Genomic DNA, 261,156 nt, shown 5'->3' with positions numbered 1-261,156 from the left:
CAATCATAAGAAACACTATTGTTGATTTAGGTTTGCCCTAGAACTGGAATGGGAGTATGACGGAGTCTTGGTAATGAATAGCCCAGCAGATCCCATCTATAGAGCTCTCATCCAAAGACTATTCGACGCCGGTGTCGCCTACAACTTGATATTCTAAGACTTTATAATTCTACGATAATTACCGAGCCTTGCATGACGAAGGCATCGCATCGTGAGCGCCACGTGGGCCCACGTGGTTTTATGTGTTGCTTCCTGTGCAGTATTCACGGCCGAAGGAAAGCGAGAAAGGAAATCACCAAGATATCGGATCTGTGGGAAACTGCTGGGTTTAGGATCGGAGGTTCGCCGGGCTGTGTTCCGCTCCGAGCTGTGTATGCCCCGGCTAATGGGCTCGGAACACCGAACTGCAACATGACTACCATTGCAACGTTTCTGTTTGGCGCCATACCACTATGCTTGCATCAATTAGAACGGGATGAGGCAATGGTCAGAGCGGAAGAGGTCCACGGCTACATCTTCAGGCGTCCTCGGTCGCCTTCCATCGGTCAAGGCCGGGCCATCTTGGGATGAGATCGCGTCATCATCAACGACCTCCTTGTTTGGAGACCCATGTATGTCTCAGTTGCCGACGCTTTCCTCGACATCGCTTACTTTGAGACAGGTCTGAAAATTCGCAGCCAGGGACCTAGACGCCGTGCAGGGACGGGCCTCACGAGAGACATTGTTGTCAGCACACCACGCAGATGGCGTATCCCTCGTCCTCGGTGTCGATATCGTCGGGCGGTCCACGAAGAGTAGGTCGGCTGGCCCGGTGCATTCCTTTAATCCTTGCTCGCGGAACATAAGTTCCAGGAAAGCAACCGTTCGCTGATGGCATCTTGCCCTTGATCGCTCATCATCTGTGGTGTTTGTGGGAATGAGTGTGGCATTGAGCCATCCTTCCTCAACCAACCATGCGATCCTCTGTATCGTATGCATGCGGATAACATTTACCTTGGAAATGCAGCACCAGGCTCGGTCACCTGGTAGGCAGGATAAGGAAAGTCGAGATCACCCCAATGAAAACCCAGGGGCGACAATTAGCCCAATAGACCAGAAGACCCGTCAGTTCCAGCACCACATGGCTAGAACTGCCCTTTACATCCACCTAAGAACCCTCTCAACTGCGGCGGAACCCAGCCACTTCTAGGTATTCTATTCCATATATAATAAAAAAATTATAATATATTTATATAGAAACTATTAAATAAGTTTATAGAAGTAGAAATATTTAACTTATTGAAAATAATATATAAATAATGATAATCGGGGGTTGCGTATTATCCCGCCACCAGAGAATGTCAAATGGCCGCTATGAAGCCTTGGAATATCGCCTGCCGCTCTCCGGAGAACATATCTCAAATCACTTTCTTTCTCCGCCCTGCACCAGTGTTATCTATTAATGAAGATACTGACATGTTCTCTTCTCGCAAACGCCCCCTTCCACGCTGGGCTGATGCAAAACGATTAAGAAACATGCGTCGCCGCACCATGGTAAGTTCCAAGTTGAAGTTCTACCTGGCATCGGGCTTGATTAGTGAAAGAGAGAGAGAAATGACTGCTACACCACGTGAGGTGCCCGCGCCGCAAAGGCGCCTCGCGGCTGTTTGAGGATAATAATAATAATCTAATTATCTGCGCGTTGCAATATAACGTTCACGAGATCATTCCATCATGGCCTGAAGCAAGGTTAAATAATCGAGGAGATGTTCTTATAGCATTAGTTCAGTTCTCAATCTAATTCCACTTCTCACGGTGAATCTCGATCTAGGAGCTGAAGAACCTTTTGTCTTCCAATGACGTCTGACGCTCGGGCAGCCCTTCTCTGTATCTCTGTCAACATGCTCGCCTTCTTCGTATTCTTATCCCTCGCTAGCTTGGGAGCTTGTCAGTCATGCTCGCAATGCCAGCCGCTCCAGCTCGAGCCAGATATGGAGCTCGAGAAGCAACCACGATTGCCTGACCCATTCTTACGATTCAACGGGGAGCGTATAGAAAAAAAATCCGACTGGGCCTGCCGGAGGAAAGAACTCTCCCAGTTGTTCCAGCAGTACGTGTATGGCATCATCCCAGGGAAGCCAGAAACGTTCAACACATTTATGAACGGTACTTCGATCGTCGTTGAGGCAGGTAACGGCAACAAGACCCTATCCTTCGCCGCAGAAATCGCTCTCCCATTAACGGGGGAAGTCCCATACCCAGCGGTCCTTGCCATTGAGGGAGTCAGCTTCCCGGTCCCTGATGGAGTTGCGGTAATAACCTACCGGAATGGCGAACTGGCAAGGCAATCTGGCGGAGCGAAGTTCTTCGATATATACGGACGTGATCTCCACACCGGCGACTATGCCGTTGCGTCCTGGGGGATCTCTCGTCTCATCGACGCCCTTGAGCTTCTCCCCGAAAGCAATATCGACACCTCGCGGCTAGCCGTAACAGGATGCTCACGCAACGGCCGAGCCGCTCTTGTCGCAGGGGCCATGGACGAACGCATCTCCATTACTCTGCCTCAGGAAGCCGGGCTGGGCGGCGACGCCTGCTGGCGAATCGTGGAAGAAGAACTAAGCAAAGGGCGAAGAATCTGCATCACTTCATGTCTCCAACCGGACCCCACGGGTCTCAGACCGGACTTCCCCGGCCGCGATTTCGTTGGGCTCCCCGTGGACCAACATGAACTGGCTGCCATGATCGCTCCTAGAGCCTTGCTAGTGTTGCTAAACGACATTGACTGGCTCCAGCCCCTGGCCGCTTACACGTGTATGAAGGCCGCACACAGGGTATGGGAGGCCCTGGGGGTGCCGGATCGGATGGGCGTCTCTTTTGTTGGAGGGCATAACCACTGCGCCTTCTCGGAGAGACAAAGTGATATCTTGAACGCTTACATACAGAAGTACCTGGTCGGGAGTGATGTCGATTTCGACACTGGCGGATTCGAGGTCAACATAACGGGTGTATTTAATGAGCTGGACTTTTCATGGTGGGTTCCTTGGGACCCTTTGGAATTAGAGTAAAGGCTAAAGTCTCGAATCAGCCTGCGCATGGCATACCAACTCGTTCTCGCTTGGGAATTTCTCCTGACATCTCCTACACACGTGTCTTTTCTCGTGAAAAGTAACTACATGTCTCCTGGAAATAAAAATATACACTGGGTAGTACACAATGTCGAGGTTTCAAACGTGTGTAACTTCGGCGTGCAATGCTTCTCGAGGCCGTATCTATGCCATTCGAGAGCATCCGCAGCTGCCCAGAGCGACCACGACAGGCGGTTGTGTTTAGAGCGGCAGGATCGACGAAGGATGGCTTTCAGAAGAGTGTCGGTATAAAATAACATCCCAATATCCACGGGAACCTCGAGTCCATTTATATCCGCGGCACTTTTGCAGGGGATCTTTTGCTTGGGTCACGTCCAGGCGCCAATCACGGCAGTCGAGGTGTTGGATGCGATGTATCGCCTTGCAGGGAGACGAGTAAATGTATTAATAGCGCTATTTTGTTGCATCCCGAGAATGCTCCGCCTGCATATTTGCGATCGGTTCGAGAGTGGCGGCCGGCGGGTGGTAGACTCCGGAGCCACCGTGAGAAACGAACGACACATTCGAACTTGTTCCTTTGGTTCTGGGCAGACAGACGACTCTGGTCGCAGCCTAGAGTAGGAGGGACCTTTTGTTGGTGGGTTGGAGTGGATTGAGATGGACCAAGCGAGAAAAAATGGACAGGTGTTGTCAGCTGAGAAATTAAAATTTAAGGAATGTGATTGGTCCTTAACGTTTGTACAGTGGCTGGCAGCAAAAGTTCCTCGGCGGCGAAGGGAACTTTTTTCGTTTGCCCAAAGTTCATCTTGTTTCCCCCCGGAGTCATTCAGGGAAATATAGTGGACATCAATAACGTGTCTGGTGAGGTATCCCCGAGAGGAGGGATTTGATATGCTGCGTCGTACATCGGCCACTTTGGATCGCGAACAGCGACTGAGGTCAACGGGTATTCAATTGTCTGCTGTCGCATTTTCAAGATGCCTTATCAAAAAGAGTCTCGTCCCGCCATCTCTGCTAAGATGTTGACAGTCGCATGTGCTTCTTGGCACCTGGGATAATGTACCCTCAGTACCTCCCACGCCTCTTGTCGCATGGTGGAAAACCACTTAAAATTTCCCCAAATTCCAGAATAGTGGAAAGGGGCGTTTAACTCTCTTGGTGTAAAAAGGCCCTGAACCTCCGGATTGAGAGACTTTTGAGGAATGGCTGCAAAGGGTGGGAGAGGTTTTGTTGGATGCAACATTGATATTGTACCTCTCAGGTATTCTAAGGAGGACTTGGGACTTCCCCAGGTCGCATGACATGTACCCTTGTCAGATATGATGAGACAGCCTTCTCCAACCTTCAATGTTCCTTGACGTCTTGAAGAAGAGTGCCTCCAGGTTTCTAGAAGGTTGCAAATTGTAAAGACATTATCAGTTTCATAAATTGAGACTTGCCCTTGGCTTCCGTTAATTTGAATGCCCTCCAAGCCCTCATCGCTCGAGGTTCAATGCAGGTGTCGATATCGACATCGGTCCTTTCTCAGTAGCAGTGAACCTCGACTCTTGCATCCCGCATGGGCCGCCAGGGTGAAGGATACACGCCCGGTACAAAGAGGAAAAGGAAGGTGACAACAATCCACTTCTCCAGCACCCCACCATCAGTCCAAGCCTCCACACAGCGCCCTGATTAGTTCCTGTGAGGCGAAAAGACCGCTTTAAGAACACCAAAGGGCGGAATGGTTTCCTCTGGAGGGGATCATTGCCCCATTGCTATGGATTGATTCTCCGAAGTAGGAGTGTAATCGCCCTCTCTGCATGTATTCATACCTTGTATTCGTACGAAGCTGTGTCGCGGTGGGAGATAACACCCTTCTGTGAGTACTTGCAAACACAGATGATTGTACTTGAGGTACAGCGACAGCTGGTGAGGAAGACAGGGTGAGCAGGGTGAATTTTAACAGCAGGAGAACCTGGACTGAAGAATCCATGAACTCGCAAAGGGAGAACGAAGTAAGCAGCAGAAGTACTTCGTACTGGTACTGTTCCTGTTTTTGGGAGATCAACTATCGTGCAATTTACCACCGAAAAGGGATTCGAGTCAAGCCTCGATTGAAGTTAAGGTACTTCGTACTCCGTTTTTATCTCTCCCTTCCCTACCCTTTTAAAGGGAGACCGCCCGCTTTTGACGGACCCGCGCCTTAGATGCCATTTTGGTCGGATTATTAGAATACCCCGTCCACTACTGGTAGCTGGTAGAGTGAGCATTGTACAATTGCACGAAGCCGGGAATAATACTGGATTAAGGCCCGCTCCCCATTCCCCATTCCCCATTTCTTGACCTCCCACCTCACTCCCAAGTTCCCGGTCACACTCCGTTACTTTTTCTCGGGTCCCCCCATCAATTCCAACAAGTGAATGTCTTATCTCCTCCCCCTCCTCTCCCGGTCTCACTTTGTACTTCGCCTTTCGCACCGCCTCACCATCGAATACCGCTAAATAACGACCGAAGCGCATTCAGAAACGACCGGGGATTCTCACTACAGATTGACAAGGGCCGGCCGGCCATTGTTCAGACCTTCGTCCGATTTATCGACAATGCCGTCCCTCTTTCGCCGGCGCCATGAGCCCGAGGACATCAAGCCTCTGCCCGCCCCCTCGGAGGGTGTCGAGGTGTCGGGGCTCGAACATATCAAGTCTCTCGAACAAATGGAAAAGAAAGCCTACAACCTCGATCCGAACATGCCCTTGGACGTATTAAACGAACTCGATGCTGCTATCGCGACCGGAAATGTCGAGAAGGGAGCTGAGATTGAGCAAGCGCTTATGGACGACAACAGCCCCTATCCCGAGGTGTGTCCTTTTTCTTTGGTCCATCCTATTGCCCTCTAGCTGGATCAACGAGCCTTATGATGGGAGGAAATGAGAGGATAATCCATATTTCCCCCGCCCCGGCATATAATATTGTCGCGACGGGTCTATTTGGAGTAGGCTGGGGAGGAAATCCGGAATTATCAGTGGTTACTGACGAAACGCGATCGACGAAACAAAATAGGTTCGAGCCGTCGTCCGAAACTTCGATGTCGATATGCCCGCGAACACGATCCGCGCCTGGGTAATCGGAATGTTCCTTTGCACTGTCGGATCTGCCGTGAATATGCTTTTCTCGCTTCGCAACCCCAGCGTTACCATAACAACCTACGTCGTTCAGTTGGTCGCCTACCCTCTCGGCCTCGGCTGGGATCTTATCATGCCCGATAGGGAATGGAATCTATGGGGATTGAAATTCAACTTGAAGCCCGGAAAGTTCAATTACAAGGAGCATGTCGTAATTGTCGTCATGTCGAATGTGAGTAAACACGAGTGATCGATGAATTACCTTCCATCCCATTCACTTCAAGATTCGACGATTGAGATGCCAGTGGGATGGAGAGAGGACGCGAAGGGACGATCTATACTAACAACTTTGCCTCGTATCAGGCTGCGTACGGCGGTGGAGTCTTGTACGCGACCGATGTCTTGCTGGCCCAACAGCTCTTTTACGGCCAGCACTTTGGCTGGGCCTTCCAGCTCTTGTTCGGCATTACGACCCTCTGCACCGGTTACGGCCTCGCTGGTCTCGCCCGTCGTTTCTTGGTTTGGCCTGCGTCCATGATCTGGCCTTCCGACCTCGTCAATTGCGCGCTCTTCTATACCCTTCACGATCACTCGCCTTCCGACCCTTCGAAGACGAATGGCTGGAAGATTGGCCGTTATCGATTGTTCTTGATCGCTGGCGCCGGCGCATTCGTCTGGTACTGGTTCCCCGGTTGGATCTTCCAAGGTCTCTCCTACTTTTTGTGGATCTGCTGGATCGCGCCGAACAGTGTCATCGTGAACAAGCTTTTCGGCGGCCTGTCCGGATACGGCCTCTTCCCATTGACTTTTGTATGCTTTTGATCTTTTACGTGTACTCTTTCTGTATGAATTTGCCAAATGCTAACCGGCGACCAGGATTGGACCGTTATTTCGGGCTTCCTCACCTCCCCGCTGATTCCGCCATTCTACGCCATCGCCAATGTCGTCGCCAGCGTTGTAATCTTCTTCGTCATCGTCTCGATGGGTATCCACTTCTCTGGCACCTGGTACGCCGACTACTTCCCCGTGCAGAGCTCTATCTCCTACGACAACACCGGCGCCGAGTACAACGTTAGCCGTATTCTCAACGACAAGTTTCAGTTCGACGAGGAGGCTTACAAGGCTTACTCCCCTCTATTTCTATCGACTCAATTCGCGCTCGCCTACGGTCTGTCGTTTGCTGCCGTCACCGCCGTAGTTGTCCATGTGGCGCTGTATCATGGCAAGGAGATGTGGAGGCAGTTCAAGCTTGCGCGCCATCAGGAAGATGATGTGCATATGAGGCTTATGAAGAAGTACCGTGATGCTGAGGACTGGTGGTATTTCGGTAAGTTTTCCCAATCCTACTACAAAATAGGGCCGCCATTTCCCCTCCCCTCTCTCTCTCTCCATCCCATCCCCAAGCGGTAGAAGTAAATTAATACTAACGCTCACGGTAAAAGCCCTCTTCGTCGTCATGGTCTCGATTTCCTTTGGCGTCGTCGCAGGTTGGCCAACGGGCTTCCCTGCCTGGGCCTTTGTCATCTGTATGCTTCTCCCTATCGTCTGGCTCCTTCCCATCGGCATTATCCAGGCCGTCACCAACATCCAGCTCGGCCTCAACGTCCTCACCGAGTTCATCATCGGCTACATGGTTCCCGGCCGCCCCATGGCCATGATGATGTTCAAGAATTATGGTTACCTCAGCATCGGGCAGGCCCTCTACTTCGCCCAGGACCTCAAGCTCGGCCACTACATGAAGGTGCCGCCGCGCGTCATGTTCTCCTCTCAGCTCATCGCATCGATCTGGTCCGCCATCGTCCAGATCATCGTCATGAACTGGGCCCTCGGCCACATCCCCAACGTCTGTGACCTCCAGCAGGAGAACCACTACACCTGCCCCGGCGGCCGCGTCTTCTTCACCGCCTCCATCATCTGGGGGGCCATCGGCCCCGCCCGCATCTTCAGCGGCAAAGCCATCTACCACAACCTCCAGTGGTTCTGGCTCGTCGGCGCCCTCGCCCCCGTCCTCACCTGGATCCTCGCCAGGCGCTGGCCCCGCTCCATCTGGCGCTACGTCAGCACTCCCCTCATCTTCGGCGGCGCCGGCCTGCTGCCCCCCGCCAGCGTCTACATCTACCTCTGCTGGGCCGTCGTCGGCACCATCTTCAACTACTTCATTAAGCGCCGCTACACGGGCTGGTGGCTCCAGTACAACTACATCCTCTCCGCCGCCCTCGACTGCGGCCTCATACTTTCCACCCTCGTCATCTTCTTCACGCTGTACCTTACCTCTGCACAGGCGCCGCAGTGGTGGGGGAATGACGTCGCCGTTAATTCGATGGATTATAAGGGCACGGCGCATAAGTCGCACGTGCCGCCCGGCACGAAGATTGGACCGACAGAGTGGCCTTGAACGGGCCTTTCTGCACGATTTAGCTTCCCCTTTCTGTTTATGGAGTTCATTGGCTTTTTTTTTCATCTTCTTTTGCTCTCTCCCGGTTGGGAAGAACACTTTTTCCCTTGTATAATGACGCGAAATAGCGAGGGTATATGATTTTATAAATGAACCGATATATGAACCAAGAATACGGGAAACCTTGGAAACGAGACTGGGGATGGGGTAGGGAAGGAGGTGGAGGTTGGAACTAATTCTCCTTTCCTGTACATGGAACGCGTTCCCGCGCCCTGGTTTTGGTATATCCTTGGATGTTTGGAATCGGGAGGGGTTTCCTTTTTTTTTTTTCTTGTTTAACGTTAAGGCGTTTGAATGGTAGGAAAGGGAGCTTGAGGGCTTTAGCATAGGATTGGCGTGAAATTTAACGAGACTAGCCTTTTTACTTGAAGATGTCGCGTGTAAAGTCGTCGGAGAGAGACGGAAGAGAAAAGCCCGTATGATACAGAGTACTACTTGGATAAATCTCGTGCCAACACAAAAAACGCCAACCACGACACTACACATCAACGCTCGATAAAATACATGACCTAAATACCACAAAATCCCCCGTCCCGTCCCGGCGCCCCTGTCCCTGACCTCTCAATTCCATCATGATACACTAAACTAAGAGGCAGGCTCAGGCGCATCTCCCTCCTCCTTCTTGGCCTCCTCGGACTTGGCCTCCTCAGCTGCTGATTTCTCATCACCTTCGGTCTTCGTCTCCTCGGTCTTCTCCTCGGCCTTGGGTGCATCTTCGGGCTTCGCCTCCTCCGAAGGAGCAGCGACCTCGGTCTTTGGCTCGTCCGCTTTGGTCTCCTCGGGTTTAAGCTCCTCGGGCTTTACTTCGACGGCGGGGGGTTCATTGGCCTTTGGCTCGTCCGCGGCGGTCTCCGGCGCAGGTTCTTGGGTAGGGGCGGCTGATTGAGTCTTAATCTCCTCGGCGCGCTTATCCAGATTCTCTACGAGGCTGTCGAGAAGACCGGGGCTTTCGGCGTCTTTGGCTGCAGACTCTGGTTCTCTTGGCTGCTCGGCTGCGGGTGCCTCCGCTGTCGGCTCATTCGAACTCGCGGGTTCAGCTTCCACAGGCGCAGGTTCAACGGGGGCTTCTGCCACGGCAGCGGCGGTGGGCGAAGCTGACTTTTCGGCCTTGACGGCTGGCGAGGCTTCCTTCGCTGGGCTCGCGGAAGGAGCGGAGGCCGGAGCGCTGGCTTCCACCGGAGCCTGAGCGACATCTGCCGTGTCACTCATGACTGTATCAGCACTCTCTATCGCCTCCTGGGGTTTGGTAGGCGATGCTTCGCGAGGGACGTTTGGTTCAGTCTCCGTGATCTCCTCTTCAGCCTCGCCCGATTGTGGGGGAACCTCGGGGGGCGCGGAAGCCAGTGGTGCCTCATCTGCCATAACAGTATCTATCTGCGCCGAAGCCCCTGTCTCGGGAGCCTTCGGCGGCGCAGCTTCTACAGGAGACCGGGATGAGGGCTCTGTAGGAGACATTATCATGACATTCTTCAGGGGGCTTCCCTCAATCCTCGGGGAACCCAATGGAGGGATGGGTAGAGGTGGAGGCACTAGATTCACCGGCCCTGGTGATGGCACCTCGCTCGGTTTCTCAGTCGTCTCAGAAGGTTTGGGTTCTTTAGCGATGGTCGGTGCGTCGGTCATCTCATGGTCCTGGGCCTGCTTTTCCGTAGACTCGACAACTCCCGAATCCCTGTCGTTCTCGTTCTCTTCTCCCTCCTCACCCTCGTCTCCTTCCTCACCTTCGTCACCCTCATCCTCATCATCTGAAGGCGCTGCAGAATTGGTCTTGTGGTCCCTAGCTGCAGCATCCTCTCCGTCACCCTCCTGCTTAACACTCTGTAAACTATAGTTAGTATGGCATACACCAAAGGGTACAATCGAGGAAAGGAAGAAAAAACTTACAGCCTCTCCCGTCCCAGCAACGCCGTTGGTAGAAGTTCCAACAGTCGCCGCCGTCGCTGCAGAAGTGGACCGTGTACTCGGAGGTAACGGTAACTTCCTCTTCCTTCCACGGCCGGGACCTTTGGGTTTCCTCTTCGGCGGCGGGGGCCGGCGCCGAGCAGGAGCAGGTGGCTGTGGCGCTTCCCCACCGCTAATCGTAACAGGGGCTGCGACGACGCTCGTGGCGATGATCTCTCCCTCGATCTTCTGGCCCTCGACAAGAGTAACTTCTTGCGTGTAAGGGTTCCCGGCCGCGTCGACCCTGCGAACAGTGGCTTTCGTAATAGTGTTTCCGGAGGCCGGGGCCACAACCGTCTTCGAGGCAATGGTGATGGTTCCCTTCCTTCTCTTAGCGAGGTGACTGATATCCGGGCCCTCCAAATTACGCGGTAACGGCTTCCATGACTTGACAGTAAATCCCGTCGTACTCGGATCGTCCTCTTCCTTCTTCTCTAGCTTCTCGGCCGGGATCCCATCGGCCTCGGGTTCTTCTTCCTCGGCGGGAAGCGGTCGCTTATAAAGACGTCCGGATCGCGCGGCACGTAGCAACTCTTGGCTATGCGGCGGTAGGAGGTGTGCGTCTTTGGGAAGACCGTGGGGGAGCTCGATGGCCCAGATGTCGTTTGCTTTCGTCGTCTCGGGAGGGGGTGGAGGCGCGATTCGGAGCCATTCTTCTCGCCATTGTCGCACGGGAAGACCTGTTGGATGAGAATAAGTATAAATTATCTGGGATATGTTCCAAATGAGAGGGAATGTGTCAACGCACCCTCAAAGTCGTCGTGTTCCGCATAACCGGCACGATTAGCTCGTCTAGTCTTCAGAGTCGAGCGTTGTTAGTCAGTCGACAATTAACAGAGGATGATGTGGTAGCATCAAAACTAACACCTGGGGCCATTCTTCGCAATGGCAGCCCGGAGCTGCGAACGCGATAAACCACAAAGTTTCTAAAACCGAATGATTTTCAGACCGGGGATACTGCAAAGGAAGGTTCGACGGTCGCGTGGCTGCGAATTGATCGGAGATTCCACGATGGCCTAAGCGCTGTCGAAGCGTAGCTAAGAGTCGGAAGTAAGGGTGGTGATTGCCTTTGCCGGAAATAACCGTCAATAAGTGTGGTCGTGATTGTTCTAATCCCTCTTGGAGTTATGTACAAACTTGAACCAATTCGGCGACTTCAAATCTCGAATCGCGGCGCACTTGCCGTGTCGCGACGCCAGCCTTGCCACTGGTAAGTGTCACGTGACACACACTAACGATTGGCGATCACTGAATCATGACTTGTACAGTACGCGTTTCTTCCCATACTATGTATGCAATGCAATTAGAATCTTCAGTTCCCGTATCCAGCATCTCCGGCTTCCGGCCATCAAAGTCGGGATTGATGAGTTCAGTAGTGAGGGAAAGCCAAACTAAGTCACCAAGTCTAAGAAGTACACTGCACTTTCTACACGTAGCCAGTCGCAGCGGAAGCTGATATTCCTGATTACCAGCTAAAAAGAGTAATAGAACGTTCACATCCAAGCTGCGGAAAAAAAAAAGTTGAGTAGTGAATACGCAAGTTATTCAGATGCCAGGCGCCTGCTCTCCGCCCCTCTCCATTCATCAAGATTGGGGTATCGTTCCCAGTATCTTTCCCTAATCATACAAGTATAATATAATTGAAGTGTCGTGTCTTATCTTCATCCCCAACTCCGGTCTATGCTTTCCTTCGCCATCCACAGTTCCCACCCCCCGCTGTCCTGCTAGGAACAATTTCAAGGCCCCTTCTGAGGCCATATGATCACCATAAAGCTTTCACTTTATTCCTTGTTAGGCTTCCGCCCTCTTAGCCACCTTCCCAGCAGAATTCTCCAAGACAAGCGGATCGAATTTGTAAAACTGGCTGATGACCGTCTGCCTCTTGACGACCTCGAGTTCTTGTCGTCCCTTGCTCAGAAGCTGGGTGATCTGCTCAGGGTCCTTCACCGTCATGTTCTCGCGGAAAGCGTCTCTCGTTCGGCGCTTCGCGTATTCTCGGAAGTTGTAGGCGGAGAATTGTTGGCCTTGCCGGAGGAGTTGGCGGTACTATTCGTCATTGATGGGCGTTAGCAAAAAAGAAGTGCGCATGTCGGAGTTTGCGAATACAATATTGGATAGTTCCGCGGAGGAGCGATGACTAGTAGGGACTTACAAGAGAACGGGCTTGCTGGGCGGTGTCGCCCTTTAACGCGGAGGCGACTGACATTATGACTGTAGAATGGCTTTCGGTTTGGGGCAGTAGGGAGGAGAGGGTGTGCGAAGCAAAGGTTGAGGGCGAAGATCGATGCTTGGGGATTGATTGATAAAATAAGCTTGTTTGGAGGTGGGAGATTTTGGCGATGGCGGAATTTGTAATATTCCGCCTTTTACCTCCGTCGCCCGTCCGCAAGGCCGAACGCGGTTGACGTAACCAGTTACAAAGTGGAAGCAAGGAGCAAGGACCACAAACCAGGGCGAGTTGACCGAGCACTCCGAACCTCCGCCAACTCATTGAAGTCACAATTGTGTCAAATTTGGTCTCTGACTTTAATATTCCGTTGTTTGATGTGGCTTTTGGCCCTGACGGGGCCGGTTTGTTAATACGCCTGGCTACGAGGTAATGCATCAACGACATCGGAGAGCTGTGACGTACAATCCAAAGGACCACCTCTTAGGGAAAACCAACAACAAAAAATCCCTTCAAATTATACAAGAGACGGCATTGCTCTGAACTTGAAAAGAGGGAAGAGGCGAACGCGATCGCTCCGTACGTCAATTGGAAAGAGGGCTTCGTCACTCAGCCACGCTACGGGCGGATCACCATGGGGTAGATGAGTTAGATATGTTTGACTGAGTCTACGACGAGAGAGCAAATATATCTCTTATGTGGACGCGTATATACTATCCAAAGAGGAAGAGGCAAAAAAATATGTACATCAAACTAAATCTGTGTACAAGAATAGAAGGAAGCGAATATGCCGAAGGAACAAATGCAACCAAAAAAACGCCCCCCAAAATATGCGCCTATATACAAAATATGTACTGTTCCTCCATATGAGCTTCAAGGAAGTCCCATCAAGAGTGATTCCAAGTCCCGATATCTCGGGGTTCTGTTTGAAAGGTTAGCCGGAAAATTGATCGGAAAGGCCAGTAATAACAGCCTGAGGTCAAAGGAGTTTGTCGAGAAGGACCTACCCAAGGCCTGTGACTGGATCCCAGCCCTCCCGAGCAGAGAATCCATCCGTGGAACATCCAGGGTTGCGGCCGAATCGGATGTCGTTGAAAACACCAGGGTTCGCGTATAGCACCGGATTGACGAAACCAACGGTGGATTTGCCGGCAGCCAAGCGCTTTTCGTTTATGAGGGTGAGCATCGCCGCGAAAACGGGAGCCGAGGCTAGTAACAAGCGGTCAGTTTTTCTACTATAAATGAGGAAGAGGTTCGCCCAAAGCAAAGACATACCTGACGTGCCATATGAAAGGGTAAAGTTCCCGTTAACACCCGTAACAAAGTTCGCTCCATTGGCACTAACATCCGGATATCCTCTCGTCGTCCTCGAATTATTATACCGATCCGATCCGTAAAGCGATCCAGCCTCCCGGTGATATTCCTCTACGGCTTTCCTCTGGTATTCCGGCATGGGAAAGACGTTAGAGAATCCCCCACCCGACCGAATCACCTTCTCACAAGCCACTTCTCCGCTCCGCACCGTCGATCCCTCCATAACCTCCGTAGCCCCCACCGAAGTCACCCACGGACACGTACTCGGGAAGGACGGATTAAAGATCCCGCCCAGGGACCCATGCTGATACGCCCCCGTGAGCGGGTCGAAGCACTGGTTCTTGTTTCCCGCGACGCCAAAATCTCCCGACGCGAACACCATGGAAACTCCTTGGAGGGCGAGCTTCATGTACTCCGCGCACTGTCGCTCCTCGTACCTCACGCTCAGGTCGCCCTCGTTGTAAGCGTAGCTCGTTGAGATGACGTTGACCAACGGCGCCGTGCCGCAGACTCGCTCCTGCGGATACTGTCCGTCGATGTTGGGGTCTTTTGACCCGCCGCCTTGGAAATTGCAGTAGCTGCCGTCGATGGCGTCCAGAAAGTTGTTAAAGCTGCCTCCTTGGACCGTGTCTCCGACCTGGTAGAGAGTCACACGCTGGGGATAGATTAAGGACATGGCAAACTCGAGATCTAACGAGGATTCCCCGTTGTAGAAGTAGGACTGCTTTTCGGTCTGCAGGACGGCGTCGGCGATGAGGTGCACGATCGGGGACTTGCCCACGAGTCTCGGTTCGTATTGCTCGAAGAAGAGGTTCAGGTCCTCCTGCAGGAACGACTGGGGCGTGTACTCTACAATTCCCAACCCGTTGGCCGGCCACTGTAAAGTTCCTGGGGGCATGCCGTAGAGTGCTCGAATGCATGCAGGCGTTATCATGGTATCGCAGTCCATTAAACTCGCGAGGACACTAGGGTGCTTAACAATCTTTCCCGGTTTGGGTAGACTGCCGCTTGCCGGATCACCCAGAATGGCCGTTATTCCAGGTCGAATCCCTTCCGCTGGATGAAGCAAATCAGTAGATATGGGTACCCTCTTCCTTAACCTCTCGAGTTTCTCTTCGGAGAGTGGGATCTTGACGCCGTCGTGTGAGTCCCCGAGCCGTTGGTCGAAGTGCACGGTGGGTGTGATGATGTCGATGTGTTGAGCGAGATGTTTGGGGACGGAGTACCCATCACATGCGACATGCGCATGACCGGACTCATGATGAGTGAAAATGTGGTATTCTGCCTCGAGTAAGGCCTCCACCTCATCTCGTGTCGCCGTGAAAGATATCCAGTTCCTAGCTCTCGAGACAGTGGTTCGATTCCGATCGATTCCTTCATCCTCTAGCCATGCAAGAACGGCGTCTATTGTAGTTTCCTCCGGGGCAAATGTGTCGATGATCTTCTCTCGGGACCAGTGCCGCCCATAGGAGGGCGACCTTGGATCCGCAATCTCACTGACGAACTCATTGGCCTTGTCAAGATTCCTCTGCGTCAACCCGATTCTCACAGGTAGGGAGTAAGATCTCGGTAGACGAATATATTTAGACCAATTTGACCTGGTTGACCTCTTCTCGTGTTGGACATGCTCGATTACCGAGCGAGGTGACACCGGACTGGCCATCACTGCCAGAGCGGAGGTGGTCATCGCGATCAAGAAACCAGGTCTCATTGTTCACTTGATGCCCCAACTCCCACGGAAAAACCCAGGGGAAGACCATCGCAGGATGAACCTTGGGGGGCACCTCTACCAGTTGTAGAAAGTGGCAAGTACATGGGCCAGATATGAGGAGCTGGACAGGTGCACGCGTACCCTCCATTGGGAATTTTCCAAGGTAAATTGATCCCCGGTTTCTACGAAGGATCCAGTATGCCGAGCCGCTCCTCGATACCAGTTTGGTGGACCATCTTAGCTTGGCCCATCCCAAAAGACATGCAGATAATATGCTGGGCAAAACTCCATGTGTGTCTTTTTTTTCGGTCCCACCGAGGTCAATAGCACGAACACTGCACGTCGCCCCAAATCGTGGGTGAGCACGGCGAGCCGAAGGAACAAGGCTTCGCTTCGGGAATTATTCGAAAATTAAGCGATCTCATAGGGCAATTTGTGTCCTCCTGATATCGGAAAGTGTGGTCGCGAAGAGGAGCATGGCTAAATGGGATCAACTAAGATTCCTTGCTCTGCCAAATACCAGATGAATTGCGGCGTTGTACACAGACAGCTTGCCCCAATTAGGACAGTTTAGGACGGTTCCGTCCAACGAAGGCAATCCCCTCCTTATTATCCATCCCGTGTGTTCAAGCAAGCATATGACGAATGGGGCCCACCTCATGCGTCTGGTAATTAAGGCACCACCTGGTCAGAGGAGTCTTGGGTAGTAGGGTTTATTTTTGGATTCTTGCTTTACCGACGATTACGGGGGTGATATAGTTGGGGAGGGTGTGATCTTGTGCGAGAGAACACTTTCAAGAGCTGACGTTTGGTGTAACCCGGGATGAGCAAATTTAGGACGGACGGAATGGATTCTCTCACCGCAGGAACACGGTCATATACTGATCACATGGGCATCGAATCGGGTCTTGGAGCGTGATTGGGTTTGTGCCCCTTGCAGGCATTGAAAGGGGGAGAGACACCGATGGGGCTTCTTCATTAATTTTTAAACTAATGTGGTGTCTTGGCCTCGACATATTTCTGGAAGGTGAGCTGTTGCAAGGCGCGTTGTTCATTTATAATCTGCCACAGCTCTTCGTTCGCTTCATCAGCCCCTTGGCCCGAGGAGGTGCCTGAATTAGACTGCTCCAAACCGAGTAGGGCGGCTTCTAGTACATCTGGAGGGAAGCCCTTGGAGTTCAGCACCCGGCTGAACTTGGTTTCGTCGGCGAGGCTCGTCTCTAATTGCGCCGTAAAGGTATACTGCCTCTCTGCGCGAGTGGGCTTGACAACGGTGTGGATCTTGATGGGCTTCTTCTCCGCCATCGGCTGCGAGAACACCAAGTTTGTGACAGGTGAATTTAAATCTGCAACCTTGGTCGGATGGCCATCGCTCGCCAAGGTCCATTGGAGCACCTTGCCCTTGGAGTGGCCAGTGAGCAAAGTAGTTCCGTCAAAACTGGACGCTATGCAGGAAGCCGGTCCGTCGTCGGCCTCAGCGACTCCGAGAGGAGTGGTGACTTGGACTGCAGTCGAGGAAAGGCCTTCACTGCGGGGACCAAGGAGAGCTTTGTCTCCGAACAGCTCCACCGCGAAGACGGAACCATCCTCTGAGGCTACAAAGATAGCTCGAGCGCAGGGATCTAGGCACACACAGAGCGGTATGGATGGAAACAGCAGAGTCCTCAATGCCTCGCCTGTCTGGTAATTCCAAATAATGCATGTCTTGTCCTTGCTGGCAGAGATGCACATGGAAGTCTCCGGATTAGTGCTTTTAAAGATGATCACAGACGTAACGGCAGCCCTGTGATTTGAAAAGGACCGGTCTGGTTCATAATCTGCCCGAACATCAAGGTCGAGGAGGTGAGGCAACGACCAAACGTGAACGTTCGAGTCATCAGATCCTGTGAGTACGTGATAGGATGTAGCTGCTAGGCAGGTTATGGCCTGAACGTGGCAAGCAGGGGTAGCGGCCTGGCGGCCTGTGCAAATCTGTAGATAAAGACATACACGGTGAGTAACTAGACACGGACGAAAATCGACGAGGGGTATCACGCCGAGAGATATAAATTGAACATGAGAAAAGCCTACCTCCCATAGTATCAGTCTGCCCTGAGCTGTGCCTAGGAGCAAGACATCTTGTATCAAAGCGATAGAAGTTATTTTCTCTTGGAAGGGAATCAAAGCTTCCTGGTTGCCTCGTATCCTCGAGTAGACATGGACGTGAGCCTTGTCCTTTTGCGCCGCAAAGATATGTGAATCACTGACGGCCAGGCAATTTGGAGATGTGGAACTCTTCTTGAAGGTGGATTTCGCGCTCAGTGTGGGATGTAACTGGTAAGAGTAGATCCCTACATCCCTTGCTATTTCCGTCCTAGAGGAGAGGGGAGGTCCGCCGGTGGAGGCGAAGAAAGACTCGGAAAGCATTTTCGCAACGAGTCCAGCCAAGATGACGAAATATGTGTAGGTGTGTACCACGTCGGCACCTTAGAGGTTCCGGATGCGAAAAACCTTTGCTCAGGTGTGAAGAATAATTAGTTTTGAGTGTAAGTCAAGGGCCCTCGTGATGTTGGAGAGCGCAACGATGAGCACCGTTTCACAACATGGGCGTGTCCACACGAAATTAAGGTACTTCGTATAGGTGATATCTAGACCTCGACTGGGTCTCACGAGTCCGGGTAAGGGAGATGCAAGAGAGGCTCAGTTCAAAGACACTAGGCTCGATATCCGTATGTCGTCAATGGGCTGGAGCCGCATATGAGCGTCGGAATGAGGCGATAACCCGACTTGGGCTCCGAACGATACTGGCCTTCAGTTATTCTGCGGGGTTTATGAATTGGGGGATGCTATCGAAGCAGATCTGCAAAACTCTTGTGGGAGAGCCTTGAGATGAGATTTTGATCTCCAGGCAAGGCCAATGGGTATCAACAATACAACAAAGGTCCCTCGTCAGGAGATGGAGGATAACGGCCGCTCCGTTTCCTTGTGAGCTCCGAAATGCTTTTTTCTAAAGAGGAGCGAGTGAGAAATGAGTATTGGCTTGGTGGATGGGTGTTGTGGGTTGAGATGATGCAAAGTTGTTCCGTCTCATGCGGTTCTGAGGTGGAAGATTTTTTTTTCCTTTTCGGAAGGTTCCAATATTCAGACATTGACCAGGCCTGGCACAGGCTGGTGTGGGGCGTCGACTGGTTTATGCCAACCCCCATCCTGAAGGCTCGAATTCTACCAACTCAGCCTGAGGGACAAAGAAAGAACAAAATATTACATCAATATCATTGATGAGTAGTAAGTAATCAGGACGAGTGGACAATGTCGCAATTGTAGTCGAAATATCTTGATTCGACCAAAATGCCAAAATGCCAAAATGCCAAAATGCCAAAATAAGTGTACGAAGATTGCTCAAAGTACCAAGGTACAGAATATTCGAAAGGAAGTTGCAGGGGAACAGAACTTGCCATCAATTATCAACCATTTCAACCTCATCAAATCGCGGACCATCTTCATCACGAATTTGGGTGACATTTGAGCGCGATCAAATCTGTCACAGAACACGGGGCCTACACGAATTGAGGGTGCGGGTGCAGGTGCAGGTGCAGGTGCGGTCATCGACATCACTGACCGTTTCTCCACCAGCTGTTCCCTGCAATGCCTAGATCATACAGAGTAGATGGACGAGTCGCTCAATATGGAGTACTCGATGCACTGCTCGCGAACAGGTCACCAACCGACCCAGTAATCATATCAACACCACCCCCTGCATCGGCACTGCGGAGCAAATGAACGCTGGCAACCCACCTTCAGCGCCGCCATGAAGCAGCCGCTGACTCGGTGCATTCGCCGACTCCCGCGTCCGCAGCATTCAATCTCCCACGCGTGCCGACTCGGATCATTGATCCATTCCGGCACCGACTCCGTCTCTCGGACGTCACAGAATGGATTGGGCAATGTCAACTGGTCTTGGTCCTGGCACTTCATCCACTATACTTGTTAATGACAAGGCCTATGTCCATTGTCCGCACGAAGCCACGACGCGGCATTCAGCAACCACCTGGTGCCTTTTCAGCCCATCTTGTGCGACTCTGAGTCGGACCTGCTCCGAATGCATGGCCTTGCCTGGCCTGGTCTGGCCCTGCAACACAAGTTAACCCCAGAGCCAATATTCGGCCAAGCCTCCATCTCCACCACGCCGCCTGTCATTACGCCAACGGCAACGAGTCAATCTCTTGCAGCTGCTGATGACTCCTCTCTGTCGCCTGCAGAGCGCATTTGATCCTTGTTAGCGTGTCCACTCAGAGGATGAATGCCCCAGTCAGTGTGTCTCTCCTTCCTTTCCCCTTTCTGGGGCGGCGCGTAATCCTCTATGTGCCGATTCTAGTGTAAATTTTTTTTCTCCCTTTTTTCTCGCACCGTCTTGCTGTTCTCTAGTCTAAACCACGGCTGTTCCTCTACCTCTGACATTATTCTATGAAACGGTTCGTCTCCCGGCCAAAACTCACATTTTATACCAATGTCTCGCTTCACTAGGGTAATGCTAGATCTTCGTCCTACCTTACACACCCCCGAAGCTTCCATCACATCTGGCCCCCCCTTGCATTTGAGTGCCGCAAGAACGTGGTCACCTTTGTCCTAGCCATGCCCTTCTCCTATATACACACTAATTTGAGACGAGAAGACTGCAGCCGCTGCATTGATCGGCATACGCTACTGCTGGCCATCGATGCCTCAACTCCATTCTGCACCACCATAATGCATGGAGCAGAACAGTTGAGTTTTGACCGAGCTGGCTGGCCAGAGCGTCCAGCGCTGGCTAGGGGGACTATGGATCCAACAGACGCCTCACTACACTAGGAAACGCCTCCACGACCTGCTCGTTCAAGCTCTGGCCATAGTGTATTCGTAGGCGCACGCCAATGGCAATAGGAACGACGAGGTCTAAACGTCTGGAGTTGGGGGCCTAACTCCCTCGGAGCGAGGGCGATATTGTTTCCCGGAGTTGGTGATGGAGGCTCGACGAAAATAGCCATGGCTCAATTCTCGTGTTCCTCGACCGCTACGCGTTATCCCGTCCCCGACACAGCTTCAAGCCTCTCGTCTCGATCCACTCAGAGCGCCGGTTCGTTCATACATCGAGGACCCCCTTCATGCCAACACCCGACGCGACTCGATGCTTTCCAATCTAACTGGGGCCTTAATGTCAGCCACGTGTAACCCCTTTCTGATGCGACCTCCTGCGTCCGAAAATAACAGGCACTGCGCAGAAGCAGTGGAGAAGCTCGGGGCATCTACCGAGCCAGTTCGTAGTAATGGCGACGATCAGACGACCAACCGAGCCTGCCGCCTTACAACCTTCTCTCCCTTTCGTGGTCTTTGACATTGATAGTGCATATAGAGATCCCCATGATCGGTCAAAATGGAGTTGGTATCGGCAATAATCGATGTCCAGCCTGCTTTCCAGCCGTGCAAGGACACTTTCATGAACTCCGTCTATCACCCACCCATGAGAGGGGTGAGAGGGGGTGAGCGGAGTTGAGGGCAGGCAAGTCCGGGAAGTCCACGGCATTTCAAGCCTTTCTGCTAGGAACAAGGAATATTATCCTCCTGAACCGAAGCATCGGTCTGCTAGAGCTGCTTCTTTTTTACTTTTTTTGTCTTCCCATTTGGTCTAGCTGCTGGCTGAACTGGATTCGCTATTCCAATTCTACTTGGAAAAAAAAAAAACAGTAAAAGAAGTTTCCTTGCTTTTCCATCTTGCGCACCAACATCTTCCTAGCCCTCTTCATGGCGCTCGACGCAATTGCTTTTCCTTGGCTCAGTCGTTGTCTTCGTCATTCACCCGATTGACCCCTCCCCTCGTACTACAGCATTCTCAGCCAAATGTTTCGTCTCAGCATCTCGTGCATCTATGAGTTGCCAAGGGGGCGCCTGACCTCGGAATTTTTTGTGCCGCGGGAGGGAGAAGATGTGATTACTTCTTCTTATATCAACACTCTCCAAGACAACCCCCATTTACACCTTTTCAGTCGCTGCTTGGTAGTGGGGGTGTGTCCAATCGCTTAAGCAAGCGTCCAGTCGCATTCAAAAGCAAAAGCCCCCGAGGACTCATATATTCGCACGCATTGTCTCACTACTCTGGGCCAGCTGGCATTGTCTCTCCTCTCCTGGTTTTTTTTTCAAAACTGAATTGAAGTTTATACCACACTCTATGTGAGTACAACATCTGCCGTTGCTGCTCTTGCCGGTGCTATTCTTTGCCTGCCATCCGTTTGACCCCTTTGAACCCTCCAAACCCCCTCCGCTCCTTAAATTTCCTCTGAGCAGTTGTGCAGAAACTCCTACTTTCCCCAACTAAGACTCCTTGACCTGTATCTTTGGTGCCTTTGCTCAGTTATATCTAGAGTTTCCACCCATTTGTGTGCCATCTGGTGATGGGCATGGAATCTCCATCCCTTCCACACCCAGCCCTCGAGCCTGACTATCTTTTATCAGATCCACTCTCAAGTTCAGCAATGGATGTGAAGTGCTCCTCTCCTTCTTCAATGCTCTCTCAAATTATAGAGCCTACATTATCAGGCCCTTCTGAAGCACAGGAGAATCCGGAAGGCTCAGAACCTAAGATGGGTTGCACCTTCCCCGAGTTTCTTGTGCACGACCTCGAGGTGTCGACTGCAGTCTTTGCATCGAAAAATATGACGGCAGGACCTCCCACCACCACCACCTTCTCAGCCGGGACCCAGCAGGCCATGCCTCAGAAAGTGTATGGCCCTATCTCTATTGTCGACCTAGGGCCTGGTTACCCTGATTCGGACTATCTCTCATCACCAAGTCCGGGAATTCGATACCAACCACTTCCTTTCCAGACTCGAACCCTCGACCCAATCGAAGAGCAGACGCGAGCGGTGGAATCAACAGAAAACATCGGTTTCGGGTCAAACGACGACGACTGTGATTGGGATTCGACCTCGAGTGATCATTCCTCAAGCTTCTTAGAGCCACCTTCTGTCAGGGGCCGCGAAGTTTCCGTCATCACAACTGCCACATCCCTCGCTTCCGGTAGACTATCAAGAGCCTCTTCCCATAAGCCCGCCAATGTGGAACAAAACGCCGAAATGAGCTGGATTGACGTGGATTCGGACTCGGACGACCCCGAACTGAGGGAAGACGAAAACCGGGCCAGTTCAATTTCGCCCTCGGCAAACCGACTGCCTGTCTGGCCAGAGGCTGATAACCTCATTAACCCATTTGCAACCCCGGTTCCAAGTACAGAGAAGGCTAATCTAGTCGAAACACGACAAGCACCTGCCCACTGTGTCCCCAATACAGAGGATCGTATGCCTCTCTACTCTAGCAGAGTCGCGAAACGCCTTGTGACGCGGCGGCGACGAGGCGTTAGGATGGTCTCGGATTCGCATCGCTTGGCTCGCTATTCTAGAAGCCTCTCCGTTGTGGACCAGGAATTTGTTCCAGGAGAAACTGAGATGCCTGCACTGGTGCCTTTCGATTCAGTTATAAATCTTCGAGCCACGAAGAGCTTTCGCACGAATTCCACCTCCTCATGTGAAGAAGTCCAGCAACACGGTGATTTTGATAGGCACCAGCCCCCCTTTTCGGATGGTAAGGACGGGGGTTATCAGACGGGCGCATACGTCTCCGAGGCTACAACTAATTCTGCTCCAAACCATCGCGCATCACCACAACCACCCGCAAAGGGCCCCCTGGTCATTAATGTGCAGACTTGGCTCGAATCATCGGTTGGCCTAATGGCAAGCAGCAAAGGAGATGACGAGTCGATGCCAGGGATCCCCCTACCTCCCGACGTTGTCGACAATATTCGCGTCTCCATAACCTGCTTCCCCGATACCATGCTTTTAACGTCGAGCTTGTCTATTGACACAATCCGGACGTATTCGCGAAAAGTCAGGACACCAATGCCCGACTTGGCGAAAGAGAGTTCCTCCACTAGTACCATCCAGTCTCCACGGCGGTGGGGATTTGGTCGCATTCGATCTTCCAAGCGTAACAATGGATCTACATCGGTCGCGGGTCAAGATCTCGCGAGTGACACCTTGTCTATCGATGACAAGGCCTCTATCAACAACTCGGAATCTAGCCTCAAGGCACCTTGGGCACCGTTCCGGGCCATCTTTGATTCCAGATCCGACTACCTCTGCGATGCTCTCTACGCTCACCTCGTCGTATACAACTACATTGTGAGCCTCTATCCGAAGCCGCCTGTACCTGCCGCTAGTCCCACACGACCGCCGTCTTTACGGAAGCCCAAAGACGACTGCTCCGACATCCCCCAGAAAGCCGCCGCCTTCCTCGGCATCACGACCACGGAGGAGAGCCGCCCTGATACGCCAACGCCTTCTCCGTCTCGCCCTGGAACCGCCTCGTCGTCATCCCGAAATAAGCTCAGGTCTAAGAAAGCAATCCTGCGAGTACCGTCTCTACTCTCCATCAAGCCGCCTCCTAGCGTGCGTACCGCCCGAATGGAAAAGGCCGAGAATGCCATGAGGGATCTTCTTACGGGCCTGGCGAGGTGTATCATCAGATTAGTATACACTCTTAGGGAAGGCAGGGATGAAGTTGTTGGGGAGGATGAGGATGGGGAAGTGCATGCGGATCTGTTTCTTGTGAGGGCGCTGTGTGAGATTGTTAGGGCGAGTGAGGAGGGTCAATGATTCATGATTTTGGAGGTGTAAGATTAGAGGGTAGAAAATGAAAAGCATGAATGACTGAATGCTCTACTGCCTGGGTGCCTTGCTATTCTGTAACACCTTCTTATGCTCCGTAATAGATCATTTGCTAGAATTTCATACCTCTCTTGTCCAGAGCTAGCTAATAAGTCTATTTGCTTCTCCAGCCAACTCACCACCTCTCCAAGAATCACGAAAAGAAAATTTAGAATACCCAGGGCGCAAAAACCAGTATCACGAATCTCTTCGGGATTGTGTCGTCCAACCAACGTCTGGCAGAGAGAATAATCCTGTCCTTGTCTTTGATGATGACGCTTAGCCTTAGCCTTGACGAACCGAGAATGTATGAAGAGAAAAACCAACTTACAATACCAGATCAATGGGCACATGCCGCGCAAGAACCCAATCCCAATCGGTATCACGGACGCGAGAGCAAACACCTGTCCAAGGCTCCAAGTGTTTTTATTGCCCGAGTTCGCATAGTCCAATAGCTGTCTCCGATAATGGTTGTAACGATAGAAGATGATCCAGGTCCAAACGCCGACAACGATGGCGTCGACCAGCCCCAAAACCAAAGCCCAGGTCTGGTATTTCGGATCTGCCCGTACCCTTTTGTCCAAGACCGAAAAGACCCTAGCGATAGTGGGCTGCGGCGCCTGCGCTACTGTCTGGCGTTGGCGGATCCGACGCTTGGTGAGCTCTGCGCCGATAGCTAAAATGAATTCCCTCAGGACACACCAAAGGATGAGGACGAACGCTACAACGGCAAGCCATATTTCGTCACTTTTGTAACTGAAGCCGCAGATGTCGTCCCAGAAATCCTCGAATCTAAACGGAACGAGAAAGTTGAATAAGGGGTAGGTCATATCTCCGACATACCGGAAAACAAGGGATATAACGACCAAGAAAAACAAGAAGAATAGTCCGGGGAAGGATGAAACAGCGAGGAGGAGTAATGTAAACTCCTTCTTGACCTTCTTATCCGTGGACAAGTCGGAACTTCCAACGAGCCTATACGTATCGACGCGGCGAAACAGCCTCCCGATTCTGTAAAGCCAGACTGCCAGACTCATGATGTAGGCCAGAACCCACCCCGCCACGCGAAAGTCTTTGTACTGCACGCCATCTTCTCGGGAAAAGAACTCGGCCAGGATGGAGAATGGCAATGCGAGGGTGAAGACCCCCACGGAGTCAGAGAATCCGTCAAAGGACTGCTTGACGGAGGCGTATAGGTGCTCTCGCAAGGATGGCTTCGAGAGTGTGGGCTGCGATTTGGGGATTCTCCCAGTATATACCTGGCCTGTCTCGAAGAGGGCAAAGAGTACGAACATGCTCGCAACAACCCCTTGGATTATATAGGCCGCGTATATCTATATCCCAATTTTAGCAAAATTCTCCTTATAAGCAAGAAGAAGAGGAGGAAGGGGAGGGGAGGGGTGAAACAGAAGCCGTTGAAACCCGAAACCAAATCGCGAACTTACACCAGGTCCATTTAAATCACTCAGCCGTTCCCATTCAAACCCGCCAGCCGAACAAACTTGTTCAGAGCAAAGCCGACCAGGGATATCAACCACGACGTTGAAATAAGTCACGTTCAGCCTGGCCTCGTGCCTTTTACTAAAGTCCTCTATGTCAAGCCATGCCTGGACCTCTTGAGAGTAGTTTAGTCGGAGTTGAAGTTCCCACTCTAAGATCTGGCCGTAGCTAGGCACGTTCTGCGTATTGGGAGGTAATGCAGCTCTGAAGTACTTTTCAACGATGTCCGCGCCGATGGTTCGAGGGATCCAGTGAGTGATGTTGACGTCTCCATGCGGCGGTTTTACTAGTGTCACGTCAGGCTCTGCAAGTGTCTCAAACCAGGTACTATAAAAGTCAGCGACGAGACTGCAGTCTGAAGCGAAATCGAGGGATTCGATCGACGGTGGTGTCCAGTCCATGGGAGCCTTGCTCGTGGGGCTGGCCAACGACATTTTCGCCGGTTAGGACGGTAATAATCTGGTGAAATGTGAATGAAGGTGCTACGAGATAAGGAGGAGAAGAAGAAGAAGAAGAAGAAGGAAAAGAATTTTCATCCAAAGTCTTGCCCGAACCTGGAAGTATCTGTCTTGAATTCAGCTCCCCAAAATGCGCAGCCTCGTCTGTTTCAGGGAAACTCCCGGCGCCTGCTCAGCCCTCTCAGCTCCAAAGTCCGTGATGCATTGGGCCAACCAGAATCTCGAGATTCAACGCCATGCAGATGTTGCCAAGGACACCGGCGGCAATTTCTCCCAAAAACGGGAGAACCCATTCTTCAAAATATCAGAGCTTCACAGGCTTTCCTAAATCCAAAGCAACCCGCCAGCCACGACGCCGAGGCCACTCGCCAAAGCAGAGTACTAGATCCTTCGCAGGCATCTCAGTCGGCCCAGAGCTTCTGTAGACTTGCGGAGCAAGGTTACCCGGGCGAGCAGTAGATTCTCTCTGGTTGGGAGTTGGATGCATTGGAAGCGAAACTCGTGTAGAACAAATCTAAATACGCAGAGCGTTTAACGCGAGCCAATCAAAGATTCCAATGCGGATGATGTCACACGACTTAGAGATGCAGATCCTCATCTTGATTCTTTTTATAAACCATTGCGCTCAGTAAAATCAGCCTTCCACAATTCACCTCCGCGACAAGTATCAAGAAGCACCATCATTTCTGACACCAACTTGGGCTGATCGTTTCTCCAGTCCATATCCGGACTTCGTCTCTTCCCATTACGCATCACCACACACATCGAGACAACAGACATCAATGCCTCTCTCCACCTCCTTCTCCCAAGCCTCACTGGCTGCAACGATCCTCGCATCCACCATCGGAACCTACATCGCCCTCTCCCCTCCCAACCCCAACCCAGACACCCACGCCTCCTCCACCCCCGACACCATCCACCGCCTCAACCTCGCCAGCCAACAAACCACCAATGTCGCCATCATTCCCCTAGCTCTCCTCTCTCTGCACAGCTCCAGCCTCGCCTACTTCCACCCCAGCATCCCTCCGTTCCTCCTCCACCACGGCACCAAAAACGCCCTCAACAGCGACCTCATCACATGGTCGGCCGCCACAGCCATCCCGCTCGCGCTCATCCTCACCGCCGGCATTCCCTTACGCCTAGTCTCGTACGCCTCGCTCGGGAAGAACTTCACTTTCGCGCTCGCCACGCCCGACCGCTTGAACACGACGGGCATCTACCGCTACGTACAGCATCCCAGCTATACGGGCATGGCCGTGCTCGTTCTTTCGAACACGGCGCTTCTGTGTCGCATTGACGGCGTGTTCAGTTGCTGGATTCCGCCCAAGTGGTATCCACTCGTCCGGCGGTTCTTCTGGTCGGCTCTTCCCGTCGCGGTGGGCATCTTCTTATTTGGCGTGTGGACTCGGGTGAGGCAGGAGGAGCGGATGTTAAGGGCTGAATTTGGGGTGGAGTGGGAGGAGTGGCATTCCAAGACCCCTCGGTTTGTACCGTGGAGGTTCTATTAAGACGAGTTATCTATACATCTTGGAATCTCAAAAAATTAACAAAAAAAAATTTTTTTTTTTTATCTATCTTGGCCCTCCCCCCTCCTACTCAGGGGTCGCGCCTCCCGCTTGGACCACTAGCCAGGCCAGATGGGGATCTCCATTGCGGCGGGATATTTCCTCCGAGAGTCTTCCTTTGCTCGATCCCTGGGTACCGGTTCGCAGTGGAAATTACTCGGGTAAGGTAGGATTCGAACCCAAGCCTCCCCGTCAAGGCGAGCTTGACGGGGAGCGCCACTGCCTTAACACCAACTCGGCTACTGCTTCGCTGGGTCGTCTGGTGAAAGTGCGGGGGATTATTGTTGCTTATATCACTATTCCGGGGGCTTTTTGGTGGCGGATGAGATGTGGAAGGTGCGAGGGGCTCGTTGTGCTTGGAAGGAACGAAAAGGAGGGTGTGTGGATGGAGGGCGTTGGCGTGGGTGAGGCATCGCGATCTTGAGTCGAATGGCTTTTTTTTTTTCCTGTTCTATCAAAAGTAGAGATTATGTTTCTCTTTCTCTATGCAGAGCGGACATGGATCTTCTAAACGAAAAAAGTACACCTTCAACTCCGTTCCCATCCCCATTCCTTAACCCGTACCAGAAAGGAGAGATGCACTCAAGAGCTCTAATCCAAGACATGCGAAAAGAAAACAAAAAAGCTAACCAAAGGGGAGAAATCAGGTTACAAAAAGAGGAGGAAGGGGGGATTTTGGTTGTAGAGGAGTTTTTAGACCTTGCATAGTCTTCCGTTGACTTCCTCCCAGCCCTCGCTGCCGACGCAAGGATGGCACACAAACACATTCTTTGGATCGACTCGACGCTTAATCTTGAGCAGACGCTCGTAGTTGTCGCCCCAGAACGTGTGTTGCCAATCCTCTTCAAAGATGGATGCCTACCCGAAAAAGAAACCTGTTAGTCCACAACCACTTATTCGTTTGGAGAGGGAGAGAACCTACCTCGTTCAAGTACGCGCCAGTATTAGGAGAAAGCGCCGCCAAGATCTTGCTACTCCTCTCAACAGCCTCTTTCGCCTCAATCCTCGCCGTCTCATTGTGCGACTCAAAGGTCTGACCCCTCACGAGGTGGACATACGACTTCCGCCACGCAGGATTAACAGAGGTGCCTCCGCCCCTCGGTTTAGCCTCCCTCACCCCCTTACCGGCAACAAGATGGGTTAGCACCATGCCAGAAGGCTGAAGGTACTCCTTCAAGGTGGCGGAGACCGAGTCCACATCCGAAAGAGTTTCATTATCGAAGAGACGAGAGGATAAATACGAGCTGTAACCCGCATCGCCGGAGTCAAAGTACTTCTCCCACCAGCCTTGGAACGAATCGAAAGTCTCTGGCTGCGCGACCACGGTGACGTTCGTGTTGGGAAAGCGAATCTTCGCTTCTTCGATGGCCGGGTAGAGGATGGCGTAGATCTCGGATGCGTTGACAGCGCCGGGGAGGAGGGCGAGGCCCATGAGGCCGCTGAGGAAGTCGGGGGGTCCGGGGAAATAGGTGTTGGGGATGTTGTTGGCGATGAAGATGTAGGCGCCTACGCCGGCTTCGGCCCAGGAAGGAAATTTGGAGAGGATGAAGGCTTGGTATTCGGCGAGCTGAGGGGTGTCGGGGAGGGCGAAGAGGGCAAGGGTGAGGTGGACTACTGGGGGACTGGGGATGGTTTCCAGCGTGACGGAGGTAACGACGCCAAAGGTTGAACCGCCGCCCTTTGGGAGAGAAAAAGGATGTTAGTTACTTGAATCACAGAGCTGCGTATTACTTTAGAAACTTACACCGCGGGCAGCCCAGAAGAGATCCTCATTCTGACACTCATTAGCAACAACAACCTCCCCATCTGGAGTGACAAGCTCCACTTCGAGCACATGGTCCACCGCAAGTCCGTGCTGGGGGCCGAGAATCGAGTGGCCTCCACCCGTCAGGTAGCCACCAACACCGACGCTCTTCGAGTTACCGCCCACGACGACCTGGTTCCTCGAAGAGAGGAAGGTCTGCACGTCGATCATCTGGGTGCCGGCGCGAGCTGTCACGGCATTGGACTTGATAGCCTCATCGCACCCCCGTGGCTGGAACGATCCATCGTGGTACTCCAGACCCTTCATGTTGTGGGTCCAGATAGAGAGAGAGTTAGGGGCGATGGACCGTCCCAGGAAGTCATGGCCCGTGGCTTTGACAATGAGGCGCACATTGTTTTTGCGGGCTGTGACTTGATGTTAGCCATGGAATTCAGCTTGCATTGACCAATTTCAAGCTTAATCTATTTTCTCTCTCCTCTTTTTTCTGCAACTCACCAAAATTGACGGCGGCCTGGACGTGCTTGGTCTCGGTGGCATTCACGACGAATGTAGGATATCCTGAAGCGTCGCACGGATAACTTGGGTCAGGAAGACAGGAGTCATTGCTGAACTGGTTCCATTGGGAGGAGGTGGGGTGCTCTGCGTGGAACTCGTAGCTTGACCATCCGTCGACGACGACTGGGCATTGGTCTGGGTCGTAGGTTCGCTGTCCCTGATGACAGACAGCTCCTGGTGGAGCTGGTTGAAGCAGTCCTCCTCCAAGCGATTCATTAAAGCGGGCCCAAGAGGCCTGCGATGGCCAGTTAGCATCTCCGGGGATGACTTTGCATGATTGCGGTGAACAGTTCTTCCGTCCATGGATGACGGTAGAGAAGGATAGTAATAACTGGGTGAATAGAAATGGAACGTGGGGCTTGAATGATGCGGAGACCATCTTGAATGAAAAGGGATGGAGGTCCCGGCGGCGCGGATCGGAGACACGGGCAGATGATATATACGGGATGGCGTCAAACACAACGGCTATACTAGTCCGTAACCAAGCCCCAGAAAGAGGGCAGTGAAAAAGAACTTTTGGGTCTGGGGTGCTGATTGGCTTGGCAGCAAAAAGAAGAACTGAAAACCCAAGATGACGAATATGACTTGTGCCTGCTTCAATGCAAAAATGTTTCTGTTTCTGGAGGTGGCGAGAATTCAAGCCGTTCAAGTTCCAATGTACTACACGAGAACTCGATAGACTCAAGGAATAATGTCAATTGATCCTCGGGGGGGCTATTGAGAAGGAAAGAAACGTCGGGAAAGAGGAATGGATCAATTCTGGGGATGGGTTCTTTTAATTATATTTGATCGATTCCCAAAAGGCAGGGAACAAGCTGAATGATGGGGATAGGATGGGTTTTAGGTTCAATTTGTTTGACGGGTGGTATTAAACGGGAAAAAGGGAGGCGAGATCAATTGAGAGAAATCAAATGGAGCCACTTACACGGAAGATCAATATGTCAAAAGCTTCGATTAGCGACCCTGGACCGGAGAAGCAATCGGCACTGACAGACGCAGGCCGAATGGTAGTACTGGGAATGATACCACACTTCTCCAGCGTACGCGTTGTCCTTGTCCGGCGGCGAAGGCAGTAGCGAAAGCTCATGCACCACACCCGGTTGACCCTATCCGGACCGCACTCGTCGACAGATTAGAAAATCGAACTGGTCCCGGTCCCGTTTAGGAAGAACGGGGTTAATTGGCTGGAATCGGATGAGTTGTACCGGAGCGACCAGTACGAAGATGGAGAGTGATTTGATTCGGCAGTCGTATTGTGCGTATTTCCTTTTTCCCTTTCAAAGCCCAATGGAGCGAGCTCGCGTGAGTCGTCGTATCCCTCGTACAAGCAGGTTGAAGAAAGGAAACCCCAGAAAATTAGGCCAAGATCAGTGAGATCGGGGAAGGAGGGTCGAACAGCAGAGAAGTCTGGTCGAAGTGAGAAGAGGAGAGAGTCGTGGGGGTGTAACTGTATAACTGAAGTATCGGCAGGCGAATGAGTCTACCGGAGAGTACTTCGTTTTCTGGACGAATGGGATTGCGCAGAATTCAGAATATGGCAAGCGAATATGACGATGGATAATAAGCACGGGAGAATAAGTTGCGACCGTTAGACTATTAAGTGTAAGTCTGGTGGCTAGTGCAAGCTATCGCAGACCTAAAGCCGAAGGGGTGAATAATGGGCTAGCTGTGGCTGGGAGTAGCAACGAGATATGAAGAGAAGAACTATTTATTCCGGATTGTCACAACAAGCGATCATGTGTGTGTGTGTCTAGGTATCGACTGTGAAATGTATGCAGTTGCAGCGAATGGGAGTGTTGAGGAGAGAGAACTGAGACTGGGTTGTGACCTGAGGCTTGAAAGGCTAGAATATCTGGAGCGAGACCACGCCTTTTCAATCAATCGGATAAGATGCAAACGTTTGCTATTTCGCGAGATGAAGCCAACACCAAACCAACACTGACACGAAACAGATCAATCTCTGAGATGATGCTGCCACTCGGTACGTATGCAAAACGAAAGGGGTCTACGCGTCCGGTACTCATGGCCGCGGGGAGACGAAAGCAGCATGGATTAAACAATCAAAGTGACCTGCCCATGACGTCCTCACTTGGGACGTGGAAGAGTCACGAAAACGGGAGATGGGTTGCGTTGGGCTGGGTTGAGTGGCTGGCCAGCCAGGTCCCGTGTTGGACCAGGAGGTACGCTAGGCTGAGCGCAATATCACCACCCGCCGAAACCTGGCGGCTTCACGGCAACGGATGAAGCGTTTGAACGCTAACCGAGGGAATGGTGGAAGATGGGACGGGAATAGAAGCAGCCGCAGCCTGGTTTCGACCAGTGGCATGCGGCGAAATGCAAGGAGTCGCAATGGTAGTCGTAGACTCGTAGGCATGGTCAGAGAGTGCAGACCGTAATGAGCAAAGGGGCCTGGGATACTGAGGTATTCGTCAGCGCAATAATTCGTCGACTGGCTCTAACGATGTGTGGCCTTGTTCCTGAGCATTAAGCATGGCTTGGCATCCACATCCACTTGGATGCAATGTGATGGGATTGATAATACCGTCAAGGCAGTAGGATGCAATACGTACGTACGTACATTTACTCGTGGACTTGGAGATGGGTGCAATTGGTGTGCCTTGGTGTGCCTTGCCTCGCCTCGCTCGTCTCGCCTTGCCGGGTTTAGTTGGAACCGGGATGGGGGCGAATGAGAATGGGCCGTAATGCGGCGAGGGGAGACGGAACACTAAACCCCACGCGCGAGGTTAATAGAAAGTGCGGAATATTCCTACGATGTTCGAAGTAATCCACGAAGTACGAAGTACTTCATGGTGGCACGAGGCGAGGCACGAGGTCAGGGCATTCGCAATCACCAGCCAAGCGGAAGGAACGTTGAAGTGTCACTCTCCAGTGTTCAATGGTGCGTTTAGTCAATTCCTTAGCACGCCATGACACTGTAACGGTTACTACGTAAGTACGAAGTACCGTACGAACAATTGTAGATACCCGATGCTCGTTGGATTGATCGATAACTGCCAACGGCCTGCGCCGGCTTATCTTACGAAATGTCGACATTGATGGACGGGCTCGCCGGAGGAATAGTATGGGCCAAAGTACAATGTAGGCCCTAAACAGCGAGCACTCGAGGCGTAAATCATAAACCGAGTCCGTCAATTGTCCTGAGCGATTCCGAATAATGGATTTACGATCAGCGTTTAATGATGAAGGGATGTTGGACGCGGCCTTGTGCTGGCCGCGTATTCTCACATCCTCCAATGTGTGTTTTCGGGCCTGCCAAGACTTTGAGGCTCCCACCATGTTCCAAATCGACGGTATGAGAGGCGTGATGACGACGTCAGCACCTTCTAAATTACTCACTCTTGCTGTCTCTGTCTCTTTGTTCTTTTCTTTTCTTTTTCTCCCTAAGCGAATAACCGTTGGGCATAGGTTCCCCCTTGTATTATTTCTACTTTCAAACTATTGATGCTTGATCAAAATGTGACTCGAGTCTAGGGGACAGGAACCGGCGCCTCCGTGAGGACGATGACGACGATGGTTGGGATCCTTGGGATCCTTGCATGGCTCAAGGCCCACCTTCCGCTTCCTGATCCCACTTCTCCGATTAAGGTTCCTCTTCGCACGTCAGCTTCCCGGAAACGAAGACGGGAGAAGTGAAGGGATCCATGCCCATGCCGCAAAGGAAGAAAATGCTTAAACGGCATCCCGGAACTTTCCTGGCGAACCCGAACCGAGCCTCCGCGATTGGGTCTGTCCACTCGGCTTCCATGGCGAACCGCTTCCACACCTCACGCAGTCCCATGCGTGCATGGGGTTCCCGTCTCCACTCGTCCCATAAGTCATAACCCAATAACCTTGGTGTTGTTTTCCCTCTGCTTCTTTTCGTACGAGATGCTCGGGGAATGGCCCCTACATCGGATCCTAAACAGTACCTGTGTAGTGTGGTGTAAACTGCATCCCTGCATCCCTGCATCCCACGAGAGCTTACGTCCACTCCTCCCCTCCGTCCCCAACCTCCCCCCAGTGTCGATAATCTATTTATAACAGCAAACCGAGCCGAGTCCGAGATGGGAAATTACATACGACGTATACAGCAAGGCATGCGGCGGCTTCCTTTCCAGAGCAGCTTCTCTCGTGCTGAGAGGCTTCACACCTTCCAACATGCCTTGCTTCGTAGTTTGATTAAATCGTCTAGCTCGTATTAGTAGTGGTTGGCTGCCCTGGTGCCTTTTTCCACTTGACAATAGTGATGGGAAGATGGTGGTGCTCGTCAGGTTGGCGTTGAAGCGATGTTACACCGGTACACGTCAGTTCTTGAGTGCACTTGAGCCATCGCTCTCATCATCGACACTACCGTTCGGAGAGGCCTGGCTCGATCTGATCCAATCCTATCTTCAAAGGACAATTCAAGTAATATTCCACTTCCAGATAGGCGGCCTGATTTGATGGATCAATAATTTTCTTGCAATATCCCCCCCCCCCCCCCCCCCCCCCCCTCGGCTCGCGACTCGCGATTCCCTTAACTCCTCCTGTCACACCGCAAAGAATTTTGCTGCCTGGAACGAACTAAGCCAAGGAGCCCCCAACGTCATCGTCTGATCAATCCAGACTTCCGACATCCATGGTTGCGACGGGGTGCGACCGCGAGCTTAAATTCTTAATCAGGCCAGGTCCAGTGCATCAATCTCCAGGCTGTGCCACAATTTACAGGGGCCAAGTTACCCCCACTGTCCTACTCCAGGCCGCTGATTTGCTCGCAACCCGTTCGGTCCAGCACCATTGCACACCCCACGTCCCCAAAACAGATCCGCGTATCCGCTAATAAACTACAAGTACGAAGTAACATTGAAGCACCAGAAATACTGGAGCCTAAAATTTCGGGAGCAATTTGAGCCGTTGATTTAGCAAACACACTCAGAGCTCGACTCCGAAAGCCTCGTCATCACGCATCAACCTAACCCCAGCAACAAGACACGAGACGGCGCATCCCACACAGACAAGGCCCCGGCAGAAACACTCGAGAGGGGAAAGGGGAAAAAAGCCATGGCAACTAAGCGAGCTCTCGATGACGAGGACGATGCCGAACACCAACCCCCTCCACCATTGATGAAACGCGCAAGGCGCGACCAACCCTCCTCCAAGCAGCGCCATCACCAGAATGCCCACATGGACCCCACATGGGGGCAAAAGTTCTTCTTCGCACATGATCTCTCCTCCAGCGTGCCGCAGGATGATGAGCTCGAGTTTGAGGACGACGCCGATGCTATGGCGTATTTGCGCTCCGTCAGGTAAGGCACCCCTACTCTTCCCATTCCTCATTCCCCCTGAAGCCATCGCGACCCCGGCCCAGTGCTGTCTCTCTCCCTGAGCTCTTTGTGCTGAACATTTGCTTCTCTATTTCCTTCAGTTTTAGTAAAAGGGAAGAAAAATTAGAGCAGGTTTACTGATATGGTGAGTATTTCTTCTGTAGGCAACAAGCAGGTAGTATCCCCCACCTCCTCGTCGCTCCCAAGATCGGCCCCCAGCTGCCCCCTTCTTATCAGCGCGCCTTGGCCCACGACGAGGACGGCAATGAAGAGGGAGAGATCGACGAATCCGCAGACCGCGCCGTCTATGGCAATGGCGTAGGCGACTTTCGCGGCTACTACCAAGACGGTGCATACACCGCCGCGCCCTCCGGGCCCGAGGAATACCTCTCTGAAGGTGAATACGCCTCGGATGAAGAAGGAAGAGAAGAACAAGACGCGTCCGCGGCCGCGGCAGAAGCCTACTTCTCCTCCATCCGCTCGCGATTCCTCTCCCTACGCTCCCACCTCCAAACCTCCCCACCAAAACACATCGTCGCCGCCTTACCAGAATCCCACTCCCCTTACGTCCCCCCATTCGGTCCCCGCAGCTCAACCTTCGCGCAATGGAACAAGCGTATCCGGAACACCGACCCCCTACCCGCCCAGGTCGCCTCCATGGACAAGGACGCCGTCATCCGCGTTCTCCGCGTCGTCATGGGCGGACGATTCCTCCGTGTGGGGAGGGAGGTATCGGAGCGTACGAGCAGGTGGTTGTGGGCTCTGTTGGCGAGGCTGCCGCATGTCGGCGAGTTGTCGCATACGGAGGTGGCGTGGGTGCGAGATCTGGGCCGGAGAGCCGTGCTCTTGGGGAGGAGCATCGCTGAGATGGCGGCGCTGAGGGAGGAGTTGGCGGGGGGAGGGGGGGATTTGGGGTTGAATGATGCCGTGGATGAGAGTGAGGAGGACGAAGATGTTGTGCAGGAGTTTGAGGGGGAGGATAATTACAGCGAAGACGAGAGTAAGACGGAAGGGACAGAGGCGCCTGTGAAGGAAACTCCGAGTGGGGCGGCGGCAGAACCAAGTGAGATGGCGTCTCCAGAAAGTGAGCCGAAACTGGCGACGGAGAAAGCAGGAGCAGAAGAGGAGAAAGAAGCAGAGAAAGAAGAGGGAGAGGCAGACGAGCAAGAGGAAGGCGAAGCATCAGAAGGCGATGATGACGACGCCCCCATGGACCTAGACGACTCTGGTGCCGAGGAAGACGACCTCGAAGCCGCCAAGAGTAGACTCCTCGCTCGGCTTGACCGCTCCGGTGGTGACTCGGAACCCGGCTCACCCAATACACCCGACGAGGAGGATGGTGAACATGTCCAAGAAGACAGCGACGAAGCCCTAAGGGCGAGGATGAACATGCGCGCTACCATCAACATGATCCTGACCGTCGCCGGTGAGTTCTACGGCCAGCGCGATCTCCTTGAGTTTAGGGATCCGTTTGCAGGCATGTAGGTAGTTATGATCTACCTAAGTCTGTGCACGAGTCGGTAGGTCTCTTGTCCAAGACAAACTTTGTTTCGCTTTGCGAGGCGTTTTATCGCCTACAGGTTTAAAATGAGAATTGTATGGAATATGTATGCGTTGCGGTCTAGATATGAGAACAGTATAATGGTAATACAAAAGCATCCTCCCAAGCAAAAAGGAAAAAAAAAAAAAAACCTGGATAGTTTCCTCGCATGCCGTGAAGCGATGGAGGATCTTTCCAACACTATGACGCTCCCTAACGCCGATCTGTTGAACACAAAGTAGCCGCCGCCCCTGTCCTCCACCTCAGGTGCCCCCTGCCCCCATTTCCGTCCTTCCTAATCCATCCTGCGCGCCCTTATCTAGTCCGTATCCAGTCTGTATCCAGTCCCGCTCCCGAGCCCGGCCGCCTTCTAATTGTCCTTTAATACGCAGTTGATACAAAATCGCTTCTACACCTCGCCCTCGTTCACCGGCCATACGTCCCTCTCAAATATCCATCTCTTCGCCAAAAACCGCCGCATCCAAAAAAGCTGCCTCCCCAAAATCATCATCGATAGCCATATTCTCCTGTCCGGGATCCTCTAGTCCCGACCCCGATCCACCCGCACTCTTCCTGCCCGTCTTCCTCCTAGGCACAGCCATAGCCCTCGCATTACCCAGCACCGTCCTCGGGCTAACATCCCCATCGACCCAATCCCTCGCGCCGTTCCAAATCTTCAAAGGAACTTCTTCGTCATCGTCATCAGCGTAACCTCGCTTCTTAACGTTGGCAACTTCCTCCTCAAGTATACTGCCCACACTCTCCTGCGACGACGTCAACCCCGCCGATGAACAATCCTCCTCTTCATCAAAGGCAGGCTGCGACGAGAGCCCACCAACGCTGTGAATGCCGCAAAACGGCATCAATTCCCTCTGCGCGACGGACCCCGTGGTGACCTTAGCCCTTGTCCGTGAAGAGGCGCTGTCCCCTTCTCGCTCGTCCCAGAGCTTGAAGCCGCTGTAGGCGGTCCCCGTCTTGTAGCCCTCGGGGACGGACTTGCGGATGCGCATGCCGACGTTGAGGAGGCTTGCTTGGACCGAGGCGGGGAGGGAGACGGGCGAGGAGGATGGCGGGAGACGAGGGGAGGATGTGGTTGGCGAGGAGGTGAAGTAGTTTGTGATTTGGCGCTGGGAAGGGTCGGCGGCCACGCCGGCGAATTGGCGCTTCGTGCGAGGGCCGGACATGATTTCCAAAGTGTGGTGTTTGTAGAATGGGTGAAGGTGAGAGGAACTGTGGCGAATATAAGCTTCGGCGTTTTTCTTTGGGTTTCTGTTCGCTCCGCTGGACAACGAGATTCGGATTTGCTGCTTTTCTGCTCCAGGAAAGCGGTAGATTCTGGAGAAATTCCGAGGAGGGGTGAGGTGCCTTTTCAATTGCGATACACCTGATTAATTGAAAGATTGGGAGAGCATGTGGTCGCTTGCGATGGATGCGCCGGTTGCGAATTAGTGTAGATCAATACAAAAGATCCACCTCGGCGGCTGGCTTAGTGGAATGTTAAAAAAAGTCAATGGATTTCAGACTACGAGGAGATAAAAAGAAAGGATTCTCGTAAAGAATGAGGAAACAAAGCTCTCTAAACACTGGGGAGGGGGGCAAATTGAAACCTATGGAGAGGTGAGGAATGGAGGGTGTTTGACCTGGTCGACTTCGATGGGGGGCGAATGCGACTGACCAGGATTAATTACGACTTGGCACTTGGGCGACTTCGCCATGCAAGTGACTTTCCCATGCATATGAGATGTGTGCACGGGGATGCGCATTCGGAGCTTTCTGATTGGTTAGTCATTCGTGGGGCGATTGAGTGGGGACCGCGTTAATTTTTGCCCTAAGCGCGTCGAGGCGAATTAAAATCGCGTCAATTTCGCGATTTGGGTCAAGATATCCGGATAATTGCGTAAAGAGAGAATTTCTGTTGCTATATCCGTTAAGACAAGTGGGTTGGCAGAGTGATCAGGATTGTCCCTTCCTCTCCGGCTTATCAGGATATCGTCAATACTAACAGATCACTTCGAAATTAAGCGAATTAATGATAAAAAGAGAGGGGAGAAGGGCGAGTAAGGTGCCAATCTGATTGCAATATGTCGGTTTGGTGACGTTTCCAGGGCAGGGAGGAAGGTGGAGGGATCTTGCCTCCATAACAGCGAAGCTAGTCAATACAATACGGAGTACGTCCATATATTCAGTGTAGTTCTTAAACTACTTCGTAGGTATTCTCTCATTGTCAAAATCATTGATGCAATAAATTCATTCCCTGCTCAGTGATGAATAAGAGCTTAAAGGAGCAACAATGGCGACAGGACGAGGCTAGCGACTCCGCTCGTGACGCACCATCGAGTTCTTTTCAGGAAACCTACCCCAAGGTTAGTTATAGGAGCGATAGCTCCCAAGATAAGCGCTGGTTTTACGGAAGTAATCGTCAAGAGCCTGACGCTCTGCAATAGAATCTTTAGATAAAAAAAGAATCCGAAGATGGTGACTCTTTACTTTCTGTTCGTTCCAACCGTGTTCACCCATGAGACGTCTATGGATGTATTCAGGCGATCGGGCGATTTCCCTAGATTCTGCTTTTTTGTGATAGGTATCAACGCTTTTTTAGGGTTTACTTGGGGGTGTAGTTATTAGTTCTGCCTCTCAGTAAAGTACTCAGGCTCATGACCCATCCTGCCAGAATATGCCGGCCCTGTCTTTCCACGGAGTTCCTGTAGATAGTATGTTGACAGATATACATGTCCTCGTTATACTTCGCCAGCATGAAGCTGCCTCGAAATGTTTTGAGCATAAAACTTTTCGAGCTCATAGAATCGATAAAAATACCTCTGATCCTCCTGACTAGGGAGTTGCTGAAAGATCTCCTTGACGAAATGCGCCCTCAGGATCGCATTTTGCGCATAAAGATTCTTAGACCAATGGACATCATGAATGAACATCGGTTACTTGTACAGGAAGTAAAATGGCCCGCTGTGAGCAAACTGGAAGTCTATGAGGCCAGAAATATTTGGACCCGAGCCGTCAGGAGGCTCTATAAAGAGGGTGTTTTGGTTGTCGAAGTCGGCGTGCATCAGGACGAAAGGTGGCAGGTCATAAGAAGCATCGCCGTGAAGTGCAAATTGCTCGGCTATCTCACTCCGGGTCTCCCTGTGCAAGTTCCGGCGAACTTACGGCATGGGTGTCCAGGAAAGAATGAAGGTCTCCTCCGTTGACCGCAAAGGCCCCCTCGGTTGCTCCCTGGCAGGGGCTGACAAGTGGACCGATGCGGTTCCTGATTCAAGAAACTGATACGGTCGAACTTTAGAGAGACTAACAAATTTTATAGAGATAACATCCCCGAAGCTTCTCGGAGAACGTGTACGGGGACCGACATCATTGTCCGGGTCCGGATCGTAGTAGAATATCTCTAGGACAGGAAGATCAGTGCGCTGTTGAAGGGATCAAATTGTGCCATCTAGCTCGAGTCCTTAGCCGAATCCCCTTAACACGAGCGAGGCGGGCAACGCAAGAAAACCCGCTCCAGACTTCGGACTAAGGTGCAGTCGAGTCCTTTGCGTCGAAGTAAAGCACGTAAACTTCGTGCCAAGGTCCCCTCGTCAGTCGCTTTACGCTTATGCACTTGGAACCGTATACTTCGGCCGCTCGTTCCTTGAGCTTATCGAAGTTGAGCTGCAGCACCAGTGGCTCATCAGAATCGTACTCCGCATCTGCACTGGAATAAGACCACATAGCCGATTCTGGACACACTGGGCAGCACCAGAACGCCAGGTGGAACAGAGAGGCGCCCCTTGTGTGAAGAAGTGCTCGTTGCTTGACTCTTCTGAGTCTCTGGAAGAGTTGAAACGGAGAACGTGGCGTTGTGAAGCTTAGTTCCTGCATTTTGATCGTGATTTGACATCAATATGGTGGATTCCTGTGTCCCGACTCTCTAAGGCCCTGGTAATCTGCTGTTATGCGATCACAAGGATGCCTTCATTTATATTCGCAGCTCCTGGGTTAAATCGCCAGTTTACGTTATCTACATGAGGTCGTTGATAGATACTTAGCTCGGTAAACAGCCTGGGGGCATGGTTTGTTGGATTTAGCCCCAACTACACCAAAAGAATGAGCAACATGCCACTCTGTAGTCGGCGTCCGTAATTGGAGCCAAATATGTTGTTTCTTTCTTCCAAGCATGGTCTCGCGTATCAAATGGCGACACCGACGAGATACCGCCCGGAGACTCAACGCTTGAAAATAGATTGCCCACGAAGAAGTGATACTGCAGGGTTGTCATTTTGTCTAGAGAATAGAGAGAGTTGTGATGTTCCAAGGTGGTCTTGTTCATTTCCTTCACGAAAGCCTGGATTTGGAGTCTTCAGCCTAGCTAATGGAAATATGTCTTGGATCAGAACAGAAGAGTCTTGCATCAATGAACAGATCTTGAGGACCTACATCCAGCACAATGTCACGACTCACCACCACACATAGCATTACACGTAACACTCCTCAAGGTAATCAATCACCTTGAGGTACAGCTCGCATCCAGGAACCCCCGTTCAATTGGCAATGCAGGTCCCCTAAACCATCTCCCCGCTTTTACTCACTACATGCAAGACATCAGCCATTTTCCAGGTCCTGAACTACGGGTGAAAAAGCCGCCATGTTATGCTCCTCCCCGATGTCCTCCTCGAACTAATTGAAGCATGCCGGCGTCAGGAATAGCGTTCGGGACCCTTTGTCGGTGGCGGCTCTGAATCCTTCGGGGATCTGCTCGGAGAACAAGACGTAGAGGAGACACCTAGCTTCAAAAGACAGGCATCCCGGGCAAAAAGATTAAGATCGATCGAGAATCTGACAGCGGAGCGGGGAAGTGCACGAGAGAGAGAGACACTTGCGAGAGGATGATTCCCAGTCATCAAAAAACCAATGCCGATAAAATTTTTTGCAACAACATAAAAAAAGACTAGAAAAAACAAGGATCCATGTCTTGTTCTTCGTTGATGATGCAAGATATCCGGAAAACCCCAACGCCCCTAACGAGGATTTTTGAGATGTTCCATCTTCTATCCGCAAATAACTGTCATTATGCTCAATCGGAGGGACTAGCTTTGTCTATACGCAGAGAGAGTGTTTGCGAACGCGAGGATGAACCACCGACCGATGAACCGTTTAAAAAACCATGGCAGAGAAACCGTTTTTTAGAACGTAACAAGCCACAAAACCGCAGGTATCCCCCCGTTTACTTCCTTCGGAAAGAGCAGCCCTCAGTGAGACGAGCCTTGCCTCCGGTCGGTTGGCAGAGAACTGTGGTGCAGCCTTGGCAGATGACGACGGTCTGGGCGTGGGAGAAGACGGTGGTGATGGTGAAGCAGCCGGGGCACTTGACGTCCATGAAGAAGGATCGGGGGCCGGGGACAAGGGTCTATTGAAATGTGTTCCCGTGGTTAGTGTCTTCTGGCCATCATTGCGGTATCAAGGTCCATCGAGAAATGAACGAGGGTCGGGGTGGGAAGTTCGATTGAACGCACCTTGAGCTTGTGCTTGCGAGCCTCGGAGGCAGGGCTGGGGTTGAGGAGATCAACGGCGAGAACCTAAAACAACAATTCTTCGTTAGCGTGATGGCTCCCTCCAGCAATGATGTGACGATCGTGGTTCGATGAGGGGAAAAGAGTATCTTCTTTCGGTTGTCCGTCATGTCAAATGCCTTCCAAATCCGCATTGTCTCCATCCAAGGTGTCCCGTGTCCATAAACCCTTGCCACTATTTTCGTCGTCCACCTAGTCTTGTTTTCCTCCTCCTCTCCCCCCCCAAAACAGGACATCCCCACGTGTTCCATCAAATTTCATCGAATCGGTGATATTCCTTACCATCTTGACTGATTTTCACAAAGAGACTATATCTCAAAATCGATGCGAGCTTTTTCTGTTCGGGAATAGGAGGAGGGCGGGCGTCGGCACAGATTTTGCTGGGGGGGAATGGCTCGATTGTGGTGGTTCTGCCAGAACAAAAAAAAAGTGTGAGAAAGGGTTGGGCGGGGGGCAGTAGGCAAAGAGGTATATTGGATCGGTGGGTAAGGGTATTCCGGAAAAACCTCTGCTTACTGGCTGCAGGCTTGCGAAACTTTTGGTTTTCTTGTGTTTTGACTTTTTTGCGCTGCCAATTTTCAGCCCCCCTTCTGCCTAGTTTGAGACACATTTGCAGTGATTGTAGGGTTATGTGACCCACCACGTGACTGGCGCTGGTCCTGACGTGTAAATGACTTCAACCTTGAAGGCCTGGACCACTCTACAGTCCAAACTATATTGGCCGCGCACTGTATTGTCATGGCACGCAGGCACAGGTGAAAGGTGAACGATGCATGGTGCGTGTAAGTCGATGGATGGATGCCATATTGTTTTGTCCTACTTCAATCCGAACTGTCGGAAAGCGCCCCAGAAGCAAATTATGGTCTTGCTCTTGGTTACGTCCCTGATCTCAAGGCCTAAAGTGAAGGTCTAGCTCAAATCTGCAAAGCTTTGCACGGATATAGACCTCACTCTGTGATCAGGATTCAGGTCTCCGCCTCCTGTTCCAGTCCGGATGAGTCCAACCCAACTTGGGTCGCCAAAAATGCATCAAATCGAGCTCCAGTAGCGAGCGATGCTGTAGACAAGCATCCTTTTCATCTTGGAAAAACCTCCACTCAAATGAACAAATGTCTAAGCTCACGGCAATCTCAGTCTAACCCTAGACAAGTGGTCCGAACGACCACCCATGTAAGCTAGCCAGAGAATAGGCGTGTATAGACACCATGAGTAGAGCGGAATCAAAAAAATCAAAACAAGTGAAACAGCCTTAACGCCTTTTCCGATACGGAAAACATAAGGGGGGCTGGACGCTCCCGTCATGTATCCTTGAGCCGCCTGTCTAATGCGATGCAAATACGCGATCCGGGGAAAGCCGAAAATGTAATAATGAAAAGCAGCGCCAAAAAACCGTCATCCTCCTCTTTGCCTATAGCATGCTTTTATGAGTGCTCGGGGCACCCAGAATCTCACGGGAGATCCTAATGTACGAACGGTGAGTGTGTGGTACAGGACATCGAGTATCCTGGTGAAGAGTAGAACTCAGATGCAGCGGGAGAAAAAAGAAGTATTTCAGCGGGGTGGATTATTCGCAAGCACAAATCAAGATGACCCGGCCAAAAGACCAGCTATCTTCGGTTGCGCTTGTTGATAAAGACATTGGGTCCCTTTTTGGGAGGACGAGGTGGCATGTTTTGGGGCTATTTCAGTGAAAACGGTTAGCTACATGTGAATACACTGCCTATCTCTGATGAGCCGATTGCTTACCCTTGAGGGCGGAGGACGGGGAAGCTCGCCACCATCAGGCCTTGCAAGAGGAGGGCCCTGGTGTTGCTGGTGTTGCTGGGGTCGGGGAGGTTGCTGAGATTGTTGGGGCGGCGGGGGACGTTGGGGAGGACGAAGTCCGAGAGCATCCATGGCAGCGGGGTCAATGGCCTTGGGAGGCATCCTTGGGGATTTCGCGGGCGGGGGCCGCATATGCGGAAGTTTACCCTGCAGGATCTTGGGGCCCGCTTTCCGAGATTGGGCTGAGTTATTGTTACCGGGATTCGGACCGGTCGCCTATAAAGTACTCAAGTTAGCAACGAGCGTTAAATAGCTCGGTTCAGTTCAGCATACCTTCTTGGTCGGGGGGCCGCTGGCGTCATCTTGGCCGTTATGGGGTCGCTTCTTTCCCTGGGCACTTTGGGGAGAGTAGATAGAAGAGTGAATAACAGGCCGGTCAACTATCGATGGTACCTCGGGAGTGGCCTGTCCCCGGCCATCGATACTATGGATACGCCGGTTCAAAACGTGTTTCGAAATCGGCTGATTCTCTAGTCCCGTCACGCGGTGAGGAGAGGTCGGCGACTGCGCCGCCGAAGAAGAGATGCCACTACGCGGCGCATCTGTCATGACAGCATCGGGAGTCTGGTGATTGACCGGCGGAGCGCGAGGTTGGGCTGGCGCGCTAGGTTGGATTGCCGGAAGAGCACGTTTCTCGGTAGGACGCTTGAACAAGCCCAGAACATCACCCTCGGTGTACAGCTGCCGGTTCTTGGCATCATCTATGAGCTTCGCCCAAAACTCACCCTGAACGAGAGCCCTCGAGTCGCCGAGGATCCAGAGCGACGACTTGGCACGGGTGAGACCGACGTTCATACGGCGGATATCAGTCATGAAACCGATACCTCCCGTGGGACTAGCACGGACGCAAGAGAAAATGATGATCTCACACTCACGGCCCTGGAAGGCGTCAGTGGTGTTGAATTCGATGGTCTCGGTGATATCATTGCCATAGCGGGCCGAGAATCGGTTCCGGAGCTCATAAAGCTGGGCTTTGTAGGGCGTGATGATGCCAATCTTGCGTTTAAAGTCGCACTCTCTGTAGTCGGTACGAAGGCGCTCGTAGAGTTGCATGGCCACGTTCAACTCCTGCACGTTGACTAGCGACTGGCCCTTGTAGCCCTTCTGCTGCACACCCTTGACATCGAAGAAGCGGTAGGGACTAAAGACCGTGCTAGCGTGCCAAGGCTGTTGACGCAACGCAGCCATATCGGCGCCGTCAATCAGACGGCCTTCGTAGAATTCCCGGCTAGGGAACTGGCTGATGAGAGGATGCATACGGTACTGCATGTCCAAGAGGTGCACGTTGGTCGGGTGGCATCGCTGCATACGAACGAACAGGGACTGGTCGTAGCCGTACCTAGCGGCGGATTGCGACAAGACGGTGGGCGGAAGCTGCTTGGGGTCACCGACGAGGATGCACTTCACGCAGCCGTACTTGAGGGGTATAAGGGCGCTCAGCTCCACACACTGAGCCGCCTCATCAATGATGACCGTCTCGAAATCCACATCCGTGAGACTCTTGAAAATTTCGTGGCCGCTGCCGCTCAGCGTCGCGCAAAGTACGTGAGCAGAGCCGAGGATCTCGCGCTGGAACTGCATGCGTTTGATGTCGATTTCTCGTGAAACGGTCCTACCCGAATTCTTCAACTCATCAATCTTTGCGCCGACCTGCGTCTGGCGGCGCCTCCAGGAATCAAGCTCTCGTTGATATTTGGCCGATTCATCACGATCGCCAGCATCCCGAGCCATAACAACTTTAATCCGGAGCTCATCAACATTCTTCTTGATCTCTGCGGCCTCGGTGTGGATCTTCTCGCGATCAGCCTTGATATTGTCCATAACATTCTCGGCTTCCAGACGGCGATTGACAAGTTCCTCGAGAGTTACGTCCTTCACCGCGGCATTGATTGCATCGCTACGGCCTAGACGGACAACATTGATCTGACGCTCGGATCCGCCCATGGTCTTGACACCGTTCTTCATTCGAAGGACCAATTCATCCACAGCGGCGTTACTGGGGGCGCAGACGAGAAGCTTCTTAATAGAGCCATTTGCCGGCTTAGATGCGACGGCCGCCGGCGTGTTAAGGGTACCAGTCAGGAGACAACCAACCATGGCGACGATGGTTTTGGTCTTTCCGGTTCCGGGAGGACTGCAGAGCGAAACATATCATTAGCAAACTAAAACATGCAGAAGAGGGATATATGTATGCGTTCTGGTCTTACCCTTGGATTAGTGTGAAGCCATCGTTGTCCTTGGCTCCGATAACCGCAGTGGCTTGGGCCGGATTGAGATTATAATTGTCAATGAACTTTTGGATGGCATCCTGGCTGTAACGCAGAATCGGCGAGGGTTTGGCTTCCAACACCTCTTCGAGGAGGTCGTAGTGCTGAAGACCTTGCAGAGTGGCGTATTCTCGCTCGATCGTGGTCATGTTAGTGATCTTCGCCACGTAGAGTACCTTGTTCGGCATCAGCTCCGGAAGGATCGCGCGACTGTTCGGGCTCACGCGGTACTCGATTTCCAGGCTTCCCTGTTTATACTGGATCTTGTGGACTCGAGAGAGGCAGTGAGGCGCCTCGCGATCCTGCAGAGGGTTTTCCGACTTGGAGATGACAACAAGGTCGCCCTCGCCTACTACACGCTCCCTCGTCTTTTCCGACAAGGGCATGCTCGATGTCACTTGAATGAAACCGTCAAAGTTCATCCGAGACGCAATCTTCATTCCGAAAGGCTTGGCCGTGCTTTCGGCCATCGCCGTCACGAAAGACCGCCAAGCTTCGTGGAGAAGTAGGGGGGAAAACGTATTCTTGTACGCAACTTCGTCCTTGTAGGTGTTAGACACCTGGCTTACGGGAAGGCCATCGGGAGGATCAACGCCTTGGTGGAAAATGTCCCATCGAAGGATGGCGTGGTGCAACGGACCCATGTTGGGGTCGATTCTTGCTCGGATGTCCTTCTCAGTGAGGTTCTGCTTGCGCTTCTTGACCGGCTGGCGGTGAGTTTGAAGAAGAGCCCGCGCTCTACGGCGTTCCGCATCGTTCTGCGCTTGTTGATCCGCTCGCTGCTTACTGATAAAGGCGTCCAAGTCTTCATCCCCGGACTCGTCTTCCTCCTCTTCTTCGGAAGAGTCCACCATGATTTCGCTGCGGATAGCCGGGGCGGCTTCTTCCCGCATGCGTTTCATCTTCTCGATGTACTCAAGATCGCGCTTCTTCTTGTCCTCTTTAGCTTTCTGGCGAGACTCCTTTAGAGCTTTGATCCTAGCCGCATCGCTCACGCTGGGCTGCGCCACGGGTTTCATCGGCTTCGTCACAGCAGTCTTAGGCTTGACTGCTTGGCGCTGGGCGATGAGATCGAGGGCCGAACGGTGCTTGTCAATCGTGCTACTCAGCGCAAGCACGTCGTCCCTGTTCGTGCGTTCTCCCGCACCAGCCTTGGTCCACAGATCAAGCTTGCTCTGCTTCTTGGCCTTTTGCGGCTCTGGTACCTTCCGCTCGGAGATAATCTCCACTTCGGCGTCATCACCATCCAGTGCCATAAGCAATTCCGCCTTTTGCTGTCGAGAAAGGTTGGTCCCAATCTCATATTTACCCTCGGAATTCACCTTACAGGCGCGATAGATGTATGAACGACTGTTGGCACCGATCTCAAGGTCGAACTCCTTGAGACGCTCGAGAAGCTTCCGTACGATCTTCGTTGTGATAGAGACCAGGTAAGTGTCCCGGAGACGAAGCATCTTCGTGAGGCCGTAAAGATACTTGGAACATGCGTTGAGGACCTTGCGCATCATAACCGCCTGCACCTTAGCCTCGTCTTGCGGAGTATTGCTATTACTCTTCAGGAAATCCTCCTTCAGAGCGGACGCGAGAAGTGCGTCTTCCGCAACAAGACTCTCTGCCAGCTCGATCATTTGGCGGCATAAATTGGTCATGACAGAAATCTCAATGTAATAGGACCACTTCTCAGTATACTTGAAAACGGTTTCAATCCAGTACCACTGGCTTGTCCACCAGCTGAAGACGGTATCAAGGTCCGGATGTGTCAATGAAGCCGTACGAAGAAGGCCAGTAGCGGGATCGCAAAGAGCAGAGAGAATATCTTGGGCAACGCTCAGAATGTGGGGAACGGGACCGTATGGCGGCATGGTTCCACCGCCCGCATCAACAACCTCCCGATCCTCGTCCAATGGTGGTGTGGCCGTTTTGTTGATTGCAAAATTAAAGATACGGATGCTCCCACCGGGCTGCTCGTGGACCAACCGGGCAATTGCGTCGGACCTAGATTGTTTCCCCGTCATCGTTTTAAGGAGCTCAATCGCCGATTCGCGGATAACATCTGCTCCGTGGAAACTGAACGCCAGAATGACCCTCATACCATCACGGGACAAGTCGTCGAGTTCGGTCTGATCGAACCCGCACAGTCGCTGAAGGACGGTGCCAACCACTGCTGAGAGCCTATCAAACGTTTGGTTGAACTGAAGCTTGGATTTATCCATGGGCTCGGTCGCTTTTCTCATGGGACGGAAGCTCTCAACGGGCAGGAGCGGAAACATGCCCTGAAGGACATGACGCGCTTGTTCCAGATTTCCTGGGTATAACAAGTCGAGGAAGCCGTCCCACAAAGAAGCCGATTGCCGCGTGACGACCGTTTGGTACGGTTTGCCGAGGTGGATGCTCTTGCATTCTTCAGCCGTGGCCCTAGAATCTAGCTCGAGGGCTGTCCTAATAACCTTCATAGCAGCTCTGTTTGCATCAAAAGGCTGGGAGCGTTTCTCTGCCCACTCGACGATGTGGCCCTTGAACTCGTGGGCCATGTTAATAGCGGCGTTCAAGTGGAGCAGATTGTTGGGAGACACGAAGGCTTTCAACAGGGTGTTCGGAAACTGGCCCCGTGCGTTGGCGACGGTTAAGAATGATTCTAGGACATCATTCAAGACATCGAACCCGGCGCGAGCGCAGGCAGCGTGTCCTTCAGGAGAGATTGAAAGATCCCTGATAAACCTATTAAACAGCATGTGTAGAAGTGACTGACATGCATCGCTCCTCTCATTCTTTTTGACCGACTTGATCCAAGAATACATCCATGAAACGGTGAACGGGGGCTTTTTGCCGTCTGCTTCCTCCATGCCGATTTCCATACTCTGAGAGAGCAGGGACCGGAAAACTGGTGAAGCGAAAATTTGTTCAGCAACGGCGAACGGCTTAGGGTCGCTAATGGCGTCCCAAAATGCGGATGGAGCTTTCTCAAGCAGTGCCGAGAACGACTTGATGATATTCACCAAGATTCCTTCAGAGTTGCAGATCATATGCTGGAAAAGAAGATCGTACGGAGTTGGCTTCACCTCCATGGCGCGAAGCTTGTGGGTAACGAGACCCTCGCTTAAGGTTGGTAGAATGAGAGAAAATCCTTCCCAAAACTGTTGAATCCGCGGATAGGAGTTTGGATCCAAGGCATCCAGACCCGAAACACGAACGATGGCATCGGCCAAAGGCTCGTTCACGGCCCAGTCGAACTGCTCTGGCGTCATAGATCCTGCATCCATTGACCGCCAAGATGTTTGGGCAAACTTAATCGCAAGGGGGTCTTCTCTAAAGAGAAACTCCGTCATGGTCGGAAGAACCGAACCTGCACCGAGTCGAAGGGGCTTCTTGCTATTAATCTTGTAGAAGACCCTCAAGAAACTACGGCGTTTGTCAGGAAGGGCAAGGTATGACAAGTCGCATAGAGCTTCATAGACGGTCAATAAGAAGGCCGGACCGTCGCGTCCAAGGCTGGATACACGAAATGACTGGTTCTCCCTCTCAACATGCTCGATAATCTCGGTAGCCCACTTCAAGCTCTTGTCAAGGCGGGAATAATCAAACATCCGGAACAAGCGCTCAGCTTCTTTGACGGCAGCTTCGTTATATTCCCTAGAATAACAATATAACGCGTCAGCGGCGGAAGGTATGGGAAGATATAACAGCACAAAGCAGCTGTTGCCGAGCGGGGAATACATACTCTGCGAATGAATTCAGCCAGGCCTTACGATACATGTGCCAGTTCATGACACACCTATCACAGGCTCTCAGGGACTCGGCAATACGATTGGAAACCTCCGTCACCAAATCTGGCTTATCTTTCATGGCGAATGCAAGGCTAGTCCAAAAGGCGATATTCACCCTTTCCTTGGCTTCTGAAATGCGCTTCTTTTTCTCTTCATCGCCGGTTTCGAGGACATGGGTGTAATCCTCAACATCGTCGTTGCTTTGCTTAGGACAGAGAAGGTGGACATTCTCCGGGATAGCACGGAATTTGGCGTGCCACTCGGCGACCACCTCCCCGATTGGTCCTGGCGCCATCTTGTCAAGAGACTGTCTTCAGCCTATAGACATTCCAGGCACAGTGAGGAGAGGAGGCGGTCAAAACGGTATATCTGGTTATAGGTTGATCGATCGAGACTGATCGAACGCAACGAAGGATCATAAGGATATCGGATCGATGCCCGGGACTCTGGGGTAATCGAGGACTCCCGACGAGCACGACGACGTCGAAGAACTCCAGAAATTAACTGACTGGGTATCTATTAGCCTTCGGTATCAACGCGCAGTGAAAAAGATCCCTCCCCCATGCGAGAGAGGGATAGACACTTGTATGAGTAGACTTGAGGCGAGTTTTCGATGGATCGAGATGGGGACAGTCGAGACGGGGAAGATGTTTGTGGGAAGAAGAAGAAATCAAAACAGGAGAAGAAAAACTCTGTAGGGAGAAGAACACAGTGATTCATTAGGGCAAGGGAGGGACATCTAGATCATACTTGGCGGGAGCTACACAGGAGCACGACTTACTCTTCTTCGCCCAAATACCTCCCATCCCTCTGCTTCAAAGCGCAGGAGCAACACAATTAGAAGCTACCAAGACTCCTGAATTTGCATTTGACAACTAAACTAGGCAAGGCAGACTGGCTAGAATCCCCTCTGGGGAAGGAGGAATGTATGTGTGCTGGGAAAAGGGAGAGAACTGTAAGGATCGTGAAGAGGTTTAAGAGGTTCTGGTTCAAAAAGGTGAAAGCGCACGCGTTTGATATCGCGGAACTGCTTGGATGAATTTAAAGTGGGTATTTAAGACCGTTGTGAAAGGGCAAAGTCACTTTAGACTCATTTTCTTAGAGAATGGTACAAATCAATACTAGGCTAGAATGGGTTTATTGAATATAGAGACAAAATAGTATAATAGCCCGGATAATAACCCCACCAAGCACATGATGTAGTCAAGTCCAAGGTCTCGAGTCAAAGTCCTTTAATATCTCGTATTCATTCGAAGTTCGATGTTCAAGTTCGTCGTGAATCGTTTGCTTGATTTTTGATGTCGGAAGCTAGAAAACGAAGATATGAAGGGAAAGAACAGCCATCTAATCCCTCGTTAGAGGGTAGGAAATGAAGAAGCATTGGGTCGATAGCAAGAGACAGACCCTTCAAGCTAGACTTTGAGACGAAGAAGTCTTCTCGTCTTCAGTCCCACCGGCGGTCTCCCGGTCTCCGAGTGGTCAGGCTGGTCCCTTTCTTGCCTTTCTTGGGCATGATCGATTTCTTTTTGAGCCGCCTTGACCTTCCGCTTCGGCTTGTTTCTCTCGAGGAGATGTTCGAGGACACAGGTGGTTGCATCCCAGGCATCGGTGCCTTCGGACGTGTTAGCGCGGCACCTATCGCAAGTTTGGCCATGCCGGATGAAAAGCTGATGCAAGCCGTATTTCAAGTGATCGGGAACCAAAAATTCACAATGCCAAAATGTCAGCTCGGGAGAAGCCGTGGGAGGCACCCATTTTAGCCACTTGCAGAATCGATGGACGTGTGTGTCCACAGCAAAGCACGGAACTCGAAGGCAGAATAGGATGACGCAGGCGGCCGTTTTCACACCGATCCGTGGGTAATTGACCAATTCTCTCATCGCCTCTGGAGCCGTCTTACCATGCAAATGGTCTAGCGATAGCTTCCCATGTTTCTCCCAGACCATGTCAAGGATTTTCTTCATGTCCGCCGCCTTAACGTTTGCAAGCCCACCTCGCTTAATAGTCAAGGCCAGCTCCTCCTCGGAAGAGAGCCTGACTTTATTCCAATCGACGCTACCCTCTCCAACCCCGGTCTTGAGGATGCCATATTTCTTGACCAAGGCGTCAAAAACTTCGTTTGCAGCTCTCATGGTCGTTGCGGCGCTCATAACTGTTCTCAAAAGAGCATCAAGGACGGACGGTACCTCTCCACAACCTGCGACTGTCGTCGATGGAAGAGGAATCGTCGGGGGCGCACTGACCTCTCCATGAACCTCTGTCAACAGTCTGTGGACTTCTTCGCATGTCTCTGGGCTCGGGCCTTGCCAGTTCGGAAAAGGGGTCCTTCCGAACATCAAGCCATGAGGGTTATCCTTGGTTTTCCTCCGGATGCGCTTGGGGGCCGGGGCCACTGGATCTCCTCCGTCTGGTAGTTCAGGAGGTGTTAGCAGGCCGGATATCTCGTCGACGTTTGCAAGCTGCGCTGGAAGAGTGGATTGTTGACAGGCGGCAGCCTTGGGTGTTTGGCCCGAAACTTTGGGCCGGTTCGCATCGTCGGGTGTAGAAGGCAGTGTAAGTGCGTCGATGACGGCGGTCTTCTGGGCCTTTTTCGTATTAGTCGTCCTGCCCATCCAGGAAGCTTTGTCCTCTTCTACGCTGTAGAACATACGCTTTCGTTTTCGACCAATCCCGTAGTATCCCCGCCCTCACTCACAGGCACATCTATTCTTCCCAAGTTGTGTGGCAGCACATCCCAACCTCCCTGAACTAGCTGAGATTGGTCCTTACGTCGAGCCCGCTTCCGCGGCCTGCTATCGACACCATTGACTGGTAGTGACTCCTCCTGTCCGCTCTCGTCGAACTTCTTCTTCCTCGAAGCAGACCTCGTGAGCATATCTTTCGACACACCGAGGAGGGCAACACAATAAAGGGCTCGTACGAGGGGTAAGGATTGCGGGATGAGCAACTGCTACTGAGCAGAGGCAAAATCGTAGGAGGATACACAACGCACAACCACACAACCACCATCCACGACTGATGCACCCATGCACATAAGAAGCAGGCAAGAACAGTAGATGAAGCAAGGTAAACCTTGTCACAGTAGAAAGCATTATCACCATCCTACTTTTCAAAATCAGATTAATGTTGATGGAAGTACCTCATGTAAACCTTCTCTACACCTTCCTTGAAAAATGATACATTCCCCTATAGAGAGGCTGCAACCTGAAAGTATCTATAGTGATTGACATGTGAAGGTCATGATGTACCTGCCTCCCTTTCATACATCAATAATCAATAAGCTTACAACGGTGGGATTATATCAGGAAGGGGATCTAGCATCACCATTCCAGGTTAGGAAGAAGGCAAGCTCAACACCGTTGCCTTCCGCCATCCCCCCATAGCCCTCCAGGGCCCATCGATTCATATGAATCAGGCCGAATAGAAAGGACAATCAGGGTCGAGCGCAATAGGAGGATATAGTATTTTGAATAGAGAGCTCATTCCTAGGCCTGGCTCTCCTCCTCCAGATTTGAGGTGGAAAGCTATCTAACTAAAGAGCAAAACGACAAACGCCGGCCTTATTACTTCCGTTTCCCGAACAAATGCAAAAACACAAAAACTAATGAAACCACCCTCGTTAATAAAGGTATAAGCATGTCGCCCTCCCTGCTGTGACTACCAGATACCCAGCTTAGAAAATGCTGTTGACAATATTGCTTCCTATCGTGGCACCAGCACCGAAGATAGCAGCATTACCGAGCCTAGAGATGTTCGTTAGCATGAAAAGCTCACCTCGGAGAACCCAAAAGGTGAAAACGCCATCACTTACTTCTTGCCAAACTTCTTGCCATGTTGCTCGAACTTGCTTCCACCCTCCTTTCCAGGCTCACCCTCATGACTTCCCTCGGCAACAGCCATAGGCGGCACCTGCGCATTATAAGGGTTCACAGGGGCCGCAGGCCCTGGGTATCCGGTCTTCTCAGGCTCCTCGATAAGGACGTAGTTCTTGGGGAAGATACCCTCTTGCCCCGTCCGCAAGTTTCGGCCCATCCACCAGTCGGCGTTCATGTACTCGTGAATCGCGATGCGGTCATCCTTTTCGAAGCTGACGTCCCGCGCATCTTGGCCGTTGTAGGAGTAGAGCGCACGGGCGTGGGCAAGTACGGGTTTGACCGGGGCAGGGGGCTGAGGAGGTTGGTTTCGGATGGGGAGGCTCGGGGGGCCGGTCTGGTGGTAGGCTGGCGGCGGGTTGACGTTTGCTTCGGGGTTCGGTGTGGGAGTCGACTTCTCGGAGGTTACGGGGGTCGCTGTGCGGTTCCGGGCGGCTGCCGCTCCGCCGCCGTGTAGAGGACTTTCGGCGGGGAGAAGGTTCATGATGGTTTCGTAGGCATCGTCCTCGATGAGGCCCTTCTCGACTAGGGTCTCAAGTTCCTACAGGTGATTTGTTAGTATGTTGTGTCTAGGAACGCCCCGCCCGCAAGGGGGGACTTCGTGACGGCTTCGGTGGGGAGATCTTAATAGGCAACCAGGAATCGTTTCCCCCCGAAATGGTTCCATGATCGACGTACATTCTTAATGTTCCGAATAGATCGGTTTGTTTCGATGATCGCCTGCCTGTCCATGCTGATGACCATGTTTGCAACGCTATGTAGCGAATAACGAGAGACGAATAACGAGAGACAATAGGCGGTGTGAAGTTGAGCGATGGTTCCTCGATATATGATTAAACGTGGCGATTAAGGACGTCGGATGTCGCCGCTGAGTAGAGATCGTAAAATGCAGAAGTTGGTGAGATTTGGTTTATGTGTTGGTTCGGGAACCGGCCGATTTGATGGAGCCGAAAAGTAGGCTGTGCCAGGTAATACTATACTTCCTAGTCACATAGTGTAAAGGTAGCGAAGGTAACGGGTAGCACGGGACGGCGGAGGAGGAATGCGTGGCCTTGTCCCACAATTACTCAAAATGTCCAGTTTGGCGGGGCTTGGCTTTCCAGGAACGGATTGATCAATGATGTTTTCCAGTGGGGGTCGAAACTTGGCGATCAAATGATTGAACTGTGAATACGAGAATTTTCATACGAGCACAGAAGATGTAAGGGTCCTTACCTTAAAACGCCTACGCGGTCAAGAAGTCCGGCGTGGATATTTAATCACAACTTCGCCCACCCCGACCTTGAGAATCCGTTCCTCAGCAAAGTTCGCCTGTATTAACAGCATTCGAATATATGTTTTCCACGGGCCTCGCCGTTCCAGAGGCCCTAACTATCCTCGATACAGGATGGGGGATTTCTGAGCTGGCATCGAACTTGTGCGTCCTATCAGCAGGCGACTTCTCGTTTTGAGATGGTGGGATGTTGTGCCCGGTGCCTTGCAGTGCTTGCGGAACCTATCAATGCACTGGGGACAGTGTCGAGCCTCTGCCGGAGCTCGTTGAAGCCTTTCCCGACGGGCTGGGTATCTTGAACTTGGCTATAGGTTTGGGGTGACACAAGGATGTTAGTGGGTAAATCATCCCGATACTGAGAGGGATGATTCGGAGTTACTTATCGATATCCCAAAAATCACACTCGTCAACGAACAAGATCTACCCCTGAACAACGGGCAATAGAAGGTGTTTCCCAATCCCGGTAACCCGAGCAAAGATCACCGCCGTTAACGTAGAGGAAGGACAGGGAGGTGCTAAGAACATGAGATGAAGGCTGGACCCACGGATGGCACTGGTAGAGCCTGACCCTTCAATGTTGTGATCGACAATCGAAGATATGGGTCACGGTGAAGCAACCATTAACACTTGCACGAGAGAAGACCACTAGTAGTATACATATCAAATACATATATTCCTTATAATCTTATCATCTATCTTTTTTCACCAACCACCGATTACCCCAAAACATTTAAAACTTCTTATCCTTAACAACATAGAGATCAACATACTCATCAACGCTCATAGCATCCAAAGTCTTTCCATCAACACCGAGGTCAACAAGCTGCTTCACCTTATCGGCAGAGTAGTGAGGAGCAAGGTGCCTCTTGTACTTGGCGAGAATCTCAGGCTTAGCCTCCTCCCTCCTGAGCCTATGGCCGAGAGGAGCCTCGACAACGACCTCATCAAGGATGGTGCCGTCGTTGAGCTCGACGGTGAGGGCGTTGGAGATGGTGCGGAGCTCGGGGTTGTGGTAGTCCTTGGTGAACTGGGGGTCCTCAACGCAGGTGATGCGCTTGCGGAGGGACTCGACGAGGGGCGAGGTGGCGGCCTCGGATCCGTCGACGTAGTCGGTGGCCTCGAGGCGGCCGAAGGTGAGCATGACGGAGCACATGTACTGGATGCAGTGGTCACGGTCGGCGAAGTTGTCCATGGGCTTGAACTGCTTGTCGATGATGCGGATGCAGGCCTCGTGGGTTCGGCAGGTGATGGCCTTGATGTCGGCGGCGCTCTTGCCCTGGGCCTTGAGGATGGCGTGGATCTTCTGCGAAGCCTCGACGGCGGTCTGGGAGTGGAACTCGGCGGGGTAGGAGACCTTGAAGAGGACGTTCTCCATGACGTAGCTGCCGTAGGGCCTCTGGAACTCGAACTTGTTGCCCTTGAAGAGGACATCGTAGAAGCCCCAGGTAGGAGCGGAGAGGACGGTGGGGATACCCTTCTCGCCCTTGAGGACCTTGAGGGCAAGGTTCACGGCACGTTGGCAAGCATCACCAGCAGCCCAGCTCTTTCGAGACATGGTGTTGGGGGAGTGCCTGTAGGTCCTGAGGGACTGGCCGTCAACCCACGCCTGGGTGATGGCGTCGGCGGTCTGGGACTCGGAGAGGCCGAGCATCTTGGAGACGACGGCAGTGGAGGCGACCTTGACGAGGACGACGTGGTCGAGACCAACGCGGTTGAACGAGTTGAGGAGGGCGAGGCAGCCCTGGATCTCGTGGGCCTTGATCATGCCCTCGAGGACGTCACGGACGGTGAAGGTCTTGCCGCCGGCAATGTTGCCACCGGCCTTGTTGGTGCGGGTGACCCAGTCGGCAACGGCGAGGATGGCACCGAGGTTGTCAGAGGGATGGCCCCACTCAGCGGCGAGCCAGCAGTCGTTGTAGTCGAGCCATCGGATCATGGCACCGATGTTGAAGGCACCATTGACGGGGTCCAACTCGAAGGGAGTTCCAGGAACGCGGGAGCCGCTGGGGACAACGGTTCCGGGAACGGTGGGACCGAGAAGCTTGGTGCACTCGGGGAAGTTAAGGGCCTCAAGACCGCAGCCGAGGGTGTCGATGAACACCCATCTCGCAGTGTCGAACTATGGACGGAAGAAAAAAAAAAGCGTTAGATTCTTCAATTGAAAAGCCAATTGGCCACTGTAGGGAGTATAGGGGAGAGAACGGAGAGTATATGGTAAAGAGGCTAACGTGTCGAGGGAGTGTTGGGCGTGAAAGGGATACTCACAGCGAGCTCGGAGTCAATCTTGTAGTTGTGGACATAACCAGCAATGTCGGTGATCTCGGGATCATAGTCGTTCTTCTCAGACGCCATGGTGGAAGTAAAGGCAAACTGCCTCCTAGCACTGGTGGAAAAGCTAGCGGCTCCGACCCTGGGCGCAGCGGTGATGCAGCGCCTGTAACCAACAGCAGTAGCACAAGTCAACGACGAGGTGCTCCGTCTGGGGACCGAGATCTTGCGGGAAACTGCTCGGAGGCTTCGATTGACGGCAGACATGATGTCCTTCTTTTGTTTCTCAACTTTTCCGTGGTCCCGTTCAAAAGTCCAGGAACCCCTTCAAGCTGGTCGATTTGGAGGATGGATTATCTTGTTTATGCCTGATCAATTGTTGAGGACAACTTCCGCGAACTTTCGGGGAGCTTTCACCTTGGGGGAGGGAGCATGTGGGTGGGGTGGGTTTTATACCAACAATGTTGCAGCTTTGAGCCGTGCAATTCCCCTTGTGTGGGTTGTGTGGGGGGAGAATTTAGCGTTTTTTTCCCTGCCTTCTCCAATGTCCTTTCTCCATCCACCACCTTGGGAATCCACTGAGCCGAGCGCCTGCAGGCGGATTCCCGAAGGAGGCCGAGAAACTGCACTGTTTAGGCCTCGGTTGTACGCGGACTGCCGCCGCCATAAACTCGGGGAAAGCTCCAATTGTCGCTCCTTGCCAAGATTGATTGATTAAGTACTGGATTTGGGGTAATGCCGAGCCCGGAGGAATCCCCTCACGAACGATGGAGATTTCTACAATTTTTTTTGTTGAGCCAAGATTATATCTTCAGGTATTTACGAAGTCTTGCTATCTGGGCAGGGACTTGCATTCCACATAAAGCCGCACGAAGTCGGCAATAGGACCATGTGCACCTCCAGCGCCGCGCCATGCAGTATTTAGTCTCACTGAAGCATCAATTGTACATGTAGTGTATGATCTGATGTGGTGCTGCCCTGTGCCAGCAAGGTCGCAGTATCATTTGATCTAGTATCATGATGTTTCAACGCGATTGACCAAAAAAAAAAAAAAATTAAACCCATAAAATAAATCTAAAAAATAAAAATAGAATTTTAAAGAAAGTCAATTTCATAACAAGCTTAGAACTACTCTAGATGGTATCTCAACTATCAAACGCTCTTAGTAAGAAGAAAGACAGAAAGAAAAAAAAAAATATTGAACAAAAGAAAAATTCGTCTGAACGCATGCATCTCAGTCCACGTTCGCAACTCATGAATTCCCCGTAGACCATCGTCTCGTATCGATGGGTAAGGGGTATCTGGTATCGGTAGTATCATTCCATCCAACCGATCTGATGTGGCTTGGCTGTGAGGGCCATTGCCGCACAGCTCGCCTGTACTGTCTGTCGTGAGAATAAATCCGTCTTAACCCCGATCCTCCATGACGGAGCACTCAGGAGGCCAGCGCGGGATCGGAATGGAGGCGAATTTCACCTTTCGCTCCTGTTCTAGCTTGCGACGGAGAATCTCCACCTGGAGGAGCCATCGCCATTGAAGCTTCGTCTGCCGCTGGCAAAATTCCCGCGCGAGCATATCTTCTTCGAGAGCAAATTCTGCCGCTAGATTCTCGATTTCCTCGGCTCGTTTGCTCAAGAGCTTCTGCCACTCTTCCTTTTGTCGCTCAACTAGCTCTTCCATGGCTTTAAGCTGGCGGTCTCGCATGACGTTGATTTTTGCTTTGTGAAGACGCTCTATGTTGTTGCGTAGATTATACTGCTGGCCGAGCTCCCGCAGATCCCGCTCCGTCACGACCCGTGGCGGCAGGTCGGCGTCGGGGCTTCGGCCGAGCCCTTCGCAGTAAGCTTCCATATATTTTAGGCGAATACGGATACTGCGCTCGCTTTGCTCGAGGGTTTCTTCGAGCTCCATCTCGGCGGCGAGTTGGCGGTCTTCTAGGTGTGTCACCGTCTTGGCGTGCCTATCCTTCATCTTCTCCATCTGGTCCGAGTATTTATCAGACAAGGCTAGCTTCTTCTGCAATTGCCTTGCCCACATCAAGTCCCGCTTCTTCTTGATGAAAGCTTGAAATCTGTCGAATTCAGCGGACTGCTCATCGGCCAGATTCGAAAATTCTAAGCTGTTCGCGGTACGCTCCCTCGCATCTCGTTGCTCGATCGCTTCCGCAGCCGCCGCTGCCTCCCGCGCCGCCTTCTCGGCCTCCCTCTCGGCTAATCTGGCGGCCTCTTCGGCTTGCCGTCTCTCCAACTCTTCCTCTCCGTTGCAAAAGTTGGGGCATCCTACCGTCGGATCCCAAACGGCGCCGCATATATAACAAAATTGTGCCTTACACCGACAAGTCATATGGGTGCACCCCTGTGTAAGTTCGACGAGGGTCCGACATCTGTAGCACCTCCTCCAGCCCGACTTCTCGCCAATCTTCAGCACAGCATCTAATTCCCCGTCATCGGGGCAATCTTGGCCCCGCTGATGGGCTTCGTGCTTACACATCGAACAGGCTTTGGTAGAGCACTTCCTGCATATAACGACGAAGGGGTGTTTCGGGTCGATTTTGTTTCGCGGTGGGATGAACTCTCCACAATTGGCATTCGGGCAAAAGACTCGCGAGTCCCATGGCGTGCTGAATTGCACAACCGCCTTCAGGAAACGGATTTGCGCTTCCACGTCGAGAAGTTCGGTTAGTAAGGAGCTCGGGATCGGTAGGGTGCAGCATCTTGGGGGCATCTTGGATTCGTCTCTCGTTGCTTGTTTTATCATGATTTTCAAGCATTCGCTGCAATATGTGTGACCGCAAGGCAGGTCTTTCGGGGGGGTCGACGGATCGAAGTCTTCTCGGCAACAGACACAAGACCTAGTAAACAGTCTTCATGGTAAGTACGAGTTCAAACAGCCCAACGAAATCTAACAGCTACTCGACTACTCACGTCGTAGCCCTCGAGGTGGTATTCGATTGTCTCCTCTTCCAAGGCATTCGCGGCTTCATGAAGCCAATCCCAAAGGTCGATGTTTTCTTCTTGTTCAAGGCATGCAAGCGCCTCTGGCGGGCCGCATCTGTACTCTCGGAGACTTCTGTTCTGGTATATTTCGGTTGAGTAATATTCGGACCCAGCTGAGAGAGATATTTATCGTAGAGTTCGAAGCTGAGGCTTTCCGACCAGCGACGGGGATTCAATGGTATCGGTATCTCGGTCATTGAGGGGGCATTGGGCGTGGAGGGGCATCGGGATGTTGTAGTGCTACGTGAGACCGAGCGGGCCTGTGCGTCGGAGAAGGAGTTGATGAGGGAGTCGAGACTCGACGAAATCCTCTTGTCGGCACCAATTGCAGGTTGCGACGCATCGATCCCCAAATCTAAAGCCTCTCTTATAAGCGCGTTGTCCAACTCTGTCTCAGTCGTGACATTTCGGGCGCAGAGTACGTCGACGAGATAATCGAGGTTGTCGTCGTTGGGGTTGAGGAGAGTGGGGCTGGGGCTGTCCATCGATGTCGTGATCAGTGGTTGGGCCTGATAAGCCAAAGTTGAGCCTATCGATGCCATTTCCTGCACCCAGGAAAGCTATATACAGCGAGAGGGAAAGGAAAGAAATAAAATCTATAGAAGAATGAACACGGCGGTAGTGGGGAAAGGAGGTATCATAAATTATTCATAAGGAAGCCGCGCATCATCGTGGTCGACCAGGAAGGCCGGTGCAAAGAGGTCAATTGAGATCGATTCAGAGACTCCCAATACTCGGTCAAGGTGGGCATAGGCCACGTCTCAAAACAAGTCGGGTGCGAAACGAGAGAGCGAGGCGTCCAAAGGCGTCGCCAGTCGCTAATAGTGGGGGACGATCAAATGCCCTGATCAGAGCGATCCTGCCGGCGTGGATAAAATGGGCTTGGAAGGGGGAGAAAGCCGAAGGAACTTTGCTAGTAAACGCTCAGGTCCCTGAAAGAGGGTTCACGTGGATTCAATGTGAAAGTTGAATTGTCGGTGTACAAAGTGAAAAGAGTGGAGGAGGTGGAGGAAGAAGCAAGAGAAGGGTATTAGATGATAGACCAATGTCAGTGCAGCCAATGTGAGACCCCAGGGTCTAGAGGGATGTGATTGGGATGGGGATGGGGTTATCGCGGCGAGGGTATTTATTAAGTTCGTCGTACGAACCGTACCATAATCTTTTTGATCGACCTGAGCTAGACTTGCATCCGGTGGACACAATTTGTCTGTTTTGTAGTGCAGTGTATTTACAAGGGCCCAGAAAACCGGGTGAGACGATGCGGGACGAAACGGGGCGGGAAGACGTCGAAGAAGCGGGCAATTAATATTGCTCGGAAGACAAACCCAGAAAGGCTCAGAAGTCATTGAAATTCCGTTTGCTCGTGAGTCGTGGGGCCGTGCCAGCGGATAACCAACCACCCAGCCTTACTTAGTAGTTTGCAAGTAGTCCAGTGACCCAGGACGTTCTCAGGATACTCGGCAGAGCTGAAAATGTGATTCGTTCAAATTTCAAGGGACTTTGGAGTCTGGAGGCATTTCTCCCAAACCAGATTCTTCAAATCGTCCGTCACCCTGCCGCTAGGCTCTGTTCGCCAACCGATGCGCTGCTTTTAGCCAGTTAGCTGTGATCCGAGAGCCATGTACCGATGTTGGGTTCCCCGTCCCAGACAACAGAATACGGAGTACGTAATTCACGGGTGGGATATCCACACAACTATGAAGTATCGATCCAGATGCAGCTCAGGTAGTGTCTGTGATGAATGCCACGACCAGAGACGGGTGATGCTCAGGCCGGGGTACCTTAGTAAACTAGATTATGCGTACTTGGGACAGACACCAAGTGGCATGCCGGACCAGGGTCAGCCTGGAATACAACATAGCCCATCCCGCACCCAGCCTGGCTGGATCGGGATGGGCAAGCCAAAAGCAGAAACAACTTTGAATCAAGCTTATCAAATCCCGATCAAAGATTAATACCGCAGTTCCGCAGGTACTATCTCGGTATTTGGCTGTTCCAAGTGCGACGACATCCTGAAATCTCATTAAAATGCCCTGCCAAGATGGCACAAAACCGGGATGATCCGGTACTCCTACTCGCTGGAAAATCCTTCGCTGCAAACAACATTTGAGGAGTGGAAACATCTCGTCTTATGTTATAAAACTAGAGGTACTTCGTCGCAAAGGGAGTGGGTGCCGAGGGAGCATGTACTCCCTTCTCAAAGTACACTACTCACGTACCCGAACATGTACACTACTTCGTAACTTCTTCTTACACAATAGCACGATCGTAGCCAAATTGATGAGACCATCAAAACCACATGATCACCTGCGATTTGATCCGAGCAAACGGGCTCGAGCCTCCCCTTCCCCTTCCAAGCCTGGCCAAGCGCTAGGCCCGCCCGCACCCCACCAACCGGCGCCACCAACAAAGCTCAGGAGATCGATCAAATCAGTGGAGGCAGGAGCTTGCCGATGTCTGACAGAGTTGATAGTTGTGACAGTAGCGACCTGCTGCAACCGGAAACTGTATTGGTGACGCTTCCTTCTTTTTCGTTCCTGCTTCCTCCTTCCTTCTCGGGAGCGGGGTCGGAAGAGGCATGCAGGAGTCGAACTGATAATTTCAACAATTTGATGTTCAATATTCAAGTACGAATCACGAAGTAGCTCGAATCTTCTTACCCTCTGAAGTGTTCTCCCACCAGCCAGACAAGCCACTCACAGCTCATCCCTCCCTCGATTCCGCCGGGCTGCAAAAAGCACATCATCGATCCCTACCCTTTTAAAGACATGGCGTTCCCTCTTTGGCAAGATGTTCAGCTTGAGAGCGGACGCGATAACCTAGAGCACGAAATACATGCTCAAAAAAGAAAGAAAGCAAAAAGTACGAAGTACTGAATACAAGTAAGAAGAGAAAAAAAAAAAAAAAAAAAAAAAAAAAAAAAAGGACACCACGTCGATCCCTCGAGTGTAATATCAAGCGGGCAAGTGGATAAGGCTCAATCTTTTCTGGACTCTAGTTTAAACCGAAAGAGTGCAAGGCAAACCATCAAAACTGGATCCATCCTTATGGAGTACAGCCGCCGTTACGATTTCAGGTATGCAACGGAGTGCATGCAGCCCTGGTAATGTTGTGCATGCAACTTTACTGATCGACAAACCAGCGCCTACATCTTAGATCAACCTTCAGCTCTCCACTACTCTCAACGTCGTGCAAATTTCTCCACCGGCAACGAGCTAAGTAATACAAGTAGAGTTCGCGGTTGTGGTAGGAAACACATCTAGAGGGACGATGAGATACGCGAGACATTGGAATTTCAGATACTCAGCTCAGCAAGGCCCAAACAACTCGTGGTCTAAAATCAAGAGCAAGGAGCCGTGGTTCCTCGGCATGCAACAGCAAACTCAATCGGACACCCTTGCGAACTGCACGTGGGAAGCTAACTTCCAGCACTCAACGTCAAACCCCGGCTCAAGACATACGAAGTACGACGCGGACATGTGGCCCTTTTGCCAAGTGCGAATAATGCAATCAAGATCAAATTGGCTTTATCAGTCAATTACAACCACCTCAAAGATGTAATCCAACGGCTCCGGGCGGCCGAGTGTTACATCAGAATCATATCCCTCGTCCTCCGTGAGCTCAACCGCCTCCCTCTCAACTCCCTCTAGTGCATTAGCAAACGCCGCAGCGGCAAAGAGATCATCTCCGGGGAGATCCCCTGTGAGACTGCCTGCATCGGAGCCGTCATCCGAACTGTCATTCACAACCACTGCCGGTTCCATCACGACGTCGATCTCGTCTTCCACTAAAATCGCGTCGTTGTTTTGCCTCGGGACTTCTGTTTGTTGGTCTCGAGGCAGTATCCCGTCGTCCTGTAGCAAACATTTCTCAATATGACGGTACAAGTGTTCCGCCACGACGGGAGGAAACGCATTGCCAATTTGCTTCTTGATATATGGTGCACTGAAAACATGGTATACAGGGAACCCCTGAAGCGTGGCGTACTCTCTCAGTGTCAAGTCTCGTTTACCACTGAAATGGTAGTTTTGGCCACCCGATGTTGTGATACACCGGGGAAGGATTCGGTCTGCATCCCAAGGCCTAAAGTTGACACGGCGCATGTCTCGCGGCTTGTGGAGGGGATCCACGCCTCGTCTGGCTCTGATTCGATGCAAAGCCTGGCGAGCCGTCACATATGGCTTGACACCATTCCCTTCAGCTGAATGAGAGGGTTCTGGGAAAGGGGGAAGTTGCTCGCCGGGGCCAGCACCGATCATGATCAAACGCTTTCTCAGCGCCGGCAACCCCTAGTTTGCCAGCGCAATCACCTTCCACCGCACCGAATAGCCGTACATGGTGAAAGTATTGATCAAGTGGTTAAAGTACGGTGCGAATCGGACCATCATCAACCCGAACGTCTGCTCTAGCGTAAAGACTCTCGGCTTCACCTTTTTCAAAACAATCTCGCAGCCAAAGAGGGCCGCGAGATTTGCGATATCCTTGGCTTCATTGGGGATAGTATGAGCCGGTGAAAAGACTTGACATGGTGGTGAAAAGTGACACATGTCCGTTATCATCGCCCTATGTGCAGTCGCCTCGATGAACTCGGCGACACTTTGCTCGAAAACCTCAGTTAGAGGAAAGTTCCGTCGGTAAGAGTTGCACGCGGCATCCCAGTGGTCCACGGCGTATCTGGGGAATAGGCCGGCTTTGACTGCCCCCCGCGATGCTCCACCTGCTCCTGAGAAGGTGTCAAAGAAGGTATATTTTTGGCCCTGAAGACGCCTCTTAGGACGAGCTTCAACCCCTCCAGGGTGGTTGCCGTTGGGTGGCGGCAACGATCTATCAACCGCAATGGGTGTTGTAACGTGGCCCCCTTCTCGGGGCATATAATCCCCGCCTGGTATCGATTCTCCTCTCCAACCCTTCCGCAAATTACCCCGACCAACCCGATACGGCTCATCTGCCTCGTGTGGGAGGACGTTTATCATTGCCGCTTCGTAGTCGAGATGCATGCTTTTCCGCGCAGCCTCTCGGAACTTTCCGGTCGGCCACCATCTGTAGTATTTCCACCTGCAAACGAGAATCCCACTCTCGTTATGCTCCGGATACGGAGCGTTCGTTGTGATGAGCGTCCTGGTTGCGGTCACTTCTGACACGGGAACCTCCACCAAGGCCTGGATTTCTGCATCCCTGGGGTCGTCGCGGTCCACATCGTACACTGCAGCGACTTCCCGACGGCGCCACTTAAGAAGGCCGCCCATATGTCGGCTCTTGATGTACGGGATGCCTCTGATGATGGTTTGTCCCGGTTGCGAGTCTTTCGTCTGGTATATCGCTTTGATTTTGAGGTATCGGAATCGGAGTGGATGATTTGGTTGCATGTTGATCTGCACGACGACATTGTCCCGGAGGCTCATGCCGTTCCAAGTGATATGGCTGAGGCGGAGGCCAATCCCACCGATGTCTTGGTTTCGCCGGACCCCGGGGCTGGTTTCCCTAACCTCGTCATCCTGGGTAAGATCGAAAATCTCGTTCTCAACCAAGCTTTCGAGCTCCACAATCTCATCTTCGTCGTCAACCTCGATAACGGTGGGCCGTGGTAGGTTTCGGCCCCCAGAATTGCGCAGTTCCCAGAGCCGTCGGGAGATCTCGAAGACTTCAGCGTCCTGGGCGGAAAGTTCCTGGTCATCTTCGTCGTCATCGATTATCCAGCTGTTGTCTGGGCTCGATCCTGGAAATAGATCCATCGTCACCTTTTCAGGCAGTTAGTTCGCAGCTCGTCTACTTCCTTGGGGGCCCTACCTAGAGCGTTTCTCTAATACTTAGAGGAGTATCGTATATCCTCGAAAGTCCGCACGAGCAGGATAATCTCCTCTCCTTCAGGTAAAGGTACCCTCTTTAGTTGCACGGTAGGCGAGGTCAGACTAATTATGAAGGCCCACCTCTCTTCTAGGATACGATGGGTTTTTGCCAGTTGAGTTGAGCACTCTTGATGAGAGGTTGAAAACCTCTTAGCTTGAGTTGCTGGGGAGAGCGCATATGCCCTTCTGATGCGCCCAGCTTGGCGGGGCAGTTCAGTGGACTGCTAAAACGAGCGACTTTTCCGATAAAGGACTGAGTAGGACCATCAAGACACAATAGCCGGATGGGGTACTCCTGAAGCCAAGGACGGTGGTGCTGATTTGGGGAGGTTAGGGGAGTGTGAGAGAAAGGGTTGAGTCAAAATCTCCAGGGTGGAGGGGTAACACTCCTTGGCCAAGGGCAAGAACACTGGTGAAGTCTTCCTACAAGATTTTAAAGGAATGGAGGAAGTCACGATGGTTACTGAAGGCTTATTTATTATAAGATATAAGTCTAGTTATAGTTCCTCCCGAATAGAAGGAGCATCTTTGAGCTTGGTCTAGCTTGAGAATTTGAATTTGAGTATCTATTGAGGATATTATGAGATGTATTCTTAGGTAGGTGATGGGCTTTGTTTTCTCCGTTCTGGTAAAGAGGCTTTTATGCCCTTTAACCACCATCTAATACTATGGTATAGAATGGGTCAAGATGATAATGAACGAATAGACCGGCTCTGGTGGGTTTTGGAGACTCGAACTCGAGATCTCAAGGGCAGATCTAGGCACCAAGATTAAAATAGCGGGATCTCTAAGGCGAGACACACACACACATGCAAAGTCGTTCCGGCACTGGGCGACCAATCTCGAGCGATGACTACCATTCCACATTCCATCCCGATCCACGTTTTCCGCTACGGGGAGGCTTATGGTGTGATGATGATCTGGATCAATGGGGGATGGTTCTGCGGGAGGAGGGAACTTTATGGTGTGGAGGACTGTGTGGGAGGTCGACGTCATCAATCTGCTGAGCGTCGAGAGGTTAAATCCTGAAGCCTATAAGGACGCATGTTCCCTCAAATAGTTTATCCCGAGCCAGGAAATCCTCAAAGCCGGTGACTTTGCTTTTACAATAGCAAATTGAAATTCTCAGCTTTTAAAGAAGAAAAAAATGCCCAAGTCAAAGCCTCACCACGAAACGGCTCCGGTAAGTGGAGGCTCTCTGAAGACTCCATCCTCTTCTATGCATTGCCACAGGGAACTAACACGGCGATCATCCAGAACGAGAACCCGTACGACGTCCTGGGCGCGGGGAACGAAAAGGAAGAAGAAGTACACACCTCCCATCAACGTGATAAGAATCTATCATGGAAGAACTAACACCAGTAACCACTTTGCAGGGCCAGAAGAGTCAGCATCATCCGTCCCGAAAAGGCGAGATGCGGCAGGACGTCAGCTCGGATTTCTCAGTATACCACGCTACCCCTGGACCGGCGATTCCCAAGGACTTTGACGTCAAGCAGGAGGGCACCAAGGAGGAGAGACGGGCCAAGGCGGCGGAATGGAACAAATGAAGTGGTGATGTGGGGAACAACCCTTGTCTGATGGGGGAAATATAGGTGCCTGAAGGGAGGACCCTGGGAGTTGGGCACTTTTTAGTCGAATGTTCGAGTCTTCTAATCTACTCCAAGCAGCCAAGGGTAGTCTTTCAAAGGATGTTATAAACGATTTGTCTCAATTCAGGGTCCAAGGGCCCTTAAGTGCCTCGGTAGCTGTGGTGAATGTCTATACAGGACGGCTTCTTCGTGTTCCGTGTTGGAGTCGAAACGATGACGCAACTTGCTGGCAGCGAAAAACGAGGGATCAATCTATCGTTAATATAGTGTAGCGTACTGATAAGCAGTGGACGCAAAGTGTAAATACTCGAGCCCGCTTGTGGCTAAACCTGGGACGGTCAACTGAGCAATTGGACTACACGATGAAGTCAAAGATCACACACATTGAGCACTTCGTGATCAACTCTGCGAGGGTAGTATTGATCAAATTGATGATGTCTGGTTGTAGTTTACGAGGATCTGGGGAGGCCGCCATCGCTTTGCCACAAAATAGGTACTCCGTAATGTCATACTTGTACCTCATACTGTGAACAAGGTTCCACGGTGCAAGCTTCAAGTACGGACATGATGGTGGCTGCGATTTCCCCAATTGTTCTTCACACACCCAGTATACTACTGACACTTCCGGTGTGTGTATTCGTGCTTGATTGTGCCTTTCCAATGGTGCAATGAATGGTGACATCGGATTACGACAATTGTACCTGTGTAGATGTTATTGTGGATTAAACAAGGAAACGATGCTTTGCCAAAGGCCGCCGTTTCTGCTCTAAACAAGTACATTCATTCACTTGCTTGCCTGCATTCGATTTAGCCCAGGCCGGTCATGATCTGAGATACCATTATTATTGCCGCCTTCCCTTTTCGGAATAAGATAATAGAAAACGGTTATTGTCACCATCGAGCGAGGATTGTTCCGCACTGGGATTCGAACGACGATAAGCAGAACATTCAAGGGTTCTTCGCCATTCCAGGTTACACTACTTCGTACTTCGTGCTTCGTAGTAGGTTTTGGGTTTTTCTAGGTCCGTTCTGCGTTCATCAAATGGCCCAGCCCCCGCCCACCACCCACCCGCCCGTGTCTGCTAGCCCCAATCTCCCTGGCCTGGGAAATCGGGGTGCCTAGCCAAGGCTGTAATCTACGCTACTTCCGTGCTGTGTCCATGGTTCTAGGCCCCTGACCAACGTCGCCCACTACACTGAGGCCGACAGTTCCGAGTATTACGAAGTACACGCCTCAACTACCACCTTCTCTACCCATCCTCACCAGTTACAAGTTACCGTCCCCTTTTCGTCCTGTTCTTTCCCCAAACCCCAAACCACTGGACGTCCCTGAGCGAAAGGGGGAATGACGACACGAGCACCCATCACCACCCGCAGCTCGACCAACGACAACCGCCGAGGGAAATAAGCGCCGCCACCGTCGTCGGCCAGAAACCTCGGACACACTTCTTCTTGTGCGGCTGCGAGCCTGCGAACCTGCGACACCAGCCCAAGACAAAGAAAGCCCACGCTCTCAGGTTGTCTTTCTTCTATGACTTAGCTCGAATTATTAGCCACCCGATCTCTTCATTCTCTTCCCCCCCGAACGACTAGTTTTATCCTTAGCACCCATCTCTCTTTCCTCGCCTCCGCTCCTTGGGCAGGATTCGCATCGTTAATACCGACATTCTTCGTTTCCTCCCATCACCGAGACGCCGTCAATCAACCCTTGCCCCGCTCACGAATTGCCCACCGAGCTGTGACGACACCCCGAGCTCGTCTCGCCCCATTGAACCGCCGACATGGTGTCGATTCTTAACGAAGACGACAAGGGGACGGTGAAAAGAGTGGTGCCCAAGCAGAGCAACAAAATCCAGGCCGTAGGCGTCGCCAGGCTCTACGTTGCATATCCTAAGCGTTCGAAATGGACATATACAGGGTTACAAGGGGCCATCGTGCTTGCCAATGATCTTGTCGGCAACACCTACTGGCTCAAGATGGTCGACATTTCGGTACGTTCGTGTCCAGCTTCACGCACACGCATTCTCCTCCTCGGCTTTAAATGTCATCGATCCCCTTAGACTTCTATACACCGACTGACCTGACTTTATCTGTTTAACAGCCTGCGAACCGCGGAGTTATCTGGGACCAGGAGATCTTCGACACCTGGACCTACAACCAGGACCGAACCTTCTTCCACACCTTCGAGCTCGAGGATTGCCTCGCCGGCCTTTCTTTCGTCGACGAGAAGGAGGCGGCCCTCTTCCTAAAGAAAATGAATAACCGAGAGAAGCACGCGAGCCGAGCGACCAAGGCTACTCCGTTTGGTGGCAATGGTCAACCCACACACAAGCATGGCTTCCTAGGCCTTGGCGGTATCTTTGGTGGCCACCGCCATTCGTCGGCGCCTACGCCGCCCGACTCACCTGGCGGAAACCTGTCGGCATCGCACAGCCACCGATCACGACTGTCGTCTGGTAGCACCACTGACGTGTCCAAGGTTAGCGAGTTTGCTTTACTTGATGCTTTTGACCCGAGGTGGAGGGAGAATTTCGGTCACGACCTGAGGTCGAAGGGCCTGACGGATGATTTTATCAAGGACAACCAAGAATTTATTGTCGACTTCCTGCGAGAAGAACAGCAGAAGCAGCGTCAAAAACGAAACACACCACCTGCGGCACCTAACGGCCATGGGAGGGCACCCCCGCCGCCTCCACCACCAGCTGCCCCCGAGAGCCCTGCCTCCCGAGCTGAGCTACCAGCCTCTACTCCTCGCCGTGGATTACCTCCCGCGCCGCCACCGTCGAGACGTCCCGGCGGCCGCTCTGAATCCGCCGCAAGACCTCCTTCTCCGCCTAGCGAACCACCAGCTCCCCCGCGACCCAAGTATAACGCGCCGCCTCCTCTTCCTGATGCGGGCAAGTTCGCGCACTCCGAATACCACAGACCAGTACCAGCCGCTCCAGGACCCGCTCCACCTCCCCCTCCGCGACCACCCAAGACTGCTCTTAACGCACCTAGCTCAGCGCCCCCACTACCAGGTAACAGGCCTGCACCTCCTACGCCGAGCCGCGGACCCGTCCCACCGCCACCGCCGTCTCGAGAGCCCGTGCACCACGTCCCGCCCCCGATATCATCAGCGCCGCCGCCGCTACCGCCAAAGGTTCCCGCTACATCGGGCGCTGCCGTTCACGCGCCACCCCCGCCGAGCCCACGACCCGTTCCCATGCCTCCTACAGCACCCCCATTACCATCAGCGAGCGCTCCCCCCGCTCCCCCACTACCTCCCCCACTTCCCTCGTCCAGTGCGCCGCCGCCACCTCCACCAGCTCCGCCTCTACCTCCACCATCAAATATTCCCGTCCCTCCTCCGCTCCCCTCGTCCAGCGCACCGCCCGCGCCGCCCCTTCCTCCGCCATCCGGTATCCCGGCGCCTCCTCCCCCTCCACCGCTCCCTGCCACCAGCGGCCCTCCTGCCCCTCCACCCCCGCCGATGCCCAACCGCGATTCGGGCTACTCATCGGGCGTCCCGAGCATGGCTCCAGACGCATCCCGTGCGGGTCTTCTCGACAGTATCCAGAAGGCGGGAGGTATCCATTCCCTCAAAAAGGTCGACAGAAGCCAGATCCGCGACAGGAGCGCAGCCACTGTTGGTGGTGGTGGCGGCGGCGATACGGGCCCTCATGGTAGCGGGCTGCCGCCTGCTGGAGTGGGTCATGCCGGCGCGAACACTAGTATGGCGGATGCGTTGGCCGCTGCGTTGCAGAAGAGGAAGGAGAAAGTCAGTAAGAGTGGTAAGTGTTAGACCTGGCTTCACCCTCTCTCTTCTCTCTGTATATATATACTAACAAGCTGTCTTGTAGACGACGAGGATGACGACGACGACTGGTGATATACTCGGTCTATGCATGAAGGAAAGGGTTCACAGCATTTGTGGAAGGTCGTGGGTGCATTTTCCGCCCCCCTCTCCATCTCATGGGGGCATGTGGGAACCGTCTCGAGTTTGATGATACAGCGGTGGGACTACAGCGGAGGTCTCAGGATGGACAGGACTGGAACGGAGAAATGATGGCCACTATAACGATAGGTGCGAGATGGCCAGTAGAATCTTCTAGTTCTGCCTTATTACGAGCGGGCTGTTTCTCGGTCTCCGGTGGGATTATCCACCCAAGAAGGAGCGGAACAGGAGTGTACCTCCTGACGCATGACACTTGGAGACAGGTTTAGGTTGACAGAAGGGTGCGTATAGCTTTCGTTTATATGTAAAGTATCAAAAAGGAAGAAAAAAATTGCAAGTATTCTTAACACATTAGAGTGCGCATAGAAAGAAGAGGAGCAGACGGTGATTAAGAACGTTGAAAAGATGCCAATAGTCCCCACCACTAGGGAAAAATCGGCGAGTCTGATATGGCAACACTCAAATAAAACAAACCTTAAGAAATTGGACAAAATCATGGGTGTCACAGGAATGCGATTCTAGAAATGAGGCATTTGGAAAAAAATATTTGTTTGCTATGGAGACTATCGACGTGAAACAATTCGTAAAGAGGAAAAAAAAGGAATCCCGTGACGTCTCTCCCACCACGGGATTAGTGAAAGAAAGGAGGGGGTTAAAAACCCGAACCACAAAAAGAAACTGTCGGGGAAATCGAGCGCACATTAAATATAGTTTGCCGGATTTTGAGAGAGAAGACAGTCGTTCACCGGTGGGAGTAGTTCGAGTTGTCGAGAATGGTGGATGAGGATGGTCGGAGTGGCCTGAGGGAGTGAGGGGCGGAGGGGTAAAAATTCTATCGGTGCGCTTCCAGCTGGTCTTTAATCCTCCCGCTTTGAAAAGTAATGAATATTTCAAGCGCTTTTCTTTGCTAGGGAGAAAGATGGAGGTGATAGTGCACCGTAGAAAACGTCGGTGAGATTGACCCGCTGTGTGGCGAAAAAAAGTAAAAGGGAGAGTTTGACCTAGTCGGTGTCCAGGCTTTCTCCCCTCTTCGCCCCCAGAGAAACCACATCGACGATGCGCACCATGCCGCCATTCGATGGACGTTTAGATATCGTCGATGGCGATATCCTTAGCAGCAACGTTATCATCCGACTCGGTTTCAGAGTCGCGGTCCTCGTCGAACTCGAAGTTGCAGTCGCCCTCGCCCTCGCCACCGTAGGTATCGGTCTCGTTGATCTTCGCGTTCTCGGGAAGTTCTCCGTAGGCCTTGAGCGAGCGGGCCTCATCGGCGGTGTACTTGAGAATGACGTCGCCCTTGTTGTCTTGGTAGTCTCGGAGGGAGAGGAGGATGATGTCGCCTTGGTTGATCCAGACCTTCTTTCGGAGCTCTGTTAAAAATACAGTTAGCACCTCGCATTCAGAGAGAGTTAACGGTGGGGGAAATGGTTGTATAACTTACTTCCACGAATGTTTCCTAGCCTTCGCACGCCGTCCATGCACTGGGCTTCTAGACGACCGTTGCCCAACATCTTGACAACCTGAGCGTATTCCTGGCCATCTTCCTTGAAGACGAGCTCACGCTTCTCGTTATCGGCTTCGTTCTTTCCCCTACGCCTGTTCTTGCCACCCTGTTTTGCGATCGCGTTAGTATTATGTTACTCTTTTCATCTCTTGAGAAGTATATTGCTGCGTTGCCTGGGATGTTGGAATGCGGGGGAGGGGTAATGAGGCGATGGGGGGCAGATGGGAATCCAGGGCAACAGGGGGTGATGGAGAATGTGTCTTGCAACTTACCTTTCCCTTATTCTTCGGCATATTGGTTTGTGTTTGAAGGACTTTGGTTTGTGATTCGAATAGATGCTCAGTCGAACGAAATTTGTTCTGTCCGCTAGAGAGTTGAGGAGTTGGTTCGTAGTGGTGTTGGTGTGATGGGCGAGTTTAAATGTGAGCGCGGGGCGCGGGGTTTTATTACGTTTTTGTGCACGTCTTTATATAAAATATAGTGCAGGCAAAGAAGAGCGCGCTTGCTTACCTTTGTATAAATAGTGACAATGAACGTGGGGCTGTGCGCTTTAACCAAATCCGGCGTGTCAACAGCTACGGTGATGACTCAGTGGGGCGACTTTTTAGACCTGCCTGGTTGAGCTGGAGCAGCCCGGCGAGGGGCAAATCCAGCTTCTGGGCTAGTCGATTTGTGGAGGGTGGACGGGGGCGAATAGGACCAAACTTGGTCAAGATTTTGGTTCGAGACTGATTGATAGAACATCTAGTCAACCTCATTTGAAACCTAAGATCGTACATTGATGTTGGTAGCTGACGTTTTGAACTGTATTATCCAAATAACCACGTGCAAGCCTCTTCTTCTTCTTGCCCTCTGGCCCTGATGAATGTCTTAGTGGCATCTCGATAACAACAATAAACTTTCTGCACTTGGCGCCTTCCTGCGCTCCCCTCTCGGTCGGGCCGTAAAGCTTTAGAATTTTCTTTGTCTGGGGTGGCGGGCGTTCCTGCCTGATCGAAAGTGAACATGGTGAGAGTCAAACAAGGTACCTCAGCAACCCCCGCGCTACATTCCAGTCCAGCCAAGTCTCGGCCTTGACATTGTATCTAAACTAATTGATGTCGGGTGCCTTCACATGCTTTAGCGGATGTATTGATCCATCTGCTCCTTCCTGTGGAACGACGGACGCAGCCCAAACCGGTGAGTAGTTGTACTCTGTAGGGCAGGAATAACGCGCATGGCCTCCGGTTCAGCCCTCAAGGTGGTCTAGATCCATGGCGCTGCCCCTGTCATCATCACTGTGCCTTCCTTTGTGAAACGCTGCTGTTTGGTGTGTGATACATGATACTTCAATGTTCATTGCTTGTGGCCGTCCGATATTCATGCTGTGCGCTACCAATAATCATATTACACATCAGGTCGTCCTATATTATACATGCAAGATGGCAATGCCCATCTCAGTTTCCATCAAATGCCAAGAAGAACCGGAATATCCACGCCTAAACCAACGATACTCCAAATGCTAAAAGAAAAAAGAAAAGGAGATGAAGGAGAAAAACAAAAAGAGGCTAGATCCAGACTTGAACTTGCTCATCCATCTTCTGCTCCTTGTGCATCCCCACATAGTTATCATGCTCAATGGTCAACTGCTTCGTATCCATCACACAGAGCATCTTCTCCTCCGTAAACAGCGCATCTTCCGCCCTAAACTTCTCCCTTGAACCCTCCGGTAGCGGAGCTCTTCCATTCGACGGCGCCATCACAACGATCGGGTTCTTCCCCTTGATATCAGACAGCTCGACGTCCGGTTCAGGTTCCGGCAACGGAGAGTCCGGCCATATGATTCTTCGCGCTTCCTCTTCGGTGAGGATGTCCTCGAGCGGCAACGACGGCCCGAGTGTGACGTTCCTATTATCCGCCTTCTTGTTCTCCACCTTTTTGTTGTCTAGCTGGTTAAGAAGGATCGATTCGTGCTTCTTATACGTCGCGTAAAAGGTCTTGTTCGCCATGGCGAGGGCGCTGATATCTCTCACGACGCTCAAATGGCGTAGAATCCCCAACACCACTCTCTCCGGGACGTTCCGCGATTCTGATCCTGCTCTAGAAGGCTGCGGCGCCTCAGCCACAGAGACGGGCAAATAACCCTTCTGCGGTTCCGTGGCGTATTCCCGAGACAAAACGTAGCCATGCTTTCCCGTAACATCAAACAGCGTCAAGCCCGAAAGACTATTGTAGATATCGATAACGGCGGCCCGGAAAGCCGGTATGGGGTCGCACACGCCCTTGTGAACCGGGTTGGGCGGGCTCGGTATGTTCTGCATGACCCGAACTAGCTCAGCCAAGCTCCTGCGCGGGAGCATTGGTCCCTGTTTTGATCTAGGGTCGGACATGTGTGCTAGCGCAGTCGGGTTCATGATTAGAGGAAGGAGTTGGAGCTCCGACATGACAATCATTAAATAGCCGAGATTGGCTCCATCGCACTCGTGGCTACCCTTGGGACAACGGGGCGAGCTCGATAGAAACGGTCGAAACGGCCGGAACTGGGGAACACCCGGTCCACCTTGGGATGACGAGGACCCCCAGGATCCCGGAGATGAAGTTGTGGTAGATGACACCGGAACATCAAAGATGGATGCGCGACGAGAAGGGTCGTTTGACGGTGTTTCGCTGATCATAGGCTGCGTAGGAGGCCGCAGATATTCCTGAACAGTGGAGACGCAGCACGCGTAAACCTGCTCCATCTTAGCATTCCGCACCGCCCAAATCTTTTCCTTCAGCTCCTTCGGCCAGTGTTTCCCCTCCAACTCCTCCTCATTAACAATATTCAGGATCGCCGACTTGGTCATCCGGGTAAACAGTCCACGGCTACCAAAAACATAGCTTATCAGCAAGAGACCGTCTGGCATCGCCTCGCCCCCCATGTGCACCCAGTCCGGCAGCCACCGCATCTCGACGACCACCTCCAGCGGCGACGTGCATTGGAGCCTGAAGCACAAATCCGCGATGGTGACGAATCGCTGGAAATCGATCGTGCGGGGGACCTGATCGTTGTGCATATGCGCCGCGTGCATGAGGATTTCGAGTGGCCTGACCTCCACCGCGTTGATGGGCGGCATCCGGTAGACACTGATCTGCTGGCCGTCCTTATTGACGTGGCCCTTGACTCGCGGGTAGGGGCCCTGGAAATCTTCGTCTCGTTTTCGGCCGCCTAGGGGTACTTTTCCGAAGAGTTGTGCGAATACTGGTGACACCTCCGAGAGGATGTGGGATGATACCCTGAAACTGGCCTTGCGGCGGTGGGTGTTGGAGGAGCTGGTCGGGTTCGAGGCGTCGTCTGGCGCTATGGGGAATTCGAGAATGGTATCTCCTCGGGTGGATATGTCGTACCTTTGGGTGACGGGCTTCTCTGATTTGACGGTGGCCTGGCTGGCTGGTCGTTCAACACTCCTCAGCACGATAACTCTATCCGGCGCCGCACCAGGGAGGCCCGCCAAAGGTTTACTTGACGCCTCCTCGCTGTTCTCATCCGATCGCTTCCCGGTCGACTGGGCTGACAGTCCCTGAGGGGTTACGCCGTTGGGAGACTCTTCGTCGCGAAACGTGAGCAGTTTGTGAATGTAAGACCATGCTTCCTGGATGGCGCGGTATTCTGTTTTAAGGCACTCCTGGGGCGATGGCTGATGGCCGTTAGCTATACTTATCTGAGTTGTCCACAACGTCAAACATCACCACGTTAATACTCACATTGGGCGGCACCGAATTACTCGATGCGAAACTCGCCTCCGACTCCAAATCAGAAACATCAACCTCCGGCACCTCCTCATCAAGAGCCTCCCGATACCTCGCTATCAACCGCCCCAACGTATCCCTCCAATCCCTCACCTCCATCAACCCCGGCGATCGTTCCAACACCTTTGCCACCCAATCGCTAAACTGCACCTCGCGACCCCCCTCCATCGCCACCACAGCGGCCCCGCTCGCACTCCTACTCCCGCCTCTCTTCTTGACCTCAAAGTCCACGACCGCCTCGCAGAGCACGCGGCAATCGACCACTACTCCTTCGAAGGCGTTGAAGGCCTCCGCTAGCGTCTCGCTCTCCTTCGTGGCCCATTTCACGCGCGACATGAGCGCGCGGAGACGCCGTCTGTTTTCGTCGGGCGTGGAGCTCACTATTATGCTTCCGCCTTGTAGCTTCCATACTGTTTTCTGTTGCTCCGTTCCTGCGCCGTTTGTGTCTTGTGAGGGGAGGACTCGTCCCGGGGGTGGCTCGCTCGTTCGTCTCTGTGTGAGGGTGGTCGTCGCCAGGGACATCTTGTCGTTACGGCCGGGATGTGCGAGACAAATGAAGTTGTGGGAATTAGGTATGGGGGTATCCTCCGTAGTTCTTCGAATTCCAATATTCGCTTTCACGGTCCCGGGCATAATCTCCGATTTTTCGTCTTCGAAGTCAGGTCGCGTCCTATTCCAGCTCCGCTCTTCCTCGCGTCAACCGCCCCAAGGCGGGTTAGTTACTCGGCGGTTACTCGCAGTTTGACTCGTTTCGGCGCGTAGGAGACAACAGCTCAAGAAAAAAAAAACATAAAGCTCAAATGAACGCAAGACAATAGATATATATTTTGTATAAAGCAATCATTAATCGGAGTGCAAAACCCTCTCCAGGGAGACAAGGAGGGGAGGTGGAGATGGAAACCCAGAACCTCTCGTCCATGCACTGCCAACAACACGGCTGATATGCGGGCTGACATTGATGGAGAGGCGGGGAGGCCAGGGTCCGACAGGGGTCTTGGTGGTCTCCTGGCACTCGGACTTTATGTCTCCTCAGCCTTCTGTTTTTAAATACGATGTGGCTTCCGCCCTATAAGGAGGATCGACTCCCCCGCTCTCCCATCGATACGAGAGAGCCAGCATGAGGTCTAGGCAACAGGCAAACCAAAAAAAAAGCCGGGCCGCTGACTCGATACGCGATTCTTCGTTGGAGCCATCAACGCACTGACGACTTTGTCGTGAAAGACGGGGAAAAAATAAAGAAAAAGAAAAAGGAGAGAGAAAAAGGGTTGTCTTTACGAGAATAACCATATCAAGACTGAGCTCCTCCGCCATTGATAGGTCTTCACTTCGGAATTCTGCGTAAAACACCGATAACGCTTACCCTCTATTTATTGTGCTATGTTCCTAGTAACAAACCCACGCCATACCCTGCTCTCTTGTTTTTTTTCCATGCATTTGATGATACAGTAAAACAAGTCGGAAGAAGGGGCAAAAGAAGAAGAAGAGGCCAAGCTAGGTTGGTCGAGTCGAGAGGATTGCAGACTCCCCTCTTCTTTTCTTCCTGGTTCCTTCACATCACCACGCCCCCGACAAGGTCTCCCGCAATATAGACAGTCGACCCATAGCTAACTCTCGCATCCTCTGCCTGCTGCCTGCTGGTATATATCCATTGATGTCCTCTCCCATCCCGTCGACCCTTCCCACAATGTAAAGCCGCTGATGCCGATGCATAGACTGGCCAACCCCACGGATGAATACAACAAGTGGTTGTCATGTATGTAAAACAAGAAGAAACAAGAGTCCTTCCAACTGCCAGCCGTGATATCCTCCTTCCAAGCCTCCCCAAGCCGTAGAAAAATAGGAACAAGGCTGATTCGATGAAAATGGAGCAAACGCCAAACCAAGCCGCACGCGAGACAGACACACAAGAAAGAACACACGCCAAACCAGAACGCTTCCCGATGGGGATGCAAAGCTCGCAAAAATGAAATAAAGCAAAAAAAAAAAAAGACAAGGGTTTGTCGAGGCTGTGAGAAACAACATGTATAAGAACCACTCTGTAATTTTCCGTTTTCTGTCCGTCATTTCCTATGTCCATAACCTCTACACAAGCCTGTATGTCCAATTCCGATAAGTCTTCACATGCCTATACCGCTCTAAGTCTTTGTTTGCCCTCCTCATGAACCAAACGTGAGAAACCACACACCACCCCTGTCCGCATTTCGTGTGTTGAGTTGAGAACAGGATATTCTCGTCTTCTCAATCCACGCTTGTAAAAGCCGCTTCACTGTCGGAAGCGCTATTTTCCCTACCCACGAACACAATGAAAAAAAAGGATAGTCGATAAGCCTTCTTCAACGCCAAAGTCTCCACAAAGATAATTGTGACTCTCTATCCGCTTGTTGAAGTTGACCACGACTTAGTTACTGCCTCGGCTGGGTCGCTGTGCAGTGCCTGGTTGGCTAATGTCCTGGAGATGATTCCGATCCCCGCCTGTAGCTCGCCGCCTAGGTGCATCGAATGCCTTAAATGGGAGAGTCGCTATGTGATGTGTTCTGGTGTGCGAAGTGTGGAGTACATCTACACCACATCCAGGTACCGTATCCAAGAATACACTTCGCTGCTCAAAACTAAGAGGTCGAGTCGGGCACGTAAGGCAGGGAGGAGAGAGAGAGGACACATATACCAAACTAGAGAAGACACGGCTGGAATAGACAATGGGTAGACCTCGCCAAGGCTCGCCCATCCAGTCCCCACGCCCATTTCTTCTCGTTGGCCAACACTAGTCTCGAGAACGCAACGGGAAGTCTCTCAACCGCCCTTTCGCTCAGAGCTGTGCTTAGGTGGCGCCTCGCTTTGGGTCATTCCACTGCCCTGGTTCTTGTGATCACCTCCCTTCTTACGGTATTTGCCAGCCCTCTGCCATCCGCCATCGCCATTTACGACGTCGTTTCGGTGAGTGCGGCCCTCCGATTCCCTTGGTCCCCCAGCTTCTTGGCCCTCACCCGGAAATCGGTTTGCCGTTTGAGACTTGCTCGACTGGTGGCCCGGTTGCGACGCCCGATTTGACTTGTATTGGGATTGGCGGCCAACTCCGGCAGACTGCTGTTTCGAGTCGTGCAATGCGGCGGTGTCACCAGCATCACTGGGTTTACTTAGTCCCGCCCTACCTGCACCTTCTGGTCCTTGACCCCTCGACCCCGCCGCGTGCCCTTGACGGTCGCCCTTTGTCGAATGGTCGGGCCTCCGGGTTGGAGCCGCTGGAGGAGTTCGGTTCTCGTAAACCGGGGATAGGTGCTGGAAATCTAGCTGTCCTGAGGAACCGCCAACCTTATAGTCAATGGCAAGATCGAGCGGCGCAATTATTCCGCTCTGCTGTTGTCTAGGCAAAACCCGCTGCCGAGTTGATGAAGTATATCTCTGGTTCATTGACAGCTCAGGCTGATAAAAGTAAGAAGGCACACCGTACGCAGGAACAGGGCCAGGATTCATCATGGCTAGTCGCTCTTTGAACGAAGGCTCGTCCATCATGTGCAATTGACCCATCGATGGCATGGAAGGCGACGCCGTCGCGGGAGCAGTACCAGTAACTGGAGTCGCTCCCGTGTTGGTTCCATTAACGACCACAGGAGGCTGTTCAGGAAGAGACAGAGACGACTGCTCGGTTGTCGCGCTGCTAAGCACTGGAGTCAGTTCAGACTCAGTGCCTGATTCATAGGTCGTGCTCGGGCGAGTCGACACAGAATCGCCCGACGAATACGTCTCGCTTGGGCTTGGCGCAGCCGTTTGACGATGCGAGTTAATCGCAGTGGGATTTAGCAAAGAGCCATTCACGACCAAAGGGCGGGGGGTGCTCTTATTTCCCAACGACGATGGTGAGGACGTGCCAACAGATAGTGCCCTGGCGTGACCGGCGGCCGGAGAAGGCGATCGCGATACCCTTCTCATTCTTCGGTCGAGAACGGATTGGGGAAGCTCGGTAGACATGTGTCGGCGGCTTGTAGCAGTAGTAGTAGTAGCAGGCTGGTGCAAATCCCCAAATGCAATACCGTTCGGCGCATTCGTCACTCGTCTGCTGGGGCTCGAGGTCTCGGAAAGGAACGGCCCCATATGCCCACCCTCCTCGGAAGGAGGCGAATCACCTGCGGCGTTGGTTGAGGGCGAGGGCCCTTCGTCGAACTCGGCCTCGTCAGATATGAAGCTTGGGATGGGTATGCCATTAGCATTATTCCGTGGAGGGAAGATGGATAGCCCGTTAGGCGGCGTCGGTCCTGTGCTAGAAAAGCTGCTACTACCGGGTTGGGCGACTGGTACAGATCTCGAGGCAGGCTGCGACTGCGACCTAAGCGAACTGCCAGCCCCTGACGTACCTGCCTCCGCGGCAGCACTCGACCGATGTAGACTCCTCCTAAACTCCGTTGGCGCCCCCGTCGTGGCCGCAGGGGTGGATGGATATGTACCATATACTTGAGGCACATGACTCGGGGCATAAAACGGCTGACCCGGTTGGAAAGACACTCCATACAGGCCAAAAAGTTCCGGGCGGAGAGGCGCGGTGAGCGGTGGGTTGTCAAACGAGTTTGTCCTCGAGCGGTCGGTTTGCCCAGACGATCCCGGTACACGCTGCTGCTGACCCTGCGATGACTGTTGCTGCTGGGAGGTCTGCTGTTGGGATTGCTGATAGGCATGGACCTGCCATTGGTACAATAGGCCATGCAAATCCGGCCGTTGTTGAAGCTGCATAGCGAGGGCGGCCTGCAAGGGGTCTTGAGGCACATAGGCCCCTCCACCATACCACGACAAATCCTGGCCGTTCATATGCGGAGAGTATATCGGGGCATTACCGTCATACGTGACGCTAGAAGATGCCCTCCTGTTTGCATTGTTTCCGCGGTAATGGTTGTTCTGATGCCTCCCTCCTCGTCCAAAACCACGGCCTCCGCGACCCGAATGGGTCTGGCTTGAACTTCGCATGAGGATCGGCTGAGGTTTCCGAGTTTGCGTGAACACGCGCTCCTCCTCCTTAGGAAACACGTACTGATCGCAGCACTCAGTCAGCTTCGCCTGAGAAATCAACTCGAAGGCTCGTCGGAGCTCGAGATGCAAGCCCTTGAACGAGTACTCATCCGCGGTATTCCCTAGATTCCTTGTAGTATTGAACGGCTCCTCAATGCAGAGTCTATTGTTGAGCGCGTGGTGCCAGTTCTTTTCCTTCTTGGTCAAAAGATGCCCTAACCGCACCGATAGTGAATGCCTATCATAGTCGAACTCGTGGGCGTAGAACCTAAAAAATTCGAATAGCAGGTCTCCAAGGCTGGACTTATTCTTCTTCCCAAATCCGCGAAGTTGATCCAAGTCGTCGGCGAAAACACTCTCAACGCCGTCCTTATTCCGTAATCGCTGGTGGGGGCGCTGATGGAGTGCAGGGAGCACTGGCGGATCTCGAAGCTGGAGGAACGCGATAACTAAACAAATCCACGTATATGAACTTAATGTACCGCCGAAAGCTGGTGAATCGGAAGGGGGAAATAAGTTAGCAAGATGAATTCGCGCGTTTGGAGAAGAGAGTATGAGGAATAAATACCGGCATCATTAACCACCCTCCGTCTTGTCCAGTACTTCACGATCATAGCAAGAGGCCGAACCCGCTCATCAATCTCGACATATGTCCGCACCATTCGCGTATTTTCCAGGGCGAGTGTGTTATTGACGTTCATGTCACAAGCCAGGCCGAGTTCAGGGTCCCACATCTTCACAATGGGGACCTTGGCCGGTGCTATACAAACAACCTTTTCCATACCGCCTGACGATTATTGTTAGTGTTGAGCTGTTCGAGGCCATAGCCGCTCTCACAACTTCACCTAGAAGGGTGAGGGGGCTATAATTGGAAGACACGTACGTCTAGCGAGAAGTTCCGCTATCATGCAGACTCCCTCGAGCTCTTTCCACTCCGTAGTGATGCAAATGTCGACTGAGTAATATGTTAGCCAACAAAGCAAGACAGCGAGAAAACGAAGGGGGAAAAGGGGGGGGAAGCGAGTCATCAACCATACCATCGGAATCGTCGGAGCACAAGAGGTTTCCAGAAGAGCCGAAAAGATTTACTCGAATATCGTGGCCCGGCCACTCATCATTGAATATCTTTTCGAGTTTCGTAACCAATTTCCTCCTCTTCTTCTCGACTGCATCAGTGGGCAGTAACCGGTCGTAAAGCTCTCGCATGTCGGTCGTCAGTTTTCGCTCTTCGTCCTCTGTCAGGCGACTCTTTACGGTAGACAGGGAAATCCGATCCAGCCTCTCGTTACCGATGCTGTAAGGGATCCTCCTTCTCGTATTCATCTGCGCGGTTTCATACTGGCAGCCTCCTAACCTAGGAGGGAGCTGCTTGAGCGGGGGAACCTGAGCGGTCGTCTCCGAATATGCCGAACGGGGTGAGTGGCTATTCGCGGCATTGGGGGATGGCTCCCGGGATTCGAACGAGAAATTACGAGCGTGTTGGAGCGGCGTGGAGGGGACAGAGCTCGAATGGTTCTGGTTATGGCCGGCCGCGACTGCTGGTCTCGCGGGGAGAGGGTGGGACAGGTCCGGATTTTTTGGCGGCATTTTCGGCGGGGCGTCTTTGTTAGCTATAACCGCTCTGTGACCCTTGTCGGTATTCTGTGCTGCTCTATTCCCATGGCCTCCCTGATTGCCTTTACTCGTAGGGTGATCTTTGTTCGACACTTTGGACGCCGACCTCGACCTAGGCTTGGGAGCGGTCTGGATATGGGGTGGCGAGGAAGCGGCCTGGGCAGGGAGCTGGGGATGTCCACCGCCCCTGCCAGGGGAAACGAGCTTGTTGTACTGAAGAAGTTGCTGGTGATGGAAGAAGGTGGCTTGTTGGGGGAGGAAGAGCGGCAAGTATTCGATGCCGGCGGACAACGGTCCAGCCGAGATCTCTGGCTGAGCACAGGAACCAACGGTGCTCGCGGTCGTCGTGCCTACAGGAGGAGTGTGCGGCCAGTGGGCAGGAGAATAGCTATGTTTCGATTCTGCCGCGGTCGACCGACTGTCCATGAAGGGAGACCGGGCTCGTCTGCCTGTCGAATTGGGCAGTGGGGCAAGAGTATAAGAGCGTCCAAGCGAGTAGGAGAATTGATCAATGGGACGAATTCAGGACTATCGACAAAGAAACCCCGACAAGGCGTGGGAAAATGGAATATACAACAAAAAAAGAAGGGAAGAAAAGAAGAAAGAAAAAAGTTCTCCGAAGGCAGGAAGAGCAACGACACTAAGGGTCCGAGAAGTCCGTCAAGTAGGAGGAAAAGATCGGGGGTATCACAAGAAGATACAAGAGGAGAGAAAACGACAAGGTCGAAAGTAGGAAAAAACGGCGAAGTAGAAGAGGCGGTGGCTGTCGTGATATATCAACACATGGGCATCGACTCGCGCGTCGGGAAAAGGGGTTGGCGGAAATCGCTGAAGAAGGGAATCGAGGCCTAAATCACAGCGAAGAAGGATTAGGAACTTCTGTCGAAGGTAACCCGTTCCGAATGCTGTTGGGTCCAATCCGAGTCCAAGCGACGGTTGGCGGGCGGAAGGCCGGCAGATTCTGAGGTTCAAGGGAGAAGGAGGAGAGAAGTGGAAGAGGACGGAGAGAGAATCGAGGGTCGGGTGCTGAGAGGGATCGGAATATGGACAGCCGGCATTGGCAAGACGAGGGGTCTAGAGGCCACTGTCGACACGAGACTGTGAAAGGATGCTTATGTCGAGGGTGGAAAGACTGGTAGAGGCGGAGGAGGAAATCAATCGACGCGCTGGGGAGGACGGCGATTTTCTGGATGTGGATTCAAGAGATGGTCGATTGAGGTCAGGGAGGTGCTGTGCTGTGGGAGGGTGGGGGGGGTAATGGATGTATTTGGTACAATAGGAGAGCGAATTGGTGGTCGCTTCGAACGAAGTACAGCCACGGATATGTCGCTCTGCCCTTTTTCGGAGCGTGTTCTAGACTAGTGACTAGGAGACTAGCACAGCAGACCCTGCCATCAATGGACGTGGACGTGGACGTGCCAACTAGGGTCGGTGGAACTGGGGGAAAATTGGAGGAGAAAGGGAGCGGGTTTGTCCTGAGCTGAGAGGGAAGGTCGAGTCCTGTCTGGGAAAAAAAAGGGTGTCGCTCTAGTGGCAACACCCTGTGCCGTCCCTTTTCTTTTTCCCTTAAACCCCTCGAAGAGAAAGGGCGGCGGCGAATGAACACCAACTTGCAGGTACTTCGTACTTGCACACTTTGCCATCTTTGAAGTCTCCTTCGTGCGAAGTACGGCGAGCCGAAGTCGCGTCCGCATCTCACACTGTGTCAATGCTTAATTTAACACTTTAATAGGTCCCATGTACCCCGTATGAAATGTAACCATATCACTGTGCACATTTATGGTATGGATCATTGATGCATTTCCTCACTTTTCCATTCATGTGTGCGTGTGATTCCACAATTGGCAAGCCTTCGTGTAATAATAATACTCGTACTTTGCCAATAAACTAGGAAGGACGACCGACAGAGTTGACAAGAACTGTCAAAGTACGGTGTCCCAGTCATAGAATGTGCCAAAACCGCAACTAAGTACATCAAATCCTTCATCCACATACAATTGCAGTACATGCACTATAAGCCCTGCAAGTAAAGCCCACCCCATTACGTTGGATTATCGATGCTATATTGATGTGAAGCCCACAACAGAGTGGAATCCAAGCATGAACCTGGCACCGAACTTCGTTCCCTCGTGCTCTGTGTGTTGTGTTGGTCTTCAACTTCTCGTCGCTGCTCAACCAACCAACGTTTTGAACCCCTGGCATGGCCGCTGGCTGGCCATCTTGGGGAATTGAAGAAAGTGCCCCCAATCCTACTTGTACAATATGGAATATGCCACCTTCCACGCGACTGATGGGCCTCGGCCAGACTCGAATCCATCGGCAAGTAATATGCGATCCTGTGGAGACCGGAGACTTCCATAATTTGAACACTTGGAAGCCAAGTGACAGTGGAGGGTTCAACGTTACCTTCTTTGGTGCGCCCCAAGCACAGGGCTTTGGGTTGGCACTGGTCTCAGCCCCGAGCATTGGTTGCGAAGGAGCGATTCCCTCGCTTTCTTGAACAAAGCCTTCCACCACTGATGCATACATGATGAAGTAATAGGACTTGGAGAGAAGTGCGCAGACCAAATCGTTTGTCAAATATTATGAATTACTGATAGATCTGAGGGTATCATTACTTTGTACGAAGTTAGTTCCCACCCAACAAGATGGCTCGCACGGACATCCATGGGCGACACGACACGACACGACACTCGGCAAGCAAAGGAAACCACAGACCAGACATGAGATCTCAAAATAGCTCTAATGTAGAGATTCCCGACCCGTTCAGTTCTGATGACTAGGCAAGTGGGCAGAGAGGCTTGAAAATGGGAGGTTAGAATATCAATCAATCCGTTTCGGCGTACGTTCGATCGATCTTTCAAGAAACGAAACGCGTCGCCGTTCTAATCCCCACCACTGTTATATTATAATAATGCATGCTATACTCGCGTCGAGTTTCATCAAGCAACGCTCTGGGGAGGGGAGACCTGGTATGAAAGGCCCATGTACGGAGAGCACAGTGAACATCGGGGGACAAAAGGATAAAATAGCCCCCTTTTTGAGAGATGGAGAGCACGAGAGTCGCATTCTGCCAATTCGAACACTAGAAGAAACAGTGGATAATAACGTCTGTCATCTTCATAGGTGGCAATGCCCTTTTCATTGATATTGACCAAATGTACTTCGGACTCCGGACATGATATGAATTGCTAGCCAGGCCCTGTGCTGCTGCAAGTCTGGGAGTCTGTGCTTTGTGCCTGCTGAGATGGTTTGGTTTCGGGAAGCGACCCTTGATACCGGGAACATCGGGGTGGGCGCAACCGTCAATCGAGCAGCAAGCTCTTACGGAGGAAGGATCATCGAGGCCGACTAACCATGAATAATTCTAATTAGGAGATGATATCGTTGTGTATCGGGGCGGTCCATTTTTTTGGGATCCATTTCGAGGATCCAACCTTCCCGGAAGAGAGAGTGTATCTCGGTACCTCCGTCTTACTCTTTCTCCTTCCGATGTTCGCATATAGCTCGATGTATCCAATACACATGTAAGGTTCTCCAACATATCAATCTGGACTGCATCATCCTCAACCCTCAAGGCACCCTTTCGGCCCCATACCTTGGGGATAGGCGACCGAAAATGCCTTCCGAACTGGCCTCTCTCCTGTCGTCTTTTTCGACTTTTGTGTCCGCTGCTATCGAACCATGGAAAAAGACGCCAACATGAATGATCCGATAGTGTCTTTACAGCCACTGTTCGACGGAGTTGGTGGGTCGACGACGACACCAGACAAACCGAGAAAGGGCTTCGAGCATCTCCATCGATGGATCCCGTGCGGACTTCGTGCATACAAAGGAGTCAAATTCTTACTAATGAGGAAATATGCTGAGCATGACACCTGAACGGAGTCTTGGGGGGAGGTCTCTGACCCTAGACGACGTGACTATTTCATCGGTTCCCCATAGACTTCCACTAATAGCTTCAAATTGATCGATGCCGGAGCTTGCCAAGTATTACTGTAGGTGAGTAAGCATCAAAGTATGCTGGGGTCTCAACCAAGACAGAGTTTTAGCCCATTCGGCCACCAAGATCAGACGAAGACGACAAACAGCATCAACTAAATGTGCCGACCCAGATCAAATGATCCAACATTAATTCTCGGGCTTACACTTGCAGTAATTGACCTTGCACGGTGCCGACACACTTACGCCTGCCCCTTATTCAGCACAAGCCATCATACTACTCTGGAGTGTAGTGCTCGTCCCTTTTCACAGTAGACGGTCTTCGCTTTAGACATGCAGCCCTTGAAGGCAGTGCTAATACTTTAACACCATGTCAACCGGCTCTGCGTCAGACGGAGTAGAGTTATAGCCAGCATGAGGGCATGAGGTCCGCTTAAAAGCAGGGCCGTGACATGCGCCCCGCCAACAAACATTACACAGTTTTCGGTCATTCCGAGTCATTGACAGTCATCCATCGCCCGGATTCTGCTAGCACCATATGTGCAGAGAAAGCCGGTCAAGACTCGGACACGCCAGTCCGTTGGACCAAAGTGCGGTTGTCTCTTGTGGCCCCAGAGAATCCCACGGATGGCTCGCACATACTGGCCCGTAAGCCATCATCATGGATGATCACGAATATGACTCCTACGCCGCAGGGCTGATGCGGAATGTCCTGTTGTGTTACCAATTGATGATGCCTTTCCCGAGAAAGCTAGCAGAAAGCCCTCAATTTGTCCAGCCAGGCTTCACGTTCTTGTGTTACCTGTGTCTCCGAAGCTAAGCCTCGACTAAGACAAGCAGCAAGAATGGCATCAACCGCCGCGTCCCCTTTCGACAAGTCGACATCATGGGCAGCTACCTCCCCGAATGAGCTGCAGTCAATATCTAAACTACTCCTGCTAACAAAGTCATGGGACATCTCGCCCAACAAGCCATTGAGGCTTTCACTATTATCCTCGCCTTCTCTCCACTTCCATTTTTAGATGTCCCGCTCAGGTGAACGGCGCCATGCGTAGCAGAGAGAAACCGGAAAAAGCAAAGATACTGCGGTTGACCTGTGGGAACCGGACCGAAGATGGCACACACTCCAGAAGGGCCATCGGGGGCGGCAGGTTAGTGGCTTCTAAACTACTAGTACAGATCGTGCCAATGTGCAGCCAGCGCCTCGTGCGCTCAACCTCTCTTTGGAAATGTCATGCAGGTGCTACCCGCACGACACGAGATCACTTCGGAAAGGCAGAGGAGCCAAAGAAGGGGAAATCTTGGCTTCTCCAGGGTTGCCGGTTTGTACCAAACTCCTCTGGAAAAGGGTTTCGAAGGGTCATTCTGTCCCGCGGAGGGCAGCGTAGCGTTCCGCCTACCAATATAAAGCCAATCTGGCGGATGGTACGAACCCGGTGCCGGTAATTACGCGTGGTGGAGGAATGCAACGAGCCACCGAGTCGTGGATTATTGTCCCGCATCATGTTCCGCCTCACCTACTTTGCAAAAAGGGAGAAACGGAACCAAGAAATGCCCTCGCCTGGTAGGGAATGGCATGTTTACGAAGTGGTCGGGGAATGTCTTCACTCCCGTGACCTTCACTTCTCCCAAGCCCGCCTCGAAGATGGTGAAATAGAATATTCCGTCAGGTCTTGGCGTTCGCCTCTGGCCTCTCTACCCCGTTACAAGGCAAAAAGAGCATCACGCCCCAACACCCCGCCCCAACTCCAGGGCCTATTCTGCTGTTTATTAAACGAACTGGTGATCTTCACATTACCGCCTCGTACCTAAGCCGAGCCTTCACACGGAAAGTGTACATCTGGATCGGCAAGGCGACGGCGCGTGGGTTTCTTTTGTTCCCCAGATCATTGCTGCCGCCGGACACGCGTCCCGCACCTCCGCTTTCTTCGAGAAACCAATCAAATATCAAGACGCCGTGATGAAGAAATAGAGTGTTCGCACCCTTGTGGTAAATGGGCTTCTGTTTCATAACAGAGGCGACTGCCCGACTGTTATTTTCCCACTCCTCGCCGTCCACCCTCTCTTGTCATTTTAATAGATCTTTCAGCCGGGTCATCGCGCTCGAGCACGTGCTGTCTCTCTCTCTCTCAAGACCCGTCCTTCAGATTAACGGGATTGTACTTGCACTCAGCGCTATTTACGGCAATTAGCAGAGGTCATCCGCCAGTGCCAGGGCAATTACGAAGTAAAAGTGGAATAAAAGAATGAAGAAGAAAAATACGAAGTAAAATGATAAGAATGGGGAAAATGTCAAAAAGATAATGCTGGCCCAAATTCATTCCCCCAGGATCAGGGCATACTTGCAAGCACCATGTTTCCCGCCGTTTGACCTGCGCTTTGCTTGTCCTGGTCATAGGGCGAGTGTGCCTGAACCACCCCGTGCCCTTGCCTTGCATTTCCATAAGCGGACCGCTGTCTTGCCCCCCATCCTTGGCAGGCAGGAAGCGGAACATGGTTTTGTTTGCGGATTTTGAATTTCAGGTGTGCCAAGGGATTTGGATACTCTGGTCGGCGAGTTGAAACGTAATGTAGATTGGAGGATAGTCTTCCAAGTGTGTAATACCTCTTAACAGCAGCAATCATCAAGCCAGCACGTACCACCATCCGCTGAGGCCCATTGGTAGACTACAAAGTCTCCGTATCAGCTCGATCTACGCTCCGCCAAGTCGTGGATCACAAACTATAACGGCGCTTAATAAGGCCAATACGCCTCATGCCACCTAGACATCGAATCCGCAGTCCCCAAAGTCTCCTCTGGGGGGCGGAAGGATGCTTAGCCGAGGGCCATGGTCAGCATGCTGGACGAACACGAATGAGGGATAAAAGAGTAAAAAGGGAATCCTTCGCCCTTGGCGTCTATCCTGTCCACTTCGGTGGAGAACGACTCGAATCAGGCGTTAACAATGTTGGTGATGAAAGATCAAGACGCCCCACCAACGGAGATCTTAAGAGAGGGAAATCAGCCTCGCCAGGACCAACAGGCCAGGAGGACGCCGTGGGCGACTGACGCGCTTATTTGACTCCGCCTGGCCCCCAAAGCCATCATCATCGTCATCATCATCAGCATCATCAGCATCATCATATCATCATCGCGGCCCCCAATTTGACCACGGGTCTTCAAGTCGGACCTCTTTGCAGAATCAGTTGGCCGCCGATCAAGGCCTACTAGATCCCGCTCGACAAGTGGAAAAAGAGCAATCATCTTCATGGTACAGCCCGGCCGAGGTGGCCGCATCAGAGGCGACCGCAGACCAACAGTCCCCAAGGTGAACAGCCTGGCCCTCTCTATCTTCAGAACTCGGCCCGTCCCATCTCCATCCCCATGTACTTGCACCCAGCTTGCAGAAATCCTGGGCCTAGTGGCGCTTACGGGGGAAAGGGCCGTCCCAATTAGGACGCACCTAACATCATGTGTTTTCCATCTCGAATAGTCCCCTCGCCAGTCTGGCCAAAGCGGTACACCCGAGACGAGAATAGATAGATCAGTGGACCCCTCCAAGCAACACGATGTCGTTTCGCTGATCCTACCCACCCCAGACTACTTCGTACGGATAGTGTAGTAGTTGTAAGTTTAGACCATTGTTGCGTTGGAGACATAATGGAAATAGTAATGCGTCGTAAGATTTGATGAGACCGCGAAGTGGCAAGTACGAAGTGGCTTCTTCCTCGTAAGACGCGAGAAAGTGGATCAAAGAGATTAAACGCCCAACACCCAACACTATAAATATTCAATGGATAGCATCGGTCAAAAGAAAAGACTTAGCCTCCGGTGGGTGTAATTGGTTCCATGACTGGAGATGAGAAAAGTTAAAGTCAGTTCGGGAGAGGCTTTTGAGGGAAGAAAGTAAGCCTAAGCTTGGCGCTTGCCATCTCGGTCAAGGTTTCTATGAAAAGAAAAAAATAAGGGATAGTTCAAGCTCGTAATTCATTCTCTCTCCTCGTCCGATACAACCTGCCTCATCTATTAATATACTAATCCATCGATCTAGATCAAATAACTGCGGTCAAGGGGAAGAGTGTAGTAGTACGAAGAGAGTGATTTTAGTTTAAACCCAAACCGCAGACCCTGGTCTCCGGTCTCCGGGATGGCGGCAAGAGGGTTTCTCCTCCCTCCGCTAGCGATTTAATGAAGAAGCGGAAGACACTTCGGACTGACTCTTTCGTAGACTCACGCAACGCCGGACAAAGAACCTAGGCATTACTGGCCCCGAAGCTGAAAGGGGGGTTCATGCTCCGTGTTCCTGGGCCTGGGCCTGGTCTGCATGCGCTGCATCATGCTCATACATTGATGGAATTTTTGAGGAATGCAGTGCAATACGTCTGCAATGCTTGACCAGCAGCATACATCATACAGCACCTAGCCTGGCATCGAGCATACACATGCAGTAACACGACCCAAATGGTCAATGGCTGCCAGAACTCTAGCGAATTGAGATTATTTGTTTCCAGACTGGCTCTGCAATGCGTCGGAATAAATCCAGCCAGTGCGGTGCCTGAAGTTTTCCTCATGTCTTTGGGCTTCAAGAGTCTGCCTGGATTGCCAGATGGTGAGCCTTTCGATCTGATACGGAACTTTATATTCAGCTGAGCAACCACTACCAGGTCAGACTCAGATTTAGCGGAACATATTCCAAGCTTAGGATTGACCAGTGCAAGCTCGAAAAGATGACAGCAGGTCGGAAAAGACCCGATAGGAACAACCTTGTTCTCCATCCACATCCCCTCCTACGGGGGCTTTGCTTAGTCGAGCCCGTTCAACGTGTAGCCACATCCGGGAAACCATTTCCTAGCCCGGCAAAGCTGTTAGGGCTGAGCGTAAGCTGGGACCCATTGATATTGATTGATACGACAGCGGCTGGAAGAAACCCGGACGTGGCGCTTCTCAGCTAGAAGCCACCGACTTGACCAACGATGCGATGCCAAAAAATGAGGAGAGCTGAAACTGCGCCTATCCGCGACTCACTTGGTCAGAAAATTGCGGAGATATAGACAAAAACGCGGCCGGGAATATCATCAGACCCAGGTGTGAGAGTGGTCAGGGAAAAGAAAGAGAAGAATGGAAAAGAAAAAGACTGCAAGATACGATACGGATAGTCGCATCAAGGCTTCGTAAAATCGCCGGTCGCCGCTTCTCCACGAATCATCCTCGGCCACCGCTGCTACGTTACTATTCCCCGCGGCTTCGGACAAAAAAACAAGCTTGGAAGAGGCGCGGATGGTCAGAAAAGGGAATTTCAAGCAAATGGCCGATGACGTGTGATTCGACGGGCAGGCGGGCGGAAACCAGAGCCCGCCGTATCCTATTTCCCCGTTGTGGGCATACCGGGTCTAAGTGTGCCTGCCAGGTGATTTGTCCGGCTGAGCTGAGAGGATATGATGCTATTGCCGGTTTCATCTGATGTCTCTCGCCGAGCACGAGGATGATGGATGCCGGATTTCGGGATGCCGGAGAATTTATCAGGAAGATCGTTGAGAAGAGCCGCTCGATACCACGCGAGAGCAGGGGAAGATCTTCGAAGGTCTCGCCATCTTGAAAATAAGCTTGTCGAGTTCTCCATTTAAGAATGTCGGCTTGCGAGTATGATCAAGATGTCGACGAAGTCGGGAAATCCCCGAGCACGGCTAACCCTCGAGACTCCCTTTCCCGAAGCACGGATACCACCATCAGATCAACCTGGTCCGCTCATCTGAGTATTCGGCCATAGCCATTTAACGCGATAATTACCCTGTTCCAAGTTCATATGGTCCGTTCCTGAACGGTTAATTAGCCACAGATATTGATTTCAGCCTCTTTCGTGGTCCGGTTGTTGAGGCTGCTGCACACGCACACACTTTTGACGACCAAGTCGGTCGCTAACCGAAGCTGTCGCTCGAGGGCCCGAGCTCCTCGCCGCGAAGATGCGACGGTTCCTGTATCAAACCCATCAAAAGTTTCACGACAACAACCCCCTCCTTTTACCTGTATTGCTTTCCCCAATACACGAATGGAGAAAAACGGCAGGGGAGTAGGAGGAGATCGTGATGTACCCCTCGTAATGGATGTTTGTATTCTGTTTCAATCAAGCTCCCTCTTTTGCTGTCCGCGTGCCTCCCTTCTCCGCGGTGAATCTGTGCTTTCTTGTCCCTGCGGCGGTATAAGTTGCGAATAAACCCTTTGCTCGCCTTGAGGAATTACGTAGATATCTAACCCCCCCTGTCTCCCAGGAAACGAAGAACTAGACCCTGTTTCCCCCTTTTACTGAACTCTCTCCTTCACTTCCCAATTGTGTGACCCTTCACTGGCTAGCCCTTGCCATTGATCTCTCTTTGCCGCACCCTCTTCTCCCCAGGCACCGTCAACGAAGTAGCAGAAGACACCAGCTCATCCACAATGTTCTCCAGCCTCGCCACGAAACTCGCCCTCAAGAAAGTAGGCCTCTCCCCCGACACCTTCAACTTCTCCTCCCCAGCAAACGACCCCCCACCAAAAGACCGCAAGAACAAAGACCCGAACAGCCCAGTCGACGACGATGACGAAAACGCCTCCGCCTGGCCCGCGTGGATGACCGTCAAGAACCTACCCCTCACCGTCCAGCCGTGGCTCTCCCCCCCGCCACCACCGATCCCGCTCGCGGAACTGCCCAAGATCGGCGAACAGGCCCCGATGGATAGGGATCGGAAGGTCGCCATTGGGGGAGGGAGGTGCGTCCTCATTGTCTTCCTCCGATGTGTGGGCTGCGCCTGTAAGTTTGTCTTTTCTTCTTTTCTCCTCGGATTAAACCTCACGACCGCGCGTACACTAACACGATCTCGTCTATACAGTCGCCCAAAAGACTTTCCTCGCCCTCCGCACCCTAGCAAACCGCTACCCCAACGACCTAACCTGCATAGCAATCTCCCACTCCTCCGCCCCCGCCACCCAAAAATGGATGGACCTCATGGGCGGTGCCTGGAACGTTCAAGTCGTAATCGACGAAGACCGTTCCGTCTACGCCGCCTGGGGTCTCGGCCTCGGCTCCGTCTGGTCCGTCCTCAACCCCAACACCCAGATCCAGGCCTGGAAGGAAAAAGGTTGGCTCGGAAACCAGGTCGCCGTCGCCATCCAGCGTAAGGGTACCGCGGGCCGCGGACTCGCCAGTTACCAGACGGGAGGCACAGGCGTCATCGATGCCGAGGGCCCCGTTACCGTCATGGGGAATAAGTGGCAAAACTCGGGCGCGTGGGCTGTTAATGGGAGTGGAGTGATTGTGTGGGGGAGGAAGGCGGCGACGGCGGATGATTTGATTGATTTGGATGAGGGGTGTAAGGCCCTTGGGCTGTGAGAGTGGCAAGTGTTTGTGGGCATGCGCGTGATGTGATTATGAGGGGGGAGGGAGAAGTTGGTAGCTGTACGATTCGCTGTTGTGTGTTCGGTGCTTTTTTCTTTCTGGGGTTGATCTTGCGACTGGCGTTTTCCCGTTGAGAGATAGTTTGTACTTCCTGGCCTCGGCGTTGGAGTCTTGGAGCTTGTCTCGGTTTGACATCAAGACCCGAGTTCTGACTTTGGATACGTCTGAGATACTGTCTTGTTGAGCTTAGTTCGCGCGAACGTGTGAAACCAAAACGATCCCCTAATTGATCATGTGTACGTCAATTAACACACCGCGCATGCGCTTGTAACCTGTCTTGAAACGAAACGAAACTATCACAGCACGGCGTCACCCCAAGAAAGGATCAACGGATAAGAGGGGAGGGAAATAAAATTTTCTGAAAGCAACTCCATCTATGTAACCCACCCGTGTCCATTCGATCTCACACTTTGCACCTCGCAGAAAGAACCAAAACCCCGACAAACCAAGGTGGAAAAAGGCAAAAAAAGAAATCGGAATTCCCAAATCCTCTCTGTTGCTCCGGATATCTGCTTCCACGATCTCAGCCTTGCCCGGACACCCGCCACTGAAACCCTGCCATTATTGCCAGATGCCTGAAAACAAAATCGCGATAAGTGTTGAAACAAAACTCCGAGCGGTGACCCCAAATACCTAAACAAGTGCAATATTAAAGGGGGAGGTGTAAGAAACGCAAGGGGCAGGGAAGGGGGAGAGAGATGACGAAGGGATAGTAAGGGGGGTGGGAAGTCCGATAGTTGAACTGTATAGTAAAATGAGAAAGAAGAAAATAGGCACAAAAGAGAAGCAGTAACGAAACTCCGCTAGATGAACGACTCCCATCCCACCTGGTTTTATCCTTCCCCCTTCAGAATGACAGGCAAGTTCGCTCGACTCGATGGGAGAGCAGTCGTTTTTTTTTCCTTCCAAATTCAAACACCGAGCTGATGCACCGAGTTCGTCTTTCTGGAAAGCCCCAGGGTAGTCGGTATAAAAAAATCCCCCCCCCAGGTGTCAACCTGCCCAAAGCCCCCGAAAGACATCGCCCAACTCCAGCACTTTGATGATCCTGAAGCTATACATTTCATTCACTCGCTTCCAGTAGGGGTATAAGAAAGGCGAGCCGTCAGACGAGAATCGAATGCACCGGGGCCAGTCCCTTTCGCTCCAATCCATGCAACCAACCAACAAGGACAAGTCGCCAGAAGCCCATGGCGATGTCCGTGATCCCCTCCCGATGAGTGACAAATACTGCCCCCAAATCTCAAAACTCCTGCGCAAATGCCTCTTTTGTCTGTTTCGTCGGTTTTTCTTTGCCAAGTTTTGTTGTCCCGTGTTCGATCCGTGAAATGTCACTTCATCCCAAATATACCCCTGAGATCGCCGGCCAGACCAGACCCGAGGTATACATCAAACTGAACCCATGTTTTTTCTTCGCCGAATGCCGAACAATGAACCGGATGAAAATGAATTCCAACACCAGATATACCAGTCAGCCGAAAAATGAAACAAAAAAAAGCACCAATCCATCACCAAATAGCAAACCTTCGCCGCATTTCCCTCCTTGATACCAATGATTTTTCAAATATTTTTTCCTTGCGCCATCCAAGTTTATGCATATTAACCCCATCTTCATGGCTTGCTAGTTTGCTGATTTTGATTAACGAGATCGAGGCACAAGTACCTCGGTGACTCGAGTTGACGTGAGAGAGATGTCAACTTAGGCCCAGACACTTGCCTGTCCGCCAAGTCCGGAAGCCTGCGGCCAGCCACCCCGACCCCAGCCTCCAGGAGAAGCAAGGGGTGTGGTCGATCGTTTCGAGGACGCAGTAGTAGCCGGGGTGCCAGAGGGTCGGGTGCCGATAGGAGCAACAGTCACTCCGGTTTGGTTGTGTTTGGAACCCGAACCGTCTTGCCGAGGAGGCGAACCACCAGGAGAAGACGAGGTGGTCCTGTTGGTGGGCTGGCCGATGGTGCTGTCAAACCCAGGTTTGGATCCAGGGGCGGCCGACTGAGGGCTAGCCGTGCTATTGGGTCGCGAGCCAATCTCCTGGCCGACCTGGGTGGTGTCGACGCCAGAGGGAGGACCCTCAGGGGCGGGAACGTTGCGGCCCAGGTCGTAAGTCAAAGGCGACGCACCTCGAAGACTAGCCGGCCCGCTGTGAGTAGGGAGTCCGGATCGTACGACACCATTTTCGTCAACGTAGCCGCCCTTCTCGGCGAATGGGCCCTCCTTGTAAAGAGCGCTCCGCTGGCGAGCAATCAAGTCCCTGGTCTCTTCCTCCGACATGCTCTTGGGTCCATAGGAAACATCGGTGAGAACGGCTACACAGAGAGATCGCAAGTTAGCCTTGGTTCTCAAACAAGACAACATCTACATGATGAGAGAGGGATATTGGACAGCGTATTGGGGTGACAACATGTTAAGGAGGGGCGCATTGTTGAAAGGGGTTGGTGACTAGGTCCAATGCAGGCGACTGTGAGACCCAGACCCGAATTCTTTATTGTCTTTTTTTCTTTCTTTTTTTTTGGTTTCATGGGGTATCTCTCGAGAAGAGGTGTTCTTTGTGCTATACAGATGAGGGTGGCCTACTTCGCTGGTATTGCTGCTCCGTGTGAAGATTTCGAAGCTCTCGTTCCCGCTGTGCTGCCATCCGCCTTTTCGCCTGCATCATCTGCTCTGCCTCGCTGGAGCCACGGGAGGGTTGATGGCGTTGAGTGGCATAGAAGCCTTGGAGGTTCGAGGGAGGATGGCCCCGGGGATTTTCGCCGAAATCACCCACTCCGTGGGAACGGGGGCCGCCCATACCAACGGCTCCACGAGGATCTAATGCGGGAAAACCTGATGTCAGCTTGTTATGACACCAAAACCAAGGGACAGTGTTTCTAGGATCATCGCGCCTATGAAACAGAACCGGTGTATCGCCTCGCCCTAGACAAGCATGTTTACTCACGTCGAGAAGCCGCGCCATATGTCTTTCCGCTCTTCGCGAGGTTTTCGTAGGCTCGGTCCACCTCTATTGACACAGCAGATTAGCAAGAAGTCCACGCTGAGGGATGTGGTAATAGCAGAAAGGCTGGTGGGGCATCATCCGTCTTCGGGGTGGTCTCCCTTCCTGCGCAAGGCCAAGGGAGGCGGTAAAGTGATAAAACGTACCATCGAATTGATAGAAGAAGGCAAACTCGTCCTGGGGAGTAGGACCGCTAGCGCCTTTGAACGCATACCCATCAGAACTAGGTTCAGATTGTCGAGAGGGCGAGCGACCAGACATACCAGTGCGCAGGGCAGGTACTTGATGGTCCCAGTTGTTCTGGCCGGAGGACCACTGACCGTTCGAATCGTAATATGACATGTCGGATCGTCGATTTAGAGACATACAGGGGAGAATAGGTGGACGTCGGAAGGTTTAGGCAAATCTGATGTTATTTTCTGTTACGGAAAATGTATAGTTAGTTTATCAGAAGAGGACTGAAGTCAGGGCTTTGAAGGCGTGTCCGCAAGTGGAGGTTCCGGGGATGCATGTCGAAAAAAGGTCGACAAAGGTGACGCGCGAAATATCACACGATGAGGCAACGAAGAGCCTAGCTTGATTGGGAACAAAACCAGCCGACGGCAAATAGTCGCAACGACGACATGGAGCGGTAAGAGGAATAATAACGAATGCATGAAAGGGAAGAAACGCACAATGAGTATACAGTCAAGCACGAACACCGTCCGACGAGGATGGGGGGTGAGCTCGCGATGGGTGTTGGAAGAGGAGAATCGGCAGAGCGCAGAACGCGATTTCTCAACGGCGATTTGCGCAAAAGAACGATGGATTACCCGTCTAGGGAGTACGAGGTCGACGCGCGAATAGAAAGAATGATACAAACAAGAAACTAGACGGAGATAAGGTGAGAAACCCGTGGGATCCGTAGGTGGGATGGAGACGGGAGGTGAGGAAACAGAGAGAGATGAGGTCGGCAAGTAAGGTGAGCCTTGGGCTGTGGAGAGAGGTTGCCTGGATTCGGGTTTGACGATATAGGGGAAAGGAAGGGAAGGAGAAGAAAAAAAAATTATTAATGAGGTGCGGAAGAGAAGGGACGACCGACGGGGTTAATACAGTGAGACAACGTTCAAGGTACTTCGTACAATTGGACTTGCTGGCGAGCCAAGACCACAGACCCGACAAGCAAGGCAAGAAGGACTGGGACGGTGGAGAGTGGTGCCAGGTGCGAAAAGAGAGACATGGGAGTAGCTCAAAGTACTTCGACAGGGAGGGAGTGCCAAGAAATCAATCTTTTGCACACTGAATTGCTTCAACTCGAGTGTACCTTGCCCGCTAATTCCGGACGAGATACCTGCCGTAACAGAGCAACTGACCCTTCAAGACCGATCAACTGTGGACTGCCTCAACTGGCTCCTTGTAACTGTTTCTTGCGAGAGACTTTTGCCCGTTACAGTTTCCATCAGGGGACTCACCCCACTGATTCCTTCCCCCCCAGTGCCGGCTGTCACCCAACAAGAGTCAGTTGATGTCATCAATACTTCGTGCTTCAGGGAAAATTGTAAAATTGTTGGAAGGCGGTGGTGAGAGAGAGCAGCGAGAGGCGAAACCTGCAGCACTTTCTCCACTTGTCCTCTTCTCCGAGAATACACTGCGGCAGAGCATACCGTCTAGGACAGTGTCCAGGGTTCAGGTCTTCTGGAAGGCAACACTTGATACTTGTACATTCGAAGGTACTAAGATCAACTCATTTACCCACGTCGCGGTTCGCAGACAAGATTTCACTCGATCAACTCAGCAGTAAAAACGTACAGTGCTCGTTCCGCAGAAATTCAGAGCATTGTGACTTCATCAATTGATCGAGGCTGACTTGGTCGCAGTGGCGCGCCGTTGCCCATCAATTGCCTTGGCCACTAGAGGTACTTGGCAAGTTGCAAAGTAATAGCGTTGAGGGTGTCAATGTCTAGGAACGGAACGGAGCACGAGACATCTGCCCAAGGAAGCTGGCAGCTTGAAAGGGAAAGTATACCAAAGGCGAACGTGGAGCTACCACGAGACAGGACGGGATGGTAAACTGGCAACAATCAATCACTCGCTTTTAGTCAGTTCTGATCCTCGGGTCATTCAAAAGCGCGCCACCAACGTCTCCAGATGCGGTGGACTCTTCCATCACCTCTAGCCCCAGCCGTCGATGAAGAAGCATGCTGCAATAGTGAATTTATCATTCGTACTCCGTAGAGTATGGAGTAGTGCGACTGCGGCTTTGCGAAGTAGACATACGAAGTACATTGCACCGGCGAAGCCCACACGACAGAGCACACCGAGCTGGTGCCAAAGAGCTTAGCTACCCGAGGCCAACTTCGTACTTCGGAGCAAAAGGGGGGCCATGTTAATATTACAAGTGCGGTGCGATTTGCACTATTTGATCTCCACTTTATCGCATTTCTACCCCTGGGCCCGGGAGCTGGAGAAATTGGGGTCGCTCTCGATCAAATTTGGAAGCTCGTCTTCAACAGTTCAGCCAGGGGGGTTGCGGTTTCTCCCTCGCATACGACGCCGTCGTGATGATTTCGCCAAGACCTCGCTCCTTCATGCCTGCGTTCTTGGAGCTCAGCAGAGAATGCTCATCCTCAGTACCGCCGACGTTGAGGAGATGTCCCCAAAAGATGGAACACGTATTACCAATAAAGCCCCCCCTTTTTTTCTATTATTTTGGCTAAGAGCGGCACCAGCCGTCCATCGAGGTGGGATCAAATCTAGATCGAATTTTTTTTCAAGCACTTCGTTAATGAACCGACCAATACCACTGATCTTGCCAAAGCTCGAGGATCATTATCAATTCTGAGAGCAGTGGGGGTCTAATATCATCGGTTTCCGTAATAAGCCGGGTGAGCTGAGGGAATTTATGTCTCGACCTTCACTCACCCCGGTTTTGGCCAATGGAGGAGGAGAACCAAAACGTTAAGACGGTGCCAGTTACTTGGACTTGTTAGGACCCAAGAGCGTAAATGTATTGCTTCGAAGCTCCGTAACATGGTGTCTGGCCCAAGAGCTCTGCTTAACCCGACTCCTCAAGCGCGAACAAAGATCACAGTAATATTGATGCATTCACTTTCGGGGCAGAGAAAGCTAGCTTTCACTACTTCGTACTTTATAACCTATGCCCTTGGCAAGCCAATAATCAATCACGGGCGTGTCCCGCCCTTCCAGACACCGTCTGCTCATCATTCACTCTTACCCGCCAGCCCAGTACCATAATACCTGCTTGTAAACGCATACCATAGTCACCCATCATTATTATCGTCGACACACTCTTAGGCGACCACTCTCCTCCGGAGCTGTCCCCTTCATCCATAACAGATGCCACGGACCTCGCAAAGGATCAACCTAGGGATTGATCTCGTCAACGGCTCACTCGCCATATCGACCGATGCAAACGGGGTCGATCTTACGCAGTGGCCTTGAATGCCGGATGAGCTCTGCGTTGCCGGCATCGAGAGATGGCACGGTCGATCCTCGTCACACGGTTTTGAAACTTCGTTGCAACAACGGCTCGCTGGTCCGTTTGGCTACTCTGGGGCCTGGCGCCTGTGGGGGAAGGAGCTCAAGCTGTCTTGTCACTGCTAGTTCTTCCGAGGTTCGAGTAGCTAATGAAATGGGATTACGGGTCTCGGTTCCGGTTTAGCGGTTGAGCAGGACAGCTTCCCTCGAATTGGCAACTCCGAACGATCTTGTCGACTCTCGTTAAGTCAGGGCCCTTTGCAGTTTGTCTGAGGTTTGAATCGAGGAATTATGAAGATCGGGATTACTCTTCTAGCAGAAAAGCCGCGCTCCAAGATCCATATTAGCCTCTGTCTCATACTCTAACCAGAGGTGCAAAAAAAAAGGGAGAAAAAAAAGGAAGGAAGAAAGAGAACCCCTGCCAGCCAGCATTCTAGACAACTTCCTCCTAATCTAGTAAGGCGCGGATTTGTATGGCTTCTGAGGCTTCCTCCACGGCTTCTCCCAAATTTACCCCTTCAAATACAAACCGTACCCTCGCATACCGCGAAATGGTCCGTGATACGATACCAGATTTAGTCTTCGGTCTGGAATTTCGTGAAGATATCAAACCAGCAGGCCTGCTGAATGGCTTATTCGCCCTGCGCCCGAGATAAAGCAAGGGCATCTTCTAGGCTGTAGATACCTTCATCAAATATGCAGCTGCTCGCGCATCTGGGAACACAGGGTGCAACGTCGGATACAGAGGATTCCTTCACTTGATATTTTACACGCACGACAACTTGCAGCTCGAGATTTAGGCGGCAGAAACTACTGGCACTCATGGCGCGTGTGTACTTTCTCTTTCTTACGAGGCGAAAAACAATTGGGAGATTATGACAAGCAGATGGCTAAGAACGGGCCCGAAGACTTGGAATGTAATGCGGACGGACCATCGTCGCCTGGAGAGATCAGGACGAATCAACCCGCAGGCATCGATTTCCTTTATTCCTTCCATCGACATTAAGTCTCGTATCCGAAAGACAGCCAACAGTCTCCATCGCCCTCTGGCCCGGACAGCCTCGTAGATTCGCGATACGATGCTATCTGTTGGCACCTCTAGCGTTTGATACATCCGTTTCTATCTTGCTCCGTTCTGCCGTGGTTTCGAAGCCAAGAAAGAGCCCCTTTTTTGACCAAATTAGTTTTGTAGCAATATCCACGACGCGTTCTTAGCAGCATCCACTCGCGCAAACAGCGACGTGTCGGCAGTGTTTGAAGGTGATCCACAAGGAACTAGTTCGCTTGTACAAGTCATGTCGTAGTGCAGAGAGAAGAACAGCACGGTCACGAAACGAGATAGTGGTGAGGTCATATTCACCACCAAAGAGAAACAATTTCCGGCTTTTTCCTTTTTCCACCAAACCTTTGCCCTTCGGTGTCGCTTCTCTGACCTGGCCTGCACTACTCCTTCGCACTTCCCAGGCCGACCCCTGTCAATCCAATCCCTTGGACCGCCTCCAGTATCGTTGATCTGCCCTTCTGGGCCGATGCACCGTGCGGACTCGGGCGAGTGAAGGATCAAACGCCGACTTTAGAAACACTTCCCGAGAGCTTCCTGATTCAGCTCCAAACATGTCAAGTTATTACTACCAATATAAAGTATTGATACTTCTCCAGGATCTAGCACGGGATGTCCGCCCTCGGTTCTGAGTTCTAACCTTCAATCCCTCGTGAGGGCATAGATAACCCGCCCGACTTGGCGAGTTTGAAAGGGTCCTGAAGTCCAGTGTATTTCTTTCGGGCATGTTCATCAATGGAAGAAGTACGATGGTCCTGGAGTATGCGTACGACATCGCGGAGTCCCCAAACGGTTAGAACTCGGAGCAATGGGCTTTGAGGTTTGAAGCTCGGGAACCCATCCGCCGTAGCCTTCTGGACAGCAAGAATAAGAATTTTTGTGTTGATGAAGCAGCTTGGTCTTGTCAGCATGAGCCAAGTCCTCTCCTCTTCAGCATTCAGCAGGTGAAATCACAAATCTATTAATACACTCCATCTCAACACCGATTAATGTATTACGTTTCCATCTCACTGGATTTTCCCTTTCCCACCCAAGATACCCCGCGTCCCAATCTCGCTCGGCCCAGCCAGACCAAAGAGGTTCCCACCCAACCGGAACTTCTTCGCGCATCATTACGAAGTAGCCGCAGACACAGACGCAGAACCATAGGAAATGTGTGTGATAGCTGCAGCTCTCTGCAACGATGACGAGTCCGCGTTTTCCTTTCTCGAACCTTTATTTCTTGCCAACCCCACTCGTCACGTCCAGATGCGGAAGACCCCGCTTGCCGACTCTCGAGATGGAGGGTGAAGAACGCACGATTTTTTTTCTTCCTTCTCCTCTCGTTCTCTACCCCTCAGTTCTTGCTCCCTTCTTCTCTAACACGCTACGGTTCCTTTTCTCCGCCGGGATGAGGTCGCGGGACGGGCACCACTGTAGTTCGTAGTTCGGTGTTTCCGGTCCCGCAAGGTCCTTGGAGCTATGGAAGAAGTAAAACTAGGTCGCAATCCGATCCCAAGAAGTTCCCTTGCCTAAGCTGACCTATACATGTACCCTCCGCCGTAGGATTCAGTGCTCTTGCAGGCCGCCCAGAATTGTAAACTGCAGAAAGGAATCTCCGCGCGAAGTCCAATGCAGTGGAGAGCTTGTCTTTACGTCATTGCCGCCGCCCGTTATAGACGTGGCTGCCTTCGAGTGGCACAACAGCTGCTGCGGCTGGATCGAGTGTTCCTGCCTACTCGGCGGACGTTTCGCGACCAAGTCTCCAAGGCAGGTGCTCAATACAATAATCGAATACCTAAGGAGGGGGTAGGTGGAAAGGAAAGAAGGGAATGGAAGAGGCTAGATACATCAACCACTTCCTCGAAAAGCGCTCTTCTTCCAAAGCCCAGTGTCCTAAAACTAGCAAGACTGGCGAGCCGCTCATGCAAGTCCTGTGGATTCTGGCCACTCAAACTAACCCCACATATGTCAACTCCAAGTCGGCACATATGTGAAATTCCTGTAGTACGTACGTAGATCGGCCACTGTCAGTCACGGCTCTGGATCTTCAAAGCCTTAGTTGGCATGTGTTACGTGGGGTGTGTCACAGCGAAGGACCTGAACCGGACGCACCACCGACTACTTGTCATATAACTGGGACAGTCCCTATTCTCAAGGCCCTAGACAGTGTTCCTTAAGTCGGTTATCCAAGCCTACAGTTTTCCTCAATGGGCTTACAATCGGAGCCTTATGACGGAATCCTCCTTTCTCGAAGGGGGATATGTCCAAAAAATCTTGCAAGTGCTAGAGACTACCTGTGTTTCTTGAGCTCAAGAGATTCAACGCATCTTTCAGGATCACCCTTTTCTAGCCACTTTTTGAATTCCGAGGACCTTATGCCGCCGGTATACGAAGTAGCAATACCAGGGTGCCTTTCCTCGGATGGCTTTATGAGGGATGGAAGGGAGGTCTCTCGTTCTTAGGGGCTCGGTGACTCCTTGCAAGGATGGATGTCATTTACCTGTTTGTACAGCGTTCGACTATGAAACCTATATATATATATATTGCAGGAGTGGGGTGGTGACAGAAGAGAGGCCGCACAACATAGACATACTCGATAGCATTCTAGTAGTCGGGGAGGTGAAGAAAATGCATCGCCGGGAGGACGGGAAAACCCAACCTCCATTTCAAGCACATACTGTAAAAAAGAAGAAAGAATCCGCGCCAACAGCAAAACAGTCCTCGACAAACTCGATTAAGGAAGTAAGTCTCTTAGTACTGCTGCTTAACACAGTCGTCCGCTAGAGGCACTAACTCGTGTGCTTTGCTTGCCAGGATGTGCGGTGGTCGTTCGTGTGGTCCTCGGGAAGTATTGTGGGGAAGGAACATTGACGACTAGGATTACGGCTCGGCCCCGTCAAGCGCCGGGGGGAAGTCGGCACGGCGGCCGATTTCGAGTGGGATCTGCGTAATTTGATCCCGGCTTGGCCATGGCGGCCCCGTTGATTGGCCTTCGTAATGCATCGTAGATCCGTCTTGCATATTGTTTCCTTCTCCAGTTCCTCGCAAAACCCTGCTAGAGATGGCGTTATTTTACTGTTGATACTTAGAAGCCAGTCGCTTACTTGGGCTACAAGAGGAGATTGTGATAAAGCGGTTTTACTCGGCCGGCTGCCGAGAAGACGGAGCCTAGGATGGTCATGCCATCTTCATCTTCGTGACAGTCAAAGACAAGCAACGGACGTGTAGAGAGAAAGGGGTAGAGAAATGGTAATTGCATTTCCCAAAAATGTATTTCTGAAAAGGGGTATTAAAATAGCTAAAGATTGACGATAGACTATTATCCACCCATTCGAAAGTAAACTCTGCGGTACTGTTAGTCTCCAGATCAGCGTCACTACAAATGCGGGACAAAAATTCAAACTCACCTACGATCTCCTAAAAGAACACGCTTCTCTCTTTCTTTCCCAACTCAGTGTTCCCTTTAGAAACCTCCCCTCACCCCTCCCCCTCTCTCTCTTTCCCCAGTCTATACCTCCACAGTGGTTTCGGCCTCTACCTGAGCCTTCTTTGCGGCGTTCAAAGCCTTCAACTTCGCCGTCCCAATACCCGCGACACCCCCCTCTTGGTTCTCGCCAAGCCACGGCTTCTTAGAGTCACCAAGCATGCTCCCGGCAAGGAAATACGTCGTGAGACCAAGGATGATGAGAACGAAGGCGATGGGGTACATGAAGTGGATGACATAACCGAAGACGCGAATGCCGATGATGACACCCCAAAAGTTAGCAGTCAGGAGCGAAATGTCGAAAAACGCCGCCGAGGCCATGCGCAGGATGATGGGGGCAAGGGTGTAGAAGATGGTAAGTGCGAGAGTGAACCCGACGAGGTAACCGATGACGGGGCCCGTCCATACAACGCCCTCGATGGTGTGGCGGTCGAAGATGGCGGCCTGGACACCGATGATGCAGAGGCCGCAGATTCCAAGGAACGAGAGGACCTCGTACATAGGGCGCTTGCTGACGAGGAACTCCTCTGTAACGTTGCTGACGCCGTAAAGAGTGGCGCCAAGGAGGCCGAAGAGGTCGCCCTTGAGCATGTTCTCGCCCCTTCCGCCGTTGGTGCCTTGGATGTGATCGGAGGCCAGGAGGATGCCCATGCCGCCGCAGCAGACGAGGATTCCGATGATCTGGAAGAGCTTGTACCGGACGCGTAGAAGGAAGAAGGAGATGAGCACCACGCATACAATGGACCAGAAATTAAGCAGCTGCGCCGACAGAATATTGGTGTACCTGTAGGCCAAGACGGTGAAGTAGTTCCCCTCGACGTCGAGGAATGCGAAGATGAGGTACTTCCAGCCGTGGCGGAGGGCGACGCGCCCCCACTTGCGCGGACCGTAGTGGTAGAGGCAGATGGGGAGGTAGATGATGATGATGAGCACGTAGGTGAACATGACCTGGAAGGCGGGGATGCTCGTGTCGTTCTCGGCCAGGAAGGACGAGAAGGTGTTGGTGGCCGTGATGCAGAGGGCGAGGACCTGGCCCACGAGGAGGACTAGCCAGAAGTCGATGGTCGTGAGGTACGAGTACCAGTACACGCGCTGGGCTTGGATCTTTTCTAGGCCTTGACGAACGAGCTCGTCTTCGGGGGTGGACGAGGCGTCATTGGAGCCGACCGTGTTTTCTTGGACAACGACGGGGTTGATGGTGCCGAAGCCCTTGATGGGAACGGGGATGGTTGGCATTTTTTTTTTCCTGTTTGCCGCAACGCCCTTGTTTCTTTTTGCTACGTTCCTTTCGAGAGCAAGAAGGCAGTAGTGCTCCTGTTTCGCTGTCTGCAGACGTCTTCTGTATCCAAAGCTGTGGATGAGTCCAAGACGTGAGATAGCAACACCTGAATCGCTCGTTAGACATGCGCCTGCCACGTTTTTTTTTCTTTGCCATTTTTATCTCAACATACCAAGCAGCGCTAAGTTGGGAAAAATATAAATGAAATAAAAACTCGAACAAATCAGTCTCTTGGTCCTAACCGATCATCAAGAGATGTCTCCTCTTCGAGTAATAAAAAAGTTGTCTATCGCTGGGACTGATATGTTCAACCCTCGATTCCAACTGGAAAGAAAGGAAGGAATATAATTCTAGAAAGATCCTCTTTTCTTAATTCTCTTGTCTGTTTTACTGTTCTCCAGTAAGTCTTTCTTCGTCCCCTTTCAGCAAGCGCAAAGACTTCAAAGTCGCCTGCTGGTAATTCTAGTGCCTGACTCGGCACATACAGCGATGTGCCGTCGAGTTGATGGTGTTGAGGGGAGCGACGAGAGGGAAGGGCGTCATAGACGACGGAAGAGGGAAATATTAAAGAGAAAAAAAATAGAGTTTGAAGCCGGTCTCGAGCAAACTTGGAAACTGAGTTTGCAAAGGCAGCGTCAATTGAGTTTCTTAAGTTGGGAGGAAATGTGAGAGATTGATTAAGAAAAAAAAACTTCATGAGATGGCGATAAAAGAAAGAAAAAAAAATATGCCCCCGCTTCTGGCCGAACCTGGTCGCCGCAAGGTCGCTAGGCTCAAGAACCGTTGCAGAGGCCCCTGTTGCACACCATCAATCCCACGGCCTGGTTATGGCTAGCTTGGATGGCTGGTTAAGAAGCAGAATAGTATCAAATAGTATCAAATTGATCCCATTACTTCGTACCTATTACACACAATAACCTGGTCCATCACGCCAGTCCGGGGAGTCTTAGAAACCCCCATTCCCCCAAAAACGACCATGTGAACAGCGCCTCCCGACTCTAGCGCGGGATGTCTGCATCGTTTTTTCCCAGAATCGCTGATGCTTCCTTGGAAAACGAACAACGCGAAACCCCACGGGCGCCAAGGACGAAGGGATAGTGCAGAATATTGATTACAATTTGAAGAGTGGGAGCAAGTGTGGCTTGCTCTAGCACCACCGTTTAAAGTCCTTCGTAATGCCTTTGTACGGAGTAGATGCCCGACCATTGGAATGAACTATTTTTTATTCTTTATTTTCCCCTGGTTTATGGGTGACCACCCAGGTGATAGGTGATTGGACTCGGGCGGAGGGGCGGACGCAGGGAGGAGTATTCTTACTTTTCTTCAAGAAACTCCGGACGTCGCCCGCCGTCTTCTCGGAGCCGGATCTCCATCACGAGCCGGAGGTCCCGAAGAATTACTTTCGGCCGATAAACAAATCTCGTGAATTCGTTTTCCGTGTGTAACGGATAGACAGAATTACACACTCCAGGACGTAGAACCCGGTCTAGTTCGAGCCGCATCAATTCTTCTGTTGTTCAACTCCGCTGCTCTACACAGGTATGAATCCCCCATGGCTGAAACGAAAGCACGCGCTCAGCATCGAACAAGTCATCGAAATGCACATCGTATATTTTCAAACCCGCCATCTATAGATATATATATGCCCATCACTCCGAATGTCAATTTTCAATCCGCATCCGATCCATGGATATCTTAGAACCCACCAGGTATTTGCCAAAAGAACAAAAGACATTACGATTAAGATCAGATAATCCCAAACAAAACAACAAGAACTAGTGCGAGCCAAACCACCGCGCTATTCATATAAATGCCGTGCCAAACCTATCCGGGATCCCCGTTTGTCTCACCAAACTCTGCGTTCCGAGAAACTGCTCTCTCGGATTCTTCGGCGGCGCCTTGCCCACCGCGGGCTGCTGGGGCTTCCTTCCCATTGGCGATGGGGATGCCGTGCGCATGGGATTCTTCGGCGGAGGTTCGAGAGGTGGCAGGTCGCTGGGCTGTTGCCGGTTGGTAGCTACTCGTAGAGATGGAGGGGGGTGCGGCGAGGACTCGCTGTCGGACATGGGAGGCTTGTGGGTAGGTGTCAGCGGGAGAGGCGTTGTTGGCGCCGAGAAGCTAGGGAGAGAGATTGATGGCGATGGCATCGGCACGGATAGGGGCCAGTTGGTGTCGCTTAGTGGCGATACGGGTAGATGGCCGCCAGACGACGGCGCCGCCATTGGCGAGCGTTGTGGAGCCTCTCGGGGAGCGGAAAAGTCAGAGCTGCGAACCTCGGGCTCGAAGTTCTTGGGGCTAGGGAAGGTAAAAGATAAGTCGAGCTCAACATCCTGGAACCTCGCGAGTTCGGCTGGTCGTGGCCGCTCCACGGGTTCTTGAACGGCTCGTATGGTAGGTCGGCCCTGGCCTTGTCGGGGCGGGTGCGGGTGATCATTGGGAGGGCCACGGGGGTCCATAGCCCTGTTGGGTGGTGGACCTCGAGGTCCTGGGGACCCATTATACGGCCGCATACCTGGAGGTGGTGGCGACCTCATAGGACCGCCTCGTCCCATGGGGCCCATGGGACCACGGGGTGGATGCGGCGCCATGCCGTTAGGCCGTGGCCCGGGGCCGGGACCTGGTCCGGGTCTAGGGCGGGGCCCCATTCCTTCGGTGGGGGATCTTCTGGGTCCGGGGTTTCCATTGTTTGGATGATTCGGGTGAGGACCCCTACCTCTGGGTGGGGAAGGTCCGCGGCCCGGCGGGGGACCGTGTCGCATGTCCTGCGGGGATGGGCCCCTCGCCGGTCCGGGAGGTGGCCTCATTGCAGGTCCAGGTCTGAGCACATCGGGGTGCATTTGCCGGCCGCGGATCTCTGCGTGCACTGGGCTCCGGGGTGGAGTGGAACCCATGATGAGGGCAGGAGCCTCAAATTGGTGGGGCGTCTGCGCTCCTTGCTCATTATTACGATCGGGGGTAAGGACGGAGTCGTTTGCAAGCGGCCAGCTTGGAGATGCGATGCCCAGCCCGGCTGAGGTAGGAGCCGCGACGACGTTGGGCTTCGGTGGGGAGGTGTTCAGTTGCAGAGGCGCTGGCCGGTTAGCACGGAACATCTCCCTCGGAGATGTAGGGGAGGGGAGCACATGTGGCCGTGTGGTAGGTGGAGGCGAAGTCTTCTTCTCGTCCTCATCGCTATCATCAGTGAACTTAAAGTCGGCAAAGGGTGATTTACCCAGGTCCTCGATATTCATCATGATACTAGGCTGCCGGGGCATTTCGACCTTCAGCGTATCCCGGCGTGATTGGACAGTTTGAATTACAGGTATGCCCCATCGTGGGGCTTCTGACTCGTCGCTTTCGCGTTTCGTAGCGTCAGATGGTGCTGGAGAAGGTAGAGGAGCGGGACGTTGAGATCCACTTGCTGAAAGAGACGTCGAAGGTGTGGGTGAAGTCGTGCCGGAGGAAAGGCGGTGGCGGCCAGCGTCCTCGTCTCCGGCGTTGCTTACATGCCTGAGAGAGCTGGCACTGCGCTTCGTATCTGGTGCGCTCAGTTCGATGGCGCTCGGCTTGTCCGTATCGAGGATGGAGTGGGGAGGAGACGGGATCCCCCTCCGAGCGTCGCGTTCAGACTCGTCCGAGGGTTCATGTACGAAAACGGGAGGACCGTTAAGTCTCGGAGGGCTGTCCGGTTCGTGTCTCGAAGCGGCAAAATCCTCCGCAGTTGCCGAAGAGCCCAGTGGCGAACGTCCACGAGAACGGGGTGCTGCCAAGTCCTTGCCAAAAGGCAACTCCAAGGTCGGTCTTTCCATACCGGAAGATGTGCCGGGACGAGAGTCTATACTGCTGATGGATCCCGTGTGTCCGAAGTGATGGCGCAAATCTACCGAGGAGTTCATGCGGAAGTTCGAGATCGATGGGGGATTCGAAGGAGGCGCCGTAAGGTCAATCATGCTTGATGCCCCACCGTTCGCATAGAGACCGCTGGCAAAGGGTGGCCGCACCATACCGACAGCGGACCGCATCGACATGGCTGTCCCAGGCCTCGACATTCGGTCTATGACAGAGTTCGGCCTGGATTCCGGCCGCTCGCCGCCACGAAATATCCTGGGGTGATTTAACGAAGGGGCGAACAGCTCGGGGTTTTCGATCTTTTCCTCTTGCCTCCATGGCGACTTTAGGAGAGGAGGTCTCTCCGGCGGTGGTTTCCTATTAAGACGGGAAGACAGACAGTTAGAACCAAGATCGCCGACCCATCAATACTGAGGCATGCTTGGAGGGCTCGTAGATCCAAGCCGGCGGCTATTTTAGACGCATATAAGAGAGGACTTACTTCTTCTTCTTCTCCCCTTTGAATTTTATGCCAAAGAATGACACCATTGTGAATCGAAAAGTTGGATTATTAGTCGAGATATCTCCTCGATTACAGACTCCAGAAAATTAGAGTCGGCGAAGATATCATGGCTGGGTTTTAAGCGAGAGAGGGAAGGCCCAAGAGCCGTTTGACTAGGGGACAGGGGTCGTTATCGTCGGCCTCTAATGCGAGTTGCATGAAAAGGCGTGGTTGCCTTCTCGTATTTCCCCTTCTTTTCTTCAGCTCGTCCGACACTCGCTGCGGGCCTTAATATAGGTGATACACACGGCACTGGGGAATCGAAAAATGGACCGAGCAAGGAAAAGGTAAAAGAACGATCAGGAATGTCCTCTAAGGAAATCTTAAGAAAGAAGCGAATGCTATAAAGAGAAGAAGAATTCTAAAGTTGGCAAGAGCCCAAAACCCGACTTTCGTAAGGGCGTCAAGACATGCAGCCACTTTTTTGGTTCTGGAGCCTCCAGGCCAGTGGTTTTTCTGGTTGTGAAGGATGGAGGCTGAGCGACAAACCAGACGCGAGCGAGATCAGACAAAGTTCAGCTGGAGTCTGGAGACACCACGAACCCGCTGTCGGCTGCAAGACAGTCTCGTCGACCTGATTCAGAAACAAAGGATCAGATGATGGAGTAGCATGGAAAGTGGGAAAGAAAAGACTAAATAAATGCGCGAAGTAACGGGAACGAGAGAGTGGGATAATCCCGAGTTTCCTTCTCGAACGGGAGAAATTCTTCGCCCTGGTCTTCTCCATAATAGTGCAGTTCAGTCCCCTTTCCTGCGGTAAGGCAAGCTCTGCTCTCCTGATGCTAGTCCGAAGCAGTGTAGTGTAGACTCTACCTCAGTGCACTCTCCACTTGACGGTGACGGAGGCGGAAGAAGATACTTCGTACTAGGAACCGGGATGCCAAGAACAAGGCTCAGGGGTCCATTTGATGATAGGTGGAGAAGGTCGAAGACGGTTTGGGTTTGGTCGGATGCCCACTGGGCAGCGACGGACCAGGAATAGCAACTGGACGGGGCGAGACCTTAGCCCCTGGCGAGGAGGCACAAAGCGAGCCATCACGTCACTGGTCCCATCTTTTCTGGTGGGCACGGACGGCGCGTTTCTGAATTTGGTGAGTGAAAAGACTCTCCGCAGTGCTCCATTGCCATTGATTTTTCGAGGAGCGGGTTCGGGTTTGGGTCGGACCCCACGAGAAAGTTGGAAAAATCCCAAGGCAGGCGCCATGAGGAGAAGGAAAAAAAGGAATGTCGAGTCGTATTTTCGTACCTGCATTCGGGGTGCGGGTAAGTTCCTTGGTACTGCGATGTTCTTTGTACTTTGTACTTTACACCTCACACATTGCCCCTGTCACACAGCCCTGTACAAAGCACCTCGGAGGAAAACAATTCATTGTTCGACAGGGCCAATGAGCTCAGACCTCATTCTCAACTCGGGGTGTCAGCATAACGCAACATCAGACTGGTCTTATTCCTATATTGAAGTATCTCCCTAAATTGAAATAGTACCTTATCCGAATTTTAACCAACTATAAGCTTTATTCAAAGAATCGGAGAGCTCAGACAAGACCGAAGCCACCACCAGTCTCTGCAGCCAGTATTCTGGCCTGGCCTGGCCTACCCGTGTACTCGCCACAGCATAAACAAAAGCCAAGCAACAAGCAATTCAATCTTGGGGTAGCTCTCAAAAGACAAACCAACTAGTCATCCTTGAGCGAAACGCCCTTCAGGTGAAGCTCCTCGTTGGCATCGAATTCAACCTCTCCCAGAACCCAGGATTCGTCCGAGCGAGTGCTCTTGAGCCATATGTGCTTAGCGAACACAACAGTGGCGGAATACGGGCCAACAGTGAACTCTACCTCTCTCGTATGCACCTCATACTCAGTGTAGGAGCTGTTCTGTTGGTAGCTGAACTGGTAGTTCAAGCTGACGTCGAAGCTGGCTCCTAAGACGCCGAAGGAGGATGAGACACTAACACCGGCGCTATGGGAGAAGCTCTCTGACTTCTCCGTTGAAAGCCCAGTCGTTACCGAATCCGTACGTCTAATCGACCCACTACTATCGTTATTGTAGACTTCCGACACCGTCCAGGCGATGGACCTGCTCGAAATGCAGAAAGGGTTTGCAACGTTGTCTACGCACTGCTGGTCTTCGGCATCGAAGTAGGCGATAAATGGCAGCACAACGCGGCACTGCTCCAGCTTGCCGAATGTGTCGCCTCTGCTCGGCAGCTTATGCGGGTCCAGGTCCGGCAGCGGAGTATTGAACTGCGTGAAGTCCTTCTTCATCTCCAGAAGCGGGACGCGGGCGATTGACGTATCGGGCATTGAGTAGGCGTTGTTGGCCCGGAAGCAGTCGGCAGTGAGGGGGATTTTATCGGTGCCGTAGGTGCCGATGGAGATTGGGTGAATATCCCATATGGAGCAGTCGGCTTTGGCGCCCGAGCCCTTGTCGTTCCACACGAGCGTATCTCTATATCGGCCCTCCGAAACGAGGTCGGCTCTCACACACCAGATGTCGCTGGTGCTCGGCTTGCTCCAGCTCCCCATGACGACATCTCCGACGGCCACATAGCCGGACGGGGCCACAGGACGCCAGAAGGACCCGTCATATTTTCCGCCGCTCTTCGCGTCGGTCCAGATCAAGGTATAATCCGTCGGTGCGGCAACCGCTGGCTTACTGCTGCCAGACTTGGGCCCAACCAAGAGCGTTGCTCGCTTCCGAACGGGGCTATTATAGCTCGAAAATCCGATGGAGCCAAGGGGTTTGAGGTTTCCCTGTGCTTTGGCATGCCAAAAGCCACCATCTCTATCGGCACCGCTACCTCGGTCATCCCATCGCCATGTGTAGTCAGATGTCATGGTGACGATGAGATCGCCATATTCACGGGTCTGATTGGTCTGGATGTCTGCCATGTTGCTGGGCTCAATGTATGACTGATTAAGGTAGAACAAGTTTTGGGGACTGAAGATGTTTTGATGAGAAAGTTTAGCGATAAGGAGCTGTGTGTTATTGAAGAAGGGATTTAGATGCGGACACCAAACGCTATATATATGCACATGTGTGAGTGCGTGGAGAGGATGTATCGTCCTCTCACATCTATCTCTATTTCCACAAGTGCCACTCTCGCCCACTGCCTGGACTGGTTGGTTTTTGGGGCAGTCTTCGATATCCTCCCCCCCCCTTTTACACCGACTTGCCAGGCGGTGAATCAGGCGTGTTGATGCGCGTCTCACTATTTGTCCGTTCATGTGATGAATGGCGAAGCATTAACAGAAGTCCGACTGCAAACGGGACCAGTAAGGTAAAGCGGATAACATTCTCGGGGACCGGCCTCTTGCCGATCGGCTGGTGGCTGGCTGGCTGGGCGCAAACTCCGGACGCCTCCGAAGTCTAGAATTCCCGGGCCGGCGAGTGAGCGGATTGAAATACCTCACATGTGCACCACAAGGAGAGGAGAGGGCGGGCTGAAACTCCCGCCGAGGGGATGATCCTCACCAACCCCGCAATTATACTGCAGTCATTCTGTGTTAGTTGTATCTAGGGCTGAGAAAGAGGATGGCATCAATGTGCTTTTATTGTACACATCATCAGCTGTAGATCAATACTTCGGCTCTCTCAGCGCCTGCTCTCTAGATCTTCAATCATACTGCATTGGGCAAGGAGGGGCGGGCGGGGAGGATGATTGCTTTTCTGCGTTTCTTCCAATTAACGACTGCTGAGAGAGGTTAACCTTCTCTCCCGCTGACGCCGTCCGCATTAATCTGCCCAACGATGTTCCGAGGCTCATGACGCGCGCCCAACCAGCCAGCGTATTTCGGCGGCTCCAGTCGCATCACCGATCGGCACTCTTGCATTTGCAGGACGCCCCCAACACGGGACGGCCCGTCTTTGAAGTGCATTCGGGAGGTAGCGCGAAGGAGTTCAAGTCGGCGATTGAAACGATCGGACTGCCCTCGGCTAACCTTCCCACTGTGCATCCGATGAGTGGCGAAGCTCTTTGGCTGTCTGTAGGAGGACGCCCGAACTACACGCAGAGAGTGACGACAACACTTTCTTACGGACCTGATTTCAAGACACTGACGTCAACGTTGATTTTCAAACAGCGGTGGATCTAGCTTACTTATTCACCGGGGCTGTCCACATCTCCCTCAGCCAGCCACGGGCAGAAATGTGATGGCAAGAGAATGTGTGGTGAGGTAGAGCAGTTGCAGCAGTTGCCCACCTTAGCTTCTTGAGTCTAATAAGATGATGGCAAGGTGCCTCAGAAACAATATTAACTGTACTGGTCTAGGCTTCCCTGCTGGCGCCGAAATCAAGGAATATACATGTCTGAGTATCGTTCCCCTCGGCCCTCTATCACATTCATCTCGACCTACACCGGTTAATCGTCTAATGTGTGGACGGTATCAAGTACCAGGAAGACTAGAACGTGAACTAGGTCGATATGAACGGCGAGGTCTCTCGTATCTCCGAGCCAGACGACATTCATCCAAGGTCCGATCCTCATCCTGTCCTTGCCACAAATAATATCAGAAAACTTCTCGTGCAAGATGTAGTTTACTATACACCAGGCCGGGTGGAAGAATGGCCAAACACGCCGTGTGCATACAGCAGCGATGACCTCCTTTACGGGCTACTCGGCGCATAAAGGCTGTGGTCACTGCCATTGGAACGACTGTGGCTGTCGTACCTCAGTATATTACTAGATTTTAAAACTCACGTTACCTTTGCTTGTCTTTTCGATATATCTCCTATTCAACGACGACAAAGTTAAATGCAGTTCTTGAAATCTCTTAAAATAATTGGAATATGCGATATTAGAATATTATGCAATTATTGATCTCCTTGTGCTCTGGAGCAGGCGGGACGGATCCGGGACCCGGCAAACGGCATGCTTGGCAACCGTCAACAGCAAGGAAGAAGCAAACATTGCTATTCACCAAAGCGAAAATGACCCTTGAACGTGCTCTTCGTGAGACACTGTTGACGACGCAAATCCAACCTCGAGACAAAGGACACTTTCAGACTAGGACCCTCTCGCGTTCGAAGATCGAAGAGTGAGGAGGTGAGAAGGCAATCTGGTGATCAAGTTGTCCACAAACGGTGTCTCGGGCTCCATGCCCACTTCGTCATTGTTTGTCGACGAGAAGCTAGGCTCTGGAAGTGCGCTAGGGTATTAATGCGTGGATTAAGTGTGCCTTGGTCACGGATGGAATACGACGCTGGGACAGAAACTGGGCGGAATCACCAAGGCCAGGAAATATTTGACTAATGCAGACGGTATTACTTGCCTCAGTGATTGATCAATTGGATTGATAGTATTTCATCCACAGACTTCAGCTGGACCAGCATCAAAGCCCTCATTGCTCCATCATGTTGAGCCCATATCCAGTCGCGATGGAGCCCGAGCGCCACACTATTTTTACTCGTGCCTGTGCCGTTCAGGGGTAATCTCAGCCTCCCCCAGCACGGGCGGTTCCATATTTCCGTTTTGCTGACATTGTGACCATGCCGAGTGGTAGAGAGTTGCCTGCTCCGCGACGTCTTCGTTCTGCGGCTGCTTTGGGGCGGCCTAGCTGCATGGAGAATTTTAGTGATACTTTGCGCTGCATATGTACCTCACTCCAGCCCTGATGGGTATGGCGGATGTAACTGATACTTCTGGCTACCATGTCTCGAAACCTTGACAGGCACGGCGATGTTTGCTTCGAGGGCTTCAGCGTTCCCTCTTGATCGCCGATTGCTTCGCGAGGCAACAACATTGATGTTTTCTTCCATCAACTATCTAACGTCATAGCGGCCATAACGGTCATGTCTCTCGAAAGAGCACCTTCCTTCGTCCCGAGATTTGGGAGAGTCCTGGTTTCTGGGGGCGCTTGGCCAGACTCGGAAGAATCGTGCAGGCCAGCCTGCTCTAACGAGCTGTTCCAGCAATGAGCTCAGCGTGGGCACATGCTGGCTTGACAGGTTGATGAGAGACATCGATCCGTTCAAAAGAGAATCAAAACGCGCCATGAACCCTAGACATTGGCAACATTACTGTCCCTTTCGAGATCTTGCGCTTCCGAGTTCCCCAGGACCGGTGAATACTTCGTCCTTGATAACAGACATTCGCCCGATGCCAATATTTGGCTCGGGCTATGATCTCAGCCTGTCCGTAGTGCGGTGGCTTCCCGCCATACGAGAAACTAAAAAGCATCCGAGCACTTTCGAAGGGCTAGCTGCCTCTTAGGGCCTTACTAGATCGCGGCTCTTCCGAGACGACCCTCCTGCCTAGCCGCAGATCATTTTATTCACCAGAGAGAGAGAGAGAGAGAGAGAGAGAGAGTGGAAAGGCAGAAATGCAGTTGATGAGAACAATATTTCCACTTAATTGCGAATACGAAGTAATCTCCCTCCTCCCAGCTACGTCTCACCTCGCCGGCCAAGAATCTAGCAGTTCGTTCTCGCCCTCAATGGTAAACTCCCACACATCTTGATCATCAATGTCAAGCACGATGCTATACTTTCCAGGGAATAGCACGAGGTCTCCCTTCTCGTCGCCACGGGCAATCGTGCCGACGTTGATGTCCAGAGAAGCTGTAGCCGTCCCACCCGGCGCCACGTCGTGGAAGCGCGTGAAAGCCACGAGTCTCTTCTTCGGGTACGGTTCTGGACCGTACTCACCCTTGAGGAACGCCAAAACAACAAAGTCTGAAGCTACTTCACCGTCATTGGTTACCTTGACGGGGATCGACGTGAACGGGTAAAGGTCCCTGTAGAGTTCCTCAGATTCCTGTGACACGAGTTCGGCCGTGTTAAAGGTCGCCGGAAGGTCGCCGATGTGATCTGGATCGAAGGTAAGGCTGAAGTTGGTGTAGTGGAGGCCATGGCCAAATTCGAAAACGGGTGTTCCTGTGTACCATTTGTAGGTTCGCCTGTTTGTGGATTGTCAGTAGTATTCCACACTTCTTCGGATTATCATGGAGCTTACCCCGGATTGCCCTGGCCCGGTCGAAGGTTCATGTCCGTCATCTTCACATCGCGAGTATAGCTGCCAGGATACTGAGTTACAGGCAACCTTCCAGCTGGTGCGCTGACTCCAGAAACGATGTTCGCAATCGCAGTTCCACCATCCTGCCCCGGATACCCTCCCCAAATTAGCGCATCGACGTTATCATCCTGGACAATTGCCGTCGAGTCAAGCATGGTACCCAGATGCACGACGATAAAAGGTTTATCTGTCGCGGCCGCCCCGAGCTGCTTAATGAGAGCTAACTGCTGGCCGGGCCATGTGATGTCATTCCGGTCCTTGTCCTCAGCCTCGACCGAAACGTCGATACCGCCGACGTAGATCACCGCATCGGCCTGGCGAGCTGCGTTTAGGGCCTCGTTGAACTGTCCCGTGCCACTGCAACCGACATCACAGCCGCGGCCGGTGCTAACTGTGTAGCCGGCGGCCTTGAAACCGTCTTGTGGCGAGACAATCTTTTGCGGGATACCAAAGTAGTTGCCCTGCATTTGCGTGGTAGCTGCTGCGAGAGGCCCGACAACAGCAACGGCCTTAATGGCGCCGCCGGGTTTCTCGAGAGGGAGCGCCCCATTGTTCTTTAGGAGTACCAAACCCTCAGTCGCGGCGCGGAGAGCTAAGGCTCGCGCCTCGGGTGTAGCAACGGACGACCATCCGATTTGCCTGTACGGCACATCTGCCTTGGGATCAAAGTAACCCAGCCTCACCATGGCAGCGAACCTCCTCGCGATCGAATCATCAAGAGTCTTAATGTCGAACAGCCCCTGGTTATACGCCTGCCCGAGATTCCGCGGCCAGAAATCCCCGCAATCGAGGTCACATCCCGCCTTGAGCGTCTCGGCAGCCACCTGCGCGGCGTTCATGCCCTTGTACCTGTGGTCCTGGAAGACATTGTTGAGCGAATCGCAATCGCTCGTGACGTACTGCTGCTCCTCGGTCCAGTTCCAGTGCGTGCGCAGGAGCTTATTCATGAGCCAGTCGTCGGCGCAGGTGGGCACGCCGTTGACGGCGTTGTATGCGCACATGATGGACTGGGCGTTTACGTCGCGAGCGCATGTTTGGAATGGAAGGAGGTGATAGTCGCGGAGGTCTTGCTGGGTGATTTTCGCGTCGAAGCCGTAGCGCTTGTTGCCTTGCCAGTCTAAGTTTTCCCAATGCGGTGTAAGTCAAGTGAACGGCAAGGGAGAGGCATTTCTTCGCTGGGGTGGTATGTGCATCTTACTCTCAATGTCGTAGCCCGCGTAATGCTTGCAGGTTGCGACGAGCTTAAAGTATGGATCTGCATGCTGGCCGCCTTGCATGGTGGGGATGAGATGCTTCACATAAGTGCTCATGAAGAAGGCGTCTTCTGAAGGCACCTCCATGCCACGGCCCCACCTCGGGTCCCGGTAAGGGTTGATGTTGGGCGTCCAGTATGTGAGACCAGCCTGGCCAGCGTTGTTGAATGCTCTCGCCTCGGTTGATGTGACATCTATGTCAATCTGTTAGAACTCATCCGGGAACACCCCTCCTTCAGCAACCTTTGGATTAACTCACTAGCAAACCCCTCAACCAGATCCATATCAAAAGCGGCGCCCATGGTAATAGGCTGTGGGAAAGACGTCGCGTAGCTAAATTCGCCGTTCTGCTTAAAGCTAACACCTCTCGAGCGCGCGACTCCATGTAGAGCTTCGTTCCACCAGGTGTACTTGGGGAGCCCCAGGCGCTGGATCCCCGGCGACTCGGCTTCGGAGTTAGCGATTTTCTCCTGGAGGGTCATGGCCTCCACAAGCTTCATCACAAACTTGTCAGCGCAGTACGTCACCTTGTTTCTCATCAAAACTTACCGCCATAGCGCGGGTCCATGGATCTAGACTAGTGTCGCAGACCTTGTTGGAAGCGAGCTTTTTTATGGATAGTTAGTGATCTTGGGGCACTGCTGCGCCAATTCTAGGAAGGTGGGAAATGGTGGACTTTCATACCGGCCCAGATGCGCAGTCAGGGAATTGGCCATTCTGCGCAAGAATCGGCATCGCGAAGGCGGCGAGTACCGCCAATGTCGATCTGAAAGTCATGATGGCGGTCGGATCGATCGTGACACTCCTCGGTCTTGAGTGGCACTGGCGTCTCCCGCTCACACAGCTAGAACGCGAATGAGATACAGACTCTTCTAACAGGACCCCCATTGCGCATCCTGTATATATTTATACGCATGTAGATTTGAGGTTAAGGAGATTACTATTGCCCTTCCCCTCTCTCTCAGTCAATATAAAGAAGGGCAACCGCAGCGGGTAAACAGCCGTAGAGTCTCCATCCACGAAATGTGACTGTGCCCAGCCATCCCCCTCACAGCAAAAAAAATTACTATTTTCAGGTTGGATAAAGTGCAGCGAGGGCTTTGCGTGCATCTATATCACCTAACCCCCTGATGAGTTCATCTATACCTCTCACCAACAGCCGTGCATGCTTTGAGGATCGGAGAAATATAAAAAGGAGGGGAGACATATAAGCCTGCGTCCTCGGGGATCGGAGCAGCGGAGGCTAAGAGAATGGGAGACGGTACGGGTTCTATCCAATTTATGAAATTGTGGAGAAGGGTTGACTTGGCTTTCTTTCGGCATTTGGGGCTTTGGGGAAGTGGTGAGGTGGTCTGGGGAAGTTGAATTCAGCCGCGAAGGGGGGTTATAGTGCTCATGCCTGCCGCCTGGGATTATCGTCTGGAGTTGGCAGTACCGAATTTTCCTCTCCTCGATGGGGACGATGGGATTGGGTAGCCGATAAGAGCGTTTGGGGTACTCGAATTGATCAAGTAGCATGTAGCTTGATTTAGCAAATGCACGATAACCCAACGAGGCGTTGAGGCTAATCAGGATTCAGGTTCGAGGGCGAGGCGACGTCGATGCTTGATGAAAGAACAATCATGAGAAAATTCAATTCTTTACCAGATAAACCCTTGCCCGTCCTGACCGAGATGATATACATGAAATGCTATGACCTTCCCAAAGAAACAAGGAGAAAAGAAATATGTAAATAATCCGCTAGATAACATTAAGAGAACCGTGAATCTCGATGGAGATGCCGCCGAGGAAGGCTAGGTAAGTAAGGCCCTGTTGGACCGCGGACAAAAGTGCCCTACCGTTATAATTGCTCGAGAAGCTTTCGTCTCCGCCGATCGATCAGCTCCTCTTGCACCTCTTCCAACGTCGGCAGCTGCCACTCCTTCCCATCCCCAGAATCACCGGGCAACGGCTCCCACCCAGGCGGCGGCTCCGGGTTCCCAGTATCCGCCATATTCTCAAAAGCCTCCTTCTCCCTCGCAGCCTCATACGCCAGCAACTCATCGTCCTCCTCATCAGGACTCCACCCATAATACGCCGCATCCACCTGCCTCCTAATATCCGCCCTCGCCTCCAACGGTTTCTCCTCCGCCTTCTTCGCCCTCGCCGCCTCAAACAGCTCCTTCACACCCGGTAAATCCCTCGCCCTTCCAAAATACTTGTACCCTTTCCCCCTGCCGGGTATCTCCCTCCCCTGGTCGTCGTACACTTTTGCCGCGGCGCGCATGTAATTCGGCCCACCCAGGTTCCGTATCTGTATCTCCCACATGTGCTTCTCGCGCATGAGCTTGTTGATCTCGTCGTTGAGGTCGCGGATCTGATAGTCACTGAGCGCCGGGTCCTGGATCTTGGTCACCTTGCGCGAGATCTCCTTGAGAACTTGGCCGCGCCACTTTTCGCAGGCCGGGATCGAGTCGACTTCGGTGATTAGTTTGGGGCGTCGTGTGCGCGCTGCGTCGAAGAGGCCTAGGTCGGCGGCTTGCGCTTCGCGGAAGCGGAAGAGCATGGACTGGGCTTTTTCCGAGTTTCGCGCCTGAAGGAAGTTAGTGGTATTCTTCGTTCATGTCGACCTGGGGAGAAAATTGGTCATACCATTTTGACGGTGGTGCGGCGACGGGTTGGAAGATGGGAGACGAGGGAATTCTGGCGTCGCGATCCCGGAGCTGTGCAGCTAGCTGGCTTGTCTCGTTACGATACGAAAACAGGGGTGAGAGAGGTTGGAAAAGGGCACGGTTGAGATTTCCGTACCGCTTCGTTTTTGCGAGCAGCCTTGTCGGGGGGTGAAGTTCTGAGGCTGGGTTTCGTTGTTCCCCAAAGCTGGAGGTGGTCCATTTGCTTAGTCATCATTCATTCAGTGTGGTAAGCTATGTCGGACCCACCAAAGACCTCCCTCAAAAGGTCGCGCCAGGCGCGTAGAGAGCTCAGCCCACCTCACCTTCTCCTCCTCCTCATCCTCCCATGTGCCGATGCCATCACGACCCTCCGTACATCCCACCTCTCCTCCAGCCACGCCTCGTCCGTAACTAAGCCGGTCCCGTTCTGTGCCTACTTTTCCTCCGCCCAGTACTTCGATCGTATTTCGCCTCCGTTTCGATGTTCCTCGAGTTTCAGTGCTAAGCGTCCCGCTCTCGTCTTGCTGAATTCGCCCTCGTACCTCGTACTTGTTCGCCTGCCCAGCATTCTCTGAGTCGTACCTCGCCTAGATTCCATTTCCGATCCTCTCCCGTATCCTCTTTCCATCGAACCGTGCACTGGTAGAAATGTTCCTGCAAGCCTTGCTGCCCAACATCTCACAGTGATTCTCCCACATGGTCGTCCAGCATTCGATTTCCCATCCTCGGTGCAACATCCCATCGTCCCTCGTGTGTGGCTATCGGCACAACCATTTCCCTACCCCTTTTCTTCCTAAACATCTATCTGCGATGACGAGAAGACTCATAGAGAGCTATGATCCCCGGCTAGGCACTGGTTTCTTCGGAAACCGTGCTTCTGGGTAGATGATCAAAACTCCGAAGTTTTAAGAACAGAAATCTGAGCAGATGTTGTTTTTCACTACAAAACAATTTACACAACCTACCGTATGGCTGGCTTGTTTGGCACAGGAAAGCGAGCTGCAATCCTAGGTGGATATTGTGCCGCTATGACGACAACCGCACACTTCGCAAGAGGCTACATACATAACTGTATCCGTTTGTCCGCATTTTTTGCTAGCTGACCCTACATCGCACAGGCATGGTGGCAAGGCCAGCAAAAGTAATCGGCAACGGGCGCCGATGACGGCAATTTAGAAAGTTTTCAATCGGAGCTGGCTGGTGAGTTTTGCATTCCCTTCTTTCAGTGGTCTTTATACGGTTTGGCTTACCTGTGCTCTTCATTAGATCCACCTACGGTGCAGCACTTTTCCTGGCCAAGTGGTCGCCCACTTCTACCCCTGTGTAGCAGGTCGCAGGGCTTTGAAATATATTCCCATCGAACGCTACGGGGGATTTTTTTCCCCCATGATACTCTATCTACAAGCCCGGTGATGACTTAGAGAAGGTCCAAAAAGCCAAATTTGCAGGCAGATGGGCGCGCGTTTCACTCTGGATGACCCAGGGAGCCTAACAGCGTCTCTGTCGGTGAGAACCTAAGAGAGCTAATCTGAGGGTACCCCGAGATTTCCTGTACCCCCGTTCATCTTTTCTTCTTCCAGCTTGCTTGTAGTCACTGTTTCCTTGTTTCTTATGTTTATTCACTGCTACCGTTGCCAACTTTAGTTTCAGGGATTCCAGGTGGAGGTTTTCAGAATCATCGCATTGCATTCCTGGGATTTACCTCCCGACTCTAAAAAAAAAAAAAAAAGGTCGCTTTATAACTTTCCTTGATGTACACGTTACCACGCCATCCCTATTTTCCATTTTGCGAACTTCTAAGAATATCATTCCGACTGAATCTCCTTTATCCCCCTTTTGTCTTTCAAAACGGCGAAGAAAAACAAAATCGAATGAAGAAAAACTACTGCTTCTTCTTGGTCTCCCCTTTAAGATCCGTAGGCTTGCTGTAAAGGAAGAGAGCGGAAAACGCGACAAAGCCGACAACAGTGGCGCCGATGCCGCCGATCCAGGGCCACGCGGCCGGGATATCAAAGGGCCGAACCCACTCGTTGTGGGCCATATGCCTCACGGGGACGGTATTCTTCTCCTCGATGTTCGTGAGGAAAGGTCGCTTGTAATTGACCATGAAGTTGAAGATACCATGCTGGTCCGGGAGCTTGAAGGCGACAGAGTAGGTGCAGGCCTGGCCGGTGATCTTGGCGCGGCTGAGGTTGAGGCGGTGGAAGGGCGAGAGCATGGTGAATTCCAGCTGGAGCTCGTCGCCGTCGGGCACGAGGTAGGGAGTCCACTTGTTCCACGAGTACTCGGATAGAGATATTGTGTAGGTCTGTCGCAAGCATAGCAATGTTAGCATGGGTATTCTAGAAACCGGAGCCGGAAGCTGAGGTAAATACGCACCACATCGTTCTTGATCCTGTAGCCCTTGGGGTTGGTTTCGGTGGCGCCGGCCTCGTTGAGACGATGCTCGATCGAATTGACACGGAGGACACCAATCTCCTGGAACGTCCAGCCAGAGACGCGCTTAGCGAACTCCCTGTTCCAGGTGGCAACCTCCTTGTCGCCGATCTTCTTCACCTTGGCGTCGAACCACTTGTCCGTGAGCATCTCAGCAGATCCGACAATGGCGAACCTCGCCGAGTTGCGGCTCTGCATGGTGGAGACAAGGCCAAGCTGCGCGCCAACAGCAAAGAGGTCCTGGGGATCAACACCATCGGCCTGCTCCTTCGGATCGTAGCTGTAGGCGGTGCTGGGTGCCCTCAGGACGGGGTTGAGAAGAGGGCCCTGGCCCAGCGTGTGGCCGACACCGCGGGGGAAGGCGATGAGCTCGGAGATGGTCTCCGCGGGCGTGAAGTAGGTCTGAACTCCGGGTCGTAGGGGAGCGGGAGGGGCGAGGAGAAGGACATCGTGCTTCTCCGAGGCGGAAGCAGCATCGTAGTTGAAGTGATCGACGACGAGGCCGGTGCGCTCGGCGGGGACGGCGATGTCAAGCTCGGCGAGAAGGGCAGTGATGGAGGAGGAGATGGTGGTTTCGGAGGAGAGCGCGACGAGGATGTTGCCATGGGCGTTCATGAAATCGACGAGGATGTTGGGTGTGAGATTAGGTCCGAGGGCTGTTTTGAGCAAAGTTTAGCTCCTTGATCAGACTTCGCCGCGCAGACACAAAAGCTGCCATCATCGGATTAATCGAGTTATTCAAGACGTACCCTTGACCTTGGTTGGGAGCACGAGGACATGGTCGTAAGTCCTCTCGCCGAGATGGATCAGGGAGAGAGATTCGCTCTTGGGCGTCTCGTAGGTGATCTCGAATCCTCGTTCTGCAAGTTATCTCGGTCAGTCGCCTGTCTGCGTAAGCTCCGTGTGAAGCTATTCCCCAGAAGATGATCGAATCGCAATTGGAAGGCTAAAACGTACTCGTCAAATCGCCAAAGAACTTCGAGTAGTCATTTTTCTCGTCGACATCGTTTAGAATCACGAGGAGCCTGCTACCCGTGGAGCTGACAGCCTGCACGACAGCCACGAGCAGCAGCACGAGGAAGGTAAAGACGGACTTCATGCTTTGGAACCAAACCGCCTTAGCTTATCAATTGAAGGAGTGAGATTCAATAGTTGACAAGGCAAGTTGTGCATCAGCGCCCTAGTTGCTGTGCATGAGGGGGTTTGGGGGATGAAGAAGTGATTGTGAGCTTGGGGAAGGTTTGGAGTCGAGGTTCAGCCTTCCTGCTGCTTGCGCGGTCTGGTCGCTGGTGCAATGAATCTGGACAGCTTTGGGGATACGTAGCCTTCAATCAATGCTGCCAAGCAATGCGTGTCAGACCCACATCGACTTGGCTGGGTACAATTGACTTGTACCTGAGGTAAGTCGATTATTTTGCCGTGATTTATCCGAACCATCAAATCGACTGTCGTGAAATCGTCAGCCAACACTTCCAATGCCGAGCTAAACAGGGACGCAATTCCTGCCAGTGCCTTTTCGACTAGCCAAACGAGATCAATTGGGTATGTACTGCTGCGAAACGGAAGAATATTTTGTGACGATAGACAGAGAAGGCTAACCCGACGATATTTGGCTCCCCGGCAGCAGCCCTCCACCTCACGAAACGATGTCGAGCCCTCGATTCTGGGCCACGCCCCTCAAGTACCTCCGCTGGGCCTCTCGAGAGCGCCCTGCGTACTTCTGGTCCCTTGTTATCGGTGCCGTCGGTCCTATCTCGATTCCCATTACGCTCAAGATTCGAGAACTCGTCGGAGATGAAAATGCGCCTAGGATTCCCGTCACATATCCAGGTAGGTCCAGGTCACCTTCGAATCGAAGCTTGGCTCGTCGTGGGCGAGGCTGCGGCTCTTTGTTTTTTTTTTCCCCGAACTGTTAGGCTGATCTAGGAAACCTTTCACTTTTCTGCAGTACCTACTGGCCCTAGGAAGCAATTAACGGGGTACGATGACGAGTAAACTGGGGAGGGTGTGGGCGTGGCGGAGGATGCGTTGTTCGTGGTCATGAGCGAGTTTCCCCGATAAGATGGCGAACGAACTCGAATACACCCGGCAACCTTGTTTCAATATGGGACTCTAGAGAAGGGGGATGTATATCATTTCTGAATATACTTGACTTGAAGCACCTGCTGTGTTTTTGGGCCCGACAGTATTGCCTGGTGAGAGTGTGGTTGCCAACTTGAGCCTCGACAACTGAAACAAATTTAGAATTACACCTTATCAACACGCCAAGCCCGTTGGATTCTCCTTTTCAACCATCTCCGCCTTTTCCGGAACAGTACATGGTTCTTTGGCGTTATTCTGGCTATTCCCGCATTGAGGATAAGCGGAGCTGTCTAGGATGAGGATCAGATACCCCATGGAGTAGGGGCTGCAAGGGAAAGGAGAAAGCCAAGATAAATGAGAGCAAGTTAAGCCCCCAACAATGTTCTAAGGGTCAATGTCGCTCAGCTATGCCCATGCTTCTTCTTCCAAACCGACCACAAGGGGGGTGCTTAGGTGTCTTGTCCCTTGACGGGATTGACTGCGAGATTATGTGATCCGTCTCCAGGTCTGGGCTATAGTGAAGCCGCTACTCACCGTTACATCTTGTTGAGAACAGGAGTAGAACAGGGAGCAAGGAACCAGCTTAACGGGTACATTTTTACCTCATTATACACCCTACAAACCAGCCCTCGCGTCATCGATCTGGGCCATCTGATATCAATTTATAAACTACTGCAGCCACGTAGAGTCTATTAGGTATCGTACATTCTCTTCGAAGGGGCTAACTGTCCAACACACACAATGCATTCTAGGGCATCAGTCTCCAAAAGTCCCTCTCCCCTCATGCCCCCACGTCCCTCTTACCACAACGTCTATTCACCTCTGGACAGGCCTCAGGTTAACACGAAGAGGCTGCCGTATCCAAAGAATATAAGTCTTTTGCTGGGAGAGCCAGTCCCCAGCATCTGCCAATTCCATATCAAAATTCCAAATTATTCGGGCGAGAATCACTCGCATCTCGACATACGCAAGACTAGTTGTGTTTCATTGTGTATTAGCAAGAGTTTTCTCCCTTTTTGTCGTTCAAAGGAAGAAGAAATGAGAATAAAATACAAAAGAGGCTTACTTCTTCCCTATACAGTCCCGAGGACCAATGGAAAATGGACGCATACACGCCGGATTGTCAGTCTGGAACCGTTCGTCGCCGAGAAAGCGCTCTGGGATGAATTCGCCGGGTGCATTCCAGTTGGAGGCAAGTCTGTTTATGGCCCACTGATACACGCTGACGATGGTCTATATAAGTGTTAAACACCATTGTTAACAACACCCCCGGGCCTGGGCGAGTTGGTCGAATAGGCATAAGCGAGGAAATGGGGAAAATAATGACATACCCCTTCCGGGACAAAGTTCCCGGCGATGGTAGCGCCTCCTTTGGGGGTGCTCCTGGGTAGCCCAACTGCCACGGGAGGGAACAGGCGAAGAGCCTCATTCAGACAGGCAAGCATATAACTCAAATTTTGGACCGAAGCGAAGTTAATCTCGTCCTCCGACTGAAATGCGGATCTCACTTCCGTCTTCAATCTCTCATAGGCGACGGGGTTATCGAGGAGCAGCCACGTCACACCAGTCAGAGTCGTCGCCGTCGTCTCGGACCCGGCGAGGAGAAGCGTCGACGCCATTCCAGTAAGCGTACCGAAAGTGAATTTCTCCTCGTCTTTCTTCGCCAGGAGCGGCTCGATCAAGTCAGGACGGGATTCGTAGCTCTCAATTCGCTTCTTCAGGGTCACGTTGGCGAAAGAGCGCAGAATCAGACCTTTGCGGAGGAAAGCGAACAGCAAGGCGGTGGCGAGCGACTGAAGGCCAAGGAACCTTAGGAACATGAGCGACGCGGACTGCCTCATCGAGCCGAAGATGTACAAGATGAACGGATGGCTCTCAGCTTTTTCCAGACACCTGAACGAGTCGCCAAAGGCAAGGTCGCCGATGACGTCGAACGTCGTCCAATTGTACCAGTTGGTCATGTCCTGGGGCCCCTTGCTGCTATACTGGTGCAACCTCTTGATAAGCAGGTCGACATACTTCGAGATGAGCGGCTCCTGGGCGCGCATGCTCTTGTCGGAGAAGCCCGGCGCCAAGATCCTTCGGAACCTAGCGTGGCGGGCATGGTCGGCCGTGATGATGGTGTCGGGCAAGCCCTTGTAGGCCTTGTAGAACTTTTTCACCTTGGGCATTTCCTTGATCCCCGGGGCGAGGCCGGCTCTCTTGCCGAGGACCTTGTGGCCGTAGATGTCCTGCCATGCCTGGGCGTCTGCGAAGGCTAGCTCATTGGGGCGCATGCGCACTACGGGGCCGTATTTTTGGTGTAGTTCGAGGGCGTGCAATGGGAGATTGCCCCTGACGAGGTGGAATCCCCATGGGAAGAGGGTGGCGCGGTGAGAGAGGGGGCCAGGGAAGTGGCGAAGCGGGTGGAAGAAAATGTTGTAAATCACATTTAAGCCAAAGGCGAGGAAGCCCTATGTGAGTGGAAAGGGGAGGAAGAGGAGACAGATGTTAGCGGGTTGATTTGAAGCAACTGTTCCCGGAACCGACAGCTACTTACGACCGCGGCAGCTCCTAGAAGCCATTCCGGCCATGTTAGTGAAACAAGCCGCTCTAGGAGCTGACTTTGGATCGGAGACTCCATGACGGCGATAATGATAGAAGACTGAGGATAGAAGAGGGAGGAGAGAGGGGTGCAAGAACACTGGATAAAAGGGTCAGGCAACACTAAACCCAGTAACTGCGGACGTAGATGGCGAGCGGGGGTTTGCGAGATTTTATATTCGAAAGGCCTGTTTCAGAGTCGAGATCTCTCGGGATTCGAGGTACTGGTAGGTAGCACACCGAAGTATCAATCAACATGTTGGGGAGTAGCTAGAACTCGGACAGAAAGTTTGATAGTTCATCTATTCAATCTACGGGACACGGGAGGCAAAGTGACGTAGGATGGGAATCACAACTCTTCTAACAAAAGGTCCACGTCCCGATTCCATAACCATCACTAACAAACAGGGAAGCGCGAGGTTCGGGGCTCCATTACCGAGCCCACGAATTGGTCGAAACAAATGATGCATATACGTAACACTTTGCCTGGCCGCACCGCTTCATTTACTTTCCACACACACGCGCCCGGGCCGGAAACTTTGGAGACACTCCGGGAAAGAGTTGAAAAGGCAAATAGTAAAATAGCACGGGGAACGAACAGGTATTCGGGGTGTTGTAGGACCCCGATTGCCGTCTCGCTTCGCTTCTGCATGCTCTGAAATTGATGATTGAGTTTTTTTGTCCCGCGTTGCTGCCCTGATTCGAGAGCTCTTGGCTTTTCGTGTTGCAGTTCTGTCTCTTCCGAGTTTTGGGGGTAGTTCAATGTTGTATTGGATGCAACCGGCATTCAAAAGATCGACGGGGGAAGGCGGGAGGAAAAAAAAAAAGGAAAAAGAAACGAAGGGGATTGGACGCATCAACTGCAGGCAGGGGAGGACCAGGTTGAGGAAGAGGGGGGGGGAGTGGCTCGTTTTCATCACGGCGTACTGGGCTTCCGCCTATGAAACCCATCGTGTTGAAATGATTGGAAAGGTTCAGACAACCTCATGAAGATCTCTTGGAGATTCGGTGCAGTCGAGCGGCAGCATCCACCTCCACCTCCCTCGAACGCCATGCATCATCCATACGGTCCATCCCGCCACGCCACCGTAGTGCAAGGTGGGTAAAACGGAGCGAGCCATTGTCGAGAAACCTTCCTCGTGAAGGCGAAGGTGTCCGGTGACCATCGAAAATGCTTGTCCGGCATCAACCCTCGAGTGGACACCATCTCAAACTTGCATCCAATCCCCGGGCCCCCCACTAAACGCCAGGACTGATTCGATCGCGATCCATCAAACTCAAAAATCTCGGTTTGTCTTCGGTGTCCCGCGCCGTTTTGTTTCATTGGACAAGTTTAAGCTGTCAGTTTCATTGGCGTATAATGTGGAGCGGAGTTACGTTGAACGTGTAGCGAAGGTCTGTGGACATTTGATGATGCACGGTTTCAACGGACAAGGGGAAGGAAGCCCCCAACGCAGCGAAATCCTAGTAATTCCTGTCCTGTGCCGTCTCCGATACATCGTAGCCAACTATCAACGTGTAACCCGGTTTGTCTTCCCCTCCCTCATACCACTTTCTAATGAGATATTTCGCAAAATTTGCCTAGGCCATGTTAGGAGAGGCCACAAAGACGGACTCTACTGCTATTGACGTGTGTGTTAGCTTGACGGGAGCGTGAGACGTTGGTCTTATCCCCGAAGACATTTCGGTCTCACCCCCGAATAATAATAATCCTTGTCCAAAACCCCAGATGTCCGCCCAAAGCCATGCCCAAACCAGCAATGCTAAGCCATCTTACTCGTCCATTGACACCGTCCGGAGAATTCGGCCGGCTTGAAACCAACGGGAACGCTACATTAGTCCACAAGGTTTGAAGCTAGCCAAGCCCCGGTAATATACAAATATACAGCAGAATATGTGGACATAGATTAATCTCCATTGCCACCTGTGCGTCGTCACGTCATGTTGAGGCTCGCTTCCCTTAAAGTTGATCTTTGGTGGTCACGTAGCTTTGATCGGAGATGCAAGCTTCGGAGTACCACTCACCACCGGCTCCGATTCCATGCGGATTTCGGATTTCAACCGGCGTCAAGGAGGAACTAGGCCGAATTCCTACCGATTTCTTATGAACAAGGTTGGGGCAAGACGCAGGTCGGTCTCCTGCAGCGTTCATTATGCACGGCATCGCGCTTTTTTGCGAATCATGAGGAACTCTCCTTGCCAAGAGGGGAAACTGAGTGACGGATGGCTCCTCTTCCGGCCCTTCTCCTCGCTTCTCCTCTCTTATACTCTCATACGGAATTTGTCTTGGCCGCACATAGCAGAAAAAAAAAACACTCTGGATTAGAAGAAAAACAGAGATGCAAGTGATATTGATGCATGAAACGCTCAGCTGCTAAATCGAGGTGCTGTGCTCAAAGTACTCCCTCCTCCTTTTCCCCCCGGCTGTTTGTCGTAGATCTCCTTGACATAATTCCTACACCAAATCTTGCGAGCTACTCATATACTGCCCCTAACAGCCAGCACACCCGAGGCTCTGTATCTCTTAGTATCGGGTGATAAGGATCGATTTGGCGGAAGACAGGCTCTATCTGTCTCGGTGCTGTGTGGAATTCCACTCGTACTGCAACCCCCACAAATTTAGCCCTATGCTCACAAGCAACGAATCATATATCTGGGGAGGAGGAGGAGGAGAAGAAGAAGAAAACTTACCACTTTGCCATCTTCATCCCCCGTGTAAAGACAAGTCGGCATCGGCGCAATGCACGTAATCGCCGCGTCCTCCTTACCCTCAGGCGCCTTAACAAGCAGACCCCCATTACCCGCCGACCCGCCTGCAGCCATCGCCCCATCCCCATGCTCCAACCTCCTCATCAGCTCCAGCACCCACTTCCCGTTCTTATTCGTCTTCCTCCACACATTGACCCGTCCGCGCTTGTGCCCAGTAAACACGAGATAATCCTCGAGCCACTCGCTGCCGGCACCCTCGTAAAAGGCGCACGAGTGCACGTAGTCGTCGGGTTCCGTGCACACCTTCTGGTCTAGTATCAGCGACCCGTTGAGCGTGTACAACACGACGTTGGGACCCGAGCAGAGCATGACTTCGCCCGACACGTCGTTGATCTTGGCGCATTCGACGGCGCGGTAAAAGGATAGCTTTCGCATGAGTGTGAGACGGTTGAGGTCCCAGACGAAAGTCTGCCCTTCGGACACCGACACGAGCACGCTGAAGGACTTGGACGCCGCCAATGTCGTGATGGGCGTCTTGTGTCCGTGCAGTGGTGATCTTGCCACCAGTTCCACAGGCTTGCCAGGGGATGTCGTGACTGTGAAGACCGAGATCACGCAGTCTTCGCCTGCAAGAATTAGCGTCCTCGAATCGGCAAACATGGCGCAGGATATCTGCCCGTTGTGGATATTCTCAAAGAGGCCTGCCGGCTTGCGGTTCTCCGTAAAGAAGAACCTGACGCTGCCGTCTGCGTAACCCCACTCAAAGTACTTGTCGTGAGGCGCGAAATTGAGCCTGAAAGGCGCTGTGCATAAGAGGCGATCCAGCTTCGGGGCGTACAGGAGGGACGACACTCTTTCGTGGCACTCAAATAGGGGATAGGCCGATCTACTCAGCGCTGGCACGGAAACATCGAGCCTTCTACTGACACCCTTGGGAATATCTCGCGCCGGGTGCGGCTTTGTAAACACTTGATGCGGTGTCTGCCCGAAATTGTGGATCGTCTCAACCGCGATCGCCCTCTCTTGAGGATCCTCGATGGTATCGAGATCCTTGGTGCCACGGTAAGATAATGGGTGGAACACATTCATGTTGTCCACGGCCGCATCTCCTTGCTGCTTGTATCCGAAGATCAGATCGATCCAGTGATGCAAGTTCTGACTGACATATGGGCATTCTAGTGCCTCTCGGTTCTTTTGTATGAAGAGCCTGGGATCTCCCTTAGCCCAAGGTGGTAGAACGACATCGTCTACCCTCTCACCAGTGCTCTCTTTGACACCAAAGTTGTAGGTGTTGATGTTCTTCAGGAACTCTGGGAGGCAGAAAAACTCGGGGGTAAGTTCTCGAACGTCCGTCTTGTTGTTTGAAGAGGCAGACTTCCACGCTCCGGGAATAGAGTGGAAAAGTCGGTCCGCGTGGTCAAATGTGCCTCCCTGCAGGAGTATATACGACTGGACAAATGGTGGTAGCCGAATTAGATATGACGCGACAATCATGGCCGAGCTATAGTGGGTTCCGTAGTGGTAAGGTGTATCGCCCATCTCGAGCAGCGTCCTGTAGTTCTCGTGGAATCCTGGGATGCGGCTCCCGGTCTGGGCTCCCATAGGTCTAGAAAGATCTCTGAAAGTCAGAGGGTCCGTCAGGTCTATCTCATCACTGGTGTAATCCGCGAGCACCCAGGGGAAAACGGGGTACTGAGTCAGGTCGTTGAATGTTCGGCCTGCCATCGTATTGACCATCATAAGATAGTGGAAATTCGAGATTTCACCACGCTGCCACTTCTTCATCACGGGATTCAGAGGTGAACTATTGAAGAGATTTCCGAACTTGGATCCGAAACCCTGCGGCGACTCGTCGACGGCTTTGAGAGAGTCTAACCTCCAGGCATCTTCGGGGTTAGGAAGAATATTAGGCTTGCCCATGTGAGGTGCCTTGTTGAACAGCCTTGCAAAGAGGTCGTCTCGTGTGCTTGGATTGATTGTCGTCAGCAAATAACTCCGACCGTCAGTGAAGAACAACTCGATGGCGACATCTCGGAATAGAAACCGGCGCTTGGATACGCTGATGACATCTTGCCACCGCCAGCTGCGCGATTCCTGTTCCGCACGGAAATTAGCTGGCTTGGTATCCGAAGCCTTGTTGCCCATGATGATCTGCGAGAATGGGTCCCGTTCATCGGGTGGGGCTTGCCATGCGTTGACGATTTCGCCTGTGGTACATTGAAAGACGTTGTCCATGATATAGAGAGCGTCTTTGCCAAGAATCAGGATACCATCGCAGGCTTCAAGTCCAATAATCCGTGAAATATTGTAAACTGCTTGCACCTTGTCTCCTTGCTGTAGTCTCCGCATGACTTTGCGATTTCGGTCTTCAAACCCATCGTCGCCCTCAGGGTCATTGGGGTCCTCCACAAGCTCGAAGTCGTCTTCGGGGGCCACTCCTGTCTCAGATTCGTCGTTCATGGCATCGGCTCCTGTGGGTACCTGGTCTGTCCCAGGCTCGCCCTGCGCCATAGCAGTTACTAGGGACGGTACTGAAGGTGTCGGATGTTTCGTACTCTTAGCTCGGTGTGGCAAAGATTGTGAATTCGCGACAGAGTTGCGCCGTAATGCGGAGCTGGGCAGCTGATCAGTTGCCCTCCTCTTTGGTTGATATTCCTCACACTTCCCAGAAAAGTCTGGGAGCAATCTAAGCCGCATTCGATTTCGGCCTTCCGTAGGATCTAGCCTCCATTTAGAGTTTGCCGAAGTGCTCTCGCTAAAGACGCCGCCAGGTCTTGTCAGGTCCCGTTCCATCTTGGTATAGGCTGAGGCAGTGTATGCCATGTCATCCTGTTGGTCTTGCATGAGACGCTGATGCTTGATGTGCTCCGTATTGAAGATGCTCTTCATCCACGATCCGTTGCCCATTTCATGGCGGAGGATGGTGCTTTCGTTGCGCAGACCTTCATCGTGCCACGCCTTGAGCCTCTCCTTGCGTTTCGCTAGACGGGCCTTAACTGAGTCCGTGCTCTTTTGATTTTCGACGGAGACCCAGTCCTCCCAGCTCTTCGACATCCCTCCGAAGAAAAGAGAGTCAAGCGAAGGACGGTGCTGATCTACCCAGGCGACGAAGGCCTCGTTGTCCACCTCGGTCAGCTTTTCGAAGTCCTTAGTGAGGGATTGCTGCTCCGGAGTCATAAATTGCCCCAAAAGAGTTGACGCCTCATCTGGCTTTTGGACCATCATGATACGTAGAATGCTAGCTGCACTAAGGCGAATCGATTCTCTGTCATCAACCAACTTGGCGTAAAGCTGATACCATATGAGTCTCATTTGGTCGTCATCGCCGGTCAGACAGCCGAGGAGGGCGGGTTGCCAGATTAGAATTTTGTGCATGTGTTCGTCCGCCTCATCATCGGTCGTTTGAGGATCATCAATGGCGGATAGTTTAAGTAGAATCACTTTCAGGAAGCATCTTCGGATGATGGTCACTGCCTGGCTGCAGAGACGGACACTTTTTAGTCTGGTAATCTCGTCTCGTTGAAGATACTCCAACAGCATTCCCGCGATTTCCATCAGAGAATCTTCGCCGCCAAGGAACCAACCCTCGAATACAGCATCGGTAATATGCGAGGTAAACCGTGCCATGTTTGTTAGAATACGGGGCTCACACACCATCTTGAGCTGTAGCTGGAGCGTACTGGCGAGATGAGCGATAGTGTTGCGCAGTATATACGATTCAAAGTAAGCTTGATGCTCCTGGAAACCAGGGGGTATCCTCAAGTAAAGGCCGAACCCGGCAAAGTCTCTCCGCTGGAGAACCTGATCTAGGAGCACATTAATCACAAGCTCCAAGACACCCTCGAGAATCGCATTGTTGGTTTGGTGAGAGGAAGGGAACCTTCTCTTGCGAGGTGATAGCACAGGGGCGAGGAGAGTCGGGCTTGGGCCTTGCGCGGGGGGCGGCTGTGACTGCTGTTGCTGCTCTGTAGTCAACAAAACAAACGAGGATGCTTTCCTAAGGGGCGTTCCTCTCTTGGAGGTCGTGACTGTTGGCTGCACCCCGTGATCCCTCATCCCCGTTGTACGCACGATAGGAGCTGGTGCTGAACCTCCCGCAGGTCGTATGATCACATCTCCTCCTTCAAAATTCAAGACAGAGCCTTGGGAATTGAGCTCAGTCTCTGGGGTCACGGCATCGGTGCTAACGATTGCCGGGTACAGGCCCGACAGGAGGAGGCGCAGATAGTCGGATGATAGGGCGAAATCTCTGAAACTGGTGGAGGTCGAATGGAGATCGGTCAAAAACCGGATAACTGTCTGGAGAACGACTATCCGGGATGCGAGTCTCTCCGCGTCTGTTTGCGGGGTCGTCATAGCGTCCATTGCTTCTCGCAAGTCCATGGACCTCGCTCGGGCTCTTCTTTCTGGACCAGTGGGCTTCCTGGTAGGCTCTTTGGTGAGAGGAAGTGGTTGGACACCAACTTGTGGGGAATCAGGATGGGACTGTTGGCGCACCACGTCCTTGATGGCGCGTTGAACCATGCCGCCTATTACTGGCAAGACGTCTGGGTAGGCAATCTTTGATTTTCCAAAGATTTCTATGAGGTTGAAGAAATTGAAATTGCGATCGAAATTAATCTCAGCCACGTCGTAGCCGAAGAGAATGCTGAAGCAGATGGGCCAGAGCGTAGGGATATCCCACCACCGTTTGAGTCGATCTCCCATAATGACGAACCCTCCAGTCTTCGAGGCAAACTTTGAGGTGTATCCAGGCCCATGACTGACAAGTAGTCGAGCTAGAATTTTGCATCCGTGGACAACAATTTCAGCATCATCTTCAGACAAGAGGTATAGGAGCCACTACAAATATCTCAGTTAGAAATGTGTTGGATAACAGCTGAGAATGGATCCACGATTTACCTTGTTTGTGACTGTCCGGGCGAACCTCTTGATATTGACGGTGCTGCCCTTCTCACAGAGGAGATTGGAAAACATCCCCAGAATGTGTTTTCCAAGCTGCTTCTTTGTCAAGTACGATATCTGACCATTGGCATCTGCAGTGGCCACATCAGGAGTAGGCCTGCGGACTATTCCTAATCCTGGTGTGCTTGATCTACTTATGGCAGATAGTGGCTTTGGCGTCCGAGGTAGAGAGGCGGATGTTGAGTGGAATGAATATGTCAAGAAGAGTGCTAGAGCCCTATGAACCTCACTATTGAAGTTACATTTAATCAAATGTTCAAAGGCCTCCAAGAAAGATGGCAAGACATCTTCGGCAATGGCTTCTGCCTTCATTGCATCAAGCAGTCTCTTTATGATTCCTAATAATTCTGGATCAGTGTCTGCACTACTCAAAGACTCTCGGATCCCCTATTTCAAGAATAGGTACTTACTCATTCGCATCAGCCGACGGCTATTGAATTCGTGGTATTTACTCATGACAGCAAATGTCACAAATTGTTGGTAATAAAGCCGCTGGGTTAAGGGAGCCGACTTCCTCCACGTATCGAAGTCGATCAGAAGAATGCGATAGGCTAGGGGATTGATGATGAACGATTCAATAGGGTTCTCATGATTGTAGCCAACGAAGCCAAGTACAAGGCTCAAGAGCTGGAAAGTGAGCTTTTCCTTCTCCTCATTGCTCATCTGAAGGCGAGTCACGCTGCTGTCACTGCCGCTAAGGCTTCCGTAACCGAGTTTGACCCTGAGAAGCATGCCCATGACTGAATAGCCCCCATCTCGCTCCATAGCCTCACTATTCCGCCAGTTATTTTGGATACACTGGAGGATCACCTCAACGGAACGTAGAGTCTCGTCCGGGGTAGACGCGCGATGGAGTAGTTTCAGGGCTAGGGGTGTGAAGCCAGATAACTGCCACAGGTTGTCGTCGAAGTAGGAGGGCACTGCAACCACAGGCTGACCCGAGAGGATAGCTACGCCCTGGGGCCCTAATAGCGCATCTGTGAGAGACACGGCTGCAGCATTCACGACGATGGTTGCACCGTGCCGCCGCATTAGATGGACTAGGCTACTTGCAGCTGCGCGGGGAAGCGCGCGGAACATTTGAGATTCTCGCGAAAGACAGTCATCATAGATCGCGCCGGTTGGGAGGATACTAAGTAGTATTTTGGATTCGGGAAGAAGGGAAGAGGCCTTTTCTCGAATGGCCTTGATAATGTCGGATGTTTCATCTTTGCCGGGATGGAAGAGTTCATTGCGCAGACCGAGAGCGGCGGATGCCTCGTAGGTCTGGAATCCTCCAAGACTGTCTTGAAAGTTCCCCTGATATCTAGGGCCCAGTCGAAAATGGACGGCCAAGAAATCGTCACTCAGTATTTCCTCAAAGAGGTGGACGGATGCCAACGACCATTTCGAGAAGACGAGGCCAGGCCCTAACTGGGTTGAGAGATCACGCGGAGTACCAACAAAAGCTTGAACAGGGTTCAGTCTGATGTTTGTTGAAGCGAAAGAGGCAAAGCTCTCCGTGCTGCTGTTTGAGATTGGAGGGGGGTTCGGGTAACCGCATCTCAGTTGCTCGACGAACTCTCCGTCGACATAAAGGGAGGCCCTGCTTGCCGACATTGTCCTCGGTCGCCGGTGAACCAACGCAATGTGGTACCATCGCTTCTCTGCAAAAACTACAGATTTAAACCGTACGCTAGGTTTCTGTGAGGTTACGGACGTCTGTAAGATGAAGTTGTGGGTATCTCGTTCCAAATACATGAGTAAGAAACATGTCTGAGTCTTGTCAAAAACGCCGAATATGGTAGTATGAGCAGTAGGATCAAAACGATCTATGCGAATCCAGGCTGTAAAGGTGTAGCCCGGAGAAGACTGTGGAGGAAATGGTCTACCAAGGGTTGAAAGTTCAAGTGAAGAGTGCCCGTAGAGCGACAAGTCGAAGTGAAAGAATGGAGGCCCATGGTACTGAGATACCATCTCTCGGCAAAAGTCAGACGCCTCGGCAGACTGGGAACGAAGGAGGAACTGGGTGTCTTCAAGCTGGTTGACGCCAAGGTACATGAGCATTTTGCAGAGCTTCAAGAGAACCCGTTTTTCGGGCGCACTCAGGCCAGAATTCGAGGCAAACGCAGCTCGTAGCAGCTGAGAGAAGATCTTGGTTGAGTGTACCGCGGTTAGGTTGAATATCGAAGCTGAGATGCTTGCCGACAATGTCTCGAGGAAAATGATTGAGCAAGGATGCGGTGGTTGGCCCTCTGATCTCGGTATCGATAGCCAGAACCCAACCAGCGCACGAAGAATGCCTGGATTGTGAAGCATTGTAGTTGGCCCAATGATCTCTCGGACCTCGCCGGGGACTGAAGACAAATCCCGGTCGCAGCTTTTACAGGCTGCGCTGCCATCATTATTTGTTTCTGCATCCTCAATGCCAGCATCCTCCGCGCCAGGGGACGGGGATTTGGTCGTACGCTCGTAGCTTTGGCAGAGTTTATCAATGCGAGAATCCCCCAAGGAGAAAGCAAGCAGCTTCCCGAATAGGCGGCAGAGGGTCCAAAGACTTGCATCGCTTCCGCCGAGTCCGATGCTAGCGATCGCCTGCTCGAGAGCATCCCAGCCGCCCGCTTCGACTCTATATTTAAAGTATCGTCGGCTTCCTGGATGGTCTCGCAGGCTGAGGTCAAGGCAACGCAGTGTAATTTCCAGTAGCTCGAAAAGAGCTACCATATCTCCCTCGCTCCGTTTTATGGGATCGTAAAAGCCTGAAAAGGCCCTGAGAACGGCAATTAAAGCATTGAAGCCGTGGAGCTGTCTGAAATCATCTTGGACCGTACTCGGGGGCGCGACAGAAGAGACGTGTCGCGCAATTAGGCGGAGGCATTCGGTCAAGTCCTTCGCATCCGGGTATCCACCTGCAGAACGAATCTCCAGCTTTTGAAGGAGCTTATCGAGAAGGCCGTTGAGGACCTGCCGAGCCTTCGAGTTTATTGGCGGCGTGGACGTCGAGGTGGAGGATCGATGTCTAAAGGTAGAGGAGGACATCGTGACCGTCAAAAAAGATGCGCCGTGGTTACACCATGAACATGGCTATGCGGTTACAGCCCAATTTGGGCCTTAGCAGTTGCGGCCGGGTTCGTCATGGAACGGTGAGGCTGTCGTCGGTGATAAGGGTCTGTGATGTCTCGGATACGCGGGGTTGTTTGGAGGTCTTGGTAGGCTACTTTGGGACCGGAAAAGTCAAGCAGATTGGCGAGTCTGGCGCGAGGCCTAAAAATCTAGAAGTGCCCCGGACCGATGAACACAAAACATCCCAGTCTAGTACAAATAGAAAAACCCGCTGCTCCAGATAAAGAGAGGGATAACCGTCGACGAGTTTCGTCTCAGCCTCGTCAATGGATTCCTAGGACCTACTATTGGTCCACTAGAACTCCTGTGCCCAGACGGGCTTCGAGCGCGTGGGTTCAGTGGTGACCAGACCGTGTCGGTTGTCAGCCCCGGCCCCGCGTCGGGTTGCGCCTCTAGCATAGCCACACCCGCGCGACAGCAACTGAATCCCAGCCATCAATACATTGTACTTCGCATACTTCGTAAACTTCTTGCAAGCATGCTGCCACAAATGGACTTAGACCCACCATAGATTACTCACCAAGCCAGGCAGCAGTTTACTTCGTACGAATGGAATATCTCAACAGTTTAGCAGCAAAGAGTGTTTTGGCCTTATTCGTTTATGCAATTCTAGAATTACTAGGATCGGGTTGAGGAAAGCGAAGGCAAGCAAAGATAATTCCGGTACTCAGGTAAAGCTTGGATCAATCAATGAACATTACCATAAGACATGAGGGTATCAGACTTTACGCAGATGAGTTCCAGCTTCCGAAGTTGTTTTCATGGTCCCTGTCGTCAGGCACCAAAACAAATGGGTAAAAGGATCTGCGATCCCTGTTTCGGCTGGATCATACGCCGCATTCCCTCTACACCGGAAGCTAGCCTGGACTGTAACACCTGGATAGTTAGAGGCAATCTTCCTGACTCACAGAGAGAACTCCAACTGAACTGAATCGTGCTGGACAGAGGCCGACTTATCGGCGTTTCCACTCACACTTGAGCACATTAGCCCCACCCAACTTCCCACCATTGAAGTTTCCCCGCCCAAGCTTGCAACGCTGGTCGTGCAGTCGTGGGGAGAGCCTATCGACTTATACCCGCATCTCGATGGCGTTTGTCTATTCACGAATGACATTGATGATACCAGAATAATGCGAGTTCGGAGGCGAAGAATCCATCGCGACAAACCAGCGCGGGCTGGACCTGACAGCTCATGAATACGCATATTCGTCCCAACGAACAAGCTCCAGGAAGCAACAGCTATTACTGGCTCAACCCGGGTAGTCCAGGGTAGGAACCATTGGCTCGCACGTGCAGGTGGTCAGCAGGTACGGAATCTTTGCTTTGTATGCTTGGTTGGTTCGGGCAGGCGAAAACTAGACGCGGGGGAAGCTGCTACTGCAATGAGTTACAGTGCTTGCTGGCCGATCTAAGGCGTTATCTTTCCATGACGTCTTTACACTGTCTCTAGACCCCTACGATTACTGTATAATGCCCCGATAGTAAACTCACCGCCCCGCTGACAGCTCACGTGCGCCTCGCTTGAGAGAAGGTACCAGTGGTCCGAGCAGTTGGTCCCAACAAGATCAGCCACCTTGCGAAGTGGTAGATCTGGGCTGCTATTTAGTGCTAGATTAGAAACAGTGGCAAATATCCCCTCTTGGAAATGCCGGTATCTTGGGATTGATTTGAAGCGACTGTATTTATCAGAGAGATGCTTGTGAATGTCGATTGCGAAGGTCCGCATCCCAGCGCCTAATGTCTGATGGACTTGCTAGATATGCTCTCGAATGAAGCATACTCGTGTTATCGCATTGCCGAGGAAACCAGGGGACCGCTAGCTATTGGTTGAGAATGGGACGCTAGGTCATTTTTGGAGAGGTCAGTCCTCCTCTGCACGGGCTGCCTGGATTCGGAGAATGCGTCACCGTCTACAGTGATGAGGCAACATCGGAGGTATCAAGGTACTCCGTGCTTACACTGTAAACTCGCCGCCTCTTATCTACCCCAGCGCTCCCCCCAACTCCTCCTTCCGATTCCCATCATCATTCTCCATTCCTTCCATCCCATCCTCTCCTCCCATCACTCATCCACCCACTCTTGCCGCCTCGATCATCAAGTCTGGTTCCCTTTGATTTCTTCCTTTCTCTATTGTTTTGTTCGTCTTTTCCGCGTCCTAGTTGCCGCAAGTCGCAGGTAGACAGTCACCCAGGCCTTAACCTCCGATCAACCCCCGACCTGTTTCATCATGAAGGTCGCCGGCGTCTTCTTCCTTGCCTCTCTGGCCGTGGCTTCGCCATCCATCAGCATTGACACCGTTCATGATGGAGCTGCCCCCATCCTTTCCTCTACCAGCGCCGAGACCATTCCTGGCCACTACATCATCAAGTTCAAGAAGCACGTTTCCGCGGCGGATGTGTCAGAGCATCACACGTGGATTCAGCATCTTCACAATGAGGGAGAACAGCGGAGGTTGGAGCTCCGAAAGCGTGGCCTCGGCAACGCTGACATCTACAGCGGCATTAAGCATATCTACAAGATCTCTGACGATTTCTTGGGTTATGCCGGCCATTTCGATGAGGATGTGATCGAGCAGGTCCGACGACATCCCGATGTAAGCCGAGCCTTCGAGCCTTTTTTTTTGGAGTTTCCCTTGTCCTATAACCCTTCGGGCGATTACATACTGATCACAATTAATCTCTTCATTATAGATCGAATTCATCGAGAAGGACTCGATTGTCCACACTCTCGTTCCCATCCCTGGCAAGGAGGACGAATGCAAGAGCGAGGTCGAGAAGAACGCCCCCTGGGGTCTTGCTCGTATTTCGCACCGCGACACACTCTCTTTCGGCACTTTCAACAAATACCTCTACGCTGCCGAGGGTGGTGAGGGTGTCGATGCCTACGTTATCGACACCGGCACCAACATCGACCACGTCGACTTCGAGGGTCGCGCCAAGTGGGGCAAGACTATCCCCGCTGGCGACGATGACATTGATGGCAATGGCCACGGCACCCACTGCTCCGGCACTGTTGCTGGCAAGAAGTACGGTGTCGCCAAGAAGGCCAATGTCTACGCTGTCAAGGTTCTCAGGTCTAACGGATCTGGTACCATGTCCGACGTAGTGAAGGGCGTTGAGTACGCTGCCAACGCTCATCTTGAGCAGGTTGAGGCGGCCAAGAAGGGCAAGCGCAAGGGCTTCAAGGGCTCTGTGGCGAACATGTCTCTTGGCGGTGGCAAGACCGAGGCCCTCGACCGCGTAGTCAATGCTGCCGTTGACGCCGGTATCCACTTCGCCGTCGCTGCTGGTAACGACAACGCCGATGCCTGCAACTACTCTCCTGCTGCTGCTAGCAAGGCTGTCACTGTCGGTGCCTCGGCTCTTGACGACAGCCGTGCCTACTTCTCCAACTGGGGCAAGTGCACTGACATCTTCGCTCCCGGCCTCAGCATCCAGTCGACTTGGATTGGCTCCAAGTACGCCGTCAACACCATCTCCGGTACCTCCATGGCTTCGCCTCACATTGCCGGTCTTCTCGCCTACTACCTCTCTCTTCAGCCCGCTATCGATTCCGAGTTCTACACTCCCCTCACCCCCGCGAAGCTGAAGGCCAACCTCCTCAAGATCGCCACTGAGGGCACACTCACCGACCTCCCCAAGGATACCCCTAACTTGCTTGCCTGGAACGGCGGTGGCTGCAGCAACTATACCAACATCATCGAGCAGGGTGGTTATAAGGTCAAGACCGTCTCTAACCTCGCCGATGACTTCGAGGATCTTTCCCTCCACGTCGTCAAGGGTGCCAAGGACTTCGCCAAGATTGCTGACAAGCTCGGCGCGAAGGTCCACGATATGGTAGAGGAGGAGATTAACAAGCTTTTGGCCGACCTTGAGGCTTAGGCAGGAAGCTCAACCCTGATGCATTACTAGGCATTCATTGCAAACACTTTCCTTTTTTTGTCACATCTTTACCATCGGATTTTGATATTTTTTTTTTCCGTTCGGGTCTCCATATTGTCCCGTGTCTGATATACGCTGGTCTCATGGGTATTGTTTTCATGGTCGTTTAGGTGCATACTTGTGTTGTGGACAGGTTGCTCAGATAGCGCAATAACAACGCGGTGCATTTCTCATCTCGTATAACGGGGATATTACTGAACTTGGTGAGGCCTTGTGTGACGTCGGTGATGCAAGCTCTACCGACTATAAGCGAATCGACCCTTCCTCTCGAGTCTTCCGTCACTGCTGTCCAATGGCATTCGCTGTCACTTCTCTACCATTGGAAACTGCGTCCGAACGAATGGCATAACAATCAAGTTGTGGACCTGTAATAACTCCAGTACAGTCCGGGAAGAGCAAGAGGTACATTGATGTATCCCATCGCCTTTGCTGAATGATGCATGCATGGCCCGCATGCACCTACCACACATACCACCCTCGTACATCAACCCCTTCACCCCCAGCGGCTTCCTTGTTGTAAAGGGACCTCCCCATATCTCCCGCCTCGATTATTCGAAGGCAAGTATGACTGGCCCGAAATCTCTACGTCGGCGGGGCAGGGCCTGCCTGTCCTCAAGCATGAGTTCCCTGGACCAATTGACCATATGGCGTCAGCGATGCGATCCGATGAATGCATCCAAAGTGATTCCAAGATCTTCTTTCACTATCCGTCTAGCTCATATCCGGACTTGAATTCATCAGCATCAGCCATGCCTTTACCTTTCTAGAGTCGAGCCGATCCCCAAAAGCTTCCGTTCTATAAATCCAAATCGCGACAAGACCTGAACCCCACCCCACCTCGATCACATATGATAGTGTTATTCCCGACGCAAGGCTTAACCAGACTTCCTCATGCTTCGTCGAAATAGCTCTAGGTCCGGACCGGGTCTGTCCAGGAGCAAGTCAGCAGCATCGATACGGAGCGCGGTCACAGCCCTGGAGCACATCAGTCCCGCCGATGCTATTCGTGACGCCCACATAGCTGCCGCAGTTTCGTTTGCACGTGCAAAGGAGAGAGAGAGCACTGGATCTGCAGCTGACAAGACGGAAAATCACCTTTGGGAGGACAAAGTAGCCCCTAGCCATAACCTTCGGCACCGACAAAGTGTAAGATTTGTGAAGAATGAGCCAATTCGTCCTAAATCCGCGGCCTCCCAACCAGGAAGGACCCGACGTCAAACTGGCGGTTTACCATCGAACGCTAGCAATGCCTTAGGGAGCCGATCCCTGAGTGCAACCGGGTCATTGTGTGACAGGCTCGTGACGCATACACGGGAGTGTACATACACCCACTCCTCGGAGGCAGGACCTACTGGGCACTATGGCTACCTTCTTGAAGAGAACGTGGGCCCAGCATCCGTCCCTTTCCGAAAGCTTCGCAAATCCAAATCTATGGGGGCCTCGTCAACAACTTCTTTTTCACAGAACCATTTCCCCGAGAGCACGCGTCCTCTATATAAGGGTTTCAGCTCTTATACTTTGCGCAGGCAAGCATCTCTAGACAACGAGAATCACCATCCACTTAACTTTGCCCACAAACTACGCCCTCCAAAGTCTATGAGCTTCCTGAAATCGCGACACGGAGTGCAGATTCGCAAGTTTACTCAACAGCAGAACGACCTTGCCGTGGAAATGGCACAAGAGATGTTTCGAGAGACAGCTCAGCAGCAACAACTCAAGTCCTACGGCTCGCGGCTCTTCCGATCGAGAAACAAGCACAGCGATATGTCGTATGAATCGCGTGCGTCTCTTCGCACCAGCAGTTACAATAGTTCGACTCTTCCTCCGTCTTTCACAAGCACCAATCTATCGACATCCAGGGGTGCTTTCAAATCGAAAGCGAGAAATGTTTCGGCTAGCTGGAAGAATAAGCTGAAAAAGCTGTTCCACTTTCCGAAGAAAGACAGTGGGAGTCAAAAGTCGCTTTCTGACGGTGTCATAACAACTGAACTGCACCGAGATTCGGAGGATAGCACTGTCGCCTCTTTTTCTGAGCCGAATGCGCACCCGGTTTCGATTGTCTATCCGGTGGAAAGGGTGCCATGCCGAATACCTTCAGTGCATAGCATTCCTCCTCAAGCGCAACTCCTATCCCGCCAGTGTAGTGTGGAGAGTCTTCGAAGCAATCAACACCCTAGAGATGACCATCGGGCGACTAGCTGGTCTACTGCACCTGGACCCGACACTACGGAGGCAGTTGAGCCAGCGCAAGAATGGGAAAACGGTCACCGTCTTTCAGTTATCAAAGAGAACGGCGCATATGCGCGATCTCCCAATGCCCCAAAGCCCTTCAAGAATCCCGGCGAGAATTGGGGTCATAACGTCTCCAAAAATGTCAATGCTGTAGCTGACGGTCCAGGACGCATTGTAGATAGCGAAAGGGTATACTCCGCGCTGATGAAACGGGAGAGAGAAAAGCGTAAGACCAGATCATCCACGGAAGAGGCGTATCATATCCAAGGTCCTCAGCTTTCAGGAAGCACCACAACTGAAGACCTTCACGAGTCTCCCTCGACAATACGATGTGTGAATCCAGACGACGATGTTTTCGTCGATCACCACGAGGCAGAGGAGAATTCACAGAGCCAACAATCTACAATCAAAGGAAGTCAGGTTTCGTCGACTGGAAGCGTGGTGAGAAGATCGCAAGCTTCTCCACAACCGCTATCCGTTCGTCACTCGGCATTTTTCGGCAGCCCGGATAGCCATCTCTTCCGAACGGCTAGTCCCTATCGCCGAAGTCTACAAGAGGCTATGAATGCTGCGGAGACTTCGTGGGCGGCGGAGTTGAACTACATGCCGTCCATGTCCGACCTCAGCTTGCCAGTGAGGTGTCCCAGTCCACAGAACTCCGATTACGACGCTCACGACTATACATCGAGCGTTTATTCATCTAGATCGAGCCTTGCTGCGCGTCAAGAGTTGCCAAATATTGCGACGTCCCAAATTATTACCCCATCCCCGAGCCAGTCCTCCTCACCTTACGGGAACGCAACAATTTTCGTGAACCAGCGTACTCCTCAACCCAACCAGGGGCTTGACAGAGTGCTCTCTAACGCAAGTTCAGTCGAATGGAAGAGTTGGCTCTCATCTAAGATGGCTAGTCTTGAGGAGACGAAACAGTCCAGCTCAGACACCCTAGGTCCGAATACAGACAAAGTTGACGAGCTTGGGATGCCAAAGGGAGCCCACCACGTTCGAGAAGGAGCTGAGACTGACAGTCCTGATACGGACCTAGGTAGAGGAAGCCCGACCACGACACATAGACACTCATCTGGCGATCCGATGGGAGCAGAACCTCCAATTAAACCTGGAAATCTCGAATATATTTGTGCTGACCAAGATGGTTGGGATACCAATGTGGAATACAACGGGCAAAATGAGAATTTGCGGCCTGGCTCGAATTCAAGATTGGTATTAGGCGGCACCTCAGATGAGGCACCGCCAATTCCTCCGAAGAGCAGGCTTCGTCCAAGGCCATCACTTCCCAACTTACGGACCCCAGGTGACTCCAAGGCTGACAAACTCCCAATATCATCACCGCGGCTAAACTCGTCCAAGGGAGGCGAGAGCCCGTGTGCTGGCCTCTCACGGCGCCCCGGAATCAAGCTGACTCGGAGAGCCCGACTAGAGCCGAAATAGAATACAAGCTCGGGCGTTGGGAGAAAGCTCCTTACTCCAAATACAACTTTTCCGCCAGTCCTGGAGGATACACCAAACACGTCAAAGCCGAGTTCTGGTAGCCTCCGGCCTATTCCCAAGGACGACGAGCCGGGATTGATGACTCCAGTGATGGGGAGTAAGGAGATGGTGGACATATTCTTAAGCAGTCGGCGACGGAGAATAGCAGGGAGCGATGAAACAGGAGCATTTATTTAAGCTCGTCTGGTCCTTTTTTTTTTTAATGATATTATACAGGAGGAAACTTGGGGCTCCGGAGCCCACTTACGGCTCTGTGAATGAGTCTTACACGCTCACGCATAGGTATATGATTGTGTTCCGGACACCTGTCGTGGTGGGTTTGCATTTGTGTAGAGGGGAGATGGTAAAGGGACAGGTAGTAAACCCTTGCATTAACAACAGTCTATCAGGCTCAATATAATACATAAAAATCACATAATTAACTCAGTTACTCTTTTTATCACCCGCCAAGTGCCATTCGAACAAGCGCGTGAACCTTTCCTTGCCATCGCCCACCATCGTCTCTCCATGACAAGGAATGACGGTATCAAAGTCCCAGGACGCGATGCGCCGGATACTCTTGTTAAAGCCCTCCCGGTCCCTCCTGGAGACCATGTACCACAAGAACCTCCTCGGCCACGTGAGGTCCCCGTCAGTAGTACCAATCGCCGTGAAGATCTTGTCAAAAACGTTGTTCCTCCTGTCCCTGGGGTCAACGCGCGAGTACTGCTCCGTCGCAGGCAAGTTGAACATGAGGTCCGCCTGGATGAGCACGCGCTCGGGCCTATAGTAGAAGACGATTTCGCGATTCAAGTGGGCGTCGACGTACTCGACGTCGAAGTCGCGATCGAAGGCCTCATCGACGCTTACTTTTGCGCCGTCGTTCTTCTGCTTGCGGGAAAAGACGACATCGAAGTTGGCGAATTCCGGGTCGGATTTGGTTCTCTTCTCGGGGAGACCCTCGGGCCCGATGAGTTTGGCGTTGGGATAGGCGCGTTTCCAGTCGGAGATGAAGATGTGGTGTTCTATATCCGGCGCAATGATATAATCCACCGAAGGGTTCTCGGTCTCTCCCCCCGCTAGGTCGACGATGGCGGCGCGGACCTCGGGGGTGAGGGCCACGGGGGAGAAGACGGCTATGGAGCCGGAGGAGAGGCGTACGAGGGTTGCGCGGCCGCCGAAGGAGATGAGACCGGCGCGGGTGAATGGGAGGGAGAGGGTTGTGATGTTTGGGGTTAGGCGGCGGATGACGAGGACGGAGGAGGGAGTTGCGGGGATGAGTTTTGAGGAGGATTTGGAGGTTGAGGAGGTCTTTTGGGTTGTCATTGTGACGGGCCTGGTAGGTGTGAATGTGAGGTAGAGGAGGGTTGATGTGGTGATGAGTGTTGGAAGTAAGAGCTTAGAGTGCTTGTATGGCTGTTTTTGTGGTGTCTTGAGAAACGAGTCATTTGATGATGAAGGGGAGGGAAAAGGCTCACTTTTTGTATGATGGCAATTGAGGCCCTTGTGCGAAGAATTCTGATAAACATTTCAAATTTGGCGCAGGGGAACGAGTCGTCCCAAGTATATTTCAAATTCCTAAGGTATTCCAAATTCGCAAATTCCGAGGTTCAGCATCGAGAAATTGAAATCAACCGATGACGCCAATGGCGATGACCTCATCCTGGGGGGGAGCGGGAAGGTGCGAGTGTGGAATGTTAAGTCAAATATTTCACGTGCAAGTCAAGCATAAATTTTGGCATTAAGCCAGCTGCAGAAAGTGCCCCGAAGACGCCGGATGTGCCGATTGGGCGGGCGGATTTCCAGGGTCGCATTACGGGGTGAAGGTGCTGAGAAGAAGCCCGAAGTAAAGAGGCTTAGACGCCGGACAGAGCTGGTTCGTTCAGAGTTTCCCCGGCGGCGTGTCTCATTGTCCGATTTGGATTTGGAATCATTCAGACAAAAGAAAAAAAGAAAAAGAAAAAAAATGCAGTCTTGTTCAATTATCAATTGATCTATCACGCAAACTCGCCGCTCTGGGACATCAAATTTGAAACCACCTTTCTCTCTTTCACTTTTATTTTATCTATATATATTTTTTTTTCTTCTAATCAATTACTTTCTAAATTTGTATCGTCTTTTTCTTTCCTTTCCCAAGTGGGCTCTTCTGTGCCGCATTATTATTCGGGGCGAGATTTTCCATCACACCAATTCGTACCTGTGTTCCCCAATATATCTCTATGGTGATACTTTTAACAGCGGGTCCTCGTCCGTTTATTCCCGGACTGTCGTGATCACGTCGTCGTCGTTGTCGTCGTCGTCATCCTCTTCTTCTTCTTCTTCATCCTCCTCCTCCTCATCATCTTCTTCATCACCTTCTTCATCATCCTCTTCATCATCCTCTTCACCATCCTCTTCATTGACGACGTTGAATTTCTGCCGACCTTCATGTTGGATGCCCTCTCTAAAGCACTCGGCAGCATACCGGTCGTGGTCGCGCCGGTTTATATATATCGCCCCCGGATTGCAGGAGCAGTACAGCTTAGTGCAGCGAAAGAGCCGCTCCGCCCAATACTCGTGGGCTTCCCGAGTGAAAAACCGCGCCGACTTCTGACAGCAGCACCCTTCCTCCCCACAGGTAAAATTGCCGCAGTCGTCCCTGTAATCCCGGTGTTCTCTATGACCCGGGTACAACTTTGAAACGAGACAGACGCAAAACTCCGCGTTGCAGTACGTGACCTGGCGGTCATTGGCGCGACGCCGACTTTTGAAGAACGGGTCTGTGGCCGTGTAATTGACGTGTCTAGCCTCCGTCGTGTCGAGAGCGAAACGGACCTTCTTCGGGGCCTTTTGTGGGGTGGTTGGGGACGATTGGTTGCCTTTCCTGCGTGCCGTTCTGTCGACGAGATCTAATGCATCGTGGAGCCTTTGGGAGCCATCAATGTCGTGTTTGATTCTTGCCAATCGCTCTTTCAGACAGTACTGTTCGTGGTGTCTGAACTCTTCGAAAGTGAAGCTGTAAGGGCCGTGAATGCCACCTGTGGAGGGCAGAGCTTATGTTAGGGAGCTTCCAAGAAGGAGAGGGAAAGTGAGGAGGACTTACAACCTAGTGGCGGGTGACACCTCGGGATGTCTTGATCCTCGTGTCCGTCTTCGTCCTCATATTCACCGTCACCTCGGCGGAACGGAGGCACAAAGCACAGAAACGGATCTGCGCCGAAGGGACCAAAGTCGCCCATCTCAGTATAGGAGGAAGATGTATATCAAATGCGTCGTCGCCGAATGACCCGCCGATCCGCAGTCGCTAATAGAAGCCGATTCCTATAGTGAAAGAACGTGGGACAGAGAATTGTCTTATGAAAAGAACCAAGAATTGTTCGGATGTCTCTGAAAATACACGAAAAGGGTTGCTTCTGAAGGTAGCGGAAAGGTTGTGAACGCAGCACGGCCCAGGATATAGGAGTGATTTCAGGAAGGATACAGATCGAACTTGTAGGAGCTGCTCGAAAAATGTCACAGGCTCGTGGAATGGAGAGGGACAACTTGGGCCGCTAACACCAATACCTACACTCGGCAAACCCCTAGGGTCGGAAGCAACTGTCAGGTCGGCCCCCATCACTTCATTGAGTAAGGGTATTAAGGTCGAATTACGGTCACTAAGCCCCTGGATTTATGGGCTGCTATCCTAGCGCGGAAACCGTTGATCCTTCAGCGAGAGCCTCGTCACTATCACTCTGCGCTAGATTGACCTTTATCGTACCTAGAGAAGAGCCTTGATGTAGGCTTCACAAGTCTCACATGCAAAATCGTGCATTTTCCACGTGGGGGAATGCTAATATAGATGGCGAGTTGACCGAGCCTTGCTCAATCATCAGCTATGATGGTCCCAAGGTGATTCCTGGGCCGCTCCTTTCTCAACAAGAAGTGAGAGGCATTTTCAATGCCTCCGAGGAGAAGTTTACTGAGTATTTTAGAGAATCTATTCGAAATCCATGGCTCCAGAGAAGTATCTAGCATTCAGCTTTGATGCTGCTGTCGATGAGAGGGCGAGAAAGCGGGTGGGGTAGTCTCCCGGGGGTGCTCGCAGGATAGCCACATGCCAGTTCATATAGTTCAGATGCATCGTGAGATGAAGCTCGATGCGGACTGGAGTTTATCCATCAAGGGGACCACCCTAACCGAACCCGGCGTTGAAGTGCCTTGGGACGAGGGGGTTGAGAGACCAAGTAGGATAAGGCTAGAAAATCGACCTAAACTATGACTGCTGAACTAGCGGGGTGTCCTTATCCAAGCTTCGTCCCATCCCTTCCTATAAGTCTAGGAGAAATCCGTAGCTATCTAGACTACTTCGTTAGACTGGTCCCTGCTACGAAGATCCCACGAAGAGTATCCGGTTAGCGAGTAATATACCTATTCTTTCCGTCTTTAGGTGTAGACGGGTACGGGCTGTGAGGCGTTAATCTAGGTGCAGTTTCAATGAGGCAAGGAAAAGCGATAGGTAATCATCCCTAGGCTTTGTGCGACAACTGCGGATCGGCGTTATTTCTCACGGGTGGGCATAGAGGTTCAAGATGGAGGCCTAGAAAGATGGCGAGATATGGCGAAAGCAGAAACTTCAGGAAACATATTCACGTGGAATACTCCCGTGCTACAGATCCAACGTTCTCTTGGTCTTGTGATTAAGCCCAAATGCAGAATTGATGGTGTGCATACACGTCGGAGCAGGGCCATCTCTATGCGTTTCCCTTGTTTCGTCCTCTTACATCAAAGTGTTGGCGCCTCAGTAAGCATGCCAAACAATAGTTTCGTAGGGACACCAGATGCTTGGAGAAAATAGGGGAAGAGACATTCCAGATGAAAGAAAATGGAAGGGACCCCACGATGAAGGTGAAGTCCGCTATTCTGCCGCCTAACGCTCACCGCTTTTGTCTCTCTGACGCACCAAAAGTACTTGCGTACCTTCGTACTTTGTACATGGACCCTGGTCCCCTCAAGCTAAAGATCGCCCCAAGAGCCGCCGTACGCGCACAGGAAGCAGCCAGGCGACACGGTACCATGGTACAACTCGATCGGTACCTGCCTGCACGCAATTCCGACGTATAATCTGCAAGCTCCCCCAATTTTGAAAGCCGAGTGCAGTTTCTCGATTATCCTCACTCCGCCCAGATTAACCTTATTTTCCCTTTTCTCTCCCCACCCCCCAACACTGACGCATTTGCACCACCGGCGTAGGTCCATCCTCGGATCTCTCGCGTTCTGCCACTGTGAACTGCCTCTTGTCTCAGTCAACGCCCGGGCCTTCCTCCTAACCCATCGCGAAACCCTGCAACCCTGCCCTCACAATCTGTAAACAATCCGCCTCATTTTTTTATCGTCAGGAGAATGGCCACTCCCGCTCAAGATCGGCCGCCTTCCCCGACTCCTTCACAACTCCCGCCAGTACCCGGATCGCCCACCTATTCCCTCGCGTCGACAACAAACCCGCTCTCCCAATACAACCTCCCCCTTCCTCCACCGCCTCGACCCCCACACGCGGTCCTCACGAAAGCCGATCTCGAACAGTCCCAACAAGCATACTCCGATCTCATCGCGACGGCCAAATCGTACCGAATTGCCCTAGCGACCCTCTCCTCCGCCTCATCCGCATTCGGAGCCGCTCTCGAATCGTGCGCCCGGTTAAAAGAGGCTCGCGCTGATGCTATCGGCCCGGCGGCCGCGGCTTCGCTGAGCACTAGCTTTACGACGAAAGGCTCGTGCACGGCGGATTTGCTCTTGGGCGCGTCGGGTGTACATCACCTGATTGCGAATCACCACCAGATCCTAAGCGAGACGGTATACCGTAATTTTGAGGTCCCCTTGCTCCACGAGCTCGATAAGTGGCAGAACGACGTCGATGATGAAGCGGAAAGCTACGAGAGGGCGGTCAAGACGCAGAGCAAGGAGATAAGGAAGCTGGAAAAGGAGGGTCTGAAGCTCCATAAGCAGAGGCGCCGCGATGTGGCCAAGTTCAGAGCACACCTCGTCCAGCTCACCACCAAGCTCGATGGCCTAACGACCCTGCATGCCGACCACTCTCGGACTTTGCTGCGCGATAGCCAAGAGACTAGCAATAAGATCCTGGACGCATCCTGCAGCCTTGTCCGTGCAGAGGTGGACATTTTCGAGTCTCTCGCACGCAAAGGCTGGAGTGGAGGCGGCCTTGATGACCTCCTCGAGAAGGGTACCGATCTTTTCGCCCCCGACGAGCTCCCGTCTCAAGGTCCTTCCGCTGGAGACGGCTCGAAGCTTTTCAGTATCCTACCGCCTAAGAGCATCCTCGCCGACTCCGCGTCGGACTCGGGGCGCGCTAACAGCAACCGTTCCGATGTTCTCCTTGCCGATGGGGAGCGGTACCAGAGCCTGGCTGGCGTTGCTAACTCTGAAGGTGGACCCGCGCGGCCGGCGGATTCTGATAGCTTATTTTCGGAGTTTAACCGATCTCGAGGCGTGAGACCTTTCTCTCCGCAGCCTATCCGAAGAAGTCCAACAGACGTCACTTTTGACAGCCTAGGTGCTGGAGAGCCTTCAAGCACGAAGATAGAAGAGCAAGATGTTGAACACGAAGAACAACACGAGGAGGAAATGCAGCGGTCCGAGCTCAGGATACCCACAATCGAGACGGGCTTGCCGAACGTTGACGAGAGCGAAGAACATCCGTGGAGGGATGAGCCGGGAGCTTCCCCGCGCGAAGAAAGCCAGAGTGACCAGAGCTCACCCGGAGAGGAGGAAGACCGGGGACGGAGTTGGACAGATGTGAGAGACGAGACGAAGTAAATGGCTAGTAGAGATGATAGTTCGGTATTTTTGAGAGAGATGTTGTAATTTGTCTAACATGGACGCGGCGATCGGTAATTTCCCGCGGTCTTGGTAATTATCACAGGTGGCGTTCCGGCTGGGAGGCTAGGTACATTGATGTTTTATTTTCTTGTATACCACGAGGTGGTCTCTCTTTTGCATTGTACCGTGGAGTAAACACGTAAATTTTCACAACATACTCGAGGGCAATGTACCTCATGCATACAAGTACAAAATGCTCAGATCATTACATTATCTGTCAGAAAACGGACCTCCGAAACCCGTCACCTTCCCTTGTGCGCAAACCTAGCGCCAAAAACCATGGTATGAAGAAAAGCAAAGAGAGGAAAAAGAGAATGACTCTGCCACTTGGCAAGCGTATCTATGTAATCTCTATTGGGTCGAAACAGTGACCATGAATATACATTCTGTGGGCGGAGACCCTGGCCTTGCATAAATTTTTTTCTAATCCTCCTTGTCAGCGGTCAAGATTTCTCCGCCAAACAAGTTAAACGTCGCATCCAGCCACCATATAAACTTCCAATATAAACTCGCTCGGTTCCAATCAAAGTCGCCTAGCTCGGTGCGCGGGACTTCGTTTCCTATCATGGACCCGCTGAACCACTTCAGGAACGGGATGGCGTTGATGATGCGCTGCGTGAATGATTGTTGAGGAAGTAGAGCCTGTTCGGCGGGGAGCAGCGTGGCCCGACGAGCAGTGGGGATCTTTCTACAAAACACGCTATCCGCGGGGCCCTCTTGCGTCGCTGTAGTGTGGCCGCGATGGGAGAGGTGGGCATCGGTGACGGTGGCAGAGGAGAGAGTGTTGGAATCAAGGGTGTGCGAGGATATCCGGGAGTCGGGGGATGAGGTACCGTTGGTGGGGATGGCGAAGGGGTCGAAGTGATCGGTGGCGAAGACTGAGGCTGCCCTCTTGTCGTGGCGTCCACGACCGGAGTCCTGCCTAGCTAAGTTAGGAACGGACCTGGATCTCGGATGGTCGTTGAGGCTCTCGATATCGGGGATGGCCTCGTCCCTATTGGGAGGATGGCCATGGTAAGGCTCAACGTGAACGATATGACCGAGGATGCTCTGAGGTGATGCGTAAATAGCAGTCTCAGCCGCATCAGCCGACTCGAAAGTAACCTTTACCCAGTGCTCTCCGCCATCAGCCTTGTTGACCTTTGCCCTTTCCTCGGGTGTCAATGGCTTTTGCCTAATGAACGCGGGATCCCTCAACTCGGACTTGTATCTCGTATGGTCCAGGGGTGGCTGCCTAGGATAATCCTCGCAGATCCTCCCGGCGAGTTGCTCGTAGTGATTTATCGCAGCGTACTGCTGATCCGAGTTTTTGTATCCCCGAAGGATCACCTCCGTCGGCTCCTTCTTGACGAGGCGATGTTGGGCCGAAGGAGCCTCTTCGTTCATCATCGACGATGCTTTGCGGCTCGCCGCCGTCGCGCTCGCATTTGCCGGCGGCGCCGCTTGCGTAGATATCCACTCGCTGAAAACTTTGTCGGCCGCCGTCAGAGTAGGGTTGTCCCTCTTAGCTGGCGTCCCCGTCCTTGATCTCGCGCGTCGAGTCGACTTGCCGAAGGATCCCGTCTCGGCTACGGCGCGTCGTGATCGCGTGCTGCCTGCGTGGCCCTCCTGCCTAGAATGTATGTCAGTATCCTGGGACTGCGCGATGGAACATGAATGTTGATGGCGGGTGCCGACATACTGTGGGAAGACCATCGCATATGGTCGTTGGATGCCATCATCGCCGATGTATAGCTCCTCGTCGGGAACGTTATGTAGGATTAATGGCGCCATCGATGCTATATTCTGTGGAGAGGGGGAAAAAAAAAGGACGCGTCTCGAGTGAAACCGATTGCTGGATTAAGCTCTTCGAATCTTCGACAAAGAGGCACTCGTAACTCGTGGGGGATGGTTTCGGATGATATCAGTCACAAAAACGATTATCCAGGGATGAATGTGGACACCAGGTTTGGCTTCTGAAATAATTTTGTTCCAGCTCCCACAGCAACGAGAAAGGGAAAAGCTCGGACCTACAAGGCAAGAAGGCCAAGTCCAAGTCCAGAACAGGGGACCCACCCGAACTCGGCTCACCCCACATCCTGTCATTATGCAATTTTGAGCCGCAAATGCTTATGTAATCAATTCCACCAAGTAGGCTCCATCAACTGACGACATCCGACTCAAGACTGGAATTCGAAGTTGAACCTTCCATCATTTACTCGCTTTCCATCTCCGATCGACGACTGAAATAAGTCGGATATAGCAGTGGTATTCTGTAAACTACGAGATTATGCCAGAGCCGCTTTACAGAGTCTTCGTCCGGGTTCCCATTCCTCGTGGGGACTTTGTGGATCCTCCTCCAGTAAGTCGGCTTCCGGAGCCCCACCATCCCCGATGCCGACCGACTCTTGCCTCGAAAGCTCACAGGAATAGGTGAACTGGGATTCTAGTAAAGATGAAGCGCTCTGGAGAATTCTCTCGAAAGTAGCCAAAACTCAGATAAACTGTAAGGGACCACCACATCTTGTTTGTATCCGTTTGCTAGCTGCTGATGCCTAGACAGGGACCGAACTGTACGTTCAAACCATGAGAGATGGAATTAGCAGCCCCCCTGTCATCTACTAACATACACACGCAGAGCTGCACGGTTCGAAGTCACAGTAGACTTTCTCATCAGACAGGTTGCATACCTCACGGAACAACATGCTTCCCAAGTAAGAGATGAACTGCGCAAAGCAGCCGCCGCGGCGAAGAGTTCCGCCGCGCCGTCCCCCGTCCCCGGGTCTGAGCCTTTTATGGGCCACCAGAGAACCATTTCAGCTTTGTCCTTGAGACGAGACTCCCCATTCCCGAGAAACGAAACAAGTGGCGCTCCAGGCACTCCAGTCGACACATCGTACCGGCCAAATATATCGAGAAATCCGTCGGGTAACTCGCCCTTTCAACATAATCTCGGCGGCGGATCTACACCTCGGCCGGGCAAAGATTCCACAAGAGGAGAAGGCTTAGTACCAAGGCGGAGAATTTCGTCTTTGCCTATGGCGAATGCGAACCCTCCTTCTCCCGGTCCAGCCGACACGAGTTCGGACGACTCGGATGACTCCAGCCCCGCACAGTCACGAATCATTCGGCGACCGCCCCGATTTCAATCACAAGATGATCAGACATCGTTTGGCGATGACGAAGATGATGCCGAGCCGGCGTTCCAGGCGTTCAACCAGGACGCGTCGGATCTAGCCTCGACCCTCAGAGGGGATCAGAAGCGACCCTTCGAGAAAGACAGGCTTCACCGGTCGCAGACTTCGGATTCATCGACAGGGTCTGCGGCCATTGTTCCACGGATGGTAAAGGCTGGGAATCGTGCGTCGTCAGGCCCTCTCTCGCCCCGCGCCGCCCAGCTCTCAGGTCGCAGTGGCTCGGGTGCCGGTAAGACGGCCTCGAGGGAGGGGAGCGAAGGCACACCCAGTATGGGAAGCAGCTTTAGTGACCTTGACGGTAAGCGTTGCATCGAGGGCTCCTTGGCGAATTGGATACTGACAAGCGCGATCTGACAGACTCATCTGTTACGCAATCTGCAATGGCAGAGGCGTTGGCGGCCGGATTACAGGACGGAGCCATTGGCAGCCGGTTGAGCATTGCTCAATCTATTAGTAGGAGGTTCGTTCCTAGAAAGGGAAATTGAAACTCTGTTCTCACAACCACGACACGAACATACGAAACAGTCATTTCAGGAATCTTGAGGTCTGGTGTTTAATATACAAGGATGCAATTATACAAACAACTATCACCGAATATCAAATAACCTAAAGATCAATAAGATAAATGAAAAAGAAAACAAAATCCTAAAAAAATAATTAATAAAAAAGAATCACCTCAGGGCCCTACCTCCTCCTACCTAGAGGGTTGCGCCTCCCAGGACCACTGCTGGCCAGCCAGATGGGGGTCTCCATTCCTCGGGACATTTCTTTAGTCGACCCCTGGAACCGAGCACACGTTGTCGTGAAAACTTGAGCGCGGTAGGACTCGAACCCAAGCCCTCCCGAGGGAGGCAACGGAATGCTATGGCTCGCCAACTACGTCAGCTTGCTTCGGTGACACACCGGTGTCATATTCTTTATTATATAACTATTGCAGGGAAACTTTTTGGGAATTTCGGTCAGGAAGGAGTGAGTCGCTTGCTTGGTGAGGAGGGAAGTTGAGGAAGGGGCGAGGGGAGGCGTTGTTTTGATATTGACTGTTTGGCGTTCTGGGACATGTAAGTACCCGCCTTCACATACCACTCAGGTCGCACGAGCTCATACCAAGCCATAAATTTATGCTACTCTCTGGAATAATATTTCAGGTTCCCTTGAATGTCTCCCGTTTGAAGATCCAAACACTGATCGGCCGGAAAGTCCTTACGTGGCCTTGAATATCGACTTGGTCCTGAATATCATGGCCATTGGTTCTCTTTGGCGATTTACGGCAAAGGACATCAACTAAGAGGAAGGTACGGGTTTGCCATCAGCACATACCAGCAAACAGAATTTATCTTAAATACGGGGAAAGTGCTTGCAACGCGCGTTTCTGTTCCTCACAACTTCAACATCTACACCTCGAACCCAACCCTCGGCACTTACCTCTGCCATCAAGTGAGCATGTCCCTAAAAGGCCTCCTCTTGCCTCAAGCATCACAACACTAAGAGACGCCATCGCGAAGCGTTGACACAGTCATCATGTTCTACCGACCGTGGGCCGCTCTTCCCAAAGACGCAGAGTTTCCCTGCGATCTCAAGGCCCTAGGGTAGGTGCACCTGAATGGCTTTTGTCTAGTGTCCTGCTAACGCTCTGGTTGCAAAGCTACTTCGTCAATAACGAGGACGAAATCCGGAGCATTGAGAGCCCGGATACTTATTTCAAGTACCACGTTGACCTGCTCGAGCGCGTCAACGACCGCCAGCGCTTTGCCTTCAATAGTGAGCCCCTTACAATCCAAAAAAAAAACGCCGCACGCCTACAGGGCGTACTAATGTGTTGAATCTCAGCGGCGGTGGAGAGTGTCATCCATGGGCGTCTAGAAAAGGAAGGCCTTGAGAAAATTCGCCTCCCTTGGGATACCCCTGAGGATGAACCCCATGTCCCTATCTTCGTGAGTTCCGACATCAAGTCCAAGAAACGCGTCATCATCATCTTCGGCGAGACGTCTCAGATGCTGGGAGCTCTTGCAATGCGCATCGTCAACGGCCGTGGCGGCGTCGACAAAGGTTCTCTCGTCTCTATTGTCCGCGAGATCAAGAAGCAGCACTGCTCGCCCGACGACGACGATTCCCCTGGCATTATCTTGGCCAACATGGGCGAGACCTTCTGGTGGCCCGAGGGGAAGAGGGCCCTAGAACTGCCACGATGGAATGCCACGCCGGCTCCCAGCATGGTTCAAGTGAGCCGAGCCTTTCGGCCTAATTATCACTGCATCAAAGGCCATGATAACCATCATAGCCATGTCGAGTACATTTTCGACGAAGTTCTCAATGTTCTCGTCCGACCCGATGCAAAGATTGACATCATCGCAGTCGGAGACGGTGGCGAGGCCGTGGAGAAGTTCTTCAATCATAAATTCACTTGGGCTATTTTCGGACCTCGTGTTAATTCCATGGTGCTTTTGGGGGACGGGGTGCACTCCGATCTGATCAGTTGTCCCGGGTTCAAGAACTTCCTCAAGAAGGTATGCCTTTTCTACGGTCCCCTCACAATAGACAATCACCACCTTTCCATGACTGTACTTGATGATGTTCCGCTAACACGGGGGCGTAGCGCACTCGGGCCTACGTCGTTGAGCCTTCCCTCAAGGAGCAGGTGCCTCTGGCGACTTCTCATGAGGGCCACAACGGTCATGCCATCCATGGATACTTCGGATGCCCCGTCTATAGCAGCGGTGAATACAACTACATCGAATGCATCCTCCCGCGTGCGAAGGAACACATCTTGAAGTGGATCCAGCAGGTCGCCGACGATGAGAACTACGAAAACGACCCCAACATTGCCACTGTTAACCCCTACAAGGAGGAGCTCGGCTCTCCCGAGGCACCTGAAGGGGATCCTTGGGATGACATCCCCGAGGAAGAGAGGCCGACCATCTCTTTCGCGGACCGGGAGATGATGGAGACTGAGGTGCGCCTTACTCGCATGTGGGACAACTACAAGAAGACTGGACGATTCGAGTCGGTTTGAGTTTCTTAGTCTCTAGGATTTGGCCTTGATGAATGTCATTTACCTACGTAGTAGGGGTTTACAATAGGGATGAGCTAGCCTAGGAAGCCAAAAATATCATCTGCGCCGTGTTCTCCCCTCGACTCTCTTGATTGTGACAGGTCGTATCGGAACGAACCAGACACCGCTGGTTCCCCATCGCTGGTCCTGCTGTGCGCACACACACCGCTTTTCCCATGCATACTTCTGCACTTCGCACTTGCAGAGGACCAATGAAAAAGGAATTCGTCGAAGATCTCTGTGAGATGGAATGGATGCAGGGTCTTTCCTTTTCGTGCTTCTGTGCTTCTTTTCTCCAAAATCCCCCCTGGCGTAATGCAGACCAGACCCACAGATGGACTGATGCGAGATGCAAATCACTTGGTAATTGTCTACACAGGAGTGCATCGTTTGTTGCACTTTGCAGATGACGAGGCAAAAGCTGGGATGGGAGGCCTCGCTCTCATCATTACGTGTCAGGGCATTTTCGGTGAAAAAGAGAAGACAAATTTCCCGTAATTTTGATATCGAAAAATAGATCGCCGTTGTCAAGCCAAACTCGGGTTTACTTCTTCGATCCGTCAGCCAACGGAATTATTGTTTGTAAGTGTACGCCTCGGCCACGAGGCGTCCTTCTTGTTTTGTTGAGGCATCTGGAATTTTGGATGGACCAGGGGGCGGTGTCGGTTCGGTCACGAGCATCGTCACGAGTCATGAAGCTTGTTGAAAGACGAGATCAATGGAAGCCCAAGGCGTAATCTAGTTTATTAAGCTGATGTGGACCGGGGTATGGCCAGGCCCAACAGGGCGACATCACCGAATTCGGCGGGACCGACAGTTTGGAGACGGTTTTTGGATCCCAACCAACCGTATCGAGGGGTCATTTGATATGAGGAAAATTACAGGAGTCACTAACGAGCACTTTGATATCAACTACACTTAGTTGGGCTATACTAGGAAAATATTAAGCTCGCGAAAAAGGCAAGAGTACGCGGGGGCGAGCGTCAAATCAACCCGGAAGAGTCTTTTCCAAATGCATCAAATCCGGGGTCCATGATTGACTTAATTCAATTGTTATTACTTCGTAATCTACGGAGTATTCCTACTTGCCGCTGTACTTCGAAGCGTCTGGTCAATACTTGTAAAAAAACGGTCAGCCAACCTGTATTACCTACTAATCCACTTTTGTCTTTTTCCCGATATCCTTGTTCCTTCCCGTTTCCTGATGCGGACAAGACCTGGATTATTCTCACGCCGCACTGCCGGGGACACAGAGGCGAGAACCCAAAATCCCGAGGCGGCATCATTGTTAGCACCTGATGCCTCAAAATCACACTTGGTAGCATCACTTACAAAGCCCAGCTGCGCCCCCTCAGATAACAAGAGCCATGGCCTTCTTCAAGTGAGCCTTACCGAAGGAATTTTAACGCCTCATGAGAGGTGGCAACTCGCTTCAATCAATGGTGTTACAGGTGGTGAGGGAATGACTCAATGCGGCGAAGGAGGATGTGTACAAATCCCAGGGAGAAGGGGGAAAAATAATAAAAGACGAAGCGAAGTGAGGGCGGTGGAGAAGCTCAGGCGAACCAGGCGGACCTAATCCTTCAAGGCCCGGAAGCTAGCGACCCCTCCGCGAGCCCCGACATAGGTTCGTCTACGCGGATGCGGTGTGCCTCGAGGTTTCTCGCGCAGGAGCACAATCATGTGTTCAACCAAGCGAGCAATCATCATCGAACATCGGGGTAAGCAGGGAAATTGGCAGTGTGTGGTCTTCGAATCGCGAAATGGACAGAGGGCCGCGCTCGGACATTGTGGAGACTTTCGTTTCTTGCTGGCTGTTCGCGGAACGTTTTCCAGAACATCAATCGAAGAAACCGTCATATACCTTGGTAAAAAATGGTACACTAAGACTCGGACTCGAATCGGCTGGCAGCTCCCGCCGCTCCGCTGTCGAAATACCGTCGATCAACACCCTCCCTTGCTCAGTACTTGTACATTAGTGTACTTTGTCTCACGGGCAGCTCGGGGGTGACCCTACATTAATACGGCAATGACTTCAATGCTGGGAGTAGTAAAAGTTTACTACTAAACCAAGTACCTTGTACCCACTAAGCCGGGAAGAGAAAGAGCAAGTACGACATATTTTTGGATGCTGATCTCCCCCAGACAAATCAAGGATCAATTGACTACCTGCCTAATCGAGTAAGGGGCGAGACCCAGTGAGCCCTTTGACATCGGCAATGAACCGATGCCGACTGGTATCGTTATCACACGAACTTGCCTCGTCGATATGATCTCTCCTGCATTAATGTGCGGCAATAGCTCGATTATATGAAGTCTAATTATATTATCTCACCTGAGACGTCTGAGACGTAGGACGAACTACTACGCACTCCTTTGCTCCTGTCATTTCTTCTGCTCCAATAACCCGCCATGTTTCTCCTTCGAATCCGGCAGCCGTGCCCAAACTTCACCTCGGGAGCTGGAATCCTTTGCCGAATACGAGAAACCAGCTTCAGAGAAGTGCCATCTTATCGTTTCTCGAGAAATCCGAGGCCGGCACTGGAAATGAAGGAGCTCGGGAACAGGGGTCGACTCCGGTGGTGACCGCCTCGAACGGATATCCATTGGACCTCCGCAGCTGATGGTCGGGAATTTGCCGTGGTATGTGCTCACAGTTTTTGGTTGCACAGTTTCTATGAGCTAGATATCTCCAAGATGGGTGAATCGATACAATTCATCAAGAGAATTTGCCACGGCCAGCCGTCTCAGGAACATTAAATATACCGTACCCTGGTACATTGGTGTACATTAGTGTACATGACTCCTAATCTTGCTTCCTTTCCCCGCCTCGATCTAGTGGAAGCTGGTGGGTTGCCCCATAGGGCGCTACCCTGTCATTGATTTTTGTTGTGGTAAACTTGATGTCCACAGCCCCCACCTTCGCAGTAACATTGCCTACTTCCTACGAAGGAGTATGATATGATACTCGTAGTGCCCCCCAAAACTGAGGTCCACTACGCTTGGCAAGACAAATGGTGAGACGACTGCCGCCACCCCCCCCCGGGTCCCATTCTCCACTAACAAGCACCGACAGCACGAAGCAGCGCAGCGCTAAGGAAATACAACATGCATTGGAGTAGTAGGTATCCCGGAAAATAACTGGCAGCCCTGGCTGGCAACAAGCAAAATAACGACCAAGCAAACGATGAACTAGCTAGTTCGGGGAAACATTGAAATAATACACACTCGGCAAGATTTGGCCACGCCAAGCCAGATGATAAAACTAGTAGCCACTCTCGGCACACGGGGGATGTCCTCGAGTCTGGACTTCCAGCGGTGAGCCTACCGACTGTGTTGTGTACGGCCAGGTCCTACCAGGCACAGGGTAGGAGTATTCGTAAGACCGCATGCTACCTTACTAGAGTGGCTGCACTCCGGAAATTCGAAGATCGGATTATAAGCAACTGGCAGTTGCTTTGTCGCTGCGCCAACACATGTTCCGAGTGTATCACTTTCCATCCTCCCCTCGACAATCATTCCCCTTTCGGCAGAACGCATCTCATGATCATGATGGATAGGAAATGGGACAAAAATTATTGTTAAATTGCACCTTCCTTTCCGGAGTTTGCGGGGCGGATTCGGCTTGGAGGTCCGGTGCACACTTGGGCCCGGCCTCACCATCTAGGAACGGATATGGCCACTGCCTTGCTTTTTACCACACCACCACAAATGGCCAGCCACCTCCTTCGACTCTCCAAACTTCCATCTGCAAGGGCCCTGTCGCGTAAATACATCCGGTAGCCTTTTCATCAAGCCACCTAAGCTCCCCGAGCCGGTGGTGTTGCGCGGAGGGGCCGTGTTTAAGATGATTGGGTGTCGATGAATCCCCCCTGAGAAGATTATGCACGATGTAGGCGTGCTTCCCAATGGGTTGGTCACGCGGAGAGCGGACGACGCCTGAGGGCGCAGGCATCCAGATATTTTGCTTAGAGTCGAGGCCATCCACCCCCCCACCCCCCTCAAGCTCAAGGTGGGTGATGAGAGGCTGGCCTTGAAGGGAAAATGCATCCCTCTTCCGATTTCATATAGAAGAGAAGCTAATAGAAAGAAGGTTGGAGGCTCGGAGATGCCGCAGGAGAACCGGGTCTCATCCGACCTGTAGGGTTAATATAATGACGAAAGCTATTCACTAGAGTGGCCTATTATGATGGGATGTGCTTCATCCATGTACATCACTTCGGGTGTGAGGAATGCATGCGGAAGGATGTGCGTAAACAATGGGACATGCGGTGAGGTTTCCTCGTGTCTGACGATAATGATGGTCCACTGTGGGTAAGTAGAGATCCGAGGTAGCGCAGAAAAGGAAAATGCAGCATTTTTTGTCTTCCCCCCAGGTCCGATGATGTAATGTATAAGCTCATCAGAGACCACCCTCCTTGGTTGATTGTTGATGTGAGTCGTTGGAGGTCTGGACTCACCACACTGTCGAAGTAACCCCTCAATAGAACAGGCGATACCACTTTAAGTTACTTCCAACGGGTGGTTTGGAATTAACGGCACCTGAAACAACTTCTCGCAAGTCTCCGGTTGTTAGGCGTGGGATTGTAGAAGAGCCCACAATTGGATTTCAGGTGGAATACGGAATCATTGGCTCAAGCATAATGAGCCTTACAATTAGTATCGCCGAAAGCTTCATGACCCGGCTGCGCATTGGGCGGGTGGAGCTTCGAGCAATGGGTTGTGTCTCGCAGTCGGCCGGCTCGTGGATTGATGATTACGTGTGGTTCGAAGTACATCAGGATCACAGCTCTCTGATTTGCTCTGGAATCGCCAGCGGAACTCCTGATCAATATCTTGCTCTCATTTTAATGTCGTGGCCCTAATTTCACATGTCTGATACCTTCCCAGCCGTCTCATACAAGTACAGCATAGATGGGAGGATCTATTGAAAAGGAGAGGCAAACAGCGTGGAGAGATAAGACACCCCCCAGCTCAAAGTCTGCCTCGAGTTTGTTTTGATTGAGGCGAAGAGAGGGACCGAGTTTTTCGTTTTCCTAGCCACAATACACACTTCGTCTGCGTCCCCGAATCGCTTTGCACTTCCGTACGATACGCCCCCCGATGCATTTGTACAAGAGATCTCAACGATCGCCGGATTGGGGGGGTTGGTCCGTTGATGTTGAAGCTCGGTCCACACGACAGCGCATACCAGGCGCCCTGGCCGGGCGGATGACAAGGGTCACCCAGAAGTCAACCAGGATTAGGATTGGAACCACGTCGGGTATGAGGAAATGAGTTCTCTTCTTCTAGAAACACTCGTCGAAGCATTCCCGACACACTGCTACCCCCCGGATGTAGCATATGCACTGAAACATACTTTGTCGGACGAAGAAGTACTTCTGTGTACCTGTCTACAAGTACTGAGGTACTGCGAATCTGATGTTATCTACAAATTTATTGGTCGAGCAATTATTTACATTTACTGTTTTAGGACACATCACATCCGCATACGTACCCTGTTGCCCTCAAGCTCCTCCACCAAGAGATTGCCGTCAACACCAGCTTAGCGCCGGGCAGTTAGATCGAAGGGGCGGACGGGTAGGGCGATGAGGAGTTGTAGTGTAGTTTACTTCGAAGTCTGGAGAAAGCGACGCTCATCGCTGTTGACAGCGCAAACGATAGCTTAGAAAGTACAAGTTCCGTCTCTTCTCGACCAGCAGTCGCATTTCTATCCATCACAATCATCAGTTATTCCTAATCTAAGATTCATGGCAACAACCGCCCATCCCATCAGGGACTTGGAAGTCCGTAAACGTGTGGCCCCACTTTCGCTGCTTGATAGATTGAGGGTCTGTTGCTCAATCGAAGGGCAGTACTTCGTATTACGGTGGAAGTACAGGAGTCCACTTGTACGACATTGACCTTCCTCGTATTCAACTTTCCATTTGCAATGCAGATCTTGCGAAGTAGGTAGGAGATTGTATTAAGAAGCTGAAAATCATTGGGTTCATACTATGGACAGGGATCCCCGGCGGTGAAAGACGATAATAGGTACACAGCAACTTGCGGGAACCTCATGTAACGGTCGTATCCTGGAGAGTCGCACTCGCCAGCCGAGCTCTCAGGGTTCTTGAGACCCCAAAGAAAAATTTTTTTTTTCTCTCAATCACGCTGGGGTAATTCTGGAGGAGCGGGAGGATCTCAAAGTGTCCAGTGCTGTGGGTGTCATCTGAAAGTTACAAAGTACAAGTTGAAAAACTGGGGTCCCCAAAACCCTGGCTGGCTCTTCTTCCACCCGGAAATTAGGAATGGGCTTTACACTAGTGTAAAAAGCGTCCCCGCCCTGGGAGCTTTGCTGGCAGTCTGCGACTTTCCAGGGTATGCCTGGTACCTCCACCGATCTAGGCCGGGCTAACCAAATTGGATCAAGAACAGCCTGGGTTTCAGGGTTCCATGATGGTGACTGTCTCTGATCGAAGCTGATGTGGGTTGCGTCGGACGCCTGGGGTGTATATACCTCGAAGATACTATCATCGTGGTTTCGGGGTCTGGCAGAAGTTTAATACAGAATATGTCAGGGGGGCCGACTAGTGAAGAGGGTGACAGGGCAGTGTTGTCCTAGTACCATCGGTAGATCTGGCGTATGGCGCCACTTCATGACAAAGAAGCGCCAACCGAGGAGGACCGCTTCTTTCATTTTCCCTTTTTGCTTTCCTTTTTCCCTATTTTCTTTTTTTCTATCTTTTTTCTTTTTTTCTTCCTTTTTTTTTTCTTTTTTTTTTTTTTTTCCTGGCAGAAACATGAGGCGTGCAGTATTCATTGGATCAGTGGAGCCAGCATGGAGGTTGACGAAATGCGCGTGCCGGTCTCCCGGCGATCACGAGGAACACAAAAAAGAAAGCGGTCAAGATTTAGCACTCCCTTCCTTGAGGAAGCAATTGAGGTAGATAAGCCGAATGACGATGATTCGGATATGTGCCTGCCATGTGATGTGATAAGACATCGCAGCCCGACCTTAATTCGGTGAAGAAAATAAAAATAAGAACGTACATGTCCTCCTTCCCCGACCAATCGCGGTTGTCGGATGTAAGGCTCAAATTTCCTCCCCCCGCAGAAAAAGAATTGGGGTCTCGATCGCGTGGTGATGCTCTATGATGCAATTCAGAGATTTAGCAGGCACCGGAAATGCCGCCGGAACGCAGCCGTCTGCTCGGGAATGCACAATGCCTCTCCGCGTCGCCTGCGACTGCTCAATTCGATTTTTCAGTGTCGAGCTAGCCGCAGTTTTGGGAAAGCGGAAAGATCGGGGTTTTCGAAACTCTGCATGTTTGCCCATGTTTTCCCAAAGGAATCGTCGGTTGCGACCAATGGCACCGGCTGCCGCAAAAAATGGATCAATGATAGCACGGTGTTCCTCTTCGGGATCTGCGCGTCTGAGGCCGAGTCCTCTGTGGCGCAGAGACATCCCGAATTAGGTTTTATGAGACCCTCGGTTCTCCCTGTCATCAGAGAATGGTTGCTCTACTTCGTACTTCGTAAATCCGATGAAGCAGAGGCCCGAGACTCTGGAGACGAGATCCTGCTGGCAGCCCTGTACAACCACAACCTGCAAGACGCTGCTGCGGGTAAGCGAGCACAATGCCACGTTGACGAAACCACCGGATGTTCATCCGCCCGCATATGTGCTACGAAAAATGACGCAGTCGAGCATACAACCTCGCACCTCTGCATGAGCCGGATGATCTTGCGATTTGGATTGTGGTGTCGGGGAAGACATTCCGTAAACCGGTGGAACGTAGGCGGTGACCAGTAAGTATCTTTAACTCGGCGACAACTTCGCTCACGACATTGAAGTCACCTTAAGCGGGGTGGACCGTCTGACCAGCAACTTTGTGCTCGAGGCATCTGGCACTGCTATGCTTAATTCTCATGTTTGGGTTGCATGCTGATGCGAGGCCCGCGTGGCACGTCCCTCTGACGTAGGTGCCACATCCGCGATTGGCGATATCAAGCCATGCCTGTCCATCTCCGGAGCAAAGGGAGCTCTGTCTGTCCGCAGATGCACCTCGGAAGCGACAGCTCCTTCCCCGCCCGGTCGGTGTTCGGATGGGGATTCAAATGAGTCCAAGTGGGAAAAGGAAAATTGCGAGTGTGTAACTCGGTTTTTTTTTTTTTTTTCTACGTGTGGCTCAAGAAGTGACAACAATGAGCGAAATTGCGGATATGGGTTAGCAAAGAGGGGGGCGTGGATGATCGAGATACGGTCGCCTCCTCACGAGGGCGCGAACGAGGCCGTCACAGCAACTGCATTTTTCCTTCGGACTGTTGGAATGAAATCTCCAAATGCCCTTCGGTATCTTTGTACACGCTCACGACAACTTCGTCAAGCTGCCGAGCACCCGAAGCGCCCCACACCGAACGCCTAGTTAAAATAACAGCACAGTTGAAGTCGAGACTAGGAGGCGAGGCATACATTTACAGAGCCGGTGATCAACTTCGTGTACCTTTGTATTATCGCCCACGTCACCCTTAGGCCTATTAGCCACGACATAGCATCAACTAGTTTAGAAAGCCAAAGTAGAAAAATGTGCTGGTGTTTGCTGCGGTTTCAAGGTTAGATCAGATGTCGTCTTCAAATGTGAAGCAGAGGCGGTGCGTTTTAGATCGACTCCAAGGTTCAATGTTGGTGCCTAAGGGACGGGGTCTTACTTCGTACGAAAGTTGTGGTCATTATCTCTCGATGGACTGGGTTCTGGGCTGTGCCCTGGCCTGAGCACTTGTGACTCGACTTGTCCCATTTTCTGTGCCCAAGGCGATTAGGCGCTAAGTACCATTCAAACGAAACCTGAGTGGCTCGAGAGGTCGAGAATACATCGATTTCTTTGCCACTAGATTACCGAGATTAATCAATATGCCTTGGCTTAGACTTGTGCACAATGATGACGACAAGGGTCAAAAAAATGTGAAAAGATGGGAGGAAAAAGAAAGCCACTGCAAGGGCGACTTTGGATCATTGATGCCTGGATTGGATATCGAGGAACATTTCATGTGAGTGCTGGAAGCGCTCTGTACATTTGGTACTGTATCTCGTCTGGCTGGCCAATTAATACCGATCAATCTAATCTGGGCAAACGACCTAGCACCCACCATCAAGCAGAAGCGCAGGAACTTGAAGGGCACGCATCAAATTGATTGAAAAGCTTAAAACTTCCGAAATAAGGGGTGACACATCCTGGCGTACTGGGGGTTGGCGCTGTACAGGTCAAATACACTAGTAGCTCCACAATATCTGTAACGATTGGTCCCTCAAGCTGAGTTTATATTTTATACATACGGAGCGCGTACTTTGTACAACACCCCCCCAGATGAGGCACAGCTTCAATGTTTTTTATCTTGAGGCTCCTAAACGAGGGCGGACTCCCAAGAAATTGTTTTTTCGCCAAAAGATACTCTTCCTCACGCCTCCTCGAGGATATACAAGCAGGGCCAACATGAAAACGGCACTGACATCGGAGGGGCCCTCAGACAATGCTAATTTGTACAGCCTCCTCACCCCCTCCCAGAGCCAGTTATTTTGAGGAAGTCCTCAAACTGGTTTTAGCCTGGTTGTGGAGCACTGGAGTCCGAGCGGGCCCTGGTCAATTCTGGACCCTGCTTGTGAACATTAGACGATGTTGGGTGTAATGACATGGAGGGACCCCCGTCATCAAATGTACCTGCAAATGACCAGACGATAAAAACGAGAAAAAAGGAAAAAAGAAAGGCAGAAAAGGAAGAGAAGAGATAGAACAAAATGCCAAATGCCTCGAATGGGCCAAAATACACTAATGGCAATCTTCTGCGCTTCGCCCCCCCCCAGGAAAACCTCAATGTTTCGGTGATTTTATTGATCCCTCCCTCAATACTCCTTAACACCGAGTCCATCCACGACCCAGGACGTTGACGCCCCGCGAACGATTTTCGGTCTTGTTTTTGCAAAGTGTTTTCCTTCTTCCGTATTAAGCCCATACAGTTGTGCATCGCCCCCTTTGCCCAGCACTTCGCTGTTCGCCCGGCTGTGCGAAGATGAGATGGAGAAGTTGGGCTTCTCGACTTCGGGGCTGCACGCTGGCGAGAAGCCTCATAATTACAAAAAAAAATAGCTTGCTCTCTACATAGTCGTGAATGCTGAACAGAAATTATATATATCTCTAAGGGACTCGTCCTCATCGTCAAGGCACACAAGCAGCTTCTTCTATTAGTCGACAAGATCATCAGCTTCCATCCATATATACCAGTTCTCAATCTCCCACTCTCACTCTTCTTTTATCCAACCGTCACCTTCCAGTGTTCCACAGACTCTTTCCAGAAGATCCGTACAGAATACCGATCACCATGCAGCATATCGACGCCATTTTCTCGATCTCTGGCCCCTTCGGCGGCCAAAGGTATGTGCCACCAGATTTGTTCCTGCCCACTGCCGACGCCACCAACTAGCCCTGCACCCCCTGTCTTCTCACTGCAAAAAGAACAACGGCTGCCAAGCGTAATTGCTCGAGGGAGAGTCGCTAACACTTGCAGTAGGAATTCCGAGTCTTCGTTCATGTCCCTGGTCGACCAAAACAGCGGGTCGAACCAGTCCGCTGGTGACGGCAGCGACTCCGGCAACACCAAGCGCGGCAAATAATTCCTTCGCCCGCTCCTGCAAGTCCGAAATACCGGGCAGGTTTAAGGGATTAATTTGGGCTTAAAATCAAATTGATGTCAGTCGAGTTCCTGCATGTGTAGCTCGCGTCGCTCATTTACCTCCGCGGTCACTTACACCATCAACAGATCCTACACACAACAAACGGCGGTCAAAAAGGCACAATTTCATTGTCCTCGTTCCTCAATCTTATTCTCAGTCCCGCTTGCACTCTTTCTTTGTCTCTTTGTCTCTTTGTCTGGCACGGGCGCTGGCACTGGCTTCATCTTTTGTTTCTTTCCCCCACCTTTGTACCACTACCAGCTTTGCTACAATGTGATTTCGGGGGTGGAGAGCCACGTTCGGCTCGAGTCCTTCGGAGGTTTTCACTATTAGTGTTTCTCTCTCCTGTCACGGCCGAATGGCATTGATTGGGGGATGGCTTTTTTCTTTTTGTGTTCGACGGAAATTTAGACGGCAGTATAGACACACTTTCTTTGTTTCGAATTCAATTAGATGCCATCCTACAAGACAACGTTTCTCACGATTCTCCTGATCTTCCACGTTTTTTTTTTTCCCTTTGTCTCACCATTCACCAGATCTCTGGACACGTCAGGTTCTGCACATAGGCGGAAATTAGAGCCTCGCCGGCGGGTCGCGGCAGTCCAATCCCCACCCCTCCCACTCGGGAATGTTGAGATTGCCAGGGAGAGTGCGGGCGGGAGTCTCAAGTGTAGAGGGTGTGGCCTCGAACTAGGTAGCATGCCGGCAAAGGGTAGCATCTCATAGGGCGTGAAATAGCGGAGGATGTCTCTCTCCCGTGAGAAACGAAACACCACGACGCTGGCGAGAGGAACCGTGCACATTTCACCTCGCCCAGGCTAGAACCACCTCAGGACAAGCTACAGTCCAGTAGGACACAACGGAGTTTAGCGTTGCACGACAGCTGTCAGGTTCCTCCTCCTCTTGTTAATTTGCGAGATTAGACCAAATCTACGGTATCAATGAGATAAAGCAAGGAAAGTGAGGACGAAGAATATGCAAAAGACGTTGGTTCCCAAAAGGCGTCCTTAAAATGGTGGGTGTGTTGGCCGCAAAGACTGGCCAGCCTGCTGCTCTCGCTCAAGAGGGAAGACCGCTACTCGGCGAGCGCTACCGACGGATAAGGTACTCCGAAAGAGTAAAAAAGGGAAAGGGACGTAGGAGCTAAACTTGAATCATTGTTTTACAATTCTCCGTAAACAAAACTTCCCAGCTCCTTGTTCCCTCTCGTCTCATCCAGAATGAACTAGGTCCAGCACCAGACATCTAAGTGGAAAATGTATAATGGCAGCGCCCCCTGCGCCTTAAAAGGTACAACTTGTACCTCCAATCGATCTCCCGGCGGCTTTACCGCCTGCCTATCAATGGGAACCGACAAAATCGATTTGGCTTTCTGAGGCTCGAGGTGTCCGTGACGGGGGTCGCGTATTGTATCCCCCATCGCACCGTTAAGGCTCCCCAACTCTCCCAACGGCTACAACACACGCCCCCTCGCCTTTATTTTTTCTTTTTTCTCTTTTACAGGGGCACCGAACTTCTGAGATCAATAATGGTAGATGCTTCGCCTTGCCACTGTAACTTAGCCCGTCAATGGTGTCAGTGATGCGCTGTGGTGCAGTATATCGGACGAAACCGAAGAAAAACAACACCGTCTAAAGACCGAGAAAAAAAAAAAATAACATAAACGGCGACGTTCGAGTTATCCACAATGCACTTCTTCCCGTTAGGACTGTACAATTTGGCATACCACGTCTCTTTATCGTCGTTAGAGACCGAAAAAAAAAGGGAGGCAAAACAGCACCGCCCCCCGCCCCCAGTGCTGGTGAGGCGACTGGGCAGTCGTGTAATCCAGTCATCAACTTCGTCTGGCCTGAACTTGCAAAGCTTCGCACAATGTAATTTGTGCAGTGGAGTGTAAGTACTAGTCCCGGCGATTTTCCATACCCAGGCTCACTGCCATCTCTCTGCCTGCCGAGCAGACCTCTCTTGGGTATAAAGTCTAGACAAACTCTCTCTCTTTTACCTCTTCTATGAGAAGCCATCTTTACCATTCCGGCATAGAGTCTCCAACGTTTTTAATGCTCTCTCGACTTCCTTCTCTTGTTGATTTATCTCAAAACTTGCCATCGCCCGAGAAGACCTCCTCGACTATCGGTATCAAGCTTCTGCGTTCGATCAACGACCGACTACTCGTCCAGCAAGAGCCGGAATCTGCCTCTTACACGCATTCCACGCTACTATACAAGCATACGAGCTCGAAATGAACAATTTCTCATACTACCAGTGCCAAAACATGGAGACTCCTGACTGGAAAGGACCTACTTTTGAAAAGTATGCCTCTTATCACCCGGCTTTACATCTTAACTCTCCTCTTCGCTCCCGTTCACGGAAACGTCTTCCTTTTCGTCTTCAGGCTACGAGCAGCGAAGTGCCCCTTTCGTTTACTCTTATCCGCACTATTGCTAACTTCTAAAGCAGGGAAGTGGTCACTCCGCTTGAGCGCGATAGACATGGCAAAGGATACACCGACGAGACCGACCCGGACGAACCGAACGGAACCGTAGTCGAACCTAAGGAGGAGAAGCCAAAGAAGCAGAACTCGTCGTCCTCCAGGCGGTCCCCCAGGAGCAAGAAAAGCCACAAGACGTAGTAGACCGGTGTTCTACCACGGCCTCCCCGGCATGCCCCAAGAGAGAGAAGAAGGGGAGGAAGAGATTTCAAGATTTCTACTGCTTGTTTTATTATATCGGTATCTTGGATTGGACCTTTACTCTGGATCAACATGCCTGGCATGGGTGTTACCCTGCCGGTCTTGGGATCCATCGCAAGCTTGGGGATTTGACATGTTCCTTCTCTTTGGTATAGATGGATATGGTGTTGGCCATTGTTTTAGGGTTCCTGTATTTCCTAATTTTCGTTAAGGGTCTTCCGCTCTTACTTTTCTTGCAATGAACAAACCAAGGACGTATCCGCCATACTCTCCAGCGGCTCGGCTCTTCCCCAAGTCTCGTGGCTCTTCCTTCGGGGGACGGCAAGGCCAGCACAGGCCACCCACGCAAAAGCAAGTAAAAGCAATGTCTTGCCATTCAGAAGCGAGCAAGCAGTTGTACTGAGCAGGCGTGGTGATATCGCAGAGGTGTGCGACAGGGTGTGGCGAGGAGCGGACGTGATCTGTAGAGACGAACTTACACACTAAATTTTTCATTAATCACTTGGTGTCGCCCACGTTGCACAGCGTACCAAGACTGCACTGCGAAGTGGGGTGTGAAATGAACATCGACAATGCATTGATGGGATGAATTCATTATCTTTACCTTGGCCGGGCTTCCTCGTTCCCAACGGGTCGGCTGGTGAGCATTGGAAATCCCCACGTAGCGCTCGGCAGCTTACAAGGCCGAAAGCGGTGGCGGTGCACAGCTCGCCAGGATCGATGCGTCTGAGGGCTCACCTTCTTGAGGGACGATGTGGGGAGTTCAAATTTGGCTGTCGTGACCTCCCTGTCCATGCCCGAAGTAAATCATACTCCATACACGGACCAGGCCAGGGCAGGGCCGCTAAGCCAGGCTCGTCCTGGCCTGGTTCACCGCACGGGTTGCCGAGATCCACTACGAACCTTGGGGTCTTCGTCAATTTCCACCCACGCCTGGTCACTACCCTAGTTGCTGGCGGGCGGTTGGGCTTCTGGAATGAAATTGATCCCCCAAAACTTCTCCACCCTCGCTGACAGGACTTGGATGAAGGATGAGACACCAGACGCATCATAGTACTTCGTAAACAAGGAACCCAGTACGAGCTGGAGCTCTCAGACTCAAACTAATACACAAGATGTTGATATCACATTCGAGACCTGGCACTTTTGCGACGAGTACTAGCCAGATCCATCAATATGAATTGACCGGTGGACAAAACTGTAACCAAGCTGCCGTTTACTAAATTCCACTGTTTCGCAATTTGTATTTTTATTCTTATTTTGTATTTCTCCCCTAGTGAGGGAAACGGCATATCGGGCTGTCTCTGTTTCGGCTCTGGAAGTAGAAAACGGTCAATGTTGTCTCCAGTGTCATCGACAATCTACGCCCTATTGATGGAGAGAGCCCAAGCATGAGGGTCCATGGTAGCATCAATACATTTGATCTTCATACGTGGTAGTTCAAGATTGCCGTTAGCGTCGGCATGTGTTTCTTACCAGGTCGCTGTCCAGGCTTGGTCTGGGCTAGCCTATCCGCGATCTTAATTGCTTGTACTTCGTACTTCGTAGGGAGGATCGATGGAACGGAGATGTACGTATTGAAGTACAAAGGTGTAATAGATCATTGATGGCATGCTGTACTGCTGTGCCGCTGCGCTAAGTGTGCCAGGGTATTCGCAATCGAATTTACTTGTACGAGGATACGCTGGTGATCAATGATCCAGGCCCCGTCACCGTCATCTAATTACTCCGCGAAAGTTCGAAGCAAGCACTACGAAGCAAGCATACCCCGGGCTTCTACTCCGTGCTTCGTAAATGCACAAGCCGCTGTCATTCGAGAATTGAGACGAGACAGATTGAGGGATCGTCGGTTTTCGGTACCCTTGGAGTCGAGCTGCGTCCTGCGTAAACCCGCGCAGGGGTACAAAGAGGACGTCAATCAAGTATGTACACAGGTACCTGGGTACCCACGAGAGGTCTGCCCCACATGCAGCTCGACAACATGGGAAAGTCTCCCACCTTCGTAGTTCTCATTTTAATTTACACCCGCCTGCTTCTTGGGGGAGTGCGTGAAACTAAGGATGCTCAAACTTAATTACTGCCCGTTTCTCGACATGGGTCGTGTTAAGCGGGGTGGAGACAAAGAGTGATCAAGGACGAGGTTATTTATGGTGGTGGTGTGCATCAAAAAACGCTGTTTCCTGATCCACGCCCCGGAGGAAGCTTAAAGGAACCCGGAACGCTGAGGCCGGCAGCACCCGGATTTGATGAAGCATTGAGGACAAGTACTTACTTGTACAAGCACTGCGTAGTACTTCGCAACAGCTTTGAACGTCGCATTTTGAAAGGGACGGGAGAATGGGGAGAAGGGGGAGAAGGGTAGCATCGATGTCGGTCAATATATTTCAGCTGAAAGCTAAAAAGGTCCAGACATGCACACAAATAAATACCCACTTGATTGATCAATGCTGTCTGTACCTTAATTCCACCTTCGTACACTGGTATTAGTCCCCATCAATCAATAACGGCCGCCGCGCTGTTCCCCTCTGCCTTCGGTTGCGTGTCGACGCCATCTTGAAGCAGAGTTGGCACACCAATTCGTGCAGCCATTGAAGATCAACAGGCGAATCGCTCTCGTCAATCCTGAGCCAGCGTGCCGCCGCTGTTGATGTTCCGCCATATGTGCCCCTTGACCGAGGGCTGCGGTTAGATTCCATGTCGGTGGTTAGGATTGCCCTCCGTCCGGGGCTCGCAGCCTGTTCCCTAGAACAGATCAATTCAATGATCATCAATCCATCATGATCAATCTCTACCCACCTTGCTGGAGACACCCTCCCTCAGACCTCGAGTTCTGTCTCTCACTCCGCACGCCCGCCACCCAAAACACAAGCTCCACTCGCACTTGCTGAATCCAATCTCTTCAACAAGTACGCAGAAAGGGCTTGTTCAAATCCTGGTCGCCCGACCTTACAATACATTCTGCTTCAGGTATCTCTTGTCTTGTGCAGGGGATTGATGTAACCTTTCTGTTTTTTTCCCTCTTCTTGACCACCAAAATTGAGGCAGCATGAGGTTTCCCCCGCGCCGTGGCTTTGTTCCGTGCAAGATTCATCGCAATCTTTGACGCCCGCATACCAACAGCAGAATTAGTTAGCCGTGGCGCTGACGAGGGACGTTCCGAGGTAGCACGACCAGAAAAGAAGTAAACATAAACACAAAAAGAGCGAACACCCGACTTCCGGAGAGGATCCTCATAAACTAATGTTGCACCCGGTAGCTATACAGCCACAAAAGCGATGAAGCAAGGTCGTCAGCGGCCTGCCCAATTCTCTTCATGCTGGTTTCCTGCCCCCATGAGGATGTAAAACGGCTTTTTTCGTCGCTACATTAAGCTAGTCCGGGCCGGGATGTAGACGAGCAGTTTCACAGACCTGCCTCTGCACCAGGAAAGCAGCGACGTGTTGAAACGACAAGGAGGACAGCGTATTCGGAAACCGGATCAAAGGAATTGCCAGTTGTTCAGCTGGTTTCGCTAACCCGGCCGGCGCAACTGCTCGATTTGCCTCAAAGCGAATTTGGGGGATCCGGGTTGCTTGGACCCTTGTGCGACACCTCGAGTGCAGGACGTGATGGGTGAAGACAACCCCGCACAGCTCTGCCCTCTTCAACTAGTAAGAAGAAACCGGCGAACTTGTCCCGCATTGATCAATGTATCTCCAGTACACCTCAAGCTGTGCTACCTCACCCGCAGGACCCCTAGCCCCTTCTGAACCCCTATGAAGACAAAGTCCCCTTTGCATCCTAAAGGAGTTGGCGTGGCCCCTTTCCCGCTGCACTGCGTAGTGCTCAATCCTTTCCTTCTTCTCTAGCTCACGGAGGTCTCGGCTTGTAGCCATAAGTCGATGACCCCGTACGTGCTCTTTCAAAGGACCTCCACGTCACTGGTTCAACCCAACAAACCCACCAGTCTCCAAGCAGGCAGTCGTGCTGTGTTGTTTCGAAACTTTCCCACCCTGTGCAAGCTCTGCGCCTCCCGTCGCCCCCGCCCCTACCATCCATCCCCCTATCCCCGCCCCTACCTTCCATTTTGCTAGACTCCCGTTTCCATCCAACTCAGTCCGATCCGAATGGTTATTGAAACCTGACCCACTTTGTCGATTGCACGTCTTGGTTTTTCCCGAATATGGCGGTGAGGACAAGGACCTGTCATTAACGGTCCATCTCCATCTTTTCGCTCGATAGGATCGTTCTTAAAGGGCGGCAGGTCCCAGCCCCTCTGTCCTCCTCCCAACAAGAAACCCCCGACGAAGACGTTCTTCTTCATCTACCGACCTCTGAACATTTTTCTCTTGCTTCCTCCTTCGTTCCTCTTTCTTGCCCCATTCGTTTTATCACGTTTAACGAAACGTTGGTACCCTGCTCTCCCCTTCGAGGACGTAGGAAGTATTCAGGCTCCATCGAAGCTGGTCGAGTTGGGCAGCTATCAGCACGAGCATCCTCCCGCCAAGCACCCGATCATCTCCAAGGTCCAACTCTCTCCCTCTCTCCAACCAACGCCTACTCCTCAATTCTGCGAGACATCGTTTCGATCTACTCGTCGGGATGCGTGGTGACAACGAAGGTCTAGGTGGCGTCGGCGGCTCCATGGATGGCCACGCCGGTGACAATGTGGTCGAACAGTTTCTAATCCCACAAGCCGACAACACGAATCCACCCCTCCGTTCGGAACAAAAGCATGAGCACAGCGTTAGTGATGACAAGTCGGTACTACTCCCTTATTAAAACTAATGCTGAGTGATACCTAGGCTGGGCCCGCTGCTAGAGACGAAACCGGCGACGCATACCACGGAGGATACACAAATGGGACCGCCGCGATGCCGATCCTCGATAATGCCAACGGCGGTAATCAGAGCGCGGAGGGTCCCGCCGGACTTGATGGCTCGCTCAAATCGGCAGACCAAGACATCAGCCCTGCTTGGCCTTGCGACATGTCTGATAATAATACGGTGGTCCGACAGGACCCAGTGATTCGGGAGTAAGATTTGGCACCTCCTATCCGCATCCAGTTTGTTTGGACATCCTTTCGGGACGGCTGTGACTAACTCGAACCATCCTCTTCCAGCTCCTCGTCCGCTGAATCCCCAGCGTTCGCTGTTTGCCTTAACAGGGAGCCGGACAATGTAAGGGAGGAAGAATTTGAGGACATCGTCCAAAGAATAGGCCCGATACCTGGTAATAGGCAGGCAGATTCTGAGCCTCTTTTCTTCTATGGACGATCCTTATCGTTGTCAAGCGAAGAAGATTCCTCGGCGTCTCCACGGAGTGCCGATAACCATAATAGACCTAGGTCTAAATAGAACACATCGAGTCCGTCTTCCTACGTTGGCGACAAATCTGCATCGTATAATCGTGTTGAGATGGACGAACTGACAAGGCCGTAGGTAGGAAGAACAACCTTGTGGGACAAACAAGTGTGTCACTAGGTATGTCCGCGTCGAGAATACAGGTCCCTTAACATGTTCGCGATAGAGACTGACTGAGGTAGGGAAATCTGGCTAGGAAATATACCTACGGCTGGACCGGAACGGGTGTCCCTCTTGACTCTATATATATATATATATATATGGGCTGCATTGTTAGCCAGCACACTCCACCTGACGGGCTCTCATCCCCACACCCCCTTTATAAAACACTTCAATTGGCTATAAGTGACCCTTTGAGGTCGACGAGGAAGACCCAATGTACCCCATTCGGAACGGGTGTCCGCGTTTCTGGTTGGGAATACTGCTTTGGGTGCCCTTTTTTTTCTTGTTTTCTCTTCTTTCTTTCCCGTCAAGGTTATTAGCACCCCCCTTTTCTGTGTTAGGTGGTTGGTGGCGATATCCGGAGGATTCGAAGCCCAACGGATCGACTCGAGCAAATACCTGTGGCACTCGAACTATTTTCGTTTCGGGAAGTTGAGGCAATATGGTTGGATAGAACACGGAGCCATCGGAGACCATGGCGGTGTCGCTCTCGCCATCGACCACCTATTCGTCGCCTCGTATCAGCTCGTATAATTTTTTAGTTAGCTCGGCCTGAAAGTTTAGCCTGTGGAACATATCAGGATATCAAGAATGAGATTGATTATTCCTTCTTTTATTACATTGTCGTCTGAATAACCTCGTGGAGTCGGTGAGGAGGGGCCGGGATCTTAAAACACGGACCCTAGCACAAGCCCGCGGAGAATCCTTCCTGCCCCTGATACGCCTGGCTTTGCTGACAGCCCTCGTCAACCGGCACTAACAGAACTATCGTGACAAAGGCGGGGGCATCCTAGGCGAGGATTCAATATGATTATCCTCTCACTTGATTGGATCAAAGATTTTCATGCTGCATTGAAATGGAAGATTCCGCCTCGATCGGAGAGATGTATCCGGAGCCGAAGCGGCAGGAGCCGAGAAGCCACTCCAGTCAGGCAATTTTCCCCGTGATGTTATCCTAATCTAGATAATGGAAGGAGCACCTAACACACTCCAGTCCATCAACATTGTGGAAACTACTTCGTAGTAGTTTATCCTGGAATCCTTCATACAATACAACATTTTCCATCCATACCACAATGCCACCATATCAAAATGTAAGACACAAACTCACGGATTGATATTTTCCCCCTCCGCCCCTGGTGCCTAGAAGTTCTCGACGCTCAGCCCCAGCTCCTAAAACTTCGATGACTCCTTCGGCAAGGGGCAGACTCATCCAGACCACGCCAATATTCAGCCATCGCATCCAACAATTAATTTGACGAGACTCCTGACCATATATTAATCCACTACGCAGCGCCTTGAGACCAGCACACTCGTCAGCCAAACGATCAAAGCTGTACCTTAAGCCGCATTCGTCAGCACTTCTTCGTAAACCCACTTCATTACCCCGTTTCCTCCCCGTTCACCTTCTCCCCAGCTTGCGCTTTGCTTTTTTTATAGATGGCGCGTTCGAAAAAGACCCCTTTACTCCTTGACGGAAGGACCGGGGAAGGCGGCGGACAACTCGTCCGGATCGCCGTGGCTTTAGCCGCCGTGACGGGCCAGCCCATCCGGATCATAAATGTCCGGGGAAACCGGGGCACGACTCGTCGCGTCGGGAAGCATGGGAACGTGCAAGTAACTGGAGGTAAGGAAGAAATAATCCCTCAACGCAGAAGAAATCGCAATTCTACAATGTTGCCGTTTACTCAAACACTACCGAATAGGTGGTCTGAAAAATCAGCATGTGGCGGCAGTCAAACTCCTCGCCGAGATGACGGACAGTGAAGTTGAGGGCCTCGTGGTCGGGTCAAAGACGCTGACATTCATCCCCCGCCTTCCACCCACATCCTTATCTCAGCGCACCTTCAAGGTCGTGCCAGATTCGAGCGGGGCGAGCACGATGCTGGCTCTACAGGCTATTCTTCCGTTTCTCTTGTATGCGGGGGATGAGAGCGGGTCGCCTATCGAGCTGGAGATCCACGGAGGCACTAACACGACCATGTCGTTGAGTTACGAGTACATGGACCAGGTTCTGATGCCGACGCTGGAGGAGCGATTTGGCATCCGGACGGAGAGAGAGTTGAAGAGTAGGGGCTGGGTTTACGGCCCACCTAGTTGTGGTTGCGTCTCTCTGAGAATCTATCCCCTCAAAAGGGGTACAGCGTTAACCCCGATCGCGTGGGATAGGAGCTTAGCCGATTCCGGAGCCTACGAAGTCAAGTCGGTAGACGTCACCATGATTGTTCCCCTGCGCCTTCAGGAGCCCCTGCAGACGGCGTTATGCCAGAGCATAGGGGAGCTCTTCCCCGACGTGGAGATTAATTTCATCAAAACCGAAGACTCTGGACACGACGCGAGGAACTACGTCCTCCTTGTCGGCAAGTCCTCGGCCGGCCTGCGCTGGGGCCGGGATATTCTCTACAACCCTGGGAAGAAAAACAAGGAAAGCCCGACATCCCTGACCGCGAATATTTCGCGACTCGTTACGAAGGAGCTTTTCTCGGAAGTTCAGGCGCGGGGACAGGTTGACAAGTATCTGCAAGATCAGCTGGTGTGTTTCCAGGCGCTTGCAGCGGGACGGTCCAGTTTCCCGAGGCATGATCCAGGCCCTGCAGAGGCAGAGGCAGATGCGGAGAAACCTAATCTAGAATCCCTTGCGGGGAAGATGAAGCAGCTTGACGTTCATGACGACTCTGGTGACGGGGCGTCCGCGGGACCATTCGGTTATGGGACGCTTCACTCGAAGACTGCAAGGTGGATCACACGGCAACTGCTTCCCAATGTCCAATTCCACGACATGGGAGATGTGGTTGAGGGGGCAGGGATCAGCTTTGCATGAAGCCAAGATAAAAGTATCAATACAGAATCAAGCAGCTGCAGGTGCTTGAAATATTGAATTCAGGGTTCCCCAAAGCGGCGAGCTGCTGGTTTCCCGCAGATACATCGCATTTAGCATGTATTACCGCATCATGGTTATGCGTACGATGTCTATTGATAATGAATGACAAAGGTGTTCTCTTCGATCAATTTTCCCCTTCCCTTCAGAGTTCCAGAAATATCGTAACATCTACAATCTGAACCTCTCTGCTTTCCCAGCTTCGACCAGCCGCGCCGCCACACGCTCCAGCACCTCGCTATCATACAAATCTTCCAGCTTCGCACCACCCTTGAGCACCTTCTCGTAGTGTCGCGTAGCCTCTTCCTTCGTCATGCAAACAATGTTGCGTAGTCTGATGTTCGAGGTCTTTTGCTCGTCGGCCCCGCTTCCAATCTTGTTCATCACGGAACCTTCGGGACGGTGCCACCGGACGAGGACAAGTTTTGTCGGGACGCCCGAGACGACGCTCCTGCCGCGGTACGCCTCCTCGATTAGGTAGGCGGCGTCTCCCACGGAAATAGGGAGCTTGAATCCCACCGCTGCGTTGGGGTCGGAGACGCCCTCGGTCGCGCGGACAAGTTTCTCTTCTACACCCTGTAAATATGCAAGGGCTGCGTCGTAAAGCTTTTCTCGAGTCTTCACGGTAGGGTAGTTGATTGGGTAACCTGCAGTCTAGTTAGCCAACCCGGGTTTTACGACGAACGTTTTCTGTTCTTTTCATTAAAGTAGGCTCACCTGTAATGGACAATATGACGTGGTTCGCCACGGTGTACCCAAATATAGCGGGCATAGTACCGAGGACTGGTAATATCCGGACGCGGAAGTTGGGCAGCGCACCGAGATCACCCACAGAACCCTTCTCGAATTCCTCGTCGGCCAGGGGCATGAGGGAGGCCTTGCCCTCGCCGCTTTTTTCAACAGAGTACACCACGGGGACGCCCGAAGTGACACCCTGCAGCTTCAACCGGCGGCGCGTAGACCTCGACAGCGGATCATTCGTGGTACCCGAAATATCGCCCACCATCACCCTAGTGGGATCACTCTTGCAGCCCGATCCTGCCGCAGAAATCACAGGCAGCTCGTGATCATGGCAGAACTTCAGGAGGGCGACCTTGGTATCGATGTTATCAATCGCGTCAATAATAAAGTCAGGTTTCCTCCCATCCTCCTGCCACGGCGCAAGCAAATCCTCGGCAACGTCGGTATCGAATTTCTCCTGCCTCAGATCGAACTTGACCCACGGCGTGATGGCGATGAGCCTCCTGTGCATGCAGTGAACCTTTGGCATCCCCACGTCCGCCAACGTCGCCACGGCGTGCCTGTTCAGCGAGCTCAGAGTGACCTGGTCGAAGTCGACCAGGCGCAGACGCGAGACGCCGGAGCGCGCGAGGGCAGCGGTGCAGTGCGACCCGACGCCGCCGAGGCCGACGACGATGACGAAGGCGTCGCGGAGTTTTGCGAGGCCGTCATCGCCGAGGAAGACGCGGTTGCGGGCTAGCTGCTCGAGGATGAGCTCTTCGTCGAAGTCGCCTTGTTGGGCGCGTCTGGCGAGAGCTTCATTGCGGAGGTCTTCCTTGTCCACGAATTTATGGTTGGCAGTTCTGTTCTTTATCTGCTTCCATTGTCAGCCATCGGTTTGTTTATTTCTTCCTCCCTGAGAGGGATTCAGGGGGAGCTGGCTCACTATACGCCTAGCATCGTCAGTATCAGCCAGGTCGGGGATAGAGCTCTTGAGTTCGGATAATCTCTCTTCCTGCTCCAATGCCTGGTGCCCTAGAATAAGAGCAGCAACTGTAGCTCCCGATAAGACAGCCGTTGCCGCGAGCTGAAAACGGGGGCTGGAGGTTAAATCGGAGAGAAACTGGCTCATGGTTACTGAGCAAGGGGTGAGAGTGAGGTAAGTATGGAGAAGGGAACAAACAAATAGAGGATTGCTCAAACACTTTGAAAGGGGTAAATATCAAATGAGAAATCCATTCATTCTCTTATAATTAATATAAAACACCAAGGGAAATGGTATAGCTTGTAGATGCTTAATCACATCTAGTGTCCTGAGATGGTGAAATTCTGGAGAAGTTTTGGGAAAGTTTTAAAGCTTTTGGAGAAGCCGGTTCACTAGCATTGACTGTTTTTATGTACATGGCTGGCCACTTAATTTACAAGGGCATGAAAGTACCTCCTGTTAAGATTACCATAATACAAGGTCAAATCACATAGCCTTATTTTTCTTCAGACTTCGAAAAGAGAGGATCTATAAGTCTATGGGATTATTTTTCTATTTTAAATCAGCTTCAAGTGAAGCTCTCTCTGGCTTGTTTTCTAGCTCTGTTGCCGATGGCTCCTACTGTCAATGGCGCATCATCCAAGTCCGTCATTGAAGGATGGAGCTGAATAATCATCCGTGATGCCCACTTTCATTGGCCAAGTGAGAACAGCGACTTTTTCCTCCACACCACCTGCTCAAGCTCTCTCATGAGAAACACAGCGTCACCTTCGGGCAGCGGACGAGACGACGCGGGCTTCCCAAAACGACTTGGAATTGAGTTGTTTTCCTTCTCGATAAACGTAAACACACAACCGAGATTTCTCATGCGCACTTTTCGCGACCCATCCGCCATGCCCGTTTCTTCCTTGTAAAGTTGCCGACCCGACTCAGCATTCCTTCCCGGTCCTCAACATCTCGACCAAAGTTGCCAGCTCTCCGACAAAACACTGCGGAACAGTTCTAAATCTCGATTAGGAGGGACATACTAGGAGAAAAGCGGGACGCATACACGGCCCAGGACCGCAAGCCTCGACACGGTTAGAAGTGTACTGCTACCCATCTCGACCCGATTCCTCCCAGCAACAATGAGAGAACGAGCCATCCGCCGCCTCCTCACAAGGCAATTCTTGCGCTCCTACCGAGCGAATCGATCCTTTGCCCATGTACCCGACGCGAGGCCCCAGGTGCCGTTCCTCTCGATCCCATCCAAAAACTCGCACAGACGCCACCTCACTACGGAGAGAAGGCAATGGCTCAAGCACGAGGCCAAGCTTTTCGTCCGATATGCTGTTGGCATCTGGGGTAGTCTTGCCTGTTTGGCTGTGCTCTATCTAGTTATTAACGAGGAGTTCGTCGAGCGCAAATTCCCAACACCGCACGAGTGGTCGTGGCTTACGAGAATTCACCTGCGCGGAGCTCTGCAAACGCCCCACGAGCCGAATGTCGTGCGAGTAGACTGGGTGAAAGCCATGGAGTCGGTGCTCAAGGTGCTCAAGCGACTCGAGGATCCGAATATCGATGGCAAGGACGTCAAGGAGCTTCTTGATGGATCAGTTTACATCGAAGATGTGGGGAAGCTGGGACTTGATATTACGGACAAGAGCGAGAATTGGAGGAGAGGATATCACGACGCCTTGATGTTCGCGGCGCGAGCGGCAGAGCAGCTCGATGGCTGGGTTCTCGATAAGACCCGAAACATGACGTTCCCGCCCGAGTATGTGCTGGGGCCGTCTAACCCTAACCCGAAGCCGATCCCCGCTGGAGGTTCATCCGCACCCAAGGAAGAGGACTGCGTGCCAGCTTACGAGCCGGCGGAGAACTACTACCTCCGTGTCCTCACCACGAAAGGATTCACCTCGAAGCAAAAGATGGATGCTGCGCTCGCCTACGCTTCTTTCCTCGATTTCAAGAAGATCCCAAGCGCGGCAGAGAGTATGTACGAGTGGGCGCTTTCCCTCGCAGTAGAAGACCGACTTCCAGAACCGGCCCCTTACGACTCCAAGACCATGACTCTCAACGAAAAGGCCGGGCCGCCCTCGAATAACCTGCTCACGGCGCTGACGGCATATGCGACGCACAAAGCAAGCTTGGGCGAAATTTCAACGGCGCTACCCATATTCATCTCTGCGCTCAAGGCGCGACGCGGTCTCGCAAACAAGCCCCCACCGTCAAAAGATACTTACAAGCCTCAGCCATCGCTACTCGATTCCGTCGCGGGCTTTTTCCAGCCACCACCGTATCCCGATGCACCCGACGACGGCACATCGCCTCCCTGGCGCAGTCCGCAGGAGCTCTGCGAGGAAGCAGCTCTGAGCCTTTACATCGGAGAAATCCTCTTTGCGAATAAGGATAAGGAGGAGGGTATCGCATGGACGCGCGAGGCTGTCGACGCGGCGGAGGAGCAGCTCCGAGAAGTGACCGACAAGAAGGCGTCGGAAATAGACCAGACTGCGAGGAAGACGTGCCGAGAGTGTTTAAGCACGGGGCTGTACAACTGGAGCGCGATGGCGGCGACCCTTTCGCAGATCGAGGCCGAGCGGAAGAAGACGAAGGCAAAGGAGTCGTCGGGTTTCGCGTTCTGGTCGGCGTCGAAGCCGGAGCCGGTTCCGGACCGGTGGGCCGCGGAGGAGGAGGTGGCACGGGAGAGGATACGGCGGACGAAGAAGCTGCTAGAGGATCTGCCGCCGCCGCCGGCCAATCCGCTTATGGCAATTTTCAAGGTCTGATCAGATCGAGATATCATGTCATCACGGGCCATGTGTGACTTGGCATCGACCTACTCTCGTTTCATCCCGTGTAAAACTATTCTTAGTAGTACTCTCCATTTTCGGCACATCAGTGTATAATTTACTTGTATTATCTCGTGCCTGCAGAATACAAATTTTCTGATACCCATTTCATCGAATCAGATTCTAAATAATTCTCTTTCAACCGGTCATGACGTTTAGTCCTGAGGGTGTGCTGGACGCGACACGCACGTACTCCGTACGTCCTGTCGCCGGCCCCCCCAAAAATGATATAAGTCTCACATCATCCCCCAGAGCCTCAGACCACCAGACTCTTCCTCCGAAGGCGCACCGTTGCAGCTGGACCCCCCCACAGGAGAACCGAATGGTCTGAGCAAGCAGGCTGCCACCCTCCTCCCTTTACAGGTTTCACGGCGCGATTACCTCGGAAGAAGAAAAAAAGAAAAAAAAGTACTCATCACCCCATGGGCCGAAGGTATCTTTGCGAGATGAAAAGGCGAACCAGAAGCCCCTTAAAACGAGGGATTTATGCCTCGTAGGCTGGGGCTGCTGAATATGACGGCCAGTGGCCCTGACCACTTAGAGTGAAGGGGAAAGGAGATTTCTCGGGGCTGAAAGCGCCGGTCCCCTTTTTGGCTGATAGGCGGGCGGTTGCTGGGCAGTTGTGCACTGATATTTGCGCCTTAACTCCGGAGGTTTACGAGTACGAGAAGGCGAGGCCCGGGGCTGGAATGGTTGCGTTGATTTGGAATTACAAAATGCTTCTTAAAAATGGAGATTGTTGAGTTGTCCTTTGGAGCGGTAAGGGATATCAAGGCGGACCCAGAGATCCCAGTTTTCGGCGACCGAAGGAACTTCAAAATTGGCAGGAACGGGGGTGATTGGTGATTGTAAAGGACTCTTTGAAATTAAAACTAAACCAGTTTCTACTTGCGTAAGTTTCCGGGAGCGTTTTTGAAGGTGGGGCAGAACGCCGTTGGTTGGTTCGTAATACGCTGGGACTTGTTGTTCCGGACTGCCGGAGGCCAACTTTCCATTTTTGCGCCAGCCTGGTTCGCCTTTTCTTCGCCTCGGTCGCCTTCAGGCAGATCTCGTAAATTATAGGGCGAGAGTCGCGCTTCCCTGTTACAGAGTACTGGACCAAACGCCCCGTCCTGGACGCGAAACCCTGAAAACTCTCGTCCACAGCGCCAACTTTGGCCTCCCGCATTTAAACTAAACTTAGTAAGACTACTTGATGCCTGTTTACCCGACCACGAGGTACTTGGGTTCGCCTTGTTTTGCTAGGATTAGGTGCGACGCGCTACATGGTTGCAGCGTCCATCCTGTATGACGTACCAGAGAGAAATATCTCATGGGTGGGAGGCCGTGAAGGGGGGAAGGAATCGATGTTTCTATTCGGCGGGCCATTAGGCAGTGAAGTGGTTGGGATAGATAGACGGGATCAAATAAATAATGAGGAGGCGGGTCGAAAAGGCAACAAAGGAGTCGAGATCGACGTGAGGGAATCGCGGGGTGTTCGAGAAGTGAAGAGGGAGAGGGTTCCAGGTGCGGAATCTGCAGGCAGCACCTTCATGATGGGTCGCATTTTCTCGTCGGCGGCAACGTGGTGGTTTCTGTGTGATTCTAGATTGACCAAGATGCATCAATTTGATTGATTTGATCCAATAATAGGTTCCGGGGAGCTGTGCGATGTGTGTGCGGTGTCTGTGTGCCTCCGCCCGGTGTGCGACCAAGACTGACCGTCCGCCTCGCAGATTCAAGTCTAGTGACCAACGTCCCCCCTCCCCTTCTTTCCTTTTTTGTTTCAATTTTCTTTTTCTTTTTCTTTTTCTCAGATTTTTTTTTTTTTTCCTTTTTTTAGCCTTTTTTGTTTTATTTTTCTTCTTTTCTAATTTCTTTCTCATTTTCGTTGAATGTGCCGTTGGTTTTGACTCCGAGCCATGATGTGTTCTCCGGGGTTGCGGTCTGCATCAAGGGATAAAGCAGTGCTAAATACCTGTGTAATATTGCCAACGTTGTCCCCCCGCATCACTGCATGGACCTATGTAAAGTTGACGCAAGCGGTCCGCCTTAATTCGGGATCACACAACCTCTTCCCCGCTCCAATCGCAACAATAAAATAAAACAAAAAGTGCACAAAAAGGAAGGCGAACTCGTCCCAAGAAATGAGAGCCAAAACAGACTCCGAAACACCTTCGGATATGCCGTCGTGCACCGCCGTCGAGCCGTGCACCCACCCTGTGCTTTTTCAGGGCGAAGATGGCTTGGAGCGAGGAGGCCGGGAGTAGGACATGTGCTACTCCTACTCCCGGCCTCCTCGCTCCAAGCCATCTTCGCCCTGACGGCTCAAACGCCGTAGATCTAAATTCCGTCCATCCTCCTCCGCCTTGACTTCCACCACAGTATCAATCTCAACGTACGCTTGTGATTTAGTGTGAGTTTCCGGAGGTAATTGCAGCTGTCGGTTCTGTTGGGTCCGTAGGTGCTCCAGGAGCTGTTCCCGGCTTTCCATTTCCAGACCGACTTCACCGAGGTCCAAATCCTGTAGGCCCACAGTTGTGCGTTTATTGGTCGGAGTCTCGGCTTCGGCTTCAGTCTCGGCCTCGACCGCATCATCAATTTCAATATCCTCGTCTCCAGCCTCGCCGGGAGCATCGTCAAACTCGGGAGCAACCGCGAAAGTCTTCAGCTTCTTGTCGTAAGAGATCCACTTATTGTAGAGAACCGCAATGCGGCACCCCAACCACAGGATCCTCTCCTTTCTCTGTTCCGCCATACTGGCCACCTCGAAATACTTGTCCTCGTCATCCACCTGTGCCCTGCCGAACCACTCTTCAGTGTGATACTTGTCCGTCCAGAGTAGGCCACGCATGGCAAAGTCCTCTGGCAAGGGTCGCGGCGGCTCGGCGTCGTCGTGAAGGCCCGGGAACTTCTCATCCTCGTACCTGGTGGAATCAGTTTTCAACGTATTGAGGAGATCCACGAATGGCCTCCATGGGAAGTCACGCTCGATAAGCCTGATCCCGCTAGGGAAAAACGTGAGATGGTGGGTAAACACCATCGTGACGTGGACAAACGGCCATACGTTAGGGTCCCCTAGCCTTTGGAATATTGCCCGAGCCGTCTTGCAAAAGAGTTCACGCGCCTGTATGAATTCGGTGCTTAGTTCTTGTGTTGGTTGCTGCTGCTGCTGCTGCTGCTGCTGCTCCTCGACTCCCTTCATTGCGCTGTCTTGGTCCTCGCCCTTAACCTCCACAATCTCTTCCGGCTGGGCCTGCTGTTTCTCCGATGGGAGAGGGTTGATGATATTGTACAGCAGACCAGTCTTGCTTCCGTACTCAACGAGAGCGCATGAATTAGCAATTCCCATATAATAGGCAGGCTCCATATATAGCTTTGCAGTACGGGCAATATGATTATCAAGAAGCTCAAGGAATTTGTTCGTTGTAGTGCGCCATCGATCGGGGTGTTGGCCCAAAAACATGCAAGCGTGGGCCTGGACAAATGCATCATCGATGGGCTCCTGCAACTCGCGGAGTGGGCTTCCGGATTCGGAGAGAACAGGGTCAAAGAGCGTGAGGATCGATTCGCGTGTCGACAGGAAAGGCTTCGGCACACAGAGCGATTTCGCATAGTAGAAGAGCTGGCGAAGCCAGTTAGGTCTAGCCAAAATGGCCAGGTGGTGATACAGCCTGCCTGTAGTTGGTGACAGATCGGATGCCTTGCTATACCAATACCTCGACACTGCCGTCCAGGTTTCCCGGTCATGAACGCTTTCATCTTCGATAGCCATCCTGTATCGTCCGAGATCACCCAAGCATTCAATCCAGGTTTCCTTATACGCAGGGACCGTCTCATATAAGAGGCCCATCATGCTATAGGCAAGGTAGATATAGCTTAACATATGCTGAAGTGATCCGGGAAGGCGCTTACGGAGAAGCTCGAGGAACGAGTGGATGGCATGTCTCCACATGCGCGCAGGCATACTATATTTTAACGCGAGCCTCTTTAATGCATCGCTCGCCGATGGATGTTGACTCGCGAGGAAGAAGTCATGATGTTCGTGAAGTAGTGCCCTATGTAAAGCGATGAGGGCTTGATATTGTTCGTGACTTAGTTCCTTCGCGCTCTCGTCTGCCTGCGCTGTATCGACTTCAATACATTTCGACTCGACCATCACAAGCCCCGTGTAAATTCCCTTGACTTCGGCGACGAGCTGCTGCTGCGTGATGGGACGAGTATCTGGTTGGCGCTGCATTGTATCTGTCTTGTTGTCGGAATCTTCATGTTGCGGGCGAGCCGGGGGGTTCTGGTTTTTACCTGAAGGTCCTTGCGCTGGATTGTTCGCGGACCATAGAACCGGGTTTTGAGCTTTGGGACGAGAGAATTCGGGATCGGGCGTCGACGTGGTCGGTCGCGCACGAGACCGCCGGGTTTGGCTGTGTGACGAGGCCACGGGGCTTCCGCGATTTGGTTGGGCTGAGGCCTTCGAGAGGCTGGGTGTGGCGGGTGCGGCTGGCGTGTCCGTAGTGGTAGCGGCAGCCCTGGGAGTGGTGGACTTGGGTTCTCCGGCTGGCGAAGGTTGGTCAGAGCTGTCGTTGTTGGTGGCGTATTGCTTCTGCCTAGATATCGTGAAAGGCAGGCGTTAGAAAGCTAGTGGACGAGATGGAAGCACGAAGCAGGCAGCACGAAGCGCAACGTAGGTATGATACTATGATACTGGTAGGAGATGAGGATAGCGCTTGCCACCTGCCACCCGCCACCGCCCGCCACGCACTCGCCACTTTGCGAGGTGTACGAAGTAAAGGCAAGGGACAAAGGGTACGGAATGGAAGGAGAGAAGGGAGAAGCGGAAGCAAAGGCATTCCACGGAATTCCAAGGGAGTGGTCAGCAGCCTAAAGGGGGGTGGGGGACTGAAAACGGCCGGGTCTGGGAGTCATAGCAGCTGAGGGCGGTCGGGGTGAGCGAGGCGAGGCCAGGAGTGGAAGGCCTAGACTTACCGGGCTGGGGGATTCTGCGATCTCCTGTAGTATTTGCGCGCTATACTGGCACTGGTGTCACCGGGGTTCGCCGCCAACTCCCGCTCCAATACGTCGGCATGAACAGAGGTAAAGTGTTCGGTGTAGGATTCTAGGCCAAGGGTGATTGAGGCGCCGCACAGAATACAGGGAAGATGGTCTTGGTAGCGGACGTGTCTCGATTGCTGTAACAGTTGAATTTTCCGTTCAAGAGGAACGGCCTGCCCACCCGTCCCCATCGTAGAAAGAGGTTATTGCAGCCAAGTCGCGGGCAGAGGAAACAATCAAAATTCATTGGGGGAGAGCGGAGGAGAATCAGGCCAAGAGAAGCAACATTGAGGGGAAACCAGGGAAACAAACTACGTGTGGTAATGTTAGAAGTAGGGGAGAGGAGGCACCGAATGGGTTGGGCATCGAGCCTTTATTGATGAGTGTGAAGCCTAGTAAGGAAACCCCGCTTCAGTGAGTTCTAGCAGAGATGGTTCGCGAACCATGACTTCTCAGCCAGCATTTTATACCACCATCTTTGATGCCCCCCATGTGAATCAATGAATCAATCTTGCTTACGACTGATCTTCACCGCACAGGCGCCCAGGCTGTGAAATTCCACCTCCCACGGCGCTTGTACAAAGGTACTCTCCCAATTGATTTTGCGACGATGGCAAACAACATCGTTAATCATTTTTGTCAAGGCAACGGGGATGACAGCCCGCCTATTATGCAACCTCCCTTGGAGTCCGGCGCGCACTGGTGTGAGGGTGGATTCTAAGAGTCCATAAAAAGGTAGAGAGGTTGGGAAACGAAAAACAGAATAGGAAGAAATGGGGCGCTCGCCTGCTTAACCAGCAAACAGAGCTGGCCGACATGAACCTAGATCAGAGTGCTCAGGCTGCATGCAGGCCGGACCAGGCTGGAGGTATTGATCGATTTTTCGGTGACTGCCTTTGTGGGACCCCTGTACTTTTATGTGCGAAGTAATAGTTCTGATCACTTTAATTTCAAAACGTAACACAGACGCCTCGGAGTACCGGGTGGGAAATCTTGGCCGGGAGAAGCTCACTCCAACTTAAAAATTTTCTAGAAATCCAAGGCGAGGCGAGTTGTGCACATGCACATGCGCAAGGCAAGCAGGCGAAGACGCGAAGACGCGAAGGCGCGAAGAGGTGAGGCAAGCCCGTTCTAGTTTCTGGGTTAAACCAGAAACCCCTGCTCTTCATCGCTTTCTTGGAAGTGCAGTGAAGGGATAGATAGTGACAATTAATATGTCAATGAACACCGAACATTGTGTGTATTGCCCATTATAGGATAGAGGACGAGGAGCCGCCAAGGACTGGTAAAAGGCAATAGATAAGGCCAACCATCTCGTACGTCCTCTCCTTCTCACCGGCATCGCCCTTCGGGTTGGAAACTTACACAAAACCCGAATCAGAAATAGGGCAAGCAGAATCAAAGTCATGAAATTTCTAGTAGATTATCCTATTTCCTTCGTATAATAAGCAATACAGCAACCCCCAAGCATCCCCCTTTCCCCAGCCATTACTACACGGCTACGACGGCGCTTCCCACCTCTGGTTCGTCTGTTTCCTCCTCACCTATCGACCGCTGTTAGCGTTTCTGATTCACCGTTCCGTGAAATTGCTTTTTCTCTCTTTTCAAACTTACCATTGGCTTGAGGGCCATAACCGCGAGCGCAAGGGCACCCACAGTACCAAGAAGAGCCACCTTGTTAAACTCCTTGCCAAGCACGTCAAACTTAAGGCTGGGCGTCACCCTCGAAGCAAAGACGTCGATGCCATAAGCCAGAACCAGGCTGGTACTCTCGACGATGGTGGGCGAGGCCAGGATCTCCTTCACGCCGATTACATCACGGACATGACTAACGAGGAGCCTAGGATCCAGCTCAATCTGGGGTGCGTACCGCGCAAGACCCTCAGCTTCCAGCTCTTCCTTCGTAGGATCCCTACCAACTGGTCGTCTGGGGTCGAGCACCTCCCGAGGGATGCCAATGACCGAGTGAGCCTCAGGCATGTACGCCAATAGTTGGCGACGCGTAATACCCTGTCGCGTTTGTGTGACGGAAAGCCTCTCGATCGGTCCAGACACCACCCAGGACAAGGACTCAACTGAAGGCAGCACCGGGTCCGCAGGCACGCCTACAGGGTCCAGGGGCGAGTATTTCTCAGCATCGCCCAGTGGGCCCCGATCGTTGGAGACCTCCGATTCGTACAGGTCAGTCATCGAGATTTGGTATCCCTTGATAGATCGGTTGGATCCATCTCGGACCTTGTACTCTCCGAAGAAAGTGCAGGCGAACCAGTTTTCGGACATGACACAGTCGATTGGCTTGGACGTATCAACGCCCTCGTAAGACGCGGATGACAGGATCTGACCTGACACAGAATCCAGCAGATACGTCGTGAGGACATGCTCCTTCTTGTCCACCGCCGCTACAAGTAGGGTATTCGGGTTCAGATACTTGTATCGAACCTTACGGTCCGCGAGGACACGGCCGATGGACGCAACTGGGTCGTGCGATGGTCGGGCAGTAGCAGAAACGATATCTTGACCAAGAGGTGGCCTAAATACCCAAGATGTCGTGTGCTTGACGGCCGACCCGTCGTGGCTGAGTCTGACTCCCGTAATCTCACCATGGTCGCCACGTAGCACAATAGTCTGATTCGCCGCGCCTTCCGGCAATACACCCTCAAGGTTGCCACCCGACCCGATAGTTAGTACCCAAGGCCCAGCGGGACCATTGACAATCGCCGTCTTAGAAATAACTGCTTGAGCTTCAGGGGGTGTAAAGTCCACCACCTCGCCGGAGTCAGGCCGAACAACGGTGACGTCGCCGTGCGACCCCAAAATTCGGACTTGTCCCTTCGGTTCATCAACTAGAATACCGCTAACCTGCCATGTCTGGCCCTTAGGGAGATCGACGGCCTTCTTCGACCATAGAACCTTGCCATGGTTGCCCGTATCAAGTGCGTAAATTCGACCTCGTCGGGTAGCAAGAATGATGAGCTTCCTGAATCCGAAAGAGTCTCGGCTAAGCTCCGTCGGGTGCGAGTCAACCAAGCTACCCAGAATACTACCAAGAAGACGAGACGGCAAAGCAGCCAGGTAATCGGGCAAGTATTCGAGGTCATTGAGGTGGCGCTTAACGCGGCTCACGTATGCCGCAAGAGGGTTTGTATGGGCCTCTTCTTCCAAAGCCTTGGCGAGGTCTTCTCCTTCGGGAATCTCAGCGAAAGTAGCAGCAACAGCAGCACTCATGCCTTCTGGTCTTGCCCAGATTACTTCCCCATTCCTCACAAGAACCCACTCATCCGAGGCGGTCGTAACGGCGGAGCGAATAGCGTACTTGTCGTCGGCCTTTCTCAAAACTTCGGTCGTAGCATGAAGCGCAGGAACATCGCGACCAGGCGGGAATGCCCATCTGCCAAGAATGCCGTGAGAAGTCGAGTCCACAAGAATGATTTCTTCTTCCGTGATCCGGGTGAAGTACACATTAGCCCCGTCCGTGCTCGTCGACACCGCGCCCAGACCAGGAAGGTGTGGGAGGTCGTAAGCCTTTGATACGCCATTGTTCTTGAGGTTGACATGGTAAACTTCGGCACGATTGCCGGTCTTTGTCCTCGTATGCACCAAGAAGTGAGGTTTAGACTGTGTCAGGTGAGAAGCGTGAATGTCAACACTGACGGCATCCGGGCTCAGTGGGAATTCCTGCTTGTTTTTGGTACCGATGACATTGACACGGAGCTTCGATATGGACGGGTCGGCCCATGCAATGATTGGAGCCGCAGAGTTCGAGCCGACAAACATGACATCCTCAGGAGATTGCACTTCGCCGTTTGTTCCCAAAATGATTTCGTCGGTTCGCTTGCCCGTCTTGATATCCAGGACCGAGAACTTCAAGCTGTAAGGGCTGCCGTGCAAGCTGACGGCAAACACCGATTCAATATTCGTAGATACCTGGAGGGGGATGTCCTTTCCAGAATCCCTCGATTCCCACACAACATTACCATTATCTCCCCGAAGCCGCCGCACGATAGTTGCGCCAGCCTCATGCAGTAGGACCAAGACATCCTTTCGTCCCTCTTCCGTCACCTCCAGTATCTCCAAGTCTTTGATCTCGCCGGCGAAATCCATCCACCATGTATTCCGTCCCGTAAGAGCGTCCCATCCGTGGACAGAGTTACCATAGGCACTACAAAGCCAGGTTTGGCCATCGCCCGCTCGTAGGAAGCCGCCGCCAGTCGTGATATTTCCTGTGACATGCTGTCTCCAGACAACAGCACCGTTGCTCGGATTGACTGCGCCGAGAATACCGACATCGCTCAAGGTATAGAGTAGGCTCGCTTTTTCGGCCTTCCTAGGTCTATGGAAGAGGGTGGTGCTTGGCTGGGGAACGCCTAGGAGATCGTAATGGAAGTCGATTGTCCCAACTTCATCGGGAAAAACAGCTTGCACTAGAGAAGAAAGCCCGAGAATGATAAGGGCTTTCGCCGAAAGGAGCGGAAGCCTCATCTTTGGAAAATTGTTTGCGGGCTGTGGTGCGCAAATGTTGACAGTTCGTCATTTCGTCAGGAAATCCTGAAGCTCCCCCGAGTTACATTGCATTGGAGCACGGGAGCTCCCAATGCCCACTCCCAAACACGGCAACTTCCGTCCCTCAATCTGGTTGTGATTATGTAACGTACATATCTAGTACAGTTTGAAAAACGCATAATACTGTGTATCAACGACAATGGAACTCGACCTTTCCTAAAACGCGTCGACATCATGAGTGTGGGGACTCCTGCTCGCGTCACGCTTCACTCCGATCGTGGAGGTCGCCTCCAGGGATCAAGCAGTAAATGGACTGACAATAGTACCGTGCTATTTTCCTGTGCTGTCATGGGAATTTCTACCATTGTACTCTTACAATCTCCTCCGTTCGTCTCGGGTTTCGTGCTTTTTCTTTTCATCCATCTTTCTTTTTTCCCCCGTTCCACTTGGGAGAGCAGAGGCTAGCCGGCAACCATGGCGGAGGAACCAACTCTACCCCGGCTTCCTGCCGTGTCCTGGGACGGGCGCACCCAGAGCATTAGCACTCGCACGAGGAAACGCGCCCGGTTGGATAGATCCGAGGCACCGCCCGTAGTTTCCACCTCAAGTGACCCTGCCTTCTTTTCCAGTGACGATGATCCATCCGTTGAGAATTACACACGCGTTCGAAGAAAGAAGCGCCTGGTCGGGTCCTGGTATGAACAGCAACCCGCGCCTTCGTCCGACTCTTGTTTCGGAGAGGATGCAATTCCACCTCCAAGGCCAAATCGAAAGTTTGCGCGACACTTTGACAGCGGTGTATGGATGACAGAGGCCAGTGATGACGGCGCGTGTGACGATGACTTGCCGGGGTTGACGAGCTCGACATTTCCTCCCAAAACAAAACTTCCCCTGCCCATCCGTCCGGACGGGCCGAAGCTTTCGGGGGCTGAGACTGCTGCGAGGAAGACTATCCAGATGTGCATCGATGATGGCGTAGAGACCATTGATTTATCGTAGGTTTCCCCTCTGTCAATGTCTGTTTGCTTTACCTTTATCGTCCTAACTGAATTCCAGTGATCTTCATCTTCAATCTATATCCAATGACACAATTGTACCGATTTCCACCCTTGCGCCAATCCCCATCGTCACCCAAGACGTCCCCTTCGAGCCAAAGGACCCAAGCATTAAACTCTTCCTCGCAAACAACAGACTCAGCAAGGTACCAGGCGCCATCTTCGATTTGGAGAACCTCACCCTGCTAAGCTTGAGGGGGAACCGGATTGAAGAGCTACCCGATTCCATTGGCAACTTGACAAACTTGAGAGAGCTGAATATCTCTCAAAATCGACTCAAGTTTCTACCAAGCTCCCTTCTGAAGCTTCTAGGCCCGGGATCCAACCTGGTTTCCCTTAGTGTCCAGCTCAATCCGTTGTTACAGGTAGATCGGACCCTTGTCGCAAAGGCGCGCGAGATCGACGACGCAATTGACAGCAGCGAAATATCCGCCATTACTGCGTATTTTGTTGCTCGCTCAGCCGTCCGAGTCTCCGCCGGTATAGGAAAGCGAGCTCCGGAGGTGGACTTAACAGTGCCCTTCGATGAGGGGACCGCCGAATCCCAAAGCTCGGAAGTTTCGCTCTTGTCGAACCCATCTCGAGTGCCGAGTCTCCAGGAATTGACCTTGAGAAAATGCTATCAGAGCTCTCTGCTTCGAGAGTTTCCGGACTACCTTCCAGATGACTCCTTTGAACATTTACGGGAACTTCTTCGAAAGGCGTTGGCCCAACGAGAAAGCGGGGGCGTCCACTGTTCAATATGCGGGCACCATCTCATCACCCCTGTGACGCAGTGGGTTGAGTGGTGGGGCATAAAATACAACTCACCAACTCGTCCACAACTCCCTCGCCTACACGATCCGGACGTGGTGCCATTCTTCAACGTGGGATGCTCGCTGGCTTGCGTGCCCCGGAATATCTCGCGTGGAACGACTCTGGAGGAGCTTCGAGGTCGGGATGGGGAAAATGTATAACGATATATAAACGGTGCTGGAAATTCTGTTCTAATATTTGCATGGATGCGTGGTGCATGGGAGGCAATTTTTCTTTATTTTTTTTTTTTTTGTTCTTCTTCCGATTCGACTTTAGTCCCAATCATCATCGTCGTCGTCGTCAAGCGTTTTTGACGTTTTTATGCTCTTATTGCTCATCAATCGCTCATCTTCCGCCTCTTCAGCCGCTCTCCTCCTCTTAAGAACCCTCATATCGGACTCCGGAACCGCGCCCGTCTCCACAAGAAGGTTGTCAATGTTGAGCATGTTCATCCTCACACCACCGACCGTGACCAAAGTGACTATTTGCTTGATAATGTCGCCGTTCTTGTAGACAAGTATCGTGGGGCAATTCTTCTCGGGATAGTTCTCAATCGCCCTATCAGCCCGCATCTCGCAAAACTTCACCTCTCCATACTCCTTCGCCGCCTGGCGCCACAGCTCGGAAAGAACCCTAGACTCCACGTTTGTGTTCGTAGAGGATGTAAGATTGAGAAACACGGGTCCTTTGTTCGAAGCCTCCGTTATTTCTCGTCCGTATTCCGGCTTGGAGATCGGGTAAACGGTTCCGTGCACGGATTTCTTGCTCAACGCGCTCAGCTCCTGCATGCGCTTCTGTCGATACAATTCTAGGAACGCCTCGTCCTCCTCGTCCTCGAGTTCATCGAGCTCGTCAAGTTCCTTGCCTTCTAATCTGTTCTCGTGTGCAAGGCGCCGGGCTTCCTCGATGGCCTCCTCGATCATGGGCGTGGGACTCGGTGGTTTCTCTGGTATGATGCCGTGCTGTCTTAGGATATCGTTCCTGTGATGGGGTCAGCGATGCAGTCAACCAGACGAAGTCGTCGATCTCTGACTTACCATTCTGTATCGGCATTGGGATCATCTATGGGGACAGCTATCCTCTGATCTGAAGGGGCAGCCATTTTTGCGGTATTTTGAATTCGACGGAAATACAGCTTAAAGGTGCGGTTACCACACAAGAAATAGAGGTCCCGGAAGAGATTTATATCCTTCGAAAAGCGGTTGCCTAGTTTTGCGCCGTTGATCTGGTTCTTGTCCTGCGATCGTCGAGGAAGCAGTGCCACCCCACCATACCCCGCCATCGCTCCTTGTCCCTGTACAATATTATGTAAGCCGCCAGCGTTAGTGTATAGAGGGAAATAACAAGCTGCCTTTTCAACAACACCCAGTAGCTCAGGTGGTTCAGGGGTAGAATATTTGCCTTCCATGAGGGGTAGCAAATGATCCGAGTTCGAGTCTCGGCCTGAGCATTCTTTTTGAGTTTTTTTCCCTTCTTCCCCCGCCTCTTCAAAAGAGTTCACGTCGTCCATTGTTTTTTGATCTCTCCCATTGAAAATGTTTTGCAATCTCTGAGTCTTCGGCTGGCTTTAGAATTCCCCTTGAAAGAGCCTCAGCGCTTCTTCCCCACCTCCATCCCTTCTTGATCTTCATTTGCTATTTTAGACCACTGGTGCCCCGCCATCATATTGCTATCCCAGACAATCGCCATACGACACAGAGAAGATTAATGAGGCTCATGAAGGGGTAATGGCAGGAGCTGAGGGCCGTGCTCTAGCAATTTTAAGATCAGAACTATCATGGGAGAGAAATCGATTCGGAGAACGAGGCCGTCGTCACTTCTTTCTCATAGCTCGTTCCACTTGGCACCACCTTCTATTCACCGGCTCAAAGGCAAAGCACTGATGTCCTACTTCCCAGGTTAGCCGTTGGATCTATCACGGAAGTGCCAAGAGATGACGTTTTCCATATACTAGACCGTACTAGAGTTTGGCATTTATACAGCCTGCGAAATTGGCGCTGCTTTGAAGACCTGTCGGTGATACTGAATAGACCCTTGGACATCGTGCCAATGTTAGAAAGTGGATAGCCCTTCACCATGAAGCTCCCTCCAGTGCATAATGCCTCGATATCTTAGGTTCTGGGAAATTTCTCACAAATACAGGTACCTTGAGAGGCTACGCACATCAATACATGAAGAGTGTATCCTCACTTTTTCCCCTTTCCAATTTAACACTGCAGACAAAATTTTAGTCGCTATACCGACATTCTCTCCGCTCGTAGTTCACTTGACGACTTGAATCAATCGGCCTCGCTTGCCGGCACCGCGCACCCCGCATCATCAGAGCGAATGCACATTGGACCTTCGGGAGAGGCTTGTGTGCCTGTGCATGAATCCGAGCTCTGTTACCAGGGTTTTGTACAAAGGTAAGGTACAAGTACTTCCAAGTCGTCGGTACCCGGTTTCTTGGATTGATGAACTCGGCAAGCGCTTTCGGGAACTAAACCTTAATTCTTTTATGGGGCAGAACCAAGGACCAAAGCCCTTGCGAATGCGACCCTCGCTTGTTTCGTGCACGGCTCAACTCGTCGCTGGCTGTTGACCAAGACAATGCAGCAGGGGGGGTTGCGGATCAGCCATAGGTGAGAGGTGGGTTTCCACCTCTTCCTCAACACCGCCGCTCCTTTGTAGTGACGTTGCAGCCTTCAATTAGGACATTTACATCCACGGTCTTGACGAAAGCCATGCAGGCGAAACTATTCACGGACGCCTGCTGCGTCGACCACCGGTAAGAAACGAAATCGCATTGTTAAAAAACTCGACTGCCTGCCCTACACAAAGGCTTCTTGCATGCCTCAACCAAGCATCGTCCAGCACTCCTACCGAGAGGCGGCGTTCATTAAAATCGGGGATGGAAAACAGACAGAACTCCCTAACTCGCGACCGGAGAAGTGCGATACAACATCTCTAATTCTCGAAGGTGCTTCACACTTTGATGTAGTCAACAATACGACTTATCATTTGATGCTCCACGGCCGATGAAGATGAAAACCCAGGCACGGCTCTATCTCTTACTAGCTCGTGCTAATTTAACAGGTACTTGAGGAGCTCCGAATAGGATCTCCTAAGTCCATTGCGCCTGGAGCCTCAGCCCAAGTTCGCCAACTCTACAAGGGTACATACCACGCAATCACACATCGTTTAAGCCATTCAGCTATCTCAAGTTCCGTGTTATTCACCCCATCCCTTGTTCCAGTTCTTTGTCCCACTGGAAACACCCATTCAGGCCGTGCCTATCATGCCAACCGGGAAGAGTCGTAACAAACCAGCTTAAAAAGAAAAACTAACACAAAGGTTTAAGCATCGAGGGTCACCTACGATGACTGCGACGAATCACCCTTGCCATTTGGCTCGGATCCAGAGAATAGCCGCTCAGGGATCGTGCCAGATGGATCGCCAGAGCTCATGAGGTAAGTACCCGTCAGTATGTTCCGTCAGGTTCGCTCGGGGTTTGCAGGGCCTCCTCGGAATACTCCATGTGAGGCACAGGGCTGTAGAACAAAACCCAGGACAGTACTGTCGACCAACTTTGCCAAGTATCCGAGTCCAAGCCGATAACTTTGCCAGTGTCCATGTTAAGGCGGACGGAGATGTTGGTTTGCGGGCGCATGTGCGGCGTCTCCTTGCTGTCTCGCGAGGGATAGAAAGTGGTGGGTCGGCCTACATCGGCTTGGAGGACGCGGATTTTATCAAATGTAAAGGTTACGACAGTTACCTAGGCACGCGATGGGAAGCAGGTGAGCATGGGCGCTTCAAGTTGCCACAGTAAGAGGGGAGGAAGAAACAATACCATGATTGGCTTATCGTACAGGTCCGCATCGCCGCGTTCCACCCGAGATTCTAGCTTACGGCACACCAGCCCAGATACGGCAGCTACCTCAACGCGTAGAAGCTCTCCCGTCGCGGGCGCCAACGTCACAACAGGCAACAGGCAACCTACTGAGTCACCGCTTTCTGAAAACTTGGCTGTCCAGATGGTGTGCCAGCCCTCCATCTCACCTTGTTCGAGAGCCGACTAGAAGTAGCCGGTGTCTGCTCGTCGGCTCCTGGCGGCATTTGTTTCGATGAACTGAGGCGGGTTATGGCCCGAGTCTTTCTCTCGCGTCTGCATGACTTCGAGCTTCTTAGTGATTTGGTAGGCGCCGTCGTCGAAAAAGCTTGACCAGGAGGCGGATTTTCTGGCAGCAGATAGTCGGTAACAAGCGGAGGACGGAGATCGAATGGATCATCATAGGGATCGAGGATGCCAATGTTATGATTCTCCTCAGCTCCAGGTTTCTTTCGTGCAACACCAGGATTCTAGTTGTGGTAGGTTCGAATATGATCCATAAGACTATTAACATCCTGAGGCAAGGGAAGATCGCTGTGGAGTTGGATAAAGTCTGAGTCTGAAGAAATAGTCATGTTAAAATCCTCGAGGAGAACCTCGGCATCGTAGGCGTTCATCTCATCGAGCTGGTAGGAGAAGAGGAACACCGGGTAAAAGTGTGATAGATCGGGACGAATTTTGCGGCCCCCACCACAACATAGGTAATGTGAACGTCTATCCGTTGGAGAAAAGCTCATGGCTGCTGCTGCTACCACCAATGGCATAAAGTCAATTCTGATAGGAGGAGGTGGAGATGAATAGAAAGCAGCAGATTTGGGGTATCGGGAGAGGAGAAAACACACGAGGATAAGGGACCATTTTACGGGAGTATCTCCTCGTGCTGGCAGCACAACCTGGAGCACTGAGTACTGAATACTGAGCACGGGGCACTGGCGTAAGATTTGGGGTAAGAACTAAGACCGCAAATCCTCCTGTGGGATTGGACTTTCCGAGTTGGTTGACTTTCAATATCATTCACTCCCTTTTGCCTTGTCTAGTGCCATCGACCCACCTAATGATTCATATGAGAGAACCCATGTTAATGAAAGGCCAGTTGACGACAGCGGCTCTCTCCTAGATCAGAAAGATGTGCTAAGGGGGTCCTATACCGCGACGGCACGAGTCCCGTGTAGATAATGTTCCATAATCGACAATGGAGCTGCCGAATGTCAAAGAAGGCTCAAGGAGGCCATGTTCGGTTGGAACCGGCCCATGAATTCCATCGTGCGTCGCCGCTTATATCGGAAAATGGATACCACGAGTCTTACTGAAATTCAAGCCTTTCAAGTGGGTGCAGGACCGCGGATAACTGTTGAAATTCGACTTACACAACTTACCCCTGGCATACCACACGGTTCTCTTATAGCGGCACCATGGTCTAAGTTTACGTTTACAGCCTCACTAGAAAGAGGTTTATATGCTCTATTTCAGTTCGTTAACCCTGTTTCGGAGACTCCGTCTTTTGTGGTCGCTCCTGTTTCTGGGCACCCCGATCATTATGTTTAGTGCTCCACACAGGGACGACAAAGATCATGGCTTGAATCTAGCCTCTTTCTGCTCGTTTAGTGAGGTGATATCTCGTCTGGAAAGTTTGAATTACCCTGCTGTTCTGAAAATAGCGAAACTTCCTGAAGGAAACAATAAAGGACGACGATTAGAAACCCGCTCCCCTACTTGTAAGAAAAGTGGGAATAGCTTCACCTGTAGTCCGTTAATAGGTGGTCAAACGGGAGGCCTAACGGATGTCTAAACGGAAGATCAATACGTCATGGGTTCCTGACCGATTTGAGCCTTCGTGCAAGCATTAAGTTAACAGAGCAACAAAATGTGACAACCTTTTAAACGGAACTCAAAACAGAGCATCGTTTCTGAATTGGGAATGAACTTCGAGGCAGCTTTTAACCAACCTGTCAATAGACTCGCACTTTTAACAAATACCTACCTGCACCCGAAATCTCGCCTCACCCTTCTTTGGAGAAGCAACATTATTTGGCGCATCTGTCATCTACTTTCCTCTTCTAGCTCTATCCCATCGCGATTGACCGACGGACTCACTCGGCATAAATCACGTGACTTGACAACCCAATTCCCGATTTCCCGCCAAGGCAATATTTGGCCCATAAACTTCCTCTGGCCCTAATTCAAAGAGCTTACTCATCAGCACACACCCAGAAATCTGAAGTGCCAGGAAATTCCGGCTTTGTCGACCACATCCACCTCGATCATCGCCAGACGCAAATTTCAACAGGAGGTTCCCATTCCACAAACGACAAAATGAGGACCTACGACGACACGTTCTCCGGACAGAGGATCTACCCTGGCAAGGTACGGACGCACTCGCGAATTTATTTTTCCCCTGTTTTCGGCAAGAAGGGGAGGAGAATGGTGCTTGGGAAGGATCCTGGGTGGTTTCCGAGGGGCATTGCGATGGCATTGCCGTGCAGGCCACTTCCTCGAAAGCCAAAACCTATTTTCTTTCCTGGCACAGGAAAGGAGGGCGGAGTTGGAACACACGGGACGTCTAGGGATATAGCGATACTGACTTTTGATGTTCTTCGGTGGATAGGGTAAGCTCTACGTCCGTGGCGACAGCAAGATCTTCCGATTCCAGAACGGCAAATCCGAATCTCTCTTCCTCCAACGAAAGAACCCCCGCCGCATCGCCTGGACGACCCTCTACCGCCGACAGCACAGGAAGGGTATCTCTGAGGTACGGCTTTCTACCCACTCTCTTTTTGCGCCTAGCCTCCCGAGGCCAGCTCGCATCGTGAAACCTTTTTCTTTTCCTTTCCTTTGCCTAGATAGGGAAAAGGAGGAGGGGAAAAAAGCTTTCGCTGCCCGCTGTACTTGCCATGAAGGAGAAAACCCCAGGGATTTTTGTTTTTATTAACCCCCCGTACAGGAAGTTGCCAAGAAGCGAACCCGCCGCGCCGTCAAGTCCCAGCGTGCCATCGTCGGTGCCTCCCTCGATGTCATCAAGGAGCGCCGAACCATGAGGCCCGAGGCCCGCGCCGCCGCCCGCGCCGAGGCCATCGCCGAGTCCAAGGAGAAGAAGCAGGCCGCCGCGAGCGCGAAAAAGGCCGAGAAGGCCAAGCTCGCCGCCCAGGCCGGCAAGGGCCAGACCGGCCGGATCCAGAGCAAGCAGGGTGCCAAGGGTGCGCAGGCTAAGCCTGCGGCTGCCAAGCGCTTCTAAGAGATAAAAAAAGAAATGAATAAAAACGAATACCTTTTTTAGTGGGGGACCGCTTGTTGGTGGGTTAAAGGCTCGGGAGTATAGCAAGGGTATGGCACGTTTTACCGAGGAGTTACAGTTGTCTTCTCTCTTTTTATTAAGGCAGGGTCTCTCGAAAAAAACATACTATCTTCACGGTTGACACGGTACTGCATGGACGCCCGAGGGGCGGTTCGGAGTGCATTGATAGATGATCACAATGCTATTTCTTTGCCTTGACCCCACGGACGTACTCTCCCCCAATTTCTTTTTTCTTCGGCGCATCGGGAAAACCAAAAACCAAAAGTGTGATCTTAAGGAACGCTCAGTGACGGATAGGAATTTATTTCATCTATTAGTTTCATTTTTTAACTCTGAGTGTTGATCTATTGATCTATCTCTGGACTGCAAAGCCAGTAACGGCTGCCCTTCTTCCCCAATTCGTCACTTATTCGTCGTCCAATACGGACATCATGTCACAACGCCTGGTTGCGTTTTAATCCATTTTTTACCACTTAGAGCCTGGCGAGGACGGCCTCGGCACCAGTGAGGGCAATACCGGGATCAACCTCCTTAGCAGCATAAATAACCTTGCCATGGTCAACAACAATGGCATATCGGTTAGCCCTCTCAGGACCGGCCCAGCCAATCTGAGAGGAGAAGGCAACGTTGGGGTCGCTCATGAAGAGCTGATTCTCAGGTGATTAGTAAATTGTCCTTCTGCCGTGGCCTTATATAGCTCCGCTCACCGACATTTGGGAGCTTTCGGAGGCGGAGAGGTTGAGAGGATTACTTACGATGGAGTCATCCTTGACGCCGTTGACCTTGCCCCAGCCGGACATCACGAATGCGTCGTTGTGGGCAATGAAGATGACATGGTCAACACCCTTAGCCTTGAGCTTGTCGATGTTGGCAATGTAGGAGGGGAGATGGGCGCTGGAGCAAGTAGGGGTGAAGGCGCCGGGAATGGCGACGATGACGACCTTCTTGTCGGCAAGGTCTATGTGAGCACGGTGTTAGCTAATGCTGGTATTGGGGAGCATTTTCTGAGACGAAATATCTAGACGGCGTGGAACACCTACTCTTGGAGACATCATAGTTTTGGGGACGGCCGCAGACGGTCACATCGCTAATCTCGGGGGTGTAGGGGATATAGGAGAAGGTAACACCCTCGGGGAAAGCGTCTCCAGCCTTGAGTTCGGGCATGTTTGCGAAATGAATTGGATTGATGGAATTGGATTGGTATCAGTGTAGTACCTTAGAAAATGTGAGCGTTCTGGAGATCGGGGAGTTTTTTGTTGGAATTAGTTACGAAGTCCGGATATAAGGAGAGGAATGAAAGCGACAATGGAGACTGATCAATGATGTTATATTCTCCTTATCTATTTTTATAGCTCTAATCGCCTTACGAATCACGCGGCAGGAACCGGACGTGTCAAAGTTCCACGGACGACCTGAGGCGGAACAAGCTATCCCGGCAGGCGCGACGGAAGAAAAGGGAAGCTTCGATTGCTGAATCCCCGAAGGCCTTCAGGGTCCTGCTGCTTGGTGGGGGGTCGTTGATGTTGGGGGCCGATGCCGGACCTAGCTTGGCGGGCGGAGACGTCCGGGTCCAGGCTCGATCTTGATGCGAGTCTATCCATTCACAAAGGTACAGACCAACAGAGCCTGGACGCTTGAAAGCTTCTTAGGTATTCGGGTTTCTCGAGTGAACTTCTGTGCTATGTCATAGATGGAAGGAGCAATGGGAACAATTAGTAATGGAAAGCTTCGCCTGCAGCTCCCGATGTTCGGCGGGTCGTCATTGCATCCAAGGTCTGACGCCATGTGCAGTAGACGTGGGTCTAAGTGGCTACAAAGTCTACAGCTGGGCAATTGCTTTTTGAGAACTTGAATGAGGGGTGAAATCGTGATTAGTGTGGTTAGTTGCAGCAACAACTTCAATCTAGGGAAAGTGGTCTCATTGCAAGCGGGGACTTTCCGAGAAGCCGAGTCATCTAGACCTCGATCTCCGTTCTCCTCTGATCAAGTATTTGGAATATTGGCAACATTTGGAATTGGAATCGGTCCGCGGACCTAAAATTCTTGACTCATAAGAACTTGGAAGGCACTTCATTATGGAGAGCGCCCTACGTATGACATCGAGAAAAAGGATAAAAAAAGAGCAATTTTCAAAAAGTCACCCCACACACAACTGAGAACGTTTGTAAGCAATTTGCTCCCGGATTTTTTATCAACTTGAGTTTAGATTAAAGGCTACAGAGTGAGCATGTTTTATAAGAACTAGATCCGTGATATGGAGACCTGGGAAGCCCGGATGAAACCGAACTCCTTAAGCCACTCTTTCCCCAGAAACGAATCCAGCATTAGCGTTCACAAGAATAGTAAACTCTTGTACATCTCCACCGAATCCGGCCGATAATGTCTAACCAAGAACAGCCCCGGCCGCCCTTTCCTCCGTTCTCCGAGGAGTCGGCCGGGAAGAAGGTCAAGGCTGCCCAGGATGCCTGGAACACCAAGTATGGGTCCCACTTACACGAAGTATGACGTGGATGCGTGGATGTAAATTGATGCCTTAGACAGGAATCCGGAAGCAGTCAAGCTCGCCTACACGACGGACTCCATTTGGAGGAACCGCGACCAATTCATCAAGGGCCGTGATGAGATTGTAGCTTTCCTGAGTAAGAAGTGGGAAAAGGAGAACGGCTATCGACTTAGGAAGGAGCTCTTCGCATTCACTGACAATAAGGCAAGGCCTCCTTGACTCAGCCCCCAAGCTCACTACCATTCTCGCCACATCCTCCAACTGTCCGCACCTAAATCTTACGTATGTTCTGACATCAATTTTTTTTCTCCCGCTAGATTGCGGTTCAATTCTGGTACGAGTGGCATGACGAGTCCGGGCAGTGGTGGCGCACTTATGGCCTCGAGGACTGGACATTCGCAGATAACGGATTGATGAGGAAGAGGCAGATGAGCGGCAACGATGTCAAGATCTCAGACGAGGAGAGATGGTTCAAGGATGGTGTAGATGTCAACTCGGTCGACATCTCCGAGAAGCACTGGTAAGTGGGTCTTGTATCAGTCTTGATATCATCCACCACCTTCACTGGTGTCGGCCAGTATGTGTCCAGAAGGGATGAACAGTGGCTACCTTGGGGACGGGCTTCTATTCTCTCATATGTACTATAGGATCAAGAGGTACAAACGGGAGGTTGTATGGTTACGAAAAAAATCATATCCAATGCTACCTAAAAAACTCCCATCACGCCAGATATACAGTCAAGCTGGCCAATTGCAATGGCTTTTACATCCTGAAGACACCAAACTTGGTCGCACCGGCCTTGGCCTCGTTCTTGCCTCCAAGGGCAGCCTGGAGACCCAGTCCCAGATACTTCCGAGTGTGCTCGGGAGGGATGACACCATCGTCCCATAACCTCGCCGAAGAGTACACAGAGTCACTCTGCTTTTCTATCGTGTCCCTCAACTCGGGGTTCTTCTTTCCGACCGTCTCCATGACGCTGGACAGCTGCTCGCTTCCCATAACACCAATCTTGGCATTGGGCCACATCCAGAGGAACCTCGGGCTATACGCCCTTCCACACATACCGTAGTTTCCGGCGCCGTACGAGCCACCGACGACGACGGTGAATTTGGGTACGTCGGCGCACGCGACCGCCGTCACGAGCTTGGCGCCGTGCTTGGCGATACCCTCACGCTCGGCCTGCGCACCAACCATGAAGCCGGAGATGTTCTGGAGGAAGATGAGAGGGATGCCTCGCTGGGCGCAGAGCTCGATGAAGTGAGCACCCTTGACCGAAGACGACGCGAAGAGGATACCGTCGTTGGCGACGATACCGACCTTGTGGCCGTAAATGCTGGCGAAGCCCGTCACGAGAGTGGAACCGAAGTCACGCTTGAACTCAGAGAACTTGGAGCCGTCGACGATGCGAGCAATCACTTCGCGGATGGGCAAGGGCTTCCGGAGGTTCGTTGTCGCAATTCCGAGAAGCTCTTCAGCGGGGTACAGGGGCTCCTCGAAAGTTTGCGTTTGTGCCGACTCCTTCTTGGGCCAGTTCAAGTTGCTCACACAACGTCTAGCTAGGGTAATGGCATGGGCATCGTCAACGGCAAGGTAATCAGTGACACCGGAGACGGAGGAGTGCATTTCACCTCCTCCGAGCTCTTCGGGGCTGACAACCTCGCCGGTAGCAGCCTTGACGAGCGGGGGACCAGCGAGGAAAATGTGACCTTGGTTCTGGACAATGATGCTCTCGTCGCTCATGGCGGGCACGTAGGCGCCACCAGCCGTGCATGGACCCATGACGACGGAGATCTGAGGAATACCCTGCGAACTCATCCTCGCCTGGTTGTAGAATATCCGGCCGAAATGCTCTCGGTCAGGGAAGACCTCGGCCTGGTGGGGAAGGTTGGCACCGCCGCTGTCAACCATGTAGATGCATCTATGATACCAAACGTTAGCGATTGTGCGCGTCTCAGAAATCTTTACGGACCAAGACTCACGGAAGATTGTTCTCCTGCGCAATGGCCTGCGCCCTCAAATGCTTCTTCACAGTAATGGGATAATATGTTCCACCCTTCACCGTGCTGTCATTCGCAACAATCACGCAGTGAACGCCCTCCACGACACCAACACCAGTGACGATACCGCCGGCGGGCACCTCCGCCTCGGGATACAGCTCATGTCCGGCGAGCGGAGATAGCTCCAGGAACGTGGTACCGGGGTCGATCAGCGCGGCGACACGATCGCGGGGCAGCATCTTCTTCCGCGCAAGGTGCTTCTCCCTCGCCTTCGCCGACCCGCCGAGCTGGGCCTTCTTGGTGAGCTCGCGCATGCGGGTCACAACCTCGCTCATCTGCCTCTCATTTTCCTTGAATTCCTCCGAAGACGTGTCGATGCTGCTCTGTATTAACGATATGGCGCTCGCTTGGCCGGGCGGCGTGAAGGTGGCTATGCTTCGGGTTAGCCTTGCGGGGCGGCCGAGGTTAGTCAATTGTCGCCTAAGGAGCAGCAGCTCCTTTGGCGATCGAGACAAGGACATTTTCGGAAGAACTGGGAGGAGAGAGATGGCAGTTGGGAGGAGGATGGAGGAATGATCGAGAATTGCACGGCTTCAATTGGGAATCAATTGCGAAGGGGAAGGGGGACGAGACGAAGGAAATAAAATCGCGTCGTGGGGTCCCCAATTGGTGTGGGAAGCCGTGAGCCGTGATCGAGAGCCGGTGACGTCCTTGATCGCTTCGGCATTGGCTGAATAACCGCAGACAGCCGCATTAAGCCGACCTGATCCGTAAGTGGGCGAGCCACATCGCTTTGCCAGGGACAGCCTCGGCACCGTAGATCTTCACTTCCAGAATACCGACGGAAGCCCAGCGTTCAATTATTATTTTTCTGCGATTGAGTTTCCCATCCAGCAGCATCCTTCCCTTTCCTTCCATGATCCAAAATTCTGCAGTAATTGGAAATTCGAGAGAAAAGATCACATCCTACCCCATGGCTTCTTCAGTAACACTCCGGTCCCTCGCAAGGCGGCCTGCCTGCCTCCAATCGGTCGTCCGATCGTCCCTCCTCCCCACCTGCCAAACCCGCTTCCACTCCAACAAGCACCCCAAGAACTTCGAAGCGCCCTCGGCGGCCGATCTATCTGAGCTACGCGATCGTGTTCAAGACTTTACGCGCCGCGAGATCCCCGAGGAGGTCGCCGCCCGCACGGATAAGACCAATGCGTTCCCCCCGGAGATGTGGAAGAAGCTTGGAGATGCTGGTCTCCTCGGTATTACTGCAGATGAGGATGTTGGTGGTCTGGGATTGGGATATCAGGCGCACATTATCGTCATGGAGGAGCTCTCTCGTGCCTCCGGCTCCATTGCCCTCAGCTACGCCGCTCACTCTCAGCTCTGCGTGAACCAGCTGCAACTCAATGGCTCGCCCGAGCAAAAGGCGAAATACCTCCCCGACTTGATCGCGGGTACGAAGGTCGGTGCGCTTGCTATGTCCGAGTCGGGATCCGGCAGCGACGTCGTCAGCATGCGCACCTCCGGGAAGGAGGTTGACGGTGGCTACCTTATCAACGGCTCCAAGATGTGGATCACCAACGGACCCGATGCCGACATCATCGTCGTCTACGCCAAGACCGAGCCTGACAAGGGCTCCAAGGGCATCACGGCCTTTATTGTCGAGACCGACCAGAAGGGCTTCAGCTGCGCGCGGAAGCTCGACAAGATGGGCATGAGGGGCAGCAACACGGGAGAGCTCAACTTTGACGACGTCTTCGTGCCCAAGGAGAACGTGTTGGGCAAGGTGAACGGAGGAGTCCGCGTCCTCATGGAGGGACTCGATCTCGAGCGGCTGGTCCTCAGCGCTGGCCCCCTCGGTTTGATGCAGGCCAGCTTGGACGTGGCGCTGCCTTTCGCCCACACGCGAAAGCAGTTCGGCCAGCCCATCGCCCACAACCAGTTCCTGCAAGGAAAGCTGGCGGACATGTACACCAAGCTTCAGGCGTCCAGGGCGTACACGTACGCCACGGCGAAGGCCGTCGATGAGGAGGGTCTTATTAAGACCCAGGATTGTGCTGGTGCGATATTATACGCTGCCGAGAGGGCGACGGAGTGTGCTCTCGACTGCGTACAGGTGCTTGGTGGCATGGGTTACACCGAGGAGATGCCGGCCTCTAGGATTCTCAGGGAGTAAGTTCTTGCCCCCAACAAGCTCATCTTGTCAACGAGCTTCTTTTTTCTTTCTTTTTTTGTATCATGTACTAACCCACTTTTCCTCCCACCGCAGCGCGAAACTTTATGAGATTGGAGCTGGAACTTCCGAAATCAGGAGGATGGTTATCGGCAGGGCGTTTAACAAGGAGTACGCCCATTTTGCTCAATGAACATAAGTGTTGATCTGTCAAAACAAATCGCCTTCTAGGATGTAGTTAAATTATTGTATATGACTTCACTATCCTTGACGGGGTTAAATATGCGCGCGCGTAGGCTGTATGTGTAGACATGTGTACGAGAGCAGGTGTTTGCCCCTTCCTGTAGGTTTCGTACCGAATGCTTCTCGGCCCGGAGAACATTTGATCCAGTATTTCAGGGATTGTGTGGAAGTGAGGCACACCTACAAGGCACACCTACTTGTCCAAGGAACTCAGCAAATCCTGGACGACCCATTCGGGAACCAAGGACGAAACGACTCGACTTCTCATCCATCGCCTTCACATAAATCTTCCTTCTGCTTGACTTTAAGGCACTAAATATCTATATATATATATATACACGCTAGAAACCCCCAGATCCCCAGATCCGCTTCCAAGTTTCTTCTTCCCCACCCCCCTGCCAGAACCCGGAACCCCCGAAGACAAGAAATCCCTCGTCGAAGACCCAGCGATCAGATACCCAATGACGCCAGCCAAGCCCTTAGCCCGATGTGGAAGGCGGGAACTTGATCTGGATGATACCAGATTCGCGAATGGTATCTCGCTGAGCTGCTGGAAGGGGAAACCGAAAGGCAGACTGGAATGTCGAGTGCACTTTGTGCTGTCCAGATCCACCTTGCATAAAGGGGGGTGCTGGGAAACAGCGTGCTTCGTCTGGAAGGTCGTATTTTTCGCACACGCACATACTTGCGTATGATTCAGTTAGCTTCCTTCTCTTCGCCACAATCGTCCCAAAGTATCGATAGAATTTGGAATCCTTGATGTTCGTCGCTTGGAAAATGTGCCGGCAAGCTTAAGTCGCAGAGAGAGACTCGATAATAACCCACCGGGGATTCCTTGCCCGCTCTCCCGCCATAATTCACAGTCCACTAGGCTGATGATGGATGTTCCCCGGTCCAATCTGGGGACGCCCACTTTGGGAAACTGGTGGGATATCTTCAACCTTGGAGATCCGTATTATAGCGCGCAGCAGTCGGACGGCATTCCGAATACGGCATCCTCCCCAAGGGGGCCAATTCTGGTACAGGGAAGATCGTCTCTGCAAACGCTTCCCAACCCCGCCGAATAGAGTGATTCCCTCCGTGAACTTGAGATCCCTTCGCCGTGCTGTGCAGGTCACTGAATCGATATTCGACCCTCTTGAGTGTCTGGCAATGAAACCAGTGCTATTTGCTGTCGAAATCGATAACTAGCATGCTGCCGGAGGTTGTGAGGACGCGCATTGGCCTTCTCGATGTCGTCGGACATGATGCCAATATCCTCGACCTAAGGCAAACACCATTGCAACCAAACCAAACCTAAAGTGAAGAGTGAAAATCAAATGCGGCTGAGGCGAGTTTTATGGTAAGTGTGGCACACTCTCATCAGAGTGGACGAACAGTCCAACGGGACCGACCCCGCTCCCGACGTCGACATCCGAAAACAGTACGCCGTGTCGACAGGCAAATGGGTCTATTCTTCCAAAAAGAGTCGCGCCATTAACCCTCCCCCCGAACCATGTATATTCCCGATGGTATTCATCACTAATGTCGGAGGAAAGCGGTCGCGACCATCAGTCCACTTCACGCAATCCATGTCTCGCTATCACACTCGCTTGCCCAAAAACACACAATCCCGGGGTTCATTGAAACTATCGACCATTTGCTCAACAGCGCGTGGGGTTTGGGAGGGGGAATCTCAGCCCTCATGTCCCCGAACCCCCACGCACGTCAGAGCCTCCGCGTCGTCCGATGTAACGACCGGGGGCGGGGGGGAGGGGGGGCAGGAGTCAAGGTGCGACAAAAGCATCGAAGCGAAGAAACTGCTATGATCCGTATGAAGTACAAACAAGTATCGCATAACCGTCACTCTTTTCAGCCTCCAAAAGAACTTACAATTACCGCGAGGGGGGAACGGAACGGACGGAGGAGAACAGGAGTCAAAAACCACCAAGTTTCAGATTGCGCGTCTATGGACGAGCTACCATGTATTCTTTTTAATTTTAGTACGCCATAGAGACTACCCGTGACCGAACCCCGCTAGATATGCTTAGAGAAGATTTCTCAAAGTGTTGAACTAGAATGGTCAGATTGGCGAGGGATAGCAAAAAACACGCAAATTCTAATCACCTTTGAATCAAACAGAACCTGTAAACCCCTCGCTTGCCTTGCTAATAACTAATAACCCCCTGATAACACGCCATTCAGCTGAAAGAGAACAGAAAAGATGCAAAAAGAAGAGAAAGAAAAAGCATCAGAACTAAAACGTGTTATTCGGCCAATATAAGTGATATCTGAAAGACACAACAAGAAAATAAACGCCTTCCAACTCCTGTTCAACGATGCTAAATAGGTAGATGCGAAGCAGGGGCTATTCGTAGGCCATGGCTAGAGTCAAGAACGGAGATCCAGTCGGTTGTCCCCGAGATTAAATATTACACGACATTAATGCTTCGACCGGGGCTTGTCACCAAGCCTGCCCTTTTCTCTTTCGAGAAGAAGAGTGAGTTGACTCTTTGTCCGTGCTAGCGGAACTTCTGGCGTCGCGCTTGGTGGGGTAGGCATCAGTCGAGTTTCGAGCAGAGACGTCGCAGACGGTCCTCGGGGTAGGCGATAGCTGGGCGCCTCCGGGCTTTCCGCTGTCGATGCTCCAGGCCAAGGAATTTCGTTTCTGTTGATATCAATAATAGTTCCAAGTGCCGCAACCGTCGTTGTCGATGCTGTCGGTTCGGCGGCTAGGGCGCGCCGCAATGATTTACTCGAGCTCATGCTGGTGCCCTTCAGCTCAATATGAGACTGCGACCTGGGAAGAGTCGTCCGTCCTTGAGGTGTCCTCCTGAACTCCGTGCTCTGTGTCCGATCGAGCTTGACGGGACTGGCGTCATGGCTTAGGTTAGCCTTGCCTTTTTCGGGTACGATTTCCACCGGCTTCTTTTCCCGGGAGTTGTCGGGCGCGGGTGAGGTGGCTATAGGATCCGCCGCTCGATGATGCGTAGGTATCCTTTCCTGGGCAGGCTGCTTAGGCGCAGGGCGCTTTCCGGCTGCTTTGGCACTCAAACCTCGTCGTGGCGAGGTAGTAGACCCTGTGCTGCTAGGCGAGCTCTGATCACCAGACTGTTCGGCAATAGGGGCAACAGCGTGCTGAGCTCCCTGGTGCCTTGAGGTGGCGGGTACATCTTCCTTAGATGCACTATCCGAAGCTGTCGATGACTGGGAACTAATCCGTCGGGGCAAAGCCGGTCGTCGTTTTGTCCCGATCGATGCGTGGAACCGTTTAGTATGTGCTGAAGTCTTTCGCTTCTCGGATTTAGCTGGAGAAGATGATTTCCGTGTATCCGTTCCTGCAGTTGATGCGCTTCCTGAAGATGCGTCCCCGTCATCCTTGCTGTCGTCGACATCGGGGACTACAAAGCGTGCTGTCGGCCGTGGTCCTGATTTCGAGTCGCCTCGAGACTTCTTCAGAATTGGGTGAGGTGGTGGTGCTTGAGTGGGTTTGGAGGATGATGAGCCTGCCACTGGAGCTGAGGTCTCCTCAGCACTAGGCTTCGCCGGCTTCAATGGCGTCGTGTCCGCGCCTTGTTGAGGCTTTGGAGCATCTGCCGTCTTTGAGGCTTCCTCGGCACTCGCTTTCTCGGCTTGGCGTCTCAACTCCCAGGGCGGTGGCCGGTCGACAAACTTGAAAGAAAGGTTAGTAATACGGTTTCTCAGCCAAGGGGGATGAATGTTCGATGCAAAAGAGTGAGAATTACCACGGGGGGCTCCCATCTGTTCGGAGGTCCTGGTATAGGTGCAATGGTCGGGCCAGTCGAGATCTCTTCGAACAGCTTTGCGAGAACTGTTCCACTCAAGTATTTCCGATCACTTCCCCAGACATGCCACCAGAAATTCTCCAAACGATTCGCAGTAGGGTCGATTAGTCGACGAAACGTTGTAGTATACACTAAAGAGCAGAAGAGAGGGAAATCAGATACCCGCGAACTATTGAGACGCAAGCCGTGGACCTACAGGCCGGGCCATGATGATCATGGCCAAGCTGTGAAACAGAGGAGGAGCGAGGAGCCAGCAGACTTACCCTTCCAGTATTCCTTTATTTTCTCGGGAGGGACCGTAGGATAACTTGCAACTTCCTTGTAGATGTCCTGGGAGTTTACCACAAACCCCTTGGGCAGAATCATATGCGAGGGATCCATCCCTCCACGCGGACTGGCTCAACAACACCAGCGGAACAGCCTCGAAGCCGAGAAGGGGCGGTGAGCACAGGTTCGCCGGCGCCAGAAGATGGTCCTCGCTAGTCAAGGGTTATGTGATTGGTAGAGCTTCTGAAATGCCCTACATGTACCACTAGAGTGAAGGTTGGGCATTCATGATCGCTTGAAATGCTTAAAGAGACCTAGTCCGGATCTAGGGAGTGTTCCCAGCAGGAAAGACGCAGAGGGCCGTGCTGAAGAATAGGTGAAATAGTCACCCAGGTTTTAATTCCAAAGAAAAAATAATCGAGTTGGCCAGAAGGAAGGAAGATGGGAGAAAGGATGATGAGCGCAAACTGGATGATGTTATCGGGGGCGCACAGCAGAGTTCAGGAATAGAGCCAGGATCGTGCTCGCAGCCACAGTGGTTCACAAGATCCAAATGTGATGGATCGATTGGAGTGATAGAACTCGCCGTGTGAAGCGCTTGTGCTGGTTGGGCCGGTGAAGGAGCCACCGGCTGAGAAGGGTCAAATACGTCAAGCTCGGAAGATATAGATAGACCGATATAGTCGAATGCCGTAACGGAATGTCCAGGCACACAAGGAAGCCCACGCTATGCAGGAGGAATGGGTCAGAACATGGAGAGGGGGTGGGCGGCCTTCTCGAAGTTTGCGCGAAGAAGACGGGCGTTGGAGGCCGATACTATTTTGATACGAAGCCGAACAATAGAAGTGGGTCAAAAATGTGGGCAAGAATTGCGAATTACCAATGATTGGAAACTCGAACTCGCTACAGTGGCTCCAATCAATGGTATAGAGGGTCTATGTGGTGGTTCCTGAGAAGTCGGGAAGGGTGGATGGCGAGCGGTGTGGGTGTTAGATGCGGCAGCTCATCTCATTTTGAGGATGTGTGAAAGAAGGCCGCGACAAGAGGGTTAAGGTCGAGTCGGGCTGAGAGATAGGTTTTGTGCGAAATTAGGTGGAGGGGTAACAACGGTAAGACATAGTTGTACTACAATTGTAGTTAGATCGAAGTGCGAAGAAGAGAGCAGGCGGCGACAACGGAGGAGACTTGTCGGGGAAAGTATTGAGCTAAGGGTTGCCGGCGGTACGTCCGCTCTAAACCGCTAACCAAAGAGAGGAACTGAGGAGAATCAATGTCCGAAGTGAAGGAACGAAGTGCGAAGTGCGAAGTAGTGTACACTATGTAGTGTGTAGATGTAGTGTACTTGTAGGGCGTAGTAGTGTAGTAGTGTAGGCTGGGGCATGGGATTATTGGCGTCAAGTGGGACTCGTGGGTCGGATAAGGCATTGGGACGAGGGAACAGTTCCAGAGGAGGGAAGCAACAGACTCGTTGACACTTTGCAAGCCGGGGTCGGTTGGGGGTTTCCAAGACAAGTACGAAGTAAATTGATGGGAGTGGTCGAGCGGTCGGCATGGGCTCAGTCTAAGCTCGATTTGATTGTTACCTTAACGTGTACGAAGCAAAGTCCGAGCCTGGCTGAGCTTGGGCGTTTCCGTTGCATAATTTCAAAAGGCGGTCCCAGGGGCCTGGGCCAGCAGGGGAGTGTGGGGATGAGGAGTGCCTGGTCCAGACAACCTGGTAGGTCAGCGCTTGACACTATCAATGTGGGCTGACAACTGGACGGAGCAATTCCAACAGGTCGTCGACGTGAATCGGTCAAGTCAAGATCGCAGTGTCTCACTCAGTCAGCGACTCAGTGGTGGGCTACACCAGGCTGCCAGCGGTACGTACTTGTACTACGCAGTTGACTTCCAACGCTACACGAGGTGTTGCTGATTCGATTCATGAACCCAATGCAGCTTCCAACGTTCCTATCTCAGTCTCTGGAGTACGAAGCAAGAGCATGCGCTGCCAGTGTGGTACGCGGATACTTACTTATTCGTCATGTCCAAGTTGACAGAACAAATGGAGCTCGACTAACCCGCATTCGTATGGAGTTTATTGGGCTGTTGCTATTACCTCAGGCTCCAGCAAAGACCGCTCCCGGTCTAGCTTCTTTGATCGATTAATTAGCCGTCTGGCCAGAAGCAACATGAAGCTAGCATGTTCTTTCCCGATCCTCCGCCCACTGACAAAACATCAATCAGCTCGCGCATGTGAACGTCCCGCATGGGGGGGAAGAATCAAGTACTTCGTACATCGTAGTCCAGTTGACCACGACTTCCAACTCGTCGGGGAAGAGCGTGGCTACAACGAAGGCATGTGCTTTTGTTCTGCCTCAGAGATGGAAGCAAGGGCGAGTGTTTCCACATCGTCCTTTCTCAAGAGAATGTGAGATGGCGCCCGAGCACCTGTTGCAGCTTCAAGTTGCTATTAGTTACCTGGGTGTAGTGGAATCCACATTTCGGCTGGAGAGGTCAGTTGATCCCGGTCCCTGATGGCCTCGGACTTTACAAAAAAGGAACAAGGAAGCACGAAGTATAGGGCAGCCGTCTCTAACTTCCAGACCAGGTGAGACGCGACATTGATCAATGTACCACGCAGGTTGCAACTGAGATCAATCGAACCGTCAAAGTGCACTTCTCGTGTTGTTTGCGGAAGCTGCGTACGGATCATCGATGACTTCAATGGTTAACTGTAGGGCTAATAATTGTACTCTTGTACACAGCACAGGTACTTCCTACTTCGTACAGTGGTGTACATAAAATTGTAGTGGAAGCTGCCAAGCATTTCTATCAAGCAACAAGCTTCAACGCCATCTATTTTAGCGCTACATCCCCTGAATTCTTCCAGAACACCTCAACCTTTTCACTCGGCAACTTTATAACTCCGATGAAGACAGCGCAGAGTGCAATGTGCATACTAGACCCCAGGTGGACTTCTGCCATCTCTTGGGGTTCGCATTAATAGTAATAGATTGACGCCAACTCAGGCGGATGGCAGTCTCACTTCGCAATGAAATCGTGCTAGAACTGTCTACCACCATGCTAATCAATTTAATGTTTGCCAAGAGCTCCCCCCTACACAGGTACGAATATCAGGCTTATTGTTCATGATCGGAAACAGCAATGGTCCCGTCCCTGGACTGAAGTGAAATGCCGGGAGGGCCGAGTTACTTCGTGGCCACTTGATCAATGAGATCTCGTGGATTAACCCCTATCAATGGGGGAGATCAGCACAAGAGGGCTAATACCTCAGGCCTCCCAGGTCTTTCAAATGAGCCAGTGCTCCTCGTCACCGCTTATTCCTCTCTGCAACGGCCAAGCATTCGACTAACCTTCTGCATGCCCTACAGACGACTGTCCTCGGGGCTACGAAGTACGCCTTCGCTAGGCGATTCGGTTTACGCCCAGCGCGTGCAGCATACATACTTGAGGACACCAGGATCACAGAATCTGATGCCGTTGCTTCCGGACACCAGCCGAAATTTCTACCCGACAGCCAGATTTCTCCCCAACGTATTACGGGAAACATGACGCGTGGTGACCGACTAGGGCTCTCTTTCAAGACCCCAATCTCTTCGGATTCGGTGTTAGTTAACCGACCGAGGATCGACAACCTTGTTAGTTTCTAGGTACTTCGCAATGAACAAGCACAAAAGTGACCAGCTAGGGTCGCCCATTCTGTTTGTGGCCAGGTGACTTCATCGGTGCCAGAACTGACAGGATGCCTAGGGTTCTCCCCCTGTCACTAAGCCAAATGTGCTTCGATTTTTCAAATCACTTGTGATTTGCTTCTCCCGCCAAGGGACTTGAGGAAATAAGACTGGGGGATGATCGTCCACCGGATTTACGAAGGAAAGGGGCTCGCGAAGAGGCAAGGAGCTTCTCATGATTGCTTCGTACACTGGCACGGTGACACCGCGCACTCTCAGCAAGAAAACGCTTCCCCTGGACGAAGTAATAAAGGCCATACTGATGCAGCTCTGCAGGTCCCGTTGGCGGGAGTGGTGATCTGCCCTTAAGGACGACCAATTAAAATGCTCGAGACTGTTACCAAGATCCCATTGCCTCGAACATTCCCCAGCGAACCAATCCGACGTTGTCTCAGCAGATCAATTCCAGTCATTGAACATGTCTTCTTCTCTGCAGAACATTTGCGGCACATCCGGGTTATTTCGAAGGATGAGTACGAACCAGCCATCCTTCCAGCCCACAACCAGACACCAATCCGATTCCATCCAATTATTACAAGTTGACAAAGGTATTCTCACAATCATACACAATAAGCCGAGCTCCCAATGCCTCCTTCCAAGTCTGGAAGTCTAGCTCACACTTGTCAAGCTGGAAACGCCAAGCGCCGAGGCGAGGCAGGAATTGATCTGTTGCTTCGTAAATCGTTCCAAACATTGCCATCTTCGGGATTCCAGAGACCAGGGAATGACCCCAGATCGGGGACACATATTTGCCATGTGGCCAAGAGTCTAGGTGAGACAACAGACCAGGCAGATCGGGAGTCAATTACCTCATCCTAGTAGTACTCTTCCAAATGGCCAGGATTGGTATACGGATACTCCGTACGATTGACGAACATCTTAAGGTGGTACGGAGAGTTGCAAAGTAGGACATGTACCTCGTCTCACTAGCCAGTCCGCTCATGGCTTTCGGGTCTTCTGATCTTCTCTGCGGGCGGGGGTGTTGAGTCGTGTGACCATGACGGTGAGCTCTGGCACGGAAACCTGCTCCGTACGGACCGGAAGCTTGACGGGTATCTGTTCGTCGTACGGAGTACACGTCGGACAAATCGCAGGGCTGTGCTTCGCAGATTACATGATAGAAAGGTCAACCACCTATGAAACAGTGGTTTACGGTCGGCATTGATGTCAGATGTCACGAGGCGCTACAACAGAGAGGAGTACGAAGTACTTTGTAAACTTAGATTACGAACGAGTCCCTTTCAAATCCTCAAGGATCCGACGACTGATGATTGCGAGTTCCTATTCCCGGCATTAGGCGAAGCTCTCTCTGGCGGACTAATGGGCCGGAAGCATTCCCCGCAGCACCCCATGGTGGGCGTTCCAGAAGAATTCTCTTTTCAGTTAAGATCCATTCATTGCGAGCGCCTGTGGACGGGCTTGGCTAGGCCGTGCCTTTCCCATGGACAAGCCTCGGCCCTGACCTTGCCCTCCTCGCGCTATTTCATTATTACTCTTCTGCAAAAAGCGGTGTTGAGCTGGCATCTTGTCCCGCAGATGTTGCTGCACTCCTGAGCCCTTTAATTTTCCCCTGTCCTTTTTCTCTCACGAGAGGGGAATCTCACGGATCTGAGAGGTTTTGACTCCTCTTAGCCCCTCCTTCCTGTTCCGAACAGGAAGAGCTTGATTCAGCGAAACAGGGGTTGGCGAACCCACGAGGAAGATCCCTGTACTTGAGCTGTCTGTTTTTTCACACCGACCCCAGAGTCTCGGGTTCCAGAGAGGGTAGCTTCCCATGTCTAGCGTCAGTCACCTCACACGCACGACGTTGCTAGGGTCTGGGGTTTCGAAGACCTTCCCTCTTGAGTCTTTCTCACCGACTTTACCGCTGATGATCTCGGCTCTTAGAAATTGTGGCCAACCGAAACAAAACCGCGCAAAACCTCCTTTGCGTTTTTTATTGCCCTTCTTTTCTTTTTTTCCCTTTTTTTTTTTTTTTTTTTCCTTGGTATGTTTACGTGGCACAAGCTACATTTCCAGAAGCAAGCGGCAGGGCCCTACTACTTCGTACTTCTTCTCCTTTTCATGCGGGCCTCCACCCGGAGTGGCTCTTGGCTCCGGGCCTATCAGATTGGCTCGTGGAGGCGATTGCGGCTTCTTTTGGCCAGAACTGCCTTTTGGGGCAACTCATGTTGACTTTTCGTTCTGTACTTTTCCCGCCTATCTTTTCACCTCTTCTCTTCTTCGGAGTAATAGTGGTGCGCTCCCCAGAGCGGACGGGCTGAACCGGGTCGCGCATCGAAACTCATATTATTCCCGGCCGACTTTGAAACGACGCTCTAGTGTATTCTCGGGGGAATCCTCGAAAACCAACAGTCTAGAATCTTTCCATATTTCCGACGAATTTTCGAAGATTTTCAAAACGCACCCCCTCCCTCCCGTAATGGTGCCACCAGGTTTACAGGTATAATGGGAGATTTGGCAGTGTGTTCTGGCAAATCGTTTCGTCGTTGATCCGCTCGAATTCGCACCTGTGCGAAGGAATCCGAGATAGGAGTCGAGTTGCTACCAGATATGCCCGGCCCAGCCACTCGCTTGCCTTCGAGGATCATCACTTCCCGATTAGAAGCTTGAGAGAATATTCGACAGGGACAACGCAACAAACCCAACCGGGAGTTCGAACGAAAATGGTCACCAACCCCCTTGATCCGTCCTGGCTTGGGGAAACATAGCCCGCGACAAAATGTAACATCTCCCTAAACATGTGCGGGGGTGAAATCTCAGATTTTCGCAAGATCGTCCTCACCCGTTCCGTCTCTCTAGAGGATTAGAAGCCGGTGAACAGAGGTCGTATGATCGGAGATGGGACGGGTTTTTTGAGAACCTTTGCTTGCGGGCTCTTTTACTATTACTACATTAACCCGTACGAAAGTAATAAGTGATGGAATGCCGAAATCGAAATCCTAGTATTATGCTCGGACTCGATAACGTCAAGAAGGTACCGAAGTTGCGTTTGTTTTCCCCCCCCAATCCGCAGGGCTCCAACAAACCATCGCGTGTTGGTTTGCAGTTAACGTCCGTAAACCCCCTTGCCTTCCGCCCAGTAGCCCGCCCGTGGAAGCAGCCCGGTCTTCCACCACAAGGAACATAGGATTGGCTATGTTGGTTGGTTAGTTCCCCCCAGATCCCCCAGATCAGCCTGGCTGGTGATGTCAGGACCTTCCCATTCCCTACTAGAAGTTCGGTACTATATGCGGCGCAATTCTTAAAAGGCCGGACCTCTTTTTTTGTCCTACCTTTCAAGGAGGGAGGGATGGGGGAAGGGAGGGTGTTTACACGGGATGTGTGTATGTGTGTCTGTGTGAATTCCTTTCCGCCGACCCCCTGTTTTCCCCAACCATGTTTCTAGCCTACCTCGGAAGGTCCTAATACATGGAGGGAATGCAAGTTGGGGGAGTTGCCGCAAGCTTCCTCGGTGGACGCGTTAGCTCTTTTCTCGGCACCTCGGTGAAGGAAAAGGTGTCCATCGGGGTTGGTTGATTTGCGGCAGTCCAGAAGCCCAACAGGCATCAAATGAAGTCATCCCATCGGACTTCACGTCGTACTGCACTAGACCCCGTACATGTCTAGACCTTGCCCCCGAGTCGATCCCCACAATGCCGGTCTTAGGATGTTCCCCCACACCCTTTTTCTCCGGAGGCTCTGACGTTTTTTTTCTCCCTCTCTCTCTCTTTTATTTAGAGACTTTCCTGTGAAGAAAAGGGCGCGTGGGATGGAATGGGGTATGCAAGGGTACTCTTTTATATACACTGCGTATCAATCGAGGTTACAGGTCGACCTCCCACACCGATGACACTATCTATATCAATCGGCGCGGGAGCGTGGGGGCGATGGAATGGGTTGGACAGTCGGAGACGAAAGGGTGCGGCGTGGGTTTTGGTTTCTCTCCCCCCACCACTCTATACTCAGAAAGAGGACAAGGGAGCGAGAAGGAATGGAAGGGGAAGGGGTGGACGGTGGATACCAAAGGGTCGGTGGGAAAGGAGATTGACCGAGGTTTCGCGAAAGAACAAAAGAACACGATATCTCAGCTGGCACGACCGTTTGCTTCTGGAGGGCGGGAAAGGAGATCACGAGGGCGGGTGAGTATGCAACGCTGGAATTAACCCGATGCTTTATCGTCGCATTGCATATGAAGTATATCACTCACGATTCGGACCAACGCGAACGCAAGGATTTAGATTACTTGTTTCGTGAAGTATGATGGCCAAGGCTTTGACGGGACTGGAAAATGACGCTTCCAGGGTTGGGTTGAGCGTACAGAACGTGTCGATATACTTTCGTACACTTGCGGTGCTGTAAATGTAGCTAATATGAGCTTTCCCCAAATGAGGAACGGAAAAAAATTATTAAATAAATAAAATAAAAATGAAAAATCCATGCCGCTGTTTCTAAATTACGGTATAGCCGCCGTCCACCCTCAACTCGGCGCCAGTCACATACCTCGAGGCGTCCGAGAGCAGGAATGTGACGGGACCCATGAGGTCTTGCGGGTTCCCCATTCTGCCCATGGGGATGCCGCTTATCCACTTTTCTTTTAGGTCCGGGCGAGCGTCGAGGATCTTTTCGGTTCTGGGGTTTGGCGCATCGTTGGTGTAAGAGAAAAGCCGATTTCACACGGGCATTGGGGTCAAGTTGGGGGATTTGGGAATGGGGCTTTCCCCCTCTCTTTTTTTCTTTGGGAGAACTTACAGAGCTGTGAGCATGTAGCCCGGTGAAATGCAGTTTACGCGGATGCCGGAGGTGGCCCACTCGACAGCAAGAGAGGAGGCGAGGTGTCGGACGGCGGCCTTGGAGGCGTTATAGGGCCTTGGGTGGGAGAGATTAGACTTGTCATCTCTTGCGAAGTGTGCGGTAGGTCACACTTACGCTTGCGGCTGGGGAACGTTGACAATGGCACCCGACATGCTCCCAATAAAAACCATGCTACCCTCAGCCTTCCTCTCCATAAGGTGCTTCGCGACCTCGACGGCGAAGAGGTAGGTCCCGTCGACGTTGACGGACCAGAGGCGGCGCATGCGGTCCGGGGGGTACTCGGTGGCGGGCCAATTCTCGGTGAAGCCGGCGGAGGTGACGAGGGAGTCTATTTTTTTGTGCGTGGAGAGGATGCTGGCGATGCAGGAGGCGACGGAGGCGGGATCGGATACATCAGCGTGGTGGGCTGTGATACGAGGGGTGGTTCTGTTTTGGAGATGGGCTCATGGTTAGATGCGGTGTTAAGAGGCGGGGGGCTATGAGAGGAAGCGAAGGGAAGGAGGGTGGATGAGATGCTTGCCTCGTGGGATGCTGAGCTTTAAAGGCTTCAGCTAGATTGGCTGCTTGCGTATCGGCTTGGTCCTCTGTTGGTTTGTATGTCCTTGGTCAGAAGACGTTCACTCCTGCGAAAGACCATCAACCCCCGGCCCCTTCGTGTATCAATTGATCCCATTCACAGATCAAAAGTCCAAATCGGGCACAAATGAACACGAAGGCCACCTCAAGTCACACTCTCACTGAAAAAAAGAACCCCCAAAAATGAAGTTTCAAAAACTCAACTGTTTATATCTACAATGGCCAAATGAGCACCAGACTCAACGATGCCCTTGCCCATGACGAGGCCAAGACCGCTCGCTCCGCCGGTGACGACGACGATGCGGTCGTTGAGGGTGAAGACGGGGAGGGTCGGGGCAGCGCCGAGGCCGGAGCGGAGGTCGGCGGACGCTACGGGGGTGCCGTCGAGGGGCGGCGCTTCGGAGCTGGTGAGAGGGTTCATTGTGAGATGAAATGAGGGACCGGGAACCTGGAGGAAACGAGGGGAGGTTGGCAAGATGGTAGAGGATGAGATAGGATAAGATATATATTGAGAGGAAAAGGGTCGAGGAGAGGAGAGGAGCGTGTGGTAGTGTTGCGCCTTGATACCTATCTTTTTTTTTTCTCTTCGAGTTCAATGTTAGGTTCTCAGAGGGATTGAGGGGTAATGAGAATCCAGGAGTGTGGGTAGTGGGTGGTGGGGGGACTAATTACATGGCATTGAGAGATCAAAGTCGAATTCCATCACTGCAATTTGATTTGAGCGCTTCTGTCACGATAGCTTCAGCTACTACCGTGTTCATGAAGGCGCCCATTGACGAACGATCTGGATTGTGGAGATGTGGGACGGGAGTTAGTGTACTTCTTACAGTGGACAAATGTTGTCAAAGTACAATAGCGGATTGATCAATGTACACCGATCACCAATGTCCACTGTCGTGTATATAGTAGGGCTAAATAGACACTTATTGTTACTAGGATGGCGCTACTTTTCTTCGTCCATCACCGTGTCTTCGACTCCTCTCAGACTCTTAGTTCCTCCGCCGCCGTCTGTTGTGGCGTTAAAGTGACAGGCAACGGAAAAAAAAAAAAAAAAAAAAAGGAAAAACCGCCGAAGCTCCCCCTACTGGCAATGCCTCGGGAGGAAAGGGGTGAAGAACGAAGACTAGACCGATGACCGATGACCGATGGTCGGCCGAGTCGAGCTCCTCCGACGACCTTAATTCCAAGGATCCGGGAGCTTGTCAATTCCTGGAACTTATACCAATCCCGGTGGACCAGATATTGGACAATGGAGTGGGCTGTCTTCATTGCTGACCAGCTTGCAACTTTACAACTTTACGTGGTGACTGACATTGGAGCTGCTGAGCTCGATTACCGAGTTATTCTGAGCCCACACGGACGTCATTTGTCCAATTGCACAAGCTGCATCTGTATTTGTAACCTCAACCGTGTCGGATGATGATCATGATGATAGCTTTCATCTGATACAAATTGTACTGCCAACAAGGTGCTCTTCGAACAATATATAGACATCTCGATGGGCAACTCTCCAAACTCTTTCCGTCTACCCCTTCTTCCTCTCTCAAAACCCAGCTCCATCGCCCCTCCATGCCCCTTCGAATCCCAACAGCTCCAGCCAAACTGCGACTGCCCCGCGAGAGCTCTACCCCGCAACAGCTCCTCCAGATCCGACGACGCAATCCAATTCATCCAATTCCTCATCCGCATCCACTCCCGCAATCGCAATCGCAACTGCGACTGCCCCTCATTATTCGTAAACTACCCCGCACCTTCCCATCCCTATCGATAAAGAAGATTCCGACCTCTTCCATCACCACCACTCAAACCACTGCAACCACAACCACAGCTGCCGCTGCCGCTGCACCCGTACCGCGTCTTCGTTCTTCTTCTTGCTCCCTACAGCCAATACTTCCGCATCGAAACTTCAGCAACCGTCACTACGTAGCTCGAAGCTCCGAGAGACTATTCACATCCTCGTCCGCAGCCATGTCGTCCTTCCCGCCCGCCAGCCATCCCAGCGCTGCTTGCTGCAGCATCCCGCCCGTCGTGTCCACTGGATACCAGGAGAAGGGGAGCTATGAGGAAGTTGGCGGATTGAAGAGTTGTGCGTCTTTATCCCCCCCCCCCCCCCCCCCCCCCCCCCCCCCCCCCCCCGGATAGCGAATTGGCTCTTTTCCCCTCCTCCCAGAGCTTGGCCCGTCGTGGGAGCCACGAGTACTAAGGCCTTTTTTTTTCCCTTCCCACTCGTAGATGCCGTTGGCCCCCAGGACGCCGAAAAGGGCATTGTCGTCATCTACGACATCTTCGGCTACTTCCCCCAGACCATCCAAGGCGCCGACATCCTCGCCACCTCCGACGAGAAGCAGAAGTACAGGGTCTTCATCCCCGATTGGTTCAAGGGCTCGCCGGCCGATATCTCCTGGTCAGTCTTACAACCCTCCCCCCAAACGAATGAAACGAGGAAAACAGGCTCATCGCTGGGTCTTCACTCGCCAAGGAGCCGAGCTGGAACTAACATCTCGACAGGTACCCTCCCACCGACGACGACAAGAAGCATAAGCTCGGCACCTGGTTCAGCAAGAACGGCTTCAGCGAGACTGTCCCCAAGGTCCCCGGCTACCTCGACTCCCTCAAGGAGAAGTATCCCAACATCAAGAGCTGGGCCATCATCGGCGTAAGTCTCGCCTCCCTTCTCCTTTCCCAGCCTCAAGCTTTCTTTCCCGAACGCTAACAATTTGAATGTGTAGTACTGCTGGGGCGGCAAAGTCGTAACCCTCGTCACTTCCGACCCCAACACCCCCTTCAAGGCCGGCGTGGCCTGCCACCCCGCCTTCCTCGACCCCAAGGACGCCCCCAACGTCCGCGTTCCCATCGCCGTCCTCGCCTCCAAGGACGAGGACGCCGCCGACGTCAAGAAGTTCACCCACGACCTCAAGGTCGACCACCACGTCGAGACCTTCCACGATCAGATCCATGGATGGATGGCCGCTAGGGCCGATCTTGAGGATGCGAGGGTTGTTGAGGAGTATAAGAGGGGCTATGAGACTGTGCTCAAGTTCCTTGGGAAGCATCTGTGACTAGGTGGCCCGGGGAGGTCTAATCTGTGAGTCGAGTCGTGTTGAGAGGATGTGTATCGGTGGTGCTTTGTTTTGAGTCTACTACCAGATCAATCATGACGTTTCAAGTGTACGAAGTAATAAAAATGTGCGTTTATGGAGAGAAGAGGAAACAAGAGGAATAGTAAATCGAAATAAATAAATAAAAAGAAAAATTAACTCGTTTTCACCGTGGTTTGCCCTGTCTAAATATTCCATGCCAAACCAATCCCAAGAGGTATCAAAGAAATCCCAACAAATGTCGCTTTTATACGTCCGCCTGCCTCCCTTGCACTTGCCATCCTTCCCGTTGTTTCCACGTCCACACATATATACTCGACCGCTTTCCTCCCATAAATTAAATAACAACTTAAAAAAGGGGCAATAGGCGAAAGGGGGAGGAAGGGGGGAGGTCCATTCTCCCGTGTTGCTTACCGCAGCAATATATATCACATCCATAGTCCCCCCCCAAAAAGAGAGGCTAAAACAGAAGAAATAAGAGGAAAAACATAAAAAAAGAAATCCCGTGTTATTTGCGGTGTAGCCCTCAAGAGAATGTATAGCGACACTGTGTAGTGCGCTCCTGTGAGAGGCAAGATAAGAAGTATATGAGAAAACACACATTATAGTATAAAAAAGGTCGAGAGATTGGCGCAAAGTGAAGAACAAAAAAGAGGCGTGCAGAGTACTATGAGGATATACCCAGAAAAATCCGAGCTAATCATCAATACCAAACATCCGCCGAAGAGCCGCAAACTTCTTCTTCCTCGGCTCCAAAGGTGCGGCTTGGGCCTCAGTGGCCTTCCGCACCGGCGGCTTCTTGCGCAGGTAAGCTGGTGGCGCGGGAGCAACGACCTCCTCCTCTTCGCCGTCGACGGGCGTACTAGTAGAGACCTGGTCGCTGTCCTCGTTGACGTCGAATTGCGGCTGCTGAGTTGCAGTTGACGGCCGAGATTTCGATGACTGGCCGCCGCCGAGGGATCTCGTTCCCAGGGAGTTAGGGGAGTGATGATGATGGTGATGATGATGATGTCGGGAACTGGCGGTATGTGCGTGGATAGCCTCAAGCTCCGCCGCGCTACGCTCAAGCTTCGTGTCGCGCCTAGCTGCGCTATCCATGCGCTCCGGCCTCTTGATCCGTCCCGCCTGGTCCGTCTTCTTACGCCGGAGGACAGCCATGAGACTATGCCTCTTGTGTCGCTCAACCTTGCCTCCGTTCGCGGGCGCGCCGTTAGCGGATCCGGTTTGCAAAGGTGCGATGGATCCGCGGCCGGACCGAGAGCGTCGTAAAGATCCGGAAACGGATTCCTCGACACCCAAGTGATTTCCGTCGTCCACAGCCGGGCGAATATCAGCTGTAGCCACTTGTGCAGGCTGCTCCTGGATGCTGCCGGCTTCCTCATCATCGGAACTGTCGGAAAGTTCTTCCGATACTTCCTCCACCGGCTCCCTCAGCGTGCCTGTTGACAGTGGGCGGCCCTTGGCGGCAGCGGCAGCCGCAGAAGATGCGGCGAAGGGTTTACCGTTACCGGTCTTTTGCGAGGAGCTCGAGAATCGGCGAGCAACCCAGCTCTCGCTGCTAGTTCGCGGGGACTTGTTTCTTAGGGTAGGTAGCGCGACATGCTCATCCTCATCATCGCTCGAGTAGTCCAGCCTGCTGGAAGTCCTGCTTCCCCTATCGCCCTTCTTCTTGGACCTGCCAAAGAAGGGCAGTCGAAACCGTTGCGAGATTGAGTGTACGCTCCCGTCGCTGGAGTCGGCACGCATCGTCGTCCGTATCATCCTCGTTTCGGCGCTTATAGGTGGATGAGAAGGAGTAGTACCGTTGGGTGAGCTAGACCTAAATCTGAAGCTATTCCTTTTCTTGGATTCCGTGCCCTCGTTTGCGGAAGGTTCCTCGATGCCGCTTGTCCTCATAGACCTCCGGAATCCGAACACCTCTGACTGCCTAGGCCGAGTAGTGCGCTGGAAGCTACTCTCACTATCCATCGAACCACGGCGCTGTGCAAGAGTAAGTGGCCAATTGCCCGGGGAATCGGACGGGATGTTCTCTTGGAGGGAGAAAGTGCGTCTCTTGGCCTGCCCAGACCTGAGCTTATTAGGGACTCTGACACTGCTTCCATCGAGTTGAAGAGAAAGTGGCCGCTCGCCCTTGGCAGTACGGCTAGTAGTTGTCTCATGCTCCGCTATCTGTGAAAAGTTATCGGGCCGCATTGTCTTGCGGAAACCGGTTTTCAAAGCGCCGCCGGATGGTGTTTCGGCACGTAAGGCAGTGGGAGATTTGACGCCCCTAAGACTTTCTCGGCCGTGTGAATCTAGTTTTACCAGGGCAGTAGAATGGCTTGTCGAAGCACGAAGAGATCCTCGCATTGAGGATCGGAGAATGGGGGCTCGCGGCGGAGGAGCATCCGTGACTTTGGTCCCCGGAGGGATCTGGTAGACGCGCTCTTCAGACGAGGATTCCTTCGCCTGTGATCGCTGTTCCGATCCACCCTTCTTCTTCTTATGCTTCTTGGCGACAACGACCTTCTCATCCAAATCTCCGTCCTCACCGGCTTCTGATAATGCTTCCTGTTCGAGTTGTCGGCGCTTCTCGGCCGATAGACTCCTCCAGTATGCTTTGGCATGTTCCCAGTTCACATCCCCCTGGGGTAGTGAAACCGGCGCGGCTGTTGCCTGCGTTACCGTTGCCTGCGTTGAAGGAGGCTCGCTCACTGTAGGCTGACTCGAGTCCTTTGCCACTGCAGCGGCTGGTGATCCCGCAAGATCGACAACTTTGGGCGGGACGGGGCTGTCAACAACGGCATTCAGAGACAGGAAGCCGTCACCTTCAATATCTGATAGGTCCTCATAAGCGTCGCTGTAAATGCTGGTGCTTTCAGAGTCGTCCTCAACATTGTCTAGGGGCGGTTCTGCTGTGCTTGATACTGGGGGGATAGTGGCTGTTGCGGTTACGGTATCGGTGGCTGGTGGCAGCTGCGGGGTGGGGGTAGAGGAAGAGTCCTCACCACCGGGGAAACTTCCAGGGATGTCGACAGGCTCCGCTTGCTCAATGGATGGCGGAGCAGGAGAAGAAGGCACGGCAGGATCCTCCGTTATTTGTGGGCTCGGGAGAGAAATTGCAATCTTCGGGATAGCTTGTTGAGGTGCTTCTGGAGCGCTAGATGTCGCTGGGGTCGAACCAGCACCATGTCCTTTGGCAGTAGCTGAGCCGTTCTGGATGATGCTCGCCACAGTATCGCCGGAAGGCCTAACAGTCTCCGCCACCGCAGGGGAGGAGGTCTGTACATGCCCCTCAACGTAACTATCCTCGTCCTCATCCTCCGAGCCCTGTAAGCCGGTTGTACTACTTCCGTCGCTAAGGAAGCCGTCGCCCTCAACGGATGTGACCTCAGGAGGCAGGGGCTCTCGCAGACGAGAGATATTCGCTTCATTCTTTCGTTCGACTTCTCTAGTTAGAATCGACCCGATAGCGTGATCGTTTGAAAAGTCCGTGCTGTGCCTGAGATTCGAGACGCTCGGGATGGTCGGAAGAATAGTGGGAGAGCCCGAATGGGGGATATGCGAGACAGGAGGCGGCCGCACGAGAGGCCGTTCTTCAATTTCCCTGAGCTTCTTGTCCCGAATGCTGCCAAAGTGCGGAAGCGGAGGTCTTGGCTTCATGACCTCGCCATCGTCTACATCGTCCATAGTTGAACCTCCTTCCCTCCTTCGACCAAGATTGTACCAGTGTCTCCTGGTCGTAGACTGCGGAGAAGTGGCGGGAGATTCATCCTCCACCTGAGGAGCAGCTTCGCCTACAACAACGGTGCTCTTGTCGTCGAAGCTTACTCTAACAGACTTCTTGCGAGTCGGGGCTTGTTCAGGTTGCCCTCCTTGATCCAAGGAAACCTCTGATCCGTTGTCGGATACGGAGGAGGCACGGTTAGGGCTTGTAGACTGTTTAAGCGCCGGCTTTATCGGCGACACTGACCTGGGCGGTGGTGAATGGCGCACGGGCACTGCTAGTGTCTCGGTCGGATGAGATAGTGCTGTGCGTGGGCTTGTGGATGTTTCTCTAGGCTGATCCGAGGTTGTGGTCTTGGTTTGCCCTTGTGCGGCATGAGAGTCGGGATCGTGCTGTGGAACGGCCTTGGCTCTTCGATCACTAGTTGGAAGCTCAATAGGCACCTGAATTCGATAGTATGCTGTCATCCTGACCGGTACAGCATCAAGGATCTCAGAAGGTTTCCGCCGGTGGCCCAAACTTCCACCGATCTCATGGACGACGGGAACTTGGGCTTGGTGAGCTGGTGGCGCGATCTCCGTAGCCTGTTCGCGAAGGGGAAATAGAGTCGCACGCATAGCCCCATCGTCATCACCCACATGAGTGATATCCTCATCAACGTGTAGCCCGTGATCGATAAATTGCTGAGTGTGAGAAAGATGCTCCTGCGGCTCGAGGGTTATCTCGGCACCCATGTCTTCGTACATGTCCCCAGTAACTAGCTCAGGCGCATCGGATGCTCTTTTATGGTCGGTTAACTTGTCGCCTTCCGTCGCGAGATGTTGAGGCTCGACGACAGTCTTCGGCTCTGCGCTAGCCGCCGGAGCAGGTGCCGCTACCGGGTGCTTCTTCTTCTTCTTCTTAGAGGCCTTCCTGCTCGGCTCTTTAAAGCCGTGTTCCCAAGCGATCAGTTCAGATTTTGGCATCATCCGCCTCGTATTGGGATCGTAGACCATGATAGGATCGGATTCTGGCGGTGGATGTCGCCGGTGGTGCATCGAGCGCGAGGCTGCTTGAACAGCGGACGACGGTTCCGGGGCGGGTTCCGGGGCCGGGGCCGGGGACAAGACCCTAGGCGATCGCGGATATGAGAAGTTTATAGACGAACTTGAGCTGCCTGGTCGAGCCAGTCGGGTATTGATAACCGCATCGGACGTTCGCATCGTCGATGTGGGGTCACAGGTAGGTGGACCGAACCACGAGGCGTGTCCTTCTCTTACTATCTCGCTTCCGAGCTTCAGCGGCTGGGTCCGAAGACTAACAGTCCGCCGTCTAGTCGGGCTCTTCTGTTGGATATTGGACTTGGAGACATCCTCCGGGATCGATGGTACTGGAGGGGTTTCGTCGGGCGTGTTCGTAACGGCAGTTCGATGAGGGGACGGCGTTCGGAGGGTTCGCTCGGACATAGACCCCGTACTGGGAGATCTCTTCAATCTGACTCTGCTGTCGCGACTCGCCGAGGATGCAACCGATGCGCTGCGGCGCAACGACCGCTTCGTCTGTACGTCCGCGACATTGGTGGGCGTTGCAGGACGAGCTCGAAGGGCTGCTGCCGCTGCTGCAGCGGCGGACGATAAGCTATTTGCCGATGCCTGCCGGGTGAGGGCCAAGACAGCTGCAGAGGTCGCATCTGGGTTCGCGTGGGCGGCGGTCAAAGGCTAGATCATTCACCGAAGGGTTTTGCCATATTAGTCGGTCGGTTCCTCACAAAGCTCGAAAAGCAGATCATCCGCCAAGAGCCGGCAAGCGAGTATTCCCGAACACATGCAAGTCGCACCGGGAACACAAGCTCCCGAAGCTACACATGAAGCTTGTCGATAGCAAGAAACGACATACCTGATTCGAAGAGCGATATCTCCGAGAGCTAGTCATTATTTCGCTTTCACTCCTCGAGGGGCGCACGACCAGCCGGGCGGCGAATATTGGGCGATTTCATCAGGGCTGGAAGCTGTGGGACATGGGGTAAGAGCGATAGCAAGGGTGATCAGTGGATTAAATAGCGGTCAAACGTCGAGATGGGTCGAGAAAAAGGAAAGGCGAACGACGACGAGATGCGACATGGACTGGGACTGGATTGGACTGGAGAGGGCATGACGATGACCCAATGGGCGATTGACGATCATCGAGGTGCTGCCGAGCATTCGACTTTTACCTTTGTTAGTCAGAAAACTGGTTGGCGATGCCTGATCACCACAGACGATTGTTGCCAAGTACCCGGTACATCTGCAGTGGCATGCAGGGCCAGCTCTCCAAAGTATTCCGGGGCGCGAATAGCTCTGCGAACCGCTGTCTACGAGAGCAATTTGCAGTGCAAGAGGAGCCAATTGTTCCCTGAAATTATACAGTTTTCATCTCGTTGCGGGAACCACTCAACACGAAACACTTCAACGACAGACATAAATGGTAGGGGACTGGGGATATGAAACCTCACCTCAGCTCCTTTTCAAACATGATCCAAGTCACCTTTTGATACGCAAAGTATCTTGTACCGGGTACTTTTGAGCCCCATGCCTGACTACACCCTCCAGTGCCTCCATGCTTGCGCTGTCTCTCGCTCTCGTCATCTCCGAGCGTGTCGTCGCAAGCTTAACGTACCCATGTACTCTCTTAGCTCTTGATTTAAACTCAAGGCTATCTCCCATCTGGCTACTTCAGCGACCACGTAGCTGGAGAACAAGACCACGCGCGGCAAGAAAACTCCGGTTTGGGAAGTTATTGGGCATCTAGAGTTTGTTCTCCTTGGCGAATCTCACCACCGCTGCAAAACCGGGGATTAATGTGGGATCTGTCTTGTCAAGCACGGAAAGGGTTTTGTATGAAGCATGTGGAGATCGATCCCCTGTATCGAACGGATGGAGCTCAAAATCGCCCGTCGGTGCAAACGAACACAGGTCTTTTTTGCATCGTTGCACTCGCCCTGGTTTTAGTCTGGTTGCTCGCCTTGGAAACTGTCTTCTGGGGTTTCTTGTTGTTTCCATCGATTAATCAAACATCATCTACACATTGCCGCGTCGAGGATCTAGGATAACACGTCTACAGTCGTACCTCCGCAGCCGAGACTATTGTATTGTACAATTATACCATTACGTCACCTACTATGTCCTTTCAACTTCACTAGAACAATCGTAGCGCCATCTCCAGGGTTAATGAAGTGGATTGTGGATTGTCGGAACTAGGCTAGGTTGGCCATCATATGAGAGGCAGTCGGGTACGTGCTAAGGAAAAACCGTAGAATAGAAACTGACCGTCACACGGCACAGATCTAAAAAAAGGAAAATACCAATGCCAATCTCAACACGCCGTCAAGCATCCCCCGCCCTAACTAACGAACACGCTGATGGGCCTTCTAGTGAAAGAGTGCCGGCAGAATATCGAGCCCGAGGCAAGTCCGACTCGTCGCCACGCACGCTAGTTCAGAACTCCCCAACTTCGATTCTAATCATTCACGTGTATGATGCGCCACCAGTATGCCCGGGAATTCCAGGCGGATGCCCATAGCGCGATAAATGAGAAACCGAAACCGCTCGAGTGCGACTGCGCCAAGAGAACATACCCAGGTGTCGTGGATATCCAAGGAACAGTCGCGGGTTTGCATTTCGCTTGGACGGGCTTGCCTTGTGAAGTGCGATTCGAGGCGCAGGTAGCTCAATGCTATTTGACAAGCCCATGAGCTTCAGGCCTGCCTCTCGACAGACTGCTAGCATCGCCGTCTCCTCCACCACCATTGCTTCTATGGTAATTATGACTGATATGGCCCGTATTGCTCACATCGCCTTCGACAGAAGCCAGATCACCTTCGTCCACATCATCGATATGATTGAAGGACTCATCTGCGTACTCCTCGGAAGTTCCGTCATCCTCGTCGGAACCTAGGTCCCCATGAACGCCGCCGGGGGCATCGTGCTCGGGGATGTCGTGATGGGACTTCGTCGCATTACCAGCCTTGCCGCCAGTACTCTTCGGTTGCTTCTTGCTCTTGCGACTGCGCGCTTTCACCTGTTCCAAGCGGCGTTTCTTGTTCATCTCTGCAATGCGTTCTCGTCGCTCTCGTTCTTCGTATGCTCGGACCAAACCAGATGGCTTCCCCCAGATCCTCTCGTAGATACAAAAGTCGCACACCCATTCCTCTTCGGGGGGAACGGGGTTTCTTCGCCGATTTTCTTGTGCCTTGGCCCTGCGCTGTCTAGCCTGTTCCTCGAGTTCTCGGTCGATACTCTTTCGGTTCTTCTTTTGTCGTACGCCCGAAGACTGGCCCGGTCCTTTGAGCCCGTCATGGTGGCCCGGCGGCGGTTCATTCAATGAGCCCATGGCATGTGCCATACTGGATTGTTTGGAACTGGACATATATCCGGGCGGTGGAAGCCCGGATCCGACAAGGTCCCCTCTATAAGTGCCAGGGACTTGGGATTCGCATGTGAATGTAAACTGGGTGGATGCGGGGGTGGAGCGCACCACCGAGGGGTTCTGAAGCAGGCTAATGTTTTCTTGTCCCTGGTCAGTAGGTGTCTTACTTGCCTTTGCTATGGCAGATGAGATGATGCCTCGCTCTGGGGCGTCAGCTGGTAATGTGGGAGAAAATTAGCATTACCCAAAGAACATCAAGGTCTAGCAAAGACGGTCTAGGGTGCCGTGGAGGCAAATGCTACCTGAAATGTTGAGGGTACGGACATTATTGATGACGGCCACTTGGCGTGGGGGAGTAATGGGAAGTGGGATATGTGGATTAGGCTCTGATGGAGAATATGAAAACGAGGATGTTTCATAGCTTCATCATCAGGATCAAGTATCGAAAAGGGGAGGGAAGGGTGACGCCAACCGGGCTTCTCTTCCACGTGGGTTAATAGCTCAGCTGGAGCTTTAGGAAATCGGAGACAAAGGATGTTGGTCGGACTTGCCGTCAAGGCAAGCTTGGCTCAGAACAAAGAATTCGAGAAGACAAGAAGAATTAAAGAAGGAAACGCAAGCACTTACCACAGGGAGAAGCCCATTGCCCAGCAGGACGGGGTTTGGCGTTTCGATCAGTCCAGTTGCTGGCGTTGGAGAGAGTCCTGAGAGGACTCCTTCCGTTCCTCACTCGACCAAACATACCCCGCCCTGCCCCAGAGATGCCTTTGTTGTTCACAGACGAGCCATGCAAGGCTCCATATTGCGAATTCCCGAGAGTATCATTTTGCATATGTACAGCAGCAAGCCCGGCCGATATGGGGACCGCGCTGCCATCGGATGTTGAGTGGGAACTGCCGAGCGATGAATCGCCCGCCGTCGGTATTTTCCGTTTCTTCTTGTTGTTTGTGTTCTCATACGACTCATATCCGTCCGTCGAAACATCCGTCGATGGAAGCATAGAGTTCGGATGACGAGTTTGGTCTATCTGCGGTGTCTGCCGCGCGCCAGACCGGTTGGACAAGATCTCTGGCGGTGATCTGGGGACCATCGCACTCCTTGGGCCTTGACGATCGCCAGGTTCGACGTCGACCCCATTCCGAGATGCATCGCCACCTGCTCCAACGAATTGACGGACCTCATCGTTTGGTGTATTACCATCGGCTGTGTCGCGCGAGTGTGGCACTTCTTCTCTATGATATCCATCCTCTGCGATGTCGGTTGGGTATGCTGGATAGAAAATCGAGGGAATCCGCGTCGAAGGAGGATATTTAATCGACTCCGCCACTTCGGGTGACAGACGTTCCCTTAGTCGACGCTTTGGCAGCGGACGTATCGGTCGATTAGGATAGAGGTTGGAGAACGAAAGAGCTTCCGTTGACGCTGCCATGTCTGGATCATACGCTGGGTAGGCGAAAAAAGGAATAGAATATTAGCATCAGTCTTCCTATAGCATGACGGTGAAGGTAAAACAAGGCCCTCATGGGAAGTTTGCCCCTTAGGGTCTATGACAGCTTCTGTGAAGGAAGAGATGCGGCCTAAGGGAGAGAGGTGGACTGAGCCAGACATACCCATCGTCATGCATGTCGCCAGAGCCAGGTATCGATCACAGATTCAGGCAGGCGTGGGATCTGCCAGGGAGCGTCGTCGCGATGGTTTACAGGCGTTCCGTAGCTTCAACCAAGCACTCGGCTCCAGGAACATGTGGTCGTGGGCCTCTCGTTTGGGGTTCTACGGCCAGGTATCAGAAAGCGGAAAGGAACAAAGAGTCATCCGAGTTGGATGAATAATGCTCATCAAGCAACACAATGCAGCTTGGACGAGGGGGCCCCTATTAGGGAATCGTAAATCGTGGGGAAATGCTACAAGTCAGGAACTAACCGTGGCCTTCCTCTGGGCAAAACGCCCCCGTTGTGCAGACTTGGACGCTGATAACGTTGCGAAGGGTTCAACGGTTGGAATGATGGTCTTGGTTTGGTGACAGGTTGGGAAATTGGGTAATGGCCTTCGGCACTTTCCACTCTGGAGTAAGGAGAGGCACCACACCAGGGTTTGGGGTTACAGGACCGGCGTCGGATAGGGAAATCGCGGGCTCGAGCAGATGCTTCGTATCGACAAACGCCTGGATATCGCCTTCCGCAAAAATTCGAAAATTGTAGGATGGTTGAAACGGTTTTGATAGAGCGTCGTTAGGAGGCAGTGAGTGGAAAGTTTATTAGGAGTCGTAATAGTGGTGGTGTGTGCTCATGACCAGAGACCAAGACCCTCTCCCTGGACTGTTGTCGCCAACAGAATCCGAGTGTTCAAATTGTTGCAATTATGCACCTGAAGGTACATGGATACATGGATACAAGGATCAATAGATGCCAGGTTCCCACGAATAACGAACTGTTACATAATCCGTAGTTCATTGAAAATCAATTTCCTCTGTGTGGACTGGATCTACGAAGTACATACATGTAGGTACCCTTGGTCTCTACAGTGTTAACTGAAAATATGAGTAAAGCCGATTTTTCTCCGGCTCGCTCAATCGGCCAATAAGAGGCCAGGACACTCTCCTTCAGGAGAAGCGACAGTGGTCCCGTAGGAATCTTTCAGTAGAGATGGAGTGCTATCAGCACTGTACATCTTATAGCTTCCCAGCTCGCGGTTGACTGGCTCTTAATCACAGGAAGGCGCTCCAGTTCTCAAGTATATTAGAGAATTTCGCAGAACACGGATCTATGTACCCTTGTACCGTCTCTGGCGTGCCAAGCCAGGCTAGCTCTCCAGTTTCCCCCAGTGAGAAGGTGCCCAGCAGTGGACTGTGGACGAGGGCAGGCGCTTTTTTTTGGTCCCCAAGAAGTAACGGGTCCCGTCCCATCTTTGGAGACGAGCAACAGCACCACACACTCCCGCCGCCGCCCTCCGCCTCTCCACCACTTTTTCCCACTTCACCCACCTTGAATCCATTCCCGCGGACCATTTTTGTTTTTCGTATCTGTGGCATGTGCATTCCCAGTCCTAGCACCGGTCATGATAAGCTGTTTCTCATCGCCCATACTTCATAGAAGCGCTCCATTCCACCTGTCGCAAAAACTGCCCACCTCGACGAGAGAGCAAGACGTGACCCGAGTCCCCGTTTCCCTTCCACCATCCCACCAACATCCTCCACCCAAAATACACCCATCGCCATACTCAATTCTGCCCTTCTGGCCTTGATATCGCGTCTGTCGAGTGGAACCATCAATTATCACCGAGCATTTCGGAGGGCCTGGCACGTTCGCGTCCGTCCTCTTCCCTGTTCTCTCTTGCTTTTCCCCTCCCCACTCCACGTCAATGGCACCACCATCCCCCAGACGATCCTCCAGAGCCCGCACAAGCAATTCACAGTCACAGCAATCCTCCTCGGCATCATCTACGACCTCCGGCCGTATCGAACGCAATACGAGATCCGGAAACAAACCCTCCTCAGGCAAATCGACCCCGAGCGCATCCCTGTCGTCAGAGCCGCCCGAAGACCTTGACGACACCCACCTGCTTCGCCGCCGACGACGCGGCTACGACGAAGATCGAGATAAACTATCGAGACAAGACTCTGTAGAAATGGCCAACGGAAGCGATGATATTCAAGAGGATGACGAGGCCGTCCGCTGCATTTGCGGGTTCGACGACTACCCTGGCCCTCCACCCCTTGACCCCGAAACCAAACAAGCGAGAGACGCCCCAGACTCCATAATATTGACTGCTCTCGATGTCACAGACGACATATCTGGCTTCTATGTGCAATGCGATATCTGCAAGGTATGGCAGCACGGAGCCTGTGTCGGAATCATGACAGAGGAGAGCTCCCCCGACGAATACTTTTGCGAAAAGTGTCGGAAAGACCTGCACAAAATTCACAAGGCTAGCAATGGGTAAGCATGAGTTTAATCCGTATCTGATTGTTTTTTTCTTACTCCGGGTCGTCGCGCCGAGGTCGCCGCGGCGGTGATCTCTAGGAGCTGAGAAACAATGAGCCCTGCCTGACTTCGCCGACACCCCCGAGCTTGCCACAATTCGATTCTCTGCGTATTCTTGCTACAAGGGTTGCTAACGTGCTTGTTCAATTGAAACAGCCAGCGATATTCGACCTACCTACCTCTCCACCGAGCAACGCGAGCCTCCCGATCTGCCTCAATCGCCAAAGAGGGTGCCCGCTCGCCGAAAACTGGGACTGGCAAAGCGGAGCGGACATCCTCAGCCTCACAGACCTCGAAGCGACGCTCGACAATGAACAGCCGCGAGGCCGCATATGATGAAGAAGACCAATTGCGCCGTGCTATCGAGGCGAGCAAAGAGTTAGTAGTTGTACAGGACGAGATCTCCACAAGACGCAACAAGCGCGGCCGGAGCGATAGCGAAGAGTACGTAAACCTAGCTCCAAAACTACATGACGGCACGGGAAGAGATATGGCAGATATAACTAACAGTGCATCTCCCTTTCCAGGAACTCCACGAGCGTCAAAAGGCAGCGAACGAGCTCGCGGTCGCCATCGCCCCCTTCCGATCCTCCGAAGAGCGATATTCAGGATGATTCGGATGATGGTGCAGTCACAAGGAACGGCTCCTCCAAAAAGTCCCGCAGCTCCCGCTCACAAAAAGAAAAATCCGAGCGGGAAGAGCGAGAGCGGCTCCGACAGGAGGCGGCAAACAAGAGGAAAGGTCGTGCAGACCGTAGGCGTGGCGAAGGCGCCGTAGCGACGGTTCCTGAGAAGGAGTCAAGCACTCAACCCGACGTCGATTCCGACCCCTCAGAGGAGATACCTCTTGCCGCCACCCGCGCAGCTAGTAGCAAGCCAGCCGAGGTCCAGCCAAGCGTCGAACCGCCCGCCCCGACACAACCTACCCCCGACACTCCGCCGCCCGGAAATCCCCCGCCGACCACCACCAGCACACACAAGAAGAGCGCGAGGAGCACGCATAAGAAGACGAAGGGGCGTAACCAATACACGAAAGACCGAGACAATGATGCTGACCGGTCGCCTGTACGGTCAATGTCTCGAGATACCCCAAGACATGACGAACCGAGTAACGGCGGCCATAAGACTGACCGACATAGCTCCAAGTCCAAGTCTGGTCCACACAGCAAGATATCTCTCAATGAGCTCAAACGGCGGTCGGCGGCCTTCCTGGACTTTATTGCAAAGACCCAGGTGGAACTCGCGTCCGAAGACCTCACCGAATTCAAGCCTACCCCGGAGAATGCAGAGCAGCAAGACAAGCGAAACGGCACGCCACAGATACAAATTAACGGCGGTTCAAGCTCGGCTGTGGTGAACTCGGAGGAACCTGCAGCGTCACCAGCCTCTCAAGTCTCGACCTCGAAGGGTTTCAAGGAGCTGAACTGCGTGGAGATGATGGACTTGCTGACAAGGGATCTCGTGAAGTGGCAAAACAGATACACGTCATGACGCGTCTCCATGGGCAACTCCTCACTCGTTTTGGGGGCTGTTCATCTTTCCTTGTTGTTATCTTCATAAGGGGCGGACGGCATGATGATTTGTATCGGCGCAGTGGGTATCTCTTAGGCTACTAGCCCATGTTTTTTATGGTTATCGGTTCAAGGCAAAAACTGGTGTTCTTTTTTTTCTTCTCTTTTCCTTTGTCTTAAGGGGGAAATCAGCCGGTTATATTGATATTTCTATTCTTACCTTTCACGGCCCTCGGCTTTTCTTGGTCATATCCTATATTCTATTTTCCCTTCATGGGCAGATCGGGGGCAACGAGGTGGCAGAATGCATGACCAGCACAACAGTTTCTTGTTTTCTTAACAGTATGATATCCTAGCACGCGCCGGGGGTCGGTCGGTAGGCTTTCTTCGTTTTTCTATCTCTCACGGGATAAGTTTAGATGTTTTTGGGCTTGGCTCTTTCCTGCGAGGTCTTGTTTCTCGCTTTTGTTCTGGGTTTCCTGGGGGCATAATAATGGGCGTGATTTCATGCGACTGCATTTCATTCTAAGTCTAGTGTACAAAACTGAAAAAAACTCGCCCAATGGTATCACAATTTATATGGTTACAAGATTCATTTTCTTTCTTTCTCTTCTTCTTCCCCACTCATCCGTTCCGTCTCTTCTCCTCTGCCCTCTGTTTCCGCGCTTCTTTCTCCCTCTTACGAGCTTGATTCATACTTAGCGTCGTCGTATTAAGTTCCGCCTTCTTCTGCTCGATCGCCTCGGGCGTAACATCGTCCAGAATGAACCTCCCCAAGTGTCCGTTCCGCCATTGCTCTATGATCCACATGGCAGCCTGTATATCGAAGCCCATGCGCGATTTGGCGTACTTCCCCGTGCGCTTGGCGACGCCCGTGAGGAACTCTTTGATATCGTTGGTCGGTTCGGAGTACTTCGCGTACAGGGCCGGGTTGACTAGGTTCAGCTTGTAGAGGAGGTAATCGGCGACGATTTCGTGGGGTACGAGGTTATCCTTGATGCCGTGCACGAGGGCTAGTTTGAGCATGTTCTCGGCCGAAGACACGTAGGGCATGAAGACGCCGGGGGTATCGACGATGAAAACGCCCTCGCCGAGAGTCTCGTCGGGATTATCCTTGCCGCCTAGGATGCGCACGGGCGTGCTCAGTTTCCGTGTGACGCCGGGGTGGTTCCCCGTGATGGCGACTTTGGTCTTGGTCTTCATCCCTTCCTTCCTCAGAGCGTTCAGCAGCGTGCTCTTGCCTACGTTGGGCATGCCGACGACGAAGGTCCTCAGGCCTGTAAGCGCATCGTATTCTCGCGCGACGTCTCGGATCTCCCGCAACAGCTCATGTTTGGTGTTCCCCTTGCCCACGAATATTGCGCTCTCGCCGGGCCGAGTCCTATGCAGCTCCTTGAGAGCCCGCTTCACCTGCGCGCCCCTCCCAGTCTCATCGGTCCCGAGATCGGTCTTGGTATACACGACCAGCCGACGCGGACCCGTAAGCGTGCGCTCGAGAAGCGGGTTCCACGATGTGAGGGGTACGCGGAAGTCGCGGCATTCGAGGACGAGGCCTATGGAGGAGAATTTGGTGGCGATGGCGCGGAGGCCGGCGGCATGGTGGCCTAGGTAGTAGGACCGCGGGATGGAGGCGGGGACATCGTAGGTTGCTCGCGGGGTGAAGGGGTGGGTTACGGGCGGGGTGATGACGGAAGGCGGGGGTTGCGAGGCGCTACGCGCGACGGATTGGAAGGTGCGGGTCCATTGTTTGGACATTGGGGGTGGTGGGTGGTCTCATCTACAGGATGAGCCGGGTGAGCTTTAAAGATGCTGTGGAGCACATGGATGTTCACGCTTGAAGCTGAGAGAGAAGGGAAATTTTACTGGTGGTAGCCTCGTTTTCACACGTGATGAAGGCTTCGAATTTGACCAATAACCAAAGGGTTTGTCTCGCCTCATACGTCATCTAATTGAGGATCCAGGAACTAGCCAATGAGAGATTGGTAGAAGTCTATCCCTGTAATGTTCTCAATTCATTCGTCAGCCTTGGGGAACGAGGAGGGGTAGCTCTGGTAGTGGGTCGATTTGATCTGATTTGGTTGTACTCGGTACCTCGGTACTTCTGAAAGCACGAGATTCGATGATGGATGCAGGAAGAGCCTACGGAGTACACGTTGTGGGTACACACAGGTACTTCGTACATCAATTGGTCTTTTTCCGATGCCATCAATTCACTTACACAGGCCAGAGGACGGAGAAGAGCCAAGAAACTACGGGGGAAATGGGGAGAGAAAAAGAAGAAGTGAAAGACGAGTGATATTGCAAAGTTACTCGATCAAAGATGAGGATGAGCGTAAGACATTGATCCGTCATACTCTCTCATTCTGGGCAGCCCCTAGATGCTATGGCTGGTTCTCCCAGCCCAGCTCTCCCTCGAAGCGCGCCGACTCCTTCTCCTCCTCTCTCCGAGTTCGTCACTCTCCTCGCGAGACAAGTTCCGCAGCCTCCTAACCTCTTCCCTCAAAGTCTCGATGACCGCGTCCTTTTCCCGAGCCTCCTCCCGCTCGCTCTCTAGGTCGCTGTCCTCTCTGTCGCTGAAATCACTGTCGCTTAACATAGCCTCGATCTCGATGCTTCTTTTTCTCGTCCGGTCCACAGCCCGTTTATGAATCCTCTTCATCCTTCCATGTCCTGTTTCAAGCCTCGGCCTCTCTTTTCTCTCTGTCCTAACCCTCTCACGCTGAGGCGCTCGTTTTCTGAAGGTTGTCTTCCGCACCTGTCTAGGTCGCCGAACTTCCTCGTCATCTCCTTCATACTCATCCTCATCCGAACCGTCGCTAAATCTACCGTCTCTATCTCGCATGTCGTAGTAATTATTGTTCTGCACATACTTCTTGTCCCTTCTTCTCCCCCTTCTGCTCCTCGGCCAGCTCTCCTTTCGTCGGCGCCACCATTTCCACCGTGTTGATGAATCCTCACAACAGCATTCAACCGACCTGTTCCAGCCGCATTTCCACCATGGGCGTCTCTTCCGAGGACGTAGACCTATGTAGAGCTGATTGTTGTAGTGACCACCTGGTTGGCACGTCCCATGGGTGGTCTATCGTTCTCTCTCAGCGAAAGGAAGAAGGCACACATGTCTTGCGGTTGAACTTACACGATCGAGCGCGCACCCAGCAGGCAGACCAGCACCACAACACCCACCATCACAAAAGTCCGCCGCTCCATGCCCACAACAGTCCTCTCCGCCCCCGAACCATCTTGAGCCACGGCATCTGTTGATAGTCCTGTTCGTGCAGCACCACCGGCGCTCAAACTCCTCGTGGGACCCGGCGCAACTGAAAGAACTGGCCGAAGAAAGCGAGGACTCGTAGTCAGACGCCGACGCTACGGGCGCGTCTGGGAGGAAAACTAGATCGCCCATGCTTGGTTTCGAAGAGAAATGTCTTTTGATTTGGTGTTCAGTCGGGATGGATGGTAGCCTCGACAGGTGCGTGTATTGGAAGACCTCTCCTTGTTCACGAAACACCCTGGTAAGAGCCGGGGGAACGTCAGGATACTCGGCCATGGTTGAAGGAAGAAGGGCATTCTCCGATATATACAACCGTACTCGAGCTCTGCTTCATGGAATGTTTGCATGTTTGTCCTCCGTGCGTAAACACACTCTCTGTGTGCGACGGTGAAGAGAGCCCACCTACCAGTCCCAGGCCAACCATTTTCTCATCTCCACCAAGTCCATGAGTCCCTCTTCGTCTCGATTTCCAGTGTACTTTGCGGTGAAGTGGTACTACCACAGCCTCATAACAAAAACGGCAAACAACATCTTGGATAAATGCAGTGTACTCATTACTACATGACTCCATGATACTTCATACTCATGCCTCCAAGACAATCAAAAAGATGACCATATCCCAGTCGCACCAAGAAACCGTGTTAACCCAATTAAGTCCTTCGAAAAGCAATAGAGAAAAATGCCGGAACCCATGCTCGCCTTTCGCCATCGTCTCCCATCCATACTCGCACACCGCCTAAATCCCACTGTCGTACACAATAAAAAATCGATATGCAACCTCCCTTCTCCTCTTACAAGAAGCCCTTCGTCATGCTCGGCACACGACTAATGCTCGACTTCCGCTTGGGCACCTCGATCTCACTCTCGTCCTCACACGTCACTCCAAGCGACGACCTCCACGTCCCGGAAGTGCCTGTTCTGCCGATGCTTCCCATGGATGAACCCTTCTCCATCCTAAGAGACTTCCATCCTTCAAGCTCGCGCTCGAGCCTTAAGCACTTCTCCCGCTCCTCGCGTAGCTCCCTGTCCGCCCGCCGCGCCGACAACTGGCTTGTAGACTCTGAAGCCTGGAGCTCGTCAATGGTCTGGAGAAGTTTGGTGACCTTCTCCTGGAAGCGTGCCACGTCGTCGGCTAGGTGCGCGTTTTGCTTGTCCTTGCGCTCGATCTGACTCTGGAGGTCCTTGACGACTCGGTCAACGTTTCGGACCGAGCGCTGGGACTTGGTTCGCTCTTCTTCCTGCGTCTCGAGTTGGTTCTCAAGCTGTTATGAAATGGTTATTAGTAATGTAAAGCAAAATCGTGAACCGTGAAACCCCCCCCCCCTTCCCAAAACCACATACCTCTTGAATACGCTTGTGAAGGAATTTGATGTCCTGGCTGGCGCTAGAGTATCCCTTCGTTTCAAGGTCGACTAGCTTGACTTGGACCTCATTGAGGGCCTTCTCGAGGGCTGCCTTGTCCTTTTGGAGCTGCGCGCTCAGCTCCCTCTCCACGAGCGCATCTTTCTGAATTTCTGCAGAAAGAGCCTCGGATCGCCTCATCTTTTCTACCGCAGCTAAGGCGATATCCTCCTGCTGCGCGAGCTTCGACTTCAAATCCAAAATCTCCTTGTCCATGTTGGCAGCATCACGCAGGGACGGGTTCTCTCCCCTGGTGAGATCGTCCAGGCCAGACATGGCTTCCTCGAGGCGAATCTCAATGCTGCGCTTCTCCCTGAGAAGCGCGTCGCGCTCCGCCGTAACGTCGTCGACGGAGCTGCGGAGGTTGCGCACCTGAGACAGGAGCGAGACAATCTTGCCCTGCGCTTCTTTGTGGGCATCGACGGCTTCATCTCGCGAAGAAACCACATCGGCGAGCGCTGTTTCGAGTCGAGATTTCTCCTTAGACCAAGTAGAGCTATTGAGCACTTCATCGTCCCACTTAGACCTAAGATCGTCGAGCTCTTCTCGAAGTCTCACAATCTCGGCTTGCTTGAATAGCTTCTCCTCCCTGGCGAGGTCGAGCTCCTTGGTCAGCGTCGCGAACTCGGCCTGATACTTCTTACGCGTCTGCTCCATGCTCGATTCCTTGTCCTCAATGTCCATTGCGCGTTGGTTTCGGTAGTCCTCCAGCTCGTGCTGAAGACGCTTCTTCGACTGGAGGGCGGCTTCGAGGTCGGTTGAGACGTCCTCAAACTTCTCCTCGAGTTTCTGGTTCTGACGTTGAAGATCTTCGATCGAGGCATCCATGTTCTTCCGCTCCGCCATGATCTCGGCGCAAGTGTCTTCCGCTTCCTTTGCCTGAGCCTTAGCAAACTGCTCAGCGCGGCTCGCCTTGAGAACCGCGATCTCAGCCTGCTCAAGCTTGTTGAAGTACTCATCTGCACGGCTCTTGTAGAGATTCAAGCTAGATGTCACGTCGGCGAGCTTAGACGTCTCGGCATCCAGTCTGATCTGGAGATCAGCAAACTCTTGAAGGAGCTGATTACGGCTCGCCGCCTCCTGTTCCCTCGCCAACGACATCTCCTCGAGGTCGGATCTAGCATCGCGCAGCTCTACCTCGGCCTTGGCTCGCTCGTGTCTGGTTTTCTCGAATTGTGCTTTGATGTCTGAGAGTTCTGCCACGGCGTCCTTATGGCTGGCAATGAGCGACTTCCTCGACTCCTCTTGGCTATTAAGTACATCGAGAATCTCTTCATGAGAGCGAGTTTGCAGATCACGCAGAGAGAGTTCGCCAGACCTGATGCTTCGCTCCAATGCGGAAACCTTCTTAGCAGAGTCATCGAGCATTTCTTGGAGGCGGCTGTTGGCTTGCTCAAGTTTCTGCATTCTACGGAGAGAGGGACTTTCGTCGAGGATGCTGTCTGGCCCTGGGGTCATCCTGTCCAGCTGGCTCTGGAGGTGTCGGTTCTGCATCTGTGCTAGTTGAAGCTGGTTCTGGAGCTCCTCAACCTCGGCCTTGAGGTCCATGCGGTTGTTGAAGCTCAGGATATCGGCCGTACGATCCGATCTAACGGAATCCTGAAGATCAGCATCGTTGAGACCGAGTTTTCTGTTCGGAGTTGAGACATTAGAGAAGCGACGGCCGTGGAGCTTGGAGTGCCTCTGAGTAGGCGATCGGTTAAACGGCGCCTCGTTGAGGGGAATCTCCTCGAGCCTGGGTCGGCTGGGAGACTCGCTAGTCCGAGAGGCGCGGAGGTCTGCCAGCTGGTTCTCTGCGCTTGATCGTGCCGCTGTCTGTACCCTAAGGTTTTGCTGGAGTTCTTCAATCTTACGGATGAGGTCGAAATTTTTTGCGAGGTGTTTATCCGCAGCTGCGCCGTTCGTTTGCGGTGGAATGAGGTTTGCCGCCGGATCGAGAGTTTTGAGGACACTAAGCATCTGGTCGCGAAGGTCCTGCAATTCCTGGTCGCGAGAATCAAGCGTAGCCTGAAGCGTGCGCACCGTTCCTTGGGCCTGTGTGCGGAGCTGCCTCTCAGACTCAATGGTGCGGTTGGCCTCCGCAAGTTGAACTGTGAAGTTGGACGACATCTTTTCCGCGTTCCGACTTGTCTTGAGTTCGCGGGCCACCTCATGGTTAAGATCTTCGAGGTTAAGTAGGAGCTTTTCAACCTTCTTCTCCAGCGATGCGACGCTAAGCTGAGATTCCTCGAGTTGCTTATGAAGCTTATGGTTTTGCTCCTCGAGCCTAGCCTTTTCTCTTTGCATCGACATGGCTTGGTTACGGGAGGCTTCGTTCGCTCGGGAGGTAGACCTGGCAATTTCCAAACCCTTGTGCTGCAGCTTGTTGAGGAGGGCGCGGTTATCATTTTCCGACGCCGCGAGGCGACTCTTGACCGTGGCTAGTTCTCGTTCCAGTCTTTCCTTGGCTTGGTCATTCTTTAAGCCAAAGTTGCCAGACTCGAGGATGAGTTTGTTTAGATCCTCGACCTTCTGGTTCAAGTTGGCGCACTCAACCTCAAACCACTGAAGGCGCTCATGAGCAGCATCAAGATCCTTCATCAAACTTGCTTCCCGGTCGCGGGCGACCTTGCTGGCCATCTTTTCACCTGCGACTTCGGCCTCGATCCTCGCCTCCTCCGCCTGGGCCTTCGCCGCTCGGAGGCGCCGGATTTCATCACGCGCCTCGTCTCGCTCCTTTTCCGCGGTCGCGCGTGCCTCCATGGTTCGGCGTAAGGTGTCTTGCTGGACGTAAAGCTCCTTTTCGATGATGATCTTAGACTCGTTAAGTCTATCATACTCCTCCTTGAGCGTTTCGTACTTATGCTCGCCGAGGAGGAGAACGTCGTCTCGGGATTGTCGTTCTCTGCTGAGGTCCATTTGAGTCTTGTAGAGTTCCTCCTTTAGGTCCTTGATTTGATCCTCTAGAAGTTTGCGGTTCTGGTCTGCTTGAGCGTCCTCGGATAGGCGTGCCTGTAGCAAGTTCCTCGCGTCTTCAGCCTCCCGTTGTAGTTGAGACTGTTGAGACTTCATTGCGGTAATCTCGGCATGGATCTCCCGCATCCGATTCGTCGCCGTTTGCTTCTCCTCGACCAAGGCAGCCTTTTGCGCTTCAAAATCACGTCGCTCCATCTCATACTTCTTATTGTCACTTCGGAGTAAGGCCAACTCGCTTTCCTTCTTCCTGACCAAATCCTCGTAGTCTGTTGAAGTCTTGGACAGTTGCGAAAGCTGTTGCTGAACGTCTCGGTTCTCCCGGGTAAGGTGCTGCTCCCTAAGTTTCGAGGACTGGAGCTCCTTCTGGGCGGTGTGGAGCTTGATTTCTAGATCTTGATCGGCCTTGAGAAGCCTGCTCTCAAGATCCTTCGTCTTTCTATCTTTCATCGCCAGCTGACTCTGAAGCATCTTGATCTCCTCCTCTAGGAGGGCCTCTTGCTCGCTTCGCTGGGACTGCTTCTGTGAAATGTCTTCGATCGCCGCCTCGAGGTCGACAACCTTTTGGGCGAGTGTTTGTTTTTCGTCCTCGAGGCGGGCAATAAGACCAGCAGCTTGCTCCAGTTGGGATCGATATTTCTCTACCTCCACCTCCGCTTGCTTCTTGGCCGCTAACAGATCATCCAATTGGTCCTCAAGCCTCTCCTGGTCATCAAGAGCACCAGCCAGCTTATCCTCAAGCTCTGCCTCGCGCAATTGCAAGCGTTTGAAAATCTCCTCCTTGTCTAGCGCGAGCGCTCTCTCGCTTTCCAGGGTTTGCTGAATGCGCATCATTTCGGCATGTGTATTGCGCCTATCCTCTTCAAGCTTTTGCCTCGACTCCGCCTCGGTCTGGATTTTCTCGTTCAGCTGACGTATCATTTCATCCCGCTTCTTGACTTCTGTTGCCGACCTGGTGTTACCAAGTAGGGGCTTCATCTTGACAAGGAGCTGCCACCAAGGATTGTCCACTAGGTCTAAATAGACTCGGAAGTTGGATTGAATGATCCGCGTAGCTTCAGCCCTGAACAGTCTCTTATAGGCGATGCGTCTTCGTACGTATCCTCGAGCCACCGCCTGGAAGCGAGTCATAAGTTCCGTGATCAAGGTGTCCCGCTTCTCTTCGAGTTCGGCAAGAACACCGGCGCGGAAAAAGACTTTGGTCAACCCCACACGGAAGAGGGTTCTATCCAGGCCCAGCTTGTCCAGCATGATCGCCACGGCGGATTGACCTTCCAAGTATCCCTTGGGCATATCACGGCAGAGGACTTCATACCGCTGTCGAAATTCGGCAAAGGCAAGGCGATTGGGGAAACCAGTACGGGCGATTCGGATACCCTCTAGAACACCATTACACCGGAGCTGATCAAGAACAAGCAAGTTGTTGAACTGCTTCGGTCTCTTCTTATGGTTAGGGAGGATACAACGAACAAAGTGAGGGTGAGTCGAATGAAGCTGAGCCATGAGGCTATGTAGCTGTTCCTTGTGGCGTTGGGCAACGGTCCTGAAGAGACCCTTCTTGACCCGGCTTCTAGCGCCTCCATGTTCATCGTCGGGATCTGCGCAATCGGCAAAGAGGTTTGCGACATGGGCGTTACTTGAGGCGGCGAGCAGGCGGGTGATATTATCATTAAGGGGATCTTTGTTCTTTTCTAGCCAACCCTCGGTGGAGTACTCAACCTCAGAAGCGTAATGGGTGAGGACGAATCCTTGGCCCAGACGAGACGGCCGATACTTGTCCGACTTCTTCTCCCAGAGAGAGTTCAGCTTCTCTGTGAAAGACTTATCGGTGGCCTTGGGCATCACGCAATCCTCGTCGAGACAAGAAAAGATGCCGATGGGGTTCGGGAGCTCAATCAAGTCGATGGTGGGCTGTAGGTCTCGGCCAAAGTCGATAAATTGCCACTCAATCTGTTCTCTGGCATATTCCTCTTGTTCGAGCACGAACATGTGATGGTTGAAGAATTGCTGCAACTTTTCGTTCGTATAATTGATGCAGAGTTGCTCGAAGCTATTCTCCTCGAAGATTTCAAAACCGGCAATATCGAGCACGCCAATAAAATGCGAGTCGTCCATGCCCATCCCTGTGCGGTCCAATTGTCGGTTTATCCGGGTGACGAGATCGCCAAACCCTCGCTCGTAGATACCCTTGGCGAGAGCATCAAGAGCAAGTCGGACTTGCTCGGGCGTCTGGACCTTCTCCACCCATTCCCGGCCGGCCTTGACCTTGGGGTGTAAGAGGGCCTGGAGGAAGGGCTCAAGCTGAATTCCAAGGAGTTGGCAGACCTTGGAGGCTTGCTGCTCTCCGTCAGACGCCAGCCGAGCTTGATCTGCCATCCGGCTTTCTTTTACGACAGAGATGTTGCCCAAGTGCAGGACTGCAGCGATTGTTCGTAGGATGGAGCTTTGTTCCTTATCCGAGAATCCCATTACCGAAAATGCCTCGAGGAGGGCATCCCACTCTTCTCTGTCAGAAATACCAACAATGGTATCCTGTCCACCACGGGTGTAGGCAAAATCGTCGACATGGAGGCCATCCAGGAGGAACTCGCGCTTCATCCTGCTATCTGCACCATTCAAGAGCTGATAGAAAATATGATAGTTGCGCTCGTTGGCATTGATCCTCACAACACGAGACTTTTCTAAGAGGTACCAGTCGATGAAGGCACCCGCGATGGAACCTGTTCGAGTGAATTCGATGCGGATAAATTTGCCGAAACGTGAGGAGTTGTTATTACGGACGGTTTGGGCATTTCCGAAGGATTCAAGAATCGGGTTAGCCCGAAGAATCTGTTGAGAAAGACTGGAGTGCTGAGACCTGTTCTTAACTGAGGAGTCGGAATGGGCAACAGCAGCGAGATACTGGATAACTTTTTTCGTGTTTTCAGTCTTCCCAGCACCGGACTCTCCAGTTACCAGAATACTCTGGTTTTCTCCTTCATCGACTAGATTCCGGAAGGCATGATCGGCCATGGCAAAGATGTGCGGCTTCGTGTCTTCCCGACTCCGGCCCTTGTACATATTAATGTACTCGTTCGTGTAAATCGGGAGTGGACAGTAAGGATTGACGGTGACAAGGAAAAGGCCGGAGTAGGTATATATGAGGTCAGACTGGTAGCGCATATGGAGGTTGTGAACCACCGACGCCTCGTTCAGGTGCGTCAACTCGGCCATATCGTTTGCCTTGTCGAACTTGGCGGGGTTAACCTTATCGACACTCTCTAGGTCGACTTCTCGTTGCTAATGACGGTGTCAGTACTACTACCAATGAAGAAATAATCATCTAGGCGAGCATAGATGGCATAGTCGACATACACTCCCATCGTCGCATTGGACCAAGATTCGCTGATTGTCGAGCTCCTCGACGACCCACCCCTTGACGAACGCTGTCTTTTGGTCCTTCAACCAGACATAGCGCTTGCCAGAAAAGTCATTCTCGCCTTCAATCCCCTTGACCGCGTCGAAGCTTGGCCTTATGGGTTCGGATTTTATGAAAGAGGGCGCAAAGGTGCCGGACGCCGGCGTTCCTGTCCTGGAATCGTTCCGGCCGTGTCTCGATATGGGCAAGGATGCCATGTTTCCGGCTAGTGTAGATTGGGATCGGGTTCTGCTATGCGAAGGAGGGGTTGGAGGGGAAGGCATCACGGAAGGCGAGGATATGATTGTCGACTTCGGCCTAGGTGCTGGATTAGAAGCAAAAGAAGGCGACTCAGCCCGCGTGAAAATACTGCGGCGCTGAGCCATAGTCGGCGCGCTAGGAGCCATCTTAACGCGTCATTTATGGATTCGTATATGCCTTCGTCTGGGTTGGGGTCCGAAGGTGAGGAGTGGAGGCCAGGAAGGATAATCTAGTCCAGCTTGATGTTTGGACGTAGGCTCAAGTAAACAGAAATAAAGAAGCCTTCAGGTCAGAAAACAAGGCTCAGAAAGAGGCACATAGGAGGGCTATAACATATAAGGTGAAAAATGAATCAATCTCAAAGTCTTTTTGCACTCAAATAAGTGAAGAACATCTCAAAACTGCCTGCGTTTAGTGAACGGCAAGACAGGTCTCGAGTTTGGAGTTCAACTGAGGCTTCTTTCCAGATGGAGACTTGGACGGGGTTGCCCAGGGCAGTGGGGCTCAAAGTAAACAAATACACGTGACCTCAACTTCAGAAGACAAGAAACCCGCTTAACCTGGTTAAACAATACAGCATGGGCCACTGTCTGTACGTACCCTGCTAAAATTCGGCTAATTCAAGTTTTACCGGAAATTTGTCGCTACGAACTTGAACGTCCAGGTCCAACCATCACAAGCTTTGCCTGCTGAAGGCTTCCTCTCAGTCTTTCATCCTATTCCCGCCACACGAGCCTTGAAACGCCATCCATCGAAATTTCCCTACTGTTACTCGAGTATTTGCGTAAGAGATCGAGAGCGCGGAAAGTGACGACGACCCATTGTGTGTGTTGGTGAGCTAGCCCTCAGCCGCTCTCCTTCGCACAACTCGACCGACATAATACAATTTGTGATCCTTACACGCCATCCCCGAACGCGCCTTCCAGCCTCATGTCATTACCCGGAGCCTCTCAAACCAAGAGATACCAGTATTTGAAGGCTGGGCCCTTATTTACATCAACATGAATCAGCAAGCGTTTCAGTGGGGTCCAGGTTATGGCCAGAACCCTCCAGGTGCCTTTGCCCATTCACCACCTGGGTTGGACAGCATCAACTCCCCTCCAGGCCCAAAAATCCCCGGGCTGGATCCGCAAAGTTCTTTTGCCTCGCCGGCCGCCTTTGAGTACAACCGCGCATCCATCCCGGGTCTCTCCTTCGCCATGCCTACCACAGCACCTTCCCCCACCACCGCCCCGATGATCTCAAATCCTGATTCCTGGAAGGGGCAACCCAGTGACACTCCCTCCAATCCTGAATACATACCCAGCCGCGGAAATCATACTCGCGCCTCCATTCCATCTCAACCACAATACGCGCCTCCCGTAATCACCAACAACACAACACCGCAACCTGTGACAACGGAAGTTACAACCAAAGAATCGTATCCAGCGGCGACCGACAACGCTACCAACGCTGATGATGCCATGGAGGAAGGTGAACTCGATGAATCCGGATTCGAAGATCTTTATGAGCCGTACCTTGAACCGGGTGACAACACGAACTACCATCCTCCCTCGCAATCTGAGCACCCAGCCACGGACGACGAGGACTACGATCCCGCTCAGCCAGCCAGTCCTGGCCTGCAGGATACCATATTACCCGACCAAGGCGCTCCCGACGCCTTAGCCATAACAGGTAGGAATAAATACAAACGCGTTGCGTCATATGTCCCGCCCTGCTAACGCCCGCGATTAGGCCGAGAGAGATCTCGTTCTTATTCCCCCTATCTCTCGCCAGGCGAGCTATCAACCACTTCCCCATCCCCACAGCAGTCTGCTACGAATGGTCCAGGTATGTTAATGCGCCTCACCATCGCTATTCTAGTTCGTACCTTCATGCGATCCACTCTCTTTCTAACACCTTGCTGCTACCTCAGATACACTTCCCGAAACTACCTCCGCCCAGGCCATGGATAAAGACTCAGCTACTCCAGCGGAAAGTCCCGCCGAGGCTAGGAAAAAAGCCCAAGCTTCAATTCTTAGGTTGTGGCCCTTGGAGGTACGCTTCCAAGACTACGTGGACGAAGGTATCGACCCAAAGATTGTCCGCGATCTCTTCGCTGGTCTAGGTCTGGACACGAAGTCGTCGAAAAGTCCGGCTGAACAGCAGCCACTCCCGAAGAACCACGCAGAGGTTCAGCCGTCTAAGAGCGTCAACCTGCAGCCCATGGACACCCAGCCGCAGCCTGACACGGCTTTGACTCCCACGGTAGCTCCTTCTAAACCTCTAGCGGTCACCGCCTCGCAAAAGCAGGAGGAACGTAAAGACCGCATTGCACGACTCCTTGCCGCCAAAAACGCGAAACAGCAAACCTCATCTACTGGAGCCGTGGAAGGAACCACAGGGGCACCTGCCTCAGCCAGCGAGACTGCCCCGTCCTCGGTGGCCGAGCCAGTGCCCCAGCTACCGGTCCATCAGGCGAGCGTGGCGGCTGACGCGGATAAAGCAAACAAGAAAGCGGAGAAAGAGCGTTTGTTGCAGCTGAAATTAGAAGCTCTTCAAAAGTCACGGGCGCTCCGGGCACAAAATACAGCCTCAAAGACGACGGAAGCCCAGCATCCTGAGCCTGAGAGGGATTTGAATACGTCGGATCGAAACATCGGCTCAATAGAACAGACATCAATGGCCCCTAGCCCCCAGGCCCCTAACGACGCAGTAGTGGGGCGCGACACAAAACCTCACGATAAGCAAGCCGTAGGCTCTATTCCAGGCTTGTCCCTCTCAGCGACGGCTCAGTCGGGGCCGACGATCCCGCGCAAAAGACCCACTGCATCCGACCTGAACGAAACGTCGGTGGCCCCCCCATTCAAGAGGACCTTCAGCCAGCATCATGTTGAAACACCACTTATCATTAATGTTAGTGACGAGTCGGAAGACGAAGATGTTGAGATGGAGATCAGCTCGCAAGCCGATGATAATCCGTATGAACCAAATCATAATGGCCATCGACTTCCAGCTTCGCAAGATCATACATCCCTCGTCGAGCTGCGACATCAACGTGGCTTTGCCACCCCGACCTCCTTACCTGGCGGCACTGCTACTCCTAAGCAAGCTGATTCTGCTGAGCTGCAGCGAATCAACCATGACATTGATGAGATGAAACGGAAGATAGCTGAGGCAGAACGTCGGAAGAAGGCTAAGTTGGCGTCCAAGGATGCCACAGCACAGCAACCGTCCACCGGACCTGGAGTAGCCGGAGTCCCCCTGCCCCTCATCCCGGGACCTTCTTCTGTCCATTCACAATCGCCCGGTTCACTGGCGTCACAGCCTGCACCCTCACCCTCCGGTATAACAGGTGATGTGCAGAGGGTTCTGCCCAAAGCACCAAGAGGCGTGGGAGCCGATCAGTCACAGCGTACTCAAAGGATTCGTGTGGTTAGTGAGACCTTACCCGCCCTGGAAGCCAAGCTTCGGAGCAAAACAACAAAGCTTCGCCTTCTGAAGTCCGAGGTTACGCGCATTGAAAGGGAAGTCAACGAGATGCTTGCCGAACGGGCCGACCTAAGTTCCGAGTTGGAGACACTCTCCAAAGACGAAAATGGGACAACGGGCGAGCCTGGGGCTTTGCAAGAAGAATCATCGAGTAACTCGGATCTTCCTACGCCGCAGTACCCAAGCCAGGTCTTGGAAATCGACGATGAGTCAGCCCCTACGGAGCTATCCCAAATTGCCAATGGCACAGAAGATCTTCTCCCAACTACACATTCTGAGCTCACGGGGCCCCAGGCAGAATCTGGAATAGAGACCAGTCCTAGCAGCCAAATCCAAGACGGGGGTATCAGTAGTTCGAACGGACTAGAAGAGGGTGTGCCACGTGGAGGAATAACCTCGGAAGACGAAGCTGCCGTTGTTGAACCAGTCGAAGATACGCAGATGGTCGATGTACCCAGTTCTCAGAATGAGGGACCTGTTGTCGAAGAGCAACCCGCAGCCAGTCCCACGACGGAGCAAGACGAGATGGCCGTCGATGGCGAGCCATACAGTCCGCCTGAACCCTTTCCCCATCCCCTAGAGACGCAAACAGCCAATCTTGATACAGCCACATCCCCCCCGCCGGCCGATACTGACATGCAGGAAGCACAGTTGTCATTAGCGCCCACTAGCATCTCTGATGGTGCGGTCGATACTCGTGAAGCCAGCCCAGAATCTCTAGGTGACACCAGCTGTGCTCCATCCAACGCTCCTAAGCCCGTGGCTACTGATGGATTTGCACCGTACAAGAGCGTGCTGAAAGAGTTTTTATCCTATCGCTTCCATCCTAACTTCCATAATGATGTCACGCAAGGGCTCCGATCTCTCACGTACAGTAACAAGATCAACCCGCATGTCCCATTCTGTCTCGATAGTTTACTGCCAGAAGGCTGTCCCAGAGGTGCTAGTTGCGAGTTACAGCACCCGGGGTCGATTGAGATACCCGGTAAGTCCCCTCTGCCTTATGACAGTGACTGACAGACGTTCTACTCCAGCATACATAGATCGACGCTGACGTTTCGATTAACCACCCGCTGCTGCAGACAGTCAAATTCTTCTTCAATTAGGGAACTCGGAGAGACTCGAGGGCAAAGAACAGGAAAGATACATTGATGGGCTTCGTGCGTTGCTCTCGGAGTTTAAGGCCAAGCAGAGTAAGGATTTCGACGTTATCAGCAAGGCCATCGTTGATTACCGCACTCGATTCTATGGAGACCAATCGAGAGTACTCCCCCTCGGAAACATCAGCGTTTAAGGACGCTTCCCAACCCTGCATTCCGTATACATCCCACACTCTCCGCCGATTGAGTCCCTAGAATATCCTATCCTCGCCTCAAGAGGAGATGTTGTTACTGGGGCCGGCTGTGCGTGTTCAAGCCCAATGCTTGTCGATTGTCACAAGGACATTCTTGCGCAGACACACGCACTAAAACAGACTAACCCAGAGACGACCTCTGCCGGGATCCGTCCGCGGTCCTCTCAGACCTAGACAGTGGCCCTTGCTGTATGAATATTTTTCATGACTACTTTTTCGTCTTTTTATTCGTCTTATTTCTTTCCCACGCATCGACGCATGGATTTCGCTTATCGTTTATCCGCCGCGCTCGTACCCCGCGGTGCCGTCTTATGTCGGAGCTTAATGTCGACCCCCCAAAGAAGCAGTTGGGGGAAGTAGGAGTTAGGATAATACCCGGATTCTTTCGGACATTTGCCTTCAGCTTATGAACAGGCCTTACCACTCGAAGGAGAGGGGTAAGCAGCAAAGGCCCTATCGACGAGTGGTATGAAGAAAGATGGCAGTAGAACAGTAGCAGATCTCAACAAGCGTTCTAAAACGGAGACGATCGCCACATCAAGGTGAACGGCTCATCTCCAACGAACATATTTTTGAGGTCTAGGCCCCTAGGTACAAAGCTGATCAATAATGCGACGTTTTACAATTCTCATCTGGTGTCGGGTCTTTATTTCGAGATGGTGATAGAGACGCAATCCCATGTAATAGCATCCGTGAGCCGTACTTTCTAAAGGCCATCATGAAACGCTGTATTAATAGCACGTGAAGACGATATCCAACAAGACAAGACAGCCGAGAAAGTGACCATGCAGTAACAAGACATGTCTTATGAGATATGAACTGCAAGTACATATCGCGTGCTAGTACAACGGGAAGTGGACCTGATTAATAACATTGAACATTGGAACATCAATGGTATCCTTCGTGCTTCGTAGATTACAACTCGAGACAAGGTGATCGGCTCGATGAAGAACGAAACGGCTTCCTGTGAGACAAGTCAGCGGCGAGTCCTCATCACGATCAGATCCCATCTAACATCCTCGGTCGCCACAGACCTTGGCAAATTTGACCCGAGGACCAGATTGTTACTCCGAACTTTGTAATATAGTTTACAAAGTCTAACAGAAACTAATAACACAGGGCAGGTCACCTAGCGAATAAGCTCACAAGGAAAACACCAACCAGCAGGGCTAGCATGGAGTTTGTACGCCGTGGCATGTTCTCCACGATTTCCAACCTTATTTGTGAATGTTGTCGAGGCAACCAGGGGCAGGAAGACCCCACTCGACTTCTCACCCCGTCAATGTACTTTGTACCTCGCAATATTGACACAGTATGAAGTGAGATGAGCGATTTGAGAGCTTGACGGAGCCTGGATTTGATTGGCCAGGATTGGTTTGAGACGCGTTTTGATCCAGGCGCTGAGGGCGCTTCGCGTCGGTGGTAGGAAAAGGGAGTAGGTTCGCGAGCATGAAATTCACAAGTATGTCGTACGTCGAGGTTATCGGCAGATGGGTAACAGACGTAACAGACACATAACGAAACGTACGAGGTAGGAGAAACCATGCTAGATGAAGCCGTGCTTCAAGAGACTGGCCTTCACGCGGTGACCCGGGTGTTGGCTCTCTCCGTCCCATAGATCCTCGAGCGCGATCGCGGTCAGACACGATCAAGATTTCATGTATTCGTCATCTCTCTACTTAGCACTGTACGGGTGC

General features: G+C 52.3%; 53 protein-coding genes and 14 pseudogenes across 53 annotated transcripts; 23 read left to right on the top strand and 44 right to left on the bottom strand.

Moving 5' to 3' along the window:
- Nucleotides 1-1,880: 1,880 nt before the first annotated feature.
- On the top strand, nucleotides 1,881-3,047 carry SAPIO_CDS9990 (annotated as a pseudogene; the record flags this gene model as incomplete).
- Nucleotides 3,048-5,647: 2,600 nt separating this feature from the next.
- On the top strand, nucleotides 5,648-8,561 carry SAPIO_CDS9989 (Uncharacterized protein; the record flags this gene model as incomplete). Its single annotated transcript, XM_016791260.1, has 5 exons — nucleotides 5,648-5,902; nucleotides 6,105-6,398; nucleotides 6,530-6,976; nucleotides 7,043-7,493; nucleotides 7,609-8,561. The coding sequence occupies 5 exons, from the start codon at nucleotides 5,648-5,650 to the stop codon at nucleotides 8,559-8,561; spliced, it is 2,400 nt and encodes a 799-aa protein (XP_016639104.1).
- A 645-nt stretch (nucleotides 8,562-9,206) lies between these two features.
- On the bottom strand, nucleotides 9,207-11,439 carry SAPIO_CDS9988 (uncharacterized protein; the record flags this gene model as incomplete). The annotated part of the gene is made up of 4 exons (XM_016791259.1): nucleotides 9,207-10,439; nucleotides 10,506-11,242; nucleotides 11,311-11,359; nucleotides 11,428-11,439. The coding sequence occupies 4 exons, from the start codon at nucleotides 11,437-11,439 to the stop codon at nucleotides 9,207-9,209; spliced, it is 2,031 nt and encodes a 676-aa protein (XP_016639103.1).
- Nucleotides 11,440-12,353: 914 nt separating this feature from the next.
- On the bottom strand, nucleotides 12,354-12,768 carry SAPIO_CDS9987 (uncharacterized protein; the record flags this gene model as incomplete). Its single annotated transcript, XM_016791258.1, has 2 exons — nucleotides 12,354-12,608; nucleotides 12,715-12,768. The coding sequence occupies 2 exons, from the start codon at nucleotides 12,766-12,768 to the stop codon at nucleotides 12,354-12,356; spliced, it is 309 nt and encodes a 102-aa protein (XP_016639102.1).
- Nucleotides 12,769-13,602: 834 nt separating this feature from the next.
- SAPIO_CDS9986 (Tripeptidyl-peptidase sed1) lies at nucleotides 13,603-15,730 on the bottom strand (the record flags this gene model as incomplete). The annotated part of the gene is made up of 3 exons (XM_016791257.1): nucleotides 13,603-13,651; nucleotides 13,737-13,938; nucleotides 14,005-15,730. 3 exons carry the CDS (start codon nucleotides 15,728-15,730, stop codon nucleotides 13,603-13,605), a joined length of 1,977 nt encoding a protein of 658 aa, XP_016639101.1.
- A 1,014-nt stretch (nucleotides 15,731-16,744) lies between these two features.
- SAPIO_CDS9985 (Ribosomal assembly complex component) lies at nucleotides 16,745-18,160 on the bottom strand (the record flags this gene model as incomplete). The annotated part of the gene is made up of 2 exons (XM_016791256.1): nucleotides 16,745-17,725; nucleotides 17,825-18,160. 2 exons carry the CDS (start codon nucleotides 18,158-18,160, stop codon nucleotides 16,745-16,747), a joined length of 1,317 nt encoding a protein of 438 aa, XP_016639100.1.
- Nucleotides 18,161-22,419: 4,259 nt separating this feature from the next.
- On the top strand, nucleotides 22,420-24,414 carry SAPIO_CDS9984 (annotated as a pseudogene; the record flags this gene model as incomplete).
- A 220-nt stretch (nucleotides 24,415-24,634) lies between these two features.
- SAPIO_CDS9983 (uncharacterized protein) lies at nucleotides 24,635-26,399 on the bottom strand (the record flags this gene model as incomplete). Its single annotated transcript, XM_016791255.1, has 4 exons — nucleotides 24,635-24,729; nucleotides 24,797-25,257; nucleotides 25,309-25,799; nucleotides 25,911-26,399. The coding sequence occupies 4 exons, from the start codon at nucleotides 26,397-26,399 to the stop codon at nucleotides 24,635-24,637; spliced, it is 1,536 nt and encodes a 511-aa protein (XP_016639099.1).
- Nucleotides 26,400-27,205: 806 nt separating this feature from the next.
- On the top strand, nucleotides 27,206-27,931 carry SAPIO_CDS9982 (annotated as a pseudogene; the record flags this gene model as incomplete).
- Nucleotides 27,932-28,681: 750 nt separating this feature from the next.
- On the bottom strand, nucleotides 28,682-30,687 carry SAPIO_CDS9981 (FAD binding domain-containing protein; the record flags this gene model as incomplete). Its single annotated transcript, XM_016791254.1, has 4 exons — nucleotides 28,682-28,846; nucleotides 28,911-29,666; nucleotides 29,733-30,157; nucleotides 30,249-30,687. The coding sequence occupies 4 exons, from the start codon at nucleotides 30,685-30,687 to the stop codon at nucleotides 28,682-28,684; spliced, it is 1,785 nt and encodes a 594-aa protein (XP_016639098.1).
- A 4,661-nt stretch (nucleotides 30,688-35,348) lies between these two features.
- On the top strand, nucleotides 35,349-37,096 carry SAPIO_CDS9980 (uncharacterized protein; the record flags this gene model as incomplete). Its single annotated transcript, XM_016791253.1, has 2 exons — nucleotides 35,349-35,593; nucleotides 35,776-37,096. The coding sequence occupies 2 exons, from the start codon at nucleotides 35,349-35,351 to the stop codon at nucleotides 37,094-37,096; spliced, it is 1,566 nt and encodes a 521-aa protein (XP_016639097.1).
- Nucleotides 37,097-37,597: 501 nt separating this feature from the next.
- Nucleotides 37,598-38,335, bottom strand: SAPIO_CDS9979 (annotated as a pseudogene; the record flags this gene model as incomplete).
- Nucleotides 38,336-40,673: 2,338 nt separating this feature from the next.
- Nucleotides 40,674-41,021, bottom strand: SAPIO_CDS9978 (annotated as a pseudogene; the record flags this gene model as incomplete).
- Nucleotides 41,022-42,363: 1,342 nt separating this feature from the next.
- SAPIO_CDS9977 (uncharacterized protein) lies at nucleotides 42,364-42,994 on the bottom strand (the record flags this gene model as incomplete). The annotated part of the gene is made up of 3 exons (XM_016791252.1): nucleotides 42,364-42,546; nucleotides 42,653-42,715; nucleotides 42,992-42,994. 3 exons carry the CDS (start codon nucleotides 42,992-42,994, stop codon nucleotides 42,364-42,366), a joined length of 249 nt encoding a protein of 82 aa, XP_016639096.1.
- A 1,322-nt stretch (nucleotides 42,995-44,316) lies between these two features.
- On the bottom strand, nucleotides 44,317-50,859 carry SAPIO_CDS9976 (Helicase sen1; the record flags this gene model as incomplete). Its single annotated transcript, XM_016791251.1, has 5 exons — nucleotides 44,317-44,388; nucleotides 44,456-44,749; nucleotides 44,807-46,667; nucleotides 46,741-50,430; nucleotides 50,519-50,859. The coding sequence occupies 5 exons, from the start codon at nucleotides 50,857-50,859 to the stop codon at nucleotides 44,317-44,319; spliced, it is 6,258 nt and encodes a 2,085-aa protein (XP_016639095.1).
- A 1,117-nt stretch (nucleotides 50,860-51,976) lies between these two features.
- On the bottom strand, nucleotides 51,977-53,439 carry SAPIO_CDS9975 (uncharacterized protein; the record flags this gene model as incomplete). The annotated part of the gene is made up of 3 exons (XM_016791250.1): nucleotides 51,977-52,176; nucleotides 52,465-53,149; nucleotides 53,215-53,439. 3 exons carry the CDS (start codon nucleotides 53,437-53,439, stop codon nucleotides 51,977-51,979), a joined length of 1,110 nt encoding a protein of 369 aa, XP_016639094.1.
- Nucleotides 53,440-54,237: 798 nt separating this feature from the next.
- Nucleotides 54,238-55,180, bottom strand: SAPIO_CDS9974 (uncharacterized protein; the record flags this gene model as incomplete). Its single annotated transcript, XM_016791249.1, has 3 exons — nucleotides 54,238-54,307; nucleotides 54,376-54,977; nucleotides 55,115-55,180. 3 exons carry the CDS (start codon nucleotides 55,178-55,180, stop codon nucleotides 54,238-54,240), a joined length of 738 nt encoding a protein of 245 aa, XP_016639093.1.
- A 1,259-nt stretch (nucleotides 55,181-56,439) lies between these two features.
- Nucleotides 56,440-58,244, bottom strand: SAPIO_CDS9973 (2-methylcitrate dehydratase; the record flags this gene model as incomplete). The annotated part of the gene is made up of 2 exons (XM_016791248.1): nucleotides 56,440-57,828; nucleotides 57,975-58,244. 2 exons carry the CDS (start codon nucleotides 58,242-58,244, stop codon nucleotides 56,440-56,442), a joined length of 1,659 nt encoding a protein of 552 aa, XP_016639092.1.
- A 1,140-nt stretch (nucleotides 58,245-59,384) lies between these two features.
- SAPIO_CDS9972 (uncharacterized protein) lies at nucleotides 59,385-61,458 on the bottom strand (the record flags this gene model as incomplete). Its single annotated transcript, XM_016791247.1, has 3 exons — nucleotides 59,385-60,409; nucleotides 60,464-60,492; nucleotides 60,902-61,458. The coding sequence occupies 3 exons, from the start codon at nucleotides 61,456-61,458 to the stop codon at nucleotides 59,385-59,387; spliced, it is 1,611 nt and encodes a 536-aa protein (XP_016639091.1).
- A 3,045-nt stretch (nucleotides 61,459-64,503) lies between these two features.
- On the bottom strand, nucleotides 64,504-65,232 carry SAPIO_CDS9971 (annotated as a pseudogene; the record flags this gene model as incomplete).
- Nucleotides 65,233-65,262: 30 nt separating this feature from the next.
- On the bottom strand, nucleotides 65,263-66,705 carry SAPIO_CDS9970 (annotated as a pseudogene; the record flags this gene model as incomplete).
- A 1,261-nt stretch (nucleotides 66,706-67,966) lies between these two features.
- SAPIO_CDS9969 (uncharacterized protein) lies at nucleotides 67,967-68,369 on the top strand (the record flags this gene model as incomplete). The annotated part of the gene is made up of 3 exons (XM_016791246.1): nucleotides 67,967-68,002; nucleotides 68,077-68,127; nucleotides 68,196-68,369. 3 exons carry the CDS (start codon nucleotides 67,967-67,969, stop codon nucleotides 68,367-68,369), a joined length of 261 nt encoding a protein of 86 aa, XP_016639090.1.
- A 1,823-nt stretch (nucleotides 68,370-70,192) lies between these two features.
- SAPIO_CDS9968 (Beta-N-acetylhexosaminidase) lies at nucleotides 70,193-72,282 on the top strand (the record flags this gene model as incomplete). Its single annotated transcript, XM_016791245.1, has 3 exons — nucleotides 70,193-70,402; nucleotides 70,513-72,184; nucleotides 72,254-72,282. The coding sequence occupies 3 exons, from the start codon at nucleotides 70,193-70,195 to the stop codon at nucleotides 72,280-72,282; spliced, it is 1,911 nt and encodes a 636-aa protein (XP_016639089.1).
- Nucleotides 72,283-73,434: 1,152 nt separating this feature from the next.
- On the bottom strand, nucleotides 73,435-74,145 carry SAPIO_CDS9967 (uncharacterized protein; the record flags this gene model as incomplete). Its single annotated transcript, XM_016791244.1, has 3 exons — nucleotides 73,435-73,718; nucleotides 73,790-73,958; nucleotides 74,125-74,145. 3 exons carry the CDS (start codon nucleotides 74,143-74,145, stop codon nucleotides 73,435-73,437), a joined length of 474 nt encoding a protein of 157 aa, XP_016639088.1.
- A 1,254-nt stretch (nucleotides 74,146-75,399) lies between these two features.
- Nucleotides 75,400-78,142, bottom strand: SAPIO_CDS9966 (uncharacterized protein; the record flags this gene model as incomplete). The annotated part of the gene is made up of 2 exons (XM_016791243.1): nucleotides 75,400-77,508; nucleotides 77,576-78,142. The coding sequence occupies 2 exons, from the start codon at nucleotides 78,140-78,142 to the stop codon at nucleotides 75,400-75,402; spliced, it is 2,676 nt and encodes an 891-aa protein (XP_016639087.1).
- Nucleotides 78,143-80,410: 2,268 nt separating this feature from the next.
- Nucleotides 80,411-84,655, bottom strand: SAPIO_CDS9965 (uncharacterized protein; the record flags this gene model as incomplete). Its single annotated transcript, XM_016791242.1, has 4 exons — nucleotides 80,411-83,064; nucleotides 83,184-83,402; nucleotides 83,499-83,570; nucleotides 83,653-84,655. 4 exons carry the CDS (start codon nucleotides 84,653-84,655, stop codon nucleotides 80,411-80,413), a joined length of 3,948 nt encoding a protein of 1,315 aa, XP_016639086.1.
- A 9,928-nt stretch (nucleotides 84,656-94,583) lies between these two features.
- On the top strand, nucleotides 94,584-95,514 carry SAPIO_CDS9964 (Uncharacterized protein; the record flags this gene model as incomplete). Its single annotated transcript, XM_016791241.1, has 2 exons — nucleotides 94,584-94,935; nucleotides 95,015-95,514. The coding sequence occupies 2 exons, from the start codon at nucleotides 94,584-94,586 to the stop codon at nucleotides 95,512-95,514; spliced, it is 852 nt and encodes a 283-aa protein (XP_016639085.1).
- Nucleotides 95,515-97,279: 1,765 nt separating this feature from the next.
- SAPIO_CDS9963 (uncharacterized protein) lies at nucleotides 97,280-98,912 on the bottom strand (the record flags this gene model as incomplete). The annotated part of the gene is made up of 5 exons (XM_016791240.1): nucleotides 97,280-97,884; nucleotides 98,153-98,386; nucleotides 98,514-98,576; nucleotides 98,717-98,770; nucleotides 98,834-98,912. 5 exons carry the CDS (start codon nucleotides 98,910-98,912, stop codon nucleotides 97,280-97,282), a joined length of 1,035 nt encoding a protein of 344 aa, XP_016639084.1.
- Nucleotides 98,913-106,597: 7,685 nt separating this feature from the next.
- On the bottom strand, nucleotides 106,598-107,809 carry SAPIO_CDS9962 (annotated as a pseudogene; the record flags this gene model as incomplete).
- A 1,845-nt stretch (nucleotides 107,810-109,654) lies between these two features.
- SAPIO_CDS9961 (uncharacterized protein) lies at nucleotides 109,655-112,208 on the bottom strand (the record flags this gene model as incomplete). Its single annotated transcript, XM_016791239.1, has 2 exons — nucleotides 109,655-112,037; nucleotides 112,162-112,208. 2 exons carry the CDS (start codon nucleotides 112,206-112,208, stop codon nucleotides 109,655-109,657), a joined length of 2,430 nt encoding a protein of 809 aa, XP_016639083.1.
- A 1,689-nt stretch (nucleotides 112,209-113,897) lies between these two features.
- Nucleotides 113,898-115,112, bottom strand: SAPIO_CDS9960 (annotated as a pseudogene; the record flags this gene model as incomplete).
- Nucleotides 115,113-118,612: 3,500 nt separating this feature from the next.
- Nucleotides 118,613-121,263, bottom strand: SAPIO_CDS9959 (putative exo-1,4-beta-xylosidase bxlB; the record flags this gene model as incomplete). Its single annotated transcript, XM_016791238.1, has 6 exons — nucleotides 118,613-119,117; nucleotides 119,174-120,350; nucleotides 120,432-120,680; nucleotides 120,746-120,980; nucleotides 121,036-121,092; nucleotides 121,171-121,263. The coding sequence occupies 6 exons, from the start codon at nucleotides 121,261-121,263 to the stop codon at nucleotides 118,613-118,615; spliced, it is 2,316 nt and encodes a 771-aa protein (XP_016639082.1).
- Nucleotides 121,264-122,326: 1,063 nt separating this feature from the next.
- SAPIO_CDS9958 (Pre-mRNA-splicing factor ISY1) lies at nucleotides 122,327-123,120 on the bottom strand (the record flags this gene model as incomplete). The annotated part of the gene is made up of 2 exons (XM_016791237.1): nucleotides 122,327-123,058; nucleotides 123,118-123,120. The coding sequence occupies 2 exons, from the start codon at nucleotides 123,118-123,120 to the stop codon at nucleotides 122,327-122,329; spliced, it is 735 nt and encodes a 244-aa protein (XP_016639081.1).
- A 1,899-nt stretch (nucleotides 123,121-125,019) lies between these two features.
- Nucleotides 125,020-126,672, bottom strand: SAPIO_CDS9957 (uncharacterized protein; the record flags this gene model as incomplete). Its single annotated transcript, XM_016791236.1, has 4 exons — nucleotides 125,020-125,445; nucleotides 125,517-126,229; nucleotides 126,323-126,433; nucleotides 126,531-126,672. The coding sequence occupies 4 exons, from the start codon at nucleotides 126,670-126,672 to the stop codon at nucleotides 125,020-125,022; spliced, it is 1,392 nt and encodes a 463-aa protein (XP_016639080.1).
- Nucleotides 126,673-128,471: 1,799 nt separating this feature from the next.
- SAPIO_CDS9956 (uncharacterized protein) lies at nucleotides 128,472-130,278 on the bottom strand (the record flags this gene model as incomplete). Its single annotated transcript, XM_016791235.1, has 6 exons — nucleotides 128,472-128,560; nucleotides 128,623-128,628; nucleotides 128,768-128,888; nucleotides 128,987-130,108; nucleotides 130,195-130,208; nucleotides 130,260-130,278. The coding sequence occupies 6 exons, from the start codon at nucleotides 130,276-130,278 to the stop codon at nucleotides 128,472-128,474; spliced, it is 1,371 nt and encodes a 456-aa protein (XP_016639079.1).
- A 2,526-nt stretch (nucleotides 130,279-132,804) lies between these two features.
- Nucleotides 132,805-140,930, bottom strand: SAPIO_CDS9955 (Beige/BEACH domain-containing protein; the record flags this gene model as incomplete). The annotated part of the gene is made up of 6 exons (XM_016791234.1): nucleotides 132,805-132,840; nucleotides 132,930-137,789; nucleotides 137,850-138,016; nucleotides 138,155-138,250; nucleotides 138,323-139,325; nucleotides 139,866-140,930. The coding sequence occupies 6 exons, from the start codon at nucleotides 140,928-140,930 to the stop codon at nucleotides 132,805-132,807; spliced, it is 7,227 nt and encodes a 2,408-aa protein (XP_016639078.1).
- Nucleotides 140,931-143,241: 2,311 nt separating this feature from the next.
- Nucleotides 143,242-144,895, top strand: SAPIO_CDS9954 (Subtilisin-like proteinase Spm1; the record flags this gene model as incomplete). The annotated part of the gene is made up of 2 exons (XM_016791233.1): nucleotides 143,242-143,607; nucleotides 143,705-144,895. The coding sequence occupies 2 exons, from the start codon at nucleotides 143,242-143,244 to the stop codon at nucleotides 144,893-144,895; spliced, it is 1,557 nt and encodes a 518-aa protein (XP_016639077.1).
- Nucleotides 144,896-149,119: 4,224 nt separating this feature from the next.
- On the bottom strand, nucleotides 149,120-150,001 carry SAPIO_CDS9953 (annotated as a pseudogene; the record flags this gene model as incomplete).
- A 927-nt stretch (nucleotides 150,002-150,928) lies between these two features.
- SAPIO_CDS9952 (uncharacterized protein) lies at nucleotides 150,929-151,893 on the bottom strand (the record flags this gene model as incomplete). Its single annotated transcript, XM_016791232.1, has 2 exons — nucleotides 150,929-151,692; nucleotides 151,758-151,893. The coding sequence occupies 2 exons, from the start codon at nucleotides 151,891-151,893 to the stop codon at nucleotides 150,929-150,931; spliced, it is 900 nt and encodes a 299-aa protein (XP_016639076.1).
- Nucleotides 151,894-154,036: 2,143 nt separating this feature from the next.
- Nucleotides 154,037-155,467, top strand: SAPIO_CDS9951 (annotated as a pseudogene; the record flags this gene model as incomplete).
- A 486-nt stretch (nucleotides 155,468-155,953) lies between these two features.
- On the bottom strand, nucleotides 155,954-157,303 carry SAPIO_CDS9950 (uncharacterized protein; the record flags this gene model as incomplete). Its single annotated transcript, XM_016791231.1, has 2 exons — nucleotides 155,954-157,142; nucleotides 157,212-157,303. The coding sequence occupies 2 exons, from the start codon at nucleotides 157,301-157,303 to the stop codon at nucleotides 155,954-155,956; spliced, it is 1,281 nt and encodes a 426-aa protein (XP_016639075.1).
- Nucleotides 157,304-157,799: 496 nt separating this feature from the next.
- SAPIO_CDS9949 (uncharacterized protein) lies at nucleotides 157,800-159,263 on the top strand (the record flags this gene model as incomplete). The annotated part of the gene is made up of 5 exons (XM_016791230.1): nucleotides 157,800-157,871; nucleotides 158,069-158,082; nucleotides 158,148-159,004; nucleotides 159,064-159,159; nucleotides 159,232-159,263. 5 exons carry the CDS (start codon nucleotides 157,800-157,802, stop codon nucleotides 159,261-159,263), a joined length of 1,071 nt encoding a protein of 356 aa, XP_016639074.1.
- Nucleotides 159,264-160,224: 961 nt separating this feature from the next.
- On the top strand, nucleotides 160,225-161,716 carry SAPIO_CDS9948 (Arb2 domain-containing protein; the record flags this gene model as incomplete). The annotated part of the gene is made up of 4 exons (XM_016791229.1): nucleotides 160,225-160,292; nucleotides 160,349-160,464; nucleotides 160,534-161,210; nucleotides 161,300-161,716. The coding sequence occupies 4 exons, from the start codon at nucleotides 160,225-160,227 to the stop codon at nucleotides 161,714-161,716; spliced, it is 1,278 nt and encodes a 425-aa protein (XP_016639073.1).
- Nucleotides 161,717-174,735: 13,019 nt separating this feature from the next.
- Nucleotides 174,736-175,092, top strand: SAPIO_CDS9947 (uncharacterized protein; the record flags this gene model as incomplete). The annotated part of the gene is made up of 2 exons (XM_016791228.1): nucleotides 174,736-174,773; nucleotides 174,921-175,092. The coding sequence occupies 2 exons, from the start codon at nucleotides 174,736-174,738 to the stop codon at nucleotides 175,090-175,092; spliced, it is 210 nt and encodes a 69-aa protein (XP_016639072.1).
- A 4,641-nt stretch (nucleotides 175,093-179,733) lies between these two features.
- SAPIO_CDS9946 (uncharacterized protein) lies at nucleotides 179,734-180,170 on the top strand (the record flags this gene model as incomplete). Its single annotated transcript, XM_016791227.1, has 2 exons — nucleotides 179,734-179,877; nucleotides 179,937-180,170. The coding sequence occupies 2 exons, from the start codon at nucleotides 179,734-179,736 to the stop codon at nucleotides 180,168-180,170; spliced, it is 378 nt and encodes a 125-aa protein (XP_016639071.1).
- A 2,239-nt stretch (nucleotides 180,171-182,409) lies between these two features.
- Nucleotides 182,410-183,477, top strand: SAPIO_CDS9945 (annotated as a pseudogene; the record flags this gene model as incomplete).
- A 228-nt stretch (nucleotides 183,478-183,705) lies between these two features.
- SAPIO_CDS9944 (Uncharacterized protein C1A6.10) lies at nucleotides 183,706-185,386 on the bottom strand (the record flags this gene model as incomplete). The annotated part of the gene is made up of 3 exons (XM_016791226.1): nucleotides 183,706-184,181; nucleotides 184,252-185,128; nucleotides 185,201-185,386. The coding sequence occupies 3 exons, from the start codon at nucleotides 185,384-185,386 to the stop codon at nucleotides 183,706-183,708; spliced, it is 1,539 nt and encodes a 512-aa protein (XP_016639070.1).
- Nucleotides 185,387-186,366: 980 nt separating this feature from the next.
- On the top strand, nucleotides 186,367-188,007 carry SAPIO_CDS9943 (annotated as a pseudogene; the record flags this gene model as incomplete).
- A 2,326-nt stretch (nucleotides 188,008-190,333) lies between these two features.
- Nucleotides 190,334-193,289, bottom strand: SAPIO_CDS9942 (uncharacterized protein; the record flags this gene model as incomplete). Its single annotated transcript, XM_016791225.1, has 2 exons — nucleotides 190,334-192,653; nucleotides 193,033-193,289. 2 exons carry the CDS (start codon nucleotides 193,287-193,289, stop codon nucleotides 190,334-190,336), a joined length of 2,577 nt encoding a protein of 858 aa, XP_016639069.1.
- Nucleotides 193,290-194,597: 1,308 nt separating this feature from the next.
- On the bottom strand, nucleotides 194,598-197,577 carry SAPIO_CDS9941 (Duf1620 domain containing protein; the record flags this gene model as incomplete). Its single annotated transcript, XM_016791224.1, has 2 exons — nucleotides 194,598-194,642; nucleotides 194,713-197,577. The coding sequence occupies 2 exons, from the start codon at nucleotides 197,575-197,577 to the stop codon at nucleotides 194,598-194,600; spliced, it is 2,910 nt and encodes a 969-aa protein (XP_016639068.1).
- Nucleotides 197,578-198,072: 495 nt separating this feature from the next.
- Nucleotides 198,073-199,609, top strand: SAPIO_CDS9940 (uncharacterized protein; the record flags this gene model as incomplete). Its single annotated transcript, XM_016791223.1, has 2 exons — nucleotides 198,073-198,593; nucleotides 198,655-199,609. The coding sequence occupies 2 exons, from the start codon at nucleotides 198,073-198,075 to the stop codon at nucleotides 199,607-199,609; spliced, it is 1,476 nt and encodes a 491-aa protein (XP_016639067.1).
- Nucleotides 199,610-199,720: 111 nt separating this feature from the next.
- Nucleotides 199,721-200,550, bottom strand: SAPIO_CDS9939 (Phosducin-like protein 2; the record flags this gene model as incomplete). The annotated part of the gene is made up of 2 exons (XM_016791222.1): nucleotides 199,721-200,429; nucleotides 200,486-200,550. 2 exons carry the CDS (start codon nucleotides 200,548-200,550, stop codon nucleotides 199,721-199,723), a joined length of 774 nt encoding a protein of 257 aa, XP_016639066.1.
- A 5,079-nt stretch (nucleotides 200,551-205,629) lies between these two features.
- SAPIO_CDS9938 (uncharacterized protein) lies at nucleotides 205,630-206,548 on the top strand (the record flags this gene model as incomplete). Its single annotated transcript, XM_016791221.1, has 3 exons — nucleotides 205,630-205,680; nucleotides 205,922-206,065; nucleotides 206,258-206,548. 3 exons carry the CDS (start codon nucleotides 205,630-205,632, stop codon nucleotides 206,546-206,548), a joined length of 486 nt encoding a protein of 161 aa, XP_016639065.1.
- A 533-nt stretch (nucleotides 206,549-207,081) lies between these two features.
- SAPIO_CDS9937 (uncharacterized protein) lies at nucleotides 207,082-207,772 on the bottom strand (the record flags this gene model as incomplete). Its single annotated transcript, XM_016791220.1, has 3 exons — nucleotides 207,082-207,255; nucleotides 207,364-207,566; nucleotides 207,649-207,772. 3 exons carry the CDS (start codon nucleotides 207,770-207,772, stop codon nucleotides 207,082-207,084), a joined length of 501 nt encoding a protein of 166 aa, XP_016639064.1.
- A 1,215-nt stretch (nucleotides 207,773-208,987) lies between these two features.
- Nucleotides 208,988-209,635, top strand: SAPIO_CDS9936 (uncharacterized protein; the record flags this gene model as incomplete). The annotated part of the gene is made up of 2 exons (XM_016791219.1): nucleotides 208,988-209,107; nucleotides 209,429-209,635. 2 exons carry the CDS (start codon nucleotides 208,988-208,990, stop codon nucleotides 209,633-209,635), a joined length of 327 nt encoding a protein of 108 aa, XP_016639063.1.
- A 238-nt stretch (nucleotides 209,636-209,873) lies between these two features.
- Nucleotides 209,874-211,629, bottom strand: SAPIO_CDS9935 (putative methylcrotonoyl-CoA carboxylase beta chain, mitochondrial; the record flags this gene model as incomplete). The annotated part of the gene is made up of 2 exons (XM_016791218.1): nucleotides 209,874-211,029; nucleotides 211,091-211,629. 2 exons carry the CDS (start codon nucleotides 211,627-211,629, stop codon nucleotides 209,874-209,876), a joined length of 1,695 nt encoding a protein of 564 aa, XP_016639062.1.
- Nucleotides 211,630-212,081: 452 nt separating this feature from the next.
- On the top strand, nucleotides 212,082-213,468 carry SAPIO_CDS9934 (Isovaleryl-CoA dehydrogenase 1, mitochondrial; the record flags this gene model as incomplete). The annotated part of the gene is made up of 2 exons (XM_016791217.1): nucleotides 212,082-213,274; nucleotides 213,372-213,468. 2 exons carry the CDS (start codon nucleotides 212,082-212,084, stop codon nucleotides 213,466-213,468), a joined length of 1,290 nt encoding a protein of 429 aa, XP_016639061.1.
- Nucleotides 213,469-215,939: 2,471 nt separating this feature from the next.
- On the bottom strand, nucleotides 215,940-217,684 carry SAPIO_CDS9933 (uncharacterized protein; the record flags this gene model as incomplete). The annotated part of the gene is made up of 3 exons (XM_016791216.1): nucleotides 215,940-217,169; nucleotides 217,244-217,329; nucleotides 217,567-217,684. 3 exons carry the CDS (start codon nucleotides 217,682-217,684, stop codon nucleotides 215,940-215,942), a joined length of 1,434 nt encoding a protein of 477 aa, XP_016639060.1.
- Nucleotides 217,685-225,734: 8,050 nt separating this feature from the next.
- SAPIO_CDS9932 (uncharacterized protein) lies at nucleotides 225,735-227,095 on the bottom strand (the record flags this gene model as incomplete). The annotated part of the gene is made up of 4 exons (XM_016791215.1): nucleotides 225,735-225,915; nucleotides 226,036-226,152; nucleotides 226,213-226,524; nucleotides 226,914-227,095. The coding sequence occupies 4 exons, from the start codon at nucleotides 227,093-227,095 to the stop codon at nucleotides 225,735-225,737; spliced, it is 792 nt and encodes a 263-aa protein (XP_016639059.1).
- A 1,547-nt stretch (nucleotides 227,096-228,642) lies between these two features.
- Nucleotides 228,643-229,733, top strand: SAPIO_CDS9931 (uncharacterized protein; the record flags this gene model as incomplete). The annotated part of the gene is made up of 4 exons (XM_016791214.1): nucleotides 228,643-228,760; nucleotides 228,907-229,078; nucleotides 229,183-229,330; nucleotides 229,404-229,733. The coding sequence occupies 4 exons, from the start codon at nucleotides 228,643-228,645 to the stop codon at nucleotides 229,731-229,733; spliced, it is 768 nt and encodes a 255-aa protein (XP_016639058.1).
- Nucleotides 229,734-230,468: 735 nt separating this feature from the next.
- SAPIO_CDS9930 (uncharacterized protein) lies at nucleotides 230,469-235,389 on the bottom strand (the record flags this gene model as incomplete). The annotated part of the gene is made up of 2 exons (XM_016791213.1): nucleotides 230,469-235,175; nucleotides 235,354-235,389. The coding sequence occupies 2 exons, from the start codon at nucleotides 235,387-235,389 to the stop codon at nucleotides 230,469-230,471; spliced, it is 4,743 nt and encodes a 1,580-aa protein (XP_016639057.1).
- A 1,779-nt stretch (nucleotides 235,390-237,168) lies between these two features.
- Nucleotides 237,169-239,290, bottom strand: SAPIO_CDS9929 (uncharacterized protein; the record flags this gene model as incomplete). Its single annotated transcript, XM_016791212.1, has 2 exons — nucleotides 237,169-238,076; nucleotides 238,489-239,290. The coding sequence occupies 2 exons, from the start codon at nucleotides 239,288-239,290 to the stop codon at nucleotides 237,169-237,171; spliced, it is 1,710 nt and encodes a 569-aa protein (XP_016639056.1).
- Nucleotides 239,291-241,218: 1,928 nt separating this feature from the next.
- SAPIO_CDS9928 (PHD-finger domain-containing protein) lies at nucleotides 241,219-243,332 on the top strand (the record flags this gene model as incomplete). Its single annotated transcript, XM_016791211.1, has 3 exons — nucleotides 241,219-241,796; nucleotides 241,998-242,285; nucleotides 242,369-243,332. 3 exons carry the CDS (start codon nucleotides 241,219-241,221, stop codon nucleotides 243,330-243,332), a joined length of 1,830 nt encoding a protein of 609 aa, XP_016639055.1.
- Nucleotides 243,333-243,976: 644 nt separating this feature from the next.
- Nucleotides 243,977-245,107, bottom strand: SAPIO_CDS9927 (annotated as a pseudogene; the record flags this gene model as incomplete).
- Nucleotides 245,108-245,726: 619 nt separating this feature from the next.
- SAPIO_CDS9926 (uncharacterized protein) lies at nucleotides 245,727-246,285 on the bottom strand (the record flags this gene model as incomplete). The annotated part of the gene is made up of 2 exons (XM_016791210.1): nucleotides 245,727-246,071; nucleotides 246,223-246,285. The coding sequence occupies 2 exons, from the start codon at nucleotides 246,283-246,285 to the stop codon at nucleotides 245,727-245,729; spliced, it is 408 nt and encodes a 135-aa protein (XP_016639054.1).
- Nucleotides 246,286-247,414: 1,129 nt separating this feature from the next.
- Nucleotides 247,415-254,591, bottom strand: SAPIO_CDS9925 (Myosin-11; the record flags this gene model as incomplete). Its single annotated transcript, XM_016791209.1, has 3 exons — nucleotides 247,415-247,885; nucleotides 247,965-254,255; nucleotides 254,331-254,591. 3 exons carry the CDS (start codon nucleotides 254,589-254,591, stop codon nucleotides 247,415-247,417), a joined length of 7,023 nt encoding a protein of 2,340 aa, XP_016639053.1.
- Nucleotides 254,592-255,635: 1,044 nt separating this feature from the next.
- SAPIO_CDS9924 (uncharacterized protein) lies at nucleotides 255,636-259,399 on the top strand (the record flags this gene model as incomplete). Its single annotated transcript, XM_016791208.1, has 4 exons — nucleotides 255,636-256,308; nucleotides 256,369-256,464; nucleotides 256,550-259,090; nucleotides 259,212-259,399. 4 exons carry the CDS (start codon nucleotides 255,636-255,638, stop codon nucleotides 259,397-259,399), a joined length of 3,498 nt encoding a protein of 1,165 aa, XP_016639052.1.
- Between the last annotated feature and the right edge of the window lie 1,757 nt (nucleotides 259,400-261,156).

Source organism: Scedosporium apiospermum (assembly GCF_000732125.1).
Source record: "Scedosporium apiospermum strain IHEM 14462 chromosome Unknown SEQ_SAPIO_0154, whole genome shotgun sequence".
NCBI classification, from domain to species: Eukaryota; Fungi; Ascomycota; class Sordariomycetes; order Microascales; family Microascaceae; genus Scedosporium; species Scedosporium apiospermum.
This window is presented reverse-complemented; position numbering and strand designations above follow the sequence as displayed.